Below are 288,358 nucleotides of genomic sequence, written 5' to 3' on the forward strand. Positions count from 1 at the left end.
TATCTGACCACAGTGGAATTAAACTACAAATCAGTAGCAAGAAAGGCTATAGAGCACACACAAAATCATGGAAACTAAACAATACACTACTAAATGACGAATGGGTCAATGAAGAAATCAAGAAGGAAATCAAAAAATTTATAGAGTCAAACGATAATGAGAAAACAACATGCCAAAATCTCTGGGACACAATGAAGGCAGTTTTAAGAGATAAATTTATAGCCTTAAGTGCCTATATTAAGAGATTAGAAAGGTCTCAAGTAAACGACCTAATGCTTTACCTTAAAGCCTTGGAAAAAGAAGAACAAGGCAAACCAAAAATCAGTAGATGGGAAGAAATAATCATGATTAGGGCAGAAATTAATGAAATAGAAACAAAAAAAGCAATCCAAAGAATTAATGAAACAAAGAGTTGGTTCTTTGAAAGGATAAACAAGGTTGATAAACCCTTAGCAAATCTGACCAAAAGAAAGAGAGAAGAGACACAAATTAATAAAATTAGAGATGAAAAAGGTAACATCACAACAGATTCCAGAGAAATTCAAAAAATCATAGGGACATACTATAAAAGCATATACTCCACAAAGTATGAAAATCTGAAAGAAATGGATGATTTCCTTGATTTATATGACCTACCTAAATTAAATCAAAGTGAGACTAATCACTTAAATAGACCTATAACAAACATGGAAATCCGAATAGTCATCAATAATCTCCCAACTAAAAAAAGCCCAGGCCCAGATGGATTCACTGCTGAATTTTACCAGACCTTTAAGGAAGAGCTAACACCATTGCTTCTTAAGCTTTTCCAGGAAATAGAAAAAGAAGGAATTCTACCAAACTCCTTCTATGAGGCCAGCATCACCCTGATACCAAAACCAGGCAAAGATAGAAAAAAAAAAGAAAAAAGAAAATTATAGACCAATCTCCCTCATGAACATAGATGCAAAAATTCTCAACAAAATATTGGCAAACAGAATACAAGAATATATCAAAAAGATCATTCACCCTGACCAAGTAGGCTTTATCCCAGAGATGCAGGGATGGTTCAATATATGCAAATCTATAAGTGTAATACATTATATAAACGGGCTGAAGGACAAAAATCACATGATCATCTCATTAGTCGCAGAGAAAGCATTTGACAAAATCCAACATCCCTCATGATAAAAGTCCTACAGAGACTGGGAAAAGAAGGAACACATCTCAATATAACAAAAGCTGTCTATGACAAGCCTACAGCCAACATATTACTAAATGGGGAAAAACTGGAAGCTTTTCCACTAAAATCAGGAACAAGACAAGGGTGTCCACTGTCCCCACTTTTATTTAATATAGTTATGGAAGTCTTAGCCATAGCAATAAAGCAAGAGACACACATAAAAGGGATACAAATTGGAAAGGAAGAGATCAAGTTATCATTACTTGCAGAAGACATGATTCTATGCATAAGGATCCTAAAGACTCTACTAGCAAACTGTTAGAGCTGACCAAAACCTACAGCCATGTAGCAGGATACAAAATAAATACACAGAAATCAGTAGCCTTCATATATGCTAACAACAAACACACAGAGGATGAAATCAGAGAATCACTCCCATTCACAATTGCATCAAAGAAAATAAAGTACCTTGGAATAAACCTTACCAAGGAAGTAAAGAATCTCTACAATGAAAACTTTAAAACACTCAAGCGAGAAATTGCAGAAGCCACTAGAAAGTGGTGAAACATCCCTTGTTCCTGCATTGGAAGAGTCAATATTGTGAAAATGGCAATCTTACGTAAAGCAATCTACACATTTAATGCAATCCCTATCAAAATTCCAAAGGCATTCTTCATGGAAATAGAAAAAACAATCCAAAAATTCATTTGGAATCACAAAAAATCTCGAATATCTAAAATAATACTGAGTAACAAAAATAAGGCTGGTGGTATCACCATACCTGATTTTAACCTATACTACAGAGCCATAGTAACAAAAACAGTGTGGTACTGGCACAAAAACAGACATGTAGATCAGTGGAACAGAAGAGAGGACACAGATGTAAATCCAGGTAGCTATAGCCACCTGCTATTCAATAAAAATGCCAAAAAAAACGCATTGGAGAAAAGACAGCCTCTTCAGCAAATGGTGTTGGGAAAACTGGATATATATCTGCAGAAGGATGAAAATAGATTCTTCTCTCTTGTCATGCACAAGAATTAAGTCCAAATGGATTAAAGACCTTAACATCAGACCTGAAACTCTGAAACTGCTAGAGGAAAAAGTAGGGGAAACCCTTCAACATATTGGTCTTGGCAAAGACTTTCTGAATACAACCCCAATTGCTCATGCAATAAAACTACAGATTAATCACTGGGACCTCATGAAATTACAAAGATTTTGTACTGCAAAGGACACAGTGAAAAAAGCAAAGAGGCAACCTACAGAATGGGAAAAAATCTTCGCCAGCTATATATCTGATAAAGGATTAATATCTAGGATATACAAAGAACTCAAAAAGTTAAATAATAAGGAAACAAACAAGCCAATCAAAAAATGGGCTATGGAGCCAAATAGAGCATTCTCAAAGGAAGAAATACAAATGGCACATAAGCATCTAAAAAAATGTTCTACATCACTAGTCATCGGGGAAATGCAGATTAAAACTACATTGAGATTCCATCTCACTCCTGTCAGATTGGCCACCATCATGAAAACAAATGATCATAAATGTTGGCAGGGATGTGGAAAAAGATGAACCCATCTACACTGCTGGACTGCTGGTGGGAAGGCAATCTGGTCGAGCCATTGTGGAAATCAGTGTGAAGGTTCCTGAAACAGCTAAAGATTGATCTACCACATGACCCAGCTATAGCACTCCTAGGCATATATCCGAAGGACTCATCTCATTTCCTCAGAAGTATGTTCTCAACCATGTTTATTGCTGCTCAATTTATAATAGCTGGGAAATGGAACCAGCCTAGATGTCCCTCAACTGATGAGTGGATAATGAAGATGTGGCACATTTATACAATGGAGTTCTAGTCAGCAGTAAAGAAAAACGAAGTTATGAAATTGGCAGAAAAATGGATGGACCTATAAAGGATTATACTAAGTGAGGTAACCCAGGCCCAGAAAGCCAATTGCCACATGTTCTCCCTCATATGTGGATCCTAGCTACAGATGATTGGGCTTCTGCGTGAGAATGAAAATACTTAGTAGCAGAGGCCAGTAAGTTAAAAAGGAGATATAAAGGGAAGAGAAAGGAAGGGAGGAGTGTACTTACTAGGTTGGTATTGTATATATGTAAGTACAATGATTGAGATGGGGAGGTAATATGATGGAGAATGGAATGTCAAAGGAGAAAGTATGTGGGGGGGGAGGGAGGGTATTACTATGAGATATTTTTTTTATAATCATGGAAAATGTTAGTAAAAATTAAAAAAAAAAATTTTTTTTCAAAGCTTTTAACACTGCTGTCAAGAAAATCCTGCCATGAGCCTTGGGACCGTAATAGCACGAAATGCAGAGTTCAGCCTCTTGAGCAACAGTAATTCATTTTCACTCCTTCCTGCTTCCTGCCCCTTTTATTACAAAGGGACTTCTGATACTTGGGATACAGACCCAAAACACTTCAGCAGCATCCTTAGTGTTATATTTCAAAGGCTTCTAGAGAGCCTAGTGCTGTGTAGCACAAACCAAAGTGATAAAAGCAGCAATTGTCTGAACCCAAGTTTGTTACTCCACACAGGTGGGTGGAGGTACTGACGGTCATGGGTACTCATACACCTCCATTCCCACTGCACACGTCGCAGTCTAGACTATTCTCTTCTTACTCCTAGTCACTCACCCGACACATTTCTTACTGTATTGTATCACCATCATCTGTTTACATGAGCGCTTCCTTCACCAGACTAGGACCTTGAGAGCCATAGACATGTCATCATCCTTGTGGTGATGATTAACACATCCAGTGATAACTGTGGCTGGCTGGTGTCTTCTCTGTGAGCACTGCTAGACTCAATCCAACCACGTAGTCCTGAGGCAGATGCTCTGCACTCTCTCAGGAATCGTGCTGTCTTCTGAAGTTCTTTGTGTATTTCAACAAAGTATTTCTCCTACAGTAGAAGCTCTGTGTTTTCAATTATTTGGCAAAATATTAGGCAATCTTATTTTCCTTCATTAGTGGAGATGAACTTGTCACCCCTGAGTAAAGTTTTTGAATTGAGTGACAAGATTGTCAATGCCAGGTCAAAGGCATAAGTAGAGAAAATAGGGGGATGAAAGGCAGGTTTTCATGGGTTTTATATGGCCTCTAACAGGCCATGTGATCTTCGGCAAACCCCCTTGACACTTTTGAGCTTCAGTATTAATGCACATTAGCAGGGATAATAATTTCTTTCTGTTGGTGGTGCTGGGAAAAGTAGGAAAGAGGTAAGTACAAAGTTTAGCATGGTATATGTATCTGTTACCTTTTTGGTGCTGGGACAAAATACCTGACTAGAAGCAACTTAAGAAAGAGAAGGGTTTACTTTGGTGTACAATTCCAGAAGGTAGATTCTGTCATGGCAGGGAAGGCAAGGCAGTCCAGCTTGTCACACTCAGCCAGTGTGTGAAAGCAAGAGGATGGTCGGAGGTAAGGCTGAGCTAGAAAACCTCCACTCCATTCCTCAGTCTCCTACTTCCTTCAGCAAGGCACCACCTCTTAAAAGTTTCAACCTCCCAAACAACTGGGGAGCAACCATAACAGCTTGTGAAATGAAGTGGTTGTTTAATAAATCATGGCTATTGTTACCAGTATCTACATTGTCAGCACCCTTTAGTACTGGCAAGTAGTACAAACCAGAGTTTAGCCTGAATTTTTATCAAGGTCGTTTTTAATTCTCTAAAAGTAACTCTCCAGTGTTCCCCAATGCAGAGGACCATCTTCTCTCATAGATTTGGATTGGTTGTACTGGAACATAAACCTGCAACCCAAGAGATACTGGGATATTGAAGGAAACTAAGACATGCTGTGCTCAAGGGTTAGGCCCTTCTATTCTGTGTGAAGATCCATGGACTCTATGCTCAGTTAGTAGTCCACAGAGATGCTTGTAACAGACCTGAAGTAAACCTATGTCCACAGAGCCTGGTGGCTGGCAGCTGGAGGAAACAGGAGTAGATAGCAGCCGAAATGTCAGAAATGTCTCCTGGCAGGGGCTGGAGAGATGACTTAGAAGTTAAGGCCCTTGCCTGTAGAGTCTAATGACCAGGGTTTGATTCCCCATGTGAAGCTAGATGCACAAAGAGGCTTATGCATCCAGAGTTCCTTTGCAGTGGCTGGAGGCCCTGGCACACTCATTCTCTCTGTCTTTTCTCTCTATGTTTGCAAATAGATAAATAAAATACAACAAAAAGAGAAATGTGACAGATTGTGAAAAGACTTGGAAATGTACACTATGAAGATTTCTGTTGTCTTTTAAGCTCCCATTGGGGATTTGTCAGTCATCTATCTACCCCACTTTTTGCCAGTGGCCTGGAGAAGTGAGAGGATGCTGAGTATGTCAGGCATGGCCCAAGACTAAACCTAGTCCCGTAGCTTCTGCTAAGCAAGGGCCTTGTGTGGTCATGAAATGGCTATATACTTGGAGATTAAAGGCCTAGACAGTGATCTGTACTCTCTCACTGCCTTCCCAATATTGTATAGACAGATTACAAAGATGGCAGCGAGGACCCAGTCTTTATGATTCCTAGCTATACAACCTACTGGAGGGAGCCCAAGGGAATCCTCTGGGATCCTTAGTGACTTTGCTGTTCTTTGCTGGTTACCACACCCAAGCTAGGAGAAAAGGGAAACCCTCTCCCTGACCAAGTTAGTGGCCCCTGCTCTCTCAGGCTGCTTCCTGCACTCCCTCAGGATATGGTTCTCATTGAAGTTGGAGAGCTGAAGAGGCAATTTCAAGCCAAAGCCATTGCATAGCTAGAAGCCTTTGTTGGGTTGGCACACGGGGCTCCCTGAGGACAGTGTGAACTCGGCTCAGACTTGGTTCATGGTGCCCTGGACAGAAGATGGAGAGAAACCTTTCAGAGATAACAGCCACCTAAAGTGTGTGCAGAGAGCACTTTTGCCATGGCCACTCCAGCCCAACATCCCAGGTAAGAGTGAGAGCCGCTCCATGTCTCTGGACTCAAAACCAAAGAGCATGCCTTCTAGTTCATTCATCCCACCCCATCCTCCTGTCTTGAGCTCCCTACCCTCATTAACAGTTATTTTGACATTGTATTTCCAATATTTTCACATCACTTCAAAAAGCATACCCACTTTATTTCTCAGTGACTATAAGCTTTTTAGAAAAGGGGGAGGGAAAGAATAATTGGCTGACATTTCTAGCACATAGCTTTTCTTTACAAGTGCTCTTTTACCTTGGAATAAGACATTCCAAACGGTTTTGATCTTCCCTAATCTAGTCAAAATGTTTTTTGGATATTCAGGCTAAAACCAAATGTTGTCCCTCATGTGGTTCAGTGGAAGATGTTCCACAAACCACGGCAACACAGCAGCAGTGGTCTGCATCTAGAATCAATCACTCCTCATTCCCTTAATTAAACCTCCACGTTGGAAACAACACAGTGAGATTCTCTGTTCAAAATACCAAGAGAAAACATAAGCAGGCTCCATTCCTTGTTGTAGCTGTGCCAGTTTTCCATGACCTGACCTGCGGTTGACATCAGAGGACCAGGACATTTCTTCAAAGGCGCCCATATATTTTTATAACCTAGATGCATGAGATGACGACAAAGGATTATCTTCGGTCATTAAAGATGCTGGAACATTCTTTAATACAGACGGAAAAAAATAGCCTGTGGTTAGTTAGGATCCGCGTGTGAAGCTGACTTGAGCTGTCTTTTGTTGTCACATGGCGTGGACTCCAACTCTAGGATTAGCGGTACCTACGTTCTTCTTCTTCAGGATTGATATTTAAAAGCAGTCTGGACACGTGGTGGACACATTCTGAGTTCAATTCTACTTTACAGTAGAGTGGAAAGTCATATATGACAGGACAACGTACTCAGATCTATTCCCAAGCAAGAAAACTGTCCGTGCTTCCTGTGTCTTCTGAGCAGCCTGCCTTTGTTTCCACAAGGCAAGTTCGCTGAGGTCATGCTTTCAGGATATGCTGGGCTTTATTCTTCCATGACCTTTAGGTTGTTTTATGACAAAGAAACCTCAGTGTTGTTTTTATCCACACATTCTTTTCTTCCAGAAGATGAATAAATAAATGTTCAGTTACAAGGAACACTGGCATAGCCACAAGATGCCAGTGTCAAAAGAAATTAGCTTGACAATAACACTTTTGGTCGAAGCTTTTTCCTTGAGCACAGAATATACGATGAAAAATGTAAGAGACAGATGCCACACTGTGCATGTGATGACCTAAGAGTGGAGCTGTGCTTTTGGTATCTGGCTGTGACAACTCTCCAGCCTCCCCGTGCCCTGTTCTCTTAGCTCACATCTGGCCAAGCTGCTAAGGAAAGCCAGGTGTACCTCCTTTAGTATATGTGGGCCAGGCTGTGTTGGGGGAGCTCATCCTAGCCCCACCTTCTGACCACAAGAAAAACCCCAAGGTTGTCTGTTTTCTCTGTTGTCATAAGCCAGTTTTGAACTGGCTCTGTGTGGTGCCTTGCTTTCCCCAGAAAACCCCATTAGTAATGAACCTTTTCATAGAGTCTTCTATGTGTGTATGTGCACAGTGCATGTGTGTGGTCATCAGTTTTTTTTATCTGAATCAAATATTGGGTGAGAGGAGTCCATGATGCCTCCACAGTGTGATCACAATAGCAGCACCACTGAAGGTTTAAAACTGCATGTAGGGCTGGAGAAATGGCTTTGTGGTTATGGCACTTGCCTGCAAAGCCAAAGGACCCAGGTTCAATTCCCCAGGACCCACATAAGCCAGATGCACAGGGGGCACATGCATCTGGAGTTCATTTGCAGTGGCTGGAGGCCCTAGTGTTCCCATTCTCTGTCTCTCTCTCTCTCAAACAAATAAAGAAAAATAAAATATTATTTAAAACTGCATGTACATATGACCTATTATGCATGTAAACAGGAAAAAAGTACAATGAAATATACTAAAACAACAGCGTTTTTTTGAATGGGAGGATATGCTTTTTTTCTTCATGTTTCTCTGTATTTTCTATAATTTCTGTTACATATGTACACACACACACATGCATAGCAAGAAGCCACATAACATACAATAGTGTATGTAAGAAATGCTACACATTAGGAAATAAGGAAAAAACCCAAATCACTTGGATTCATTTCATTAGACTTAACCCTGAATTACAAATAAAAGGGGTCATATGATTCCTCTCTAAGAAAAGAAGCCTAAATGCATGAAGTTAGGTTTCACTTTTAGAGAGTTTTAATCTAATCTTTGAAACTATTTGGATGAAAGGCAGCATTAGAAAACATATTTGTGCTTAAAAGAAAATCCTTATCCTCAGGACTGAAAGGCTGAGCTGAACTATTTAGACCTAGAAACATTATAAATGTTAATTAAAAACGCATTAACAGCAGTGTCCAGTACATGCTTGTAGCAATCCTCTGCCTTGCAGGCTTTGACTCTAGGGACAGTCAATTCTGCTTTGCAGCCTTCCTTGCAGGTAGACTGGGGTGGGAAGAGACAAGCAATTCTTCCCCAGCACAAGAGATTGAACCCCAGGAATTACTGCATTCTAGCTAAGCTCCCTCTGAACTGTATCCCAGGGGTTTTGTAGTTTCTATTTTGAGATAGGGTCTCCTTAGGTTGCCCAGGCCAGGTTTGAACTTGCATTGCAACCCAGGCTGGCCTGGAACTTGTGATCCTCCTGCTTCAGTCACTCAAGCAGCTGGTCTATGCTACTAGACCTGAGACAAATATTTAAATGCTAGATACATACTCACCACCTCATTGATGAAGAGCTGTATCTCTCCTCTCATGGAGCTGAGGAAACTCATGTCCTAGGTCATGTACAGAACTAAAATCAGAGCCCGAGCAGCTGAGTTAAAGGCCCACTTTGTGACCCCAGCCTTTTATATCTAGAGAACCCTGACTCCACCTGGTGAGAAGGGGTGGACGCAGGATGGCACCAGCACTGCCAGAGCAGTGGCCCTCCAGCTTGAACCCGCACCAGAATCACATGGGCAGCTGGTCAACCACAGCCCGCTGGGTTTCCCACCAAAGATTCTGACTGAGCAGTCTGGACTCCCAGACTATGCTCATGCTTCCTGGGGAACAGAGTGAGAACCAGTGGGACTTTAACTGTGGGGCTTAAGGCGATATTGGCTCAAGGCCTGGCTCCCAGAGCTCTTAAGGGTTCAGTTAATTGATTGAATGCTTAAGGCTTCCAGAGGGCCTATATGGCCTTGCCAACCCTCCCAGCCTCACAGACAGCCAATCTTTGCCCTCTGGGTTACTTCACTTCCCCTCAGAGACTTCCCTCCAGAGTTGCTCTCTTTCTCCCACTTCCTCTGTTGGCTAATTAGCTACCCCAAAGTGAGGTTTCATTAGGCTAATTACTCACTTATGGGCCAGGAATTTTTTCTCTCATATAAAAGCCTACATTTAAATAGCAGCCCCAAGGGAGGTGGTATTGGGCTGGGGAAGTGAAGAGAGGAACTTAAGCCTACTTAGGTCCCAGGTGACCAGAGGCTTCTCCCAGGAGGCAGAGCGGATTGCACTGTGGACTTGGCTGCTTGCTAGCTGGAGCAGTGGTCTTGGGGAGGTGGTTGAGTTACCTCCTTTGGGAAAGGAAGCTTTTCCTCTGCTGTTCTTTAGAGAACAATAAGGATTTATCACACCCTTTACACTCAGCAGAGGCCAGACTGCTTAGCCTTCTAGGCTACATGAACAACTTTAGGTCCCATAGAGGCTGTTCCTGAATAGTTTGAAGCTGGTGGGAGATTAGTCTCTAGAATCTGGGGCAGGGGAGAGGAAGAGGGGGAGTGTGGTGGTTCAGAGGGCAAATAGATTACATTCAATGTTTTAGCAAGAAAAATGCCAGTGGCCCAGCCCCCAAAGGAAAATATGGGGTGCTCACAAAGGGAGGTGTCAGGAACCCCTGCTTGGCTGCTTTCCCACTGAGCAGCCCAAGCTCTCAGCCTTTCCTTCCCTTCCTGCTCTTTCCCTTTTGACAAACCTACAAAAGAAGCAGATTAGTTTGCACTGCTATGGAGGTTAACTGTGGCCCTGTGGAATTCTGGATAAGTGCTCTATCATCTCAGACATGGACAATTAAATCTGTCAGGGAGCTTTCTTGGCGTTGATATTCTCAGAGAGCAGGATTTACCCAGTCTTTGCTTTGGTATCACGCATCCCACTCTACCCTGCAGGCCAGAGGAGTTGAATCAAGACTCTCAGCTACAGCTGAACCCAGCACAGACCTACAGCATGCTACCTAAGTCCCTCACAACCTGCTGATGACAGTTGCTTGGGTCTTGCCAGACAGGAAAGTATGTAAATTATATGCTGGAGTGAGAATAGCGCATGTTAAATCCTGCTGCAACATAGCTGCCAGACCAAATGTTGAGTGTCACGAGTGGAGACAGGGTAAGAAGCAGATCAAGTTCTGTCATGCCACATCCCTTAGGCACTCGTCTCCATGGCTCCTCAGTGCCAGGGCTGAGACCTTGGAGTTTTTGTTTTTTTAATTTTTCTAAAAATTATTTATTTATTAGAGACACAGAGGCAGAGAGAGAGAGAGAGAATAGTTATAACAAGGCCTCCAATCACTGCAAACAAACTCCAGGTTCATATGCCACCTTGTGCATCTGGCTTACGTGGGACCTGGAGAATCAGACCTGGGTCCTTAGGCTTCACAGGCAAGTGCCTCAACCACTAAACCATCTCTTCAGCTCAAATTTGCCCATTTTATTTACTTATTTTTTTTGTTTGTTTGTTTTTCGAGGTAGGGTCTTGCTCTAGCCCAGGCTGACCTGGAATTCACTATGTACTCTCAGGGTGGCCTTGAACTCTCAACAATCTTCCTACCTCTGCCTACTGCTAGAAGGTGTGTGCCACCATGTCAGGCTAAATTTGCCCTGGAGTTTTTTTTTTTTTTTTTAAGTGGTTTTCTAGTTTTTATTTATTTGTTTAACAGAGGAAGAGGGAGAGAGAGAGAATGGGCCTGCCAGGGCTTCCAGCCACTGCAAGCGAACTCCAGATGCTTGTGCCCCCTTGTGCATCTGACTAACGTGGGTCCTGGGGAATCGAACCAGGGGTCTTTGGCTTTGCAGGCAAACCCCTTCACCACTAAGTCATTCCTCCAGCCCTTCCCTTGAGTTTTAATTTAGTCCCAAATTCTACTAAGTAACCAGACAACCAAGCTGGGAAGTCTAGACACAGGAAACCAAGAAGAATAGTAAAAGGATAGGCTAGGGAAAGAAAATGTAGACAGGTGGTGAATGCACAGGCATCAAGAAAGAAGCTGTGTTTACAGCAGCTCATGTAGCAGCCTGATCTTACGGGCCCACCCAGCAAGAACCAGGCCCAGATCTGTGCCAGGTGTGAAGTAACTGCAGCCTACCAGAGCCCTAAGACTTCCTCCCTATCTCCCAGAATGTATCACTTTATCTCAGAGTTAACAGGACAGAAAAGTAGTATCTTAAAAAGATGTACTACTACTTAAACTTAGTGACATTGTTGAAGGAAGCCCCAGGTAGTGTCATTTTACTCCAGAAACTCCTTAGACCAGCAGCCTCTGTCTGGGGGGAACTTGTTAGAACTGCAAATCTCAGGCCCCTGCCATGGAGAAGCACAAGAGGAAAAAGCAGTGGCTGCACGCTAACATCATTTAGGGGACCCTCACACATTCTGATTTAACTCGTGGGGTTCTGGCCTTGGAACCAGGACTTTAAAATGATTTCAAGGGATTCTACAGTGTGGTAAAATTTGAGAACCATGACTAAGCACCTTAAGCAGAGAGCCCAGGCTTTTTGCTTAGTAAGTCTGGAGCACTGGGATTCTACAGTGCTAAGTACGCCCAAGTGATGCTGCTGCTGCTGCTGCTGCTGCTCTCAAACGCTGAGGAGCAAGACTCCACAGCGCAGTAGTGTGAGCATCTGAAAGAAGTGCTGCCTCTGGGCCAGATGGCAGAGGTGGGGGAAAGACCTCAGGATTCAGCACTGGGCAGACCTGGGTTCCAGTTCTTCCCCTATCTGCTGGGGCACTTTCAAAAAAATTATATAAGCTTCCTGATTATCAGTTTTCTCAACTGCAAAATGGAGATAAGAGAGTATAGTAGCCCACTGCTATAATGTCAGTGCTTCAGAGGCTGAGGCAGGAGGATACCAAATTCTAGGTCAGCCTGTGTCAGTCACATAGCTCTTGCTTATCTAAAAAAAAAATGAGGATAAGACAGACTAATAGAGCTAGGCAGAGATATAACGTGATCAACTGTCCAGTTCTGTAGAGGAAAATAAAGTCAGAATACATTTTTTAAAACTCCTATAATTCAAGAAAAATGTCTTGAAATTTAAAAAAGAATTGAAGCAGGACATGGTAGTACATGCCTGTAAGCCCAGCATTTGGGAAGTAGCGACAGAGGATCAGGAGCTCAAGGCTACACAGTAAGCTTGAGGTTAGCCTGTGCTACATGGGAATCTGTCTCATCCACTCTTCTGAAAATGAAATATTTAAGATTACATATTGACAGAATATCAAGAACCTCAGAGTATGCAGACAAAACAACCAACACCAAGACATTTTTATTTGTTACTTAGCTCAAAGAAAAAGAAATCCTTAGGTTATCCAAGCCCCCAAGCCCCTAGCCCCACCAAAATAAAGCATGGGAATTAGAGTATCTAGTGCTAAGAAAATAAGAATAACAGCCTAAAGATACTTAAGAAAAAAAAAACATGAGCCAAGGAGTTCATCTCCAACTAAATTTATTTTCAATGAAAAATGGCATATGCAAGCTGTTACCAACATACATACTTTAGAGATTATTGTTTCTCCCACGAGTCCTTTGGAGGAATCTAGTAGAAAACAAGTATCAGTTAATCAACATGACTATCAAGCCATTGATGAAAGCACCTACAAGAAATTTTTTATTCTAGTTACTTGTGGAAGCAGGCCCAACTGAGTAAACTAGAAGCGTGTACTATGTTCTGACATGTTCTGAGAATGTACATATAGTGCACCTGTGGACAATGGTGCTAAAATGTGGAAAACATATGACAATACTATTTTAAAACTTTTGTTTTGGGGTGGGATTTTATAGTCTTGAGACTGCTCTGTGTCATTTGTTGGATGAAGCAAGTGCATGAAGATAAATGTATCCCATCACCTCTTTTTTCCTTGAGAACAATGATTACTACTGTAGAAAAAACAAAAAGAGAGACAAAGCTTCTGGGCTTATGTAAAAGCACTACGGGGGTACCAGAACTAGAAGTTGCTCTGCAAATCTGAAAAGTTATAGTAACAATAACCGACCTCAGAGCAATGAATATCCCTATCAACTGGTGGCCTTGAAATGTTGCTTCCCATTAACAAATATCAAAATTTCTTGGGTAATTAGAAATACTATTTTTCATTAAAAAATTAAGATTTCTCAGGTAATTGGCTGATCTCAGGTGTGGGGTAGAAGACGTACAAGGTGAACTTGACACGTCTCACCATATGAGACAACAAGTAAGCTCCTAGTGATGACCAGAATCATGTCAAAAGAACTCAGCAGACTCGATGAGGGGACTGCCACCAACCAATGATGGACAACTTGAGTTTCAATAGGATAAAAACTGAAGCGGTTTGAAGTTCATAAAATGTCATGCTTAAGTTAATGAGTTCACAATAATATTAAAAAAAGATTGACCACCATTTTAGAGTAAGGAGCCAGCTCATTACTTGAAGCAGCAGTTACATTTCATCTATCTAGATGTTAACACCTGGATGTAGACTTTCTAGCTTCAAACTGTGAGACAGTAAATTTGTTCTTCATAATTTTCCCAGTCCTAGGTATTCTGTCATAGTATCACACTTCAACACAGGAATTTGGGGACAGCTTGAATAATATACTGAGACACTGTCTCAGTAAAAAAAGAAAAATCTGAGAAAGACTGACAAAAAAATGCAGAGATAAACTGACATTGCTGAAATTCAAAACCACCTAAATAGAGATATGCTATGTTCATGGATTGACCCAGTATTGTAAAATTATCAACCTTATCCAAATTAATTAATAAATTAAATGAAATTTCAATCAAAATCCAATAAGCCTTTTTTTGGTAGAAATTTACAAAATAATTTATAGTGTCAGGAGTTAGGCCAAGAGAGTATTAAATGCCTGTTGTTGGAGCAATGAACTGACCAAGGCAACTGGCCAAAATGAGGGTGACAGTCATGGCTTTACTCACTTGCTACAATAGTATAGAAAGAGAATAATCTACAGAAAGGGAAACCTTCCCCTTATCCTATCAACTTTCCTCTATGGTAGAGATCTGGTTGAGGTGCAGGGAAATCAGCACAGGTACAGAAAATTGTCTTAATGCCAAGGGATCCAAACAGAAGCCCCTTGTACTATTATGAGTCTGGGGATCAAGAGCAGGAGAAGGAAGTAGGAGTGGAACAGAGTTAGGTACTGAGTTAGAGTGGAGAACAGTGGGATCTCTCCCTTTCTCACCTAGAAAAGGAAGTGATGGAGGTGCTCTGGAAAGGGCTGTGCAGGAAGCCTCAGTACAGGCACCTGGATCAGGAATGCTAGTTCAGGACTCAACTCCCTTCAGAGACTGCAATTCACCAGGTCTAGTGTAGGGAGGCAAGTGTTTTCCCTTGAGAACTGTTAGGTGGAGCTTTGGATTTGTCTGAGGTTAGGTCATAAAAGTCATCCATGGAGTCTGGGAGTCTTTTCCAAATATTTCAAGTCTGGCCAGTAAGTACCGACAAAGGAAAATACAGAACAGCTGAAACAACAAAGTCAGAAGGCTGATGTTACCTGATGTCAAATAGATATACATGAAGTTGCTCATAATATTCCCTGTGTGTACATCATCTCTGTTATTGCTGATATTGGCAGTTTTTCTACTCCCCCATCAATTTGCCTAAAGGTTTATCAATTACATTGGTCTTATCAAAGAAACAACTTTGTATTTTGATATTCTCTAGCTTTTCAATCCCATCAATTTCTACTCTGATCTTTACTATTTCATCTTTAATAGATTTTTTACAAAATTATTTATTTGGGCTGGAGAGATGGCTTAGCAGTTAAGCACTTGCCTGTGAAGCCTAAAGACCCCAGTTCAAGGCTCAATTCCCCAGGACCCACATTAGCCAGATGCACAAGGGGGTGCACGCATCTGGAGTTCATTTGTAGTGGCTGGAAACCCTGGAACGCCCATTCTCTCTCTCTCTGCCTCTTTTTTTCTTTGTCACTCTCAAATAAATAAAAATAATAAACAAAATAATTAAAAAAATTTATTTGCAAGGATAGGAAGCGAGGGAGAAGAGAGACAGAGAGAATGGGTGCACCAGGGCCTCTAGCCACTACAAATGCCACTTCATTTTATTGCTTAGTTTGGGTCTAATTTGTACTTGTATATTTTTCATAATAAATAAATTTAAAAATATATACAAAAATGAAGACCTTTTTTGTTATTTTTTTTGAGAGAGAAAGAGGGAGGGAGAGAGAGAGAGAGAGAGAAGGTGCATCAGGGCCTCAGTCATGCAAATAAACTCCAGACGTGTGTGCCCCCTAGAGCACATGTGCGACCTTGTGTACATGTGTCACTGTGCCTCTGGCTATGTGGGACCTGGAGATTTAAACATGAGTTCTTAGCCTTCCTATGTAAAGGCCTTAACCACTAAGCCATCTCTCCAACCAGAAATTGACCCTCTTAACAAAGTTTTAGGTACATAATATGGCATTGTTAACTTTAAGTACAATTTTGCATAGAAGATTTCCAGCACTACCCTGCGTAATTGAAAGAAACTTTATATATACTCTTACATAGCAACTCTTCATTTCACCCTTGGACTTATGATCCTCCCAACCTAGCCTTCTGCACTAGATTACAGGCATGTGTCACCATGCCTGACTCCCTCTAGTTAATTTTAATATTTATTTATTTTTATGAAAGAGAGGCAGATAGAGATATGGGAGGAGGAGGAGGAGGAATGGGTGCACCAGGGCCTCAAGGCACAGCAAACAAACTCCAGATACATGTGCCACCTCGTGTATCTGGCTCTACTTGGGTACTGGGGAACTGAACCTGGATCCTTAAGGCCTTGCAGACAAGTGCCTTAATCACTGAGCCATTTCTCCAGACCCCCTCTAGTTTTCTTAATATAAGCTATGGTAGATGATGTAAGACCTTTCTCTTTTACTAATATAGGTATTTATAGTCTCAATTTTTCAGCTACTTGAGCTGTATCAACATAACTTTTGTTTTTCCCCCAATTTTTATTCAGTTCAAAATGCTGATCTTTTTGATTTATTCTTTGACCAATGGATTAGTATATGTTAATTTCCAAATAGTTTAAGAGTTTTATAGATATCTATCTTTGTTATTGGTTTCTATTATTATCCTTTATCATAAAAATGTACTTTCTGTGGCTTGAATCCTTTAAATTTTGTTGAGACCTATTGCATGGTTCAAAATCTGTACTATGTTCACAAAAGTTGTGTGTCCTTGACATGAATGTTAATTTTGCTGTGGTTGGATACAGTGTACTGTGCATGTGATTGGTAGTGATGCTGTTTCTGTGTCCTTGTTTTTTCTTATTCTACTGACAAGAGATGATAGGGCAAATTTAAGAATTTAATTGTAGATCCCTTTGGTCCTACTGCACTTCGATTTACTGCATGTATTCAGAAACTATGCTAAGTGTGTGAACATTTACAGCTGTATGTATTCTTAGTGAATTCACCTTTGATCTATCATGGTAATACTTGTTGCTTTGAAATTTCTCTTTTATACTTTTTTTTTTTTTTTTTTTTTGAGGTAGGGTCTCACTCTAGCTCAGGCTGACCTGGAACTCACTCTGTAATTCCATGCTGGCTTTGAGCTCATACTAATCCTCCTACCTCTGCCTCCCAGGTGCTGGGATTAAAGACGTGTGCCACCACACCCAGCTTCTTTTATACTTTTATTAGTGGAAGCAGCAGCAGCAGCATTCCCTTTTAATTTTGATTTCTTTGTTTTGAGGCAAGGACTTACTTAGGTTGAATGAAATTTACTCCCTAGTTCCAAGCTGGCCTCAAACTCATGGTGATCCTCCTTCCTCAACCTACCTAGTGCTGGGATTAAAGGCATGCACCAGCACACCTAGCTAACATTGCCCCTCCTTTCTATCCTTGCATTTTTACTCAATTGTACCTTTAAAGTGGGCTCTTGAAAGGAGTATTAAGTTTGATTTTCTTTATATTCAGTTTCACATCTCTGCCTTTTTAAAGTTAATTTTTTGTAGTTGTCTTATATTTAATGTGATTACATATGCTGTATTTTCATCTATTTTCTCCATATGTTGTTTCCTTTTGACTCCCTGCCTTCTTTTCAGCATATGTATTTTTAAAATATTTTGTTTGCAAGGAGATAGAGAGGCAGATAGAGAATTGGGTGTGCCAGGGCCTCTAGCCACTGCAAATGAATTCAGTAGATGAGTCACCTAGTGCATCTGGCTTTACGTGGGTATTGGGGAATCATACCTGGATCCTTAGGGTTTGCTGATAAGTGCTTAACCACTGAACCATCTCTCCAGCCCCTTAGCAATTATTTTTACTGCCTTATCTCCCTTGACTTAAGTTATAACTTGTTTTATGTTAACAGTGGCATGAGAATTTTTATGTACACCTCTAACTTATCATAGCTACCTTCAGCTGATATTCCATGAATGTAGATAACAACTTAAACTGCACACTAATATTTCTACACTCCTTTCTCTTGTGTTCATGTCATAGATTTTATATCTACTTTTTTTTTTTTTTTTTTTTTTTTTTTTGGTGTTGAGTATTGAACCCAGGACTTGTTCATACTGGCCATGCCCTCTACCACTGATCTATACCCCTTTGCTTCCTCTTTTGTATAAGCCTTGTAACTTACTGTTATTATTTCTTTGTTTATGAATTGCAGTATATTGTGATAAAACATGGACACATACACACACACACACACCCTCATGTTCTGCACTCCATTATGTAGATCCAGATTTTCTTCTGGTACTTTCTTCTTATATTTGAAGGACTTTCTTTGCCACTGACTCTAATGTATGTCTAATGGCAATGGATTCTTTCTGGTTTTGTGTCTGTGTGAAAAGCATTTTAATTCACATTCATTTTTGAAAGATATTTTTTACTGGGTAAAAAGTGATATTTTCCTTTTAGTACCTTAAAGAAGTTGTTCCATTATCTTCTAGATTGAATGTCTCTGGCAAATAATATGTCATTATCCTACATTATCCTTACAATTGTTCAGTATAGAATAGGATTTCATGGGCTGAACCAAATTAATCATGTACTTTTTGTTTTAGGGTCTCGCTATAGCCCAGGCTGAAATTCACTATGCAGTTTCAGGCTGGCCTCGAACTCAAGTATTCTTCCTACCTGTGCCTCCTGAGTGCTGGGATTAAAGGTGTGCACCACCTCCCCCACCTCCAACTCATTTTATGTATTTTATTTTTTAATGTTTCTTGCACTTGAAGTTTGCTGACCTTGAGTGACAAGATGTTTGTTTTTCATCACATTGGAGAAATCTTGCCTTTATTTTCTGAGACTCTCCATCTTGTCTTTTAGAGATTTTTAGTAACAATTTATTAAGTTGGATCAAAGTAACATACAGCTCATTGATTTTTCTTTTCATTTTATTTCACTTGGTTTCTCTTTGTTCCATTCTAAATACTTATCATTGCTATGTCTTCATGGTTTCTTGTTTTCTTCTGAACTGTCTGACCTGCTTCTAAGACATCTCATTTCTTTTCATGTCATACATTGCATTGATTTTCTCTAGAAGACTGACTTGGCCTTAACTACTGACCTACCTCTCCAGCCTAGAAGATTGACTTGGAACTTTAATGTCAGGTGTGGTGGTGCACACCTTTAATCCCAGCACTCAGGAGGCATAGGTATGAGGATTGCCATGAGTTCGAGGCCACCCTGAGAATTTCAGGTCAGCCTGAACTACAGTGAGACCCTACCTCGTAAAACAAAAACAAACAAACAAACAACAACTTTTATGACTCCACCTAATGAAGTCAATTTTTCTCTATTTTTTTAACACATAAAAATATTTATGTGCACTTTTAAATACTATTATACATGTTGTTTTAAATCAGTTATATTAATTGTATTTCTATAATGAGTTAAATGTTTTTGCTTTATTCAACACTGGTCATTTTTTATTAAATGACAAGTATTGTGACTTTTACCTTGTTGAGGCTGATAGATTTATATTCCTATAAATGATCTTGAGCTCTGTTCTAGGATAGGATTAAATTGCTTAGGAATCATTTTAATCCTCTTGAATCTTTCTTTTAAACTTTAAAAGGAGAGACCCGAATAGCATTTAAGTCTATGATTAATATTCTGTCCTAATGAGACAAAACCCTTCTGAGCATTCTACCTAATGCCCCAGGAATTACGAGGTTTTGCAGTCTGGCTGGTGAGAATAGGCACTATTCCTGGCCCCATGCGAGCTCAAGGGATTGTTTCCTCTAATCCTCTAAATAGTTCTATTTTGACCTTGGGTGGTTTCCTGACATGTATGTTCTGAGAAAAGCTCCCAGCTGAATCCTGAGTTTTTTCACTCAGTGGACCTCTAGAGGAGTATTGCTCAGGCAATTCTGAGAGAGTGGGCCCATCTACAGAGCTCAGATTTCCCAGGCAATCAATTACCTAAACTTTCTCCCTAATATCTGACCTAATTTCTTACCCTGAAACCCTCATCTCTTAGTAATTTTCTGCCAAGCACATCATTCCCCTCTATCTCCTGAAATTCCCAAATGCTAATGTGAGATCAATAAAATGTATTTTTAAAAAATATTTTATTTACTTACTTGCAAGGGGGGGGGAGGCAACAGAGCAGGGCCTCCAGCCCCTGCAAACTAACTCCAGATGCTTTGCAGGCAAGCACCTTAACTGCTAAGTCATCTCTCCAGCCCTAAACTGTATTTTTAAAAAAATTGTACTTATTTATTTATTAGCAAGTAGAGAAAGACAGAGAATGAGTGCAACTAGGTCACTGGCCACTGCAAATGAACTCCAGATGCATGCACCACTTTGTGTATATGGCTTTCTGTGAGTACTGGGGAATCAAACCCAAGTTGTTGGGCTCTGCAGGCAAGCATGTTATGAGGCATCTTTCCAGCCCTAAATTGTAAGTTTTGATTCTCTCCTCCCTTTCACTTAACTGAAAACAGTCTATATCCTGGGGACAGAGCTTCCTTTTTAAAAATATTTATTTATTTGAGAAAGAGGAAGAGAGAAAGAGAAAATATGGATATACCAGGGTTTCTGGCCACTGCAAACAAACTTCAAATGCATGTGCCACTATGTGCATCTGGGTTATGTGGGTACTGGGGAATCAAACCCAGGTCCTTAGGCTTTGCAGGTAATTGCTTTAACCATTAAGCCATCTCTCCAGCCCTTCCCATCCTTTTGAAAGGATGTCTCAGCTCTCTTATCCAAAGTGCTTTAGCACCAGTCTTTCTCCTCAATGCCAACTTTATGTTATTCCCCCTCTCTTCTTGCTCTGTGGAGGCTCAAGCTGTCTGGTTAGCCACTCTAGCCTCTTCCTGCTGCTACCATCTAGTAATATCTGGATCTTTCCTCCTCACTCACAAGACAGCTTGTCTTTAATACAGTTTTCTTCTTATGCCTACTGGTTGCCCCTTTTCAGTGTCTTCACTGGGTGTGCTGACAACTAACACAAAGCACTGTTGCTGTCTTGTCTTTCTTATGTTTTCTTTTATCTACTTTCCTCCTCTCTCTTTTCTTCTTCCCTCCCTTTCTCTTTGAGACAGAGTCTCATAGCTCAGGTTGGCTTTAAAGTTGCTATAGAGCTGAGGATGACCTTGAGCTTTCCATCCTCCTGCTTCCACCTTCCTCTTGTTGGGATTACACATATACACTGCCATGCAGTGCATGTGGTGTGGCCAATCGAGCCTAAGACCTTGTGCACACTAGGCAACCACTCTACCAGCTCAGCTATATTCCAGCCCTCTCATGTTCTCAAGGCTATTTTCTTCACTTCAGCTATTCATCTTCCTTATATTGGCAAGTATAGCACTACCTCCAAAACTTCCAATGCCAGTATCTATAAGTATTTACCTTCTAGGTTACTGGCCTCTGAGAGTACCATTCCTTCAAAAGCACTTTTACCTTTGTTGTGGCCATTGAACCATCCATCCCTGTTTATCCATATCCATCATAAACTGTCATACCCTTCATTTCTCTTCAGGTTTATGTTTCATGGACGTATTACCATTGCTTCTTCCTTGCAACTCTCAATTTCCTTATCCTGTTGAGATTTACAGTCCAACAAGTAGCATCCATTTTACTGCTTGAGTTCTGCAGATACTTCAGAAAGGCAATTAAAGCCCAAGCTGATGAAAGCAAATAAGGATGATGTATTATCTTACTGATTCAATTAATTCTAGGCATGGTAACTTAGTTTTGCAGCAAAAACTGGCTCTTTGAATCATTGCTTAAGCACTAAGTCACAGAAAGAACTGAGTAACCACAGCCATTTCCTTTTCCTGCTTCCTTCGCATACCACTTTGCAAAGTGTGGGGCATAGAGGAGTATTGCAAACCGCATGTTCATGGGCAGCAGGTCCCCAGAAAAGGTAAGAGTAGGATGTTGGCTTTACATGGTCACTATATTATACCAGCCCATTGATAATCTAATTTATTCCTCTGCAAGGAAATAGGGACTAGGACTCAGGGCCTGCTACAAGCCAGGAATATTATACTAGTGAGTATCTTCTGCATGGAAAATGTCATCAGGACTTGGCAGTGACATTTCCCACATGTCTCTCTTTTGCCAATGCACTTGCCCAGCTTTCTGTGGTCTTTGTCAGCTGACTGCAAAAGAGCAGTAGAAGGTAGCTTTTCAAAAAATGTTTATATTTATGAGAGAGAGACAGAGAGAGAGAGAGGGAAAGAAAGAGAGAGAGAGAGAATATGGGTGTGCCACGGCAAATGAACTTCAGATGCATGTGACACTTGGTGCATCTGACCTTACATGGGTACTGATAATTGATCCCAGACTGGCAAGCTTTCAAAGCAAGCATCTTTAACCACTGAGCTCTATCTCCAGCCCCACAGGTAGTTTTAAAGATATTTCTACATGTATTATTATCTCATTAAATCATTGAAAGAACCATAGAAATTAGACAGATACCATCACCTATTTTATAAGACAAGAAATTAAAGAAATGTGAATATTATATTGCTATATAAAACGTGGATTAATAGCACCAGGGGGTAGGAGACAGACCTGAGGACACTTAACATCTACTAAAGTAGATATTCAGAGGCTCCTAAGAGCTCCTCACTGAAGTAGACTTTAAACTCACCCACTATGGCTCAAGGAATTTTGCAGAAGAGGGAGCAGAAAGATTGTAATGGTTTCATGCCTGAATTGGCAAAATTATCATGTTGATACAGATTTAAAAATACTTTTCATATTTACTCTAGAAAGGAGCACATTTCATTTAAATTTAAGTGAACATTTCTGTATTATGGTAGGTTCTAGCCAGCGGGTAAGAGAAAAACAAATAAAAAGCATACAGATTTGAAAGAAAGAAGCAAAACTGTCTTTATTTACAGATGATAAACTATATATATAGAAAATCCCAGGGGAGCTACAAAAACAATATAGTAGAGTAATAAATTTATCATGGTCTCATGATACAAGGCCAATATAAAAATTCAATTGCATTTCTATATATTAACAACAAATCATCATAAATTGAAATTAATAGTATCAATTCCATAGAATAAAAATGTGAAATAATTAGGGATAATTTTAATAAAGTATGTGTAAGAACTGTTCACAGAAAACTATAAAATGTTATTGAGTGAAATTTAAAATAATCTGAATAAATGGAGAGATATACTGTTCATGGATTGGAAGATTCAATATTATTATGGTATTAATTGTTCTAAAACCTATTTATAGAACCAATGATCTCTCAATAAAAATTCCCAAAAACGTTTTTGTTGTGGTAAAAATCAAAAAGCTGAGCTGATTCTAAAAGTTAATTGGAAATTCAACAATTCTGGAAAAGCATACACAATTTTGACATATGTTAACAAAGTTATAGGACATATATTACCAATTTCAAGGCTTACTCTAAAGCTACAAAACTTATGACACTGATATTGTGGCAAGGACAGACATAAATCCATAGAGAATAAGACAGCAAGTCCAGAAACCACTCATATACAAATTCTAATTGATTTTATGCAGGTGCCATGTAAAAGTGAAAGGGCGATTCTATTTTTTCAGCAAATGGAATATATTCATATACAAAAATCATTAATTTCAGTCCTAAATTGTACCATAAATTAAAAGAACCTTTTAAAAAATCATAGACCAAAATGAATGAGCGAAATCCATGAAATTTCTAAGATATGGGAAAGATATTTGTAACCTTGAATTTCACCAAGCTTTTATAGATACTATACCAAAAAGGCCAATATAAGAAAAAAATAGCTAAATTGGAATCCAACAAAATTAAAACTTTTGCTTTTAAAAATATAGTTAAAAAATTAAGGTAGAGCCCACAAGGTGGAAGAAAAAAAAATCAAACCATGCAGTGTACTCAGAAGTAAGAATTCGTACAACTTAATAAATAAAGTAATTGTTTTAAAAATAGCAAGAGATGTGAACAACACAAAAGAAACCTCATTGGTAGTTGGGGAAACATAAAAACAAGACCCCTTATTAGCACTGCCAGCACAGTAAGACCCAGATTGGTAAGGCTCTGAAGCCATTGGAACTCAAATACTGCTGGTGGTGGGGATGTAAATGATGGTGTCACTTCATGGAACCATTTGGCTCCTTCTTAGAAAGTTAGATATGTACTTACATATGACCTGGTATCTGCCTCAAAGAAATGAAGATGTATGTCCACCTGATTGGCAAAAACAAGAAATGGACTACTGGTCACACAACAATATGGATGACTTTTAGCACTTTATATCAAGTGAAATAAGCCAGGCACAAAAGAGTACATATTTTGAAACTATAAGAAAATAGAAATCTGAAGTCAGGCATGATGGTGTATGCCTTTAATCCCAGCACTCTGGAGGCAGAGGTAGGAAGATCATTGTGAGTTTGAGGCCACCCTGAGACTACATAGTGAATTCCAGGTAAGCCTAGACTACAGTGAGACCATATCTCGCCAAACCAAAAGAAAAAAAAAACAAGAAAGAGAAATCTGGGGATGGAGAGATTGCTCAGTGATTAAAGGCATTTGCTTGTAAAGCAGTAGATGACACACAGTGTGACCTATGGGAGCCCACAAAGCTTGGGTGTGGGAGTCCATCTGAAGCACAAGGGAAAGAGGGAAACTCCTAGTGAAAAATCAGAGCCTCTGTGAAAGAAGGGAATTATGTTCAAAAATGACACATAAAGGGAGGAGGGGGGACTTAATAGGATGGTACTGTATATATGTAAGTAGAAGAACAGATTAATGGGGGTGAAAAGGCCTAAGTGAGGTCAGGGGAAGAGACTGAGTAAAGGAAAGGTGGAGGGAGTGCTAATCAAAATCTAAGAGAATATAAATAAGTCATATGAAAACCTACGTTTTTGGACAGTGAAACACACAGGAGCCATAGACTATTACTAAAAAATTTTCAGTGCCAGGGATGGGATACCTTCCAGTGAGGTTTTGGCCAGGGAGGTCCCTGATGCCCCCAAAACATTACAGGCCATTGCCGAGGCCCTTGGTTTCCCATCAGGAGTAGATGTAGGACCCGATTGCTGAAGACTCCATATACTTGGGCTGCGAGGCCACTGAGAAATCCTGCTGGAACTGAGCTGAAAACCTCCTCCATGTAGACCAGCTGACAGAAAGCTAGAAAAAGCCATGCTGCATGCAGTTCAATGGGAGAGGGAGAAATCACCAGTGAAGATACCCAACAGTGGACACTGCAAGCCTTATATTTGGCCAGCCAGGCCAAATGAGCCGATGGGTGCAATAGTAGCACGTCTGTTATGGGAGAAACCAACTGCCCTCTAATTTGACCTGAGACCCACTCCATGGGAAGGAATACATCCCTGATACTGAAAACCTACAACAGGGGTAGTCATGAGCCCTAATGTCTACTGCTGTCTGGCTAAATGTATATACTACACTCATCAAACTGCCCAGTAAGCACTTCTCTTAATGTTCATACCTATATATTAATGCTACTCTCACCTTTGGTTAGAGAACCTTCTCTTTTCAGATGGCAGTGACCTTGGGATGACTCAGAAGGCACCATGGTGCTGAGAAGAAGTGACAGAGGAGTGCTCAGCATTGAAATATCTCTATCACACCTTCCATGGCTCAGGGTCCATTGTGGAAGAGGTGGTGGAAAGAATGTAACAGCCAAAGGAAGGGTAGAACTCCTTACAACATGCTCCTCCAGAAAGAAAATGGCCTGGATATCCATGACCACACAGTGCCTGACACTACCTACACAAGTCCATCATAATAGGAAGATCATGACATCAAAATAAAAGAGAAACTGTTTGAGAGGGGGAGAGGATATGATAGAGAGTGGAGTTTCAAAGGGAAAAGTGGGGGAGAGGGAGGGAATTACCATGGGATATTGTTTACAATTATGGAGTTGTCAATAAAAAAAAAAACAACAACAATTTTCGAACAATTCAGGGAATACATAGATAAATTTCTTCTTGTGACTTCCATACTTAGGATGGGTCAGTGTAAACTGCCTGGAGATAACTCAGCAGTATTAGTACTGGGGGAGAGGACATATGGTTATATGAACACAATGACACAGGATGAATTCTAACATATCTTTGCAACAGAAGAGGAGTTTTTTAAGTGGGACCTTTAAAATGGGTGGGTCCTTCCAGGAGAGAAATAAAGTGTAGGGTACAGAAATGCTCAGTAATGGATCAATGTGAAGCATGGGAATACACATTAATGAATGTGATAGTTTGAATAGATGACCCCAGTATGTTCAGTGTTTTATTAGTTTGTAGTTTGCATCTGTAGCCAGGTGGCTGGAGGTAGTGTCATTGGGTGGATCTTAAGGTATGGTGGTGGGTTTGAGATTTCAATCTAAAGATATTCCAAGTGTGCCTATCTAGAGTTCCTCAAGTGTGCTTATCTGTGTGGCTCTTGGCTTTTAGGCTTGTGCTTCTTTCTCTCTCTCTCTCTCTCTTCTGTGTTTGGTCCTATGAAAACAGGCTAGTTTCTTCTGCCATTATAAAACTTCCCCTGGATCTGAAAACTTCAATAAATCCCTTCCTCCATAACTGTGCCTGGTCTGGAAGTTCAGTGCAGTGAACCTGAAGCTGTCTGCAACAGAAGTTGGTACCAGGAGTAGGGTAAGATGAGCCTGACCATGTGGATGTTGGTCTTTTGGACCTTTTGTTTTGTTTTGGAGGAATGGGCATGGACTTGGTGCTTGAAACTGAAGATGCCTTTTGGACTGGCAAGCCAAGTTTTATGGACTATTTTGATGAGAGTTTGAGAATGCTAAGTGCAGACAGTTTTTAACTTCAAGGTTTGACTTATGAACTTTCTAAGGGGAAGGAAAGACTACATAGGACTTTGTTGGAATTGGGCTACTGGTATAAAGGCTAACTACATTCTGCTGCCCAGGCCCAGAGAGTTTGATCAAGGTTAAATTTGTAATGGACTGATGTGCTTGGCTAAAGACAATTGGACTGAGAGATTTAAGATTTTTAAGCTGGAAAACCTCAAGCAAGTTAAAATTAGAGGTACTGAGACTGGTTTTAGGTTACTGAAGCTGCTATTGTCAACACATTAGTAATGTTAAGGAAGATGGCCCAACTTCTTTACATTAAAACAATGGAAGGGATGCCTGAGGAAAGACTGTTAGAAATGCAAACTCTTTTGGAAATAGTTGACCAGAGAAGGAACTTGCTTTTCAAGGTTAATATTTATTTTGTCCCTGAATTAAGAATATAGCTGTGTCCTGCATACCTGGTATTGTTTTCAGAAGCATGAAAAATATGAGGAGTGGTCAAGAATTGCACACAGTTCCAGGAGCCACTGCTGAGATGTGCTATGAGGCAGGGCCAGATGCCGATAGGCTGAAAGAGCCTTTAGAAGATGGACTGTGGTTTGCATGAAGAACTGAAGAGGTCTTGGATATGCTAGGACTATGCAAGGACTACCATGGAGCACACTGTTGGCCTAGGATGGAAGTGTTCCCTGGCTACTCTGCCCAGCTGGAAGGGTGAAACTGGAAAATCTGGAGACTGTTAGTCTCTGGTTATACTGAACTCGAACTGCAGAAGTTTGATGTTTGTTTAATAGTGGTTGAGTTTGCATTTAGTCTGTCCTTGCTGTGCATTACACCAGTTGAAAAATGTTCACTCTGTGCTTTTACATGTTGGAAGTATTTAACTTGTTTGATTTTATAGGATTTACTATTTTAAATTGGTCAATACTGTGGGGACCTTTGAAATTGAACTGAGTACAATTTACAACGTGTGATAGTTATGAATCTATTGGGGGCCAGAGGTGGAATGTAGTAGTTTGAATAGATGGCCCCCAATATATTCAGTGTTTTATTAGTTTGTAGTATGCATCTGCAGCCATGTGGCTGGAGGCAATGTCACTGGGTGGATCTTAAGGTATGGTGGTGGGTTTGAGATATCAATCTAGATATGCAAAGTATGCCTATCTGGAGTTCATGAAATGTGCTGTGCTTTGTGGCTTTTAGCTTCTCTCTCTCTCTCTCTCTCTCTCTCTCTCTCTGTGTGTGTGTGTGTGTGTGTGTGTGGTCCTGTGAAGGCAAGCTGGCTTCTGCCATTATGGAACTTCCCCTGGATCTGTAAGCTTCAGTAACCTTCCTCCATAACTGTGCCTGGTTTGGAAGTTCATCTCAGTGAACCTGAAGCTGTCTTCTACAATGGATTAATGTGGGGTGTAGAAATGGAAAGGCCAGGGTGTGAAGAAGTATTCCCATTATGCTATGGAGTCTGGACTTTGTCATTTAAGTAACAAGGAGTTGAACTAAGCATAGAAGGGTCCCAGTCCAATCTGCATGCAGAGGACTACAGGTGTAGATCAGGTACACCTGGAGACAAGCATGAAACTATGTAAGGGAATAAAGCTCAGTAGAAGGCTGAGAGTACAAGCCTGTTGTTCTCTCTTTTCCCTGTGAAATGGGAGGAGAGTGTAAAGAGGGGTGAGGCAGTTAAGACAAACTGGAAATTTCAGAATACAACATTAGCAAAACATCTTGATCTAAAGCTAATTAAGTGAGCTTTCCAAAGACAAGGTCACAACACACTCTGGTGGAGAAAGTGAAGAGCCAAGCACATTTTTCTCTATGAGGTCTTTTCACTAATAATTTAATATGCCATTTTCTCATGATGGAGGAGGGAGAAAACACCAGTGTGGACCTGGGTGCTTGTATAGTACACTTGTCCTCTCCATGTGTGTGAATCAGCACACACATGTCCAAGGCATATGACTATGAAAAAGCAGTAAAACAGAGCTCATTAAGAATTAATCACAGGGCAAATTATTATTCAAACTTCAGTAAGTCAACAAGCACCCAATAAATAAGAGAACATAGATTTTCAAGTAGACTAGCTATATCTATACCACACTTGAAGTCTTCATTACATTTCATTCATGTCCTAACTTATGCTGTCAAAATAAAAGAATTACGAAACACATTTGAGTAAAACTTAAACAAAATTCTAGATAGTAATATCAATATTGATTTATTAATGTTTTATTTTTGTGATCAGCATCTAAACTTTGAATCTAAAATCAAAAGACAAGAGTCTGGGATTTTTTTTCACACACTCTTAATCCATATTACTTAAATGGCATGTCTTTAAAAAGTAATTTAAAATAAGATCCTTTACTTATTATAAAGACCTTAAGCATTCTTGATGACTTCAGTTCTAGAATTAGTGAATACTTGCAATGTCCCTCAGCTGTTCTGCCCTGGAAGTCAATCTTCAGTAGTTGTGGACAGGGTTCCAGTCTTCCTTCCTTTCACACCCCAGAGGGCCTCCTTATCTTCTTCCAAAGAAACAGAATCTGGCAATAGGCCTTAGAAGTGTCAAGACTTCTAAGCTTAAGATGGAAGGTTGAGAAGTACAAATATACCCCACCTTACTTTTCTGACTTTCAAAGTGAAGAACAATATATTGTCAGATGAAGCTGGATGTGGTGGTGAGTGCCTGTGACCCTCATTCTTGAGAGCCAGAGGCAGGAGGACCAGGAATTCAAAGTCATTCTCTACTAATAATATGGGTTTGAGGCTAGCCTGGGCTACATTAAAATAATTATAATAAAATGAAATATTACTCTTTGGAAGAGATAATTGCATTAGATTTTCCTTAATGGACATGTGTAGTAGAGAAATAAAATGAAGTGGGATCTAGAAAATCCCTCACAAATGAAAAATTACTAAACGTAGCAAAGAACATTTGCACTCCCATTTAAAAGCATTCTCTTTCAAGCCTTCTCATTCTCTCTTTGCTCCTGGCTCTGAGTGAAGAGCAGTTTATAAGACAAAACAACACCTTACCTAGTGGTAAGCTTACAACTCACATATACCTACAAAAAGCAATGTCACCTCTTGAAGTTTATTAGAGTGTGTTTAGTTCTTATTGCATATACTGTTAATGCCTTGTACAAGTCAAGAGCATGTATATACACACAAACATATGTTTATATAATGCTCAGCTTAGCAGAAGTTTTGTCTATTGCTTCTCTCTTGAAAACCAGCAGCATGCAAATGCAGTATTTGGTGTGCGGAGGAATTGTTTCAAAAGTGAAAAACTACTTTGCTTTAACTGAGGCGGGAACATGATCTTTATTGGCTTATATGCAAAGTTTAATTTTGGTTGTATGCAGAGTTTGCATAGTTCATGATTAGTTTCTAACGAAAAACTAGATGTGTTGTCAGTGACCTCGGAGATCAGGTGACAGTAGCAAACAGAAAAATCTGAAGAAGAGGCATGACTTTTAAAGTAGAGAGGTCAGCAAGAACTGCCTGCAACAAAAAAACAAAACCAAGAAGAATCGTTAATAGGCAAGTGAGGGCTGTGGAACAGGGCACAACAGACATGGCCTCCATGGGAGCCACAGTACTCTCCCCACCCTTCCCCCTGGTCTCCAGTGCTATCACTCACTGACAGCGCATGTGCACACAGCTAGAATGCTCAGTAGAAATAAGCAGGACCTTAGCCTTGAGCCTTCTTCAAATATACAAGGCAGCGTGAGTTTATAAGAGGTCTAACATTTCAACTTGCTTCTATAAATAAACGTACATTACGAATCTTAGACCCGTTATTCTAGTGTAAGGAGTAACTGACTGCAGGAAATCACTTTGAGATGGAACTAATGTTTATTCAGTAGCAATGTGCATAAACATCCTCTTCCCTTTCAACAGAGCATGTAGGCAGCTATTTTAAGGATAACATTTATATTACTGTGAGAGATAGCAAATACAGTAACATAGTAAGCACTATTTAATTGAACTACATTTCAGGTATAAACTATACCACTGAAAAGAAATCATATTTAAATAATTAATTCACAGTTCAAAATAACCCCCAAAACCCATGTGATGTACTACTTCATCGAAACACATCTTTAACTCTGAACTGGTGGTTCTCTGTACTACGAGTATAACATAGGAGCATGAACAATATTAAGAATGTGTACCACAAACCCCAGTAGTTTCCATTGAAATTACTAGGTATCTGGTTTCCCATAATGGTTTCCTATAATAATCTTGTTTACGACCCCTTCACAAGAAGGTTGTTTTCAAGTGATTAGGGAAATTTGAGTACTTAATGTTACTTAGCTCAGAATTTATAGGTTTTATCCAAGTTAAAAAAAAAATCAGCTACAAGTAATGCATGTCCTATGCATCAGACATGAAGTGCCTGGGCCTGGCAGTCTCCCAGGAACTATTTCCAGCCCCTTGGAGTGAAACTTATCCTTACTTCAGCCGCAGCCAGTGATGTCACCTCCATCAGGTTCACTGCTCGGAAAGCAAACACAGCAGCTGCCAGCACTGGAAAGGAATGAACACTATTTCAGCAGCGGCCTCCCAGCAACAGGCAGTCACTGCTGTGCCCATAGCCACTAAGCTACACCCCTGCCTTCTCCTTGATGCATCAGGATGAGCAGGGACTCCCTATGCTACAGATTAATGCCTGGTTACTACACAAAGTGACCCACTGTTGGGGAAAAAGGAAAATTCAGTGGTATTAGAAAGTTGTTTTGATAAACTATTTCTTTTTTTTTTTAATTTTTTTTTGTTCATTTTTTATTTATTTATTTGAGAGCAACAGACACAGGGAGAAAGACAGATAGAGGGAGATAGATAGAATGGGTGCACCAGGGCTTCCAGCCTCTGCAAACAAACTCCAGACGCGTGCGCCCCCTTGTGCATCTGGCTAACGTGGGACCTGGGGAACCGAGCCTCGAACCGGGGTCCTTAGGCTTCACAGGCAAGCGCTTAACCGCTAAGCCATCTCTCCAGCCCAAACTATTTCTTTACTACAACTAACATTATAGAAATTATAAAATGGCATGCAGTTCCAACAATTGTCTTAAACTGAAGTTCATAATGACTCAGGTGTTCTAGTTAATGCAAAGGAGAGGCAGCTGCAAAGTTGTATGGAGACTGTGTTTTTAAGTTTGTCAAGTTGTGTGTCTTCATACAAAAATGACTATAAAAAAAGTTTTTAGGGCTGGAGGGATGGCTTAGCAGTTAAGGCATTTGCCTGCAAAGCCAAAGGACCCGGTTCAATTCCCCAGGACCCACATTAGCCAGTTGCACAAGGAGGCACATGCATCTGGAGTTCATTTGCAGTGGCTGAAGGCCCTGGTGTGCCCATTCTCTCTCTCCCTCTTTCTTTGTTAAATAAATAAATAAAAATTTAAACAGTTTTTAGGGTTGATTTTGTAACATTTTGTTATATTTATATTTTTATATGTTCTGCATTGGCTTTATTAACATTATAAAGGTGTATTTCTGAGGCAATACGATTTTGGGATTGATTCTGATGTTTACATTAATGTTAGCTACAAGAACAAAGTAAATTAAAACTTTGAAAATATATATAACACCTTGAAATTTAATTATAGTTAGGTATCAAACATTGAAACTATTTGTTTCTGTTAGACCTATGCATAAGAAGATCCAGGCTATCATGAAATACTTCTTAATACATGAACTGCCATGAAACTCCATGTGAGGGATGAGTCACGAGGAGCAGAAGGGCCCATGTGCTAAGGACAGTGCTCTGAAAGGAAAACAGCATTGCCTGAAGAGAACTCTTGAGTTCTTCCTTTTCCTTTGTTCTCCACCTCCAGTGGTGACAGCGCACCCCTACTCATGCAATCTGACATTTGTGGGGCTGATGAAATGAATAGGAAAAGTTATTTGGAAGACTGTTTCCTAGGTGTATCATGTAGCTAATGCAAATGTGTTTTTGACATTACATTTTTATTAAAAGAATAATAATGGTGGTTAATTTTCACATCAGTTCTATGAGTTAAGTGCTATAATATTAGGTCCATTTTCTAACTGTAGAAACTGGGCACAGTGAGTTGGGTGGCATATTCATGGTTATATAGGTAGAAAATAGTAGAGCTGCTATTTTTACCTTGTCTCTAAAGACTGGCATGTGACCCTTGCATGATGCCCCCATTGAGCAAGCAGTGAGTACTCAAGCCTAACAAAAGCCTATGTGTCGTCTGAAAGAGTCTCTTCTCTGCCACTCCTCAGAGGTTTCTCCATACAGAGCCTCAGAGGGCAGGCTGTGGCTATCATGGGCACTCACAGGTGGCAGCTGTATTTGAGGAGTGGATGTTAGGAGCCAGATCTCTTAATTATCCCAGTCAGGACAAAGTGCACCCAGTAGCTGGGAAGCTCAGACATTTTTCTAGAGGACATGAGATTCTGGATAGTCCAGCAACAATAAAATACAAAAGCAAACACTGTAACTAGTTAGATAGGAAAATTCCAGTACAAATGAAAGCGATAGAAATAAAATGAAACTTAAGCTGGGTGTGGTGGTACATGCCTTTAATCCCAGCACTTGGAAGGCCAGAGCAGGAGGATCACTGTGAGTTTAAGGCCAGCTTGGAGCTATGGAGTGAGTTCCAAGTCAGCCTGGGTGAGAGTGATACCCTTCCTTGAAAAAGCCCAAACAATAAAAATTTTAAAAAACAAGTCACATGGATTATTCAACATGAAAAAAGGATATAAAAGATCTGAGCCACAGAATTTTCCTTACTAGCTTTCTACTCCCTGGAATATTTTTGACAATGGAGACATTTCAGAAGCCAAGAACTATGATTACTACTTTCTTTTTCATGTATACTTGAACTGAGTGGCTGAAAGCTGGACAAGATGTCCACATTGGCTACAGAGTATCAGAAAAGAGTCTTCTACAGTGGGAAGCTGTCTGCTCAGAGGAGGAGAGCAGCTCACTAATTGACCTCAGTACTGATATGCTTATGAACTCACAGCCTTTATTTATCTTGCTGTCACATCACTTAAGTTCCTTTCTGTTTGCTTCATGTTTAGTTCGCTCAGTTCTTTGTGGGCCAAGGAGAAAAGACCTATACTCTTTTTTTTTAATTTATTTGAGAGAGGGAAAGAGGCACAGAGAGGAGAGAGAATGGGCGCACCAGGGCCTCCAGCCACTGCAAATGAACTCCAGACGCATGCACTCCCTTGTGCATCTGGCTTACGTGGGTCCTGGGGAATTGAACTGAGGTCCTTTGGCTTTGCAGGCAAATGCATTAACCGCTAAGCCGTCCCTCCAGCCCCCAAGACCTATACTCTTGAATCTTTTTTTTGTTTGTTTATTTTTGAGGTAGGGTCTCACTCTAGTTCAGGCTGACCTGGAATTCACTATGTAGTCTTAAGGTGGCCTCGAACTCATAGTGATCCTCCTACCTCTGCCACACAAGTGCTGGAACTAAAGGCATGAGCTACCACGCCCAGCCCTTGAATCTTTTTAACTGGAATAATACTTCATATGAAATGTAGATATTCTGATATTTTCTTTGTTTTTAAACTACTCTTATTACTTTACATTAAGAAACTTTACCATGATCATTAAGACACCTTTGTTTTAAATCACTCTTTACTAGTCTCTGATGAAAGGCAATGATATTTATTAAGAGATTTCTAAAGACTACATAGTAATTCACTTGATCAGAAAAAGGTAGCCCCTGTGTAAAAATGCACAAGATAATCAAATCTAACCTATATATATCCACATAAAATTATGTGCTCTTGTAGGTTGCAATCTGAATTCCCAGGTAGGAAGCTGCAACTTCAGCTATGTTGGATATTCAGTTTTATTCTAGAAGCCTTCCCTGTTACTTTTTTACAGAATACTCAGGGACAATGTGTGGATTTCATTCTACCTATCCATCAGTTACTTTTAAATTAATATTCTGAGCTCACAGTAGAGTTTCTCATTTAGAGCAAATATAGTATTGTATATACATGGATCTCTTTCCCCTTTATTTTGCTAAGGGATCATAAGAAACAGAATAAGGATTTTTAAGTAAGAGAGAAGAGTCCTTGAAGGTTTTCTAATTCATCATTTCTTTCACATTGTAAAATTTGTTGATTGTTCAGGTGATGCTGAAGACCTCACTGTATTACTCTACTAGAAAGCATTTTCTTAAGTGGAGCCCCCTCTTTAACAGTCTCCAATATTTTTCTGTGAAATGATACCAAATGCTATAATATGCTCTTGGCATGTCTGGAGGAGAGTAAACTGGTAAAGTCTAAAATTCGGACACTTGATAAATGAGAACAGAAAAAGCACAACAATGATCTTGGTTTAAAAGGGGCACATTTTAACAAGCCAAATTATCCAGAAATTGAATGATTAAATGTAGCCTCTACAAAAGCAGGAATTGCAATACTGAAGTGTTTAGGTTAGGACAGCTTGTCAGAAATGTTTAAAAAAGTTATGCCTGATGCCCTCTGGCATTCATTCTATCTTTCGATGATATATATTTCTGCCTTTCAGTCAAGAAGGATGAGGGCATACTATTCTTTCCTAACATCTTTATATAAAACTTAAAAAAGAAAACTAATTAAAAGAGAAGAATGCTAGGAGTTGTTATAAACACCAGAGAAGACTCTGATTACACCTGGGGTAACATGTATCTTCATGGTACTTTACTGTTATAATAATTCCCCCCTTTCAGACCTCTCAGAATTCAAGAAAATGTTAATATATCACTGCTATAAGACGCCTCATATTGTACTGCCTTTTCTTCAATTTAGCATCATTTATACAAAAGCCCAGAAAGGTGATTTTTAAATGTTATATATACAAGGTTGGGGGGAAAATAAGACAATCTATCAACTTCTTTCCATTTGTTACCATAGAATTTATTTGCTGTTGAATTATTTGAATTTTTGAAAATCCCAGGGATAAAGGGAAGCAGAATCAATAAAGAATGCCTGACTACCTTGGTGTATTAACTGTTATACCCCATGTGGAATTATTAACATAGATGAACTTGTGGCTTCTGAACAAAGGAAAGAATATTTTCTGGCATAATAGAACATGTAAAAGATGAAATTTAGCTCCAGGGCAGAAGTTAGAGACTGTTAGTAAAGAGATAAAGGTTTTGAATCCAGAGAAATCTGTGTCTAGAAGAGCTGAGATTTTAGCTATGCTGGATGCTTAGTGTCAGTTTGCAGGTTAGGTAGCGTTTGGGAAGGGACACAGTGCAGAAAGGAAGGAGGCTCTGTGGGTTTTGAGTAGAACAAGAACATCTACATTACTACATAGACTTCACAGATGCTCAGAGGCAGCAAACCCTGGCTGGAGCATCAGAGGGGGTGAGGAGAAAGGAGAAAATGGGCCTTTCCAATAGCTATGAGAAATACCAGGAATAGACTGGTATAGGGTAACAAGACAGACTGCAGGACCTTGGAACTTGTCTTATAGTCCACAGAAATCTATTTGAAATGACAACTGTAGAAACAAACTCCAAGGCAGATGGTGAATGTTAGGCAGGAGTGAGGCCTTACTACAGGAAGATCATGTATTGCACAGATAAGCACTTAATCTTACCAGCAAGAATTTCCAAAGAGTTGTATCCTAGGATTCTATCCCATAAAAGCAAAAGTTGATCTGTTGCTAAGTATCCAGAAAATGCTCGAACCATCCACTTAAATGATATGCGAAGTCTGTGGACAAGGGAAATGAGAATTAATTCTGTTACTACAAAATGACAATCATAGTGCTAGAATTGGGTCACCCCCCCCCCACAGTATGCTGTTGGTTAGGAAGTCCCATGAGGCCCCCAAACAATGCAGTCCATTGACAAAGAACTTGGTTATCCACCAGAACTAGATGGTATAACTCTATTGCTGAAGATGCTATAGGCTGTAGTCATAAGACATTGAGAAATCAAACTGGAACTGAGATGGAAGCCATCTCCTGCTGGCTAGCTGCTATAGTGCTGGAAAGCACTACACAAGCTGTGCAGGAATAAAAGCCATCAACAGTATGAACAAGTAGTGGATCCTGCAAGCTACACAATCAACCACCCAGGTAAGATATACACTTGGGTGCAATAGTGGCACATAAGTTTTGGGGGTAATCAACTGCTCTCTGATTGAATATGAGGCCCACTCAGTGACAGGAAATTCATACTTGGTACTAAGAACCAAATCAAAAGCCTATAGCTTGGAAGATCATAGACCCTGAGGGAAGCTTTCATTGTTCTTTGGCTAAATGGAGAGGTTATATACATCAAAAAGTCTTCTAAATGTATACATTTATTCCCTTTGATGCATGCTGCTCTCATCTTAAATGTGGTGACAAATACCAGGGAAACATGAGACCCACCAAAATGACAAGAGAAAGCTGAATGCCTAGCTTCATGGGTCATCTCTATCCCACCTAACCAATTCTGTGGTCAATGTAACTCCTCTGAAAGCTTGACCAGTCACTTGGGCATTTGAAACTCAATTTGTTTCCTAAAACCTATAGACATGCAGTAATAAGAAACCAAGTCCTCAAAGTGATGATCTTAAACTATGAAGAAAAAGAATTTTATATGCTGGACTCTCCTTTAGGCTAGAACTCAATCCTTATAAAACTATTTTTACAATGCAGTTTTCAAAGTATGACCAAAAAGCTGATATTCTAATAGTCTAAACAATTTCAGGGAAGCCATGCTAATTTAGATTTTTATTCTAAATACCTGAAAGGATGTTCAGTACTTTAATATTTTTAAGTTTGATAAAATATCCCTATACTTCAAACAACTAATAAGTAGATAAAACAAAATTAAATAATAGATAGGAATTTTAGAAGACAAACAGTTTAATAATTATAAGACAGCTTAAATTTCTGATTTCAAGCTCTTTGTTTTATGAGGAAGTTATTAGATTAAAGATCAAATAGAAAATTCCATTTTGCTATGGGAAAATCCAAATATTTATGAGACTGCACTATTTATAAGCAGCTTACATTACCATCCGAGTTTCTGTCTGGAATTGGGAAAAACACCCTTTGACTCTACTGCCATGAGAGGTAAACTAGTCCTTAACATTTATGGATTATCTATGAGCATCATGTGAGGTACTGAACACTTACTGCTGAATTATTCTGTTATTATATTGACAAATACCTACAATCCTCTTTAAGGAGAAAAAGAGACCCTGATGTTGTTTGGTTGATGACACTGTGTTAACTGTCACAAAACCAAATGACACGTTTCAGAAATTGTTCCAATACTGGATAACTATTATTCTAATGTAACAAAACACAATCCAGTAGTCTTGACATGTTAAACTTTTTGATTAATTTTAGAATGCCTATGTAAATAAGCAGTGAAAACAGTCAACACAGGAGATGGAATGAAAAGGATAAACTCACAAAAGTAAGTAGAACAAAAGGAAAAAACCACAGGAAAAATATAAAATTCTAGTAAGATAGGCTGAAATTAAAAAAATTAATTATGTTAAATAATAAATGACATAAACACACTATTTAGAAGAGAGGGTAACATGTAGGAAGACGCAACTATGCTCTTGACAAGAAGCTCATTTGAAAAATAAAAGTATCAATAATTATGCTAAAAGTTAAAGAACAAAAAATGTGAAATGTAATGAAAAAAGCTAAATGGCTATATTAGTATCATAAATTGTAGATTTATTCTAGAGAATAAAGAAGGATGTTGCATAATAATAAGGGAATCAGTTCTAAAGACAGAGATTCAAAATATATGGAGCAAAACCATATATAACAATAAAGGAAGAAGACCACATGTAACTATATCTAATTTCTCAGTAATCAATATAAAAAGTAGAAAATAAAGAATGCCATAGAAATATATTAAAGGCTTCTACATTATCTTATCAGCAAATTGGACTTTATTGGCATTTGTGGTACTTTCTGAACAATACTTATAAAACACAAATTCAAGCAACTATGCATTGTTCATCAAGATAGATCATATACGGGGTCAAAAAAAAAAAAACGTCTGAAATCATTTGAAGCATATTATTTAACTGCAATAGAATTAAACAAAAAGCAGTGGTTCCTATTCTTCCTGACATTTGGAAGCTAAGCAATGCAGGCTTATATGACCCTTGGTCAAAGATGAAACCACAAGGGACATTTTAAGTTGAATATACCTATAAAAGAAACTAAATTTATCATAAAGACCCTCCCAACAGAAGCAGTTTTCATTCATGAAAGCCATTTGAAACTTGATTTCTACCTTAACTACTCAATTTTATACTTTCTCCTACTTAAGAGTTTTAATGTTTATCATAAGTCACTGAAATATGTTCATTGTAGTTTATAATTGGACTAGAAAAATTACCAGCATTTCAGTTTCTAGCAAGATACTAAAAAATGTCTTTAGCCTAATAAAGAATAGGCTAATTACACTCTGAATTTTCATTTTGCAATAGTAAAACAGAGATCAACTTATTTCCAGTCTAAGAAAAAAGGACTTGTGCTCAATATAAATATAGTCACATTCCTGTTTTATAATCTTAATCAGGGACAGAATATTTTCTTACAAATAGCCACCAAGGGAAGAGTATCAGTTCTGAATTCTCCATGGATAATATAAAGTATTTTACAAGCAGGATTCTATTATTTCTGAAATTTAATGGGGCTTTATAGAAGGAAATACAGCATTCATATTTCTTTCTTCCATCTCTACTTCATATCTATAATTATTTAATCTTGAAACAAATAATGAGGCAAGAATTCTCTTGATTTTAATATAAAGAAATTATAGCATAAGTAACTTGGAATTGCTCAGCTTAGTAAAGTGGAATTTGGGGCTGGAGAAATGGTTTAGTGGCTAAAGTGCTTGCCTGCAAAGCCTAAGAACACAGGTCCGATTCCCCAGTACCCACATAAGTCAGATATACAAGGCAGCACATGCATCTGTAGTTGATTTGCTGGAGGTGCTGGCATACCCATTCTTTTCTCTACGTCTCAAATAAAAAAATAAAAAATGGAATTTGAAGCTGGGTTTAATCATTATTTTCTCAGGCATCCAGCTGCTGTGAATTTAAGGTGGAGAAGACAGATACTATACTATTTCTCATTAGCTCTTGCTGTGGCCTCAGAGGCAATGCTCCTTCCACATATGCCCTCCTTAGTAGTAGGATAAGTTACTTAGAGATGACAGGAGCAAAACACTCATAAACCACTTAGGAACTTCTGATATTTTAAACATTATTATTTAAGAGAAAGACAGAATGAATAACATGGAAGCTGGAGCTATTCTACATATTCATCTATAATCCATACCGAGATCAGTGAATAAAATCCAAACTTCTGGAAGGAGAAATCACAGGACAACCATTGGTAGGTGTTTGATCTGATTTCTGTCAATAAAAGACAGCAAACTTCAACCTCATAGGTTGTTCTCTGATAAACTTCATTCATACTGACTTAAATTTGCCATTATCACTTTGGTCAGGCTGAATTTGTCTCAACAGTGTTTGCTTCAGTTTTTTTTTTTTTTTAATATTTACTTATTTCTTAAAAGAGAAAGAGAAAGAATGGGAATGACTGGTCCCCCTGCAAAGGAACTCCATGTGCCACTTTGTGCATCTGGCTTTACTGGGTACTGGGGAACTGAACCCAAGCTGTAAGGCTTTGCAAGCCAATGCCTTTAACCATTGAGCCATCTCTCTAGCCCCTGGTAGAAGTTTTGACTAACACCTTTCATTATGACTATGAGAACGATGTACTACCCTATTATGCTAAGAGGGTAAATACTTTCATACTGAATAGAGACTACTTCAATTTGATGATTTTTTAACAAGACACATAATTTCTAGTAAATGACTCCTATTAGGTTCCTGTTAATCCTTTCAAGATCTTGTTATTACTGTATAGAGCTAGAGACTCACACATGCTAAGTGAGTGCTATACTACCAAGTTATATTCCCTGTTCTCTTCTAGGAATTTTATTCTTCACAATATAATTGCAATTTACCACCTAATAATAATTACTTTGGGGAGGAAATTGTTGGCTCAATTTCCTAAAGAATTATTGTGTCTTTTCAAGTGTTATATCATGATGAAAAAGAGCAGTTTGTATTTACAGTTTCATCATGGTAATGCACTTGTGAAGATGAAATTAAGAGAGGAAAATACTCACGGTTGAGCTCCAATTTCTCGTAGATGATAAAACAGTTGTGGGAGATAAGTCTGTAGAAGGGTTTCAAACAGCAAACATAGTGACACAATACCCTGGATACAATAATGAACCACAAGAGCAACAGTTTAGTCTTTAAACACTGATTAAGTTAACAAATTATTCAAATAGAAAAGAAAGTCTATGGATATAAATATTCTTTATGAATCAAAAAGAGAGAATGCATGAATGATCTCTAGCAAAGCATTTAAAGATTAATGTTCTTTCTTTATGAATACTTAGACATACTGACATGCTAAGAGTCTCTTCTTAATCACCACAGACTCCCCATATAAGCCCCTAGATAGTGGTTGGAAAACCCAAAGTAAACATCACTTTACAGAAAACCTGCTATTTTGCAAGCCATATATTATTACTGAGGTCTAGTAAAATTCATTTTTTTTCTGGATGCATTCCAACTTCCAGGAATTTCCTGGTGCTTTAGCCTTCCCCTTTACTCTCTCCATCTGTCTCTTGGCCTCTAGCCTCATCCTTTGGGAAAAATACTTCCTGTTTTTCTGAACTTACATAAAAAAGTTACCAAGCAAAAATGTTTGATTACTTCATGTAAAGCTTTTGTTTGTTACTTTTTTTTTTAAGGGGCAATATTTGTAAAGTATAAGAAGTAACCAATTTAAGCGGTATTTTTTTTTTTAATCAAGTGTGTTTTGTACTTGTCAATTCTGAGTAAAATGTTATAGCTCAGCGTTCATCAAGGCTTGCTCTTGGAAGTTTCAAAAATAAGGCTGCGTGGGTTCTAAATGATTTAGTCTGGCTGCAGGACTAAAAAGGAGATGAACAACTGCTGCCTATAACACAGTTAAGTAAGACAGGGCAATGGACAGTAGCAGGCCGGGATATGTTATATGTCTACTCTCTAAAACAGAGAGTGATACTAACTATATGACACTAGAACAGAGAATCAAATACTCTTTATACACATTCTTTTTTATAGTCATTTTTGATTAAACATGAATGGAAGAAAGTAAATCAAATTCTCTTAGGAGCTCAAAATGATGTGTTTACTCCTCTGTGACATCCTCGATCAGTCATTCGCCAAGTTTCACTAACAGTGCAGGACAGCACAGCTGCAACAAGGACAGTGTCACAGAATGCACGGTTTCAAGTGGAGGCAGAAAAACTGGTCCTTCATGTAGCGGTGACAACAGGCTCCTCTTGGAGCAATGTGGCAGCCCTGTCACACCTCCTAGTCAGAAGCTTCTCATGGAGAGGTGGTCAGGTTATCCACAAACTGACCACAGCAGGACTGAAAGCACGGCAGGATAACATAAATGTTGCCTTTGCTCGGGTTTATGACAAGTATGAGTAAAAGGTAATGCAAAAGGAGCAGAAAGTAAACATAAAAAAAGTTAAACTCTCAATATGCTCTCTGTTAACTCTCATATTGACATCAAAGGAGCCTTGTATTGAATAAATGCAAAATATAAAATTAAAAAATAGACAAATGTGTGGCCAGTTTTCATTAAAAAGACAAGGTTGTGATAGTTATAATAACAATAAGAAAATAAGCTACTGATTTACTGAGCACCTGCTATGTGATGCCTAGTGCTAACTATCGGGTGTTGTTCAGATGTAAGTTACTATGATCACAGGTTATCTGGTACCAGCTGGATTTCTTAGGTGAGGAAATCAACAAAGAAGGAAGGCACCTTTGTCAAAGATAATAATATAGACAATCCATGTTTTTCTTTGATTATAAAAAATTTAAGTACAGTTGATAAGAGACATTTCCCTCTCTAATTACTATTGAAAATACCTAAATATCACTTTCCCTTCCTTCACTTATCTTATAGAAACATGTCAGTCAATGTCACAAGTTAAATTTGCTCCTTTATAATTTGAGAAAGATTTTTATTCTTAAAGAAGAGATTAGAATCTGAGGTGATCTAATTTTTTATGAACTTACAGAAGGATGGGAAGAGATGGAATGGAGTCTGAAGAAAAAGCGCACATACATCTCACGAAATATCTGATATAATTTGTAAGGTTCATGATATAAAAAACATAGTGGTGCAACTGAAAGAAAAGAAATTTATTGATAGTACCAGAGGATTACTAAAAATTTTAAAGTTCATGAAATATAAAATAATAAACCAATATTTTATAATATTCATATTCACAGACAAGTTGTAATCATGTATTATTTTTTAATTATGAAAAAGAAATATAAGCACATGTGAATGTTTAAACAACCACTAAACAGTTTAAAGAAGTTATGAGCTGTTAAAATGTTAAACCTAATAGTAGACTAAGAATGAGATGATAGTCTAGGAAAATGTCTCAGTCAGTGAGTTCAGATATCCAGCACTGACCTAAAAGGCAGTGTGGCAGCACATGCCTGTAAGCCCAGAGCTGGGGAAAGACAGCCAGGGTAGCCCAATCAGTGAGGTGTAGGTCAGTTAGAGACCCTGTTTCAAAAAACAAGGTGGGGAGCAACTGAGGAAGACACCCAACATTAGCCTCTGGCCTTCACACACAGATGTGTATCCACATATCCATTTATGCCCACATATATACAAACATGTATACACACACTACACACACACACACACACACACACACACACACACACAAACAAAGAATGAAACATTGGAATTCTAAAGGGCTACTAAATTTTTTGTTGTTGTTTTTCAAGGTGGGGTCTCATTCTAGGCCAGGCTGACCTAGAATTCACTACGTAGTCTCAGGGTGGCCTCAAACTCACAGCAATACTCCTACTTCTGCCTCTTTAGTGCTGGGATTAAAGGCGTACACCACCACACCCAGATTGGGATATTAAAATTTTAAAGTAACTTTTAAGAACTATGTAAAGTCAAGTTCCTTTTCTTCAAAAATGAAAAACAAAGTGAGTCAGGGGATTAATTTCTTTGGGTGTGTGTGTGTGTGTGTGTGTACATGCCATGTGTGTGGACATCAGAGGACAACTTCAAGTGTTGGTCCTCACCTTCTCATCTTCCATCTTGTTTGAGGCAGGGTCTCTTTTTGTCCCGTGCTGCATTTGGCAGACAAGCTGTCCTGTGAGTTTCTAGATGATTATCCTGTTTTTGACTCCCTTCTCATTACAGGCCTTCTGGGATTACAAGAGTCCACTATAGTGTTCAGCTCTATATGGGTTCTGGGGACCTGAACTCAGGTTCTCACACTTGTACAGCATGCACTTTATCTACTGAGCTGTCTCCCCAGCCCACTTTTTTTTTTTTCTTTTTGAGACAAAGTCTTACTACATAGCTCGAGTGGGCCTTGAAATTGAGCTCTTCCTATCTCAGCCTTCCAAATAGGGACAACTCATTTTCCTTTTGTTTCACAAAGAATTCAAGCCACTTTTCAAAATTTTTAATTTTGGAAGGCATATAAGTAAAATATAAAATGATTTATGACTGGCTTTTAGCATCAACATCTTCAATTAATTCAATATGAAAATAAAAACAATGAGTGATACCTTTATACTACTGGGCTATATTTACATATCTTTATGTATCAAAATAATTTATGTATCAAAATAACCCTAGCAGAGAACTTATTTCTGTAATGATGCTGAATTACATTTCTTCTGTCCTCAGGTCATGATAGCTGAGCCCAGGGGGTCAGTTCAGTCAGACACCCACAGCTGGATGACAGGAAGTGCTAATCATGGGAACTAACCTGACTACATGACTATTTTATGCTGTTAAACATGGCCACATTTTCCATCTTTTCAATTCTGATGAATTTTGTGTCTAAACACATTGATAATGCTGATCCACAAAGCTACATACCTAAATATTAATAGTAATAAAAATGTCTTGGTGATAGGTGATTTCAAACTATAGAAAGTGGATTTAGGGGCTCTATAATCCATTGGAAATCCCTGAGGGCAATGGCATGAAGTCAACAGGGAAACTAGTAGACCAATTTAGCTCTCTCTTTTGACAAAATCAAAGGGAAAATGGTAAAACAATTTAAATTCTTTTTTTCTTTTCCTTTCTTTTTTTGTTTTTATGAGGTAGGATCTCACTCTGGCCCAGGCCCAGGCTGACCTGGAATTCACTATGTAGTCTCAGGATGGTTTGGAAGTCACAGCAACTCTCCTACCTCTGCCTCCTGAGTGCTGGGATTAAAGGCGTACACCACCCTGCCCAGTTCTAATATAAATTTTTGTTTTTTGTTTTTTGAGGTAGGGTCTCACTCTAGCCCAGGCTGACCTGGAATTCACTATGTAATCTCAGGGTAGCCTCAAACTCACAGCAATCCACCTACCTCTGCCTCCCGAGTGCTGGGATTAAAGGCGTGTGCCACCCTGCCCAGCTCTAATTTAAATTCTTATGAGCAGAAACATTCAATTATCTGCAGTAAAGCAGAGTACACAGTATTACTAATGAACCAGTCAATGAAAACTGGCATTTCATATGAGAAATTTTATCTTTTCTGAAAAGAATAAGATGAACAAATAACTTTTGTAGGGTAAATATATAATTAATATAAAAATTACTTTTAAAAAGAAAAAAACTATATATAGCATATATCATATACTTATAAATATATAAAGTTTGAAACAAGTCAGGGAAAACCTTCTATTATAAAGTTAGTTTTTAAATTTTTCTTTTTGAGGAAGCATGTTCAGCTTTTTTTTTTTTTTTTTTTTTTTGAGAGTGACAGAGAGAGAAAGAGGCAGAGAGAGAGAGAGAGAATGGGTGCGTCAGAGCTTCCAGCCACTGCAAACGAACTCCAGACGTGTGCACCCCCTTGTGCATCTGGCTAACGTGGGTCCTGGAGAATCGAGCCTCGAACAGGGGTCCTTAGGCTTCATAGGCAAGCGCTTAACCACTAAGCCATCTCTCTAGGCCGTCAGCTTTTTTTTGGGGGGGGGGTACTTTTTTATTTAAATAAGGAGAGTCCTTTCATATGGAAAGAGCTAGTACAATCACATGAAAGGAGAAACAGGTACTGAACTGGAGGGAAGGAAGGGTGAGTGTCTAGCACACTGGGTGAAGCCACGATTCCATTTCCCATATGAGGTAAGAGGTTCCCCAAACACATCTAAACAAGCTGAACAGCACACCTTTAGCCATTATCTGCCCTTTCAAATATCTGGTCTACATGAAGACAGAGAGAGGAAAGGCCAAAAATAAAAGCAAAAGGAAACAAAACAACCCTCTCAAAAGAAAAAATAAATCCCCAAATCCTTTTTACTATGAAAGGCATGAGGTCAAAAGCTGAGGAAGCCCCCCGTTCAACAGTGGAAGAAAGCTGTCCACACAGAGCCTTTGTGGTTATTACCACTCCACTCCGGCATGGTGGCGGGGCCATGGGGATGCTGCAGGTCTGAGGTGGGGGACTGGTAAATTGCAGATCTCATGCAACTGGATGATCACTTGCCAGATGGTCACTGGTAGGTAGGTCAAGTGGGGAGCACAGCTGAGTGGTGTCTGGTGTCTGCAACACCAAGCCTCTCCTTTTTAGTTTTTTAAAGTTGTCAAAATAAGTAGCTACATATTAAAATGATCCAAATTAAAGGATTCAACATGTTTAAAAATAGTAATTTGCCAGGCATGGTGGTGCACGCCTTTAATCCCAGCACTCGGGAGGTAGAAGGATCACCATGAGTTTGAGGCCACCCTGGGACTACATAGTTAATTCCAGGTCAGCCTAGACAAGAGTGATACCCTACCTCAAAAAAACAAAAACACAAAAAAATAATTTATATTCTATTTAAAAATAATTATTTACTTGAGAGAAAGAAAACAAGTGAGTATACCAGGGCCTCCTGCAGCTGATCACAAACTCCAATTGTATGCACCACTTTGTGCACATATGTGACCTTTTGTGGGTATTGAGGAGTTACACCTGGACCATCAGGTTTTGCCAGCAAGGGCAAACCTCTGAGCCATCTTTCTAGCCCCTAATAATTTATGTTATAATCACATAAACAACTTATGAAACAAAATGTGGCACAAATCCATGGGTAAATGTAAATTCAAGGTAAAATTTGGAATTTACTTACTTTTTAAAAAATATTGTGTATTTTTCTACTTAAGAAATTATACACAACTGTTGTGATACCCACACAAGTGCAATAGTTGCACACAGCCATGCTCTGGATTTGGCTAACTGATCCCCTCAGTGGTATGGGACCCATAGCTGGAGCTGGGAAACAAGTCAGAACCATATCCAAACATAAGCCCACTTTCCAATATCAAGCTACCATCAATCATGGGCTACAAGAGGGCCTACACCTATTAAACTCTCTATCAAAAAAGTAAGGGTTATTTCGTTTGTCCTGGTGCTAACTTACTCTCCGTTGGAGAATCTGCTTCTCTTTTGCAGAGAGATGCAGATCCTAAGGAGAGAGCCACCCCATCATACCTCAAAAGGGCCCCGGCTGAGACTAAAAAAAATTTGCGAATCAAGCAAGGGTGATGTTTTCCTGATGAACCGGATACCAGCACAAGGGGGAAGGAGACCAACACAGAAAAAAAACAACTACCAAATCAGAGAGCCAGAGCCTCAGAGGCCCCCAACACCTCATCACTGAAGCAGACCAAAAATTAACCTAACATGGCTCAGGGAAATTTTGTGGAAGAGGGGGCGAAAAGAATGTCAGAGCCACATGTTGGGTCATGATATGCAGAGACATTTATCTTACCCATAACTGTGCGCTAATTCCACAATGCACGACTCATATACCTCAACGAGGAGGGGCCAGTGGGGAGGGGTAGGTCACGGATGAGCCTAATAATGGTACCAAACTGACTATATTTGCTACAAAACTAATTAATAAAAAACAAAAATAAAAAAATTATACACAAACCTGTATCCTCCTCCTGAATATTTTATGTGTACAGTAATTAATGATCGTTTCTAATGAATATGCTACAATAAAACCTTAAAACTTATTATTATTCAAGGCACCAGAACTGTTGATGTTGAATTCCCTCATGGAATCATAAAGTAGAAAAATTTTAGTCATATATTTAATATGTAAAAAAGTTACAGTTATTTTTTAATTTAAAGAATATTTTCCTACTTGATGCTTCCATAAGAATAAATTTTGCTGATTAACTTTTTATTTAACTAAGGACTGTATTGTGGGACTTCATAAAATGATAACACTCTATACAATTATGATAAAAGTATTAGTTTAGATCAACTACCAGAAGGCAATTTAAATTTGTGAAAAGCTTTGAACGAATTTAAAACTTTAAAAAGAGAACAAGGGCTGGAGAGAAGGCTTAGTGATTAAGGCACTTGCCTGCAAAGACTAAGGACCCAGGTTTGCCTCCCCAGAACCCACATAAGCCAGATGCACAGGGTGACACATGCACACAAGGTGGCACACTTGTCTGGAGTCTGATTATGGTGGCTAAAGGCCCTGGCATGCCATTTCTCTCTCTCTCTCTCTCTCTTTTACTCTCTCTCTCACATACGAAAAGAGACCAATATAGCTTTAAAAAGGCAGAAACTCAAGCAGCAAAGTACTGACTAGAAGTGCTCAGGGACGATTTAATCCCAGTACATTGGTTCTAAATGAGTAGTTGTTGCTAAAGTATTTTTGGATGCTTCAAATAGTTTTAAATTAGTACAGATAAACTATCAAAAAATTTACACTGTCTTTTTCTCTTACCAGATGTATCTCCCCTGGCTGTATAAGCATTAGCCTATTTGGTGACCATCAATGATAATGGGGAGAATCTGACTCAACTAAAAACTGCCAAAAGATTTACACTCTCATGACTTCAATTACATTAAAGCTTGGAAGCTTTTCATAGCTGCAATTGTTAAAATGAAATGATAAAAGGCTAACTTTTTATTATTATAATAACAATTATAGTCTTAACCTCTTTATGCATGTGTGTCGGAAGGTCATTGTAGTATTATAACATGTTATGGCATAAAATTTTTATTGTGTTCAATAGAATAAAAGAGTGCACTATAATTCAAGTCTATGACCAACACTATCATGATGGCATAAGGTAAACAAACAGTCCCTAGGTTCCTAGCACACTTTTCACTACATGCTACTTTTAAAAGTTTGTATTATGCCACTCACTATGACTTTGATGGTGAACATGGAGGTGCATCTTAGGAAGAAAAATGTTAATTTCTTGCTGGTTCTTGTTAGCAAGTGAAAATATCAAAGTATTTCTGTGATTCTAAAGGGGTAGAAATGAAATGTATAACAATAAATTTAGATACAGTACAAAGCAGCATACAAATTAAGTGAATTAAGGTGTACAGCATTCTTCTTCTTGCAAACCTTTGTTAAATTTTTATACATTTCACATTCAAGCACAGGTGTGATTCCAAAAGCCCTCAGAACTCTCAGGGACAAAGAAATGCTCTAACGGGCTTGTCACCGTGCACGTCAGAAATCTGCAGACATCACAAACTCACGATGAGTGCTGCTCCTCTCTTAAGATTCCTCCTTACAGACTCATATGAGAATTATTTCAAGAATTAAGCAACCTGATTTTGTACTACTAGAAGTAAATATTAATTTGTATCTTGATTCCTTTGGATTAGAAGATAGTGAATCTCACAGAAGCATTTCTGCTATGTTTCCACTTGATCTGCTCAGAAGTCAGAACCTGAACAATCATGACGATGCTTTGTTTTTAACTTTCTTAATGATAAATATAACAATACTAAATTTAAAGTTTAAAATACAATTTGCTAAGTTTGTGTGTGATATAACAGTTTAAATTTCCAAAATGTCATAAAGCTAATGAATATGTCACAGTCCAACTTACCATACATGGAAAATCCATGAAAAGGGATTACACCTAAAAAACAGAAAAGTGTTTCTTTTCAGTAAGTTGCATAATTCTGCCTATTAGGTAAAGTTTAAAGAATCAAAACTGCAAGTGGAAAGGTTTCCTTTTTTTTTTTTCTTTTACTTTGTTCAAAACAATAGAAAAACATGATGATAACCAATAAAATATGCTTTTAATACCTTTAGAAAAGCAAACTAAAGATTCTCAAACATCTAGCTGAGACTGGGTAAACAAGATAAACTCCCACTGCTGCTTGGTAGCTGTGTCTCCTGGTTAGGCAAGGAGTTGGCCATGAGGGAACCAAGGAGCTGCAGCTGTGTCTTGGGAGCTGTATCCCCGTGGGTCAGAATGCCCGTCTGTCATTAGATATCCTTGAAATTACAGTTAGGCTATTTCCATACACGGAAATGTGGGCATCAGGACATTTCTCCCAACTGTTACACATGTGCACTAGCAAAATACCTAGGCTCCACTATCATTTACATTGTGGTTCTGACTTTTTCTTTTGTGGACTTTTCCAGAAGATTATGGAAAGAAGTAACCTAAAAAGGAGATAGATACAGGCCATCATAATTTGGGAAGAAAAAGGGTCACCTTATCCCCATGAATATGCCTCATGCCTCATAAACATTCATTAAAACATCTGAAAAATTCACAGCGCAGTACCCCACAGGTTGCTATCCCACTTTGGGTCAGCTTGCTCTAATCTCTTTCAAGAGTGTACTATCATTTTTCTTTGCTAGATAAACTTTTGCTTAAACTTGTCTCTTAGCTCAATTCTTTGTGAAGAAATGAAGAGAAACTTTTACCTGACAAGATGTCCAATTAATTTTTATTGATAAAGTAGAACAATTAGAACACTTATATAAAACAGACTAAAAATAACAAGACAGATCACAGAGTAAACCTGAGAACTATGGGAATATTTTTAAAGTCAGTAGATAATGCTCTTTCTTATACAACTTCAAGCTGTTTAGTAGAATCTAGTCTGTTAAAGGATTAAGGAGCTTTACAAAGTACTTCTTGTAAACATTACTTTTCTGAAAAGACCATGGTGCTTTCATGAGTTTACTAAAAAAAAAAAAGTCATGTTTACAAGAAATATTGGCAGGGCTATGGCACAAATTCTTAGGGTATAATTTTTGGCAAAAATTGTACACAAACTCCATTCATTTTCAAAAAAAATACTCAAAGTTTAACCTCAGTTTGTGATATTATAAGTAAAAAAAAAATCAGAATTTATAAGACCTAGGTTTTAAACAGATCTTCTGTAATAAATACCACTGTGTTTTTAACAGTGCACTACATCAGTTTGCATATGTAGTACAGAAGGAAGCTGAGAAGTTGATTTCTTTGAGAAAGTATAGAAATGGCTCATTCATCTAAAATGTCAGAATGCAAAAAACAGTGTTGGCAGGGAATCGAGACTATGTTCTAAGTAACAGTGGGGTCTCAGTTTAAAACATGCCCAGCAAGAGAGGATGCATTAATCTTAATGCAAACAGAACATTTTGAACATGTTTACTTTGGGGGAATTATTTCTCATGTTGAGTCATACTCTGGCTCCTTGTAAAACATCTACTTCTTATTCCTCCTCTGACAATCAAGGTCACAGAACAAGTCTAATTTGTCTCCTACAGTATCTGAAACCCTTCGGAAATATTTATTCTCATTCTAGCCCTATCACCATTGGGTATTTAAGACCCTATGAGCCTTATGAATTTTTCTTTGTTAACCAGCCTCCTTGTTTTATTTTCCTCTGGGCAAGTTGTAGTTCATCACAGCCCTCAAAGTGGATGACAAAACCCTCTAAGCATTTTCTCTCCCTAGACACTCACAGCTAAGACAATTCATTTAGACAGTTTTTCTTGGACTTGAGTAAAGGACTATATTTTTATCTATGTCATGTTTCTTTTTTGGTGAACTATTCCACTTGGAGATAATTCTGAGTTTTTAACTCTGCTATCTAATGTCTCCTATTCTTGCTGGTTCCACATTACTAGAAAAAATGGATATGCATACTGTCTATGTCCTTCTCTAAGGCAATATAAAAATGCTGAACAAGACAGGGTGAGGAGAGTCACAGCCACTAGAAATGTTGCATGTCATCATCAATCCATTAATCACCCTATTACAGGACATGAAGAGCGTGGTTGGGTGATAGCCAAACACAGTTGGCTAATCTGGCTCTGTCACTTCAGTGCTTTGTATGCCTTTGAGTAAATTTCTTAAGTTCTCTAAGCTTCAGTTCCCTTATCTGCAAATCAAAGATTATGCTGGAACCTACTTTATATGATTAAATGAGATAATGGCTGCAACTGGGCCATAAATAAGTAAAGAATTATGTTTGAAATATATCTAACTTGTTGATGTTAACAGTCAGAAACTATTCTATGTTTCTTTGTTGTTTCTAAAGGATTAATAAGAAAATAGTGTGCAGGAAAAGCACTTATCATTGGGAACTAGGATGTCAGCCACCCAGCCTCCAGAACCTGGCAGCATCACTCATAAGCTTCACGTGCTCCAGTTCTCAGGACCCCTCTCTCAAGCACCCCAAGTCTTACAGCCATGGCATAGATTCATATTGTCCAATGCTGGCTGAGGCCTGTTTGTTTATCTGTTTTCTTGTTCATCTGTTGATTACTGCCTGTGTTCTTTTTAAGCCTCCTCACTTTCAAGTGGCTAACACCCACATGTATACCCCATGTACTAGAAAGCTGATGTCACTGACAGGAATTCTGACTGGGCTGTTCTTTGGGTTTTTCTCACTAGCAATCTCAGCAAGAAGCCATTCACTTTCCTTTGTGAGGTCTAAATTCTGTTCCCTTGACTTTCACAGCTGTTGGCAACTTGTTTATGTGTGGCCTGTGAGCCAAGACTGGTGTTTACATTTTTAAAGGATTATTTACAAAAAAAAAAAAAAAAAAAAGGAATATGGACAGAGACTGTGGCCAGCAAAACTTAAAATATTTACCACCTGGCTGGTTATAGAAAACATCTGCCTATCCCTGCTTTGAAATCCTGCTCTATCAATTGTCCTCTCTCTCCCTTCAGGAGCATCATCCAGCAAATATCTACCAAACGTCTAGTATGTGTGATGACAGTCTAATACTATAACAGAACTGGGTTTAGGAACTATTTCTGTGGTGATTTGATCAGATGTTGCCCATGAGCTCATGTTTTCTGAATGCTTAGTCCCCAGATGACGGCACTTTGGGAAACAGAGCCTTGCCGGGTGTGGGGTATGTGACTGGGGGCAGGCTTAGGTGTTACAGCTGCTTCTCCTTTGCCAGAATGTGACTCGCTCTCCGGCTGCTCTTTTCTACCTGCTGGGGCAAAGGTGATGCCCAAGCTCTTTTTATGCCATGCTTTCCCCTGCTATCATGAAGTTTCCCTTTGAGGCTATAAGTCTAAATAAAAACCTTTCCTACCATCAGCTAATTTTGGTTGGGTTATTTGTTCTAGCAATGAGAAGGTAACTGCAACAGTTTTTTATTTGCCTCTACCTTACATATAAGCACTATGCCCAGAATGCTCCATTCATGCTTCTGGAGTAAGTATTTGAAGTCCTAGAGAATCTGCCTCTTCCATTTTTTTAAATTTATTTTTTATTAGCATTTTACATGATTATAAAAAAATCCCGTGTTAATTCCCTCCCCCCCATACTTTCTCCTTTGAAATTCCATTCTTCATCATATTACCTCCCCATAACAATCATTGTACTTACATATATACAATATCAACCTATTAAGTACCCTCCTCCCTTCATTTCTCTTCCCTTTATGTCTCCTTTTTATCTTCCATTTTTTTAAAAAAGAAATATTTATTTATTTGAGAGAGAGAATGAATGTGTGCATGTCAGGGCCTCTAACCACTGCAAATGATCTCCAGATGCATGTGCCACCTTGTGCATCTGGTCTTACATGGTTCCTAGAGAATCAAACATGGGTCCTTTGGCTTTGCCAGCAAGCACCTTAACTTCTAAGCCATCTCTCCAGCCCTGCCTTTTCCCTTTTTAACCTTTTTACTCATGTACCTACTTATAGGACTTATAATTAGACTATGACTACCTCTTACCTGTGGTTCTGCAAAAGCCTAATTGTTACCCTTTTCTCCAAAGTCTCAGGTTCCCAACAAACTTCTGAAATTGTTCACATTACCTTATAAGAATACTGATAAGATGGGCTGGAGAGATGGCTTAGCGGTTAAGCGCTTGCCTGTGAAGCCTAAGGACCCCGGTTCGAGGCTCGGTTCCCCAGGTCCCACGTTAGCCAGATGCACAAGGGGGCGCATGCGTCTGGAGTTCGTTTGCAGAGGCTGGAAGCCCTGGCGTGCCCATTCTCTCTCTCTCTCTCCCTCTATCTAGCTTTCTCTCTGTCTCTGTCGCTCTCAAATAAATAAATAAAATATTAAAAAAAAAAGAATACTGATAAGACTAGACTATGTTGAACACTAAAAAGAATGTAGATCCATGGTATTCCAGTGATCATTTTATCCATCTATAAGAAATATCTAATGAGTCACTACTTGTATTAATCAGTATTAAAAAAAATTACATTTTTACCTTTGGAAATATTAAAGAGAATATGGCTTTTCCCCTGTATTTGTGAAATTTACATACTGGCTTTGTAATTTTGGTTAAGTGTCTACAGAGCAGAATCAAATATCTGGTCTGGCTTTTATGTATACAATTATGCCCTGCAACCCTGAGTCCACAGTATTTGAGAAATAGCCACCCTAGAATTACTGTCATTTATTTTAGTAGCGTCGAGTGAGAATTCTGTACTTTACTAAGTGTATAAAAACCTTATAAAGGGGTTAGAGAGATGTTTCAGCAGTTAAGGCTCTTGCCTGCAAAGGTTTGGGACCTCAGTTCGATTCCTGACATAAGGCCTGATGCACAAGGTGGTGTATGCATCTGGAGTTTGTTTGCAGTGGCTAGAGGACCTGGCATATCCATTCTCTCTCTGTTTCTCTCTCTACCTCTCTTTTACTCTTTCACAAAATAATAAATGAATAAAATATTTTTATAAAAACCTTATTGGGCTGGAGAGATGGCTTAATGGTTAAGGCACTTGTCTGCAAAGCCAAAGGACCCAAGTTCAATTCCCTAGTACCCACATAACGCCAGATGTGCAAGGTGGCACATGCATCTGGAGTTTGTTTGCAATGACTAGAGGCTCTGATGTGCCCATTCTTAACTATCTGACTCTTTCTCAAATAAATAAATCAATTAATTAAAAAACCTTATGAAGATGAGCTACAACCTCAAAATTTTTCCCGATCTCATTATGACTCACTTATCCAGTCTCTCATGGCAATGTTCACCCATTTAGCACCAGGATATTACTACATTTCGTGAAACAGCTACATGTTAGCTATTTAGTAGACAATTCCAGATGGCAGGAAAATGCTTTATTTAGCTCTGCACACATCTCATGGTGCCATGTACAGAATTGGTGATGAGCACAATTTTGCCAAATGAACAAATGGCTGAATAAAAGTTGAGTAGAGGAACAAGAGAAGAAGTGGCCTCTATTTGGGAATTTCCAGCTGCTGGTGAGTTTCCCCTCCACTCAGTCCAGGCATAGCCAGGCTGAGGGCAGGAGAGAACCCCCTAGCCCTTACTGTCTTCATGGGCTTTCTACCACTTCCAGCTCCCCACATGGAAGGAGCTCTTTGACCTTTCTTTTCTCTGTTTTCTTTCCACAGTTTTCCCAGGGCCTCATGTGGGATCTCTAGCCTTTCCTTAGCTTTACTTCCCTAAGAAAATATAATAATTAAAAAAATTTTTTGTTCATTTTTATTTATTTATTTGAGAGCTACAGACAGAGAGAGAAAGAGGCATACTTAGAGAGAGAGAATGGGTGCCCCAGGGCCTCCAGCCACTGCAAACGAACTCCAGACACGTGCACCCCTTGTGCATCTGGCTAACGTGGGTCCTGGGGAATCAAGCCTCAAACCGGGGTCCTTAGGCTTCACAGGCAAGCGCTTAACCACTAAGCCATCTCTTCAGCCCAAAATAAATATAATTTAATAGCTAAAAAAAGAACTGATCTCAGCTTAGGATATTAGAACTCTGTTGTGGGCTTACCACACACCAGCTGAATAATCTTAGGAAAATAGCTTTTTAGCTTCTTAGTCTGACAGGGAAAGGGGCAAGGAATATCTTTGAAATATTATCTAACTAAAACTCATGTTAACAGTTATGTCTATAGCAAATGCAGAAAAATTTTGTGACACCTGAAAACGACATATTCTTTTCTTCCAATAATAAAATATATCTTAAAGTTCCTTTGCTGTGATGGGTAATTGCTGGTTGTCATTTTGATTTAGAATCACCATGGAAATAAATTTCTGGTCATGTCTATGGGATAGTCTAGATTAGATTAAAAAAAAAAAACTTGGATAGACAGGGTATGATGGTATCCTTTCTCCCTCCCTCCCTTTCTTTCTTTCTTAGAGAGAGAGAGACAGAGGGAGAAAGAAACAGAAACAGAATGGGCACACCAGGACCTTTCAGCTGCTCTTAATGAGCTCTAAATGTGTGCGCCCCCTTGTGCACATGTGCAACATTGCATGCTTGTGTCACTTTTGCCTCTGGCTATGCCTGGGACCTGGAGATTCAAACAAGCATTCTTAGGTTTCACAGTCAAGCGCCTTAACTGGTAAGGCATCTCTCCAGCCCTAGATTAGATTTCTTGAAATGGAAAGAACTCACCCTAACTTTGGGTGGCACCATCCAATGGGCAGGGTTCCTGAACTGTGTAACAGTGGAAAAGCTGGCTGAGTTCATCTCCCTCTACTTTCTCCATGCTGATGTGATGATGTGACAACTGCTTCCTGCTCCTGCCATGCTTTCCTTGCCATGATAGACACTTATCTCTGGAACTGTAAGCTAAAATACATGTTTTCCTTCCTTATGCTGCTCTTGGTCAGCTATTTTCATCTCAGAAATGAGAAAAATAACCAAAGCATTTACATTTGAAATTAAAAACTGAAACTGGGTTAGATTGGCACTAGAGGGCAATATATATTTCTAATGACCCCTCAGCCTTCAGCTCCAGGTCTAGGAAGCACTTAGAAGCAGAGGTCAAAGACCATCTTTTGAAGTCCCACAGCCACTTCTGTCCAGCATTCCCTAACCTCTAGCCCCACTGTAGGCCCTCTCATCTGGCCTGGGAAGGGCATACCTAAGTCCTAGCAGCTGCTTCCTTCAAGAGACCCTCCACCCCTTTGCCCCACTGCCATAGGACCTCTTATCTACCCTTGGAAGGACAAATGAAAGTGCCAGTGGCTGCTTCCCTACAGAGACCTTCACCTCACCCACCATAGGACCTCTCATCTGCCTGGTACCATCTTGATAGGAACCTAATTGGAACAGGGTGCAGCTAGAGTACCATTAAGAATCCCCCCCAAGAATCCTTTTCCCTTTAGGCCATGGACATAGTCTCCCTGACATTGAGGCTAAGACTCCAGCTGAGTCCCAGAATTTAGAGTCCCTTCAGCAGTTCCCTTCCCTGTATGGCAAGGGCACCAAAAATCTACTGTTTGGGTTAGGAGTCAAGTGCAAGTTCCAGCACAGTTGCAAGTGAATTTTGAACACTACATGCATGAATGCATGAAACATACCAAGTATTTCCAAGACTGAACTCCAGGCACCACCAAGTTAAAAAAAAAAAAAAAAAGAAAAGACAAGTGAATACAAAAAACAACAAGTTCTGTTTGACACAAATACACAAATACAGGTACACCAGTAAGACCTGACCATAGTCCACAGTGCTATCTCCCAATGGATAAGTCTCAATGTTACATGAAAAACCCAGCCAGGTTCCTCCTCAAGTAATGCCAAGACCACAGCAGAGAACACTGTGAAAGCTGCCTAGAAGAAACTCTAGAGAAGGAGTTGAAAGAAAAGAATGATTATAAATATGTACAAAGTGCTCAAGGAGGACACAGGTAAATGCATGAATGAAATCCTGAACATGATCAAAGGCTTGCAAAAGAAGAGCTAGATGAGAAAGTTTATCCCAAATATGAAAATGAAATTCCAGAAAAAGACAGAAATCCTGAACAAAAAACCAACCAGATATAAAGCTGGAAATGAAAAATACAAGTCACACAAGCAGCTTTCTGGAAAGTTTCAGCAACAGAATGGATCAAGGAGAAGACAGAGAGTATCAAGCCTTGAAGACAAAGAAAAAGAACTCAATCAGTCAAAACCAATGAGAAGCTAAAAAGACATATGAACAGCACATGATGGAAATGTATGACATCCTGAAAAGACCAAATGTCCAAATTATGGGCATATAACAAGGAGAAGAACTTCAGGACAATTGCATAGAAAATACTTTAAATAAAGTTATAAACCAAAATTTCCCAAACCTAGTGAAAGGGAAGTCCACCTACATCTAAGAAGCACACGAAACACCAAAAGGACTTAACCAGAAAATAAACTCCCCATGTCATATTATAGTCAAAACATTACATACACAGAGCAAAGATTCCAGTATTACATTAATAGCAAAACAAAACAGAGACACAACTAAAAAGAAAACTATAGACTCCCTTTGGGGACTTCCGGCCAAGATGGTGACTGCCTAGGTGCACTGCAGATCCCGGGGGAAGGCAAGACATTAAGGGTTCACAGGGTCTTTTAGGGGAGAGAAATCACCAATAGATTGCCAGTGGGAGGACACGGGGTGGGGGGAGACAGGGAACCGCTGATTCCCTCACTGGTGGGTAGCCTACCCCTCCCCCCAAGTAGCTGCCATATCCATGGCACCGCCGAGTGCCAATCTATCCCTGCCTGTGGAAACTTAGACTGCTCCGCCCATTTTCCCAGTTACTGCTGTGGCCACCACAGGTTCAGAGGTTCCAGGCATAAACAGGGAATTGCTGACTCCCTCACGGGTGGGTAACCCACCCCTCCTCCCAAGTAGCTGCCTATCCACGGTGGCGCCACACAACGATAGATTCCTGTCTGTGGAAGGTTAGACTGCTCCGCCCACTCACTCACTTACTGCTCCTGCCACCACACGTTCAGAGAGTCTAGGTCCACAGCAACTGCCACACAAGCTGAGACTATGTCTGTTGCTTGTGCCAGCTTAGGTGCCATCCCCTATGGTCTGACATGCCAGCTGTCCACCATTGTCCTGTGTGTGGGAGCACAGACTGCTTCCGGGTCCCCGTGTTCCCACATCAGGGGCTGCTTTAGTGCTTGGTGCCTCAGTGTCCCTCCTAGCTCGAACACAGGCAGCCTTGATGCATTACCACTTGAGAGATAGGGCAACTTTGGAACCCCGGCCAGGCAGTAGATCAATGGAAACCCTGAAAGCTAGAAGGGCCTGGAATGAAACACTGCAAAGTCTAAGAACCTATGGCTTCCAACCCAAACTACTCTACTCAGCAAAAGTATCCCTCATAACAGATGGTGAAAGAAAAACTTTCCATGACAAAACTCACCTTTCCAATTATATGAACATAAAACCAAGCCTACAGAGAGTATTTCAGGAAATTTTCCACATTGAAGGAACAAATAATCAATCTCAAATGCCTACAAGAAGCAGATCATAATAACCAAACTCAGAGTAGGCACAAAAAAAACTTCTAAGTCCATGAAAACACCAACCCACATCTACCACCACAATATGGCAGGAATCAAATCGAATCTCACAGTCATTACCCTAAATATTAATGGCCTTAATTCACCCATCAAGAGAGACAAGCTAACAGGATGGGTCAAAAACTTAGACCCCTCAATCTGTTGTCTTCAAGGTGCAGCTATATTAATATTGGATAAAATAGACTTCAAACCAAAAATAATAAAAAAAGACAAACAAGGCCACTTCCTACTTATCAAGGGAACAATCCATCAAGAGGATATTAGAATCATAAATCTGTATGCACCAAACACAGGGGCACCACAGTTCATAAAACAAAACCTACTTGACAATAAAACAGAAATAACCACCAACACCATCAGAGTTGGGGACTTCAATACACCATTATCAGTAATAGACAGATCATCCAAACAGAAACTCAACAGAGAAGTAAGAGAGCTCAATAAAACCATAGAGCACTTAGACCTAACGGACATCTACAGAACTTTCCACCCCAAATCCACAGACTACACATTCTCCTCAGCAACCCATGGAACATTCTCTAAAATAGACCATATACTGGGTCATAAATACTGCCTCCACATATTTAGGAAGATTGACATAATTCCCTGCATGATATCAGATCACAATGCTATATTGCTAGAAGTTAGCAACAAAAGAGCCACCAAGAATCCCAACGGCACCTGGAAACTGAACAGCAAACTCTTAAACAATAAATGGATAGTGGATGAAATAAAAAATGAGATTGCAAAATTTCTAGAATTGAATGACGATGAGAACACATCGTACCAAAACTTATGGGACACAATAAAGGCAGTCCTCAAGGGAAAATTCATAGCACTCAATGCTTCATAAAAAAGACAGAGAGATCCCAAATCAATAACCTAACCATCCACCTAAAGGCACTGGAAAAGTAAGAAAAATCCAACCCAAGGAGCTTCAGAAGGAAAGAAATAAATTAAAATCAGAGCAGAAATTAATGAATTGGAAACCAAGGAAACAATTAAGACAATTGACAAAACAAGGAGCTGGTTCTTTGAAAAAATAAACAAGATGGACAAACCCCTAGCCAATTTGGTCAAGCAAAAAAGAGAGGGGGGGGGGCTCCAAATTAACAAAATTCAAAATGAAAAAGGAGAGATCACAACAGACATAAGTGAAATTGGGAGAATCATCAGGACTTATTCAAAAACCTCTATTCACAAAACTGGATTATGTGGAGGACATGAATAAATTCCTGGATGCATACCATCTATCAAAGCTAAACTCAGAGCAGATTAATCTCCTCAATGAACCCGTCACACTCATGAAGAATGAAAAAGTAATAAAAAACCTCCCCCAAAAGAAGAGTCCAGGGCCAGATGGCTTCTCAGCTGAATTCTATAAAACCAATCTTCCTCAAACTGTGCCACACAATTGGAGAACAGGGAAAGCCACCCAACTACTTTTATGAAGCTAGTATCACCCTAATTCTAAAACCAGGCAGAGATGCCACAAGAAAAGAAAACTACCTGCCTATTTCCCTGCTGAACTTAGATGCAAAGAACCTGAACAAAATCTTCACAAACCGAATCCAACAACATATCAAAAGCATTATCCACCTTGATCTAGTGGGATTCATCCCAGGAACACAGGGGTGGTTCAACATATGGAAATCTGTCAATCTAATACACCACATAAAGAAGGTTAAACATAAACACCACATGACCATTTCTATAGATGCAAAAAAGGCCTTTGACAAGATATAACATCACTTCATGATCAAAACATTGGAGAGAATTGGCATGGTCAGTTTATATCTTAACATAATAAAGGCAATATACAAAGCTCCTAAGGCCAAAATAATACTTAATGGAGAGGGTTTGGAGGAATTCCCATTAAGATCAGGAACAAGACAGAGTTGTCCACACTCACCTCTGCTTTTCAATATAGTACTAGAAGTTCTAGCTCAAGCAATAAGTCAGGAGAAGGAAAAAAAAAGGAGACAATTTGGAAAGGAAGAAGTTAAGTTAGCTCTATTTGCCGATGACATGATTGTATATATAAGAGACCCAAGAGACTCCATCCCAAAACTCCTGAAGGTGATTAACTCCTATAGCAAAGTAGCAGGATACAAAATCAGTGCACAAAAATCAGTAGCCTTTCTATATGCAAATGACAAAGATACAGAGAAAGACATAAGGGACATGGTCCCATTTTCAATAGCAACAAAAAATAAATAAATAAATTACCTTGGAATAAGGTTAACCAAGGAAGTGAAAGATCTATGCAATGAAAACATAAAACCACTCAAAAAAGAAATTGAGGACTTGAGAAAATGGAAAGATCTCCCATGCTCCTGAATACACAGAATTAACATTGTGAAGATGGCAATCCTCCCAAAGGCAATATACAGATGTAATGCAATTCCAATTAAATTCCCTACAGTGGGGCTGGAGAGATGGCTTAGCGGTTAAGTGCTTGCCTGTGAAGCCTAAGGACCCCGGTTCGAGGCTTGGTTCCCCAGGTCCCACGTTAGCCAGATGCACAAGGGGGCGTATGCATCTGGAGTTCGTTTGCAGTGGCTGGAATCCCTGGTGCGCCCATTCTCTCTCTCCCCCTCTATCTGTCTTTCTCTCTATGTCTGTCGCTCTCAAATAAATAAATAAAAAATGAACAACAAAAAAAAATTTAAAAAAAATCCCTACAGTGTTCTTCACAGAAATAGAAAAAAATTATCTCAAATTTCATATGAAAAGGTAGAAGGCCTCACATATCCAAACATATCCTCAGCAAAAGAAATACCTCTGGAGGCATCACCATACTATTACAAAGCCAGGGTACTGGCATAAAAACAGGAGTACAGACCAATTGAATAGACTTGAGGACCCTGACTTTGGGTCAAGCAACTATAGCTACTTGATATTTGACAAAGGCCCTAACAATATAGGCTGGAAAAAAGACAGCATCTTCAACAAATGGTGCTGGACAAACTGGATAACCATATGCAGAAAACTGAAACTTGATCCACACATTTCGCCATGCACTACACTCAAGTCCAAATGGATCAAAGACCTCAATATAAGACCAGAAACTCGACTTGTACTGGAAGAAAATTTAGGAAGTACCTTCCATGATATAGGAATGGAAAAAGACTTCCTGAACAAAACCCCAGTAGCTCACGATCTTAAACAGTCACTCAACCAATGGGATCTCATGAAGCTAGAGAGTTTCTTTACAGACAAGCATACAATAAGCAAAGCCAATAGATTACTCACAGAATGGGAGAAAATATTTGTGGGTTATCCAACTGACAGAGGCCTAATCTCTAGAATCTACAAAGAACTCAAATATCTAAACAGTAAAAAGTCAAACACCCCACTCACAAACTGGGGCAAAGAGCTGAACAGCCAGTTAACAGAGGAAGAAATACAAATGGCAAACACACACTTAAGAAAATGTTCATCATCCCTAATCATCAGAGAAATGCAAATTAAAACAACTATGAGATTCAACCCCAATAAGGATAGCAAACATCAAAAAAATCAAATGAAAATAAATGCTGGCGAGGATGTGGAAAAGTAGGAACGCTCATCCACTGTTGGTGGGAATGTAAGATGGTACAACCACTTTGGAAAGGAATATGGAGACTCCTGAAAAATCTGACTATAGAGCTATCAACAGTCCCAGTTATTCCCTTACTGGGCATCTACCCTAAAACCTTCAAACTATAGGCCAGAGAGATTTGCTCAACCATGTTTGTAGCGGCTCAATTTGTAATAGCTAAGAGCTGGAATCAACCCAGATGTCCATCACTAGAAGAATGGATAACTAAGATGTGGTATATCTACACAATGGAATTCTATACAGCAGTAAGAAAAAATGACACAAGGAAATTTGAGGAAATATTGTTGAACCTGGAACAGATCATTCTCAGTGAACTTACCCAATTACAGAAAATAAAAAAATCACCACATAATCTCACTTATCTACAGCACCTAACCTGAATCTAGCTAAGATGCCTTACATACCCCGCAAGCATCTCATGGACTAGACAATAGGATGGATGGGGAGGGAGGCGAGGTCAATGGAGAGGTGGGAAACACAAATCTAGACCCAAATGGCAATGGTACCATAAAATTCTGCTCCCTAAAAGGCAGACCAAGTGTCTGAACCTTCACCAGGCCCTTAGAGGGAACCCCTGAGCCACAAGACAAGACACTGTAGAGGGTATGATGAAGACCAGCTTTAATCTTCTACAGCTTCCCTCCCTTCCTCTCCCCCCACTCTCCTCTCTAATTCCTGTATATTAGTTATCTTGTTCTTCCTTCTCTTAGTGGGCACTGACCTGTAACTCCCAGGCTATCATCCACAATGAGCTTTTGATCAGAGAGACCTACAAGGTTTTCTAAGAGAAAGACAGATTTCTGTCTGAGTACTTGATGACACACCAAAGGTTAGTGGTAAGATACTACTGCTGAAGACACTGTATGTTGTTGACACATAAAATGGAATGGCATGGCTGGAAGTTGGAAGAGAGTCAGTCTCCAGACAGTCAGCATGTCTATTGCCAGAAGGTGCTACATAGGTGACTGGGGGAAAATGACCAATATCTGTTCAAGCATCTAACCTACTTAGCAGCAAATAACCTGTTGTGATATCCACACAAGTGCAACAGTGGCACACAGCCATGGTGGGGAACCAACTGCTCTTGATTCAGCCAACTGATCCCCTCAGTGGTACAAGACCCATAGCTGGAACTGGGAAACAAGCCAAAACCATATCCAAACATACACCTGCTCTCCATTATCAAGCTACCATCAATCATGGGCTACAGAGGGCCTACACCTATTAAATTCTCTATAGAAAAAAGTAAGGGTTATCTCATTTGTCCTGGTGCTAACTTACTCTCTGTTGGAGAATCTGCTTCTCTTTTTCAGATAGATGCAGATCCTAAGGAGAGACCACCCCATCATACCTCAAAAGGGCCCCGGCTGAAACTAAAGAAAATTGGTGAAACAAGCAAGGGTGCTGTTTCCCTGGTGAACTGGATACCAGCACTAGGGTGAAGGAGATCGACACAGAGAAAAATCAACTCCTACCAAATCAGAGAGCCAGAGACCCAGAGGCCCCCAACAGCTCATCACTGAAGCAGACCAAAAATGAACCCAACATGGCTCAGGGAAATTTTGCGGAAGAGGGGGCAGAAAGTATGTCAGAGCCACATGTTGGGTCATGATATACAAAGACATTTATCCTACCCATAACTGAGGGCTAACTCCACAATGCATAACCCATGTACCTTAACAAGGAGGGGGCAAGGGGAGGGGGTAAGTCATGGATGAGCCTAATAATGCTACCAAACTGACTGTATTTGCTGAATATAAAACTAATTAATAAAAAATTAAAAAAGAAAAATAAAACTATAGACCAGTACCCCTGAGGAACATAGATGAAAAACAAAAATGGTGACATGAATTCAAGAACATACTAAAAATATCATCCACCTTGATCAAGTAGCATTCATTCCACAAATGCAGGAATTGTTCAACATATGGCAGCAAATAAATATAACATATCACAATAAACAGTTTTAAAGACAGAAATCACATGATCATTTCTATAGGTACAGAAAAGGAATTCAACAAGATACAACATCCATTCATGATAAAGATTGAAGAGGACAGACATGGGGGGAAAATTTTTCAACATAATAAAAGCTATATATGACAAACTAAAAGCCAACATCATAGAAGTAGAGGAAAACTTGGAGCATTTTCACTAAGATTTGGAACAAGACAAGGGTATCCATTCTCCCTATTACTACTTAACATGGTGTTTGAGATCTTAGCTAGAGTCGTTAAGACAAGAGTTAACAATAAAAAGGATATAAATTGGAAAGGAAGAAGTCAAGTTTTCCTTATTTGCAGATGATACAATTCTGTTTTTAAGAGTCCAAAGACACAATGAGAAAATTCCAAGCTGACAAACACTTTCAGCAAAGTGGTAGGATACAAAATTAACACAAAAATCAGTAACTTTCCTATGTGTCCATGACAAATGCACTAAGAAGGAAATCAGGGAAACAGTCTTGTTCACAATAGCCACACAAACTTTATAAACATTTTAGAATATTCTTAAAAGAAGTGAAAGACCTCTACAAGAAAATGGTGAAGAAAGAAATGGGTGAAGACACTAGAAGATGGGAATACTACCCATGCAAATAAACTGAGGCACTGGAGAAACTAGCAAGAGTACTGCTTCCATGGTGAGCCTGACAATCAGCACGAGAGTGAAGGAGACAGATGCTGAGGATACTCAATACCTACCAAAGCAGAGATCCAGAAGCTCCTAAGAGCTTATCACTGAAGTACATTTAAAACTCACCAACAATGGCTCAGGGAATTTTGTGGAAGAGGGAGCAGAAAGATTGTAAAAGCCTCAGGTTGAGACATCATGCCCAGAGGCATTACCCTCCCCACCTCCAATAACTAACTGTTGCTCCTACAACACGTAACCCACACCATCATAGGGAACACCTGCAACCCCATTGAGGAGGGTCCCCAGAAGAATGGAGATAGGGATGAGGGAAATGGGTACTAATACATGATGTATCCATACAAAATATGTTGTTAATAATAATAATTTTTTAATTAAAAAAATAAGTATTGCTTTCATTGCCAGCCAAAGAACATTCTCTATGGAGATGAAGGTAGACATCAAGGAGACTCAAAATGTATCAAAGCTGAAAATAAGAGGCTGTTGAGAGCTCAATACTAAATGAGACATCTCTGTCATGGCCCCCAAGGTGCAGGGAACATTGTGGAAGAGGGAGCAGAAAGAATGCTATAGGATGAGTACTTAGGTATTCTTCTGGTCAGGAACTTCTTGTGCATTCATGACCTCATAGGGGTTATCACTGATCCCCAAAACCTGTACAGGTCTGAGCTTATCAACATTTTGACATAGAGATAAGAAGAGGACAGAAGACTAAAATATCATAACAGGATAAAGACTACTTGGAAAAAGGAGGAATGGGAAGCTCAGGGGAATGGGTTGGTGGGAGCAAAAGAGGATAACAGGATGGGAACAGGATCAAATTACAGTACGTCTGTTCTTACAGCTAGCTTGACAACCAACTCCAAGGGTGATGGTGGCAGACACAGTGATCAATCAAACCTAGCAAAGCAGAAATCCAGAGGCTACAAAGAACTCAACACTAAACCAGATTGCCAACAGGCTTGCCATGGTTCAGGAAACACTGTAGAAGAGGTGGAAAGCTTGTAAGCGCCACAGAGTAGATAGGAATATCCTGAGGCATGCTTCCTCCACTACCCCATAATGACTGACTGAGGCCTTCGTGACGCCACAGTGAATCCTATAATCCCACTGAGGAGGGACCCCAAGGGAAATGGGACCAGGGCAACAGAATGAAAAAAAAATGCACATATACATACATACATACATATATATATATATATATATATTATATGATAATATATAATATATAAATTAATATATAATATATAAATTAATAATTTATATAATACATATATATACACAGTATGTTCATCTGTTAAAACTCTCAATTTAAAAAATATTTTAAAAGACCATCGTTTTTGTTCAAGCCTCTCCTTTTCATGCCATTGTCTCTATGAGCTCATCCTTTTTTAAACTACCCCTCAGATATTTTATTTTCTTTACTAATTATAGACTGAGCAAATAAAAAGTTTAATTGTATTTAATAACCTTTCTATAATAAATACATTGAAAGGCAAAAATAAATTTATAGAGACACACTTTAATGTTTATAGAAGTATAAGTATGTATCTTTCTAAATACTAAATTTTGAAGCATGTTACTATTTTATATAAGACATATACATTCTTCAGAAAAACCCACATTTATCTTCCTCTAGTAAGTCACTGCTGAAACATTTCAACAATCATGTTAAGATGACCCAAAATGAAGATAAAATTATTGTTATTATTTTCATCTTCACAAATACTAAAAACCTACTAAGTGTAGAAATATCTTAACTAGAGAAAGTACTTCAACAAGGAAGCTTTCAATGAATGAATTAGTGGAGTGCAGAGCAGCAAAAAGGAATACACCTATGAAAATTACTTAAGGTTAATCACACTTTCACACATTACTGCCAAGTTCTGAAATCTATGTGTGCTCCATATGCAAATAGGTTATAAGCTATTAGAAGCAAGGACCACATTTCATATTGTGTATTACCTTCAATATCCATTATAGTATCTTCTGTAAGTTAGATGCTTAATAAAATTGTCAATAATGAAGTGTGCAAACATGATAAGGACTTACAAATAAAATACTGAAGTATAAGATTTGCTTATAAATAAGCCATGAAGATACAGAAAGGAGAAACTCCAGAGCTTAATGCAAAGAATGAAGGATCAAGAAAAAAAAAAGAATAATCAATAAAGTGATACAGACAAGAATTCAAATTCCTTGTGACTTTGAGTACATTAGCAACCTTCTTTGAATCTCTATTTTCATTTCGGAAAATGGAAGATAAATTCCCCTGGCTTTCCCTCAAGCACAAGTGGGTTATCATTGTTAACATGTGCACCAGTATAATCATTAACATACCATATATGCTTCATAAACCCAGAGTGATTTTCTGCTGTCAGAAGGAAGAGCACCACATTTAGGTACGAGCTTAAACCTAAGAATATCTCTGGTTTTTTTTTTTTCCTGAATAACATAAAGGTACACTTCAGGTTAGTCAGGATCATCTAGGGTTTAAGGTACCGAAAAAGGATCCACAGCCTGCTTTGTTTGAAAGACACAGTAAAATTCTGGCAAACAAAGGCAGGAGGCCTGAGAAGCAGTGGTGAATCCATTGACACTCTAGGTACATGTCCCCCCAGAATACTTCTTTGATCTTAAAGGTTGTTGTGTTTGTGGCCAGCTTTCTCAAGTACTTTCTTTTGCCTCTCATCACTTTAGTTTTTCAAGGGTCAAGTTTCATTCATATCTAAGAGTATGCTGCCAGCAGGCATCAGGCTGGGGAGACTTGCAGATCTGTCCCCAAAGACTGCTTAAAGTGTTAAGACCCTCCCCTACGTATCTCAAGACAGTTACAAATGTTAACTATCCATTCCAGGTAATATGGCTAAACTATACAAGGAGGTGATTTATCAGACCTTTGCCAAAGCTTGGAATAGCGAACACTGTCAGGAAAAGTAAACCTTAAACTTGATAGGTAGTAAATGCAACTCAAATCACCCTAAATACCAACATGCCTTGTACTTACTAAACCTCTTTCCTCCCTTTCTTTGCTCTTTTTAACTGCCACCTCTGACTCCCTTCAATTTCACACCACTGGAATGGTTACACCCTTTCCTTTGAGACTAATTAATGCCATTTATTTCATTCATGTGTTGAAACAATAAAACTAACAAGTCAGTAAGGGTATAAAGAGTGGGGGAGAAGTTGGCCTTCTAAAGCCATTTTCATGATCTCTCTGAATTAAAACTTCAGACTTTGATGTTGTTGCCTTATTTCACTAATTGAAATTTTTCTAAACATTTTTCCAAATATAAATTTAAAAGTCATATTGAAAGAAAATTTAGCTTTCTCTTTATGTCTAATTCATACATTAATGTTTAGATTGTTAGATGCTTTAAATTTACTTAATACAGATCACAAACTATAATGCCATTAATCAATTTTATAGAGTTAGGACATTTAAAATAATATATTTTCTTTTTTAAGTGGGTTTATATCTACATGTACATGTAGATGCCAGAGGTCAGTGTCAGCTGCCTTCCTCAATCTTTCTCCATCTCATTTTTTTTTTTTAATTTTGAGATGGGGTCGTTCATAAAATTTATAGCTCACTGATTCAGCTAGACAGCCTGGTTTGAGAGCCCCAGGGATCTTCCTGTCTCCATCCCCATCCTCAAGTACTGGGATTACAGGCAAACAGTACTTTGACTGGATTTTTACATGGGTGCTGGGGATATGAACTTAGTTCCTCATGCATGCACTGTATGTACTTTACTAGCGAAGCCATGTCCCAACCCTAACATTTATTTCATTGTTTTTTCCCAAAGCCTTTCCTAATCTTTGTTGTGTGAGGCTGCCCTCTGTGCTGTAAGAGAAGCAGAGGTGGAGAGATGGCTCAGCAATTAATGCACCTTCTAGCAAAGCCTAACAGCCTGGGTTTAATTCCCCAGTACCCACATAAAGCTGGATGCGCAAAGTGGTGCATGCATCTGAAGTTCCTTTGCAATGGCAAGAGGCCCTGACATGCGCATTCTTTCACTCTTTCTCTCTACTTGCAAGTAAATAAAAATACTTAAAAATATTTTAAATTCTGGAATATAATAAGAAAACTTACAACATCCAGGGTAATGAGAAATGAAGGGAAAATTTGGCCGAGAGCACTGTGGCATTTTACTTTATCCACCCACCACTATCCTCTGCTTTCCAGCTTGGCAACAGCCATTGAAGACAGCAGCCCACATTCCTGGTATAGCGTGCTGGTGCAAGAGGGATCAATACAGATCTTACATGGAAAAAAGGTACCTGGGTGTTTTGACCTACCTAGTAGCTCTCTGAAGAATTAGCTCAGATTTTGTCTCGGTTACACCAGCCTAGACTCCATGCTTTCTCGGGACTGATGTGGCCAACTCTATAGGCAGCATTTGTCAAGAGCAGTTAAAGGCAAAGACATTAGCTATAGCCTCAAAGAAAAAGAATAACAGAAGGTGCAAGTAATGGACAGATGAGGAGCATGGCAGGAAGAAGCTTGGAAAGAAGCCATGTGAGGGGAAAAAGGACTTTGAAAAGCCCCTAATGAGAGAATACAGGGCAATCTACAAAAGACCTGAAAGAGCTTGGGCTTTTACCTGGTTATGGCCACTCTAAAAGAAGTGACCATGAAGGAAGGCAGAGTTGAAAATAGCATAGGAAAGCCTTGAAAGCAGAACTCACGAGAAGCCCATTTTCAAAGACTGGAGAATGCTGTAATTTTCATTCTTTGGAGGTTCTAGATATTTAAGGAAATCCCTGTCGAATCACTAGCTGACCATTAAGATAAAAGAATAGAAATTTCAGTGGACACACAAGATGATGAATCAAACCAATATAGACATAGTTTAGATAAATGATTAAATAAGCAAACATTTATTAAACACAACATGGAACAACAGTGAATTCTGGGATGGGAGAAAACCTGACTTCCAGAATCACTATGCTGTAGGAGGGAAGGTAACCAGTTTTCAACAATAAAAATCATACCGGGCATGCAAAAACACAAAGTATAGCCCATCTACAAGGAAGAAAAGGAAAAGAACAGGAAGTACACTTGAGGAAGCCCAGCCATTGGATTTACTAGACACAACCTAAAATCAAATATGTTGCTCCTTGACAGACCCTTGTCTGCCTCTACTACCTAGCCTTGCCCCCAGCTTATTGACACCAGCCATGCAGGTGTTCTTCAAACTCCCAGCCTTGTTCCTACCTTTGTCTTATAGCATGCCAAGTATCCCTTCTCCATAGCTCACAGGCATTCGGACTGGGTTTTCTACTTCCTCATAGGCACCTTGCCTGACTTATCTAAAATGGTCATGCAATTCTAACTCCCTACAATCTCTGCTACCTTTCCTGTTCACATCCTACAATCTCTTCTACCTTTCCTGTTCACGACCTTACTCTGAAATGTTTTCCTTCTCCCTATCTTTTTTGCCTATTTCTTTTATTGGCATGTCAGGTCCTTGGAAGTAGGTTCTTTATTTATTTTCTTTCCTGTGGGTCACACACCTGTAGCAGTGAGCCAGAGCAGAACTAAAGAAATAATTATCAAATGAATAAAGAAAGATACTTATACATGTTAACAATAATAACAACAGGTACAAAAAAAAATCTCCTAAGATTCCTGTGGGATAGTTCCCTTACCTCAGAAATTTTACTTAGTACCTGTTTAATGATTCTATTAGAGAAAATCTATCCACTAACGATTTTTTTTTAATTTTATTTATTTATTTATTTATTTGAGAGTGACAGACACAGAGAGAAAGACAGATAGAGGGAGAGAGAGAGAATGGGCACGCCAGGGCTTCCAGCCTCTGCAAACGAACTCCAGACGCGTGCGCCCCCTTGTGCATCTGGCTAACGTGGGACCTGGAGAACCGGGCCTAGAACCGGGGTCCTTAGGCTTCACAGGCAAGCGCTTAACCGCTAAGCCATCTCTCCAGCCCTCACTAACGATTTTTGAAATGAGGCAAAAAAAAAAAAAAATGCTTGGTGCCATGTCATTTCCTTCCTAGGGAAGGTGTGTAAGGGGTGGGGTCGTAGTGAGAAAAAACTCTGCTCTAGGTAAGCACTGGCCTGGGCAGGGACTGAGAATGTGTCAGAGAGCTGCAGCCGGGAAACATCAGGCCAGTTTTGATGATGGTAGTGGTAGAAATGTCTTCAAGAATTCAAAGTAATATTATTTTTGGCAGAGGTTGGAAAACAAGGTAGGTAATATAAAAATGTTTAGTAATGCCTAGATTAAAAAAAGAAAGGAGGCTGGAGAGATGACTCAGCAGTTAAGGTGCTTGCCTGCGAAGCCTGAGGACCCAGGTTTGGCTTCCCAGAACCCCACATAAGTCAGATGCACAAGGTGACTCAGGCTCAAAGGTAGTGCAAGCATTTGGGGTTCATTTGTATTGGCTAGGAGCCCTGGTGTGCCAATACTTTCTCTCTCTCTTTCATAAATAAACTAAGAAAGAAAGAAAGGGATAGTATACCAAATGGTCTTTGTCTCTACAGACATGTCCTTGATGCTGGTAAATTCTAAACCAGACAGAAGAGATGACTCTGTAAATTAAATGAGTTTACCTCACTTTTATGAGTTTACCAAATTTTTATTCTGGCCAAAACCTTTCTAGACGCTATTATATATTTTTTACTTCGTCAATATATTAGCCACTTTCAATATATAATTCAAGTATAAGCTCAGTAACACATTTTGAGACATGAGGATAGGGGATAATGCTAGACAGCTTTGGTTAGAGTCTGGCCTTGCCACTCACCATCTGAACAGGTTAACATTTTGTGCCTTAGTTTCTTTAGCTGTAAATCAGGATTATACTAGTTCCTGTACCATAAGATTATAATAAGGATTAAAGAAGTTATGCATATGATGTGTTTAATATAATGCCTCACATATTGTACTCAAGAAATATTACAAATGCTACAATTATTCTTAAGGGTATACACAGAGAGCCTTGAAATCATTAAAGGTTTTATTTATTTTTATAATTTTTTAAATTTTAAATATTTATTTATTTATTTATGTGTGTGTGTGTGTGTGTGTGTGTGTGTGTGTGTGTAAGAGAGAGAGAAAGAGAGAAGAGAGACAGAGAATGGGTACTCTAGGCCCTCCAGCCACTGTAAACGAATTCCAGACATATGCACCACCTGTGCATTTGGCTTACATGGGTACTGGGGAATCAAACTTGGGCCCTTGGGCTTTGCAGACAAGTGCCTTAACTGGTGAGCCATCTCTCTAGCCCTAGAAAGGTTTTAACTTAGGGCTGGAGACAGTGGTGAAATATTTGCCTTGCCAGTGTGGGGCCTAGGTTCAACTCTCAGCACCACACACAAAAGACCTTAAATTTTATGTGATGTTGCAACCTAGTGATCCTTTAAAAAATGTTTTTATTTATTTATTTGAGAGAGAGAAAGGGGGAGGGGGGCGGTTGCTAGGACTTCCAGCCAGTGCAAATGAAATCCAGACACATGTGCCACCTTGTACATCTGGCCTATGTGGGTTCTGGGGAATCAGGCCTGGGTCCTTAGGTTTCTCAGGCAAGCGCCTTAACTGCTAAGCCATCTCTCCAGCCCATTATCCCTTTTTAAAATATTTTTTTTAAAAAATTGATATTTTTATTTATTTATTTAAGAGTGACAGACAGAGAGAGAAAGAGGTAGATAGAGAGAGGGAGAGAGAATGGGAGCACCAGGGCCTCCAGCCACTGCAAACGATCTCCAGATGTGTGCGCCCCCTTGTGCATCTGGCTAACGTGGGACCTGGGAAATCGAGCCTCGAACCAGGGTCCTTAGGCTTCACAGGCAAGTGCTTCACCACTAAGCCATTTTTCCAGCCCTAAAAGATATTTTATTTATTTCTTTGAGAGGGGGAAGAGGCAGAGAAAGGGCACACCAGGGCCCCTAGCCTCAGGAGACAAACTCCAGATGCATGTGCCACCTTGTACATCTGGCTTTTTGTGGGTACTGGGGAATCAAACTTGGGTTCTTTGGCTTTGCAGGCAAGTGCCTTAACTGCTAAGATATCTCTCCAGCCCCCATGATCCCTTATTTATTTATTTATTTATTTTGTTTTTTCGAGGTAGGGTCTCACTCTGGTGCAGGCTGACCTGGAATTAACTTTGTAGTCTCAGGGTGGCCTTAAACTCATGGCGATCCTCCTACCTCTGCCTCCTGATGCTGGGATTAAAGGTGTGCACCACCACGCCCGTCCCATGATCCTTTTTGAAATGATGTAAGTTACTGGCTTTTCTATATAATAACTCCAGGCTATTTTGCTGGAGTGCTCTATACTGTTATAGTTTTTATATGTTCTTGCATGAGGTCCCTAAATTTTTGTTCTCACTGGTGTTGGTCATGTTTTATATCTGCACTAGCCTCTTTCCATGCTTTGACTTTGTAGAAATATAAACTAAGCTTGCCAGGCATGTATTTAAATAAGAACTAATAGTTCTAAAGTTGAAAAATCCCTTCTGGGAATTTGAATTCAAGGGCATCTTTTTAGCTACTCAGAGGCATTGTATTTTTCTTCTTTACTGTGTTACTATTTAAAGATAAAATGTTAGAAAATTAAGGTTTCAGGCTAGAGAGATGGCTAAGCAGTTAAGGCACTTGCCTGCAAAGCCTAAGAACTCATGTGTGAATTTCTAGGTTCCATGTAGCCAGATGAACAGTAATGCAAGCATGCAATGTCACACATGGACAGAAGGGGGCACACATATCTGGAGTTTGTTCACAGTAGTTGAAGGCCCTGGCACACCCATACTCTCTCTCTGCCTCTTCCTCTCTCTCTCTCTCTCTCTCTCTCTCAAAATAAATAATAAAAAAGAGAAAATTGGGCTGGAGAGATGGTTTACCGGTTAAGCGCTTGCCTGTGAAGCTTAAGGACCCCGGTTCGAGGCTTGGTTCCCCAAGTCCCACGTTAGCCAGATGCACAAGGGGTCGCAGGCATCTGGAGTTTGTTTGCAGAGGCTGGAAGCCCTGGCGCACCCATTCTCTCTCTCTCTCCCTCTATCTGTCTTTCTCTCTGTGTCTGTCACTCTCAAATAAATAAATAAATAAATAAATTTTTAAAAAAGAGAAAATTAAGGTTCCCAGAATAACAAACATATCAATTTTATGTCAACACATATCTGTTAAAATTAATAAGTTTCCGATATAGTTCAAATAAATACTTGTTACATTATTTCTACATGTAAGATAATGGGGTAACAAAAATATGGTCCTGGACCTTCTAAACCTTGCAACATTGAGGTGAAGATAACGTATATGAAAGTAGTGCCAAGATATATAGTGAGAGATACCAAAGTTTTCTTCCCAGGTATATGAGAGCCTTGAGGAAGGCCCTGAACCTAACAAGAGTTTAGGGAAGCATGCTAAGAGGATTGTGTTTTAATTAAGTAAGCCTCCATGATGGCAGGGAAAGGAAGTCTGGGTGGGCTACTCTAAGCTGCAAATAGGACAGCTAGAGAGCCGCACAGTGCTGTTATGTGGCTGTGTGTAAGGACAAACAGTTGGATATTGTTATTTTAAAAAGAAGAGAAAAATGGTGAGAAATGAAAGCATAAGGTAGACTGTATAGGGTGCAGATTCCAGAGGTCCTTATATGAATGTGATGCAGAGAAGCCTGGATGTTACATTTTTCAGAGGTGTCAAATTTTGAGAAAAGTGTCCATCTTTAAAATTTCCTTTTGGGGGCTGGAGATATGGCTTAGCGGTTAAGCGCTTGCCTGTGAAGCCTAAGGACCCCGGTTTGAGGCTCAGTTCCCCAGGTCCCACGTTAGCCAGATGCACAAGGGGGCGCACGCGTCTGGAGTTCGTTTGCAGAGGCTGGAAGCCCTGGCGTGCCCATTCTCTCTCTCTCCCTCTACCTGTCTTTCTCTCTGTGTCTGTTCTCTCAAATAAATAAATAAAAAATTAAAAAAAAAATTTCCTTTTGGAAGTACAACCGAGATAGCAAGGTGAAGAGTAAACACAGAAAGGAGGGAAGAGACCAGCCTGATGGTGGTTTCAACTACTGAAGATGGCAGGGCCCATGGGAGGGCCAGGCTGCAGTTGTATGAGGAGAGAGAGGGCAAAGGCATATTTGGAGCCTTCTTTCCGGTAAAAGGAGTATGAGACTGAGTAGAATCTAGGATGACTTCCAGGATTCAGACCAGAGATTTTGGGGAGATGAAAATGCAGTTAGCAGAGAGCAGTTGGGTTTCTTGTTATTTTAATTTAGCTCTTTTTCTCTTTGAGGAGCACAGGAAGAAAAGGGTTAAGTTGTGTAATTAGGTTTGAGGTACTCACAGGTGAGATAAAAGTGGAGAGAGATTTTAGGATAATTGACAGATGCATAAATACCAATGGAAGCCCAGGCCAATGTGTGAAAAGACAAGGGCAGCAAAGGGAGGGTAGGAGGAAGCAGGACACCTTGTTGAGAGGCACAAGAGAGAACAGTCCATGAGAGATAGCTATGGCTTTCAGACACAGTGCCTGACCCTGTTAACACACTGAGCATAGTACATTTTCTGAGCACTCACTCCATGTAGGTACTGACCTAATGCTTTATATAATGTAGCTCATTCAATCTCTTATCCATATGCTACAGTTGATGAATCTCAAGTTCATGTAACTTTCCCCAGGTCATAGCATGAGTTGGCAGAACTAGGATCTGAACCCAGATCTGCTCGATTACAAAGCCCATGTTCTTAACTCTGCTGAAGCAAAAAAATTTCAGGTTGCAACTTAATGTTATCATAGTAAGGACTGCTACATACCCCTTTTCAAGAAGCGTAAATACACAATGGTCTCACCATCTCAAAGCCGTATCAAACTAAATAGTAAAAACCAGGTCATGTTTGACCATCTCATCAATTTCAATGATTCTTTATAATCATTGAATTTCATAAGACACTGGTCAAATGATGAAAACAATGAAGTGTACCATGATTACATTGACTTTAGCTGTTCCAATAGTGCCAAAAGAAGGTTCTAAATGAACTGGTTAGTGTTCTTCTGAGGAAAACTAAATGTCTGAGACTTAAACACTTAGCCTACTGAGCTTTCTTGCAAATTCACTATTTGGTCCCAAGCAGACCCAGACAGGGTATGCATAGTTCAGCACCAGCCTGCCACAAATGTGGAAAAAGTCATTAAAACATATACTTCAGAGGTTTATTTTAGATGATAAATTATATCCCATTTAAAGACAGAATAAGGAAATTATCTTATTATAAAAGTTGTAATTTCCCCATTTCCCACTAGAGGAAGCAATAGCATTACTCTTACCATTTGGTGGATAAAAAACAGCATATTCTTCTAATCCTAGTTTTCCTATAAGAGAAAAACCTATATTAAATTAAAAAAATTAACATCAGCTTATTTGTAAATGCATTAGTAATTAATGAAATTTTAAGCACTATTATAGTCTGATTTTATTTAACTTCATAATATGGAATTAATTTGAAAATTTGCCAGTTTAACCTTCTCATATTAGCAAACGCTTTCATTAATTAAAATCAGCAATATACACAAATGATTTTCAAGCTTCTTAAGCACTTGTGAATAATCTATTTATAGACATAAAATTGTTTTGCTAATGCAGATGATGTTGTTTATGAAGGCAAGTCTGTTTTGCAGTATCTCTTAAATTTACCTTTTAATATTTTTTGTTTATTTCTTTTATCTATTGATTTGAAAGCAACAGAGAAAGAGGCAGAAAGAGAGAGAGAATGGGCATGCCAGGGCCTCTAGCCACTGCAAATGAACTCCAGACACATGTGCCCCCTTGTGCATCTGGCTAACGTGGGTCCTAGGGAATTGAGCCTCGAACTGGGGTCCTTTGACTTCACAGGCAAGCGCTTAACCACTAAGCCATCTCTTCAGCCCTTAAACTTACCTTTTTATGCAAAATGTCAAGAAGTTTAAAACTTAAATTATTTATACATGGCATGATATCACATATTCTGGTTCCCAAAATGGTTCATATGCTCAGAGAACAGGGATGAATATTTGAAATCAAGATCTTCCCAGAAAAGTATATTCACTATAATAAAATATTCAAGAGTTTTAAAAAGTAATTTTTCCTCAAAGCTTTCAAGTGTCCCAGTTTTTCCCCATCTTTCACTGAACATGGCTTTTTTTCTTGACAGTTTTCCTAACACCTTTGAGTTTATGAAAAAGACATTTACTCTTGTATTGGGCTTTAAAGTAAAATTCTTTTTTTTTTTTTGGTTTTTCGAGGTAGGGTTTCACTCTAGCCCAGGTTGACCTGGAATGCACTATGGAGTCTCAGGGTGGCCTTGAACTCACAGCAGTCCTCCTACCTCTGCCTCCCGAGTGCTGGGATTAAAGGCATGTGCCACCATGCCCGGCTTAAAGTAAAATTCTTTATTATTATTGTTGTTATTATTATTATTATTATGTTTTGCTCTTGTTAGGTGTTGAGGCACAGAAAAGAAAAAGATGTGTGAGCACCTTCAGTTAAGGAGGGTATACAAAAGCTGATCTCTGGGTGAGGGGAGAAGGAAAGAATGAAAAATAGACCTCTCCATTGTTAACTACTAGGGGCTGACACAAGCAAAATAAATATAGGATCCCTCAACCATGTGGCTTATAATCCAAACTAAACCATGAAAGCTGAGAACGTGTTTTCTAACTTCTTTTCCACAGACTTTAAGTGGTTAGAGGTTCAGCGTGGAGGGAACCTGATGATAGGGTAGTGGGTATGATGAGGTATAGCTGCGTCTTCAAGGCCCTGTAATTTTGGTGGGTGGAGGAATGTGAAGCCTCCCATGTACAGGGATCACATTGGAGGCTAGAATGAATATAGCACATTGTGGGATAATCAAGGGAGGAAAGCTAGCATAAGACTGTATGAGCTAATAGAAAGCCTTAAAGTCAGTCTTCTACACACTCATTTTAGAAGCAAAAGCACCGAAAGAGTCCCAAGTCTGGGGAGCTTAACTCAAACACACATGCTGTGGTCTATCTCAGAACAGGAGTTGGAAGCACTGGGCAGCTGTTCATCCTGAGGAAATGAAGGAAAGTGGTTTCTTTCTTCACAGAATTGACAGGAGGAGCATACACAACAGGCCCCCAGCTTTCAGTGCTGGGTGTTGACCACCTAATGAAAAGGCAGAGGACTGTCAGATAAGTTCAGTTGTCAGGTGACTGAAAGGTACCAATAGTGATACCACAGACACAACTAGTGATAGAGAGGAAAGTACTAGAACAGAAGTTAGAGGTTAACAGCATATCAATAACACCAAAACTTTCAGTGTGATAGGACTAAAAAGATTCATCCAAAGCATAGTTGATTCTGTGTGAAGAAGTCATCCTTAGAAAGGAAAAGAGACAACACTTCAGGACAATGAGCAGCAGAGGAGGCAGCAAGCAGTGTGAGAAAGGGCATTGGAAGGCTTCTTCCTGAGCTGCTTCAGCACTGGTGACAGTCGCTGTCCTCTGAGGGAAACCTGAAGTAATTTACAATGTATAAAATGGCAACACCAATATATGATACAAAATAAGCAAACATTCTTGGCACTATTATGTACATCTTATGTAAAACTTCCTTAATGTTACTAAAATATTACCTCTTATGTATGATTTCGGTGGTGAAGCGCTGTTGTATGCAAAGTGACCCAGTACAGACGTGTCCCGGGAAAAACAAAGTAACACCTAGATATAAGATCAGAAAATAACAAGTAATTAAGCATTGTCATTAAGTTGGATAACTCATTACTCTTTTCTACTCAGGAAAGGTTCAAGATCAGAGCTGTACTTTGCAATGGGAAGAGTGCCCTCTACCGGACTACTCCATTACATGTTAAAAAGGGGATTCCAAAGGCAAATGGCCAGAGCTCTTCAAGGACTTCTCATTGTTTGCTACCTTAATTGGAACAGCAGAAGATGCAATTTACTAACTAGAACCCAATTTTCTTGTGTTTTCTCTGGAAACTAGAAACACCTAGGAGAAATTTAACACATGAGATATGTATAGGGTCGACTGTGGGTAACCACCAGTGGCACAGAAATATTTAGACTGAAGGAAACGAGTGAGATAGATGGATGGCATGCAACAACAACAACTGGATATGCCAGGGATGGAGGGAAGCCAACATGTGGACTTTAGAAAGACTGGAAAAAGCAGTCACTGTAGAAGCTGCCTGTCCTGATTGTCAGGTAGAATGTGGCACGAGATGATTAGGGCAGAATCAGGATGCCCACTATGGACATGGAATGCTCACACTAGCCTTAGATTTGGGATGGGAGGCCAATTTCTAAGGTCATTAGTGGTAGGAAATCTGGGTACTGGTATCAGAAGACCTGTAATTAAAGATATTACAAAGAAGGAATTAGTAGTTATTGGAAAAGGGTGCACAGTCAGTGAGCGTAGACTTGGAACCAGACTAAATGGAAGCCTTTTATGTGCAAGATACAATAAAGGGGCCTAGTTTTGTGAAATGGATCAATATGGAGACTGGGCAGTAGCCACCCCCAATGTTAGAATGTGTGGCCACTGTGCACTGGCTTGTTTCAAGAGAGGGATACATGCTTATGATAAAAATTAGAGATGTGAATAACAAAAAGGAAGAAAACTCTCATGATTGCACCAGTGCTAATATGTGGATGAATTTAATTTCACACTAGTTTAAATGCATGTAGAAATTTTAATAAAAGGATTATGCTAGTTTTATAACCTATTTTCTCTCAGTGCTACAAATGATTATTATTTGTTATATTCATTTGAGAGAAAAAGAGGGAAAGGCAGACAGAGAGAGATAAGGGCACACTAGGGCCTCTAGCGGCTGCAAATGAACTCTAGACACGCGCCACCTTGTGCAGCTGCCTTATGTGGGTTCTGGGGAATTGAACTGGGTCCTTGGGCTTCACAAGCAAGTGCCTCAACTGCTAAGCCATCTCTCCAGCCCCTGATTATTTTGTTATATGTTATAAAAAGAATATTTCCTATGTACATTTAAAACTATTTTATTTATTATTTATTTGAGAGAGAGAATGGACATGGCAGAGCCTCTAGCCACTACAAATGAACGCCAGACACATGCACCACCTTGTGTATCTGGTTTACTTGGGTTCTGGGGAATCAAACCTGGGTCCTAAAGCTTCACAATGAGTGCCTTAACTGCTAAGCCATCTCTTCAGCCTTTATGCATATGTTTATGTTGCTGAATATGCCACTGTATAAATGAACAATAATTTATTTAACCCATTTTATTGTTGAAATCGAATTCAAATTTGATTTGAACTTCTTTACATCTAAGTCTTTTTGTTGTTGTTGTTTTGTTTTTTTTGAGGTAGGGTCTTGTTCTACCCAGGCTGACCTGGAATTCACTATGTAGTCTTAGGGTGGCCTTGAACTCACAACAATCCTCCTACCTCTGCCTCCAGAGTGCTGGGATTACAGGCATGTGTCACCACGCCTGGCTTATATCTAATTCTTTATCATTGTTGGGGTTTAAACCTGGGGCCTTGTATAGACTATCAAATGCTCTACAACTGAGCCCCATTCTTGACAACACCAACTCCTTATGTACAGTTTTAGTTATTTAAATTTCTGAAAGTAGACTAGATATCTGGTCACATGGTATGGCATTTTAGATGTAAAACTTCTAGTACACATTCCAATCTGTACTTCAGAAAGCTGGGGTTTTTTTCTAGCAGTAAGATAATGTACATGTTCTCCTTTATTAAGAAAGGTTATAATCAGGGCTGGGAAGATGGCTTAGCAGTTAAGGTCACTGCCTGCAAAGCCAAAGGACCTCAGTTTGGTTCCCCAGGACCCACATAGGCCAGATGCACAAGGTGTCACATGCGTCTGGAGTTCATTTGCAGTGGCTGGAGGCCCTGGCATACCCATTCTCTCTCTGCTTCTCTCCTCTCTCTTTCAAATAAATAAAAAAAAATATAAAAGGAAAGGCTATCCCTTTTCATAGGCAAGTTATCCTACTTTAATTTAATTTATAGTGCCTTTAACTAATTAATTGAATACTAACATTTGCAGTTTGCTATTTTCATGGCTCATCATTTTATTTCATTTAAAATGACTACTTTTTTAAATTACTACTTTAAATTTTTTGTGTATTACTGATGTTTACTTTTAGTCTGTATGTATGTATGTATCATCTACCTACCATCTATCTACATATCATTTATCATCTACCAATTGAACTGTCTATCTATCTACCTATCTATGTATTATCTATCAGCTATCATCTATCTATATGGGAAAGAATCAAAAACCTGGTATGTACCAAGCACATGCTTTACAACTAAGCTATATCCCAAGTCTTCAAATGTAACGAAACTTGCAAATACTTTTGCTCAAATACTTTTGGCATGTTTTTAATTTTGATGTGTTCAAATCTACCATACTTTCTTTCATGCTTAGCTATCAATCCCTCTTCACATTTATATTCTACATAGGTTCACTTCAATTAGGAAAGTACTTGGCACTGTTCATCAAATATTCTGGTTGTTTCCACTTAGGAACATCTGTCAACTTGCCTTTTTTGGCCACGCTGGTGTTAGATACAGCCATGTGACTGATACGCATCACTTGAGATCTTCCAAGTGAAAGTTTCAAAGAACTAGATCAGAGTTAACCATATCCTTTCTTCACAGTAAACTTGAATTTCTCTTCAGTGGTTACTCTGGTGACCTGGGTTCTGGAGTAAGGATGGCTGGGTACCCTTCCTACTCAAGATGATCATGTTTACCAGTAATAAAAACCCTTTGTTTTAAGCCATTGAGAGTTCAGATTTGTATGTTCCTGAAGCTCAATTCTCATCTTCACTCAAAATACTTAATATAGCATTCTAATATATTAGTTTCATAGTAAAATCACTAACCCACCTGGAATGGATTTTGAGGCTAGATTGTTGAGTTCAAATCATAGCTCTGCAATGTTCTGATTGAATGACACTGGAAAAGTGACAAGACTTCTTTGTTGGTGTCTTTTCCCCCATGTGTAATCTGAAAATAATAATGCTCATACCAAAGTATATTGCAAGGATTGGTAAACATGTATAAGGTATTTAGAACAGTGCCCTAGCACATCATACTATTATGTCAGCTGCAATTACAACAACGTCACTATTAATTTTCTTCTATATTCTGTTATATTTTGCTTCTAATATATTTAATTTGGGTTTATTTTATTTATATGGCTCAACAGTCATGTTTCTTCAACTTGAATTTTGTTTATCTACATTTCTGGAAAATATCCAAATTTTATATATGTACATATATATATATATGTATGTATACACACACACACACAGCTTTTTTTGTTTTTTTGAGGTAGGGTTTCACTCTAGGCTAGGCTGACATGGAATTCACTATGTAGTCTCAGGGTGGCTTGAACTCACAGCAATTCTCCTACTTCTGCCTCCTGAGTGCTGGGATTAAAGGTGTGTGCCACTATGCCTGGCTTTGTTATATCTTTTAAAATTATTCCATATTTTATTTTTAATGACTTCTACAAATTAGAAAATTCATCTATATTTATTTAATCTGCCATCTTTTAATTACTTTTATCCTTCTGGACCTTATTTTAGATGAGTTCTTCTATTTTTAAAAATATTTTTGTGATTTATTTTTATTTATTTTATTCATTAGAGACAGAGAGAGGGAGGGAAAGCAAGAGGAGGGAAAGAGAATGGGCATGCCAGGACCTCTAGCCACTGAAAATGAATTCCAGATGCATGTATCACCATGTGCATCTGGCTTACATGGGACCTGGATAATAAAAGCTGGGTCCTTAGGCTTCATAGACAAGTGCCTTAATGCTAAGCCATCTCTCCAGCCCTAATTTTTTTTATTTGAGAGAAAGAGGAATATATAGAGAGAATGGGCACACTAGAACCTATAGACAGTGCAAACGAACTCCAGACATGTGCACCACCTTGTACATCTGGCTTACGTGGGTACTGGGGAACCAAGTCAGCGTTTTTAGGCTTTGTAGGCAAGCAACTTAACTGCTGAGCCATCTCTCTAGCCTGACTCCCTCTAGTTTTAAAAAACAGTTTGCTTCTTTTATTCCTTCCAGGTACTGATGTGGGTGTATAGAGCATAGGATACCTCAAAAATATAGACAAACAAAATATCTTCTTTATGGATTATAATTATGATGGAGAGAGTAAATAAACAGAAAACCTCATAAAATTACATAGTATGTTAGTTGATAAGTGCTATGGGAATAAGTTAATGGGGTGCTTGCAAAGAAAGGGTGCTTGCAATGTTAGGGAAAGTGGACATTGAGAGGGAGCCATTTGATCAAACACTTGGAAGGAGTTGAGGAACTGAGCACGTGACTATCCAAGGAAGAGCATCCCAGGCCAAAGAGGCAGCAATGGCAATGGTGTTGCGAGGAGTAGGCCTGGTGTTTCAGAGGAGTAACTTGGATGCTGATGTGGCAGGGACCGATGAGCTGAATGAGATGAGATAGAGGACAAATCATGCAGTGTGTAGGCCACTGATGGGATGGTGACCTTTACTGGGGAGTGAAAAGGGGAGACACTGCAGAGTTTTGAGCAGAGGAGTAAAATGACATAACTCAAGACCAAGATCTGAGACTTGGGGCATTTTCATGTCTAACAGAAGAGATGAAACCAGCCTAGAACACTGATGGAGTGGGTTTACCATGATACTTTGAAGGGACTTCAGGGCCCATCACTAGTAAAGACCTCTGATGTCAGTAGTTGTACACTGTTCTAGGTAAGGGAGATACTCAGGAAGCATTGCTATGTATACACTTCTGATAAACTGCCTGAGATCTCAGAAAAAAAGAATGTGGATTTTTATTTTTATAAATATTTATTTTTATTTTCTAATAAGTTTTATTACTTTTTCTCATTCTGAACAAATACACACATGCTTTTCTTATTTTGTATTTTTAATATTACCTTTCCTTTTTTTTCCCCACTGTAGCCCAGGCTGACCTGAAATTCACTATATAGTCTCAGGCTGGCTTCAAACTCACAGTGATCCTCCTACTCAGCTTCCCAAGTGCTGGGATTAAAGGCATGGGCTACTATGCCTAGATTTTTGTTTGTTTGTTTGTTTATTGCAAGGAGAAAAAAAGAAAGAGAATGGGCATGCCAGGGCCTCTTGCCATTGTAAACTTTAAGCATATGTACTATACATGTGGATTTACATGGGTATTGGGGAATTGAACCTGAGCTGTGAGGCTTTGCAAGCCTTTTACTGCTGAGCCATCCCTCCAGCCACATTTGCTTCTAAACAAAGAACTCAAGACTTATGAGACCCCACTTTTCTCAGAAGAGCTCTGGGTGGTTAATGGATGCTGGGGAAAAGAGTAGTGTTCTTCACTGCTGTAGCCACTAGTAAGTCGCCCATACTTCAGTAAGTAACCCACCCACGCTTATGTTAACAGCCCTAGTTTAACTCATGAGTCACACATGACCAAAAGACATGACATAAAAGCAGGAAAAGGGTTAGATGAACAGAAGAGATTTAATGGGAGTGGGAGGAGGATGAAAAGTAATGGGTAGATGTGATCAAAATACATACTACACATGTATGAAACTGTCAAAAATAAATGAATAAATAATGAAAAAAATTTAAAAGGCCTCAAAATTGTGAAAAGCTTTTATTCACCCAAAAGTTCAATTTGCTTTTGATGATAGTCAAATAGGAGGAAAACTAAAAGGTGTGTTTCTTAAAAAAGTGCAAAGGGGCCAGGCGTGGTGGCGCATACCTTTTAATCCCAGCACTCAGGAGGCAAGAGGTAGGAGGATTTCCATGAGTCTGAGGCCACCCTGAGACTCCATAGTGAATTCCAAGTCAGCATGGGCTAGAGTGAGAACCTACCTCAAAAAAAAAAAAAAAAAAAAAAGCAAAGGGATGATATGTTTTTGAGAGAAAAAAAAAAAAAAAAGAGAAAGAGTAAGAGTCACTAGTGACTAGTAACCATGACAAGAGCAGTTCAAGATGCAGCTCAAATGGCAAGACATTGCTCAAGTGTTTGATATCCATCCGGGGACCGAGGCTGGGGCCTAGTGCATGCCAGGAAAGGGCTCTACCACTGAGCCCTCACTTCTTCCTTAGCCCTAGTTTTATGATTTAAGATTTATTTTCACATCATTGTACCTGCAGCTACTTCATTCCTGTAAGTGCTATAACATATTACTTGGTTATTGCCCAATAGAAAAAGTATTTTAATTTTTTGTTATTTCTGCTGACACTAAAATAACTAGACTTTTACTGTGTCATTTCACACACCTGAGTATCTTTTAGGATGTATTCATTGGTATTACCTTTTAGACAGCATTTCAATATCATTATCAGGAGAGGGGGCAATGTAAGTGAGCTTAATTCCTAAGGTTGCCTGATTTTTATTTTCAATTATATATTTTAAATGATTATTTCTCATAGTTGAAACAGTAAAGGATTTAAATATTTTGATAAACTGGTATTTAAATGAATCATTTATTTCTATGCTTGTTAATAATATGCCCTTTTTGACTTTTTAACTATGTTTTCTTCTCTTTATCATTGGCTAGTATTCCAGAATGATCTGTATTTTTTGCTTGCTTTAGTGGGACTATATCTAGTATTTCAACAAAGTAATATTAACTTGCTAAGATGGTGAATGTTGGTTTCATAAAAATATTAAAATATTAATACATTACATGCTTTCTAGTATACAAATAGTATAAGAGGTATGTTAGGTTTACAACAGTGTGAATACACTTAACATTGTTAACTGTACACTTTGGAATAATTGCTGTTATTGTGATATTATTTTTCAGTACAATTAAATTTTTTTAACATATGTTATCAAATATAGCCTCAAATATATTTTTCACATTTATTAAGATAATCATAATCTTTATTTTTGACCTATTCATGTAATGAATATTTTCAATAAGTAAGTAAAACTGTTAGGCTCTAAAAGTCATAAATCCATATACTGTTTGTTATTGAACCAGTACATAATATTGACCTATTGTCTTGTCAAACTTTCATGGGCCACTGTGGCAATACACCCTGCAAATGTATACATCCCAGGTTCTGAAACCTATGGTTAATTTAATCAACCTATGAATGATGAGATTATCCAGGATTATCTGGCTAGGACCCAACATGGTCACAAAGTTATTTATAAACAAACAAACAAGAGAGGCAACAAGGTCAGAATGAGAGAGATTGGAGGATGCTGGCTATCCGCTGGCTTTGAAGAATGGGCCTTGAGCCAAAGAATACAGATGCATGGTAGAAGCTGGAAAAGGCAAAGAAATGGACTTCAGTTTCAGGAAGAAACACAGACCTGTAAACATCTGGGAAATAGACATGTGAAACTCTTTCTTCAGACTTCTGTGTTTCAGTGCTTTAAACCACTGAATTTTTGGTAATTACAACAGCAACAATAAGCTACTATAAAAAAAACTATTAGAATAAAATTAATATAAGTAAAGGAAAATAATACAACAGTACATACTTGCAAATATCTATCTTTGCCTTAGAAAGAAAAAAATCATAAAGAAATATCTGTATTAACTTTCCCTTAGTTTAGCAGACGGGAGAACATGGTAATTTTAGAAGAAGCTCCAAGCTTAAATGTGTCCCCCTAGAGTCCCTGGTACCATAGGGAAGACAAATGATCTGAGACTGCTCCACGGAGAGCATGGAGACTGAAAGGTGAGAATGCCAGGGGTAGTTTGCTAGACATAATGTGCTGGTGTGCCACTTGGGATCCAAGCAAAGAGCTGCCAGCTCCTAGTCCAACATGAGCTGTTTCATCCTCCAAGAGTCTACTTTGTCTCTTCATAAGGATATGACACTGTCATTGTAAACTGGCTAGAATATACACTTGTAAAATGATGACAATTTTAACTTTGATTACCTACAAATGTAGTAAAAATTCAATTTTAGTGGGTTAGGTTATATATGATAGTGATATGCTTATATGGAAGAATTACAAAACTGAACACACAAGTGTGGACTATAGGTTGATACACCAGAATTATAGCCAAAATATCTGCATACAGCTTAAAAGCATTTACTTGGGTTAACTTAAATATAACAAAATAATTAAGTTACTTATGTAATAAAAATGCAAAATACATGGCAGATATAAACCAATCACTTAACATACAAATACTATACAAACAGGACAATCACTTAACATGCAGGTACTGTACACACACGACAATCGACACGCAGGTACTATATAAACAGGACAACCACTTAATACTAAGCACTATGCACCTATCCTTTTACATTTTTTTGCCAAACCAATGTGAAAATTTTCAAATGATGAAATTCCAAGAATGGCTTTAAAAAGCTTTTTTGTGGGTGTATGTGTGTGGTGAACATGCATGTACATGTGTGCAGGTCCACATGGGTATGGAGGCCAGAAGTCAACATCAAGTGTCTTTTTAGTCACTCTCCACCTTATTGTTTTTGAGACAAGTCTCTGGCTAAATCCAGAGCTCACTGATCTGGCTAGACTAGCTAGACAGTAAGACCAAGGAGCTGTGTACCTCTGCATCCCTAGAGGCAGGGTGACCACAAGTGCATTCCACCACTAAGAACAGAATTTTTACATGAGTTCTGGGGACCCAAACTTATCCTCAGGCTTCTGGGGCAAATACTTTACATTAAGCCATCTCCCCAGTGTAAGAATTGCTTTTAAAGCACTCTTCCCTAACTAAATTTTCACAAATTAAAGGCCAATATGGCTTATGGGGCATTGAAAATGGATAGAGTTGGATTGGGGTCATTGTAACTATATGTGCTTGGGTGCCAAGCCTGTTTCTTTATCTGCAGAAGGGGAATAAAGTCATCTTACAGGGTCAGTCAGTACTCAGAAGGCTGAAGCACTAGGAATGAAAGTTTGAGTCCCACCTGGACTATACAGAAAGACTTTATCTTAAAATTTTTTTTTAAAAGCCTAAAACCAAAACAACAAGAAAAAGCACCTTGCAGAGTTGTAAGAACTGGCTTGAAGAGTTCTAGGAAGCAGTAAAGTAGGAGGCACCACAATTCTTCCATCTAGACCACACATGTCCTGACAGAATATGTCTGATGCAACTATTTGGGAACTCTAGAGTTGATTGAAGTCTTGTCACTTTCAGGGGAGGCCTTCAGTATTGAAATGTGGTTATTTTGGTCAATGTCAGTTCTTAATATAGCAATATCTACTGATCCCACTCTATATCCCTTGGCAGGAGCTGTTTGTGTGTTCCAGGAAAGGTATGGTATGAAAAGAAAGACACTCTGTCCTCTAAATACTGGGTCTTTGTATTCTGCTGATAGATGCTTCTGCTGAAAGTGGTGCAAAGTCACAGTGGAGGGATGAAGGCAAAGGGGCCACTGTTGTTACACACACCACCACGGATGTGAGCGCTTCCCTCTCTGGCTGAAATGACTTTCAAGGGACTTGAAGGGGCAATTCCTCCACAATATTTATTTTTTCTCTTTTTTTTTTTGAGTTACACATTATAGACTAAGACATTGAAAAAAAAATACGTATATGGGGAAAATTAGTAATTGGCCATGCATACCTAAGGAAAGGTACAGGCTTAGAAAAGTCATGCGACCTTAAGTTTCTATCCCATGCTGACTTGGTGTAGCCAAACCTACAATAAAAGAAATAAACCCAAAAACTGACAATATTAACAAAACCAGTAAGTTTTGGGGGAGAGAATGAAAATATGGTTTACAGAGATATTACACTAACATTTACATGTCTAGTTTTCAACAACAACAAAGAACCTGGAACATGTTCCCTATTCAGAAAGAAGAAATCATCCGAAATTGTTCCAGAAACATATCTGATGTCAAATTTCTTAGATACAGACTTGAAAGCAATCATTTTGAATGTGCTCAAATGATTTATGAATGAAACAGAAATATCAATAGATAACAAACTTAAAAAGAATCCAAAAAGCAACTCTAACAGTAGAAAACACAATAATTCAAATAAAATACACTATAAGTATGAAAAAACAGATTTGAAGAGGCAGAAACTAGTCATTAAACTAAAGATATGGCAATGGGAATGACTCTCTGGAACAAAGAGGAAAAACACTGAGGGAAAATAAACATGGCCTTAGGAACCAGTGAGATGTCAACCTGACCAATGCATGCATTACAGAGATCCCAGGAGGAGAGAAGGAAAATGAAGGAGGAAGAAAATACTTGAGAAATAATGGCCTGGGGCTTTTGGGATAAGACACTGGGAAATAGGAAGTGAGAAGCCATCAAAGATGGAGGATGACAGCTAATAAAAGAGAAGTCCATAAATCATGGTGTCTTGGAGGTGAAGTGCAAAGAGAAAATTGAGGAGGGTGTGATCAACTGAATTGTCAAATGGAATGATGACAGCTTATGACTGGCACTCAGTGGCAAACACTTGCTTAGCAAGTATGAGATCCTGAGTTTTATCTTTACTTTATTAGTAAAATGAAAGAGAAGTTGTCCAGGATAACTTTGGTGGACAATTGGACCAAAAAAAAAGAAGTGTCATTAAGATGGGTTCAAAAGAACATGGGAGGATAGGAATTAATAATGTACATGAATTTTTTAAAAGGAATTTTGCCGAGTAAGAATACAGGAATAAGGCAATAGGCTAAAGAAAGAGCAGGAAAGATTATTGCTAGATATTTTTTGGTCTTTAAAGCAAAGAAATAATACCTTATGCATATAACAGCAAATAAAGGTAAAGAGGAAGGAATTATGGGAAAATTGGCAATGAGAAAACAAACTACAACTTCTCTCATTAAGTACCAAGAAAGATGACTTTTAGTGTCCAAATGCAGAGCTGGCCTTCTCTTGAATAAAAGCAAGAACAATTTGTTTATAGCAAAAGAAAAGCTGAGTGAATGTTGCAGATACAGATAAATCAGATTGTCTGTGGTTATGGGAACGTGGGGATGTTGGCTTCTCATAGCACTTATCTGTTTTCTTATTTTCAAGCAGAAATCAGAGTTACTAGCTATTACTAGCTAAAAGATAGAAATGGAAATTTGAAGAGAGATGTAAAGAATAATTTGGGTGAGTGATGAATACATGGTCTAAATTAATGCAATAGGATTAGCAGGCAGAAGTAAGCTAAGGACTCTATTTTCGTGTGTGTGCGCGCACACGTGTGTGTGTGTACGTGCACATATGTGTTGCACGCATGTGGAGATCAGAGGTTGATGTTTTATTTCTCGAATATTCTTCACCTTATTTATTGAAACATAGTCTCTTTTTGAACTCATAGCTCACTGATTTGACTAGTCCTCTGAATCTACTTTCCTAGTGCTGGGACTACAGGTGGATCACCACACCACCCAGCAGTTATGTGGGTGCTGGGGGTATGAACTAAGGTCCTCATGCTTGTACAGCAAGCACTTTATTCACTGAGCCATCTCTATAGCTCCAGAATGAAGAGTTAAGAGTCATGAATTTTCAAAAAAGTCAGTAATAGCATGGTTGTATGTCCAGCACACTCAAATACAAGCTACAGCTGCAGAATTGAAGAGCTAAAGATTAGGGCTAAAGTTTTGTCAGATAATTTCTATCAGAAAGTAGGGGAATAGCAAGAAAATTGAACATATATTCATGAAGAAGTAATTAAAAAAGTAGAGTACAATATTGCCTTGAGTCCACATTTGCCCTCTCCTGTGTGTTCACACAGACCTTGTTCTGTGTCAAGTGTTTGGTAACTAACCTGAACTACTGGAACTATTCATTGCCATGATAAGAAAATCTCTCATCACCAAACAACATGCTCATAGTTCATGCTTATGTTTTTATTTACCATTCTCCTCCCAGTTCCCTGCCTTTAAGACTTAGTAATACTTAAAATGTTTCTTTTAAAAAAATATTTAATTAATTTATTTATTTGAGAGAGAAAGAGACAGTGAGAGGGAGAGAGAATGGGCACACCAGGTCTGTCAGCCACTGTAAACAAACTCCAGACACATGTGTCACCTTATGCATCTGGCTTACATGGGTTCTGGAAAATTGAACCTGGGTCCTTTGGATTTATAGGCAAGTGCCTTAACCACTAAGCCATCTCTCCAGCCCTACTTAAAATATTTCTATGCTGTAGTCACCACTGAACTTTGTACCATTCCTAGAATTTCAACTGCTTTTGCATAGGTCTATATGTAAATTTCTATTAATATCCTGGTCAAATTACATCTGTGAATTTAACTTTCCCTCAGTTTTCATTAAGATATAAAAATTAATAAAAATCTTTTGCTAGCACACAATGCAATGTCTGTAATAGAAGAGTTATTCAATTTGATTAAGTGGATACATAAATAAAAGATATCTGGTTACATTAAGACCTTTCTTGAACTCTACTCAATGGCATAAAAAATCTATAAATTGGCATGTTTTCCAGCACATATAAGAATATTTTGAATATGATGGAAAAATTAGAATATAGCACAAAGAGAAAATCCCCATGGTTTTTATTACATGAGCTCTTGTCTATGAATATCTTATATACTCTGGGCAATATGTTAACATATATATTGTAATAAGGCCACTCAGTACTGGAACCTATACTGACACTGTCAAACCAACCAGTATTTCTGCAAAATAAAAGGCATCTTCAGGTTAAATACTTTTTAAGGCTCTGACATAATTTTAAACTTTCAACATAATTATTTGTAAGAATTTTATGAAAAATAAAAGCTAAAATACTAAGAAGTTGACTTATTCAAAACATTATTTCTATAATATTTAGTGATGTTGCCTATAAAATGCAGATATTATTAGCAGAGTCCCTCAGGAGCAGGCCTGTATATTCTTGGGTCATGAACTAAGTGTTCTTTACAGAGGGGTAGCTGGAGATGTCTTCATTTGTATGTGGGCAGGTAGAAGGAATGGACCCAGAGCCTGTCAGGAAACTGAATTTACTCTATTGTCATTAGTAGTCTTTCTCTAGAGAAGTTGTGTTGCTATAAAGTTCTGCCAAAGAAAATGCTGTAATTAAAGCTAAAAAAATCTTCTGTTTAATTACATATACAGAGATGAATAAAAATATATAAAAATTTCCCCTGAGGTTAAAAAAATTCAATTTCTGATTGCATTTGATGACAGTTTGTTATTTTCAATGCACACAATTGTATTTATTAATTAAAAAGAACCTCTAATAACTCAAACTAACTACAAAATAAATAATTAAAAACTACTACCAAGAAAATGTTTAATAACAATATCCATGAATAAAAGTTAATTTTGAATAATTCCTCCAAAGATAAACATAGATGTTGTAATTGTCCTTCCTTTAATATAATGGGGATAAAGATTAACATTAAAGCTTACTCAGGCAACTGAAAATGAAAATGTATAATTAGGGTAAATATACACATCTCTAAAAAGAAGAAAATCCCGACACATGAGACAATATGGCTGAACCTTGGGGACACTATAGTAATTGAAATAAGCCTGCCACAGAAGGAGAATCATGAAATGATTCCAATTGTGTGAGATATTTTAAACAGTCAAACACATGGCAGCAGAAATTAGAATAGCAGTGGCTAGGGGATGGAGGGAGGGGAGTCAAGGAGCTGCTATTCAATGGGCATAATATTTTAGTTATGCAAAATTAAAATTTTAGAGCTATGCTGTATAACAAACTATGCCTATAGTTAGTAGCACTTATTAAATAACCCCATTTAAAGTTATTTCCAAAGAACTAACAGCAGCAGTTGTCATGTGACATGACAGAAAAAGGTATACAAAATATAAAAATAATAGAACTTGAACTAACATTTTTACAAAACAGGAAATAAGAGTAAATCACACTTCTATGGGTACATCCTGTGTAACACTAATGTTTCACATGAACATGCTCCAGTAATAAGCAAACACTTTCTAAGTTCATGTCTGGCCTCCTTTGCTGGAAAGTAGGCTCACCAAAGACCATCTTAACTCATGCACAGTGTTATAATTGATAATATTTACTGATGATAAGTCTTTTTCTCAGAAAATACATCTACTGTATCAAAATGATTCACTTGTGAGATTTTGTTCACTCTTAAGTGTTTTGATATCTAAGTTACTTACATGGAACAGGTAAAAGTGAATGTAGGATTATGTTGGCACTAACTCAAGAAACTGTTACTGCTTCCTCAGACTGTTCACCAAGTGAGGAAGGAGTTCCCTGTCAAGCCCCTTTTGGTACTACCAAATAGGCTCCATAGTTGGAACCTAATATAATTTGAAAGCTGGGTTTAAAAGGAATAAACTAAATGTGAGTCAATACTTTCACTGGAAAACTGTGCTGTGTGGAATCAAATAAATAGCATATTTTTAATAGTTCTAATATATGTATATAGTCTAGTCCATATCTCATTTTACTATGAATAGGAAGGTCTACGGAGATCTGATGCCAAAGACCACAGATCATTTGAGAACAAAACTATTGGGAGCATGAGTTAAAGGAAAAAGTTGTTATTCAATGTTTACTTCTGTACTTTGGGGGTGGTTCGAGGAAGGGTCTTACTCTAGCCCAGACCTGGAATTCACTATGTAGTCTCAGGCTGGCCTCAAATACAACGATCCTCCCACATCAGCCTACTGCGTATTGGGATTAAAGGCATGTACCACCACACCTGACCTACTTCTGTATTTTTGAGGTGATCTCACTGCTTTTGGCTTTTGACAGTTTTGACATGATTATCTCTGAATATGAATATTTTTATCCCTCTTGGAGCTCACTGAGTTTTGCAGATGTGTAAGTTACTGTTTTTCATTAAATTTGGTAGGTTTTCAGCCATTATTTCTTCAAATATTACTTCTGTTTCTTCCTTTCTCCTCTCCTGATACTGCTATTGTAATTTGTTGATAGTATAGTAAGGCTCTGTTCAGTTACCCTTTATCTATCTTCTAAGTTCACTATTTGCTGATTTTTCAAATACTATACCCTCCAGTGAACTTTTCATTTCAGTAATTATATTTTTCAACTGCAGAATTTCCATTTGGTAGTCTTTTTATGTTTCTGTCTCTTTAATAACTCTCTCTGTTGAGATACTGCCACCATACTTCACTTCTTGAAGCATGTCTTCCTTTAGCTGTTTGCTGAATTTTTAATGGACTTTGTGAAGTTTTTGCTTTTTAGGTCCAACATTGAAGCCCTGATACAGTCAGCTAGGGCTTTGGGTTGTTCTTGTTTGTTTGTTTGTTTGTTTGTTCGGTGACTTGGAATATTTTATTGAAGTCTATTTCTCCCATAGTGTAAAAATCAGGTGTTCACACAGTCAGTCTTCAATGACTATGGATTTAGTAAATCTTTGACCATCTCTTCTGTGACTTCTGTTAAACTTTATGCCTCTGTTGGTATCATAGTCAGATGACAGGTTCTGCTAATTGCCAGTAGATCATTCTACTTGTGAAACAATGTTCTCAGATGTAAATAGTGCTTATAGTCTCATTGGATTAAAGTGGACTCCTTTACAGAAGTCATTTTTGAAGCCATCTTTGAGATTTGCTCCTATACTAGTACTTCTCCTAGCTGTCTATCTGGCTCTCTCTCTCTCTCTCTCTCTTTCTCTGGCCTTCTCTCTGGTAAACTAGCAATATGGTTTGGCTGACTGTTCTCTTGGAGCTATCAGTCTCCTCTTAAGTGTTTACCATTAAAACGATCATAATTCACAGAGTCAGTCAGGTTAAATCTCTACCATTCTGCAAATAGAGCTAGTTTGGCTACCTCCACACTGGCTAAAGTCTCTGAGACATTGCTCTGGAGCTTGAGGAGCCCACTTCTGCTTTACTGTGTCGGGATGTGAGCTTCCGGTCTTAAGTTGGCCTCTCAGTGTGGAACTTCTGCAGTACAAGCAGGTGGGCATGGAGGCAGCCAAAGCCCTCGTATTCTTGACATACGGAGCAGGTAGGGCTCAAGACCAGGCCTGTGCTTTATGAAACAGGGCTACCAATCTGTTGATAGTTCTTGCCTAGAATTTAACACCGGTAACACAGAGCTGAGGGAGATGAGAGAATCTAAATACCTACTTCTCTTTTACTTTTTTAAAAATTTTTAATTAGTTATTTGAGAGAGAGAGAGAGAGAGAGAGAGAATGGGTATAACAGGGCCTCCCACTGCTGCAAACAAACTTCAAATGCATATGTCACCTTGTGCATCTGGCTTGTGTGGGTCCTGAGGAGTTGAACCTGGGACCTTTGGCTTTGCAAGCAAAACCTTAAACACTAAGCCATCTTTCCAGCCGTTACTTTTTTTTTATTCTTGAAACAGGGTCTTGCTACCCAGCCCAGGTTTGCCTTGTGCTTGTGATTCTCCTGCCTCAGCTTTCTGGGTGCTGGAATTATGGTTGTGGACCATGATGCCTGGCTCACTCCCATCTTGGATAGACTAGAAGCTGGAGGTGGAGAAAGGAAGCTCCATTTTCCTAGCCACATTCAGTTACATTGAAACTCCATCATGCTGATTCAGATGTGCAGTGGGGTAGAAGTAAAAAACTGGTTATGGGGCTGGAGAGAGGGTTAGCAGTTAAGGCACTTGCCTGCAAAGCCAAATGACCTAGGTTCAGCTCCCTAGGATCCACGTAAGCCAGCTGCAAAAGGTGGTGCATATACCTGGAATTTACAGTGCCTGGATACCCTGGTGCACCCATTCTCTCTCTTTATCTCTCTCCCTCTTTCTCTCTCACTCAAATAAATAAATAAAAATAAAATATTTTTAAAAATAAAATAACTAGTTATGAATCAAACACAAGTGGTTTTTATTGAGATTTAGTCCAAGGTTATTTAAAAATTTTTTTAAATTTATTTTTATTAGCTGGGCGTGGTGGCGCACGCCTTTAATCCCAGCACTCGGGAGGCAGAGGTAGGAGGATCTCCGAGAGTTCGAGGCCACCCTGAGACTACATAGTGAATTCCAGGTCAGCCTAAGCCAGAGTGAGACCCTACCTCGAAAAACAAAAAAAAAAAAAAAAAAGATAAATTTATTTGTATTTATTTGTTTGAGAGTAACAGACAGACAGAGAGAAAGAGGCAGATAGAGAGAGAGAGAGAGAGAGAGAGAGAGAGAGAGAGGGAGAGAGAATGGGAGTGCCAGGGCCTCCAGCCACTGCAAACGAACTCTAGGCACGTGGGCCCCCTTGTGCATCCTGCTAACATGGGTCCTGGGGAGCCAAGCCTCGAACCGGGGTCCTTAGGCTTCACAGGCAAGCGCTTAACCACTAAGCCATCTCTCCAGCCCAGTTATTTAAAAAAAAAAATAGTTTTCAACTAGTTATTTTTTTTTCTACTAGGAATAGTTCTATGGGGCTTCTCATACCACCATTCCAGAAATGATAATTTCCACTCAATATGTTTGAAACTGGAGGACATCAGTAAACTAGTATTTCCATATACATGAAACATTAACTTTATGTGTCTATTCAAAACTTTACTGAGCACTGATAGGCATAGTGCTATATCTTAGCTATATAAGCAAATGAGCTTTCTGAAATTATGCAAATACACATACACACATATATAAGGTTGCATGTGTGCACATGCACACAGATGTATGTACCCTGTGCACATGCATGTGGGGCTACTGGAAGTCATTGGGTATCTTCCTCTATCACTTTTCTCCCTTATTTCTCTGAGATAGAGTCTCTCACTAAGCCTAGAGCCTCTGCTTATAGGTTAGACTTGTTGACCAGGGAGCTCCAGCAATCCTCCTGTTTTTACCCTCTCAGCATTGGGATTATAGGCACGGACAACCATATATTCTTTTTTATGTGGTATGGAAGGTAAAGGGTTTAATTTGGCTTGCGGTTCCAGAGGGTGGAGCATAGCAGGAGCAGGAAGTAGGTTCACATAATCACTTAAGCACAGAGGAAGTAGACAGAGGAAACAGCAAGTAGGACCAAGCTAAAAAACCTCCAGGCCTGCTTCCAGTGACTCATGTCGTCCAGCATGGCTCCACCTCCCAAAGGTCCCACAGCCTTTCCCAACAGGGCCATCAACTGGGGAGTAATTATTCAAACACTTGAGACTATGAAGGACATGTTACATCTAAACAACCACAAATGCACAGGTCCTATCTATAGTAAATGATTTCATTTTAGTAGATCTGATAAGGACCTTAGTAAAGATCCAAATGCCTAACTTTAAAGCATATTAAATAATCAGAATAATCATGACACTTCAAATTGATTTTAAGACATTTAATTCTTTTTAAAAATTTTTAAATTTCTTTTGTTTTTATTTTTATTTATTTATTTTAAAGTGACAGACAGAAAAAGAGGCAGATAGAAAGAGAGAGAATGGGCACACCAGGGCCTCCAGCCACCACAAACGAACTCCAGATGTGTGTGCCTCCTTCTGCATCTGGCTAACATGGGTCCTGGGGGATCGAGCCTTGAACCGGGGTCCTTAGGCTTCACAGGCTTAACTGCTAAGCCATCTCTCCAGCCCAAGAAATTTAATTCTTTATCCAGTATTGTCAATGGAAATATCATGAAAAAAAGTACTTTCTCTAAACTTCTTGAGATAGTCCAAATATAAATTTGACATTTGGTTTAAGATTTTGTGAAGAGAGAAAGGAAGAAAACTTACATGCTAATGCCTATATAACCAAAAGAAATAGCCCAGAAACTAATTTAGGAACTTTTACTCTCTCATCTAGTAAGACTGAAATTTAACTCTATTCCAAATATAGAACAGGAGGTACTTAACAATAGTTAACTATCTTTTAAAAAATCAGGATTTAGAGAATCTGAAACTATATATATATATATATATACACACACACACACATATATATATATATATGTAATTTTTAACTTACCTGATATAAATAATCTTCAAATACAAAATAATAATCATCATTGCTTGCTGTCAACTTCACATCCTGGAATTAAAAGGAGCAAGTACTGAGAAGAAGTCAAACTAATCTGCATATAATTCTAAGGAATACATACAACATTTACAAAAAATGTTCCAAAGACTTGTATATGATTCTCAAAACTTCTCAATTTGATTTTATCATTGCTATATATTTAACCAACTAATACTTGTGACACATTATTTGTTCTCCAATTCCTTATAGCATCTTAGACTTCACTAATTACTTTTATTTCAATTTTAGGTAAATGGATGGTAACAACATGCAAATAGGACTGTAACATCCAACAGAAACCATAATGATTTGGCCCCACATTACTGCTCCAAGCTCACTGCTCAAGTCCACATATTTTCTGTGCCTTCAACACATCAAATATCTTTTATGCCTTTGTGATTATTTACTTGAAAATCACCACATTACGGGGAGGCTAATAACACTAATTTCCTGCTTTAACAACTTAACTTTAAGGCTAGTTCATGTCTCCCCTAGAAAGAATACTAGTTCCTTCCTCAGATACAAATATTTTCATTTCCTCATCTGAAGTGATTTTAGCAATTTCTTCTCTCTTGGCCTCGGGGCCTTGCTTTTTATTCATTTAGAACCAACACAGGCCCTGGAACCTATAAGAATCCAATATATGTTTACTGAGTAAATTAAAAATTAAAATGATAAAATAGTTAACAGAAATTAAAATTGGTTTCCTGTGATGTAATATGTCACTTACTAATAACAAATAAATAGAAGTCCAGAAGAATAAGGTGAAGCATTGCATTTGTCCTAGGATGTCTCTGAACATTTTTACAATGAGTTGAAACCTGCTGCTGAAACACATGAGTGTAAAGAATATGGACAAATATCAGATTTCATGAAGCGTTCAACTCCAGTTTTGCTGCTACTATCTGTATAATTTTGGTCAGTAATTCCAAATGGAGTCTTTGGTATGGTTTGGATAAGTGCCCCCCAAATCCACGTGTTAAATGCTTGATTCCCAGTTCACATGACTTTGGGAACCAGTAGCTACTTCAAATGCTGGGGCTGCTGAGAGGAAGTTTAGCCATGTGGGGTGTACCCTTGAAGAGAATCTGGAACTCTGGCCACGTGCTGGCTCTTTGCCTCACAGGTGACATGAGGCAGGTAGGTTACTCCACTTTGTACTTTTACCATCAAGTGCTGATTCACCACAGTAACAGGGCCAAATGACCATAAACTGTGAACATGAAACTATGGGCCAAAGTGAGCCACTTTTTCAAAGTTGTTGATCTCAGATAGTTTGTTACTGTAACAGAAAGCAAACTGTTTCCATAAATGGGTATGGTACTACTTACTTCAGAAGGTATGGGTAAATGCTTAGCAAAATATCAGATACAGATGAAGTATCTAGAAACTATATTAAGAATGAACCAAAAACCCCCTTGCTTACTATTATTCTTCATCTGCTTATCCATACTTATATACAGGTCCTGGACCTTACTTGTTTATAAAACCTGTAGACTTAAAGGATGACAATGTTTTTCAAACTAACATATAATTAACTCAACTAGTACTGATTGGCTGGTCAGGATAATGCACACCAAAATCAAAACACAAACGAACCAAAAAGGATACAACTTTATCGCCAAGAAGTCTATACTCCACTGGCAAGCAAGAAGAATTACAAAGAAATACTGTAGAAACCTATGACAGTCTAGTGGAATAGTCTACAACTTTCAACTGGGCTACTTAGCAAAGTAGTAATTGGGGGTTGATGGGATGGGTCCTGGATGGAGGTAGTTTTGAAGCTACAGACTACAGGGAATGAAAAGACATATCTTCTAGGTTTGAGACAACATGGGCAGAGGTGAAGGTTGTACATTCTCAACAGAGATAATATTGCCTCTTAAAGAGTTAAAACTGAAGCTGGGCATGGTGGTGCATGCCTTTAATCTCAGCACTTGGGAGGCAGAGGTAGGTGGATCGCCGCAAGTTTGAGTTTGAGTTCGAAGCCACCCTGAGACTATATAGTGAATTCCAGGTCAGCCTGAGCTAGAGTGAGACCCTACCTCGGAAAACCAAAAAAAAAAAAGAGTTAAAACTGGTTCCTGCATCAAAATTTTTACATATTACAATGGTATGTGTATTACCAAAGCTAATCTTCATCCAACAAACCTTATTCTTCTTACTAGAAATTAATCTTTTTTATCAAGGGTGTGATTATGAAGGTGAGTTAAGAAGCAAATACCAGATCATAATTAATGGTGAAAAAGTAGAGGTTCTGTATGCAAGGCAGATGGCTAAGGACAGTTCAGACAGAGCCATTTAATAGTTTAGTTCAGAGAAGGTCTGATGATGTTCTGTGTTTAGGTTAGCATTGTCCCATTCATTCCTTTAAACACCACTATCCAAGTGGGAAATGGACTTATCATTTATAGTCTAGCTGATGGTACCCACTACTCAATGTATCCCTTTCACACAACTTGACATGTACTTGGTTATATACTTAGAGCAGAGGCCAATAAGCTAAAAAAAAGAGCTATAAAGGGAAGAGAAAGGAAGGGAGGAGGGTATTTAATAGGTTGGTATTGTATATATGTAAGTAGAAGAATAGATTAATGGGGATGAAAAGGCCCAAAGTGAGGTCAGGGGAAGAGATTGAGTAATGGAATGGTGGAGGGAGGGCTAAACAAAATCTAAGAGGATACAAATAAATCATATGGAATCCTCCAGTTTCGGACAATGGAACACTCAGGAGCCATAGATCATTGTTAGAAAATTTTCAGTGCCAGGAATGGGATACCTCCAGTGAGTTGCTGGCCAGGAAGGTCCCTGATGTCCCCAAAACATTATAGGCCATTGCCAAGGCCCTTTGTTTCCCACCAGGAATAGAAGGTAAGACCCTATTGCTGAAGACTCCACATACTTGGGCTGCAAGGCCACTGAGAAATCTTGCTGGAACTGAGCTGACAACCTCCTCCATGTAGACCAGCTGACAGAAAGCTGGAAGAAACCATTCTACATGTAGTTCAATGGGAGAAAGAGATACCACCAGTGAAGATACTCAACAGTGGACACTGCAAGCCTTATAATTGGCCAGCCAGGCTAAATGACCCAATGGGTGCAACAGTGGCATTTCTGTCATGGTAGAAACCAACTGCCCTCCAGTTGGACTGGAGGCCTGCTCCATGGGAGGGAATACATCCCTGATACTGAAAACTTAAAACAGGGATGTAACATCTGCTGATGTCTGGAAAAATGTATATATTATGCTTATCAAACTGCCCAGTAAGCACTTCTCTTAATATTTATACCCTTATATTAACACTACTCTCACTTTGGGTAGAGAATCTTCTCTTTTCAGATGGCAGTGACCTTGGGACAACTCAGAAGGTATCATAGTGCTAGAAAGAAGTGACTGGAGTACTGAGTAACATCTCGATCACACCTTGCAAGGCTCAGGGTCTAATGCAGAAGAGGTGGCAGAAAGAATGTAAGAGCCAAAGGAAGGGTAGGACTCCTTACAATATGCTCCCTCCAGACATAAAATGGCCTGGATATCCATGACCTCATAGTATCTGACACTACCTACACAAGACTATCATAAGAGGAGGAAAAGATCATGACATCAAAATAAAAGAGAAAAATAAAATAAAATAAAATAAAATAAAATAAAATAAAATAGAGACTGATTAAGATGAGGAGGGAATATGATGGAGAATGGAATTTCAAAGGGAAAAAGTGGGGGGGGGAGGGTATTACCATGGATATTTTTTATAATCATGGAAAATGTTAACAAAAATTGAGAAAATAAAAAACAAATTTAATGGCTTCAATACAAAGGCAGCATACAAGTAGGCCCAATACAATCACAAAATAAATAGGATTAAATATTGTTTTTTATTTTAATTTAGTTACTTTTGTTTGTGTAGTAAACTTAAACTTAAAATTATAATAAATACTTATTCTCTTAGAGAAAAAATGAAGGGCTAAGAAAGAATCATGAGGATGGCTTGACAGGAAGAAGATAACATTGAATGCTGATGTAAACTTGGAAGACCAACCCCAGTGTTACAGATATGGTGATCATGTGCTATTTTGCTTTTTCTTACTTCCTTTCTTTTTCATTTTTGACAAGGTTTTGTGTAGCCCAGATTGGTGTTAAACTCACAATGGAGCCACGTGCTGCAGTTACCTTCTCATTGCTGGGTCAAAGCACCCAACCAAAAGCAGCTGGTGGGAGGAAAGCTTTGTTATTTTGGCTTAGAGTCTTGAGGAGAAAGTTCATGATGGCAGGGATAGGATGACATGAGCAGAGAGACTGGACATCACCTCTGCTACAGCAGGTGGAAGAGAGCAGTAGGACAGAGAGCTAAGCTCTGGCAAGGAGAGCTGGCTAGATTACCCCTAAGTTTGTCCCCAGAAACATACCTCCTCTAGGAAGGTTCTATCTCCCAAATGGCTACCAGCTGAGGACTATGCATTCAGAATACATGAGCTTATGGAGGAAATCTGACTCAAATCACCACACCAAGGATGACCTCTAACTTCTAATCCTCTAGTCTCCACCTCTCAAGTTTTGGATGTCAGGCATGTACCACCACGCCCAGGCCCTGAAATTATTTTTACGCTTAATACTTACCATTGCACATAATGTAGGCCCAGAATATTGAAAGCTAAAAATCCATTTTAAATGACATTAATTAAATGGAGAAGCTGTGCTGACTTTTACTTACTTTGTAAATCAGACTGTCCACCAAAAGGTCATGCTGTATCACATTGGTCTTAAGCTGCTCATAATACAGGATATCCTAAATTGAAAAGTAAGATGAACAAAACATTAAAAGTCAATAATATTTATAAGGTCAGCCTCAAACTTCGATAAATACTTAGCATTAATAATATTATAGATACTAAGGATAATACAAATATATTCATTATATTGATGGTTGGATAGATGTTCAACAAATATACTCATTTCCATGAGTATTTGCTAAATTTATTAGATTCTTACTTTAATAATGAATATAGTATTTTTGAATAGTTGCTAAGTGCCAGGTACTGTTTTACACTATATGGTTTGAATTATCCAACAAAGTGAAATAAAGTAGTGATTACTACTCCCATTTACTTTTTAAAAATTATTTATTTATTTGAGAGTGACAGACAGACAGTGAGAGAAAGAGACAGATAGAGAATGGGCGTGCCAGGGCCTCCAGACACTGCAAAGGAACTCCAGACACATGCGCCCCCTTGTGCATCTGGCTAACTTGGGTCTTGGGGAGATGAGCCTCAAACCGGGGTCCTTAGGCTTCACAGGCATATGCTTAACTGCTAAACCATCTCTCCAGCCCCCATTTTTTAATATAAGCAAGTAATCAAGACTTATTTTATCACATGAAAAGCCAAAAATGGAAAGTCAGTACACCCTCCAGAGTGGACAGCTGACTTAAGCAAGGGCAACAGCACCAGTTTACACTTGAAGAGCTAAAGTCCAGGGAGAACTAACTAACTCCCCAAGGCTACAAAGCTACCAAGACTTGATCCCAGGGACTCTGGTTCCAGAATCTATGGAAGCATACTCTGGATTCCTTTCCTAATACCTACACTATAAGACAGTAATAAGGATAAGCATCATAAAGCACTATATATACTACTACATAGCATAGTAAATCAGTTACTTTTCATATTAAATAGTCTCAAAATACCACAAAACCGGATTAATTTAGTTGAAAAGAAATAGAGAAAGTGAAAAGGAGATAAGCAAGGAATGAAAGAGGGAAAGGGGAGAAGACAGACAAGAGGGAGAAGAGACTTGAGACTAATCAAGTAGGCATCAGGTTGGCCAGGGCACTTAGGATGAAGGATCAAGCGAGCTATGTAGTTGAGGCAAAGGGAAATAGAACTATTGTTGCATTTCTTCAACTGATCCCTACACTCGTCTGAACCCTTCCATTTTTCTATCTGATGTTTTTAGCCCTGGCTTCTGCCTATATCCACAGGCTGTGTGGTTTCAAGCACACAAGGAACTATATGACTATATCTGAAGACATTCTCTGAAGCAAGTATAAGTTTTGGGACAGGATGGGATCATCAGGAAGAAGTTGGATTATCTATTGCTCATAGCTGTCTTGACAGATGATACTTCCCCTTATGCTTTCTGCAATGTTATTTATTTATTTGTTTATTTTATTTGCAAGCGGAAAGATAGAGACAGAAAGAAGGTCAGCCTGGGCTAGAGTAAGACCTACCTCAAAAAATCAAAATCAAAAACAAACAAACAAAAAAGACAAAGTATAGGCACGCCAGGAGCTCTATCCACTGCAAATGAACTCCAAATGTACGCACTATTTTGTGCACCTGGTTTACATGGATGCTGGGGAACCAAACCCAGGTCATTAGGCTTTGTAGGCAAGAGCCTTAGTTGCTGAGCCATCTCTCCAGCCCTAATTTGGTTTCTTTCTTTCTTTGCTTTTTTTTCTTTCTTTTTTTTTTTGTTTCGAGGTAGGGTCTCACTCTAGCCCAGGCTGACCTGGAATTCACTATGGAGTCTCAGGGTGGCCCCAAGCTCACAGCGATCCTCCTACCTCTGCCTCCCAAGTGCTGTTACTAAAGTCGTGCACCACAATGCCCGGCATAATTTGATTTCTTTTTTCTTTTTGGTTTTTCGATGTAGGGTCTCACTCTAGCCCAGGCTCACCTGGAATTCACTATGGAGTCTCACGGTGATCCTCCTATCTCTGCCTCCCAAGTGCTGAGATTAAAGGCATGCGCCACCATGCCCGGCTTAATTTGATTTCTTAATCATGAAAGACACTTAATACAGTTCTCTGGTTTGAGCCAAATTGATTTTTGCATAATTTGAGCATTCATTGACTATTTTTAGTCATTTTAAGTTCAATTTTAAAAAGTTTTAATTAATTCTTCTTTGTGATGTTTTATTTTATTATTATTAACAACATATTTTGTATGGATATATCATATGTTGGTACCTTCTTTTTCCTCGTCCCTGTCCCCATTCCACTGGAGACCTTCCTCAGTAGGTTGCAAGTATTTCCTGTGAGATTGTGATTTATGCATTGTGGGAGTAGCAGTCAGTTATTTTTGGTTGGTGGGGGGTGGGGGTTAAGAATGCCTCAGGGCATGATGTCTCAACCTGTATTTCTTACAATCTTTCCACCCCTTCTTCTGCAAAATTCCCTGAGCCATGGTGGGTGAGTTTTAATTTACTTCAGTGATGAGCTCTTAGAAACCTCTGGATCTCTGCTTTGGTAGGTGTTGAGTATCCACAGAGTCTGGTGCTACATCCTGGTGCTGATTATCAGGTTCAGCATGGAAGCAGTACTCTTGCTCTTCTCCCCAATTCCTCTGTGGTTTCAGCTTTGGCTTGGGTAAAGTGTAAGGGGCAATTTATCTCCTCAGGTCTCACTACCTTCTGAAAAAGAAAACCAGATTCTCCAATGGAGAGTGGAGTCAGCATAGTTTAAATGGGATAAGCATTATTAATTTGGGAAGAATTTGATGTGTGTAACCCCTCTTTTAGCCAAAGACTGGTTAGAGCTTGACATTGGAGAATATAATCTTTGCCTCCATAGGATTCTGATCTGGTTCCCAATTCCAGACATGGGTTCCTTTATACTGATTGGATCTCTTAGCCAATCAGAAAGCTATTGGTTACCCACCAAGGATGTGTACGCCTATTGTGCCAGGGTGTTTGCTCCTAAGTAGCTTAGACTTCTGGTTGCTTACACCATTATTAGCCACTTTCTCCCACTAGCTCGTGTAGTGCTTTCTAGCACTAGTAGACAGGCTATAGGGGGATCATCTTTCTTCTAGATTCCATCCAGGTCTCTCCATGCTCTGTGTAGGCAGCATATGGTGTCTTCAGCAATAGGCTCTTACCTTTTGCCTCAGGCAGGTAATCAAGTGCTTTGACAGAAAGTGGTCTTGATTTGGAGACCTCGCAGGTCTCTCCAATCAATAGCTTAATGTGCATAGCCACCAATTTCTGGAACTGGGAGTGACAGACCAGAGACAAAAAAAAAAAAAAAAATTGTTTTAAGCTTAGGCTTCATCCCACCCTCTCCAGGGCCCTTCTTTTCAGGTGCTCCCCACTTACTCCTTTTGAGGGTTATATCTTTGACTCTGTCTCCAAAGATAAAGGTTTGTATTGTTCCAGTTCATTTTGGATTTAGTTTTGTGTTTGTTTCCCCCCTCCCCTTCTTCTTCCCCCCAAACCTTCCATCCCTATTGTCTGAGCCTTGATTTGCCTATCTGGTATGTCAGCAATTTGAGCAGGTCCAGGGTAGGAACCTCAGACAAGTGAGACCGGGTGGCATTTGTCTTTCTCTGATTGTGAGTTTGCTGAGTATGATCTGTTCCAAATATGCCATTTTTCTACAAATTTCATTGTATAAGTTTTTCTTACTGCTGAGTAGAATTGCATTGTATATATGTACCACAGCTTTGTTTTCCCTTCATCCAATTATGGGCACCTTGGTTGATTCTAGTTCTTAGCTATTATTATGAATTGACCAGCTATAAACATGGCTGAGCACATGTCTCTGTAGTGATGCATCAAGCATTTAGGATAAATGCCCAGTAAGGTGATAACTGGGTCTGTTGGTAGGATTATGTTCATCCTTTTTAGGAATCTCCATGTTGATTTCCATTGTGGTTGTATAAGTTTACATTCCCACCAACAGCGGATGCAGGTTCCTCTTTCCTCACATCCTCACCAACATTTGTTGCTATTAGATATTTAATGATTGCCATCCTTTCTGGAGTAAGGTGGAATCCCATGGTTGTTTTAATTTGCATTTCCCTGATGGTTAGGGATGTTGAACATTTTCTTAAGTGTGTGTTAGCCATTTGTGTTTCTTCCTCTGAGAACTCCCTATTCAGTTCTCTGGCCCATTGTTGGAGAGGGTTGTTTGATTTTTTACTGTTTAGTTTTTTGAGTTCTTTGTAGATTCTAGATATTAGGCTTCTGTCAGTGTTATAGCTGGTGAAGATTTTCTCCCATTCAGTGGATAATTGTGACGATCAAGTTTGTGTCAACTTGATCTGTTTAGGAATCCACAGACATCCCTCATAAATGGGTCTCTAAGGTTGCTTCCAGGAAGGATTAACTGAAGAGGAATCCATCCCCCAGGGTGAGCCCTTCCCCCAGAGCAGACAGTCCCTCTCAGTGGGGTGGGGGAGACCTTTATCTAAAGAAACTGGGAAGGAAAGCATCTAACCCCTCAACCTAGTTGCCAGTGCTGCTTGCTGTTCCCTGCTTGTTGCTTGCTGCTTCCCATAGTGGACTGCAGATCAGCGTGGACTGAGAGTAGCGTCTCTCCAGGACATCTCCACGCCTTCAGTACCAGATTGGGACTGCTGAGGCATCCAGCCTCATGGACTGAACAACTACCAGGTTCCTTGACTCTCAGGCCTGCAATCTGCTATTGTTGAACTACTACAAACTAATCCAATAAATTCCCTTTTGAATACAATTCTTTCTATCTGTTCTGTTCTTCTAGAGAACCCTGACTAGTACAGTAATCTATTGGCTCTGCTTATGGTATGTTTGTGCAAAAGTTTTTTGGCTTCATGAGATCCCATTGGTTGACTGACTGTTTAATTTCCTGGGCTACTGAGGTTTTGTTCAGGCAGTCTTTCCTCACTCCTATACCATAGAGTTCCTCCTATCTTTCTTCCAGTAGAACAGTTTCATGTCTTATATGGAGTCTTTTTGCCGTTTGGACTTGATTTTTGTGTATGGTGAGATGAGTGGGTCTAGTTTCATTTTTCTACACATGGTTATCCAATCTGTGCAGCACCATTTGTTGAAGATGCTGTCTTTTCTCCAATCTACTTTAATGTACCTTTATCAAAGATCAAGTGGCTGTAGTTACTTGACTTAAGGTCTGGGTCTTCAATTCTGTTCCATTGGTCTACGTTTCTGTTTTTATGCCAGTATCATATTGTTTTTGTTGCTATGGCTTTGTAATATAGCTGTAGATCAGGTATGGTGATACCTCAATCAGGAAGGCAGAGGAAGGGGCCTGCTTCCACAGCGAGCTCCCGGGGTCCAGGCAGCCCTGAGCCAGTAGCAGGGAAACCTACCAGGACCAGGGAACTGGGAAGAAGGGACTTATCTTTTTCAACAACAACAGAAAACACACACACACACACACACACACACACGGCATGACCTTATTGAAATACAAAATTTGCTAAGTACCAAGAGTTTGCCTGCTTTTAAAAATAAAATTGACCAGTTCGAGGCTCGATTCTCCAGGACCCACGTTAGCCAGATGCACAAGGAGGTGCATGCGTCTGGAGTTTGTTTGCAGTGACTGGAAGCCCTGGCACACCCATTCTCTCTCTCTTTCTCTATCTGCCTCTTTCTCCCTCTGTCACTCTCAAGTACATAAATAAAAATGAACAAAATTTTTTTTAAATAAATAAATAAATAATAAAATTGAGGGCTGGAGAGATGGCTTAGCAGTTAAGGTACTTGCCTTCAAAACCAAAGGATTCATGTTTGATTCCCCAGGGCCCATGTAAGCCAGACGCACAAGGTGGTACATGTGTCTGGAGTTTGTTTGCAGCAGCTAGAGGTCCTGGGCATGCCCATTCTCTCTATATATCTGCTTCTTTATATCTCAAATAAATTTTAAATAGTAATATTTAAAATATAAATAAGATTTGGGCTGGAGAGATGGCTTAGTGTTTAAGTGCTTGCCTGTGAAGCCTAAGGACCCCGGTTCGAGGCTTGGCTCCCCAGGACGCACATTAGCCAGATGCACAAGGGAGTGCACACGTCTGGAGTTCGTTTTCAGTGGCTGGAGGCCCTGGCGTGTCCATTCTCTCTCTCTCTCACTCTCCCTCTTTCTCTCTCTGTCTGTCACTCTCAAATAAATAAATAAAGTAAAATTTTTAAATATATATATATATAATTGAGTTCAAAATTACAAACTAATATATGGCTACTAAAATAAGGAAAACACTCTAAAGCTTGACAAAGAGACAGAACAGATTCACTTGAATGTTCCTGAAGTGACTATGGTGTTCTGTGTGCTGGTTTACTCCTCATCTGCATCCTTCCCCATCCTTCTCCATGCTTACATGAATATATAAGCACAGCTGTAAGTCTTAGCTATTTTTTGATGGCATGAAAGCACCTTGGACTCAGCTTGTCTGGACTACAGCTAAGTCATTGTTGTGCCTCCATGTTACAGATGATGTCCAACTCATTCCTTTAAAAAAAAAAAAAATTGTTGAGATAGTATCTCATTCTAGTCCAGGCTAACCCTGAATTCACTATGTAGTTTCAGGCTGGCCTTGAACTCATGTCTCCCAAGTGCTGGGTTTAAAGATGTGCACCACCATGCCTGGCTACCCATTCTTTTTAATAGCTATGAACACTTTACCATTTTCAAAGGTCTGGAATATATGTATCACAATTTTTAAATCCCCCATAGATGAAGACTCAAGCTGTTTCTTTTGGCTATTTGTCTGTGTGCATAACACTACAATAAGTCATGTCCTGCCTAGACAGAGCTATAGGATAAAGGCTATATGCATTTAAGTTGGGCTATGGACAGCCCGACTACCTTCCAAACAAGAGGAACTCAAGTTCACCATAGCACCATGAGGACACATACACATATTCCCTCACCTCTTCTTACTTTCTCATATAGTATAAATGCCATCTCACTGTAGTGTTAACTTTTACTTTTGCAACAAACAAGTCAAAGATCTTCTCATGTTTTCTGGTCTTAGGGATTTCATAATATTTGCCTATGCTTACATTATTTTTATCTTTATAATTTTGGTAGACTCTTTATTTCTAAGGAGAATAAACCATTTGTCTGTTGTGCTGCCAGTATTTTTCTTCAGAATAAAATAGTACCTGAATTTTATGGCACACATTGATGACTGCTTCAACGTTCTCTGTGTCTTTGGCTTTTCTTACTTGCTTTAGGCAGCACCACATATTTGTACAATTATTTTGCTAAAATTACTAAATTTTTTTTACTCAAATTTTATTTATTAAGTTTTTTAATATTTCATTTTTATTCATTTGACAGAAAGAGAGAGAGAATGGGCATGCCAGGGCCTCCAGTCACCGCAAACAAACTCCAGATGCATGTGCAACCTCTGGCTAATGTGGGTCCTGGTAATCGAACCTGGGTCCTTTGGTGTTGTAGGCAAATGCCTTAACTGCTAAGCCATCCCTCCAGCCCTTCTTAAATTTTATAACCCTCCTGGAACTTATTCTTATTTTTTAACTTTTTTTTTTTTTTTTGGTTTTTTGAGGTAGGGTCTCACTCTGGCTCAGGCTGACCTGGAATTCACCGTGTAGTCTCATGGTGCTCTGAACTCTCAGCAATCCTCCTACCTCTGCCTCCCAAGTGCTGGGATTAAAGGTGTGCGCCACCATGCCCGGCCTTCTTATTTTTTATATCAAAAGGTCTTATTGTTTACTTTCACGGGAATAGTCAGTTTTAGTATCTTATTTTAAAAAAAAGCAGCATTCACAAGTAAAATAAAATTGTAGATATGGAACTATAACTCACAACATTTTTCTTTTTTTAAATTTTCTAATAAGACTAAATTCATTCAATACCCTAGTAAAAGTTTTGATTACAAGTATCCCACAGTATGAAAAGTACAAAAACAGACCTGTAGTTTTCTAATCTATTAATACAAAGTGCATGACTACATACAGTGCATCCTACAGGCACAGAGGTGGAAGGGGAAGACTGGTTGAGATCCAGTAGTAAATAAATAAATACAGAAGTAGAGATGATCCATTATAGCATATTCTACCACCAATGCTACAGCCAAAATGTACCAAAAAAAAAAGCCATTTCAAAATAACTCAGGAGGATGATGACTGGACTCCCATGCTCCATCCTCCAGGGCTATCTATGGGCAAGCCAACTGACTCACTGGGTAGTATGTGCACATGGTGGCTTCAACTAGGTAGGCTGTTTCTTGGAGGAAATATAAATATTTAGACTAAGAACTAGAAAACAATAGGATGCCCATAAAAAGTGGTTCACTCCTTATACAATTCAACTTTACAAATCCAGTTTTCAAACTGAGCATGAGTCGTGGTATCTTAGGGCAAGCACATGCTCCCCCCTCCCTCATCATGACAAGTCTGAAGAGGCGCCCTTGTTCTTCCTGAACTTCTTTAGGAAAGAGGTGATCAGAGAACTTTGAATTGGGTTCAACTGAGCATTGTGTCTGGTGAGGATTTAGACATGCAAGACATCCACATTCAGCATATCTTAGTGCTCAAAAAGCCCAACTCAAGGAAACCAAACCTAACCCAACAGACACACCTCTTTTCTTCTAATCAACTTTAATGGAAGAGTAAAAAAATACCTTAGTAGGTCAAATAGCTTAATAAATCAAATAGCTACTCTATAGATAAAGCCTCCACAAAGGTCAACTGAGGTAATCCAGAGCTAAAACTGAACTGTGCGGCTTTCAATGAAGTACCCAGATAGTTCTGTAATACCGTCATCAATTACTTACACACTGCAAGCCCTCTAAGAAGCTGTCCCGAGAACCAGGCACCTGTATTCCTGACAACCCAAAGAATTATGCAGTCTATCTTGCTAGTTTAGCATTTTTAACCGAGTGTGTTCTCTACCGTGTGGTGACACTTTGGTACTATCTGTATATCTTGTTCATTGTATAGGTTCACCTCCTCCTCAGAAGGAACTCTGGTTCACATCAGGTTTTTATCAATGTGAAGATGAAGCAGGATGACACAGGATGCATACAGTTAAGCTACTTGTGTCTTTAGAAATTAAATTCCCCTTCAAGTTATTTGTACCAGAAAAGCTCATTCTGTCCCACTTAATAATCAGAACATTGGCAAGACCTTAGTATTTTAAAACTATTAACTACCTCTAGGGGCAGGTCATGCTACTGAATTATGACAAATTATCCACATGAGGAAAAAGTGTAGCCACCATCTTAAAAATGCCCCAACCAGTGCCTCTCTACATAGTAAGACTAAACTACATATGGCTATCATACAACAAATCCCATCTTTGTCCCCTGAAATCCCCTAAATGCATACATTAGAAGAGGATTTTTAAAAAGACTTAAAGTGGGCTGGAGAGATGGCTTAGCAGTTAAGCGCTTGCCTGTGAAGCCCAAGGACCCTGGTTCAAGGCTCCATTCTCCAGGACCCACATTAGCCAGATGCACAAGGGGGCGGGGCGCACGCGTCTGGAGTTTGTTTGCAGAGGCTGGAGGCCCTGGTGGGCCCATTCTCTTTCTCTCTCTCTCTCTCTCTCTCTCTCTCTCTCTCTCTCTCTCTCTCTCTCTCTCTCTCTGCCTCTTTGTCCCTCTGTCTGTCGCTCTCAAATAAATAAACAACAACATCAAAAGACTTAAAGAGCACTTTATAGCAGAATTCAGTTCTCCTATAAAATTGTCAGCATCTTAATTATTATGTACACTTCTTTTTTCTTGCAGTAAGCTAGACACTGGCTTCAGAGTTTGTGGGACTGGGAAAGGGGTATAAGCCATTCAAATTTATTCTAGAAAATGTCTTTTGGCAGAATAGCAGGTATCCAAGTGAAAAATAGAAGAGTCAGTCCCGGAACATGCCGGCTGAAAAGGTTTGAGCCCGATGGGGAATGAGGATTAAAGAAAGACAGGAGAAAGAATGAAAGCAAGGACTCCAGTCCAGGACTGAAGCATCATTTATTTCTCAGCAGTCCTTTTTAATATCTTCTTGCAAACAGTTTGCCTATGTACAAAAATTCCATGACCTTCACACAAGTTTCTATCAAAACAACTTATTTCTGTTACAGAGTTATATGCCTTGACCACTTCTCAGTACAAAAGATTATTCCAAGGTTGGGAGAGAAACAAACCCTCTGTTCACAGCAATACAAGCATAAAGGTTCAAGGAACGGTCAGCTCTTGCCAGTAACACTGAATGTTCACAGTCTTGCTTACTTGCTGGTGCAAAAGTCTTGTTGCCAAACAACCCAATACTATGAGATTCAAGGCCAGCCCAATGGCCCACGACAGGTCAGTTTGTTGCTTTGTGGTTTTTTCAAAATTTAAGTTGCTTTAAGTTCCTGCACGACCTCAGCCTCCACTCCTGAGTGGAGAAGGGCAGAGGTGAGGGCCCCGCTCCTCTGGCTTCTCAGCCACTGCTTTCTCATTGCTGCAGCAGGGATTGAACAGGTGAGTTCTTCCCCAAATCGGCCCTTATAATTGATCCCGCAACATATTTTCTGTCTTCCAGTATGTTAGATCTAAAAAGTGGGGCGGTGGGGAGGGGACTGGTATTCTGTTAGAGCTGGAAGCTATCTCTGTATCTGAGCCATCTGACTGGTTTACTATAACATGGTGAGTGGGCTGGAGAGGCACTGGAGGTGGTACTGTGGACATCAGGATTGTGGCGTTTAAATTCCTTCTGCAGCTTACTGATCTGGTTGCTTTTGATCCTGTTTCCAGATAAACTTTTGACTTTCTTTGGTTTCAATGTTGTCTTTAGGCTGGGTCCTGCTCTTGCATCTACCACATGATTACAGTTTTTTTTTTTTTTTCTCTTGTTTTTGTTTTTTCTTTTTGACCCTGCTGGAAACTTCTTCCATCTTTTCACAAGCAGCACACAGGCATTACAGATGTCTCCTGAGCAAGTCTCCTGCAACCCAAAACAGCTCCGAGAACTGGAGGACTTTGCTCTACAAAACAGCCCTCTACACTTTGGCTTGTGAAACCAAACATCTTTTCTTCTGGGCAATAGTCTTCCAAGAGCATGCCAGTCCATGCGCAGTGCCTCGCCACTCTGCAGGCTCCACTGGGCCGCCCCTGCGAGTACTCTATCCCTCCGCCTCAGCCTTGTCTAGGAAGATTGTCTCCTGAGCTCCTGCAGTGGCTACCACGGCCTGGCAAGGTGTAGATTCCACTTTCCCTCTGCACACCCACCTTTTTCTTTAATGATGGAGTAAGCTCCTCTTAAACAGTTAATCTCATAGGAACCTTAAGATAATTCCATCCAGTTAAAAATAAAAGGAATTACCTTAACTATATAATGTTTTATATAAAGGCATCCCACCTAAGACTATGATACAGGTCTTAGCTATGTGACTTTATGCACTCTAACAAGTGTTACTGGGCTGCAGTCCAATGATAACAATAGTATCTTCTTTGTAAAACTGATGTGAGGAATAAATGATAAATACACAAAATGTTCAAAATCGTGCCTGACACAAGGTTTTATATGTAAGAGTTAGATATTCTTGTTCTATGTCTTCTTTAAGTCTTAGGATTTTTCCCATATGGGCTTTGTGGCCTTCCTGCTAACTTTTCATTAAATGTTTTCATATTGCTGTTTTACCAATGAGATGTTTTAAAAAAATTTTATCTTCCTAACTCATTGTTGATAATACAGATAAAAGCAACTGACTTTTGCTGACACAAATCATACTAAAATCTTTCATTAATTGTGATAAGCTTGGGGATTTCTGGTTTTAATCATATTTAAAGAGTGTTATTTAATCACCATTTCCTCTTTCCTAAAACAAAAGTCAGTTCATTTCCATATCTTATAGCATTTCAGGGAACTCAAGAACTATACTGAGCAATAGTGATAGTATTATATGCCTAATTCTAATGAAAAATATTTAGAAATTCAGTTTAGCTTATGCTACTCAAGTTATTTTGGGGAAATGTTCTCATTATGCTTCAGTACTTCCATCTAAAGATTTGATTAGAAATAGCTATTGAATTTTACTCCACTGGACATCTCTGCCATTTTTTTCTCCATTAATGTTCTAATGTGCTATAAAGACCCAACAGCCATGACACACATTCTCATTGCACTCTCACTGTGGACTCACTCAGATAATGCAAGCTGGACAAGCCTCCCTCCCTCCCCCTCATGGTTGTCTAGGCTACATGTATAACCAAAGAGGGTGACTTCTCCTGAAGAGAAGGGGGACACGAATTGAGAAATGTTGATATATTTTATCAAACCATTTTACATTTTATCCCTAGACTTCCATAGCTCCTATATAAAACATACAGAAATAAAGTAAAATCTATAGACATCTTGAAAATATTACTATGTGAAAGTTTTTGTGATCCTGGGTTATTATTTAATATGTAACCTTTAAAATTTATTGTATGTACATATATATTCTGACATTGAATGCTGAAGTAAAAGCAATTAAAGGAATTATTTCTTTGGGTAATATATACTACAAACATATTCATGTCTGCATTATTACTTATGAATTATACATGTTCACACAGAATTTTGTTTTAATTGCTATCCTAAACAATGAGCTATTTGTAATTGTATATGTAATGCTTTTTATTATAAATTCATTACATGAACATATAATAATTAATTAACTTCAGAAGTAAGACTAGAAAACTAATAACTATTTTAATGAGAGCAGTCACTAAAATACTAAATTTAGGATCAGATACATCCATAAAGAAATACATATTCAAAATCTATTGAATATTTTTTAAACATGAAGAAAATTTTTTAATGAGCCCTATTATTTAAAATAGCCAACTATCCCATAAAAACAATTATACAGTAATCTGATCAATTAATTCAATGTAGAAAATATTAAAATACTACATAACAAAGCAACAGTCAAATCTCCAGAACCCACATAAACATCTGGGATTCTGACTCAAACAAGAAGAGGTGGAAGACGGATGGAGTAGGATGCTCAACATCCCACTCTGGCCACTGCAGGCAAGTGTGCCGAGCCGCAGGTGAGTGCACCCCAGCAGGCAGGTGTATGGGGCACAGTAAAGGCATGCATACATGTGCATGCACACACACATACACACACACACACATACACACACGTATTACAGACCAACATATACAAACAAAAAGTGTTGTAGGGATGGAAAGATGGCTTAGCAGTTAAGTGCTTGCTTGTGAAGCCTAAGGATCCTGGTTCGAAGATTGATTCCCCAGTACCCATGTAGGCCAGATGGTCAAGGTGGTGCATGCGTCTGGAGTTCATTTGCAGTGGCTGGAGGCTCTAATGTGCCCATTCTCTCTCTCTCTCTGCCTTCTCTGCCTCTTTCTCTCTCTGTCTGTCACTCTCAAATAAATAAAAAATAATTTTCGAAAGTGTTGTAGCTATTACAGGAAAAAGGAACAGGAACATAGCATGATAAGATATCAAATACAAGATCTGGGTTTTTTTCCTTAAAACAGAGAAGACTTGAGAATATATAAAGCTAGAGAAGCTACAGCACTACAAAAGAAGAGGTCTAAGACTTAGAAAAAAAATGCCAATGACAGAAGGAAGCCCACGTGGAGCCTTGGAAAATATGAGCACATCTCCACTGAGGTAGTGGTAAGATGAAAGTGAGTTTTGTGCATCAAGATAGGAGCTTAAGATAGAAATTGATAAATTTATTTTTCATTGAAACAAAAAGCAAGATTTGTCAGGAAATAATGCAAAGTAAAAAGTCCAAACTTTAAGGTAAAACTTGGAGAAATGGAGAGGGAACTGCCTAGTACTGTAGAAATGACTGACCCATGTCCCCACAGAAGACCAAAGGAACTTGCAGAGGCAGGAATCTACATAATTCTATGCCTCAAGTCAGTTCAGGCACCATTTCTTTTTAAGTGATAGAGGGCTGACAAATATGAACCATAGCCCTCTGGGCACAGGGCTACAGATTTATACTAAAGAACAACTGTGTGAGGTTGTTGTTTTCTACAATTGTGTTAGTTCATCTCCCTGACCTGGAGGATTTTCTCTAAGAATAGCCTTATTTAATAACTACTAATACTTATATCATTTGACTTCGCAAAATTAAATAAATATTTACTATCTTTTTTTTCTGAGGTAGGGTTTCACTCTAGCCCAGGCTGACCTGGAATTCACTATGTAGTTTCAGGGTAGCCTCAAACTCATGGCAATCTTCCTACCTCTGCCTCCCAAGTGCTGGGATTAAAGGCGTGCACCACAACCTCCGGCTATTTACTATCTTTTATGTGCTAGGCAAGAATCCCATTAGATTATCTGCATGGCTATTATTCCTCTCCACTAGTTTAGCTTCACTGAGAATACACTTCAGCAGGATTATTTTATGGAAACATTTACCTGTTTTAGCCGCAGCTCTGTAACAGCATTGAAGAAAGAAGGTATCAAATGAATATAACAAGTGTTTTGATCTAAACACGGAGTCAAGTAGGAATTCTGGAGAAAGTGACAGAATGATTTAAGTGTGACAGCCTGTGAGAGAGATGGAGAAAGAGAACACGTATTCTTCTTACCTCAGGTTGACTGGAGATATTCAAAATGAGAGCCCACAGCTCAGCTCTCAGAGCTGTGGGGCTTCCTTGTCTGACATACTGTTGAGCGGCAGCGCTATCTTGCTGTGCTAGAACTGTCAAAACATATTAAATCCATTAGAAAACTCATAATGGAAGACATGTCTAGGAAATCTTTAATTATAAATCTTTTTGGAAGCTAACATTTAGTCTTTATATCTGACATGATGTCATACTATCATTTTCTTTTGCCCTCTGGATTTTTAGATGGCTTTATTTACAGTCCTAGAAAGTATAAGCTATAAGCTTCCCTAGCTCTTGCTCAGCCTGATAAAAGCTTTCTCATGTAGGTAACTTAAGGTCACTTTGCTTTAACCATATGGCTCCATAGATCTAACACTATGAATACATATGTGCATATATAATGTTGGCTTTTCTGATCTAGTAAAGTCATATATTCAGAACCTTTCATAGACATGTGTTGCGGAATCATGAGTGTTCTAATATGTGCAAGTAGTATAGTGCATGAGGTATCATGACTAAGTTTAAGACAGAGAAATGGAAGTGATCCATCTCTACTGGCTGTGTGCAAGCACTAACTGAAAGGGGAAATTTAAAAGAAATAAGAAGAGAGAGAGGATATCCTTTTAACAAAGTTACTCTTAACCACCACCATTAAAAATTAATATATTATCTTTTGCTTTCACTTTTCGTTTCTTTAATGAAAACATAAGCTATTAAAAGCTCTGAAAATGAGATATACTAGACAACTGCTGGTGTTCACCTAACAGCACTAGTTCCTCTTAAAAGGAAGGGGGGGGGGCAGAATTTCTTGTTCTAAATGAAAGCATAACAAAAGGAAATGTAAGGATCATATAAAATAAAAGTAGAATATGTTACTTAATTTATAATTGTGTTTAATGAAAGTCAATCATACAAATGAGGCCTTTTAAGTAAATATGATTTCAAAACTGAACGAGGCAGATTGGTACAGGACAATTTAACAGTCACAGAAGAGTCACTCTGATACAAAGACTTGGTGGCACTTCATAGGTCAAAAACAACACAGGATTTACAAAAGCAAGGGGACGAATCTCCAAAAGATGGGTAAATTATTGCCCAGAATACAAAGACTTGTTTCACTGATTAAGTCCTAGCACCGTGAACAGTAGGCGGGCACTGTTGTTACATTCTCTCCTGATGCAAGAACAGAATCTGGTTAGTGCTAATGAGAGGTGTGTGGGCGCATCAAAAAGAAAGCCTGCCTCTTTGATTGTAACATGAAATTCTGCTGCTCAGTGTTTTAATCTAACTTCCTTGGAGAATGTGCACCTGCATTTCCTTTTCAGCGAACAGTTGTAAACTTCTTTACCTGATATTTATTGAAGAGGCTACAGTGCTACATTTCCTTCTAAATAAAGATCCCCATTAGATTACCTGCATGGCTAAATATTATTCCTGTCCAGTGACTGAGCTTCACAGAGAATACACTTCACCTGGTTTATTTTATGGAGACATTTATCTAGAGCTCTCTCGTTTTTTTTTTAAAATATAAATTAAAATAAATCTGCCTAAACTTACCCTTTTGCCCAATACGCACATGCTCATTTTCAAAAAGTTCTAAAAATGTTAAAAGAAAATAAAATTATTATACACAAATAGGATCAGCACATTTGAAATGAGGCACATTGGTTTCTGGTACTGATACTTTTTAATTATTTTTAATGGTGAGCGACTCTAGAAAACTACAGAGTGTTTTTGTTTGGAGGATAGAGTATCAAGATGTTGCCTAGGCTTGTCTTGAACACACTGTAGCCTCAGCTGGCCTCAAGCTCAAGATCCTCCTCTCTCAGTCTTCTAAGTGCTGGGATTACAGGCATGTACCACCACTCCTGGCTCTGAAAACTATTATATATGTGTATGTATACATACATACATACATACATAAATATATATATATATATATATATATACACACACACACATATATATACACACACGCATATATATGTATATATATATACACATATATAATATATATATATGTGTGTATATATATATATATATATACATATATATATATGTGTATATATATATATATATATAAAATCTTTTTCTAGGTTGCTTAAAAGTGAGTTCATAATTTATTCAGAAGATGAAATTTAATAAATTATTTTTTCTCTGTTTGTTTAAACATAATAACTTTCAGGGCTGGAGAGATAGCTTAGCAGTTAAGGCATTTGCCTGCAAAGCCTAAGGACCCAGGTTCAATATCCCAGTACCCACACAAGGTGATGCATGATTTTGTTTACAGTGGCTAGAGACCCTGGCATGACTATTCTCTCCCTCTCTCTCTCTCTCTCTCTCTCTCTGCCTCTTTCTCTCCCTTTCTCAAACTAATTAAATAAAATATTTTTAAAAACATAACTTTTCATAATACAAAGTGTTTTTGTACATTTAATAAAAAAGAAGTACAAAGAAAAATCTTCTAAAATAGTATTTCAAGAAAAAATTATTTGAAATTAAAAAAAAAAAGCCTAGGGAGGGATTTAAGCAAAATCACGGCAAAATACATGTTTGTTCCAAGAAGTGAAGGTGCATAGGTTTTTCTTAGCCACAATAGAGAAGCAGGAGAGACCAAGATCTACCAGAAAGGAGGAAACCCCAGCCAGAATCCTGCAGAGGCACTTTGGGCCCATGCACACACCTGGCCCAGCAACCAGCTACAGCAGGAAAGACCAAACAAAAGGATTTTCTAACCTCATCAAACCTGAAGGGGAGACAGCAGAGATCAGCTAAGGAGCTGCTGAAAGGGATACAGGTGTGAACAACTGAGCAGTTCCAGTAAAACTCCAGGCTTCCTGCATTCTCCCACCACCCCCCACCCCCAACCATCAGAACCATGAAAATCCCGAGGACACATTCAGCCCCAGGTGACAGGACATCCAGCACAGCTGATCAGAACACCAAATTCACAGAACATTGTTGCATTTGATGCTTTCAGGTTCATAGGGCCTTTGTCTTTTTCTTCTGTCATTATTGGGGGCAGGGTCTGTTTCAGACTCAGGCTGACCTAGAACCCATTTCAGAATACAAATCTCAACCTCCCAGCAGATAGGATTAAGGGTATAGAGCAAGGCACACTCTTAGGGATTTTGGCTTTCTAAGGTTATTTGTTTGTTTCATTTGCATACTCTGTGCTGGTCTTTATTGAATGTGTATATTGCTCAGTTGAATTTTAGAATTTTGCCAGTAAATTGCTCCACCCAGCCCATTAGAATACTTAAAGCAGGCAAACTCAACACCTAGGATTACTTCTGCAATTGGATTAGAGTACGAGAGCTATACTTGGCAGCTTAAACTCCTACTCTGAAGGTACATAAAGTTGGACTTCCAAATATAAAAGCACCACAGATTATTAGAAAACCCAAGGATCAAATCAACTCAGGATGCAAAAATCACTACATTATAATATAAGAAACACAAAAATTCAAGACAATACAACCCATCCAAAAATTATAAATCCATCTGATATGACCCCTATTGAGACTGTTTTATATGAAATGCCTGACAAATATTTCAAATACATGATTTTGTCTATACTCAAAGAAAAGAAGGAATTAAAGGAATCAAAAAAGAAAACAAAGGAATTAGAAAAGAAAACAAACTCCTGAAGGAATTACAAGAGAACAAAGGAAACAAGCTTAATGAAATAAGGAGGTCATTAAAGACATGAGTAAAGAAATAGAAATTATGAAGAAAAACCAGGCAGAAACTCTAGCACTGAAAATCACAGTTTGCCAAATAAAAAACATGGTGGAAAGTCTCATTAGTAGAATGGATGAAGGAGGGAACAGAATATCTAAACTAGAAGACAAGGGGGGAAGGCAGATCAAATACAGTCCAACAAAGAAAAAGAAAAGCTAATAGGAAGGTATGACTAGAAATTTCAAGATATTCAGGAAACTACAAAAAGATCAAACATAAGAATTCAGGGTATAGTAGAAGGAGGAGAATTCCAGTCCAAAGGCATAGTAGGCATTTTCAACAAAATCATAAAAGAAAATTGTCCCCAAATTGAGAATGCCAATGCAGATACAAGCAGCTTTTAGAACACCAAACCAGAAAAAAAAAAAAAAAAAAAAACCTAGAAAGAACCTTTCCTCATCATGTTATAATTAAACTACTAAACCCACAAACCAGAGAAAATATACTGAACGCAGTTAGAGAGAAAAGGCATGTTGCCTACCTATAAAGACAAGCCCATCAGGATCAAAACAGATTAATCAACAGAAACTTAAAAGCCAGATGGGCTTGTAGTGATTTATTCCAAGTTCTGAAAGATAACAATAGTCAACCAAGATTACTTTATCCTGAAAATCTATCTATCCAAATTGAAGGAGAAATAAGGACAACTAAACCAGTTCTACAGAATATACTTGAAGGAATTCTTCACACTGAAGAAAAAGCAAAACACACACAGGAGGAAATAGGAAAAAAAAAATAAACCATATTCAAATGTTAATTAAAACAAGTGAGTAAAAGGAAAAATGAAGCACTACAAAATAAGAAGAATAGTGAGAATAAATGCATTCCTTTCAATAATAACTCTTAATATCAATGGCCTTTTTTTAATCAATTTTTTATCAATGTCCCAACAAAAAGACACAGGCTTACAGACTGGATTAGAAGCCAGAACTGTGCCATCTGTTGCCTCCAGGAAACTCATCTTCCAATAAAAGATAGATACTGTCTTAGGGTGAATTGATGGAAAATGGTATTTTAAGCAAATGTGCCTAGGAAACAAGCAGGGGTTGCTATTCTAATATCTGACAGGATAGGCTTCAAACAAGCATTAGTGAGGAAAGTTAAAGAAGGACATTTATACTGATTAAGGGTATACTCCAACAGGAGGGCATGACAATCCTAAACATATATGCATCCAACATGGGTGCTCCCAATTTCATCAAACAAACAGTATTAGACTTAAGGTCACAGATAACACCAAACACAGTTTTAGTGGGTGACTTCAATACCCACTCTCATTAATTTATAGGACATCCTGACAAAAAATAAACCAAGACATCAGGATTAAATGATGTCATGGAACAAATGGATCTAACAGATATCTATAGAACAGTCCATCTAAATGCTGCGGAATATACATTTTTGTCAGTAGCACATGGAACATTCTCTAAAATAGACCATGTATTAGGACACAAAGCAAATCTCAACAAATATAGGAAAACTGAAGTGACCCCTTGTACTCTATAGGAGGGGATACATGCCTAGTACTGAAAACCTAATCCAAAGCCTACGGCAGGGGAGGTCATAAGCCTTACCGGTATAAAGCCTGCTCTTGTCTAGTTAAAAGCATATATTATGTTCGCTAAACTGCCAGCAAGTACTACACTTAATGTCCATATTCATATATTAATGCTACTCTCACTGTTGGTTAGAGAACCTTCTCTTTTCATATGGCAGTGACCACTGGAATGACCCAAAAGGCAATATAGTGCTAAGAAGAAGTGACAGAGGAGTGTTCAGCACTGAAACATCTCTATCACACCCTTCATGCTCAAGGTCCATTGTTGAAGAGGTGGTGGAAAGAATGTAAGAGCCAAAGGAAGGGTACACCTCTGTACAATGCAACTGTCCAGACAGAAATTGGCCTTGATATCCACAACCTTGCAGTGCCTAGCAATACCTTTACAAGACCCTCATAATAGGAGAAAAAGATGATAACATCAAAATAAAAGTGAGACTAGTGGTGAGAGGGAGGGGATATGATGGAGAGTGGAGTTGTGAAGGGGAAAGTGAGGAAGGGGAAGGAATTATCATGGTTATTGTCTATAAGTTTTGAAGTTGTCAATAATAAAATTATACATTAAAAAAACAAACTCATGGGCTGGAGTTATTTCTTAGCAGCTAAGGTGCTTGCCTGAGAAGACTAAGGACCCAAGTTCATTTCTCCAGTACCCACATAAGCCAGATGCACAAGGTGGTGCATGTGTCTGGAGTTCATTTGTGGTGGCTGAAGGCCCTGGTACCCCCTTCTTTCTATCTGCCTCTCCCTCTCTCTCCCTCAAATAAATAAGAAAAAAAAAATCCCCACATGTCTCAGGAAACATTGCAGAAGATAGGGTTGAAAGATTTTAAGAGCCACAGAGTGGGTATGAATACCCAGAGGCATGGTTCCCAGCTACCCCATAGGGAATGACTGAGGCTTTCACTGGTCCCATAGTAAATACCATAACTCCAGTGAGGAGGGCTCCCTAGGTAATAGGAGCCAGGGGAAAGGGACAAAAGAGTATAGCCTGTTAATATATATATATGTATATATAATTTTTAAAATGTCAATTGATATAAAAAACCTTTGCAATTTCATATATAAAGTCCTATTTCAACTCCAATCTCCCATTAAAGAATATTGAACAATAGGATATCTTCTATAGGTAAAAATTGCAGTACAAGAACTATCTTAAAACATTTTATGGTAGGGGTTATTTTTCTAAAGTATCAATCATAATGGTCATTATAGCATATTAAAAGAAGCTTCTGCTCACCAGTGGAATGGATGCATATATTTATAGTATGTATACTTGGCGAAGGACTCACATCCAGAATATATAGAAAACTCTTGAGAGAAAAGGACAACTGTCTGACACAAATAGGCAATGGACTTCAAGTCCTTAAAAAAAAAAAAAAAAAAAAAAACAAAAAACAAAAAAACACCAGGAGACTTAAAGACAAATAAATATGAAAAGCTTCTTGGTCATAATAATCATTATAGAAATACAATTAAAACCATTAGGAAACATTGAACCATCACAATGATAAAAGTGAACAATCATCAATTCCCTCTCAGACATGCCCTAAGGTACATAGGTAGATAGGTAGGTAGATATATATATATATATATATATATATATATATATATATATATATCTCCAATGGTACATGAAATAAAATTCACAGCAAGGCTAGTGATTAAAAAACAAATTGTAGTAATAACTGAAGTGACCTTAACAATAGACAAAAATACATCACAGTACACACATATAGTAGACTGCAACACAGAAATTAGGATAAGTGATTTATAATTCTGTGCCCCACTAGAGATCTTACAACCAACATTAAGCAAAAGAAGTCAGATGTAAGTATAGCCCCAAATAATTCCCAAAGTGCCAAAACTAGCCTATGATGCTACAAGTCAGGACTGTCATCTATGAGAGCAGTAGACCTCAGAAGTGTTCCTAAAGGAGGTTGTAGAATGTTGACAATACTCTTGACTGAGTTGGAGGTTACTCAAGTTCATTCACTTTGTAATCCAATGATTGGTGTATATACAGTTTGTGCATTTAGAAGAATTTATGTTGTCACACTTCTTACAACATTCTTAAAAATTAAAATAAAACAAAATAATGAGACCATCAGGGTGTGGACAGAGTACTTTTAGATCTCTCTCCATTCAAGAGAAAAAACAGTCTTTCAACGTCTTTCCCATCTCCTGACAATGAGGAGCAGCTAAACTGTACTTGGTAGACTTCACATTAGCTTTTCTTTTTTAAATTTTAGTTTTTATCTACTTAATTATTTGAGAGAAAGAGAAAGAATAGGTGTGTCAGGGCCTCTAGCCACTGTAAATAAAATGAACTCCATATGCATGTGCCACCATGTACAGCTGGCTTACATGGATCCTGGGGAATCAAACCTGAGTCCTTAACTGCTCAGCCATCTCTCCAGCCCACAGTAGCTTTTCTAATGAATGGGTCATCAGTGTTAGGCCATGAACTGAATGTGACTCAGTAAGGACAGCTCAGGTTCCCTGGCAACCTGTAGCCATCTTTGCACTTGTTTCAACTTTGGCAAATGTGTTCTGTGGTCTGTGGCACACATATGGGCACAGGAGAGAAGAAGGAAACCTGTCCTAGGCTAAGAATTTAACAAAGTGTTCTAGAAAGCCTGTACTGTAATGCTGGATTTATTCCAGCTAAATATGATGCTGTGTTTGTTTTCCCTTTGTTAGTATTTCTTGTGTATCTACAGCTCTCCTGAGGAAGAAAACAGTATGAAGATGGCTAGAGTGTTAGGATGACTAGGCCAGGACAGCATGTGGGCAATCCAGGAATACCTGAATGCAGACCAAACTACATCACTACTCCCAGCAGGACCATAGAGACAGCCAGCTTCCTACTGCTTGAAATACTTCAAAAACCTAGTTTTAATGTGTAAACTTCTAACGTGAAAGCAAAATCAGTAGATTCTCTGAAAGATTAATGTACATTAGGTACATCTAGAAACACAGTACTTCTTTAGTTTATTCATTTCTAAATGTTTGAAGAAATTATTTGAGGAGATTCTACAGTAACTAGGAAAGTACCTGGGATCCAGCTAAAATACACTCTATTATCTATCTATCTGTCTGTCTGTCTGTCTATCTGTCTGTCTGTCTGTCTGTCTATCTTTTTAACCATCTATCTATCTATTTGGGGTTGGTTTTAAATATCAATGATTGGTAAAATTGATAACCAATAATCAAAAATTATCAGCCAATTCTTATTCTCTAATAAAAGTAGATAATTCTATGAGATGACATATTAGTATGAAATAAGCAATATTAAAAGACATTTCTAGGGTTGGAGAGATGGCTTAGCGGTTAAGTGCTTGCCTGTCAAGCCTAAGGACCCCGGTTCAAGGTTTGATTCCCCAGGACCCACATTAGCTAGATACACAAGGGGCGCAAGCCTCTGGAGGTCCTTTGCAGTGGCTAGAGGCCCTGGCATGCCCATTCTCTCTCTCTCTCTCTCTTGCATTCACTATTTTTCAGTCCATGTCTGTGGCTTTGGTAAATTGAAAATTTACCAAAATGCTTTAAAATGTTAATACCGTAATGTAATATATATAATATATATAATATATATAATATATATAATATATATAATATATATAATATATATATCTGCCTCTTTCTCTCTCTGTCTGTCACTCTCAAATAAATAAATTTTTTAAAAGACATTTCTATAATTTAAATATTCAACTATATGAAATACAATACCTTTGCTTTTTAAGGGCTCTACTTCTAAACCAAGAATAAAATACCCTAAGGAGTCAGAGTTTCTAATCTTTGCTCTATGTTTCTTGGAATGCCATGAAAACCACTCTGTTAACAGATGCACCAATATGGATAGAAATTGCTTGGAAAAAAAAAGGTTCTCTGTCAAAATAAGATGCTAAGCTGAAATAATTTAGTTTTAAGATAGTTAAAACATCTTGTATTTCTTTTTTAATATTTATTTACTCATTTATGAGGGAGAGAGAAAAAGAGAATGGGCACACCAGGGTGTCCTGCTGCTGTAAATAAATTCCAGACATATGCACTACTCTGTACACCTGGCTTTACATATGTACTAGGGAATTGAGCCCAGAGCTTCAGGCTTTGCAAGCAGGTACTTTTAACCACTGAACCATTCTTCTAGAATAGGCATGTATTTCTTAAGTTATCTGGCACAGTTCTCCCCAGTCTTATTTGATAAGATAAAATTTATCAAGGGGCATATTATGAGTACTTATAGAACATATTTCAAGAAATCCTGTACCAACAGAATTTTTATTTTAGAAAAGAACAAGGTATAGAGAGTGTCCAGCTAGAAGACTGATCTAATAAGATTCATTATTACATATATTAAGTCAAAAGCACTCTTAAATTACATGCATGTGGCTCACAGTGCTAATCCTGCTCACCCTGTTAACACTGGTCTTTAAATAGTCTCCACAAGGAGTGTGACATATGTTAACATGAATGCAAACTTGGAAGTCTATATAAGTGACAGATATGACTAATTTTAAGTTATCGTTAAGGAAGTTCTATAGTATATGGAATGTATATAGTACAGACCTTTCTCTAGACCTTTCTGAATGCTAGTGAGTTACTATGTAAGAAATGTACTTTAAGTAATATATAAATGAGTAACTGTAGCAATTAAAACATAGGTTTTAAAGATGAATAAAAAGTTACTTTACATAACAATCTTCAATATAAAACTTGCCTCAAGTCCAACACAAGTATTAACATTTTAAAGCATTTTGGTAAATTTTCAATTTACCAAAGCCACAGACATGGACTGAAAAATAGTGAATGCAAGACAAAAGTATTTTGGTATGACTCATCTCATTCTTCTTTTGAAGTAAATACTCCAACCTGGAATATGAAAGTCTGGCAAAAACACAAATACTGCATCACTAAAAACAGTCTCATAGGATGACCATTATTAAACCCAATTTTTAGAGATCCTAATTTGAAAAGTAGGGAGAGCAAAAATAACTGCATCAACTGAGAGAGTAATATCAACTTCCTCTGGCAGGCATAGGTACTCTTTGCTCTGCCCCAATTTCTCCTCACGCACAATGATTTCAAGCACCACAACTCTTTGATGTCACCCCATACCTCCCCCCAAAACTGAAACTATGACTCGTATCTAGCTACTAGCCCTTAACAGGGTCACAGCATACACTTTTTGTATTAGTGAATTAAAGAATGAAAACCTGTGGTATAGCCCAATAAGTATACTAAGCTTCCTAGAGCCTAACCACTATAAAGTTGAGAGTAATTTTTTTTCTTTTCACAATTTTTATTAACATTTTTCATGATTATAAAAAATATCCCATGATAATACCCTCCATCCCCCCCCCACAATTTCCCCTAAAATTCCATTCTCCATCATATTACCTCCCCATCTCAATCATTGTTAATTTTAAATAATTATTAAAGATATTTTCAAAAGTGAGAATCATAATTCAAGGTTATGTTACTATTCCCTTCCTTTATTATAAATGGTTAACACTGGCCATAAACAAAGGTATAAAATACTTCATAAAATAACAGTCCAGGGCTGGAGAGATGGCTTAGTGGTTAAGCACTTGCCCGTGAAGCCTAAGGACCCCAGTTCAAGGCTCAATTCCCTAGGACCCACGTTAGCCAGATGCACAAGGGGGCGCACGCGTCTGGAGTTCGTTTGCAGTGGCTGGAAGCCCTGGCGTGCCCATTCTCTCTCTCTCTCTATCTGCCTCTTTTTCTCTCTGTCATTCTCAAATAAATAAATAAAAATGAACAAAAAAATTAAAAAAAAATAACAGTCCAACGAAAGTGACAAGAATGATAACAATACCTATCCTAAGAGGGCAAAACAGTGTGCTAAATATGCATTTTATTATAATAAGTACCATTTATTATAATAATACCATTATTATGTAATGTTACTATTATTACATAGTAACAAACAACCAATTTCCTTAGTTTATAGAAGAAACAAGCGCAAACAGGGGTAGTAACCTACACAAGCCACACAACTAGCCAACAACGGAGGCAAGCTCAAAACAGTGAGACCCCTAGCCCATGCCTACCATTACTTCCATTACAATATAAGCTCCCATACTTTTACTTTCCTATTATAGTTAAATACTCCTCTGGTCTTTTATTGAAATGTACATTGTATTTATGAACAAACAACACAAAAGAGAAATGTTAGAGAAGTTTTCTGTATAATTCTGAGTTCAAAGATGCTATTTTAAATTTCTTATTATTTGAGAGAGAGAGAATGGGTACACTAAGGTTTCTTGCCACTGCAAACAAATTCTGGATGAATGCATGCACCTCTTTGTGCATCTGGCTTTATGTGGGTACTGGGGAATCAAACCTGAGCTTTGTAAGCAAGTGCCTTTAGCCACTGAGCAATCTCCCCAACCCCCAAAAGGCTATTTTAAAAGTCCAAGTCTACTTGAAGGAGATGCTGGTGTTCACTTAACTTGGTCATTTGAAAAATAGATACTGACATCCAGGAAAAGGAAAAAAAGATGAGGGTTACTAACAAAGACTTTGCCAACAATGACCACAATGTACATGTCTAAAAATTTTTCAAAATCATTTTGAAGACACTCATTAAAAGAAAAAAAATGTCATTGAACTCTGATAATTAAACTATCTAGAATCCACAAGACAATAGTGACCAAGAAGAGACAAAAACATGCTTAGCCAGTCCTCATGGCTCACACCTACAAATCCCAGCACTCCAGAGGCTAAGGTAGAAACATCACTGTGATTTCAAGACCAGCCTAAGCTACAAAGTGAGCTCCAGGTCAGTCTGGGCTGGAAACCTTGCCTTCAAAACACATATTTAGTTTTCAAATACAAAACATTTACTAGAATAATTTGTAACTAGCAAGATACTCTTCTATAATTCTCAGTCAGCAGCTCCCATTATCTGTATGCTGCACAGGGAAAATACTAACCAGGAGGCACTTGTGTAGCATCATCTATCCCCAGCTGTCCTGTACTCAAGCCAAGTTCTACAAAGCATTCTTTCTGAAAAACAACACATGAGGAATTAACACACATATCAGACTTTGTTACACATTAAAAGTTCATGTTCACCCAAATCTCAACTTGAATAAAAAAATTACAAATCTTTGTTTTATTCCAATATCTAAAAAAACAAAAAGACAGTACTAATATATCTAAATAGTCATACATAGGTTCAAAATTAAAAAGTAAACCATGGGCTGGAGAGATGGCTTAGCAGTTAAGCGCTTGTCTGTGAAGCCTAAGGACCCCGGTTCGAGGCTTGGTTCCCCAGGTCCCACACTAGCCAGATGCACAAGGGGGCGCACACATCTGGAGTTCGTTTGCAGAGGCTGGAAGCCTTGGCGCGCCCATTCTCTCTCCCTCTATCTGTCTTTCTCTCTGTGTCTGTTGCTCTCAAATAAATAAATAAAAAATTAAAAAAAAAAAGTAAACCAACTACAACTATTTACTGTACATAGGACGACATGACACTTAACACTTTCATGTGAAGCATAATAGAAAAGGTATAAGCATTTAGATATAGGTAGTAAGAGATTAAAACATATTTTTCCAAATATAGAACCTTTACTAATATTTTTCTTTCTCCTAAATTTTTGTTACCTAACACACTTTTTACTTGGAGCCTTTTGGCCAATATGAATGCTGCTATCATTTTAATTCAAAAATTGTTATTGATTTTGCATTTTAGCTAATATACTAATTAGCAAAGAAATGATACATAAATACTTTTTGTGGGGGGTTTCAAGGTAGGATCTCACTCCAACCCAGGCTGACCTAGATTCACTATGGACTTTCAAGGTGGCCTCGAACTCATGGCAATCCTCCTTCCTCTGCTCCCCAAGTGCTGGGATTAAAGGCGTTCGCCACCATGCCCGGTGATAAATATCTTTTTGAGTAAATAAATTAATGCTTAAAAGTTTCCTAAAAGACATGCAGACACATGCACACACACACACACACACACACACACACACACACACACACACACTACCTCACATCACATGCACAATTTACCAAGCTTACCTTCCAGTATGGTTGTCTAGAGTGACCCACATGAACCTCTCTCTATCTGTGCTTTCTATGATACACCTTACTCAGATTTGAATGAACTTCACTACAAATGTCTAAAACAAGTTTATTTTTAAGTAAACTTGAACTATTAAATGCTTGGCTAAAATAAAGAAAAATTAGATTTATTCTCCCGATTTCCTCTAGTTATCTAATAATATCCAGGGAAAGTAATCATGTCTGTCTAGAACTTTTAAGCACATAATATTCTATATTATACACATTATTTTATTCTCCAAGCAATTATGTATTTCTATTAATAGTTACCTCAGTGTTCTAAATGCTAAGCCATACTTCCTTCCCATTTCAAATGGAATTAGTTTATTTTTTCCTATTTATGTTATTATGTAGGCTAGTGATTTATTAGTGTTACTCACAAATAGCTCTTCAGCCTAACTCACACACACATGCATTTCATTTTAGGATTGATTTTAAATAACCATTATATTTTAATTTTTAACTAAAATTGATTTTCTCTATAGTTAAAGCATTGCATTTATTACCAGTTTTTAATAGCTAAAGCAGTAAAAGTTTAATGTGATTCTTATGCCTGAGTTTGACCCCCAGCACCACAGCATAGATTTGGCCATGAATACCTGTAACCCCAGTTTTGTGGAGGCACAGACAGGCAAGCCATTGTTGAGGCATGATGTATTTATGAAGACATTTCTTTTCTTATACTTTATTTTTTCATGTTGTTCATATCTAAACCATGTCTTCACCTTTACAATTTTCCCTTTTTAACATAATTTCACATTCCATTAAGCCTGTGATATCATCTATACTTTTGGTATGCAGGAATCTCTTCGGTACCCTCACCCTCATGTTCCATCTGGGACAACCATGGTGTTTCATGTTGGAAGCTCAGATTTAACATGGGAATCATGGCCTCCAGTGCTGTTGCTGAGAAGTCAGTGCTACTTTCTTGCATATGTCCTATTTTTTTTTTATTGTCTCTTGTTCAGTGCTTTGATGTGGGTCTCCTTTCATCATGCCATTGAGTACCTGGCACTCTTTTCAAACTTGAGAGCCATGCCTTTCACTTCATGGAAATTTTAATGACCATGAAGAAGTCTTCCTACATTTCATTCGAAAGCTAACTCCTCATTGAAATATGGACTTCAGAGAAAAGGCAATTTCCCTTAGTGTCTCACCATGTTATGAGCTCCATGAAGGTTGGTTAAACTAAATAAAATGTGCTTTCTTGGGCTGGAGAGATGGCTTAGCGGTTAAGCGCTTGCCTATGAAGCCTAAGGACCCCGGTTCGAGGCTCGGTTCCCCAGGTCCCACGTTAGCCAGATGCACAAGGGGGCGCACGCGTCTGGAGTTCGTTTGCAGAGGCTGGAAGCCCTGGCGCGCCCATTCTCTCTCTCTCCCTCTATCTGTCTTTCTCTCTGTGTCTGTCGCTCTCAAACAAATAAATTAAAAAATTTAAAAAAAAAATGTGCTTTCTTAAACAAAATTTTATAAAGCTCACAACTTATTTCAATTGCTTTTATAGCCATATGTCAGGCACCTGAATCCCAACAAACTCCCTCATAAATGTATGCTGTTTATTAAAGTAAGAAAGAAGCAGAAACATTTACAGGTCAATGTAAGCTTGGCTTTTAATTTTATTTGCAAAGCAACTTGTTCTTTCTTATACATATTTGGAATTAGAAGGATGTTAGTGGGTTGAGAAGATGGCTCAGTAAGTAAGAGCTCTTGCTGCACAAACATTAGGACCTAAATTAAATCCCCAGCACCTACATAAGAGTCAGGAATAGGCTGGAGAGATGGCTCAGCGGTTAAATGATCTTGCTTGCAAAGCCTGATGGCCTGAGTTTAATTCCCCAGTACCCACATAAAGCCAGTTGCACAAAGTACGCATACATTTGGAGTTTGTTGGCAGCAGGAGGAGGCACTGGTGTATCCATACTCTCTCTCAAATAAATAAAAATACTTTTTGTAAAAAAAGAAGAAGAGCCAGGCCTAGTGGCGCACACCTTTAATCCCAGCACTTGGGAGGCAGAGGTAGGAGGATTGCCAGGAAGATCACCATGAAGTTGAGGCCACCCAGAGAATACAGAGTAAATTCTAGGTCAGCCTGGGCTAGAGTGAGACCCTACCTCAACATAACAAAAAAAAAGAAAAAAAGAAAAAAAAAAGAAAGAAAGAAACAAGAAAAAAAGAGAATACATTATGCCACACACATGTGCCCATACGTACATACACACCACACACTACACACACACTCCAAAAACGACGGCATTTTAGTATTTCAAATATGCTATTACTTTAGATACATGGTGTACTAAACACATTCTCCTAGTGGCTATCTTTGAAAATATGTTAATTTATTTTAAATGCCCATACTTACCAATTCTGGGATGTTTTTTACTTTCAGAGGAACTTGGATTAAACCCAAATGAGTCCTAAAACTAACAGAATCACCATTTTCATAATTTGGGTTGCGAAGATTAATTAATACCTTTAAAAACAAATCCAACAAAATTGGTTAGTTTCTTTTTTTTTTTAAGGTTTCACGTTCAATAGTCACACTCTCTCCAAATACAAAAAGCTGTTACAAGTCAACTGAACACAGAGGCTGTGTGCAAAGTTGGAAAGAAAGACAGCGTATAAAAACTTAGGGCAAAGCTGACTCTGGTTTGTGTTGGCTTCCTGAGTGTGGCTCTTCCTCAGCCACCTGAGCTCAGCAAGGAAATGGTCATTTGATGAAGTACCAATGGTGGACCCACAATAAAACAGACACATTCGAAAAATTAACAAAAGCATAATTACCAAAAAAAAAAAAGTCACTGCTTCCTTCTTCTGCATTTTGCTTTTCAAACATTTTTTTTTTTAAGTTTTAACTTTTTTTTTTTTTTTTAATCTTGAAAAGTAGACAGAAAAACAGCTCCTGGAAGAATTTACAACCAAATGCATGAGTCTAGGAAGCCTTGGGGCCAGAGAGGATGGGAGGGAACTGAGAGGCAGGGCCCCCTCAGGCACTGCAGCCTCACTGTGTGACCAAGGGAGAAGCAGGGGTTCTTTAGTCAAAAATGAGCAGGAAAAAAAAAAAAAAAAAAAAATGAGCAGGAAGACAGGAGGTGGTGGAAAGTGAAGAAGACAAGAGAAAAGAAAGGTCACTGTTGCCTGTTTGAATCCAGAGAAAAATGCCTGGCCTGCATAGGAGAAGAAGGTCCTCAGATGGGAGGCTGCTCTGGGATGACACTGTCCCCAGCACCACAGGACACAGAGAGGGCAGAAGATGGTGGAGGCCATTGCTGATGGAGGAAGCCAGCAGGATAGTTTCCTTACAGAAGGTTTACTCTAGCCAAGCAGGGATATTACTGTTGTATCACAGTTAAAAAGTATGTGGGTTATCTGTAGTTCTTAATTACATTTTAAAACAAAATTATATGGAGATATGCAAATATAATATCATAAATATTTTACTGCTATGAAGCAGACAGCTGTACTTAGGAATAAAATCCTATTTTTATTTATTGACAATTTTATATATGTGCCCAATGTATTTGGATCATAACTCCTCCACATTACCTTCTCATGACCCACTTCCCATCCTCCTTCCACTTCTTAGCCTCTTCTTCACAGCTGCTACCTCTTTTTTAAAAATTTTTTTTATTTTAAGAGAGAGAAAGAGGCAGAGAAGGAGAGAAAATGGGCGTGCCCGGACCTTCAGCCTGCTGTGAACGCACTCCAGATGTGTATGTCCCCTTGTGTGTATGTAAGACACTGAGTGCTTACATCACTGTGCGTCTGGCTACATGGGACTTGGAAATGTGAACATGAGTTCTTAGGCTTTGCAGGTAAGTGCCTTAACAGCTAAGCCATCTCTCCAGCTCTATGTCTTTTACTTTAATGCTTCTTTTTGTTTTTCTTGTATGTGGGTGTGACCCACTGAGTTCAATTAGGGTTGGCTCCATGATTTTAATTGAGATAGTTTTGCTATCCTAATTAATAACCTAAAATGAAAGTTTAAAAAGAATTGATTCAAAATATGAGAAATTTGATGATTGGAGAGCATAAACATGCTTAAATATATCAAAGGTGAATCAAGAAAAATAATTGCATAATTTCAACCTATGTAGAAAATTTGAGAATCAACTCTTAACAGTTTTAAAAGCACAAATTAGTGGTTAAGGCGCTTGCCAGCAAAGCCAAAGGACCAGGTTCAATTCCCCAGTATCCACATAAAGCCAGATGCACAAGATGGCAATGCACCTGGAGTTCATTTGCAGTGGCAAGAGGTCCTGGTATGCTCATTTATTTTTTTTCTCTCTCTATATCTTTCTCTGATTTCTGCTTGTAAATTAATAAATAAAAATCATTAAAAAAAACCACAAATTAACAATGTTTTGAGAGAGACAGTGGCATAAGACTACAAGGTATCTCCTCTATAGCAAACCCATAAAAAGAAAAAGAAAGAAATTTCAGAAGTAGAGCTAACCAAAAAAAGATCACTTACATACTTTTCAAAAAAGACAAGTAAAAATCACCAAGGATACTTATGTACCTTTCAATTGAAAATAGTATCCTGGGGCTGGAGAGATGGCTTAGCGGTTAAGCGCTTGCCTGTGAAGCCTAAGGACCCCAGTTCGAGGCTCGGTTCCCCAGGTCCCACGTTAGCCAGATGCACAAGGGGGCGCACGCATCTGGAGTTCGTTTGCAGAGGCTGGAAGCCCTGGCACGCCCATTCTCTCTCTCTCCGTCTACCTGTCTTTCTCTCTGTGTCTGTCGCTCTCAAATAAATAAATAAAAATTAAAAAAAAAAAAGAAAATAGTATCCTGAAGGAGATTATGACAGAAACACTGCTATATCTGAGGAAGGCATTAATGAGTAAGAAAGGACTGGTTGATAAATGGAATGTGCTGTGATGGATGCCAAAGTACTTTCTAAAACTGTAAAAGCTATGTTAAAATTGAGAATATGATTTTTTAACATAAGAGCTTTAGCAAATAACCAACCATGTTAAGTGCATGCTATAAGAACAGCACAACTATAAGCCTAACTATAAAAGTAAAGGCTCACATTGCATAAGAAATTCAAAATGCAGAAATGGAAAACGGAGATGAAACTGAGTACTATGGATAACAGAGAAGTGAAAACATTAGAAACATAGAAAATATAACTAAGGAATAATTGTAGAAAATGTTCTTGAATAGAGAAAAATTTCAACATGACTTAAGAAAAGGATCAACTTAGGAATACACTTTGAGGAAACAGAATGTTAGGAGCTCTTAAGGAGGAAGCAAAGTTAACAATATAAAAGTGACATGAAATGGTAACCCTTCCCTGCCAGAAAAGGGAAAGACTTAGGAGAAACTTTTTATAACCAAGAGAAATGAAACCATTACCAAAAAAGTAGTTTCTTACCAAACTAATATCTGTTTCAAGGTAAAATGAGACTAACTTACAACTCTAAAAGGCCTGAAATAATTTCTAGAAAAGGTTCATGATGAAAAAATTTATATCAGAGTGTAGCAAGATCAGAAAAGAAAGAAAACTAAAATGTGAGATATTAACTCCTTCACTTTACTCATTATCTTGGTAAATAAGTATTGAACAGCTATGTGCTAATAAGCATTGTTGGAGAAAGAACAGTTGAGGACAGAATTGACTTGCAGCTGGTTTATGGTTGCTCGTGCTTACCTACAGGGACACTTGTAAGTCTGGAATGACCTTTTGTTAAGATGACCTCAAATATGCTAACTAGTCCTTTACAAAGAGCTACTTCCCTGAGGGCATTCTGTATTTGTTTGCTTTCATTGCTTAGTAAAATTGTCTGCAGCTGACTTCACTGGGGAGGGGGCAGGATATGATACCTTGAGGACTGTGCCTTGAATTCCATGGAGACCAATGCATCTCTATGTGTCTTGTATTTCAAAATATCACAACAAAGTACAGCACACCCTATGGAACTGTGAGAGGACAATGCAAGCAAGATCTGCTGGAAGTCTCTGCATTTGTTCTTGTTGAAAGCCCTATGTGGGTCAAATCTCATGAAGTCTCATATTGGCAATGATCTGACCCTGTGTGATGGTTGAAAACATGAGCAAACATAATGAAGTTTCCTTGTGGGCCTTTCATTGTAATGGCAGAAAGTAGAAAATAAGCAAACTAAAATAACCAGTATGTAATATAGATGCTATGGAGAAAAAGCTGAAAAGCAGTTAAAGAGTTCCAAGCAGGAAAGCCAAGGGAGGCTATGCTGGGAACATTTAATCATGACATGAGCAGTGTGGGAATAAGCAGACAGGTATTTGTGGAAATACACTGTAACAAGGGAAAGCAAGCTGGGTGGGTGTGGTGGTTCAGGCCTGTCATTCTAGCACTTGGGAAGCTTTGGCAGCAGGATCCAGAGTTTGAGAACAGCCTGGACTATAGACTGACTATATAGAGAGTTCCAGGCCAGCATGGATTACAAAGTGTGACCCTGTCTCAGAAAGTAATCAGAGAAAGAGACAGAAGAAAGTATCTCAAATAAGCAGAAGGTGACAAGGGTAGCAAGGAAGCCACATGTAGCTGAAGTAAAACAAATTGGAAGACGAAGTAACAGGAAATGAATTCTGAGAAGCAGGCCTATCAGATTAGCTGGGCACTTAGGACCACAGCCTTGGCTTTGTGACAGGAAGCCACTGACTAACACAGGACTGGCTTGATCTGAGTCACACTTTAAGGTCTCTGTCTGGAAGGTGTGGTAAGAACAGATTTTAGTGGACACTGGTAGAAGTAGAAAGACCAGTAGAGAGACTATTACATAGTCCAAACAAAAGACCAGGTAGCTTAGATATACCTGCAGTTTCTGATGACAAGAAGTGGGTAGATGACATTATGCAGGTAAGTGGATGCAATTACATAAGAAGTCCCGAAGAAGGAGAATCACAAATGTGTGAATGCCTGCTGAGTTCTACTTGAATGTGTGCTTACACTTAAATCCACTTATCATCTTCATTAATAGTCCTATTCTTACTCCTATATTTGGTCAATCTCAATCTAGACATGTGAAAACCATCATTGTCTTTTCTTTTTCTCATCATCCCCATATATAATCAGTTCCTAAATCTTACTTAAAATCTTAAAATCCTCCAAATTTTTTCCATTTCCCATGCTATTATCTCAGTTCTGACCATCCTGCCTGAATTCCTAGAATAGGGGAGGGATTATAAAGTCATTTAGGCAGCATGTTACTTGACTTTTATTCAAAGTTTTCCTAGGTGATGTACTTACCTCTACTCTTGTCAAATTCTAACATATTTTACAAGAGCAATTATCAAACACAAATCTGGTTGTGCCATTGTACAGATTCAATGGCTCTGGGACTTTTCACGTGAGGATCTCTCTCTGTGTAGATACTATTACATAATTATCTCTTACATTATTCCTCTATCAACAAATACCTGTTTATCCAATAGAACCTACCTCAAGAAAATCCTTAGGTGCATAAACAGGTCGAAAATGGCTTAAATCTAGAATAAAATAGATAAAACCCAAAATCTTAGTGTATGGTCATTAATAAATGCTTCTGTATCTTTCCTGTGTTTTATAAATAAAAAGAGATAAATTAATGATTATTTGTTATACACTGAGTTAAGTATTTTAAATCCAAAGATCAAGATAAGCTCTCCCCTTGACAGCCTATAAGGTCATATATGGAAGTTTTCAAGTATTTAGAATACAAATAATGTATTCTTAATGGGTCCCTTTAGTTGCCTTGAACTGTGCTTTATATTATTGACAATTTCTGGCATTTATATAATATATTTTGATCTTGTTCACCACCCCAAGCCCTGAAAGCAACTCTAACATACTCAGTGGATCACATAAAATATTATTCTCCTTCCTGAATTCCAGCTGCACTCTGCTTCCTCTAACATGCCATTTCTTTCTCTTTCCTTCCATCCTTTTTCCTTTCTTCCTTCTTTTCCTTTCTTTTTCTTTTCTCTTCTTTCTTCCTTTCTTTCTCTTTTGACTTCATGTTTTATTGTCTGAAGACAGCAGTAATTCTTAAATAATTCTATTTACGTATTAGAAATCAATCAATTATGTTCTTACATGTAAATAATATATCTCAATCATGTTCATGCCTATTACCCTCTCATCCCCCTCCCACTTTCACTGAATCCACTCTTCTTTCCAACTAGTCTCCTCCCCTACTTTCATGTCTTTTTTTAAAAACTGAATTAGTTATGAGTTGCTTGCATGAGCAGGCATGGTGGTTTGTTACTGGAGTATGAGCAACTTATCAGTGGCTATACCACTGAAGCAAATGACTTCTTCTTCCCAGCAACCACTAACTGCTATAGTCCCTCATGAATGGATAGAAGAGGGACATATTGTGGCATTTACTTCCTGCCTAGTCCCTTACACTGTATCTTTAGCAGTGGTAAGGGAGGTAAGACAATTATAAGCATCTAACCATCTTAACTATGCCAGCTTTTGACACACATTTTGTTGGAGTGAATAATTTTGCTGGCTCACTACCTTTTCTTACAAACATGTTTGGAAACTTTATGTGGATAACTGTCAATTTGGTTAACCATCACAAGGAAAAAAATGGAAGGTTTGAAAAAAAGAAACAAATTATAGGCATCTATAATACACAGTTGTTGTTCAGTAAATGTATATAAAATGGGCTACACTTTAAATTTAAAATCAGCCAAAACTAACTTAAAAACATTTTAACCTCTCAAAAAAATATTTTTATTAGTTAACCTATCTTTGTTATTTCAATATATTTAAACATACATATCTTTTCCTGATTAATTGCCTTGAGTTCAAGGCCACTTTGAGACTACATAGGAAATTCCAGGTCAACCTGGGCTAGAGTGAGACCCTACCTCAAAACATCCCCCTCTCCGCAAAAAAGAAATTTTAAGGGATGAAGAGAAGGCTTAGCAGTTAAGGCACTTTCCTGAGAAGCCTATGGATGCAGGTTTGATTCCCCAGTATCCATGCAAACCAGATGCATAAGGTGATGCATATGTCTAGAGTTCATTTGCAGTGGCTGGAGGCCCTGGCATTCGCATTCGCATTCGCATTCACATTTGCATTCTCATTCTCATTCTCATATTCTCTCTCTCTCTCCATATATATATATGTGTGTGTGTATATATATATATATATATATATATGTATGTATATATACATATATATATATACACACACACATCTGCTTCTTTCTTTTTGTCCTCTCTTTCAAATAATTAAATAAAATATTCATAAAAGAAACATTTTTAAAAAGATAAACTTCAGAAACCAAAAATTGAATAATTTTAGTCTTTATAAAAATATTTCAAAATTTTTGTTTAGAAAGATAAATTATTTAATAGTCTCAAAGTAATGGAAAACTTACATCAAATTTAAGAATTCTTAAAATGTAAAATAAAATTTAAGCAAACAAAACAGATGATAATAAATTAGTAGAGAGGGAAAATATCCATCCTTTCCAAAGTGTTCATTATATTATTTTAAATCCATACTTAAGAATGCAATTCTTTTCTAATTACTACCTTTTGAAGAATGTTTTTCATATACCTGGCTCATCAGTTCCCATTTCATTCCATTTACTAAGAAGTTCTTTCTGTTCTCCTAATGGTCTCTAAAAAAAGGTAATTTTTCAATTAGTTTCACTTTTGAGGCTTAGCAATGAAGCTTAAAAACAGGAATCAATAACTTACTTAAAAGTTTAGATAGGCTACCATAAACTTAAGGAAGAAATTCATAAAACATTCTCTGAATTACACTTAATTATTTAACTATTTTATTATATCTTGTCTTCAAGGCTTAGTCAGAATATGATACTACTGAGTCTAAGAAAAACAAGCACATAGTCTACATAGGCCAGTGAAATTCACAAAGGAAAAATTACTCCTGGGCCACACACTACACCTCTTACCCCATCAGCACTCTCAGACATGCATGGGAAGGGCAATGGCTAAGGGAGTGTGACTAAGTCAGCAACATAACCTTCACATAGGAAAGAAAAGATATGACACAATACTATATATTTATACCACTTTCATGTAATTAGATTCTTCTTTCCATGCCATTCTGTTGGTGCCTTCAGTGGCTTGTTTAGATATAATCAAAGGATATCATCATATATACACTCTCCATCTAGCCAACAAGCATGGAGGGAGACCCAGTGAAGGGAACCTCCAACATGTTTGTGAATAGTACAGGGAGCCTCCTAGTGACTTTGTACTTGTTTCCTATCTCTCTTCTTCACAGCCTAAAGTGTCAGGTAAACATGCAACACTGGGTCAAAATAGTATTCTAGAAGAGATAACAAACTATCATTTCCATTCTTTATAGTAACACCTTATTTTCATTTACAAGATCATAATATACCTGAACTCCATCTCTACCACAAGGAATAGTGCTAGTGTGCTTAATGTAAAAAAGACTAAAGGTCATTAAAATCTTTAAAGTAAGCTGGGCATGGTGGCACACCCCTTTAATCCCAGCACTCAGGAGGCAGAGGTAGGTGGATTGCTGTGACTTTGAGGCCACCCTGAGATTACATAGTGAATAATAAATAAATAAATAAAAGTAAAATATAATATAATAAATAACAATAAAAATAAACTAGTAAATAAATAAATAAAATATAATATAATAAATAAATAAATAAAAATAAACTAGCAATAAATAAATAAATAAACTAGTAAATAAACAAATAAAACCTTTAAAGCACACCCAATCCTTACAGCCAAATTTATAATCTATGCTATAGATTCTTTAGTTTTGTTTATTCTCCAAAAGGTTTATTATAATAATCTTTAAAGCATATATAGTAAGAATATATCCACATAATACAGATTTTTATTTCCAAACTAGTAAAAGAGAAATAATGTCCTTAAATACATGTCATGATCAACATTATAGAATGGTGTGATACTTTTTAGTAGTAAATTCACAATGAAATACTTAAGCAGAAAATGTTAAAGATACCTTTCGTGCCAATGGAATACTCAGTTCAGTGCACATACTGTTTAAACTCTTCAAAATTCTTTTTTCCCAACTTCCCTGAAACAAAAAGAAAATCGATAATTGTTACTCATAATAATCCCTATATTAATCAAAAAACAAGCAAGTTATAAATTTATAGAAATGGTAAAGCTAGTTTTCTTTTCTTTTTTTTAGTTTTCGAGGTATAGTCTCACTCTAGCCCAGGCTGACTTGAAATTCACTAAGTAGTCTCAAGCTGGCCTCAGACTCACACAATCTTCCTACCTCTGCCTCCTGGGATGAGAAGAAGTGTTGGGATTAAATGAGTGGGCCACCACATCCAATTTAAGGCATGGTAGTTTTTGCTTTTTTATTTTTATTTTTTGTAAAGCTAGTTGGGATTGGTTATCTGTGTTCATTAGTTCACTCAATAAATACTGATCACTGCCTCCTATGTGCTGCCCATTATCCTAAGAACTGTGAAATCAGCAAGAATACACTTGGGATAGAGAATATCCCCGAAGGCCCATATGATAAAGACTTGGTCCCTAGTGTGGCACAGGTGAGAAGTAAGGACCCTACAAGGGAGATCCCTTAAGGCACAGGAAGAATGTTCCCTGAGGGCTTTGTGGACACTGGCTTTTCTCTCTCTCTCTCTTTTTTTCTCTGCTCATGAGGTTGCAGTTTCACTCTGTCATATGCTCCCATCACTATTATTTGGTATTCCTACTGGAGGCCAGAAAGCCTTGGATCTATCCAATCATGAACTGAAACCTTAAAAAAATTAACTGAGATAAACTATTTCTTCTTCTTAGATTTTTATTTATTTATTTATTATTTGACTGAGAAAGAGGAACTGAGAGAGAGAGAGAGAGAGAGACATAGAGAGATAATGGGCATGCCAGGGCCTCCAGCCACTGCAAACGAACTCAAGATGTGTGCATCCTCTTGTGTATCTAGCTAACATGGGTCCTGGGGAATTGAACCTGGGTCCTTTGGCTTTGCAGGCAAACACCTTAACTGCTAAGCCATCCCTCCAGCCCAAACTATTTCTTTTTGTACATTAATTATCTGAAGCATCTTGCTACTGATGGGAAGCTAACACAAACACTGAATGATAGAAAGTCTTAGCCCTCAAAAAAGCTAAGACTCTAAATGAGGGTGAACATGAAGACAAACAGGTCGTATTGTGGAGACTATCATGATGAAAAGCAGTATAACAAAAGGTAAATTAAATAAGCATTTTATAAATGTTTGATACTTATGAATCCATTAATCATCTATTATAAACAGAATTTCACAGATGTCATTTGATTATAATTTTCCAAATATGACATTTCACTCCTAAATATGTCACCATGCATATCCTTAGAATAAAGACCTCCTATATTCCACAATACCATTATCACACCCTGAAGTGAGATGTATAAGAAATTAAAACAGCAGGAGAGAAGTAGGAGAGATCCAGAGCCCACACAGGCAGGCCAAAGCAGCTACGGCTCCAGCAGCGGTGGCTCCAGCAGCAGCAGCGGAAGCTGCAGCGGAAGCGACAGCTCCGGCTCCGGCTCCGGCTCTGGCTCCGGCTTCGGCTCCGGCTCCGGCTCCAGCTCAGGCAGTGGCAGCAGCCACTCCAGCAGCGGTGGTGCCAGTCTGTAGGGCCACAGCTGTCAGGCTTGGTTTGCCCCACAGGAGAAGCCAGTACCCAGTTCCGGAAAACAGAATAGGGGCCCAGCGGCCCAGCCAGCCTACTTGAACCCACAGAACACCAAAGAGGGACGCAAGCAGAGCACAGCATAACTGAGACCAAAATAATCCAAAAAGGTAACTGGGATAGCACCAGGGAAGGGTCTCACCTGGTCACAAGCTGACTTGGAACTCTCAACAGACCAGAAATATTAACCTCTTTGTTGATAGAGGATTTGGTTGTTACAATACCTACTCTTGCATAAATATTCATTGCTGTTTTTGATTGAATGTGTACATTGTTCAGTTAAATTTTAGAATCTATCTGTATTTTGTTCCACTCAGCCTACTTGAATACTCTCATAGCAGGCAAACCCAACCCCTAGGAACACTTCTATAGATACTCTGAGAGTGTTAAGAGCCACACCTAACACCCTAAGCTCCTATCCTGAAAATATATATCATCAAAGCAATTGATACAGCTAAGAATACCCAGTAAACTAGAAATCTAAGCATTAACTTAATCCAAGATGCAAAAATATATATATTATAACACAAGAAACACTAAAAATCAAGACAATATAAATCCACCAAAAAGTATTAATGCATCAGAAATGACCTCCAGTGAGAATGAGTAAGAGGAAATGCCTGAGAAAGATTTCAAAAGAATGATTGTTAATATGTTCAAAGAAGTCAAAGAAGAAATCAAAGGAATGAAAGAGGAAATCAAGCCGGGCTTGGTGGCGCACGCCTTTAATCCCAGCACTCGGGAGACAGAGGTAGGAGGATCAGCGTGATTTCAAGGCCACCCTGAGACTCCTTAGTGAATTCCAGGTCAGCCTGGGCTAGAGTGAGACCCTACCTCAAAAAAAAAGAGGAAATCAAAGGAATCAAAGAAGACACAGGACACCAATTTAATGAAATAAAGAAGGCAATTCAAGACATAAATAAAGAAATAGAAATAATAAAGAAAAACCAGTCAGAATTACTAGCAATGAAGAACACAGTTAATGAAATTAAAAAACTCTGTAGAAAATCTCACCAGTAGAATGGATGAAGGAGAGGACAGAATATCTAAGCTAGAAGACCAGGTGGCAGATCTAATACAGGCCAACAAAGAGAAAGACAAACTAATAGAAAAGTATGAGTGGGAATTTCACGATATTTGGGACACTATGAAAAGATCAAACATAAGAATTCAGGGCATAGTAGAAGGAGAAGAATTTCATTCCAAAGGTATAGTAGATGTCCTCAACAAAATCATAGAAGAAAACATCCCCCAAATTGGGAAAGAGGTGCCCATGCAGATATAGGAAGCCTTTAGAACACCAGCCAGACAAAACCTGGAAAGAACCTCTCCTCACCACATTATAATCAAACTACCAAATACACAATCCAAAGAAAAAATATTGAAAGCAGTTAGAGAGAAAAATCAAGTTACCTACAAAGGCAAGCCCATCAGCATTACAGCAGATTACTCAACACAAACGTTAAAAGCCAGAAGAGCTTGGAGTGATGTATTCCAAATTCTGAAAGATAACAACTGTCAACCAAGGTTACTTTATCCTGAAAAGCTATCCATTCAAATAGATGGAGAAATGTGGACATTCCACAACAAAAGCAGGCTAAAGGAGTATTTGAAAACAAAACCAGCTCAACAGAAAATACCTAATAGAATCCTCCATGCTGAAGATAAGGAAAAGTACACAAATAAGGAACCTGGAGAAAACAAACAATACTCAAATACTAGTTAACACAAGACAGCAAAGGTAGAACCAGAAGTACAAAAAAGAAAAAAAAAAAAAGGCAAACATAAAAATATGGAACACCGGAATGGAAAGACTGCTTAGTGGTTAAGGTGCTTGCCTGCAAAGTGTAAGGACCCAGGTTCAATTCTCCAGGTCCCATGTAAGCCAGATGCACATGCTGGCACATTCATCTGGAGTTCATTTGCAGTGGCTAAAGACCCTGGTGTGCCAATTTCTCTCTCTCTCTCTAAGAAATAAATACAAATAAATTTTAAGAAAATATGGAACACTTCACAAATTTGGGTGTCATCCTTGTGCAGGGGCAATGCTAATCTTCTCTGTATCATGCCAATTTTAGTATATGTGCTGCCAAAGCAAGCATGTTACATCTCTTTTAATGTAGTTTAATTTCCAGTCTCTTTAGCCCTTTCAGCATGTGATATTAACTTGGTTGACAAGTGGAGACTAGCTGCCTTTTCAATGTGCCACAATCTGAAGTTACCTTGCTACTTTTTCCTGTATTAATAACCTCTCCTTCTATTCATATTATTTCTTAAAAACTGAAAACTTTAGCTTTTAAATTTTTATTTATTTAGCAGTATTTATTTGAGATAGAGAGAGAGAAAGAGGCAGATAGGGAGAGAGAGAATGGGCATGCCAGGAAATGAATTCCAGAACCACCTTGTGAATCTGGTTTACATGGGTCCTGAGGAATCAAGCTTGGGTTCGGGTTCTCTGACTTTGCAGGCTAGTGCCTTAACAGCTAAGCAATCCCTGCAGCCCTAAAAACTTTAGTTTTAATAGTCATAGATTTGTTTTTCCATATATAAAATATTTTAATATTCTGTTCCAGTTAATAACAGATTAAAATGTTAAGAGTAATTTTCTTGTCATTTCACTAAAATGTTTGCAGCCTGTTTCTGGTTCACCAAAGCCAACATCAAATAACATTAAAGTTCCCAAATTCACATATAATGAGAAGAAAAGGGGGTCCAGAGGACCATCATGATAACTCAGTTATACTAGAGTAACAGCAGAAGCTCTTGGATATGTTCTTAGGAAACTTTAAAATGTCAACTCCTTTGAACTGGGGCATAATAATGGTAAAGGTAACACTTCAACAACCGATGGCTTTTACAGGGGCTATCATTTTTCATAGTTATTTTGGTAGATTATTTGTATGTGTGAATGTTCATGTGTGTAAATGTGGGTGAGTACATGCCACAGCATGCCTGTGTAAGTAGTGCATTGGACAACTTTTTGGCATTGGTCCTCTCCTTCCATATCTTTTGAATAGGTTCTCATTGTTCACCCCTCCACTTTCCAGGCTGCTGGTCTGCAAGTAAATTCTCTTACCCTCCCCCCCCTTCCTTCTCATTGTAGGCATCATGGATTGATACAGTTTCATAACCTCATCACCTCAGAAAATTTAGTTCCTATGTAACTTTCCCAAAACATCAAACAGATGGTTTATTTCCCAACTTTGATGATACAATAACTAAAAAAAAGTTAAAATAGCATAAAATTTCCATAGAAAAAAATAGAAGCAGAATTTTTCCTCAGGACAGTTCTAAAATATTTTCTAGGGCTGGACAGATGACTTAGCGGTTAGGGTTAAGTGAAACCTAAGAACTCCTGTGTGGTTCTCCCACATAAGCCAGACACACAGTGATGCAAGCATGCAATGTTGCATATGCGCACAAGGGAGCACATGTGTCTGGAGTTGTTTGCAGTGGCTGAAGGCCCTGGTGCACCCATTCATTCTCTTTGTCTCTCTCTCCTCTCTCTGCCTATGTCTCAAAAATAAATAAATAAATTTAAAAATTAAAACATATTCTACCTATGGATTACTGAATAAATGAAAGAAATACTAACTGAATTGTTAAAGAACTCTTTGATTAGAGTAAAACCCTACCTCCAAAGCCCTCCCCCAAAAAGAACTCTGATTATAAAGAGCAAAGAATAGCCAGTTGAGAAATTATCTTTAATCTGTCCTTCCCACTGCTGCTAAAATAGATAAATAAATAAAACAAAGAAACTTCCTGGCTACTTTCTTATCAACACTTTCTGCTTTATGTTTCAGCTACTTATTATGTCCAGGATTTATTTCAGTTATTAAAGCAAGTAGCTGCCTTAAGGCAGAACCTGTATTCAATTTGTGTCCTTATTCAGTAGGCATTCAGTAATTATTTGGGCATAAATACTATAATGATTGGTGGAAAAGATGGAAATGCCTAATCCAACATAAGCTTATTAAGCTCCTGAGATATAAAGGTCAGTGTATTAGATGTAACAGGTATGCCAAGATGTTCGTGAATTGGTAGCTCTTTGAAAGGCATAAAACAGAAGTCAGAGCAGTGTGTACAGAAACTACTGTAATATAATGCAACTTGTGATAAGGGCTATGAAAGAATAGACAGCTGTAAGAGTTCAAAAGAGGAAGAGATTGCTTTCAACAGAGGCACAAATAAGACAACGGCATCAAAGAAGAGATGACACCTGAATTTATCCTCACAAAATAGGCATTTTTATAACACAAAGCCCTGAAAGGGCCCCCCAGGACAGGAAAACAAAATTTAAAATGTGTTAATGATGCAGGAGAAAAGACAAAATGATTCATTTAGATGAGCAAAAGGACAGTTATATGACAGCAGAAATGGGTATTAAGGAAGAGGAAACTGGGGTCAAACTTTCTGAATGTTGAGCTTTAGAGTAGGAATTTAATTCTCTAAGAAACTGGAAGCTACTGGAGGAATATATTACAAAGACTCATTTGCTTTCAATTAAAGTTAATACTGCTAAGAGTATATATAAGGAGATGGAGAGAGAGAGATAGAAAGTTGAGAGGTATAAAAATGAGACAAGAGAGCTGGAGAAATGGCTCAGTGGGTAAGCCTGTGAAGCCTAAGGATCCTGTTTCAAGGATCGATTCCCCAGTACCCACGTAAGCCAGATGCACAATGTGGTGTGTGCATCTGGAGTTCATTTGCAGTGGCTGGAGTCCCTGGTGCATCCATTCTTTCTCTCTCTCTCTCTCTCTCTCTCTCTCTCTCTCTCTCTCTCTCTCTCTCTCCCTCTCTCTCTCTCTGTCTTTCTCTCTCTCTCTCTCCCTCCCTCCCTCCCTCTTTATCTTTCTCTCTTTCTAATAAATAAAAATATTCAAAAAATGAGACAAGAATGTAAATTAAAGCTCAATATCTGAGTAAGTGCTCAATAAAAGTTTTCATTGCCAACAACATCATTATCAATGTCAATGTGGTAATAGCCTTGGTAATGAAAAGAAAAACTATGACATGACAGAAAAAGTAAAACTCAGTGATGATTCAGATAAAGAAAACTGAATTAAATGATATTTCAAGTCAAAATTATTATACTATTGATGGTGATCTATAGACAGAAGTAAAGAAGTCCGGAAGAGATGCTCATTTAGACTTTCTGCAATTGATCACACAAAAGCAATGTCCAACAGCCAGTGATCATGAAGGATTAAGGCAAAACAAAATGTGACATCAAAGAAGAGGGAAGCTCACTCTAGAATCTTAAATGAGACCATCAGAACACTGAGGAAAGTGAAAAACGTTAAAATAAATGACATACTGGCAGAATTGGAATCCATGCACATGTGGACATTTTGGAACAAACTAAATGGAAAGAAGATATCTATAAATAAATAAAAGTATAGCTACCAGAAAAATAATCTGCTAAAAGTTACATAAATGAATCTACACTAGTGATTAACAGAATTTTGTGATTCTCTCCCCCTTGCCCCCCAAAAATGTAGTTGACTATGTGAGAAGAGACAGTAGGCAGTACAAGTGACAGTAGGTTGAAGACTAGAAAGTCAGACACTATAGATGTCTGAAGGAGTAAGAGATTGTGAAGCACAAGGAAAAAGACGAAAGAATGCTGGGAAGGTTTCAAGCAAACTAGAGAGAGCTGCTAAAAGGACAGGGAACTGAAAATGGGCTCTCCCATGGAGAACAAATCCAGGAATACTTGTAGACATTAACTGATGGAACTCATATGATTTGAATAGGAAATCTCCCACAGGCTTGTGTATTATTTCCCAGCTGATGGTTTTGGGGAGTTGATTTGATCTTAGGGCCTCTAACTTAATCAGTGAATTAATCGAATTAATCCCTTAGTGGGTTTAAAATACAATGGCAATATTAGGACATGGTGAAAAGTCAAGGACTAGTTAGAGGAAGCAGTCAACTTGGGGCATGATCTATAAAGAAAAGTCTTGTTTCCTGCCTCCTTCATCCTCTTTGGCCCTCTTGTCCTGCTGCAGTGATTTTCTTCTGCCTCATCATAGCACAGAAACTATGAAACCAAATGATGGTGAACTGAAGCTTCTGAAACTGTGAGTCATAATGAATCTTTCCTCCTCTTAGTATATTATTTCAGTAGTGAAAAGTATAACACAGAAAACTGGTACCAGGAGTAGGGTTACTGCTGTGACAAAACCTGACCACAGGGTCCAGAAGCTTTTGAAACATGTGGGTGGAGTAACTGACTTATCAGTGGGTTATTCTACTATTTTTGGGAGGTGGTAAAAGTAGGAAGCAGACCCTTATTGGAGGAAGTAGGTCACTGACAGCATGCTCCAGAAAGATATATCTCATTCCTGGCCCTTCTCCTTCTCTCCACTTTCTGCTTACCATGAGATAAACATATCTGCTCCTCCTCACTGTTCCACCAAAATGTTCTCTCCTCCAACATATCACAGAAACAATGGAGCTGGAGGACTATAGACTGAAACCCCTCAAACTATCTGCTACAATAAATCTTTCCTCCTTGTAGTTGTTCTTGCAGGTATTAGTCTCAGTGACAAAATGTGTGACTAATAGAAGGGGACAATTCATATGAGCATGGATAAAGAATCAGGTAAATTAAGTCAATAACTATTCAGAATGCTCACTGGGCTGAGAACTATGCTATATGCTAAGTGTAGAAAGCACAGCCACTGCTCTTAACACATGAATAATTTAGAGGAAAGTTGGCAGATCTTCTGTAAAAGGAAATAGTAAATATTTTAGGCTTTGCAGGCCACAAGGACTCTACTGCAACTATTTAAATATGTCATAATGGAAAAAGAACCATAGACAATATATAAATGATTAAGCATAAATATTTCTAATAAAATATATATTAATAATTCCTATAATTTTTCTGTAACAAGATATGCTTATAATTAATTTTTTAGGCCTTGTAGCTTATTATAAAAATTTCCACACATACATAAAGATGTGAAAAAATAATAACACTTGCCCCATAAGTGTGAGTACCAAAGTTTGGATCCCCAGAAACCACATAATGTTGTTATAGTGGGCATCTGTAATGAAAGCAAACCTATGGCAAGAAGAGAGGTTTCCACAGGAGAAGCTCACAAGGCAGCTAGTGAATGCAGTAATGAATATGAGACAGAAGACTTCAAAATCAAGGTTCAAGATAAAGACGAGTATCCAGAGTTGTCCTCTGACATCCACACATACATGTGCACATGTATGCCAACACTCATACATGCATACGTACACACACACACGTGAAAGATAATTTAGTGGATATCTGAATACTCATCAGCTGAATTCTATTAACATTTTACTATTCTTATTTAGCATTTGTCTAACCATCCATTCATCCCTTTCCATTTAAAAACCTATTTTTATATGTATTTCAAAATAAATTGAAAACCTCATTACAGTCTCCCCCAAATACTACAACATACTTTTATAACTAGAGTCTAGTATTTTGGAGCTCATTTTGGTTAATTTTACATACAACAAAATGTTTAACTGTAAGTGTTTCCCTCCATGAGGTCAAGCACACACACACACACACACATACACACAGGCACAACCTAAACCATAACAAGACACTAACATGACCAGCAAAGCCAGCAAATTCCCTCATGTTTCTTCCTGAAAATCTCCACCCTCAAGCCTTCAGAGGTAATCCTTCTGAAAAATCTCTATCATAGATTAATTTCCCCATTCTGTTTGTGTAAGATTGATTTTGACTTACTATAAGACTTTGAGATTTATTCATATTATTCACAGTATTATTCATATTGTGTATCAATAGTTTGTTTATCTTTATTTCTGTGTAGTTTATATATAATTTTTATTCTGCAAATGATAGATATTTAAGCTGCCCAATTTGGGGTTCATAGGAATAGAAATGTCATGAAAATTCTTCTGCAAAACTTATTTGTAGGTACGTTTTTATTCTTATTGTAGATAAATCCCTGGAAAAAGAAAGTGTCAGTCACAGTACATAGGATGTTTATTTGCATATAAAACTCAGATTTTTTTCCAAAGTGGTTGTATCACTTGACACGTCTACCAATAAAGAATGAGAATTCAGGGTACCTCCACTAATATTTATCTTGTCCCTGTTCAACTGGGGCTGTATCAGTAGTATATAGGACACTGTTTTCACATTATTCTTACTTTGAGTTTTCAACCCGTTAAAAATAATTTTTAAACTTGTAGTTTGCAAGTCTTATAAAAATAGAAGGCAAGCTAGTTTCAACCTACAGACTATAGTCTGCCAATGCCTGAATTAGTGGGAGAGTATGAAAACAGAGAAATGCCACTTTATACACAATATGTCTATATACTATTTACATCCAGTGTCAGCAACTAGCAGAGGCTTCAAGAATGGGCTATTATTTGCTTGTCTATCTCTTCTTTCAGTCACTGGAGAAAGCCAACCTTTGTGCTTTGTTTCTTATTATTAACATTCTAAGACATGTTATTTTCTATGCTTTTTAGAAAGTTCCAAAAATATTTAGACCCTACATTCTTTTTTGTTTGTTTGTTTGTTTGTTTCTCAAGTTAGGTTCTCACTCTAGCCCAGGATGACCTGGAACTCACAATGTAGTCTCAGAGTGGCCTTGAACTCATGGGGATCCTCATACCTCTGCCTCTCCAGTGCTAGGATTAAAGGCGTGAGCCATCATACTCAGCTTTTTTATTTTTATTTTGTGAGTTGAAACCTTTACACTAAAAAGCCACACAATTCTTTAATACATGTTATTCAACTATTGTGTTTTTATGAAAATTGGATAATGTGGCCCTAAGACATGCTGCCTAGAAATACATTACCTATTTACTCAAAATTTCCATGGCTTTTTTATATTGCCTCATTTCACCATCTAATTTTGAGGGCTGTTTTAATGAAAATAAAAGATTTTTAAAGCCTGTGGAGCATGCATTGCCATGGACATGTCAGATCAATGCAGCATGATATCTGATAGCTGTTGCTGCTGAATGATGAGTTTTTTAGGATATGTTTAAAATTTTTTCATAATAAAAAAAATGTAAAAATCTTACTTTGAGCTCTTGCTGCACAGCAGAGGCCAACCCTGACTATGCGGCCCAAAGAGCCTCAGCCAGACTCTGAGCAAGGTCTGTAGACACATTGTGCTAAACAGAGGTGGGCAAGCTTGTGCCCAGCTGAAGAACAGAGTCTGCAGCAGGTGACAGGGCTTCCTGATTTTGTAATTTAATCGATTCTTGTAGTTTTGCTGTTTAAATTATTTTATTTTATTTTATGTTTGGTTTTTCGAGGTAGGGTCTTACTCTAGCCCAGGCTGACCTGGAATTCACTATGGAGTCTCAAGGTGGCCTTGAGCTCACAGTGAACCTCCTACCTCTGTCTCCCTAGTGCTGGGACTAAAGGCGTGTGCCACAACGCCCAGCTTTATTATTTTACTTTTTTGAAAATGATTTTTTGTTGTTGTCAGCCTATTAGTAAACATCTGGCTGTAAGAGCAAAGACACATTTTTATATTTTTATTTATTTATTTGATATATGTGCATGAGAGAGAAACAAAGAGAGACAGAGAGAGAGAGATCTCTCATGGTTGTTCACAACTCTACTCCATTTGTGAATTTGTGAACTTCTGGGAAATCCTCCTGTATTTGCATCTCTTCTGCCTGTAGACACACTGCGTTATAGAGGCACACTATTGATTCCGGCTTTTAAATGGAATCTAGGTATCTGAACTTGGGTACTCAGAGTTATTCAGCAAGGACTTTATCCACTGAGTCATCTCCCCTGCCTGAAAGCAAATATATGAGATCAAATTACATATGTATACACATATACATAATTTTATTTATTTTTTTATTTGAGAAGGAAAGAGAGAGAGAGAGAGAGAGAGAGAGAGAGAGAGAGAGAGAGAGAGAGAATGGGTATGCCAGGACTTCTAGCCACTACAAACAAATTCCAGACACTTGCAACACCTTGTGCATCTGGCTTTATGTGGGAACTGGGAAATCAAACCTGGATCTTTTGGCTTCTCCAGCAAGTACCTTGACTGCCAAGCCATTTCTCCAAAGCTATAGAATGCTTCATGAATTTGCATGTCTTCCTTGCTCAGGGGTCATGCTAACCTTCTCTGCATCATTCCAATCTTAGTATACGTGCTGCCCAAGTGAGTGCACAAATATATCTTAAATATAGTATCAGTAACGCTGGCTTCAGGGAACAGAATTTTAAAAGAAAATGTTAGCTTATTTCATCCTTTCAGTATCATGAGAAATACATTGTCGTGCAAGATTTTTAACATATTTTAAAGGAGGGCCATAATGACACAATGTTTTTTATTTTTGTTTGTTTGTTTTTCCAGAATCACTACAGATGAATAGGTATGAGCCTTAGTTACTGAAAGTGAAAAGGAAGAAAATGCAAGAACAATTAACATCACTTAAGTCACTCTTGACCAATCTTTTGAATAATGAATAATATATGCTCCTGACATCAATGACTATCTTCTCTGAATTACATTACGTGGTGTGGAGAGATAAAATGAAAATGAATAATAGCCAACCTGTGCTTTCCTCATGTATACCAGTGGCTCCTTAAGATGCTCAGGGGATGCGGCAGGATGACTAGGTAACGGATACCTAGAAGCAAGAAGAGGCAACTAAGTATTCCACACGAGCCTGGACACAGAATTCTCTTGAGATGTCACTTACCTCCGTAGTCCATGTTATAAGTGAAATAGAGTATTAGCAGTTCCATGGGCTTGCACAGATGCTAGGACCTAATAAAATTTGCATAGTAATGGGTAATTTGTGGGATGTGGTCTGGGATCTGGTCTCACTATGTAGCCCTGGCTGGACTGTAACTTGCTATGTTTCTGAGTTGGCTTCAAACATGCTGTGATCCTGCTTCTGTCTACCAAGTGCTGGGATTACAGGTGTGTGGCATTACATCAAGCTAATGGGCTATTTCTAAGAAATAGTCTAGAGCCCAAAATATGCATTATCAAGGTGCCAGCATCTGCCAAGAGCCATGGTAGAAGGAGAGAGGGCATAACAGGTTGAAGTCATCCTTTTCTAACACCACCAATCCCGCCTGTAAGAGCTATGGTAGAAGGAAAGAAGGCATAACAGGACACACTTGGCCTTTTGTAACAACACCAGTCCCGCCTGTAAGAGGAAAGATCTCATGGTCACATATAAGATTGCTGAAATGGCAATTAAAATTGAGCCTTTTGGAGAGGGCAAGCATTCACACCACAGGGACCACTGAAGTAACTGCTAGGTATTCTCTTACTGCAGCACAAAGCAGACTGAGACATGGTCTAAGCCTCAGTTTTCTCTTCTGTAAAATGATGATGGTAATAAATTCTACTTCGTAGGGTCATTATGAAGACTACATATGAACTTTTATTTTGAAGTACTGGGGATTGAACCTAGGGCCTTGTACATGCAAGTCAGGTGTTCTATCACTAAGTTGTATCTTCAGCCCCAAAGATTACATTAAATAAGCCAATGAATACATGGTGCTTAGCATAGTGTCTGGTTAAAAAAAAAAGCACTGTGAGCAATGTAACTTTAATATAACACTAAACAGTTATTAACACAACAGTAAACATGTAACTAATTTTAAGTGAATGGAAAAGATAACTAAACAAAGTTTACAACCTATTGTAGGAGGAGCTAACTAATCTAGATGAGGGTAACACATTTCATGTCAACAACAAAATACAGAAAATCTTCTGCTGTATTTGTTAAATTCCTCAAAGTGCTGAGAATAAGTGGCGTTGAGTATTCAGTGCTAAATGGCACATCTCTGTCATTCCCTCCAAGGCTCAGGGAAACAGCACAAGAAAGGGCAGAAAGAATGTAAGGCCAGAGGATGGGGAGGACTACTTCCTTCAGAATGCTGACTGCCAGACATGAACTGGCCACTGCATTCAAGATCTCACAGTGGCTGTGGTTACCTACACCAGACCTGCACAATACTGAGCCCAGCAATAGAGATAGCAAAGGAGGGCAAATAAAGAAAAGAAAAAGACAAACATCAAAATGGAAGAGAGACAGTAGCAGGGAAGGGGGAGTTCAGTAGAAAGAGGATGCGGTGGAGGTATAAAAGAAGGTAGCGGCAGGGGATTATGATCAAAATATGATATGTACATTTATGAAAATTGTCAGTAAAAAGTTAAAAGGAGAATCTAAAATCTTTGAAACGTTAAAAAACCAAGTAAAATGAGGTACTTTATTTGTAGGTATATGTTCCCCTAGGTTACTAAACACCACCTGACAAATCCTCCTTCTTATATTTTGCTTTCTCTATGCATTTTTCTAATGGCAGCTGCTACAGAAAATGCAAAGGAACATGCCAAGTCCACTTCATTCTGCTGACCCACCAGGGTAAATGCTTTTCCCACCCCATCTATTCATTATTTCTTCTCAAGTAAGACTGCAGTGATTTTTACATTATTTTACTCAAAATGTTATAATCATACTGATGAGAACTAAGAATTTAATGAGTACACATACTAATACTAATTGTATTACTTATAAAGAGCTCCGTGCCATAATATTCTCAGCTCTTGCCTGGCTTTGCTCACTGTGTTAAGGTAGACATGATGTCTCAGCCAGATGTCAAGGCTTGGAAGAATAAGTGGAGTGTGCTCACCATGTCCAAATCCATGTGCCCGGCCTGGGAACACTCACCCTGCAGTGCTGCTCAGGGGCTCATTTTGCTCTCACAGGGACCTATGTCCCCTTGCTTAGTCTTTATCAGTAATACAAGCATAATTTCCTCTCCCATGTACCATTTAGTTTTATCTTAATTCTCCTTATGTTTAGAACCCAATAAGACGATACTGTTACTGAGCTCCTTCAAAAACCTCAACTAGTTATTAAAAATTTAAAGTTCTATCATGTGGGACATTGAAGATATGATAATAAGAGACAGTCCCTGCCATCAAGTGAAAATACAAAGTCTGTCACACAAAACTAGTATCAGGAATTCATTTGATCTTGATCACAAAAATATAGAAATCATTAGTAAAATCTCAGATTGAAAATTTAGCATCTGGAATTATACACAGCAGGCATCTAGATCTCAGCTTGTAAATTTAAAACCTTACTCATTGAGATGAGCATCTATTCTTTGTTACTAGAACTGCCAAAGCTATAGTCAGCCCACTTTAATTAATAGACAGACTTAGACCTGATGTTATCTAAGAATTTACACCAGGCTGGGCATGGTGGCACACATTTTTAATCCTAGCACTCAGGAGCCAGAGGTAGGAGAAGCACTGCGAGTTAGAGGCCACCCTGAGACAACATAGTGAATTCCAGGTTAGTCTGGGCTAGAGTGAGAGCCTATCTAGAAAAACCAACAACAACAAAAATAGAAAGAACTCACACCAACTTGGAAGATGTGTAGTAAGCAAAGAAACAAAAGCTAACTTGAAAGGAAAAAAAAAAGGTATATTTAAAGTATGCATCTGATCTTCATCTGATCTACTTTAGAAACAGTCTGGTTAAACCAGATCATCTCATTTCCCAATTAATGGTAGATTAGACAGGGAAAATTGGAAATGGGAGGTTTAGAAACTAGAGAACATTAGAGGTAGTTCAAGTGGGAACAGTAGAACAGGTGTAAAAACTCTATTAACTGAACTGCATGACAGCGGGAGCTTCATTAAGTTTCCTATAGAAGCTCCAAGTGTCTAGCACAGGATAGGCACAATAAATGCTCAATAAGTCATGGGTGGGCAATAGGGTATTGAATAAACCACAAAAGCCAACAATCTGGATTTATATGCTTTGTAGTGGCAAATAGCTCCATGTGCCTGTATAAGCACTGATGGTAAATCTCAACCAATCAAAACATTGAGGTTCTTAAGAACACCAATAATTTTACAAAAAAGTAACATTTAGAATGATCAGCTTGTAAATATAGGAGTAAAAATATCCTGAATTGCAATAGTAAAAGGAATGCTGATAAGCTTCAGTTATCTTAAATATTTAAAAAATACCCTAGTGACTAATTATACTATATAAATAAATTATTGATATAAAAATTTTGGTAGACTGAAAAATCCATCTATTTATTATTTCTTCACAGCAAGACTGTAGTTAGTTTTTGCATTATTTTACTCAAAATGTTATAAACATGCTAATGATAACTAAGAATACAATGAGTATGCATGCTAATACTAATTGTATTACTTACAAAATAGATATAGCTAAACAAATTAGTATCTCAATACAGATCAGAAAAACTCACACATTCAGTTCACTGTAAACAGCATTCTGAAGTTTCTTTTCCCAGCCTGTTTTTAGGGAGGAAAAAGAACATGTTAACACTCATTTCTGCTATAAATATGCATCACAATGAAATTTAATTCACTAGAGATTTGGCATTGGATTTAGTTTTGAAACAATTTTTCAGCTGCCAAGTGCTATATAAACTGGTGTCAAGGAATTATTTCCTATGCAATTATCTTCCACTATCTAAGTGATAAATGAATGCCAATATCTTTGAATATCATTCTACAGATGCCATAATGAATATGACAAGACGGAAGGACATGAAATAGTCTAGTACCAAATCAAGACAGATCACAAGCAGACATTGCAGCTAATTAGTCATTAATATAGACAATGGGAGTATGATGAGATGCTACCATTCAATGTCAGTTTCCCACATGCAAGGGGTGGTAGTATAGGGAATCTCTCTGGTCGTAAAAAAAAAAAAAAAAAAAACTTAAGATTTTTTATTTCCTTTTGAAAACATAAATATTAAAATAATATAGGAGGGAAAACATCACAATTGAAAATGAAAAGACAATTTATTTAACTAAGAATATGTTAGCCACATCAGGGAGATATTTTTACTAAGAAGATAGTCTATTATTGCAAAGCAACCACTTCTCCAGTGTTCCTGAACTATTGCACAATTTTATTGAAATGCATGATGGTCCTAATTTCCTCCAAATAGAAGCCCATTCAGCTATACCTGTAACAGTTTTGAAATAGAAGTGGAAAGTATGAGGATGTTTAAGGAATTCAGGAAAGAAATTACAAACCTGATATTTTAAAGAATTCCTTAATATCTTCTTTTAGTGATTCAAGTCTAATCTCAGGTCTCTGAAGGCAGGCCTAGTTTTTTGGATAAGAAGGAAAAAAAAAAAAAAAAAGAAAAGACAGAAGTCAAAGTAAAATTGGGGTTGGTATGTAATGCTAATTGTTAGGTCAGGATGGGCTCCCAAACTGGAGTTTCCAAGGACAGCAGAATAGGACAGAGGCATAAGGAAGTGGATTATCCACATTCCTCAAGAAACCACCCAGCCATTATCCCTTCCTTGCCTAACAATGCCCCCAGATCATGGTTTCCTGCCCCCTTATCTCATAAGTCACCTGGTCACTGTTCTGGTCTCACACCCTAGCTATTTTACATGGCTAAATAATGATTTTCCCTAGAGGAACTTTTTTATTCAATTTAGCAAAGGAGTTCTTTTCCCATCCTCACCTTCCCCCAACTAAAAAAGCCCTATAAAGCCCACTACCTGAAAATTCAGGTTGGCTGTCCTCCTCTCTTGTGAGTCAGCCCTGGCAGCTAGTGCTTTTCCCAAACAAAAGCTTTCATCTTTTTTTTTTTTTTTTTTTTTTTGGTTTTATGAGGTTGGGTCTCACTTTTAGCTCAGGCTGACCTGGAATTCTCTATGTAGTCTCAGGGTGGCCTCGAACTCACAGCGATCCTCCTACCTCTGTCTCCTGAGTGCTGGGATTAAAGGCATGCACCACCACACCCACCTAAAAGCTTTCATCTTTGCCTCAGAGTGGTTTGTATGGTCTTGTTCACTTCCAAACCTTACACTAATAATATTTGTAGAAAGAAATATCCAAATGTGTTTGAAAGATACTTTTGAGGTTTAAGGCACCTTAGAAATGCCTGTACTAGTTTGAGGGAGATGGCTTTCTCAACTGCTCTTAAAATATAAGGCCTATAATAGCAAACCACAGTCTGCTCAAAATATAGAATCTTATAGTTTATGGGTACCAAACATCTTCATTGAGGGCCTTGGGTAAAAAAAAAAAATCACTTGGGGTTTACAAATTCATTCTCTTGCTAGTACATTCAGCATATAAGACATCTATACCTAATGACCAAAGCATCCCATGCATCAATGTGAATGTATCTTTGGATGGTGACTTTCTCTTTTGACTGCTCCTCAGATGTATACATGTACTGTACATAATTATAAAAATACATAAACTGATTTATAAATACCTATTACTAATATCTCTTTATTCAAATGTATGCTCTATATTGTAAAGATTTTCACACTGCACTCTTGGCCAGAAATACATATTTTTCCTACTTGTGATGGCTTTGATTATCCTTAATGTGCAGATCTTTTATCACTTATCTCTCCCTATGAAATTCCACAAGCATGGTTCTTAAGATATTTCTATTACTTTCAGGCTATTTCATAAGTATTCCAAACCTAAGAAATCAAAAATTGCTCTCATATTCCACTTATTATCACCTTGCTCCTTTTCTCTCACTTTAAATTTTCAGTGATATTACCACATGCCAGACAAATTTCCAAGACAGAAATTTCAAAACTACTGTAAAAGTTATTCTCAACTCTGTAACTCTTCTAAGACTCAATTGCCTTCAGGAAAGGTAAGAGCTGGTGGTTCTAACTTTTTCTTTTTTTTTCAAACCTCCCTGACTTCCACATAAAACAGACTATATGGTAAAACCAACATCTCAAGGAAAATATTTACAACAAAATGAAGTTCTAGCTCACTAAAACCTAAAATACAACCAGCTATGATAAACCAAAGCCAGAGGGCCTTACAGTTTTAGTATCTTTACAGAAAGATGTAGAGAGATGCAAGGGGGGCTGATATATGTGTACACAGTGAAAGATAAGGCAGTGAGCTTGGCTTTTCTATAGGCATTGTATAACTTAATAACCAAAGAGCAAGTGTAGGGAATTCACTTTAAAATGTATGGTGACTAAAAACTAAAGCAGAACTCATTAGAATGTCACAATCTTGCAACCCCCAATGAACTACTAATTCTAGGCATTGAGCAAAAACAGCTATTAACACTCAAGATTTTCCAAAAAGTATGAGCTTTTCAAGAAAAGATCACTCTTCTACAAAGAGTTATGCCAAAAGGATGACACCTGAGTTTGATGAAGCCCTGGGCCCAGATACCAAGTGCCAGTCACATAAAGGACAGAACAGGGAGAGCTGTCCCATTCATTTATAATCAGAAAAACTCAGCCTACGGGAAATCCCAATATCAGTTTTTCAGCTGATAAAGTGGAAAGAAAAACAAAGGAAAGGGAGAGAATTACACATTAAAGACTCAGAAGACATAACAAATATTGTCAGTTGACATGGCTAAGCTATCCCAGAGGAGATCCACACGCATCAGGCAGACAGGAAGGAGGGCTTTGTAACTGGAATGGGGCAGAACGGAACTTCTGGTGTGACACAGCTTTACTTCTTCCCCTGGTGGTTGTTACCAAGTATTCATCTTAAAACCATACATTACAGACTTAAATACACTCATTTTTCTTTAAATTTTACAATAAGAAGATTAAAAAGAAGTATTTATCCCCACTGATTCCTATTACCCATTTTAAAGTTTCACCTGCAATCAAGTCTTCATCACTTACTTGGATTACTGCAAATGCTTCAGAACTGATGTGTTGTGACCTTCCTTAAATTACAACCATCCCCTGCCTGGCATGTACAAACCCCTTACTCCATTTTATGCCTTTATTGCATTTATTACCTTGTACTGTAATGTGTAATTAATTTATTTACTATGTTTATTGGTATATATTATTTAGTGGCAGGCTCCACTAGGGAAAATATCTGTCTTTTTTCACCATTGTATCCTAAGTGTTTAGATTGGTTATTCTCAAATATTGGATGCATAATAAATGTTGAATGAATGAATGAATGAATGCCTCTCTTTTCCAAAATGCTCCCTGGTATTTTTTTATTCAGTAAATGTAAGCCTGTCATGACTGTGACTCTCCACACATACACAGGAAGCTGGAATTTCAGACATCCATAGCCCTTTACAGCGTGTCCTTATTCATCCCTGTACATTCATCTGCTGCTGATCTACGAAGTTAAAAGTGCCCTCAGTTTTCTCACATATTGAACTACCTAGTCACAGTAAGCCATATTCAATGATTCCCCAAATATCAAGTCCTTGAAGACCTCTAAGCTTTTGCTTATCGTTTCTTCAGATGCAAATGCTCCCTCACCTCCCTAGCAAATAGCTTCTAGAAACATCCCCCAAATACTACTTCCCCAGCTGCTCCAGCAAGGACAGAGAGCATTGTGCCAAAACACAATGGAGCACTAGTCACTGTTCATCCGGATGACTAGACCATGCACTTAAGGACAAAGACAGGCTGTCTTCATCTTTGCATCTCAAGTACTACCCTGGCAGCAACTGTTGTTGAACAAAATTATATTGACCATTCCATATTCTATCATTTCAGCCAGTTTTCTCCAGAAATAAATAAGGAACTTCACAAAATTATTTTACTGAGCAAAATGATTTCCAGCCTGTTATTCCCTGGAAACATTTTAAAAGCTGTAAAATCTTTGCCCATTATTCAAAATGACCACAGCAAATGGAAATAAACTTTTCCTTCCTTCCCTTTCTTTTACTAGCTTGCATTTGTAAATGATTCACAGCACAATTTAAAGAGAAAAGGCAGATTATGCTTTCTAAACATTTTCACTATTTCAAGATTGTTAGGCCTCCTAGATATATTTTTTATCCTTAAAGCAAACTGAGCTCACTAATCATCCAAGCTAATTATTGTCAGCGGTTGGACAATAAAAAGAAGGGCAGTAAGCTTGGGATGTGGTGAGTGTCTGCCTAGTAGACAAGAGGGACACACACATGAGAGAGAGAGCGGTGATCAGGGCAGTAACAAGGCATAGCATGGTACTACATACTAGTCCTGACCCATGATTGAGTAGCATGATGCTATTGGAAAATGAAATCTAAACACTATTAGGAAAACGGCTGTACAAAACACATACAAACACACTGAAGGAGTCCTGACTATCAAATAAGAACAATAAGCTTCTCTCACTAAATCATGATTAATATTTAAAAGATATAGCTTTTCCTTGATACGGTTAAGTTATATCCAATTTATTCCTGTATTTTGTCCTGGGTACACAATATAGAGAAGAATCCTAGTTTACAGAGAAATTACTATTTCTAATGGATTTCCAAGCAATCTCGGCACATTCTCAAATTAAATTGATGCAGAAAAGATGAGTTAGAAATTTTTATTTTGAAAATATATCCAAAATTCTTTATTCCATATACAAAAATCAACTAGCATTTCTGAGCCAACTGCTCAACTGCACACTTCATGGTCTTCCAACGGCATGGTGTGCAAATCGCACAGTGTGTGGCGCCTCTCCAGGAGAGCAGCTGCACTGTACATGCACGCTGGAACTTGTTTGCATACCACCACACCCGGCACACCTGCTGCTGCATCCTCATTTTACAACGTGCCACGAGCAAGCACGTGCAGGCGCAGATATTTTAAAAGTCCCGTGCAGAATTACATCCTTGCACACAACAACCCATTTGTAAGCAATCCACAAGAGAAAAGAAGAAGCTGTTTGGTTCTAGAATCCCCTCAAAGACAAATTCATTTAGAAACAGAGTAGTGGACTGTCCACTAAACAGGATACTTAATGCACTGGGAAGTGTGCTGCTTCTTGTCATTTTAAATTGAATATTGAAGTGAAAAGAATTATTCATAATCCTCAGTGTAAGAGGTAGCACCTAGAAACTAATGGGACACAAAAGCATGGGCTTTGGCATCAGAAGATCTGAAATTATCATTGCTCACTAGTTCACTTAAGTCATCTCTGCATTTTGGTTTCTCTTTTCTTTAATAGGGAAAACAGCAGCTAAACTAAGTTATTGTAGAGATCAACTAGAACAGTTTCAAAGTAACTTCTAGGCTATGTAGTCCAATAGAAATAAAGTTGTATTATAAATATAAGATGTTCTCAGATGGCAGGGGACTAGCTACCAGCAACAGCTTAGCATAGAAAATGGCATAGGGGTTGGAGTGAAAGCCTTTAAAAATACCTGCAGCAAAAGTTAAGTCTTTTAAACCTAATGCTGTTAGCTCCTTGCAAGAGCTAAAATACAATCCTCTAGTAAAACAGTATGGGAAATTTGTAGCTGTGACCCTCCTCAAATCCTCATCCTCCACCTCCTTATTCACTGATTGTGATAACTACCCTTCTGTATATCTAAAACACATGCTCATCTCCTCTCAACACAGACGCATGCACACATGTGCAGCCCCCCCCACACACACACCCAAACACACAGTTTCTATTCCTACTAGAAGAGTCTTAAGCAAAACCCTGGTACAAGCAATCTTTGGTTCTGATCCTGGTGAGTAAAGGAAACTGGAGAAGCATAGCAGCTGAAGGAGCAGCTGCCCAGGGATAAGGAGGTAAGCTGGGGCCAAATCCTCCAAGGGAGACCACAGAGCATAGATGGCATGGGCCCAGAAAGGATCCAAAGATTCCTTCATTACTTTGACAAGGCCTAATACTGTCCACTTCTCACTACAGGGTTAGAAAGGACTACATAAAGTCCTTCTGCATCAAATAGCCATTTAAAGCCCAGCTCCCTCTCCAAGTAATTTCCTGGTTGAGAACCTGAAACTTAACAAAACTAAACTAGCTTTCCAAATTAGAAATGATTCATATCCCTTTCTTGTCAATACCATCTCTTAGTTACTTGTTATATAGCCCTTCCTTATTCCTCAACAACTGCTACCACCATTCCTACCACCCTAGGGTGGCAGCAAGTAAGCGTAACGCCTTTTGGTGACAGATATTTCAATAATACCCATTGCAACTGCCCTGGAGTGGCTTTTTTCCAAGGCCACATCTGTTCCCAGCTTCTTCAGATTATCTTCGTATACCAGTCTTCTAACCACCTGCCGTTCTCTGCGCAGAAGCTCACTCAATTTGACCTTCTGTTGCTGCAGCCCCCAACAGACCTATTTTATTTTTTTTCACTCTAGAATACTGGCTCTCAACCTCTCTATCTCAGGGTGCTTATGCTCTTAAAAGTGTGTGGGGACTCTAGGATGTTTGGCTTATGTGAATTATATGTGATGTGAAAGTACTATAAATTAAACTGGAACAATTAAAGTAATTGTTTATTATCATAGTGGTTCCTTTAAAAGTAAAGAATATAACTTCCATATGATGCAAGAAATCTACTGCTGAGTACAGGCCCAAAGAACTGAAAGAACATACACACACTTGTATATTAATGTTCACGCAGCATAATTCACAATAGTCCAAAGGTAGAAACAAATGTCTACAGATGGGTGAGTGGATATGTAAAATGTTGTGTATATATGCATACAATGGAATACCATTCAGTCTTTTCAAAGGAATTTCTGACACATGCTATAACAGGGAGGAACTTGAAGGCATCATGCCACATGAAATAGTCACAAAATGACACACACCATATAATGCTATTTATATCCAGAGTAGTCAAACTCAGACACAGCAAGTAGAATGGTGATTGTCAGGGAAAGGGAGGGTATGGAGTGCCATTTAATAAGTTACTAGTTTTAGTCTGGAATGATTTTTAAAAAGTTCTAGAGGTGGATGATGGTTGACCACAGTGTAAATGTACTTAATGCCAAAGAGCTGTATACCTTAGGTTAAGTGGTAAATTCCAGTCTATGTGTATTCTATAACAATAAAATAAATCCAATTAATTTTAAAGTAACAATCATAAACCCATTATATATTAACCTAAACATATCTATTTAACACAACTGTATTTTGAAAAACAAAAATGTATAAGAGGAAGCACTGTATTATTTTCTTGCAAACATTTTCAGTATATAAATTAGGATGACAGCTATTGGACTCTGTACTACTCCATGGTATTTAATCTTTGGCACTTGTTTTAGTGGATTACATGAAATTAAAACAGCCTTCAGTCTGGAGAAATGGGTCAGTATATAAACCACAAAAGTGAGGACTGAAGTTCAGATCCTTGTTACCCACGTAAATGCTATGTGGGCATGATAGCCCACTCGTAACCCAGTGCTCAGGAGGTACAGGGCATGGATGGAGCCTTGGGGCAAGCTGGCTAGCTAGACTAGTCAAATTGGTGCACTCTGGGTTCAAGTGAGACACTTGAAGTCAACATCTGACCTCCACATGCATACACATGTTCACATCCTCATATATAAAATGTCCCAACAGATAAAAACATGACTTACACACACACACACACACACACACACACACACACACACACACACAATCTAGACTCACAGATACATGTAAAGTAACTGGCAATGAAGGAGAATTTTATTACCCTTTAAGATAATTGGAAATATTCTCCTTTAAGACCATACCAAAATGTGTTAAATAGTACCTTACAAAAAGTTAGTGTTTTATATAATCTAACAGCAATAAATTTTTCAGAGTCTACAACAGAAAAGCAGCACTGGTCTGTCTGCCTTGGACTTTGATCTTTTTACCTGCATGTGAATGTGGAATATTATTCATGTTCAAATACTGGTTACTTAAATTAAGCATTTGAGGCATTTCACTAAATAATACCAAAAAATAACATTTATTAATATTATCAAGAATTTCATTAAAAATTTAAATATTGAGGCCATCAAGTCAAAAGTAGCAACTACACAGTGTCAAAAATCTAATGTTTATTTAAAGCTTGAAATATTTCTCTGATGGCACATGTGAACTAAAGTTCCCAGAAAACAGATGTATCTGCTGCACCTACTTCCAGCAAGGCTGAATGGACTGATAAAGCTCCTGTGATCACAGAGAGATGGAATATTGCAAGTCAGAGCCACATTACCTTGGGCTGCCTTTAGCCCCTTAATAGCCCAGCCCTGTGTCAGAACTAATATCCTGATGACTATCAATTGATCAGATGTAATCATCTTTGAAATGCAAGAACAGACCCCAGTTTCCACCAACCTATTGGCTAAAAATGTCATCAGACAGCATCTGAGGCCTATGGTGGAGATTTCTCCACTTTGCTGCAACCCACCTACCTGATAGTTAGCCAATGTATTTGAAAAGTGCCTTGATTTATGACTTTCTTTTATTCTGTAACTATAAAACCTTCATGAACTTGTTAACTCATTGGAACATGGAATTTGGAGTAGGCTAAATCTCTGTTCTCAGGCCATGGTCACTCATATTTGGCTCCAGAATAAACAGTCTCTTATTCCCTTTGAGGTGAGAGGTATGTTTCTTGTGTTGACATATATAATGCCTTTCCTAAAAGTTTGCTCATTTTTTTGGAAAAATATCTGCCAAGTATTTAGAACATGAATTTTGTGAATAACAATATATATGAATATATATAAATAACAATATTTTTGGACAATCAAATGTTTCATTTAAAGAAATCTATTCACCCAGCCCTCGGGAGGCAGAGGTAGGAGGACTGCCATGAGTTCAAGGCCACCCTGAGACTACATAGTGAATTCCAGGTCAGCCTGAGCTAGAGTGAGACTATCTCGAAAAACCAAAAAAAAAAAAAAAACCTGGAAAAAAAATGTCTATTCAGTTAGTAACTGAAATAACGATTTAAGTGCTTTTCTTCTAGATAATCATTGTTGCAGTCAGATTCACATTGCTGGCAGAAATCACCAAGCCAAGAGCAGCTTTTGGGGAAAAAAAGGGGGGGGGGTATTTTGTTTTACAGACTTGAGTAGAAACTCCATGATTACAGGGAAAACAATGGCATAAGCAGAGGGACATCACTTTCTGGCTACATCAGGTGAACAACAGGAAAATGTGCCATGCACTGGCATGGGAAAACTGGCTATAACATCCATAAACCCACCCCCAACAATACATCACCTCTAATTTAATTTTCAATTTAATTTATTTAATTTCCAATTTCCATCAGCTGGGGAACATAGCATCCAGAACACCTAAGTTTATGGGGGACACCTGAATCAAACCACCACATTCCGCCCCTGGCTCCCATAAACTGATAACCATACATGATGTAAAATGCAATGCGTTCATCCAACTTTTAAAAGTTCCCATAGTTTTTATCAATTCCAATGATATTCATACATCCCCATTGTTAGACCAGGATAGGCTCCCAAGATGGAGTCACTAAGGACAGCAGAATGGCAACAGAAACAGAAGGAAGTGGATTATCCACATTCCTCAAGAAACTGCCCAGCCATTATCCCTTTCTTGCCTAACAATGCCCCCAGGTCATAGTTTCTCTGCCTGATACCAGCTTTCACACCCACCACAATTCCCCCTCTCTCTTCTTCCCTTCCTCTCTCCTTCTTCCTTCTCAGTAAGTGTCCCTCTCCAGTTGGCTTGTTCTCAGGTTTAATCCCTCCTTCTGGAAGCCGTGCCAGATGCCAGGTACACCCCTTGCCCACTTTTGGGCCTCAACCCCAGGTCTCAAGAAAGATGCACTCTCAACACCTCAGGTCTCTCACTCTATGGTCTATCATACCCTAAGGGATGCCTTTTGGTTCAGTTTCACCATCTCGGGACACTCTTCCTCCTCTTTCCTCTCCCTCCACCTCCTGAGGTCTCATCTTTCACTGCCAGCTGCTTATGCCATCAAGAGCACAGTTGCCTGCCTTGCCCACTAACAGGCTAAAAAGCCAAAAGTTGGGACCTGTACAGCCTCTTCCCACATGGGAGGTGCAAGCTCCATTCACCATAGCAGGCCAGGGGGTCATATTGGTGTTTTGTGTAAACTCAGCTTAAGCCCTGGTTTCTTCCTCCCACCCTTGTCTTGCTCTTTTTCTGTCTCCTCTCACTAGCCCTTTGACTATATGTTAGGTCAGGTGGGCTCCCAAAATGGAGTCACCGAGGACAGCAGGAGGGAGACAGAGACATAAGGAAGTAAGGTTATCCACATTCCTCAAGGAACCACCCAGCCATTATACCTTCCTTGCTGAACAATGCCCTAGGTCTAGGTTTCCTGCCTCCTTATCTTCCTGTCACCTGGTCACTTCTGGTCTCATACCCTAGCTATCTGAAATGGCTAATGTAAAGAACAAAGAAGTTCTTTTCCCCTTCCTCACCTTCCCCCAACTGAAGAGTCATATATAGCCCACTATCTGGAATCTCAAGTTGGCTGTGCTTCACTCTTGAGAGTCAGTCCTGACAACTTGTGCTTTTCCCAAATAAAAGTTTTCATCTTTGCCTCAGAGTGGTCTTGGTCACTCCCAAACCTTACACTATACTCTCATGCTTTGATGGGAAATAAAACCTCCAAACCACTTTCTACTACCCCGGCCTGTCTCCTTAAGAACTTAAAGCCTCTACGACTCTTGGACGACATCAAGCCGCATCATCTGATCTTTCTCTGCAACTTTGCCTGGCCACAATATAAGCTGGACAATGGGTCCAAATGGCCTGACATGGTACTTTTGATTTCCAAACTCTCAACTGCCCATGTACAGGCAAGTGGTCCAAAATACCCTATAACCAAGCATTCTTCACTCTGCATACACAACCTTCTCTCTGCTCTATCTGCTCTTCTCACCAGGTACTTCTAGCCAAGGTCTCAGAAATGTGCTTTAATTCAACCCTTCCCCCAAACTCATCCTCACCCACTACTCTCAACTTCAATGCCATACATGACAAGACTCCAACAGCTCCTCCAACTCCCTCCTCTGGCTCCCTCTCCTGACCCCTGCCTAATGCCTACACCCCTCCTCCCTCCCTTCATCTGTCTCCTGTTCTGTCTCCATGCTATCTCAACCAGGCCTATGACCTAACCTGGCATGATCTCTTTATAGTTCTTTCCTCCACTCTCACTCCTGATGAATGAGAACGTGTCTCAAAGGCCCAAACTGATGAGGCTCACTTAACCGATAACACTTTCCCAGTGGGGATGCTTGCTGTCCCCAGAAAGGACCCTGACTGGGAGTACCATGCACCCACTAACTCCCCCAGAAGGGTGGCCCATGATAAAATGATTCTTTGCCTCCTGGCTGGCCTCCAAGAGGCATCCCATAAGTCTGTCAATTTTGACATACTCTGAATGCTTACCCACAGGCCTAATGAAAATCCAGCTGAGGGCTGGAGAGATGGCTTAGCAGTTAAGCACTTGCCTGTGAAGCCTAAGGACCCCGGTTCCAGGCTCAATTCCCCAGGACCCACGTTAACCAGATGCACAAGGGGGCACATGCATCTGGAGTTTGTTTGCAGTGGCTGGAGGCCCTGGTGCACCCATTCTCTCTCCCTCTCTCTCTCCGCACCCTCTCTCTCTTCCTCTTTCTCTGTTGCTCTCAAATAAATAAATAATAATAAACAAAAAAAATTTTTAAAAATCAGCTGAGTTTCTGGGACACCTAACTGAGGCACTCACCCAACACTCTTGCCTCAACCCTGCTTCCTAAGAGAACATGATAGTTCTCAATACCCATTTCCTGTCTCAATCTGTCCCTGACATAAGGAAAAATGTAAATGCTTAGGAAAGGGCCCTCAAATCCCTCAGGAAGATCTGCTTGACCTGGCATTTCAAGTTCTTAATAACAGAGAGGACCAGGAATGGACTGAGAGAATGGCCAGAGATAGACAGCAGTTCTAAATCCTGACTGCAGCCCTGGGGCCTCCTCCAAAGAAGACAATGGGGCCACAACGCTTACCACCAAAACCCTGCTTCAAGTGCAGCCACACTGGCCCCTGGGCAAAACCGTGCTGCAGCCAATGTCCACCACCAGGACCCTGTCCTCACTACGGGCTTACTGGACACTGGAAGGTTGACTGTCCTTCTTTGCCTCCACAAGGTAGGCCAGTCCCTTCCCCTCTTCCCCCAAGAGAGCCAATCACTGATCTTCTGGGCTTGGCGGCCAAAGATTGAAAACTGAAGATTGACAGTGCCCTGGGACCTCAGCTCCCACCAATACTCTCCATATCACAATAGAGGAGCCCAGGGTCACAATCCAGCTGACAGGAAGGCCTGTCTCACTTGTAATCCATATGGGGGCCAGTTGGTCAGTCCTGCCATCGTACTATGGTAAGACTTTTCCCTCGCACATCTCTGTATTGGATATTGATGGCCTATCCTACTCCCCATGTGTCACTCCCCCCTTACCCTATGTAATCTGGGACACTCCTCTCTCCCATTCATTACTCATAATACTCTCTTGTCCTGTTCCTCTCCTGGGTTGAGATCTTATGGAAAATCTCTCTCTCTCTCTCTCTAACTTATCACTCATACCCTATCCTCCTGCTCATGCCCATCCCTCCCTTACAAAGGATCCAGGTTTCCCCCTCCCTGCCTCTGAAGTTAATCCCAGGGTGTGGGACACTTCCTCACTGGTACTAGCCTCTCATCACATGCCTATCCTCATTGGACTCAAAGACCCATGTCCTTTCCCTGCCACCCTCAAAACCCAATCTCACTTAAACATGGCCACAGTCTCAAACCTATTATTTCTCACTTGCTCCAAACTGGACTCCTTTGCCCCACTCACTCTCCTTGCAATATTCCAATCTTGCCTGTTTTCAAACCTGACAGGACCTACCACTTAGTCCAAGACTTGTGCCTAGTCAATGCTGCTATTATGCCCATTCATCCAGTAGTCCCCAACCCTATACTCTCCTCTCTCACATCTCCTCCCCCACTACTCATTTTCAGTTCTTGACCTCAAAAAGCCTTATTCTCCATCCTTCCACCCCAGTTCCTACAATCTCTTCGCTTTTACCTGGGAGGACCCTGATACTCATTGCCTCTCAACTCACCTGGACTGTCCTTACCCAGGGTTTTGGAGACAGCCCTCACCTATTTGGTCACGCTCTATCCACTGATCTTTTGTTCCTGGATCGCCCAGCATACTTTAACAATATGTAGATAATCTTTTGCTCTGCTCACCCTCCCTTTCTCTATCTCAACTACATGCCAACAAACTTCTTAAGTTTCTCAGATCTAAGGGATATTGAGTTCTTTAACCCAACTGAGGTACCTGGGCTTTCTCCTCATCCCCACCTCACGACAACTCACCCTAGACCGCAAACAACATCTTTGCTCTCTCTCCCCACCTACCTCTAAGGAAGAAATTGTCTCCTTTCTTGGCTTTGCTGGGTTCCTTAGAATGTGGATTGCAAACTGCCCTCCTGGCAAAGCCCCTTTATGACAAGGCTAAGGGAAGCCTCATGAACCCCTAGACCCCAAGTCAGAGACAGATGCTGCCTTCTCCCACCTGTGCAATGCCCTTTTGGAAGCTCCAACCCTTGCATTTCCAGGCCTTCAGCAGCCTTTTCTTCTTCATTCCACAGAAAACGGGGTTATGGTGGTGGGAGTTCTGGGTCAAATGAAGGGTTCATCCTTTGCCCCTGTAGCTTATCTTTCTAAACAACTAGAAATCTCTGCCCAGGGCTGGCAACCATGCCTTTGTGTTCTTGCTGCAGCTGCTCTTCTGGCCCAAGAGGCACAGAAATTTACTTTTGGGCAACAACTCACTGTCCTCTTCCCCCACAGGATTAAAGATCTACTCTCCGACTTTTGACTATCTACTCTGACCCCATCTAAAATTCAACTGTTTGATCTTACTTTCCTTGATAACCCCGACATCACACTCGACTCTTGTCCTCCACTTAACCACACTACCCTCCTGCCTCTACCCAAACACCTTACACATTCCTGCTTAGAGACCCTAGAGGAACTGACCTACCACAATCCTAGAATGTATCTCCTCTCCCCAACCCCGATCACACCTGGTATATAGATGGCATCTCTTTACTAATGCACAGGGCTCTCAGACAGCAGGGTATGCTATTGTCTCAGATGACCAGATAATAGAGACTAAGGGGAGTACATCCCAAAAGACTGAACTGATAGCTCTCACTAGAGCCCTAACCTTGCCACAGGGCAGGACAGTTAACATGTACACTGACTCTAAATGTGCTTTCCATATTCTACATTACCATGCTGCTATCCAGAAGGAGAAAAGCTTTCTCTCAGCTAAAGGAACACCATTGCTAATGGGCCCCTTATCCTTAAACTGCTACATGACTCCTATCTTCCTACAAAGACGGCTGCCATTCACTGTAGGGGACACCAGGCTCTAACTTCACCTGTGCCCAGGGGAAACTCTTTTGCAGACAGAGTTTCCAGGGAATCCAGCCTCCATAGCACGTATTCAGCTTCAGCCATTTTACTTGCCCCCATCTCCTTCACCCCCTCATACACCCTAGAACAGTACCAAACTCTAACAAAAGTTGGTGCTATCCTGGGACCACAAGGCTGGCTGCTCCTGGGAGCCCTCTACTGCTTGCCTGATCTCCAAGCTACTACCATCCTGATGCACCTACACAATCTATTTCATGTGGGAGCTCACCCTCTACAGAGATTCCTGACCCCTCTCCTTTTCCATCCTGGCCTCTCCTCTCTAGCTCCTCTCTGACACAGGTTTGCTCACTCTGTCTCAAGGCCTCTCCACATGAGGGAGTACATCCCCCTCCCTCTTTCAAAACCCACACAGGGGCTCACTTCCCAGGGTGGACTGGCAGATAGATTTTACACACATGCCTCCTCACAAAAAGACTAAATACCTTCTCACTATGGTGGACACTTTCTCAGGGTGGGTTGAAGGTTTTCCTATGACAGAGGAAACTGCAAACATAGTCGCCTCTCTCATTCTTGAGTCTATTCTGCTCCGCTTTGGCCTTCCCCTTACCATTCAATCAGACAATGGACCAGCCTTCATTTCCAACTAACCCAAGAAGTATTCAGAGCCCTGGGAATAGATTGTAAACTTCATATTCCATATAGGTCTCAGTCCTCAGGCAAAGTAGAAAGAGAAAATGTCATTAACAGAACTCACCTGTCCAAACTGATTTCTGAACTTCACCTATCCTGTCCCCAGCTCCTCCCCCTTGCCTTAGCCCAAATCAGAGCTACTCCTCAGGCCCTCTCCTTCGTTAGCCATTTTGAACTCATGTATGGGCACCCCTTCCTGTTAAACAACTGCCTCCCCACTACCAGAAACTCCTCTCCACAGGTACTTACCAACTTTCACTTTTATCCAGAACTTTCCATGGGAACATGATGACCACCTTCTTCCCCAACCACCAGAGGGAGCCACAACACTTTCACTTAACCCTGAAAATCGCAGCTATGGACTGCACCTCATCTGGTGATCCTAACCATCCCCACGGCTAAAAAGCTTCAGGGCATCCCCACTTGGATCCTCCATCACAGCTAAAGAGAGTCAAGCCACCTCTGTCCTACCCAACCTCATGCAGGGATAAGTACACCATCAGCCTAACGGGCCCACTCAAACAAACTCCCTCATGTTCCTACTCTTCTCCCAATCACAGAATGTTCCCCTTGACACTGAAGCCCCTCTGCCTCCTCTCTCTTGCTCCGAGCCCTCTATCCCTCACTTCTAGTGCTCATCTCCCCCTTGTGCCTGGCGTTTTGAAGTTGTGGATGTTGACAAGGATAACAAGCTCCTTAATTATTCCTTCTGTCCTCTCACCGGTAGGTAGATGTCGCCAGTGACTTCCCAGAAGCCAGCTCAATACAGGAATGGCTTGAGAGAAGTCTCTGCTTCACTCAGGCCCAAGTCATAACAGGATGCCACACTGGTGTTATCAGAGGGTGCTCACTATCGATCTAACCCCCTATTGGTACCACTAATTTTACCCAAGTAAATCCTATGGTATCCAACCACCCAAAACTCAAATCTCAGGGTACTCACGATTTTTTCCATGACAGACCTACGGTACCAAAAGTGGTTAGATAGTATGGTAGGAGTGGCAACCCAATACATTATGGGCTCTCGCTACGGGGGCTGAATAGAAATATTTAGATCCACTCAAAATGCCCCCTAAGACTGACACAAAATGCCCATATCTAGGCTGTTATAGACCTCAAACAGGCTCATGACAAGCTCCAGGAACATCTGTGTGATCTAACCTTCTCCACCACCCACTGGATATCCTTAATTCTTAATTCATCCTTAATTCTTCTCTCTCCCTCCTCAATCAACTCAATCTTACCAATTGCAATGCCTGCTTCCTGTGTGTTTCACTTGAGCGGCCCTCATTACTGCAGTCCCTCTACTCAATGTCACCTCTGCTTCAGATACTCCCTGCTTCTGGAATCCTCTCTCTAAGCTCATTATCCCACTTTCTCTTCCAAACCACCTCAATTGCTGGCATAAGGATATCTCTCAATAGTGGTCGGGAGGTTTCAGGAATAACTATTGTTAAAAACCACACCTTACCTAAGGGAATTTATTTTTGGTGTGACTCCATGCTGTATACTTGCATCTTCCTGAGAACATACTCAGGCCCTTGCACCCCAGTCACTTTGGTACCTAGCCTCACCATGTATACAGAGGGAGAGCTGGCAGTCCTTCTTCCTAAGCGGGATCATCATTACAAAAGAGCCGTTCACTTGCCTGTGATGGTAGGGGTAAGCCTAGCAGCATGTATAGCTGCCAAAGGACTGGCTACAGGAGGCCTACTACCATAGTCTAATCTCTTATGAAAGGCTTTCTACAGAACTGAGCACCACAGTCCAGGGGTCCACCAAGGCCTTGTGGTTGCTACAAGAACAACTTATTTCTCTGGCCTCAGTCATGCTATAGAACCGCCAAACCCTAGACCTCTAGACAGCCAACAAAGGAGGAACCTGCCTTTTTCTGAATGATGAATGCTGTTACTATGTTAACTGATCAGGCAAGGTAGAAATAGAAATTTAAAAAACTAAAAAACCTGGCCAACCAGCTTCAAGTACGAACACCAATTCCCTCTGGATCATGGAACATCTTTAGGATGGCCTAGCCCTACTTTTGCCACTCTTAGGGCCTATATCTGGACTATTCTTGCTACTTTTCCTGGCCCCCTGTCTTCTGAGATGCATCCAAGATCAGGTGAACCAATTCAACCAACTTTTACTGATCTGTCCCTCCTCTGTCTTCTACCAGCCTCTACCCACTGAAGAAACATTTCCTCATCACCTGCCCTGAAGGGAGAGCCATGGACCACATTATCCAGCCTCTCTCATAAGAACTCATCACCCCTACAGTCAGCATGAAGATACTACAGAAGAGAGAATCCACCATCCCTTGTCACTAACAAAAAGCTAGAATGTTAGGTCAGGATGGGCTTCCAAGATGGAGTCACCAAGAACAGCAGAATGGCAACAGAAACATAAGAAAGTGGATTATCCACATTCCTCAAGAAATTGCCCAGCCATTATCCCTTCCTTGCCTAACAATGCCCCCAGGTCATGGTTTCTTACAGCTTTATCTCTTAAGTCCCCAGGTCACTGTTCTTGTCTCACATCCTATCTTAGATCTCCCCTAAAGGAAACTTTTTTATTCAACTTTTCCCTTCCTCATCTTCCCACAACTGAAAAGCCCTATAAAGCCCACTATCTGGAAACTCAGGTTGGCTATGCTCCATCCTTGAGAGTCAGCCCTGGCAGCCTGTGCTTGTCTGGAATAAAAGCTTTCATCTTTGCCTCAAAGTGGTTTGCATGGTCTTGGTCACTCCCAAACCTTATACCCATAGTCTGAGATCTTTTAACTGAGCCATAATCCCAAGAAATCCCCAAGGAACTCATAATGGCACAGAATAAACATTCACACTGCAAAAGATGGCATTGGACATAGGAAAGAAATGTTCAACCAATACGAGATTTAAAGCAACCAGGACAAACATCAAACTGTAGCTCCAATTCCAACAACTCTAGTCAGTGACAAGTCTCTAGTCTAACAATCCTAATCAGCAATAAGTCTCTGGAGTTCTAATTCTGCCCCTCCAGCTAGGCTACTCACAGTCCTGGAAAACTTCATCTGGAACTGGCAGCTATCCTTGGCAGCCATCTCGTGGTCCTGGCATCTCCACTGGATCTCCACTGCAAGCCATAGTTCATCCTCATGGCTCCATCAGGTCTTCAGGCAGGCATCCAGCAAACCTGCTTCACACTGCCCATGGATATTTTCAAAGCACAAGACCATGTTGCAAACTCAATGACCCTTTCTTTCCTGCATTTCTTATACTCCATAATACCAGGTAGGATGCCAATTAGTTGATCCTGGGGGGTGGAGGGGTGGGAATAAAGGTGACTTTGAAGAACAGTGCATGGTAGGCAAGCACTCTACCACTGAGCTTCATCCCCAACCAAGAGCAATTAATTCTTATCAAAGAGACTGTTTCCAGCAGGGTAGGCCAAGTGGACAGCCTGGGAAAAGGCAAGGCATGAAAATGGTCCTGTGACTTTTGTCAAATAGCAGATCTCATATAAGGAAGGAAGAAAAGGAAGTAGAAGAAGAGACTCCAGCACACTCCTGTGATCCTTTCTGTCTTACTAAACAAAACCATATTGGTACCCTTGAAAACAATTCCATGACTTCATTTCTCTCAAAATACCCCAACAGCTTCTTCATGCCCCACAGAGTCAGGGAAAACATTCGGAAATTTATAACCCTCTAAAGATCTAGTCCCACCCAGCCTAGATAATTTTGTTCTAAAAAGGGCCTACACCAGAAACCCATGTGGCCTTCTCACCACTCCTATACTGGGAACTCACTCCCATCTCAGCTTCCTGAGTGCTACTCAAGACTTCTTGACTCTAGTTATTTCCTCTTAGTGTACTTATACCCTGTTCATTCACATTCTCCTTATAGTAATTAACTGAATACCTCTTATGTGCCAGCTGTAGGATATAAAAAGAAAAAGACACATCCTCCACTTTTGAGGGACTTATGGTATAATTAAGGATATAAACAAAAAGGTAAGACAAGTGCTACTTAATAAAGATATTGCCCTTGCCTAAATAATTCCCAAACATCCTTGACATTAGCTTAATACTTTAGTCTAATTTTTCTCACAAGCCCATTTCCACCACAAATAAGATATCCAATATAAACATGTTGATTTAGATATCTCTACATCTTCCTAATACTTTTGGTTCTGTCTAAAGCTGCAGGCCAGACTTGTTTCCGCAACCTTAGCAGTCCCAATGGACACACACTGTAGCCCCGAATAAGGTTTAGTTTCAAACTGGAAGTTTTGGCTATGTGAAAGCTGACCGTGCCTGACATTCAATCTGTGTTGTACAATTCCAACCCTGCTCTGGTTTCTGTCACCTAAAGATGGATCCCCCCGTGGCTTTCTTTTGCAAACACCCCCAAGCTGACTTGCTTTTCTGCCAGCACTATCTGTCTTAGCCACCTTCATCTTCTCCCCTACTTCTCACCCCCACTTCGTGGTACACTTTATACCTGACACCATTTTCAGCTCACATTTAGCAACTGGTCTTCCACCTCTCATGTCAACTTGATCTTATAACTGAGCAACCCTACACGATCTTTTCTAAGCAGCTTAGTGCTGAAATAAAACATGAGGGGATGGACTTACACAGGGCAAAATCCCTTTCTATATGCATCTTATCCCTTATGTACATGTATTGCATGTAGGCAAGAACTTTCTTCTTATATACCCCTGAACACCATCATCCATTTCTTCCCTTTTGTACTTAGAGTTATCCTCTAAAAGAATGACAATAATCAAGGTAGAGATGGATAAGAATGGCATCCCTTTCCAGGTTCATGCCAAATACAGTGTGACTGGGTTATTAAACTGTATATCAACTACAGTAGCCTAATCTAGAGATACCCCAGTAGACACAAAATCCTACCCTAAAGATATACCAAAAAAGAAAAGACTAAATCTAATCATAGTACAGACCTTTCAATACTAATACAAATTATATTGATTTGAGATATCATTTCCTAAGTTTGTCAGTAAAGGACAGTGATATTAAGATGCTCTAGGCTTCTAGATGTGCCATTATGAGTTCCTTGGGGATTTCTTGGGATTATGGCTCAGTTAAAAGATCTCAGACTATGGGTATAAGGTTTGGGAGTGACCAAGACCATACAAACCACTTTGAGGCAAAGATGAATTATTTTTTGTTTCTTTCTCCAAAGCCCATCTTCTTTCAGGATCTTTTGGGGTTTTACACAACTTCTATTTTAAATACAAGTAATGCACAACAAAATAGCTATGCTGACAAGTACAAGACATTGATTTAGAATTATATTGTCACCTCAGTGTCTAGAAGATGAATGTGCAAATTTAATCTTAAATGCAGACTGTATAACAGTTACCTCAGGGCTATTCAGAAAACAAAAACAACCACTTTACTATGTAAAAGGATATATTAAAATGCAATTGGTTGTTAATTATATATACTGAAGAGAAGATCCAATAGCAAGGGAAATCTAAAAATAATTTATATTTGGTTTGTAAATATTCTATGCAATTTTATTTTTCCTAATTAAGTTGCTCTTCCAATTTCTGAGTATACAAAAACCCAGACAGGATATTAGCTGCACAGCAGGAAAGTACGTGCCTAATTACATTTTAAAACACACATAGTAATCAGCCAGTTACTTATAAGTGTATTATCAAAGCCAGGTAGAAAATTACCTCTCTGTTTTAAAATTTTTATTTATTATTTGAGGGGGGCAGACTAATTGCTAAGCCATTTCTACAGCCCAAATTACCTCTTTTTTTGGTTTGAGTGTATGTATAATGTGATGTGGGGGAGGGGTATATGTGCCCATGTGGCACCTCATGTGCTCCCTTATGGTGGGGTGCACTTACCTGTGATAGCCTAAGCTACGATGGACACTGGGTGTCCCACTTATCACTCTTCAGACCATTCTTACTTGAAGCAGGATCTCTTACTGACCCCAGAGCCCTCACCCACAACCACCACTACCACCTCTACTCCTGGCAGTTTCTGTGATGCCCAAGTCTCTACTCCCTTATAGGATTTGGGGTACAGATGTGTGTGGTCACATTCAACTGTTTATGAGACTGGGTCCTGGGGTTGGAACTCTAGCAGTCTTTCAGGCCTCCTTAGGCCATCATGCTTACACTGGAAGTACTCAATTGTTGAGTCATCTCTCCAACCCTAAAATTTCCTTTTAAGAATTATCTGATTTCTCTCAGGAGCCGTAGTTCGTTGCTAGAAGATTTTCAGTGCCAGGGATGGATACCTGCCTGTGACTTGTTGGCCAGGGAGGTCCCTGATGCCCCAAAAACATTATAGGCCATTGCCAAGGCCCTTGGTTTCCCACCAGGAATAGATGGTAAGACCCTACTGCTGAAGACTCCACATACTTGGGCTGCAAGGCCACTGAGAAATCCTGCTGGAACTGAGCTGATAACCTCCTCCATGTACACCAGCTGACAGAAAGCTGGAAGAAACCATTCTACATGCCATTCAATGGGAGAAAGATACACCACCAGTGAAGATACTCACCAGTGGACACTGCAAGCCTTATAATTGGCCAACCAGTCCAAATGAGCCAACGGGTGCAATAGTGGCACATCTGTCACGGAAACCAACTGCCCTCCAATTGGACTGGAGGCTCGCTCCATGGGAGGGAACACATACTGAAAACTTAAAACAGGGCTAGTCATGAGCCCTAGGGTTGTAACATCTGCTGATGTCTGGATAAGTGTATATATACTATGCTTATCAAACTGCCCAGTAAGCACTTATCTTGATATTCATACCCTTATATTAATGCTACTCTCACTTTGGATAGAGAATCTTCTCTTTTCAGATGGCAGTGACCTTGGGACAACTCAGAAGGTATCATGGTGCTGGAAAGAAGTACCTAGAGTACCGAGTAACATCTCGATCACACCTTCCAAGGCTCAGGGTCTAATGCAGAAGAGGTGGCAGAAAGAATGTAAGAGCCAAAGGAAGGGTTGGACTCCTTACAACGTGCTGCCTCCAGACAAAAAATTGGCATCGATATCCATGACCTCATAGTGCCTGACACTACCTACACAAAACCATCATAGGAGGAGGGAAGGATCATGGCCTCCAAATAGAGGAGAGACTTATCGAGATGGGAAGTGGATGTGATGGAGAATGGAATTTCAAAGGAGAAAAGGGTGGCGGGGGGGGTCTTACCATGGGATATTTTTTATAATCATGGGAAATGTTTAATAAAATTTAAAAAAAAATAAAAAAAAGAGTTATCTGATTTCTGTTAAATGTCTGTGCTTACTGATATAAACTGGGGCAAAACTGATAAATTTTTTCAAGCCTAAATACTCTTTCTTTCTCACTCTCTTCTTCCTTCCTTCCTTCTCATCGCTCCTACTATTTCTCTGACAATATCTACTAAGTCATCCAAGGTATGGTCTCAAACTCTTAGACTCAAACAGTCTTCCTGCCACAGTATCCTGAGTAGCTCAGGCTACTGGTTTGCATTTTTTAAAAGAACTATATTTGTTTGTTTCTTTTTTCTTTTTTCTTTTTTTTTTTTTTTCAACGTAGGGTCTACTCTAGCCCAAGCTAAACTGGAACTCACTCTGTAGTTCCAGGTTGGCCTCGAACTCAGTGATCTTCCTATCTCTGCCTCCCAAATGCTGGAATTAAAGGTGTGTACCATCATGCCCAGAAAGATCTATAATTATATTCTATTGAAGTATGAATATAAGCCTGGCTCAACAGGGTAGATTTAGAGTGACTGGACCCCTGAAGGTAAAAAGGACCGGAAAGTTTTTCTTATCTCTTGCCTAATTCCAAAGAACTGTTTTTCCACAGTCAGGGCCTCTTCTGGGAGGGTGGTCTTTCATAGGATTTAAACATTGTGGTTGGTCAAGTTAAGCCCCCACCCCCAAACTCTGTGCCACAGCTAATCTCAGGAAGAAATAGCCCCTTCCTGAGACAGCCCCTAGTCCTAACCAACCAGCTGGCCTTCTGGTTCACCTGAACCAAAAGATTCAACCCTAAGGTTGTAAATACCTTTGTAAGGGGAGGACAGGCTCTCTGATCACTTAAAAACTTTCAGCTGTGTATGTGTTTTTCCCTCTGCTGGGCCCACTAGCCCTTACTCTCCACATGAGTTCTTTATCTCTCCTCCAGCTCTCCACATGGCAGGAGCTCCTTGAACTTTCTTTTCTGTTCTCTTTTCAAGCTCCCCCTCCTCCTTCCTCCCCCCCCCCATCCCTATCTGGTCACATGGACTCCTGACATACCCATGGCCCATATGGGCTTTTGGGCTCCACGTGGTGTACTTCTCCCCACTTTGTTTCCCCTTACCTCTCAGCCTTCCCCTTTCCACACTACTTTGTAAAATCTGAATAAAATGTGGTATTTTAAAAATCATTTTCTTAAATCTAAAATTGCCAATTCTTTGGTTATTTTACAGATATGAACTCAGGGTTTGGGGTCTCAAGAAGCACCCCAGAACCCTAATTTCCCCCTTACAGAATATTAAGCCTGGCTATCTCAAGTAAAGTGTGAAAACCTTAAAGTATGAATCTATAATAATATCAATTTTTCCTATAAAAGTTAACCAAATACACATCTTTAGTTTCTCATGAAATCATTTCCTTACCCTGCATCATCTTTCTCTGTACTCCTTTGTCATATTTTTATTACTTTGAGACAATTAACCTCCTGATGCTATATGTACAATGAAATCCAAAACTCTTCATTGGAAGTCCTAAAACCTGAGCAGCTTTTAAAACCAAGTCTTTGCAAATAAATTGATGGCAAAATCTGTACTGACTTGAACCCATTTGGCGACAAAACCTAATTTGACCCAAATAAATGTAAGTCTATTAACAGTATTCATTGATCACTCTTAAATGTCAAAATTCACAATTTAGCTACAGGAATATCAATGAATATAATTACAAAGTGCCACTAGATTATGATAGGAATACTAAGTAATATGCAGAATAGGCATGAATTGACAGACATATCTAAAATTTTTTTAACTGAAAATTCTTAAAACATATCTGGGGGCTGGAGGGATGGCTCAGCAGTTAAGGTGCTTGCCTGCAAAGCCTAAGGACCCAGATTCAATTCCTACATAAAGCCATATGCACAAAGTGGCACATGCATCTGGAGTTCTTTTGCAGCTCCTGGAGACCCTTGCATACCCATTCTCTCTTTCTCCTTCCCTCTCTCTCTGTGTGTGTGTGTGTGTGTGTGTGTGTGTGTGTGTGTGTGTGTCTGCCTGTCTGTCTGTCTGTCTCACTCTGCTTGAAACATAAATAAATAAAAATATTTAAATAACACTTCTGGTCCTCAAACATTGGATAAGTAATTACAGATCTGTGTTCATTTATTTATAATACTATCCTGTCTTCATAGGAATACAACTTGATTTTAGTTATTGTTGTATCCCCTGGACCTATAATTGTGTTTGACATATAGCATAAAGTCTCAAAAAATACTTATGAACTAATTAAATAAATGATATTTTTTTTTTTTGGTTTTTTGAGGTAGGGTTTCATTCTAGCTCAGGCTGACCTGTATTCATTATGTAGTCTCAGGGTGGCCTCGAACTCTTGGCAATCTTCCTACCTCTGCCTCCCGAGTGCTGGGATTAAAGACATGTGCCACCACACCCAGCTATATTTAATTAGTAAATGTTGGCTCAAAATAAACAGAAGTATTTCTTCAAGGAAGTAATCATAAAAACAAGAAACAATGGTCCTAAATCCCTTATTAACAATTCTAAAATGCAAAAATAAATTTCTATTATCATTTCTTGATTTCTGAACCTTAAGGTTTCTTTTAAATTAAGAAGTTTAGCAGGCCAGGCATCATGGTACATACCTTTAATCACAGCACTCAGGAGGCAGAGGTAGGAGGACTGCTGTGAGTTCGAGGCTAGCCTGAGACTACATAGTGAATTCCAGGTCAGTCTGGACTAAAGCAAGACCCTACCTCAAAAAAAAAAAAAAAAAAAAAAAAAGCTATTAATTTATTAGCTCTCAAGTTTGAATGAAAAGCAATCCTTTATATAAAAAAAGGCATTTTCTGTCACTCTCAAATAAATAAATGAAAATAAACAAAAAAAATTAAAGGCATTTTCATACACACAAAACTAAATCTAAAAATGAATTTGTACCATAAAATCTTCTGTCCTGAAAAGCAGACTAAATGATACAACCCTCAACAGGAGTGTACAGGGACTGTCTGGTAAGAAAAGCCCTGGAGAGGGTGGGATGAAGTCTAACCCTACAACATTTGGCTCTGGGTTGTAACTTCCAGTACTAGAATTGGTTACAACCCACATTTAGCTGTTATCAGAGAGACCTACAAGGTCCCTAAAACAAGACAGGCTTCTGTCAAAGCACTTGATAACTCACCTGAGGTCAAAGACCATATTACTGAAAACACCACACACTACCAACACAGAACATCAACAGATCTTGCTATAATCTGGAAGGAAGCCAGTTCCCAGATGGTCTGCCCATATAGTGCTGGAAAGCACTGCATGAGCTGCTGGGAACAAATGGCCAACTACCTTGTATGCTAGCAAGGACACTGCTATACAATAGCAACCAGCCTGATAAGATGGACACACCTAAAATAAAAAAAATAAAATAGTGGCACCCAGCATAGGTGGGTAACCAATGGCTCTCTGATTGGCCAAGAGATCTGCTTAGTGAAAAGGAACCCTTATCTGCAACTGCACACCAAGTCAGAATCCTATGGAAAACAAAATCATAGACTACAATGAAAAACTCCCACTACTTTTTTTAAAAAATATTTTTATTTATTAATTTGAGAGCAACAGACAGAGAAAGAGGCAGAGAGAGAGAGGGAGAGAGAATGGCCACTCCAGGGCCTCCAGTCACTGCAAACAAATTCCAGATGCATGTGCCCCCTTGTGCATCTGGCTAACGTGGGTCCTGGGGAGTTGAGACTCAAACCGGAGTCCTTAGGCTTCATAGGCAAGCGCTTAACCACTAAGCTCTCTCTCCAGCCCTCCCACTACTTTTTAGCCAAAAGAAACTATGCCCATCAAAATTTCTCTTAATGAACAATCTGACCTCATTCTCTGTTGGGGAATCTGTTTTTCTTTTCAGAAGGCAGCTAGAATGAGGTGAAACCACAGAGGAATTAATAGATGATCAAGAGCACTACTTCAATGGCAAAACTGTCGACCAGTGCCAGGGTCATGGAGACACACACTGAGGATACTCAAAAGGCACCAAAGCAGACATCCAGAACCTGATGAGAGCATACCACTAAAGTAGACTTAAAGTACACCTACCTCAGCTCAGGGAATTTTGTGGAAGAGGGGGTGGAAAGAATGTAAGAGTCACAGAGTGGAAGAGAATGTCCACAGGCACTGCCCCCCACCTTGCAATGGCTGATGCTCTCACATCTAATAACTGTGGGGGACACAGAATAGGCAGTTAGATTAATTAGGCAGTATCAGGACAGCCCTTAAAGGGAGGGCCCTTAGGACACCACACCTATCTCAGCTTGCCCCACCTGCGCCAATTCTGGGATTTAGTGTTTATCCATCCCACCAGATTAGATCCTTCTCAAGTGTACACCCTACCCAGGTATGGGTGTATTTCTTCTCTAAACCTAGGCTGGACACCTGGTGTAGGTGTGCCTAGGTGGGATAACACAAATCCTGTATCCCCCGGGCCCACAGGGGGGTGGGGGGGCTCATTTTTTTCCTCTCTGGAGCTAGCAGCAGCGTTTTCCCATCTTCAGACAGGTAAGAACTCTTTCCCACCCCTGCAGCCATGCAGGAGTGGGAAGAGACACCTTTTTCCTTTTATTACTATCTTCACTTTTGATTCTTCTTCAAAGCACATGTTATTTTTAAAATTCCCTCTCACTTTTTTTTTTTTTTTTTCTGAAATCTGCCTATCTATCTGCTCACATGGACTCCTGGGCCACATGTGACCCACATAGGCTTTTGGGCTGCAGGAGGTATACTTCTCTTTTCTCCACTTCATCTCCCCTTACTTCCCTTTCCACATTCCTTTGTAAAAGCTGAATAAAATGTGGTGTTTCAAAAATCATTCTCTTAAATCTGAAATTGTCAATTCTTTGGATAGTTTGCAGATATGAACTCTGGGCTTGGGGCTCCAGGAAGTACCCCAGGACCCCAATTCCCTGTTACATAAACTACAACCCCAAAGTGAACACCAGAAATCTCACTGAGGTGGGCCCTCAGCAAAATGGGGGCAGGAAAGAAGGAAATGATGGTACTAACACATGATGTGTTCATACAAAGTTTTTACTTAATAAAAAAAATTAAATTGAAGTGCTCGCTTCGGCAGCACATATACTAAAATTGGAACGATACAGAGAAGTTTAGCATGGCCCCTGCTCAAGGATGACACGCAAATTCTTGAAGCATTCCATACTTTTTACAGAAACTTAACAAAATGCAGTTTTGAAGGTGTTTCCTTGTGAGTTAACGAGTAAAGAAGATCATTGTTAATTACTATTTTGTATGAATTTTGCTAAAGTTAACTGTAAAGAAACACCTACTGACTTGCAGTTTAAGGGGAAGTTATTCTCCCTACTTCCAAACCATGCTATGAGTGGGCACTGACATGTAGAGAGAGTAGATATCTGTATGTTTGCAATGTGTGTTTTAGAATATTTAGGATTGGGTATTTAATAAATTAGCATATTTGTGAACTTAATAGCACTAAGATTACCTTCAAATGAAAAATCTCAAAGTTTCAAAAAAATTAAACTTAAAAAAAGTATTCTCAGAGAAAAGCAGAGTCCAAGTTGACTTGGACTTCTCTTAGTAATTGATTACCTAGTGAACTATCTGGCACATATCAGCATATGCAGTTAGGATAGCCATTCAAAAGAAGAATAGGATAACTGGGAATGGTGGCACATACCTTTAATCCCAGCACTGAAGGGGGAAGAGGTAAGAAGATTACTGTGAATTCAAGGCCAGCCTGAGACTACATAGTAAATTCCAGGTCCACCTGAGCTAGAGCAGGATCCTAGCTTTAAAAAAAAAAAAAAAAAAGGAGATTTTAAGCTATTCAGTAAATGCACGTTCTGCATACATTTTGTACCAGTCATCATGCTACAGTTGGAATGCACCAGGACAAGAGAAGAAGCCTCCTGACTTCAAGAAAGTTCATACTTTGGGGAAAAAGAGACATTCAATGCATAACTTACAGCTGGGGTTCATATTATTTTCAAATCTCTAGTACTATCAGTCAAAAAGATGCCTGATCTGAGGTGGGAGGACCTGGAGACTCTAAGTTTAAAGTGGGAGGGAACCTAGCAGGGTTAAGTGGAACAATATTTCAGGAGGAGGTAAATCCTAAAAAGCAGGGTCCAGGGGAAGAGCAGAATGCCACATTCCACACTGTGGCAATGAAAGACCCTGAGTAAAGAAGTCCATTTCCATCAGTCTCTATACTGCTGAAAAATGCTGCATGAGCTGCTGTGGGAAAATGGCCAACAGTCTTATGTGCTAACAGGGGACACTGCTAAATCAAAGCAACCAGCCTGACAAGATGGACATACCTGCGCAATAGTGATACCTAGCTTAGGTGGGTATCCAGTGGCTCTCTGACTGGCCAAGAGATCTGCTCAGTGGAAAGGAACCCTAGCTGAACCTGGGAACACAGTCTATGAAGACCAAAATCATGGACTCCAACAAGAAGCTCCCACTAGTCTTCAGCCAAAAGCATGGCTACACACCCACCTAAATCTCTCCTAAGTAATAATACTTATCTTATTGAACATATGCTGACCTCAATCTCTTATGGAGCATCTGTTTTTCTTTTTCAGAAGGCAACTAAAATGAGGAGATAAACCACCCCTCCCACATCAGCCAGGACCCAGATGAAACCACAGAGGAATTGGCAAGATGAGCAAGAGTGCTGCTTCAATGGCAAACCTGTCAACCAGTGCCAGGGTCATGGAGACACACACTGAGGATACTCAAAAGGTACCAAAGCAGGCATCCAGAACCTGATGAGAGCACAACACTAAAGTAGACTTAAAACACACTCACCACGGCTCAGAGAATTTTGCGGAAGAGGGGATGGAAAAAATGTAAGAGTCACAGAGTGGAAGGGAATGTCCAGAGGCACTGCCCTCACCCCTTACAATGACTGATGTTCTCACATCTCACAAGCTGCAAACTTGGGGGGAGTCCCAGCAATCCCACTGAGGAGGTTCTTCGGTGGTATGAGGGCAGGGAGGAGGGAAATGATGGTACTAACATATGATGTATCCATCCAACTTTCTTTTTGTTGCTGTCAATTTGTCAAAAATGGAAGTTTTGATCAATTTGACTGAAGGAACTGAAAACTCAGAAATGTAAGTGAAGAAATTAAACTATTTCTCAGTTGTTGGTTCTTCCCTTCCAATCCAGAATGTCTTTTTAAAGCATAATTAACAAAAGGTAGATTAAAAATTTCTCTAATCCAACATTCTAAATGAAGTTTTGTGGTATGTTTTTTTAAAAAAAATATAGGGAAAACAAACCACTTTGTAATCAGAGAAGATGTCTAGTTTCATGTTTTTACATAACTAATAAAAATCCTCTTAATATTAAAAAATAAAGCCATCTCACTTGTACCACAGATTTCTTCTTATAAAGCACTTATTATGTGCTAGGATATTATATTGTGCAGTCCTCACAAAATGGGATGTTTATGTTAAAGATGGGTTGAGTAACTGGAAGCTAATAAACAACCCTGCCTAGGACAAACAATGAACACCTCCCGCCCTACCATCACACACACACACACACACACACACACACACACACGCACGCACCACGCATGCACGCATGCACACACATGCGCACCATCTATCTGAAAGTAAAAGAGAGCTGCCAAGAACATAGGAACCATATGTATTTGCAAAAGAACATCTTGAATGATGAATTTGCCACAATAGCCACTTTCTTTAGGATGGTTTATCTATTCTAAGAATGAACAAGAGCCGGAGAATCAGGGCCAGCCCAGTACAAAGACAAATGAAGCTTACTGGGGGCCAATAGAGAACTAAATAGAGCCATGGCAGAAACTGCAAATGTTAGATGCATTGCACAGCCAGTTTTATCAAAAATTTTTTTTCAATACTGGCACTCCATGGTTTAGCAGGCTAAAAACCTAAACAAACAAACAAACAAAAAATGCTTGAAATCTAACAAGAAAATGATCACTTAGGGACCCAAGTACAAAGGTCCTATAGAACACGTAAATCCTTTGTTGAAAACCCAGGAGAACTGGGTAGAGCCAGGAGAAGCTTGACTCTGGAAAACTAGACCGTAATTCTGCTCAACATATTCCTCCAGGATGTTAAGGCAGGTAACTAGTCCCAAAACTTATCTGACCCATGAAGGGGGTAAGTAATGGAGTTGTCATGTGGAAGCTTTGCATGGTTTTAGTACAGCATGCATGTCATTCAACAAAGCCAGGCTCATGCATGATGACACACAATCAACAGCTGAGTGAAAGAAACATACAGAAGGGTAATTCAGATAAAGGTTTTAACTGACAAGAACTTTTTTTTTTTTTTCATTTATTTGAGAGCGACAGACACAGACAGAAAGACACATAGAGGGAGAGAGAGAGAATGGGCGTGCCAAGGCTTCCAGCCTCTGCAAACGAACTCCAGACGCGTGCGCCCCCTTGTGCATCTGGCTAACGTGGGACCTGGGGAACCGAGCCTCGAACCGGGATCCTTAGGCTTCACAGGCAAGCGCTCAACCACTAAGCCATCTCTCCAGCCCCTGACAAGGACTTTCAAATAATTATGGTCAGTGCATAGCACCACACATGTAAATAAAAAAAAGGAAGAATTATTTTTAAAATGCATAAAAAGTGGATGCAAAATTGGAATTAGTAAACAAAAACCATCAGGAAATTTTATAATTGAAAAGTACATTATACATACAAGAATTCATGAGGTGGATTTGCCAGAGCAACAGCATATAACAGGATTAGAGAATTAGAATGTCAAAGGAAAATCTCCAAACTGAACAGGAATGAAAAAAGGAAAATGCCAGAAATCAGTATTGCAGGTATATGGGACTCAGTGAATAAGTTCTAATGTATAAATCAGAACTTCAGAGAGACAGGAGCCAGAAAAAAATATGGCAGAATTTTAAAAGGTAATGGTCATGAAATTTTCAGAACTAGTGAAAGACATCAAGTCAAGATTTAAAAAGCCTCATAAACTCAAACATGGTAAATTAAATAAAGAATAACAATAATACAAACAACATCATCTGGTATGTATGTGTATAGTGTGTCTCTGTGTGTCTGTATGTGTGTAATACAGGCACATGTGTGTGCAGATGCATACACCCCATGTGCACACAGGTGGAGGCCAAAGGAGAACATCATATGTCCTCTTCTACAACTCTCTGCAAGCCCTGTCATCCTCCTGATGCTCACACCTCACCAATGGGTTATAGGATGTGTAGCTACACCCAGCTTTTGTCTGTGAGTGCTGGGGATGGAACTCTTTCTCATGCTTCTGCAGTAAACACTCTTACCCACTGAACCACCTCCTCAGCCCTCAATAATATCTTACTAAAGCACACATTAACAAGTCTCTGAAATGCAAAAAATACAAAGAAAGTGGTAAAAGCTACCATATAGAGGTGCACAACATATCTATCTGTTCAGTGGACACACATGCAGTGATATCTGACTTTCAGAAGAAAACCAAAAGGTCAGAGGAGAATGGGTAATACTTCAATATGATGAAAGAAAATACTGACAACTTAGAATTCCACAAAAAAAAAGTATCCTTCAACACTGAAGATGAAATAAAGACATCACCAGACAGATTAAAAACCAAGGGCCAGGTGTGGTGGCACACGCCTTTAATCCTAGCACTTGGGAGGCAGAGGTAGGAGGATCACCATGAGTTTGAGGCCACCTTGAGACTACATAGTGAATTCCAGGTCAGCCCGGGCTACAGTGAAACACTGCCTCAAAAAAAAGAAGAAAAAAAAACAAGGAATTTGGGACCCAGGCTGTAACTCAGTGGCAAGGTACATGGTAAATATGTGTGAGACTTTAATTCATTCCCCAACCCCACACACGTACACACAACCAAGAATTTCTCACCAGCAAATCTACCCTAGAGGAAATACTACAAAGAATTCTTATGACACAAAAAATTATCTCAGAATCATATATAAATGCGGGAGGTAATGATAAAATATGAAAATGATTAAAATGGTTATGAATAAATATTGATAAAAATTTAATGCTACAAGCAATAGCAGAATCTGATATAATCTGAAATACAAATAAATTTTAAATGCATGTCAAAAATAAGGGCTGGAGGGCTGGAGAGATGGCTTAGCGGTTAAGCGCTTGCCTGTGAAGCCTAAGGGCCCTGGTTCGAGGCTCGGTTCCCCAGGTCCCATGTTAGCCAGATGCACAAGGGGGCGCACGCGTCTGGAGTTCGTTTGCAGAGGCTGGAAGCCCTGGCGCACCCATTCTCTCTCTCCCTCTATCTGTCTTTCTCTCTGTGTCTGTCACTCTCAAATAAAAAAAAAAAATAAGGGCTGGAGAGATGGCTTAGCTGTTAAGGTACTTGCCTGAGAAGCCTAAGGACACAGGTTCAACTCCCATGAACCTACATAAGCCAGATGCACATGGTAGTGCATGTACCTGGAGTTTATTTGTAGTAGCTGGAGGCCCTAGTATACCCATTCATTCTCTCTCTCTCCCTCATAAACAAATAAATAAAACTCAAAAAATAACATAAAAGATGAAACTAGGGAGATGGCTCAGCAGGTAAAGGTGTTTGCTTGTAATGCCTGATGGTCTGGGTTTGATCCCCAGGACCCACATAAAGCCAGATGCACAAAGCACTGCATGTACATGAAATTCATTTGCAGTGACAGAAGGCCCTAATATGTCCAAACTGACTCTTTCTCTCTGACTTTTTCTCTCTCTCAAATTAATATTTTAAAAATTTAAATAAACAATAAAAAAGAAATAAAATGAAGAAATAATATAAAAGGAAGGAGGGGTAAATGTGTAAAGTGTTCTAAGTTTCAGCATTACATTGTTGGAAAATATCAACAGTAATAATTTATCAGATAATAATTATGAATAAATGCGATAACTTCTAGAGTAGTTTGAATAATGAAACAAGTTAATGGACAGGAAATTATTATATAATAAAATTATTGAATAATTCAAAACTAAAGCAAGAAAGCAAATGAACCAAACATGAAGGTGAAAGATGTGAAATATATGAGTAAACTCATTAAATATAAATTGAATCAATGACACAACTAAAAAGACTGTAATTGTCAGTCTAGATTATCAAAACAAAGACATGATGCTTTCAAGAAACATGTATTAAATATAGTCACAGGGCTGAAGAGCTGACTTAGGTGCTTGCCTACAAAGCCTAAGGGCCCTGGTTCCACTCTCAAGGTCCCACATAAGCCAGATGCACAAGGTGATTCAAGCATGCAAGGTTGCACATGTGCACAAGGTGACATACATATCTGGAGTTATATTAGAGTGGCAGAGGCCCTGGCATGCCAATTCTCTCTCTCTCGTTCCTCTCTATCTCATTCTTTCTCTCATAAAAGCATGTTCTGCCACACCCAGCAATAAAGAAAAGATATAGTCAGAGTGGATGAACTTTACAGATGGAAAAAGCCATAAAAGCAGGCATGATACACCACACAAAACAAAATTTAAGGCAAGAATCTAATTAAAGGCAAGAGGGATATTTTACACTAACAAAGCATTAATCCAATAGCAACAAATCACAAAGCTGTATACACCAATAAAAATAACCTTAAAAGTATATTTTTTAAAACTTGGAACAAATTAAAAGAGAAATGGGCAAGGGTCTGCCCCATACCTGCAGTTTTTCTTTCCATGACTTCAGTTACCTGTAGCAAACTATGATCCAAAAATATTAACTGGAAAATTACAGAAAAAATAAATTGTATTTTAAATTGCATGCCACTTGTGTGGCATGATGAAATTCTGTGCACTCATCCTGCCTGGAATGGGGATATTCCTTTGTCTAGTGTATCAGTACTGTATGTGCAATCCACCCATCAGCCACTGAGTAGCTGTCTGAGTTAGCAGAATGACTATTAGAGCAACACAGAATTTCTACCCAAGCAATCTATGTACTACTTAATAATGGTTCTATGGTACAAGACTAGCAATGCTGGAAATTGGAATATTCCAGAAAGGTGCCATAAAGTGCTTCCCAACCCACATCTCAAGTACTAGGGATGAAGTGCTTTTGTAAATTGAAAACTGAAATTTCACAATAAGAACAGAAATCATATGCTATTTGCTAAGATCTATAGCAAGAATGAAACTTGACCATAAAATGATTCTATTGTATTACTGTTGTTATTCATCTTGTTCTGATCTTAATATGGAATTTAAACTTTATCATAGGTATGTCTGTATAGGGGGAAATTATATATTCAGATTCTGTGGTACTAACCCTTGTTTGGGGCATTGCCTGTAGATCTTGGAATGTATAACACATAGAAAAGATTCAATAATAATAACACAAAGAATTAAACAGATTAATTACCAACTTCTCTCAAATGTGACTCAACCATAACAATACAAACATGGTTTATAAGGCCACACAGAAGATTCAGCAAATGGTGTCTACTGGGTCATGACGTAGACTTTAGAAAATCAAGGAAACAAAGCAAGTTAGCAAAGCAAACTCAACCTAGAAAACAACAAAAACACATTTTAAGTATTTTATTTATTTAGTTGAGAGAGAAAGAGATTTTTTAAAAAGAAGCACAGGGGGAGGGGGGAAGAGAGCAAATGAGCACATCAGGGCCCCCATACACTGCATGTACCACCTTGTGCATCTGGCGCATGTGGGTACTGGGTAATCAAACCTGGGTCCTTAGACTTCACATGCAAGCACCTTAACTGCTAAGCCATCTCTCCTGCCCCAACAAAAATATTTTTTAATCTCAACTACTTGAAAATTAACAAATTCATTTCAAAATAACAATAGGAGGTAAACTTAAGATAACAAAAACATATTTTGAACAAAGGGATAATTAAAGCATAACTCACCAATACAAAATGCAGTTAAATCAGAACTTACAGAGAAATTATAGTTTGGTCTATATATTGTTGGAACACTTCAAATCTATGACCTAGCCTTCCATTTCATGACAATAAAAAAAGAATAGCTAACTAATCCCAAAGAAAACAAGAAACATAATAAATATGTGATCTGAAATAAACAATCAGCAAAGCCAAAAATTTGTTCTTTGATGAGATTAATAAAGCTAATAACCTCTGGCAAACTGGTCAAACATACATACACATTCCATACATACTATAACACAACTGCCATGACCATAAATGATTAGCTGGACATGTTAATATACATCTTTAATCCCAGTTCTGGAAAAACAGAGGTAGGAGGATCATAATGAGTATGAAGCCACCCTGAAACTACATAGTGAATTCCAGGTCAGCCTGGGCTACAGTGAATCCTTACCTCGAAACCTCATCCCACCAAAAAAAAAAACAAAAAACAAACAAACAAACAAAAAAAACACGCTACAAATCCAATTACCCTTTCTTTTCTGCATTTGTTACACTCTATAGTACCAGGTAGACTAAAAAATTGTTAATCCAGAGAAGAATAAAACAGACTTTAAAGAGCAGGACACTCCTCCATAACTCTGGCCCTCTACTTTCAAAATAATCAGCATCCTTTGCTTTCGCAAGGCAGAACAGCTAGCCCAATCTCAATGGTTGTAATCTCAAGCAATTGCAGCTAAATGGGTACTATCTCCAGCCTGAAGCTTTCATTCCTCTATGTCCTGTGCCCATCTGCTCATGCCAGCCCACCTGTACATAATACAAATGCAACCCTGCACAAGTTCTCAGGACAAGGAAGAATGCAGCTAGCCCCTCACACAAACTGTCTCTATCCCATTCCAGACAAAGACCTTTTTCCTTTAATAAGGCAAACCTCATGGTCCAAAATTCTTTGCATGTAGGTCTCTCCAGTCTGACTCTACCTTCAGTATTGCAAGGCATCTCTTAGGCAAAGGTTTCAATTTCTTCCACATTCCTTCCACAAATCAGTACCAAAAGACCAAAAGCATATAGCCACATTTCCAGTTGTGATGACCTTTCTCCTCTGGTAGCAATTTTCTGTTGTGGTTTCCTTCTCACTGATGGACAGAGGACCAGACCAGACACAGCTGGTGGCAGAAACGGATTTATGTGGCTTACAGTCTTAAGGGCAAGCTCCATGATGACAGAGGGAAAGTATGGATGAGCAGAAGCTGGACATCACTTCTGCCACAGTGGGTGACAAACAAACCGCATCAAGAGAGTGAGCTAAACTCTGGCAGGGGGGATCTGACTATAACATCCCTAAGCCCACCCCCAACAACACACCTCCTCTAGCAAGCATCCACTTCTCAAACTGCCATCAGCTTGGAATCAAGCATTTTAAACATATGAGTTTATGGGGGCACCCACTTAAAACCACCACAGATAGGGAAGACCCAGAGACACACAAAATAACACCGGGTATTGCTATTGCTCTTAGTTGCCCACTAGAACTTAATAGTAAGATCTTATTACTGACAATAAAACTCCCTTTGGTTGCAGGACATAGACAAATCAAATTGGGACTGAGCTGGTAGCTTCCTTCCTGCTAGCCAACTTTCACGATGCTGGAAAGAGGTAGGCAGGATCCTGGGGGGAAAAATTATCACATCAACATTTTCATCAAGTAGTGGGCCCTGTATGCAATAATACCAGGCAAGATATGCTCACTGATGCAATAGTGGCATGAATGTTATAGGGGTAACAACTATTGTTGGTTGGATTTGAGGCCCACTCCATAAGAAAGAACTCATGCTTGGTACTATAAGAGACCATAGGATCTAGGGAGAAAATACTACTGTGGTTTTTTTCTAAGTTGATTTGTTATCCAACTGCCTTCTAAAATTTTATGTTTAAATCCACAGATTATTGCTACTCTCAGATTTGGTCAGAAAAGCTTTTCCTTTGTTTTTGCAGAATCATAACTGGTCAAATTGATGAAAATAAGTGACTTTGGAGTGCTCAGACCAGTATAGTCCATCTCTACAACTTCCTCCAAGGCTCACGGAACATTGTGGAAGACAGAGCAGAAAGAATGCAAAATATGGATGGTGGGGAGGAATACTGTCAAACTCTGTCATCTGGACATGGACGTCCATCATGGATGAGACAAAGTCTAATGAGAAACTAATGGCAACTAATGGATGCTGTGTGAGAGGGAGTCATTCTCCTCCTTGATGTAGTTAAGTAACAGGAAGAAGGAGTACAGCAGGAGTGGGGTGGTGAGAGGGCAATGACAGTGTACATGATCAAAGCATGAAATTGTGAAAGAACAAATCAAACACAAAAAAAAGTCCCTGCAAAGAAAAAACATTAAGGCCTAATATTTTTTCCTGGGAATTCTGTAAAATATTTTAATATGAAATAAAATTAACACTAATTTTTCCAGATAATAGGGCAGGATAAATTCTTTCCCAACTCATTATATAAAGTAAGTATTATCCAATTTCAAGACTAGACAAAAATCTTACAATAAAAAATAGAAACCAAGCTGGATGTGGTGGTGCGCACCTTTAATCCCAGCTCTTGGGTGGCAGAGGTAGGAGGATTGCCATGAGTTCAAGGCCACCCTGAGACTCCATAGTGAATTCCAGGTCAGGGCTAGAGTGAGACCCTACCTCAAAAAACCAAAAAATAAAATAAATTACTTAAAAAATATAGATATATATACCAATATCTTTATGAATTATAGCCATAAGAATCTTTAGCAAAATATTAAATTAAATAAATAAATATATTAAAGGCCTGGAGAGATGGCTCAGTAGTTAAGGCACTTGCCTGCAAAGCCTAAGGACCTAGGCTTGATTCCCTACCACCCACGTAAGGCCAGATACACAAGGTAGCACATATGTCTGGAGTTCGTTTGCAGTGGCTAGAGGTCCCAGGGCCCACTCTCTCTCTCTCTAACTCTCCCTCTCTCTCATAAATAATTAAACACAGTATTTTAAAAGATACCTATAAAAATATAATACAGCATAACCAAGTAGAATTTATCTCATTATATAAAATTAATGCAACATTCAAAGCCAATCAGTGTTTTTACCATATCAACCTATTATAAACAGACAATTTACATAAACATCTTTACACATGCAAGAAAAGTATTTAACAAAGTTGAACATCTAGTCATGATAAAACTCTCATAAAAATATCAAGAATATTTTAATATTCCCCCAAATTGATGTATAAATTCATTTTAAACATTTTATTTATCTATTTTATTTATTTATTTGAGACACACAGAGAGAATGGGTGAGCCAGGGCCTCCAGCCACTACAAATGACCTCCAGATGCATACACCACCATGTGCATCTGACTTACATGGGACCTGGAGAATTGAACTTGGGTCCTTAGGCTTTGCAGGCAAGTGCCTTAACTGCTGAGCAATCTCTCCAGCCCTGATCTATAAATTTAAAATAATATAACCCCAAGATCCAGAGATTCTTGTAGTAACTTTAAAGTTGATTCTGAAGTCCTTTGTTTTGCAATACAAATTTTAGAAACAGTCTTTGAAGAGAAATGATGTTGTTAGACTATCTGATTTCTAAACTTATTAGAAAGTCAAAAAATTAAGATAGTGTAACATGAGCATAATGATAAGACAGATCAATAGGAACAGAACAGTGTCATAAACAGTTGGGTGTGTACACACATGCACACCTGAGGATGTAATCTATTTTCAACAAAGCTTCCAAGAAAATTAGTAGAAAAAAGATAAATGTCTCCACACATAGATACTAGAAATACTAGATATATATGTGGAAGAACAATAAATGGCATACCTTTGAATCATACACAGAAATTACTTTAAAATAGATAACAAAGCTTAATTTATGAGCTAAAACCATAAAATTTCTTTTTTTTTCTTTTCAAAAAAAATTTTTATTAACACCTTCCATGTAAACAATATCCCATGGTAATGCCCTCCCTCCCCCCACTTTCCCCTTTGAAACTCCATTATCCATCGTATCCCCTCCCCTTCTCAATCAGTCTCTCTTATTTTGATGTCATGATCTTTTCCTCCTCTTATGATGGTCTTGTGTAGGTAGTATCAGGCACTGTGAGGCCATGGATATCCAGGCCATTTTGTGTCTGGGAGGAGCACATTATAAGGAGTCCTAACCTTCCTTTGTCTCTTACATTCTTTTTTTTTTAATTTTTATTAGCATTTTCCATGATTATAAAAAAATCCCGTGTTAATTCCCTCCCTCCCCCCCCCACTTTCTAAAATTTGTAGACCAAATATCTAAGAAGCCTATTTTTGATACTTTGGGTTATGCAAAGACTTTTAGATAGGACATACAACCCCAAATCATTTTGAAAAGAATTTGATATAAATTTTAATTACCAAAATTAAAAATTGTTGCTCTTTGAAGGACCCAGTTAAGAAAATGAAAAGAGGGCTGGAGAGATGGCTTAGCGGTTAAGCGCTTGCCTGTGAAGCCTAAGGACCCTGGTTCGAGGCTCGCTTCCCCAGGTCCCACGTTAGCCAGATGCACAAGGGGGCGCACGCGTCTGGAGTTCGTTTGCAGAGGCTGGAAGCCCTGGCACACCCATCCTCCTCTATCTGTCTTTCTCTCTGTGTCTGTCGCTCTCAAATAAATAAATAAAAATTAAAAAAAATAAAAAGAAAATGAAAAGATAATCCACTGCCTGGAAGAAAATGCAAGATGACTAACTGGCAAGGCCTGGTGTCACAGGCCTTTAACCCTAGCATTTGGGAGACAGAGGCAGGAGGATCAGAAGTTCCAGGTTATCCTCAGCTACACAGACTTTGAGAACAGACTGTCTAAACCGTACAAAAAAAAAAAAAAAAAAGAATGGCTATCTTATGAGTCTTATATCATACGTAAAGAATCCCTATAGTGAAAAGACAACATAAAAGAAATTTTTATTCGTTTTTTTGAGGTAGAGTCTCATTCTAGACAAGACTGACCTAGAATTCACTATGTAATCTTAGAGTGGCCTCAAATTCACAGCTATCCCCCTACCTCTGTTTCCCAAGTGCTGGGATTAAAGGCGTGTGCCACCATGCTCAGCTTAACATAAAATTTTATTTATTTTATATTTTTAAGATTTTTTTGTATTTTTATTTATTTATTTGAGAGTGACAGACAGCGACAGGAAGAGGCAGAGAGAGGGGGAAAGAGAGAGAGAGAATGGGCGTGCCAGGGCCTCCAGCCACTGCAAACGAACTCCTGATGTGTGCGCCCCCTTGTGCATCTGGCTAACGTGGGTCCTGGGGAATCGAGCCTTGAACCGGGGTCACTAGGCTTCCTTAGGCAAGTGCTTAACCGCTAAGCCATCTCGCCAGTCCTAACATAAAATTTTAAATGGGTAAAGGATTTGCGCAGACTATTTCACCAAAAAAGATATATGCACATGAGAAAATGTTTAGTCATTAGGTATGTGAAGTTAAAGCTCCAATGAGATGCCATTCTGTTACTAGAGAGGTGTAAGCAATAAAAATTAAGCAAGAAAAATAAACATGGGCATCAATTGTTATTAAGTATGCAGAATTCTCAGGATTGCTGATAGGAATGTACAATGGTACAGCAACTTGGGAAAAGTTTGGCAGTTTTCTGTAGAATCAAATGTATGTTACCATACAACTCAGCAATTAGTTGAAGAAAAAAAGAAAACAAATATCTAATATCTATATAGAATTCATGTGTTGACTTTACCCATAATCTCAAAGCAATCCCATACCCACATCAACTAAGACATGGATAAGTTAATCGTGGGACAGCCAAAGAGTGAAATACTACTGAACAACTGAGCGAAAAAGAACTTGTTGAAATACCAACATGGATGAATCCCAACGTGTTATGCTAAATGACAGAAAGCATGCACAAAAGTTTACATATTGTGCGATTCCATTTACATTCTCAAAAAGGAAAGAACTCGTGATGGATGGATGCATTGGTAATATCTAGCACATTTGAAAGTATTCAATAAAAGGCAGATGGAGGGATGGAGGGGAAATCACTGGAAGCAAGGAGAGAGCAACAAAGTGCTTCAGGGATGCAGAGAGAGAAAAAAAAAAAAAAAAAAAACCACTGCCCCACCTAGGCCCAGGGAATGTAACCACCCGTAAGAATATGAAAGTGAAGGAAGGCTTGCTAATTTTAATAACTCCAGCAACTGACTAAAAGAATAAATTGATGAGTAACCTCGGCGTTCTCTGGCCTGAAAATAAGGCGCGATGCGCCCCACCCTTCTTTGGTAAGGTTCTATCGCCCCATGCCCGGCGTCTGAGCAAACAGGCCTGCAATGGTAAGAAAGGGTGGTTTATGCACCAGAGGTGAGCTCTGGCTTGGGGGAAGGAAGTGATGACACGACACCCCTGTGGCCCAGCTGCTCTCATCCCTTCCCAATCCGCACCACTTACCCAGGCCTGCCGTTCCAGCTGCGTGTACAAATTAGAGCCCTTGAGCTTCTGGACTATCTGGGCAATAATGAGAGACAGATCCGACTCCTCCTGCAACATTTCCCCAGCCCTAGCCCGCCAAGCCGCGGGGACAGTCGCCAGCACGGAAAGAATGGGCTGCAAGATCCAAGACGGCCACTGACACTTCTCCGGAACCTAATTGCGCCGGGACTCCTCCAGCCGGCGTTACTAGGCAACTGCAGGCAAGTGTCCGTCCCTCGTTGCTTCCCCCTCCTGAGCCCGAAGGGCTGTAACTTGAGTTCCGCTGACCGTGGAATGATCTGGGCAGGAGGAATTTTCATTTCTTTGTTCCCGCCTACTTGGATCAAAAGGAAAGAACAAAAGCTCCTTCCTTTTGCGCCCCGAATTCGCAAGAGGAATCCCGAGAGTGGCTTTTGTGCTTTGTTTTTGTATACAAAGGATCATTCGTCATCCATCTCTCAATCTCTCTAGAAACAGAACCGGGAACACAATCATACAGCTACTTAATACCCAAGCATGGGCAGGCTCTTCACTTCAACGAGGTCCTTAAATTTCAGAGGGAGGTTTCAGCCTCTGTAAAACAAAACTGGCTTTCGGGTTGTGATGATTGGCTAAGGTAAAAAAAAATCGTGAAGGCGAGCTTCATTTTATTCCATTTTCTCTCCTTTCTATTCTTTCCAGTCGCACTATAGGAATGTGTAGACATTCTCATCTGTAGGCCACAAAGGAACCAAGAAACAATACTTATAGGTTTCTACAAAGCATTTTCCATTCAAAGATGGCTAAGACATTGTCCTGCTCTTCAAGTAATTTGCCATCTAAATTTCTCCTCTTCTATGCATTCATTCAATAATTTAGTCATCAATCAGCTTTCATCTTACTATTTACACACAAGTAACTGTGTGAACAAAATATTGAAGAATCTCATGCTCTACCCACTGAGCAATAGGGGAGCCCTAGAGCAGAATGTTTAATGAAACCTGGTTTGTGTCATGAAACATAAAAGGTATTTAGAACTAGAGGGCACTAATTTAACTACTTGAATGGCAATGCAAAGATCAAGTAGTAGGCCAGAGAAAAAGGCCTAAGAAATTATACACACAGTAGAATAACTTCACCAAAATTATCAATAATTAAGTTCAATTGTGTACACACATATATTTTAAGCAATGCAAACATGGTGTTGCAATAAAACACCAAGACTGCTGCAAAAGCCACTCTAGAGTAATTACATCAAGCTTTAGTGAGCTAAGTAATCACAAAAGAGTATGTTAAATCAAATGTAGGGTCTGATTCAACAGGTCTCAATAGGATCTAGTAATCTGAATGGCTGACAAGACAGAGGAGACTATGATGCTGGTGGCCCAAAGGCTACCATACTGACTAGAAAGAACCAGAGCAGGTAAACAATAGGAGATAAAAGAGATTGGACTTCTGGCACCAAAACACCATCCTGATATTAATCATACTATCATTCAGGATGCTGAGATGATACAAATTCTAAATGATTCACTTGATCAATACCATTTATTAAAATGACTTTAAGAGGCTGAGAAGATGGCTCACCAGTTAAGAGTGCTTGTATGCAAAGCCTTTCAACCCGGGTTAGATTCCCTAACCCATGTAAAGCCAGATGCCCAAAGTGGTGGGTGTATATATCTGAATTTCTTTTCCAGTGGCAAGAGACCCTGGCACTCCCAATATCTATCTATTTATCTATCATCAATCTATCAATCTATCATCATCATCATCTATCTACCTCATAAATAAATGAATATTGAAAAAATAAAGTGGCTTTAGAAAGAAGCAGGAAAGAAGCACTTTTTTATACAGTTCATTCTCTCACAACTTAGAAATTTTCAGACCTGGGGTTAAATTGACTTTTAACTATTTAAAGTCTCTCCATGGCAGTATTATACCTAGCCATGCATCTCTAACACAGCCTCACTTTGAACACCAAATAAATAAATAGAATATTACGATGATGATGAAAGCTCTTTGAGATTGAGAGGGTGGTAGTGATAAGTGTTCAATGAGATGAAGGTGCTTACTTAGGCTAAGAAGGACCATGAAGAATAAGAAAAAAGCAAGGGTCTGGGAATCAGAGGACATTCTAGCTCCCTTTCCAGTATGTACCCTCAAGAAGTACATGCATCTCTTCCTCCATCAGAGCTTCAGATTTCTCATGTACAACAGCAGGGTAAAATACCATTCTTGATGAAATTATTTTTAAAGTCCCTAGTATTAAAACATTAATAATGCTGGGAGAGATTGATTAGTGGTTACGGTGCTTGCCTATGAAGCCTAAGGACTCATGTTTGACTCTCCAGGTCCCACATAAGCCAGAAGCACAGTGATGCAAGCATGCAAGTTTGCACATGTGCACAAGGTGGCACATGCATCTGGAGTTCAATTGCAGTGCCTGGAGACCTTGGTGCGCCAATTTTGTCTTTCTCTCTCTCTTAAAAAGGAAGTCCATTGGGGTTGCCTCAAAAGAATAATAAATAAAATATTAAAACTGAAATAATTAAGTAAAAATAGCACCCAATAATGTTGACAGGGAGTGGAAAGTCATTAAGTGTAACAGCATATATTAAAAGTAGCCAGAACAAATCTTTACAAAGGTAAAGGCTTTAAGTCATTAAAAAAATAAATAAATAAACAGGAACCTTTCAGGTTTAAAAGAACAATTAAGAAGCTTATATTTTATTCTGAAAGCACCAAAGCAAGATAAATCTTCATTCATAACATTAAAAAATGTTTCTCACATACATAGAAACAGGTGTGTAAGAATATAATTCAATTCTTGACTGCCCTCTGCTCTCTTTTTCCAATTCAATTTGGTAAGACCTTTCAAAGCACCTGCCGTAAGCTAGGAATGGCAAGAAATACAAAGACAAGTAAGAAATGATCTCTAAAGGAATTCTTAGTCACCAAGGGATGATGCAGATAATGCACAAAGACAGGAAATGTTAGACCCCTTCAGCCTTCCACCTGAGTATATGCAAAATTTATTATGCTCAAGTCACCACTGAACAATTAACTGAAAGTTAAAAGTCCCATCTCCTCAAAGAGGAAAGTGCGGGGAGGGAGGGTATTACCATGGGATGTTTTTTATAATCATGGAAAATGTTAATAAAAATTGTGAAAAGAAAAAAGAATTCATGGCTTAAAAAAAAAAAAAAAGTCCCATCTCCACCTCACAATGTGGGTACTTTGCTTTGTAAAGATCAATGTACCAACAGTGAGCAGAGATTGGAAAATCTCCACCAGTTCTCACATTTCAAAGTTAAATATTAATTCAAAGTTAATATTGATTGTTAAATTGACAGGATCTAAAATCACCTAAAAGACAAATCTCTGGGCATATCAGAGGGATTATCTCCATTACGTTAACTAAAGTGGGAAGATTCACCCCAACTGTGGGTGGCACCATTCTAAGAGCTGTGTCCTAGACTGGATAAAAAGGAAAATGCAAAACGTGCCCCAGCATTCATCACTCTCTGCTTCCTGACTATGGATGCAATGTGACCAGCCACCTCAAATTCCTGCCACCATGCTCTCCCTGCCATAATAGACTGTGCCTTTTGCATTTGAACCCAAAATAAAACCTTCCTCACTTAAGCTGATTCTTTTCAGCTTTGTTAACATAGCAACAAGTAGCTAATGCCTATGACATGTTGGGAGCTATGAACCAAACCTCGGCCATGTTAACAGAAACTGCCATATAGCAAGTTAAGTTTTTACTTCCTCACCTAATACTCAACTACCAGAAACAAAGACTGCCATATAGCAAGTTAACTTTCTACTTCCTCACCTAATATTCAACTACCAGAAACAATGGTATCATACACCTGGCTAAACACTCCCCCATCCTGCCAGTAGCTGATGGAGAAACAAAGGCATTGCAGTTTAACCAGTAACTCTGTGATCTTTGCCCTAACTATGTCCCCTTCCCCCTACAACTTCTTGCCCTGACCATGTACCCTTCCCCCTATAATCCTATATAAGTCTACATGCAAGAATAAACTCTCGAGGCCTTGATAAACATCTAGCATGGTCTCCTTCTTGTGCCTGTTTGCCTTTTTTCATTCAGGTTAATTTTCCCCTCATTTCCTTGTTCGACTCCCCGCTGGCTGGGGCAAGTGGCGCCCAATGAGCGTGAGGCATGAGGTATGAAGAAAGACCTGAATGTCGCTTGAGTGGACAGCTGTCCCAGCCATTAGACCGCCACCCCACTGGAGGGGTGAGTGAAGGTCTGCATAGAGGTCACTACAGGCAATTCACCTGTAATACAGACCTGCACTGCGATCGACGCAGAAAAGCCCACCTGTGAAACTGATCCATTTGAGGTAAGCGACAAATTCTAGGCAATTAAAGTAAAGACTATTGAGTCATTTTTTTTCAAGGAACAAGAACTGTGGGACTTCCTTTTTGCACTTCTCTTCCTCCTTTTACTTTCAGTTGGTGCCATCACGTGGAATTGCAACATAGCAACAGGGCAACTGAAGCCTCTCAGCCAGGGCTACCCTCTGGCATTGGCTGAAGGCCCCTAGCTCCCTGTGCAAATCCCAACAGCCTGTTTGGGCATTGGCAAAGACCTCCTATCTAGCCTCTCTTCCTATCAACAAAACTGGGTACACAACAGCCAGTAAATGCTCTTGGAGCAGCTGCCAGTTCTTAAAATTGCAGTCAGGCTCATGTCAGGCCCATTGGGGAACCCCCCTCCATGCCGGTTCTCCAACCGGGAATGTTGCTCTGTGGTCTTACCATTTCTCCTCTTTCCTTTTCTATCATGGGACAGACCCTAAGTAAGCATAAATTGTTGAAGGGCTTAAAACTTCTCTCAAGACACAAGGAACACGGGTTAAGATAGAAAAAAAAAGATTTAACAAAGAGTAAAAAGGAGGTAATTGCCATAGTAAAAGATATTTTAAAAGCACAAGGAATTGAGATTTCTTCAAGTTCTTTAAGCAGATTTTTTTATCTTATCAGGAGGATTTGTTCTTTTTATATTTGTGTGTATATGTGTTTATGTGTGCTCATTGTGCTTGCTAGTTGTATCATGTTTGTGACTGTGACTAAAGAGATGAGATGGACGCAGGTGACATTCCTTTCTCTTCTAGAGAACCATTTCAAGGAAATCAAAGACCTAAGCATAGAAATTAAAAAGGAAAAGTTAAATGTCTTTTACAGGAGTGAATTTGCCAGATATTTGTTCTAGATCAAGTTCACCTTACATAGAGGATTATTAAAAACAACAAAACTTCCTCTAAAGAGGTAACTTATAATTTGTCAGATATTTTAAAAAAAGATTGTAATGTCCTATTACTTAAAAGGAGGAGGCAACTGATCTGACTTCTGAGCTGAGCCAGCTTGCCTCAAGATAACAACACAATTTGCCTTAGCTACTCCTAAAAAATCATTCCCAAGTGTGTTATTGGTATTAATGATATTAAATTGTATTAAGACTACTTTCTTTTTAGTAATAGGATTAATCAATTTGGTGTAATTTTTTAATAGCCTTATAAGAAAGATAATCACTTCTCGGCCTTTTGGCTAAGATCAAGTGTAGTATCTGTTCTTATCAGTTTAATATCTGATACGTCCTCTGTCCGAGGACAATACATTAAATGGATTTTTGGAGCTTGGAGTTGGAATAGGAGCTTGCTCCGTCCACTCCACACATCGACCTGATATTTCAGTATTTCCAGGAACGGTGCACCCCTTTGGGAGAATAAAAAAATAACGAAAATATAATTAATGATGGGGTGAGATGAATTGATTGAAGGAACTGGGAAAGAATTGTTCAATGTTGGGACATAGAATGCTTGTTAAAAATGCTTTTTGAGTGGTACTGAGAATGTTCAAGTATGTGGATAAAGATGTGCATATGTAGGAAAGAATTTTCAGGCTAAACCTAAATGCCATGCCTAAAGTTAGAGATTCTTCAACTGTTACAGACTCTTAAGGATACTCTAAAAGTTTTATATAGAGACATAGTCTCAATCTAAATTCATCTTACATTAGACATAGGTGATGCCTATGTTAGGTGGGTCACAAAGTCATAAGTACAGATGTAATTGGAGGTTTAACCAGGTTAAACATAGACAAGAGTCTATCACCTTGTGTTATGCAAATGGGTAAATTTGCTATATAAAAACAAACAACTTTGGAATAGGAAAGAAATGTCAGGATGCTTATCTCTCTGCTCTGTAATTTCATTTCGCTCTTACTTTCCAACATATGCTACTTAAATTCATAGGAAGCTGTACTCTGAAAAAAAAAAAAGATGGAACCCCCTTTATCTCAAACCCCATGCAAGTTTAAGCCATGTGTCCCCCCAGACTCTGACTAGAGACAAAAATGGCCAATTGTCTCTGACAAGGAAAAAGGAATACAGCATATAACTGTGGTTCTCTTTAGTTCATCTCTTATGAACACCTAAAGTCACATCTGTTAGATAAAGTCTCTCACTATACAAAATTTTAAATAGATAAACTGAGTCTTATGATAAGGCCTCACTCATTAACAGGTCACTGATGCTAATTTGTTATGATTTAAGGGTTATAAAACTGACTTTAAGACTCTCTCAGTAAAGTAAATTAGGTTCCTCTTTTCATCAAGGTTTTAACTTTTCTAAAGATAAAGGCTCACATAGAAATGGTTAATTTCCAAAGGTGAAGTACTCATACCTAAAGACATTGTGACTTTACAGATAGCTTCTGTCTTACTTATGCTAATTTTATTGAATGGTCATAACTGGGTTTAATCACTTAGGTTTAAGTGATTTAATTTCAGTAACTATAACTTTCATCTTCCTGGGATATGTTGGAATAGCTTGCTTAAGTTTTATCAAACTTAAGTCATGGGTAAAACATAAAATTGTTTTATGTTTATAAAAATTTCTGTGGTACATAAAAATCAATAGCTATCAAGTTTAAGCCAAAATCATTGGTTGTCAAATAATATTTTTCTTTCAAAAACTTTATCAAGGGTTATATTAAAGTTTACCTAGCTGTTTTGGCTCAAAAAAGACCAAATTCTGCTCTATTGTATGTAAAGTAACTGTCTCAATTTTGGCACCATGATAACATTTTGTTAGATTTGTAACTTACATTCAAAAATTCTAATTATACAAAACAGCCATCTTGATTTTGATGCTACTAAGGCTGCTAATGATTTATTTACTACATTTAAATCTGTGTTGCCTGGTTGGGACTCTCTAAGTTCCTGGATAGGCAGCTTTACAACTGTGGGAGTTTGCCTTCTGCTTCTCTTATGCCTATTGCCTTTTTTCTTCAAGTGTTTAATGAAGTCTATTGTAAATGTTCGCACAGAGGTCCAAGCTATACACTATAGGACATGTACTTGGCTCTCTCAGACTTTATCCTAGTTCTCCCTGAATTTTGTCCAGCTGGTGGCCAGAGACGGATAAGAAGGGAGAAGGAAAATCTAAAACAGAGAAACCTACTAGGTCAAAAAACACTGAGGATAACGTAATCTCCATTATGATGGGCTAAGCAAACAATGATACTTTATGACTTTTAAAATGATAGGTTTATCTAAACAGGTGGTCGGAGGCCCGCAGTGGAGTGTTTCTGGAATTCCCTTAAAATGGAGATTGCTCCAGGACCTTAGAAAAATTAATAAGGCCATGGTACCTATGGGAGACCTACAACCAGGCCTCCCCACTCCAGTATCAATTCCTGCAAGATATTGTAAAATCATTATTGACCTAAAGGATTTCTTTTTTACAATTCCCCTGCACCCTGAAGATCGTCAGCATTTTGCATTTAGTTTACCTGTGGTAAATTTTAGAGGCCCTATGCAGAGATTCCAATGGAAAGTGTTGCACCAAGGGATGGCTAACAGCCCTACGCTGTGTCAAAAATTTGTGGCCCAAATTATAGATCCATTTAGACCTAAATGGCCTTCTTTGTATATCATTCATTATGTGGATAACACCCTCTTGGCCGGTCCTGATCCCACTGAACTCCTTATTTACTCTCAAGAGCTTTCTGGGGCCCTTACCAGGGCTGGTCTTCAGATAGCTTCTGATAAAATTCAATTAAAACCTCCTTACTTATTCTTAGGCTTTGAACTTTTTCGTAACAAAATTCTTTCACAAAAGATTCAACTTAGAACTAATCATCTAAAAACTTTAAATGATTTTCAAAAACTCATAGGAGATATCAATTGGCTCAGGCCTTATCTTAAGCTAACTACTAGAGAGCTTAAACCCTTGTTTGACATCCTAAAAGGAGACCCAGATCCTGCTTCAGGCCACTCATTAACAGCCCCCGCCCTAGAATCCCTAAAGATAGTGGAGTCTGCAATTCTGAGCCAAAGAGTTACTTTTATCTCTTACCAAAAGCCTCTTCTCCTGGTCATTTGTGCCACTGACTTTTCACCCACTGGGGTGTTCTGGAAGGAGGGGCCCCTCTTCTGGGTCCATTTACCCTCCAAAAATTAAAAATGGGGGATTTATATCCCATAAAAGGCTCTCCAAGAAATATCCCTCATCTTGCCTTGTTTGTCCTAAACTTTTTAACCTTTGATACTCAGGGAAATTCAGCTGCTGATCACTTTTGGCACACAAATACAAAAAATATCTTTGCCAAAGCCATGTGGAAAGTTCCTTTAACTTTAAAATGGAATGGCCCAGACCCAGTAGTCATTTGGGGCTGAGGATCAGTATGCTTGTCTGACACCAAAGAAAATGCTGTGAGATGGCTACCAGAGAGGCTTGAAAAACAAGCTGATGATCCTCCAGTGACATCTCACATATCCAGGGAAGAAACACTTCCCTGAGAGAATTTCCCTTTTTTCCCTAACAGGACAAAGCTGGAAGGACCTCTACTTATTTTCATCCTCTCACTCACAATCAAACCCGTTATTATAATTAAAATCATGTCTTTTATATGTCAACAGATTAAAGCCTTTAAGGTGCAGTCTTTACAGGTCCATCATCACAGACTGGAGCTGGGGATCGAGGCATTGCCACTGAAGACCTACCACCTGCAGCTGTCACTCTCCCTTTATCTTACATTCTGTACTTATTTACTATACTGCTGTCCTCTACACCTCTGCTATCACTGTGATCTACCTGTCTTGGCCAAATAGTTACCCCTCCTTTAGGAGATGCATAGGACTCAGACCTATACCTATCAGCTCACAATAAAGTGAGTGTGATATGAGCACCAATGTGGGTGCAAGGCAGAGCACCACAAGGGAAGGTCCCTATCTGACCGCTTCTGAATTCCCTGAGAGAAAAACCTGACTTGCATGGAGGTGGGTACCATAACTATTATCACTAAGGCTGTGCCTTGCTCTCTGGCCACATAGGCCCTGCCTCCCCTCCCCAAATCTTTGGTACCAAGGGCCAAAGATTGTGGGAAAAAGACATCCCATAGGAGGAGTCGGGTCCCTACTCTCCCAGTTGGTTAATGCCCACCGCTGCAAAGTGGGCCTTCCCCTCTTTTTGTATAAAAGAAGGGAGGAGATGTTGGGAGCTATGAACCAAACCTCGGCCATGTTAACAGAGACTGCCATATAGCAAGTTAAGTTTTTACTTCCTCACCTAATACTCAACTACCAGAAACAAAGACTGCCATATAGCAAGTTAACTTTCTACTTCCTCACTTAATATTCAACTACCAGAAACAATGGTATCATACACCTGGCTAAACACTCCCCCATCCTGCCAGTAGCTGATGGAGAAACAAAGGCATGCAGTTTAACCAGTAATTCTGTGATCTTTGCCCTATGTCCCCTTCCCCCTACAACTCCTTGCCCTGACCATGTTCCCTTCCCCCTATAACCCTATTTAAACCTACATGTAAGAATAAACTCTCTAGGCCTTGACAAACATCTAGCATGGTCTCCTTCTTGTGTCTGTTTGCCTTTTTTCATTCAGGTTAATTTTCCCCTTGTTTCCTTGTTCGACTCTCTGCTGGCCGGGACAATGTGAGAACCACTGTTAGTGGTTTTATATGGCAAGAATGTTGATTATTAAACACCCTGCTAAAGTAGTACAAAATTGAGGCATATGTCAGAGGTACCCTAAGACATATTCTTATTTTATTAACATGAGGGTGGTTTTCAGAAACTATTATCTACAGTGGAAAATAGTTCCAGTTGGTGTTTTAAAAGAATATGCTACTTTTAGCACATTGTATTACAGAATGGATTGAACTGTATGTTGTCATAAATGTGGTTATGTATTCTGACTGTCACAGACATCACTGGCTTTGGGAAAAAAATGGGTTCATAATGTTATCCCTTGCCTATCACTGGATAGTTTGTCCCTACATTCTGTCACAGGATCTTGGAGCCCTTTTCAAAGTCTTTTGCTCTTTGTCCTCAGGAGCTGACACACATGGGTTCAGGAAAATCTCTGCTTGCTCAAGGTCTTCTGTTCTGCCTGCTTCCTGTAGTGACTCCTGATGTACCAAGACCACTGTCCACAGTGCTGTTTCTTGGTGTGACACAAAGATCAAAGCCTCAAGGGTGTTTAAAACCCCAGGGCTTAAAAGGGCCTTCACTTTTGACTTATGGTCAAGATGGCAACCGCCTAAACTGTGCTGTGCCTCCCCGGGAAAGAAAGGCAAGGCAATAAGGGTTCACTGGGTCTTTTAGGGGACAGCAATCTCTAATTGATGGCCAGTGGGAGGGTACAGAGGGAAACAAAAAGGAATCCCTGATTCTCTCGCTCTTGGGTAGCCCACCAGTCCCCCAATCCCTCCAAGCAGCCGCTGTACCCATAGTCCCAACTTCAAGATACTCCCACACTTTCTGCAGGAAAGGGGACCCAGGCCAGCATCATTCCACTTCCCTCACTGCACAGGGGTGATTACCATGCTATCCCCACCCACGTGTGAGGGTGGGCAGGCTCCGCCCACTGGCCTGCTCAATCTCAGGCTCGATGGGTCCATATGCCTGCTACAAGCTCATTGCACACCTGCTTGTGCAAGCTTAGCCTGATCTGCCCATTTACCCACTTACTACTCTGGCCACTCACCCCTTCACACAGGAGCTCAGGCTCACTCTGCCTGTCAGCCCATCCACCCATGCTAGCTCAGGCCCAATCCCCCATCTGCCCTGCCAGCCACAAGATGGTGTCCCACTGCACGCGAACTCAGGCTGCTTCCATGTCCCAGTGTCCCGACACGCAGGAGTTAGGGCTGCTTTGGTGCTTGGTGCTTCAGCATCCCGCCATGCGGGAGCTCAGGCTGCTTCCATATCCCACTGCCTGAGAGCTCAGAAAGCTTTGGTGTTCCTGCCACACCAGTTTAGGTTGCTTGCTTTGGTGTTATGCTGAGGGAGAGCTCAGGCTGCTTTGGCATCCAGCCTCAGGCTGCTTTAGCTTCTGGCTTCACATGAGCTCAGGCTGATCCAACTACCCATGAGTTAGCTCATCTGCTTGCCTGGCTGCTAGCTAAGGCTAGCTCCCCCAAGAGGCACCACTTCTCCCACCTATGGAGACCACAGTCCTACTCACCCTGCCCATACACTATGATGGGCAGACCACAGCACAAAAGAAATAACATGAAAAATCAAATGCAAGTGAATCCAGTAAGATCACCCAGTCCTACAATGAATATCTCCAAACAAAACATAGAAGAGACACTGGGGTCCGAACTCTAAAATGAAGCTCTGAGCAATGAAACCCTGATCAAGCTACTGATAGAACATGCAGAAAAGCAACAAAGGACTGATAATTGTGTGGATGCTGCCATCACTAGACTAGACTTAGTAGATAAGAAAGTGGAAGGAGTTCAAAGACAGTAAAGAGATATGAAGGAGAGTGAAAAAAAAAAAAGGACCTCAAAAATCAGCTAGCGATGCTAAATGAAGACATAAAGAAATGCAAGGATGCATTCCAAGAAGCATCAAGAAAATAAGAAGATGATGTGAAAAGGGAGCTCGACAGAGGGATAGAAACTATACATAGAAAAGTAGTAGAAAAGGCAAACCTAATTGAACAAGTCCAAAGCTCTTTAGAAGCTCAAAAGAATAGTGTCAGCCACGTGGAGGATAGAAACTCAGATCTGGAAGACAAGATCAAAGAAACAATTTGAGAGTTCAAATTTTTCAATAAGCTCAAAAATTTCTGTGAACAGAACATGAGGGAATTGTGGGACCCATTAAGTGTCCTAACATCCAGATCATGGAAATACCAGAGGGGAAGAAATTCAGACCAAAGGTATGGAGAACTTATTTAACAAAATATTCAAAGAAAACTTTCCCACTATCTCAAAAGAAATGCCCAGCCGGGCATGGTGGCGAACGTCTTTAATCCCAGCACTCGGGAGGCAGAGGTAGGAGGATTGTGGTGAGTTTGGGGCCACCCTGAGACTCCACAGTGATTTCCATGTCAGCCTGGGCTAGAGTGAGACCCTACCTCAAAAAAAAAAAATAAATAAATAAATAAAATAAAATAAGGCCCATCAAGACACAAGAAGCTAACAGAACTCCAAACAGATATTACCAAAGAAGAAACTCTCTAAGACATATTGGCATTAAGACTCTAAACACTGACACCAAAGAGAAAATCCTAAAAGCAGCTAGGGAAAAACAGCACATCACTTTTAAAAGTAACCCCATAAGAATTACTTCAGACTTCTTAATGGAAACCATGAAAGCCAGAAGGGCCTGGAATAGAACACTGCAAAGTCTAAGAACCTATGGCTTCCAATCCAAACTACTTTACCCAACAAAAGTATCCCTCATAAGAGATGGTGAAAGAAAAACTTTCCATGACAAAACTCAGCTTTACAATTATATGAACACAAAACCAAACCTACAGAGAATATTTCAGGAAATTCTTCACACAGAAGAATCAAATAATCAAACTCAAGAGAAGGAACAATCTCTACAAGAAGCAGATCACAATAATCAAACTCAGAGAAGGAACAAAAAACTTCAAAGTCCATGAAAACACCAAACCACATATACCAACACAATATGGCAGGTATCAAATCAAACCTTAAAGTCATCACCCTAAATATTAATGGCCTTAATTCACCCATCAAGAGACACAAGCTAACAGGGTGGATCAGAAAATTAGACCCCTTAATCTGTTGTCCTCAAGAAACCCACCTCACCACTAAAAACAGACACCTCCTCACAGTGAAAGGGTGGAAAACAATATTCCAAGCAAATGGGAATAAGAAACAAGCAGGCATAGCTATATTAATATCAGATAAAATAGACTTCAAACCAAAAAAAGATTAAAAATACAAAGAAGGCCACTTCCTACTTATCAAGGGAATGATCAATCAGGAGGATATCACAATCATAAATCTTTATGCACCAAACCCAGGGGCACCACAGTTCATAAAACAAAACCTACTTGAGAATAAAACAGAAATAACCACCAACACCATCATAACTGAGGACTTCAATACACCATTATCAGTAATAGATCATCCAAACAAAAGCTCAAAAGGGAAGAAAAAGAGCTCAACAAAACCATAGATCACTTAGACCTAATGGATATCTACAGAACATTCGATTGCAAATCCACAGACTACACATTCTTCTCAGCATCCCATGGAACATTCTCTAGATAGTATACTGGGTCACAAAGCCTGCATCCATATATTTAGGAAGATTGATATAATTCTCTGCATGCAGATCACAATGATATGTTGCTAGAAATTAACAATAAAAGGCCCACAAGCCCCTGGCCAATTTGATCAAGCAAAAAAAGAGACACTTCAAATTAACAAAATTCAAAATAAAAAAGGAAAGATCACAACAGACATAAATGATATTGGGAGAATCATCAGGACATATTTCAAAAACCTCTACTTCACAAAACTGGATAATGTGGAGGAAATGGGTAAATTCCTTGACACATACCATCTACCAAAGCTAAACTGAGAGCAGATTAATCTCATAAACAAACCTATCACACTCACTGAGATTGAAAAAGTCATTTTTTAAAAAAGCCTCCCCAAAAAGAAGAGTCCAGCACCAGACGGCTTCTCAGCTGAATTCTATCAAACCTTCTTGGAAGAACTCAAACCAATCGTTCTCAAACTGTGTCATACAATTGGAGAACAGGGAAAGCTCCCCAACTCCTTCTATGCAGCTAGTATCACCCTAATTACAAAACCAGGCAGAGATGCCACAAGAAAATAAAACTACCAGCCTATTTCCCTGATGAACTTATACACAAAGATCCTGAACACAATCCTTGCAAACTGAATCCAACAACACATCAAAAGCATTGTCCACCTTGATCAAGTGGGATTCATCCCAGGAATGCAGGGGTGATTCAACATATGGACATCTGTCAATGTAGTACACCACATAAACAAGGTTAAACACAAAAACCACATGACCATTTCAATAAATGAAGAAAAGGCCTTTGACAAAATACAACATCACTTCATGATCAAAATATTGAAGCTCCTAAGCCCAAATAATACTTAATGGAGAGATTCAGGAGGAATTCCCATTGCGATCATGAACAAGACAGCATATCTCCTCTCACCTCTGCTCTTTAATATAGTACTTGAAGTCCATGCTCAAACAATAAGACAGGAGAAAGAAATAAAAGGGATAAAATTTGGAAAGGAAGAAGTTAAGTTAACTCTATTCACTGATGACATCATTCTATATGTAAGAAACCTGAGAGACTCCATCCCAAAACTCTTGAAAGTGATTAACTCCTATAGCAAAGTATCAGAATATAAAATCAATTCACAAAAATCAATAGCCTTTCTATATGCAAATAACAAAGATTCAGAGAAATAAATAAGGGTATTGGCCCATTTTCAATACTAACAACAACAAAAAAAATACCTTGGAATAATGTTAACCAAGGAAGTGAAAGATCTGTACAATGAAAACATTAAAACACTCAAAAGAAATTGAGGAGGACTTGAGAAAATGGAAAGACCTCCTGGATAGGCAGAATTAACATTGTGAAGATGCAATCCTACCAAAGGCAATATACAGATTTAATGCAATTCCAATTAAAATCCCAACATTGTTCTTCACAGAGATAGAAAAAAATGATCTGAAAGTCCATATGGAAAGGCAGAAGGCCTCAGGTATCCAAGCATACCCTCAGCAAAAGAAATACCTCTAGAAGCATCACCATACTTGATCTAAAGCTATATTACAAAGCCATAGTAATAAAAACAGCACGGTACTGGCATAAAACAGGAGTATAGACCAATGTAATAGAATTGAGGACCCAGACTTTGGGTCAAGCAATTACAGCTACTTGATATTTAACAAAGGTCCTAACAATATAGGCTGGAAAAAAGACAGCATCTTCAACAAATGGTGCTGGACAAACTGGATAACCATATGCAGGTAATAGAAACATGATTCACACATCTCACCATGCACAACACTCAAGTCCAAATGGATCAAAGACCTCAATATAAGACCAGAAACTCAGCACCTACTGGAAGAAAATATAAGAGAAACTTCCCATGATACAGTAATGGAAAAAGATTTTCTAAACAAAACCCCATTAGCACATGATCTTAAACAGTCACTCAACCAATGGAATCACATGAAGCTGTTTCTTCATAAACATACTATAAGCAAAGCCAATAGGTTACCCACAGAATGGGAGAAAATATTTGCAGGTTATCCAACTGACAGAGGCCTAATCTCTTGAATCTAAAAAGTACTCAAAAACCTAAACAATAAAAAGTCAAACAACCCACTCACAAAATGGGGCAAAGATCTGGACAAGGAGTTCAGAGAGGAAGAAATACAAATGGCAAACACACACTTAAGAAAATGTCCATCATATCTAATAATCAGGGAAATGCGAACTAAAACAACTATGAGATTCCACTTTACCCTAGTAAGGATAGCAAACATCAAAAAATCAAATGAAAATAAATGCTGGCGAGGATGTGGAGAAATAGGAACCCTCATCCACTGTTGGTGGGAATGCAAGATGGTACAACCACTTTGGAAAGCAATATGGAAACTCTTAAAAGATTTGACTATAGAGTTACCAACAGACCCAGTTATTCCCTTACTGGACATGTACCCTAAAACCTTCAAGTCAGTCCAGAGAGATTTGTTCAACCATGTTTATAGAAGCCCAATTTGTAATAGTTAAGAGCTGGAATGAACCCAGATAGCCATCACTAGAAGAATGGATAACTAAGATGGGGTATATCTACATGATGGAATTCTACACAGCAGTAAGAAAAACTGATACAATGAAATTTGAGGAAAAATGGTTGAAACTGGAACAGATCCTTCTCAGTTAACTTACCCAATCACAGAAAGATAATCAATGCATAGTCTCAGTCATCTACAACACCTAACCTGAATCTACCCAAAATGCCAACATACCCAGCAAGCATCTCGAGGACTAGACAATAGCATGGTGGGGAGGGAGGGAAGGGTACAGGAAGTGGTGGAGGACACAAATATAGACCCAAACAGCAATGGTACCATAAAATTCTACATCCTAAAAGGCAGACCAAATTGTTGAACCTTCACCAGGCCCTTAGAGGGAACACCTGAGTCAAAAGGCACTGGAGAGGGTACGATGAAGATTGACCTTAATGTTCTACAGTTTCTCTCTCTCTCTCTCTCCTCTAACTCTTTCATATTAATTATCTTTTTCTTCCTTCTCTTAGTGGGCACTGACCTGTAACTCCCAGTACCAGTAGGTGGCTATTATCCACAATGAGCTTTTGATCAGAGAGACCTACAAGGTTTCCTAAAAGAATTACAGATTTCTGTCAGAGTACTTGATGACCCACCAAAGGTTAGTGGATAGACCCTACTGCTGAAGACACCATATGAAGTTTACACATAACATGGAGTGACATGGTTGGAAGCTGGAAGAGAGTCAGTCCCCAGACAGTCGTGTCTAGTGCCAGAATGTGCTACATGGGTGACTGGGGGAAAATGACCCATATCTGTCCAAGAAACTCATGGTCTAACCTACTCACCAGCAAATAACCTGTTGTGATGCTCACACAAGTGCAATAGTGGCATACTGCCATGGTGGGAAACCAACTACTCTTGATTTGGCTAACTGATCCACTCAGTGGTACAGGACCCATAGCTGGAACTAGGAAACGTGTCTGAACCATATCTAAACATGAGCCCACTCTCCATTATCAAGCTACCACCAACCATGGACTACAAGAGGGCCTACACCTATTAAATTCTCTCTCTAAAAAAAATAAGGGCTATCCCATTTATCTGGTGCTACCCTTACTCTCCGTTGGCAAACCTGCTTCTCATTTTCAGATAGACACAGATCCTAAGGAGAGAACCACCCCATCATACCTCAAAATGGCCCCAGCTGAAACTAAGAATAATGGGCAAAACAAGCAAGTGTGCTGTTTTCTTGGTGAACCTAGTACCAGTACAAGGGTGAAGGAGATAGCCACAGAGAACAATCAACTCCTACCAAATCAGATATCTGGAGACACAGAGGCTACCAACAGCTCATCACTGAAGCAGACCCAAAATGAACCCAACATGACTCAGGGAAATTTTGCAGAAGAGGGGGCAGAAAGAGTGTCAGAACCACATGTTGGGTCATGATACACAGAGACATTTCCTCCTACCCATAACTGTGGGGTAACTCCACAATGCATGACCCATGTACCTCAGCAAGGAGGGGCCAGGAAGAGGGGCTATTACATGGAGGAGGCTAACAATGGTACCAACTTGCCTGTATTCACTGATTACAATAAAACTAATAAAAAAATTAAAAAAAAACAAATAAAAGACCCTTGATGCGGGGAAAAAGAGTTCAGATTCTGCTTGACTTCTCCTTTTACAAAGAGAATGTGATTGTTAATCTCTAGTTGTCAATTTAACAAGATTTAGGGTCACCATGTGAATAAATATCTAGTCTTGTCTGTGAGGGATTTTTTTAGATTAGATTAGTTGAAGTGAGAGGCTTCATCTGAAACTGCTGTGTTCCTGAACATTGTGGAAAAAAAAAAAGACTCTAGCTGAGCATTCAAATTTCATTGTTTTCTACTTCCTCTATGCTGGTGACAACGTGATGCTAGCTGTTTGCCCCTGCCATACTTTCTCTGCCATGATAGACTTGCTCTACACTTTAAGGCCAAAATTAACCCTTTTCTTTAAACTGCATATGCTCAAGTATTTTATCCTAGCAACAAGAAAATAACTGATACAGGAAACGATACTTCACTGAGTATCAGACCATGCCTTTCCCCACTTTCCCATCTTTCCTGACTGCCCCCTAAGGTAATTGTATATAAGTGGGAACAAATGGGCTACTGGCTCTATGAATAATATCATGGACTGTGTTGATTCTCTTCCAAATATAAAACTAACTAGCTGATAAATATAAAGTTTGGAGAAAAACCCAGCCAACAGTCACAGGAGGTTTACCAATACCAACAACTCTGTAGAAGAGTTTCAAGCTTCATTCATTGCCTCAACAATCTGAGCTTGGTATTCTCCCATTTCTTGGGACACCCTCCTGCTTTACAAAAGCTCTACCTTCTTCCTTTCTCATAAGTTCTATAATAAAATCTTTCTAAACTTATTTGAAAAAAAAGAATAAAAAGTCTTACCTTCTGTTCCATTCTGCTACCCTCAGCAGAGCACCCCCTCTAGTTCATTGTCTCATCCTCAAAATAGCTGCTGAAGTTCCTGGTATCACAAATTTCTACTGCTATCTTGAAAAGTAAGAAGGAAGGAAACAAAAACAAATGGGTTCTAAATGACTGTGCATGCCTTTCTCTTTTTGTAAAATAATATTTTCCCAGAAGCTTCCAAGAAGACATTTCCATGCATCATATTGTCTAAGGCTGGGTCATGTGACTACCCTAGCTGACAAGGGAATCTGGAAAGATAATGTAGCATTTTTCTCCATGTTTCTGGGTTGGCTTTGATATATGGTACAAATGAAGTCAAGATAAATGTGTAATAGGTACACTTGTGAATAACCAACTTTGACATATTTCAGCCAATCAGACCTACTTAGACTAAACTACTTAAGAGTTACACTATGGACCACTCACACAGAGTCCAGATCAAAAACATCTAAAATTGTATTACTTGTTTATATGACATTTTCCCTGCCTCAAGATGACACTTTAAAAACTAAAAATAAATAAGAATGACCCATTGAAATTAAGGTCTAAGATTATATGACAAGCAGAGCATTTTCAAATGCTATCTTTAAAAAGATAAAAATTGGTGAAAGAGGCTAGTTTATAAATTACTTTCAACTAAGTCTTCCCTGTATCTGAAGGCCTCTCTACTGGAGTTTGTGGTGGTTCTATCTGGTTGTACAAGTAGAAATGGGCATTGGAAAGAAATAGTCTACTATAGAATACATTGTTTACTGTCAGGGGTAAAAGGTGATATCTTAGTTTTTCCAGGTACTTGCTGCAGGTTTGGAGTAAAGTCAAACAGGATTTGCCTGGCTCATTGTCTCCTTGATTGTCTGAGCATAATCCTGTTTACTCATCACACTCACACATTTCCACTCCAGATACTTATCTGACATGGCTTTCTTTCTCATTTGTCATACACTTTTATCCATTTCCTCCTGAGAAACTTATATGCTATCTAAACATTAATGTGTTTTATTTTGTCTCCAATTTTCTTTAAGGCATAACAACATGTACAAGTACAAATATAAGAATAGGATGGGGCTGGAGACATGGTTTAGTGGTTAAGGCACTTGTCTGCAAAGCTTAATGACCCAAGTTTGATTCCCCAGTACCCACATAAGCCAGATGCACAAGGTAGTGCATGCATCTGGAGTTTTTTGTTTTTTGCCATTGCTGGAGGCCCTGACATACCCAATTCTCTCTCTCTCTCACTATATGCTGCTTCCTCTCTTTCTCTCCTCCTCTTTCTTCTTCTTCGTCTTCTTCTCTCTTTCTCTCTCTCTTGTTCTTGCTCTCTTGCTCTCTCCTTCCTTGCTCTCTTTCTTTTTCAAAATATTTTAAAAATTAAAATTAAAATTTCAAAAGTAATAGGATGGCTACAGTATAAGTACTTGAGATCAAGTTAGAGATTGCAGTTGAGTCTATTCTTAACCTTCATGGAAGTTTCCAAGGTGTTCATATGAATGCAGATGGGGATCAGGTCAAGTCATAAGACTGGCAAGAGCAGGGGCCCAGTAATCAGGAGCAGAAGCCATGTACAGACAGAGGAGCACCACTATATCCTACTGAGGCATCATCTTCCAGACATGCCAGCAGCACTTAAGTTAGTGGCCCACATCTTTAACTTATCCTGTTTTGTCTTCTGTTAGTGTTTCCTATCAACACCCCAGTGCATCTTTCATACATAAATTCTTATCTCAGTGTTGACTTCTGAGTAAATCCAACCTATGTCTAGTACCTACAAGAGGTACTTAATAGTGCTGGTTGAAGGAAAAACATAAACAAAAAACATTTATTTCCAATTTTCTCCAGAACACACTGAATGCCTGTGTTCTTAAAACTTTATAATTTCTTAGCTCAACAGAATTTTACCAATTTTGCACTGGGGAAACAAAGTGCTAGGAAAGGTGAATGGGTCCAGATTCTCAGGAACCAATAATGAGGTATATGTAGAGACAGGATATAGAGGAAAAGCGAGGAGGACAAGGGTAAGGGAAGGAGGAAGATCAGAAGAAGGAAGGGGAAGCTGAGATATTTTGAAGATCTGTTGGATACAACTGGGGGCACAAAGTCTAGCAGATATGAAGTCCATAGAGCAGACCAGCTAGACATTCAAGTCAGAGATAATATTGATGTCTTGAGTCTGAAGTCAGCAGGCTGGAAACTCAGGAAACAGTCTTGGAACAGGATTATTTCTCCTCAGTTAGGACCCTCATGTGAGTGATGAAGCCCACCCTCATTATGGAGGGTGATCTGCTTTTCTTAAAGTGAGCTGACTGCAAGTGCTTATCACATCTGCCAGACATGCTCCTGGCATCACCTGCATTTGTGCTGACTAAACAGCTGGGTGCCCTAGTCACCTAAGATTAACGATTGCAGCAGGAGCCCATGCTCTTGACATAGTTCTTTAGTCAGCCCTGTCCTGGTCACGCTTTCCTCAGTCTTACTCTGCTTGATTTTCTCATCATCCCTGGACTCTCTCTACACGAGGGAGGCTCCTTGCATCTTCACTCTGCTTTACCATGGTTTCTCTGCTGAATTGGACTCCATGCTGGAGCACTAACCACTTAAGCTGGGTCTAGGGACCTTTCCACTATGCATCAAGCAGTCCATTGCCCTGGGCCTCAAACAAGACATGAGAATCTCCTCTGATTCCTCAAACAAAACAAAGTTTAATTCATGGAACTAAACATAAAATACATGTCAAATGGCACTTTTGTTAAGAGAAGGGGAATGTGGCAAAAGAGAACTGCAGCCTCTGGGGGAAGAGGAGGGAGAGGCATGACTCATCTTGAGTATTTTGGTTGGAGCACATTTTGGTGATGTTAATGTCAAAGCATGCTGGAAATGTTTTAAACAAGCATTATTGACACAGGACTTCAGATAAATAAATGTTTCCATCTCAACTGACTCATTTTCTGGAAACACCTCACATGGTAATACATAAAAAAAGAAGCAAGAAAAAGGACAGGAAATGAGGAGGGTCAAAAAAGTACATTTTATGGTTTTGGGGATATGAGTAAAGGTATAAAATGTTAATAAATGTTAAGAATTATTTTTACATTCCTGAAACATTCATTGTCAGAACAAACTTGGCAAGCGCAAAACTGTATTTTCTTTCAACAAGAATGAAATTTATTCTTTCCAAGAGTAGAATTTGGAGACTGGTGTAAATCATACAACATGATGTAGGCAGAGTTCCAAGTTCACATTCAAGTTTTCTGACAATTTGTCCAGTGATTTTCCACTTTTCTAGGCAGTTCATTTTGGTGTGTGGGGCTGGCTGTTGACATTTTCTTGTTGTGCTTTTTCTTCCAGTTTCACAAGTACAAAGAAAGAAACTAATATTGTTTCTTTTAACCTTTGAAACATCTCACAAGGTAAGAGTTATTTTCTCTAACAGTTGAAGTTGGATAACTTGCCAAACATCACAATAGGGGCTGAGGAGATGGCTCAATAGTTAAGAGCGCATGTTATGCATTCATGGGGAGGGGAGGGGGCTGAGAGGACCTGAGACCAAAATTCAGTTCCCCAGCACTCATGTAAAAAGGTGAGTATAGAAGTAACCCCAGTGACAGGCTACTCACTGGGGCTTGCCAGCTGAAAAGTGGCAGGTCCAGATTGTCTCAGGGAAACAGGCAAATGATCTGGGAGGATTAAGGATATCTGACAGTCTCCTCTGGCCTCCACATGGGTGCACACAGGGAGCATTCATCTGTACACACATGTGCATACACCACACACACATAGCATCACACTACATATGTGCTACACACACACACACACACACACACACACACACACAATAAAAGAGTTACAACATGTTCACATTGGCTTCAGAAATATTTGGGTCTGGGAGCAGGCAAGGATGGTTAGTGGATTGCAGTTGGATAGGAGGAACAACTTCTTTTATATTTATTTAACAGAGTGCGGATAAAAAGACACCAGGTAAACTGGGCGTGATAGCACACGCCTTTAATCCCAGCACTCAGGAGGCAGAGATAGGAGGATTGCCGTGAGTAGAGGCCACCCTGAGACTCCATAGTGAATTCCAGGTCAGCCTGGGCTAGAGAGACCATACCTCGAAAAACAAACAAAAAAACAAAAAAACAAAAAACAAACACCAGGGCTTCTAGCCACTGCAAATGAACTCCAGAGGCATGCACCACTTTGTGGGTCTGGCTTTATGTGGATGCTGGGAGTCAAACCCAGGCCAGCTGGTTTTCCAAGCAAGTGCTTTTAAGTGCTGAGCCATCATCCCAGCCTGGAAGAAACAACTTCTAATTTTTCATAAAAGCCCAGTAAGATAACTATGGTTGACAGCAATTAACTATATAGGTCAAAATAGTGGAAGTATTTTTAAACATTTTTTACAGTTGTTTACACATGTACAAAATGTGTCTCAATCACAGTCCCCTCCCATCCCTCTCTTTTGCTCTTATGCCCCTGTATTGCTCCCACTGTACCCTTTCCTCCCTCCAACCAGCCCATCTGCTATTTTAATATTGTTGTTTTATGTTTGCCCTTATTCATTATCCATGATGATTGGTTGATGGGTCCAATATTGTGCAGGTAACGACAGCCACTGTGGAGTCATGAATGCAGCAGCCATCACGTGTCCAGAATATAACATTCCAAGCACTCCTCCTCATAGTCTGGATAGTTCATTTTTTTCTGCTACTTCTTCTGTAATGTTCTTTTAGCCTTGGTGGTTGTGATGGAGATGTCTCATTTAATGCTGAGCATTTAAATGTCACTTTTATTTTGAAATGAAATTTGCAACACAAAGAAATAACAAATGTCTGAGATGATGGAGCTACTAACTACCCTAGTCATATACATTGTTTGTTGTGTTAGAGATTTAACTCCGATCCTGGAGCATGCTAGACTGGGTTACATGATCAGACTTTAATCATACACAATGCATACATGTATCCCATGAAACATCACACTGCATCCCATTGAGAGATAAAATTATATCAAGTAAAACATTTAAAACTATTTACAAAAATGTCCAAGTTCACAGCAAACCCAACAGTGCTAAAAAGGACATCTCCAGTATTTTTTTTTCAGAAATCTTCCTAATAATATTTAAATTTTGGCTAGAGAGATGGCTTAGTGGTTAAGGTGTTTACCTGTGAGGTTGGATTCCCCATAAGCAAGGTGCACAAGGTGGTGCCATGTGTCTGGAGTTCATTTGCAGGGATTAGAGGTCTGGGCATGCTCTTCTTCTCTCTCTCTCTCTCTCTCTCTCTCTCCCTCCTGCTTTCTCTCTCTCTTAAATAAATAAATTAAATTAAATAATTTTAAAATGAGTTTTAGATTTGAGAATGTCTATTAACTAAAAAGCTTATGAAGTATGAAAGAGAAGACTCTTTCCTTTTATCCATTGTGCATTGCACACATCTGTAAGAAGCTTCTCTGAACATCTAAAACATCCTTCACATTATTAATTTCTAGATACTAGAAGAATAATAAGATTTTATTAAACTTAGAGATGCAATCTTGAAAATGTAAGAGACATGATTAGAAAGGAAAAAGAATCTGGTATTCTGTAGCTAAATCATTGTATTTTAATCTATTCTTGAAAATGCATAATTCAGTCTCTAATAAATGGGTAGACCTAAGGGTCAGTGCTTGTATTCCTCATTTCAGAGATGATAATAAAATTCAGGGAATTCTTACTTTTATATCTGAGACCAGTTATTTCCTCAGCCAATTCTTTATTTAAGTAAGTAGTCTTAGGCTTTGAAGTATGTAGACATCAAGACTACTGTTTCCCTGGACAGAGAGTGGTGACGTGAGTCCATGATTTTCCTTTAATAACTGAATGACTTGGCCAGAGAGGCTGGGATATTGGAGTAGTTTGAACCTTAACCTCCCTTGGTGCTACAAGCAGAGGAAATCATTCAAATAGAAGAGTTATAGTCAAGAGTCTGGGACTTGTGCTTATGTAGTTGCAGATGAAATGCATAAGGTTATTATAAAAAATTAAATGAAACACTGAGCATCAAATACTTTAAAATATGTCTCTCTGGGGCCGGAGGGATGGCTTAAGAGTTAATGTATTTGCCTGCAAAACCAAAGGACCCAGGTTCGATTTCCCAGGACCCACATTAGCCAGATGCATAAGGGGACATATGCGTCTGGAGTTCGTTTGCAGTGGCTGGAGGCCCTGGCACACCCATTCTCTCTCTACCTTTCTCTCTCTCTCTCTCTCCTCTTTACCTCTTTCTCTGTCAAGTAAATAAATAATAAAATTTTTAATACATCTCTCTGGTAAGCCTCAGCTAATATTTAAGCCAATGCCTTCCAAAGTTGGATGGATATTAGAAACAATGAGGGAATTTGATTTTAAAAATATACGAAGAACAGAGCCTTAGTCTATTTGATAAACCTGAGACTGTCCAATTTCTAGATTATACTGATACATATCAAGGATTGGAAACCTCTTGTTGAAACATCGACAACAAACATCTGTCCATATTTTACATAAACCACACGCTATGCTGTGCTCAATGCCAAGGACACAGAGAAGAATGTATGTGTAATGGTTCAAATGCAGAAACACAGAAACCAATTTAACTTTCTTAAATAGGAACAGATTTGGTAGGGCTGTATGAGTGTTTAAAACAAAATAGCTGACAAGTTATAACAAAATATAGACCCTCATCTTCAAAAATGACTGTGAGACCCAGAGTAGTGGAGCAGGCAGCTGAGGTAGGAGGAATAGTGTGAGTTCCAGGTCAGTCTGGGTTAGGTGAGACTCTGCTTTAAAAAAAAAAAAAAGACTAAATAAAACTGGTAAAATTAGTGTATTCAGGCAATTGCAAGTTCCACCACAATTAGAAATGGGGAAAACTGGAAGACCACCATCAGGAACTACAGCATTCGAGGAGACCCTGCCTTAGGTGCCACCTAGGGATCTAGACTTTATCTTGCCCACCACATCAGAACCCTCCAGTCTGAGACTGCTGCAGGACTCAGCACCTTCTTGCGTTGCTCACTCCCACAATACCTGCAGCCACTGAGGATAGCCCCAGCCTGGCCTCCACCTTCCACATCTTCCACATGAGGTTGTCTAGAAAATCAAACTCACATTTGGAGACTGGAAGAGAATGCTTTAAGCTCTCTGGGGGTACAGAAAGGCACACTGGAAAGAGGTCCCATGTGATGAAGTTGTCCATGTATCACACTCAGTGTGGATAAATGCACTCATCTGCTAAACCAGCCCAACCTGGGAACAGATGGCTGTTTTGTAGAGTTCTGGAGGCTAAAGTCCAAGGTGTCTGCAGGGTCAGTGGCTCCTGGGTCTTCTCTCTGTAAGGTTCACGAATGACCAAGACCATGTAGGACCACTCTGAGACAAGGAACAGCTGTTTATTGGGGCCTGAGCTGTGGGGCTGTCTCAATGTCTCACAGAAGGAGAGAGAGAAAACAGCTGGCATGACTCTGGATAGTTTGGGTTTTTATAGAGTTTTCCCTTTTTGGAGGGGGATACAGAAGAGAAAGGACTGGGGAAGGCAGGGAACAGCAGGGGCCAAACAGAGAAGCTAGATAGTAGGGGGTGGGGGCAGAGAACAAAGGGAGGAAGAGGAGAAGTCACCAAGAGAGAAGCCAGGTTGTCTCTAAGATAAGATCAAATACTATGGCCCAGGGCATTGTTAAATCAGGGAAGTGGGGCTTAGACAATATAAATATCTAACGTTGTATCAGTCAGGCTGCTGTTGCTCTCTTCCTTCATTTCCCCTCCTTCTTGGGACTCCTGTCCTACCAAACACTCTCCTTAGTTTGAAGACCAGCTTCTCATCATATCCTCACATGATCTTTCTTCTTGGTTCACACACACCTCGAGTCTCTTTCTCTTTGTATAAAGAAACCATTCCTACTAGATTAGTGCCACACTAATGACCTCTTGTGCCTTTAATTGTCTCTTTAAAGGCTCTATCTCCAAAATGTCATCAAATAGGGCTATAACCTGTGAAACCAGGGAGGATGCAGTTTATCCCATAAGCACAAGTAGGGCAGGCCTGTGCCAAGAATAATTTGCTCTAAGAGGAGAGGATTTGAACAGGAGGCCCCCAAGACTAGTGTGTACAGATTGCAGCAGCAACATAGCACACAATATGGCTGAGCCTCTGTTCATGAGTCATATGACTCAGAATCGAGCTGATACATAGAAGCCTCTATGCTCATTCATTCTTCTTTTCCAGTCCAATTGTACAGTTCTCGACTAACTTTAAGTGCCCAGCAGTGAAGAAAGGGAAGGTACAAATTCCTCCCCATAGGCTGTTGCTGACCTGAATGAATCCCCTCTCCTTTGACTTCAGGAGTAACTTGGTTGCAAAGGGAAGTGACCAAGACTTTTCCATGAGCACCATTTATGAACTGAAAAATTCAGAATGAAAGAAAGCAGGTTGAGCTCTCAGAAAAAGAAAACAGTGCTAAGACCCTTACATAGAAATCTTTAAGTCTCAGATCAAAATACCTCTAGCTACTATGGTTGGATTGTTTGTGCCCCTTGGAATTCATGCTAAATAGAACCCCTTACATCATGGTAGTAAGAGGTAGGGATCTTGGGGCCATGACAGTTTTGCTGTCATGAATGAAATTAGGTGCCCCTTTAAAAGAGGTCACAAGACACCCTCATCCCTTATACCAGGTATGATGCTTTTTATTGACAGTCAACTTGACAGGACCTAAAATCTCCTGTTAGGGACTATCTAGATCTGGTTAATTGAGATGGGAAGACCCACTGTGCGGTGGTACCATTCCATAGGCTTGGTACCAGGAGTGTATGAAAAGAAAAGAGATGGCTGGGCTCTGGAATTCCTCATTCCCTGCTGCCTCACTATGGATTGAACATGTTAGTTACCACAAGCTCCTTTTACCATGATGTAACCTGGAACCGTAAGATGAAGCCCTTTCTCCCTTAAATTGATTTTTGTTGGGTGTTTTTTTCCTAGCAACATGAAGGTAATTAATATACATGTGAAGATGTAAAGAGAGCAAAGTGTTATATTTCTCTACATTTCTTTATACCTAGCCTAGAGAAATACAGAAGTCACTTCCTTGTAGGAGGTTCTGCTGATGGTAGACAAACAGGAGGCTCTGCTAATGGCGGGCAAACAGGACGCTCTGCTGGCATGAACAGCATTTCCTGGGGCCTGCACTGTTGAGCAAACTCTTTAAGACAAGTGGGATCCTGGTCACAGGCCTTCCTCACCCCCCCCCCCATGCTTCAACAGATCTGTTTACAAGTTCCTATTCTGTTTTTTTTTTTTTTAAACTTTTATGGCTGTAACTGTCACATGTAAATTGTGATTTATGGTTTAACTCCCATCCTGTATTTTTTTTTTTTCCTAACATCATGTGGTTATTTCCAATAAAAGCTGACACTCAAAAGAGTTCAGGGCTGCTGCCCCTTGAGATTACCTCTGGGGCACAGACCTGGTATACCAGACTTTCTTCTTTTTCTTTTCTTTCTTTTTTTATCCAATAAAATTGCCCACATTCCATGAGTTGATGGTCTTACTTGTATGACACTGGACCCCATAGTAAGGATACATCTGGAAGGTACCACCTGAACCAGAAAGGAGCTCTCCCCAGACACTAAGTCTTCCAGTGCCTTGATGTTGAACTTTCCAGCCTGTAGAGCTATCAGCATAGGCCTGTATTTCTTATAAACAACCTAATCAAAGAGATTTGGATATAGTAGCTTGAACTGACAATAGCTAAGGAGACTGACATATAGAGGTGCTGTATGACACAGCAGAAAATGGAAGGATCCATATTTGAATAGGGGCCAAATGTTTACAGTGTCTAGAAACCCAAGTCCTCTGTCTTTCCCAATCTCTTTGATAGAGTTTACAGTTGAAACTTTTTGAACCTATGTCTGTCTCATTTTTCCTCAATTTATTTCTGCTTTTTAATCTTTTTATGAACAAAATACAAAACATCTATAGTTTTATGTGTAGATACAGAATCTATAAATATCCACAGCAAGTTCATAAAGTACTTTCATTGCCCAAATGGATATTTCAATATTAAATATATATAAAATGTTGAAGAAACTTTTTTTTAAAAGCCTGTAAATCATCTAAGGCAATTTTATTCTTTACTCCCTTTTTCTCACTGACTCTGACTGTTTTATTTAGTCATGAATTGTTTGTTTGTTTCCAGTTGCTCTATTAGTGTTATAGGATTTTTCTTTCCATGTATCCCTTGAACATCAGCTTGGCAATGAGTTTTATTTCATTCCAAAAGAAAGAACAGGATGTGACTACAGTCATGTGACTTCAGGGTATAAGGTTTGGTGGTGACCAAGACCTAGCAAACCACTCTGAGGCAAAGATGAAAGCTTTTATTCAGGAAAATCACAAAGTGTCAGGGCTGACTCTCAAGAGCAGAGCCCAGCCAACCTGAGTTTGTAGATAGTGGGCTTTTAGGGCTCCTTCAGTTGGGGGAAGGTGAAGAAGGGAAAATTGAATAAAAAAGGTTTCTTTAGGGGAGATCTAAGTAGCCAGGGTGTAAGAAAGGCTACTTATGAGATAAGGGGGCAGGAAACCATGGCCTGGAGGCCTGGGGGCATTATTAGGCAAGGAAGGGATAATAGCAATTTGCTGAGGAATGTGGATAATCCACTTCCTTATGTCTGTTGCCATCCTGCTGTCCTTGGTGACTCCATTTTGAGAGCCTGTCACAACCTAACAGAGGGGTCAGGTACTCAATTGGTACATATTTGCCGGGTATCTTTCATGTGCTAAGCTCTGTCTTTGACAGCACTTAGCAGTAAATTGGCAGTCAAGGCACCATATCTTATAGTGCTTACACCCTATGGAGGAAATGGACCGCAAACATGCAACTAAAAATTTAAAAAATGGTTAACCATGGTTGTTTTGATGAAGACAAAACTGAGGAAGGGCTGAATGTGTCTGAGATTTGGATAGGTGGTTGGGAGTAGCATCCGGAGGCAATGACATTCAATAAAACTGCATCAGGCTATTTTAGTCATTAGCATCCAATTATACTCATTACCCAAACAATTAACAAACCCATAAAGGTAGTTATTGCTTGTGTGAACACATGAAAGCCAAAGGAAACAAAGCTGGCCTGCAGGTGATGATAGGCTTGGGATGTGAGAGAAATGAAGATGGTGGGATCTGACAGCTTGCCATACCTTAATGATGTTTCTCTCTGTGTATTTTTTTTAAAGTTTTATTTATTTATGTATTTATTTGAGAGTGACAGACACAGAGAGAAAGACAGATAGAGGGAGAGAGAGAATGGGCGCGCCAGGGCTTCCAGCCTCTGCAAACGAACTCCAGGCATGTGCACCCCCTTGTGCATCTGGCTAACGTGGGACCTGGGGAACCAAGGTCCTAAGGTTTCACAGGCAAGCGCTTAACCGCTAAGCCATCTCTCCAGCCCATCTCTCTGTGTATTTTGAGGTTCTTGGTTTCTTGTTGCAAGCATGAGGCCTGGAGTTCAGGATTCCAGAGCCTATATAAATGTCAGGTTCTTGTAGTCCTAGCCTCAGAAGGCAGAGCCAGGAGATCCTCAGAGAAATTTGGCTATACCAGTTGAATCTGTAAGCTCTGGGTTCAAATGATAGACCCTGTCTCAGTTCAATAGGAAAGATTAGCCAATGAAGACATTTGATGTCAACCTCTGACTTCCACATGCATGCACACCCACCTGCAAGTGTGCCTATGTGCATATGAACAAGGATACACACATGATGCATGCAAACCACACACACATGCCCATGCAAAAAGAAGGTAAGTACAAAAGAGAAGCAATGTGCTGCAAGAGAATACAGCAGGCTCCTTGAGCTAGGCTGCCCAAGGTAGAGGGTTACTGTTTGGGACTTCTTTTTTGTGAGGTCTGGGAGTCACAGGGGCTAGTTATTAGTGGGAAGCAATTTGGATGGTTCTCTGTCTTGATTGACAGACCTTTTCCATAATGCCTCTGGTTTTAATCAGATATAGGTCAAATTATGCATAAGATTGTAAAGAGGGCATTCTCTCTAAATATTCACGCAGAGGACACAGTTTGTCTTACTGTGCATGCACCCAAAGCTGGTTCAGACAAATCAGCCTCCCCCCACTTCTCAAACATAGATGCCAATACATGTTTGAATAGAAATAGAGCATTTTTTGTTGCTAAGGGGAGCAACTTGTTCCCATTGTTTAAAGAAAGTGTTTGCACAGGTTGATGCAGGTAAGTTTCCCAGTTACCAACAGGTTGCTAGGTGCATTGTAAGAAAAGAGATGTATGTGTCCCTGCCTCACTTCCTCATGTGGTTTGATCCCTGCTCTAGTGGGTTTCTTGCCCTCTTATTCTGAGCACCAGGGATTTCTCTGCAGACCTTCCAGACTGAAAAGCAGAATCCTTAAAACTGCAAGATAGATGTGGCAATTCCTTCCTGTCAGTACTCAGTACAAGGCAAGGCTTAGCATGCCAGAATTTCTGCCATTATATTGAAGCTTTCTAAATGATTATCTCAGTAAGCATTTACATTTGAAGTACACCTCATTATGCTTATGGTATGTTGGCATCTGTCTACAAGTCACAGGGGTTGGGGATTTAGCTCAGTGGATGAGTGCTTGCATAGCAAGCACAAGGCCCTGGCTTCAGTCCTCAGCATGGGTGGGGAGGAGGAACAAGGAAACTGATTATAAGTCGCAGCTGGATTGCATCAGCCCTTTCTTCTTCATGATATTTTCCTTTTGTCTAATTTGTGCTTATAGGAGTTGCATTATTCTATATCCAACTAAACTTGGTACATTCATTAAGCTAGTAATTATCAGAATCTTTGGCATGGGATTTCCAGCTATATTCTTTTTTTTTTTTTTTTTTTGGTTTTACGAGGTAGGGTCTCACTCTGGTCCAGGCTGACCTGGAGTTAACTCTGTCATCTCAGGGTGGCCTCGAACTCACGGTGATCCTCCTACCTCTGCCTCCCGAGTGCTGGGATTAAAGGCGTGCGCCACCACGCCCGGCTCCAGCTATATTCTGGTAGAAACAAATTGTTCCTTGATGATAATACAGGTTGAATTTATAAAGTTTATGGCTATAAATCTGAACAATAAGAAAATTCAGGCAGTCAACTGATATTTGCAAACAGCTATGTGTTTGTCCTGATGCAGCCAAGATACCCAAACAATGAGTTTGGTTTTGTTATATTTCTTTTTGTTTGTTTTCAACTATCTGCCAATGACACAGGGTAGATAAAGCCAAGAAAAATCTTTGAATCTTAAATTCCTGAGCCTAAAACTTCTATAACAGCACAAGATAGTCCCTTTGTCAGATATAGTAGTTACTCTACGACTCAAAACTCAACAAGGTGCTAAGAATAAGTGCTCAGCACTAAACGAGACTTCTGCACCATACCCTGCAAAGATCAGGGACCACTGCAAAGGAGGAGGCATGAGGAAGATGCGGACATTGGCAGGAGAGTTTTTGAATGCTGCCTTTCAGATGCACAGTGGCCACGGCATTCCTGATCAAGCAGTGGCTGGCCTTCCCTACTCATGACATGAGCGATGCTGGGTCCACTGACATTTCATTTTGGGTGGAAGGGGTAGACAAAAGTAAAATTTAAAAAAAAATACATCAAAGCAGACTAGGTCTCGATGGAAAGAAGGGGTTCAGTAGAAAGGGAGGGAAGCAGAGGAAAAGGAGGTAATGGGAAGGATTGTGATCAAAATGCATGATGTTCATGTACAAAAATTGTTAACAGGCAGTCATGGTGGTGCATGTCTTTAATCCCAGCACTCGGAAGGAGAGGATCGCTGAGAGGACATAGACTACATTCCAGGTCTGCCTGGACTATAGTGCGACCCTATCTCAAAACAAACAAAACTTTGTCTAAAATAATGTAAGGGCTAGAGAGATGGCTTAGTGGTTAAGGCACTTACCTGTGAAGCCTAAGGACCCAGGTTTGAGTCCCCAGTACCCATGTAAGCCAGATGCACAATGTGGTGCATGCATCTGGAATTTATTTGCAGTGGCTAGAGGCCCTGGCAGGCCCATTTTCTCACTCTCTATCTGCTTCTCTTTCTTAAATAAATAAATAATTAAAAAAAAATTTTAAATAGTTACTCTAAGACCTGGGATCTGGTTTCTCAGTCTATCTTCATAGGAATTCTTTGACTTTAACCTTGAATGGGACCTTTGCTCCTTAAAAGGAACTTCTTAGTTTTAGATGCAAAATGGAAATAGTGAGGAAAGCAAAACAGACTCTCAAGATTGTAGTAGCCCTATCATTGTTAGTTTTCCTTCCTTGTCCAACCAAGCAAAGCAGAAGGGAACCTCATGGAAAATCTCACTCATAGTGTTTCCCGTGATCTCATGAAGACTGGGAAAGAAGTTCTGGTTCTCACCTTTCACAGAATTGGATTTGTTCCAATGGAATCATGCCAGTCAACAGTGCCCAGGTTTGAAGGATATGGGATATATATGATCTTTTTGGAGCCATGAGGGGTTTCTGAACTTGTAAAGAGAAGCCTGTGCCATGGCAGATGGGGGTCTGCATCATCCAAAAGATCTGGCTTTCACTCTGGTCCTGCTGAGAGATGAGGAGACTTCTCTGATTTGAAAACAAAATATGGCTAGACTAGTGTAGTAGACGGCCTCAGGTGGCTGAGACGAACTTCCAAACCAGGCACAGTTATGGAGGAAGGGCTATTTATTGAAGCTGACAGATCCAGTGGAAGTTCCATAATGGCAGAAGAAGCTGGCCTGCCTTCACAGGTCCAAGCAGAGAGGGGGGCGGGCACAAGCCAAAAAAAAAAAAAAAAAAAAGCCATACCACACAGTACACTTTAGGAACTCCAGGCACTTTACATATCTTTAAAAAAATTTTTTTTTGTTTATTCTTATTTATTTATTTGAGAGTGACCGAGAGAGAGAGAGAGAGAGAGAGAGAGAGAGAGAGAGAGAGAATGGGTGTGTCAGGGCTTCCAGCCACTGAAAATGAACTTCAGATGCATGTGCCAACTTGCGCATCTAGCTTATATGGGTCCTGGGGAATTGAGCCTCGAACCAGGGTCCTTAGGCTTCACAGGCAAGTGCTTAACAGCATCTCTCCAGCCCCACTTTACATATCTTTAGACTAGAATTTAAAATTCACTACCACACTTCAGGGCTGGACCCTAGGATCCACCCAGTGACACCTCCTCCAGCCAGGTGACTTTAGATCCAAACTACAAACTAATAGAACACTAAATATATTGGGGGGGGGGGGATGTCATCTATTCAAGCTACCACAATCAGGGATCACTAAAGATCTTTCATCAGAAATCTGTGAGGTTTCAGTGTGATCACACCCACCTGTAATCCTAGTACTTGGGAGACTGAAAACCTACCACTTGACCATTGCCCATGAGAACTGTGTGCTCTCTGTAACATCTATGTGCATGGGTGATGGTTTGATTCAGGCGTCCCTCATAAACTTAGGTGTTCTGAATGCTAGGTTCACAGCTGATGGATATTTGGGAATTAATGCCTCCTGGAAGGAGTGTATTGTTGAGGGCGGGCTTTTGGGTGTCATAGCCAGTTTCCCCATGCCAGTGTTTGGCACACTCTCCTGTTGCTATTGTCCACCTTATGTTGGCCAGAGGGTGGTGCCCACCCTCTGCTCATGCCATTGTTTTCCCCTGCCATCGTGGAGCTTTCCCTCAAGCCTGTAAGCCAAAATAAATCTCGTTTTCCTAGAAGCTGCTCTTGGTTGGGTGATTTCTGCCAGCAATGTGAACCAGACTACAATAGCATGGTAATCCAGTTTCCCTAATGATAGTGTTAATGTGTTATAAAAGTTTAAACTAGCTGGGCATGGTGGTGCACACCTTTAATCCCAGCACTGGGGAGGCAGAGACAGGAAGATCGCTGTGAGTTCAAGGCCACCTTGAGACTACATAGTGAATTCCAGGTCTGCCTGGGCAAAAGCAAGACCCTACGCTGAAAAACAAAAACAAAAGACCACAACATAAAAGGATGTGATATTAAAATGGGATTCAATGGGATTAAATAAAGATCATCAGCTTTTGAAGATAATGATATGTGATATGCTCCTAAAGAAAATTGTGCCCAAGTTTGATGCTAGGATAACAATTTTAAGAGCAATAATGCATGGTTCTTTAGATTTGGGGTTCAGATGTTAAGAATTGCATACAAATTGAAATGGCTAGGCACTGCTTCTTAACCTACATAAATCTCCATTACAACAGACCCTCCTAACAAATACCATACAATCCCATTTTGCTAATTCAAGCCAATAGTTAGAGAGTGGTAAAAGAAAATTTTACTGGATCATTTTAGTTTATATGCTAAAAATATGTTGTGCCTGCAGGAGAGGAAAGGTAACCCTACACAGACCAGGATCTTACTCTAAGAAGCCTTTTCTTCTTTCTTGGCTTTCTGACCTAGTAGTGCATTTCTTTCTTAGACTACCTCTTTTACTAAGATGAGATATATTCAGTCCATTTCTCAGCGTTTGCAATTCTCTTTTTATTACTTTCTCAAGACTGTGTTATGTTTTTGACCCACATGAAATGCAATCTGAATAGTCTGATTAAAAAGTTTTTTTTTGAAGGTTTTGACTTTGGCTAAGTCTCATATCTTTGAAAAATGTGCCATGGCCATTCTGATTATATCAGAGCTATCTGTCTTACTGCAATCAGTGCTGGCAACGTTGGGGGAGCCATTTAAAACTAGTCGTTTTCCCCTTCCTGAGCTTAACAGATACCTATTATGCATACACAGAGCAAGGTTCTTTGCATTTCTAGGAAATAGAGAAGAGCAGGAAACTGTGTAAACAGTGGCTCAGATAGTGCCATGGCTTACAGAACTTCATGCCAGTCAGGAAATAAGCAACATGAGCAAGATGAAAAGCAAATTACAAATGGATTTCTTTTTAATAATGTGTCCAAAGAGCAAGGCAAGGAACACTGGGCCCCCACAAGAAGAATGAGGAATAATTTGACCTGTTGACATAGTGGACTCCGGATCACTGGGAAATGGGCAAAGTTTATAAACTTCAAGTATCCAGCCTCCCCCTGATATTAGAAATGATCTCTTCTAATATTTCTTGCAGACTTTTGCAGTTTACTTAGAGCTTTTCTTTTTGGTGGCACCTTCCTTGTATTCTCTCTGGCACCTGTGGGCATTCATCAAATTTGAGCTCAGAAATGGATTTGCTTAACTCTTTCCCAGTAAGCAGTTTCAAATCCTTGATGGAATAATACAGGGTCAAACTGAAAAGGAAAAAAAAAAATAAATTATTCAAACAGAGGTAAAAATGACTGATAATGTTTAATGTGTGACCTTTCCAGCGGCATTTGTATTTTTTCCCGAAGATAAGGTCTTAAGTTAAACAGATGAATCTCAAATTGTGTAAATCAGACAGCAAAGGTTTTCTAGGGGGAGGGTAGGTATAGGACTTGAAAATATCTTTTTTGATGTCCTTAAAATAGCTTTGCCTTTATGAAATCATTTTGCTTGCTGGCAAGACATTCCTCTCTCTAGGTCTGCATAGCTGATAACATGCATGTCATCAATTGGTAGAACTGAATTAATTAGTCTGTATTTCTGAGTCACCCAAAAATATAGATTCTCAGAATGTCAGAGATTGGAAAAAAACTTAGAAGTTCTTGCAGCCAAGCCTTTTAATAGGTAAGGAAATTAAAGGCCAAAGATGTCTGAATTTTTCTGTTAGTATTTTAAGGGTATTGTATTTTAATAATCAGGGACGCTGATCATGTGACAACTAAACATCTAGTTGACCAAGAAAATCTCTTGAAATTTATTATAATTTAGGTACATACCAGGACTACTGTGTTGTGTTGAATATTTTAGCAGTAGTAGATGTTCATATTTCTATCAATGCCTATCAAGGTGATCTAGTGTCCTAATGTATTCATTTGCATAATATGTTAGTAGATTGCCATGTGCTGTTGCAGCTTGTTGACAGTGAAAAGAAAAGGTATATCCTAGGGAAAAGGAGATTTTGATTTCTAGAGTTTCCACAACAGTTCATTCAAATATCCAGTTTAAAAAAAAAATCAGAGGGTGAGGAGATGGCTCAGCTATTAAAGGCACTTGCTTGCCAACCCTACCAGCTGGGGTTTGATTCCCTGGTATCAACATAAAACCAGATGCACAAAGTGGCATATGCATCTGGAATTCACTTACAGTGGCAAGAGACCTTGGCACTCCTCTCTCCCTCTCTCCCCTTGCAAATAAATGTTTTTACTTTAAAAATTTTGTTATTATTATTCATTTATTTGAGAGCAAGAGAGGCAGAGAGAGAGAGTGCTCCAGGCCTTCTAACCTCTGCAAACAGTCTCCAGATACACGTGTCACCTGGCTTACGTGAGTACTGGGGAATTGAACCTGGTCCTTAGGCTTTGCAGGCTAATGCCACTAAACCAGCTCTCCAGCCCACATAAAATATTCTTTTATTATTTATTTATTTATTTATTTATTTATTTATTTGAGAGTGACAGACACAGAGAGAAAGACAGATAGAGGGAGAGAGAGAGAGAACGGGTGCGCCAGGGCTTCCAGCCTCTGCAAATGAACTCCAGACACGTGCGCCCCCTTGTGCATCTGGCTAACGTGGGATCTGGGGAACCGAGCCTCGAACCGGGGTCCTTAGGCTTCACAGGCAAGCGCTTAACCGCTAAGCCATCTCTCCAGCCCCCAAATAAAATATTCTTAAAGAACAAAGAACCTGTTGGTAGTCAAGAGCTTTAGTGCTGTGTATTTATTAAACACACTAGGACAAGGCTTTCAAAAGTAAATTCCCATTGGAGAATTTGCATAAGCATGTTTTGAAAATAAGGCATGACCACAGAAATCTTGGAAACCTGTGGTCAACTGAATTATATTGGTCTCAATTCTTTATTTTTCTACTGTAAAATTATACTTTCATACTGTGAACCTATGTTCCTGGTGGACAGAGTGTTATTATCAATTTTAACTTGAGGCCTAGTGTGTGACTCAACTTGGCCAGTGGGATATGAAGGGCACAGGCTTGCCCTGTGCTTACCACAGGCTCAGCCCAGCTCACTTGCCCATCGCCATGAGGGTACTGCCAGACACTGCTGCTCATCAGCAGTCTGGAACGAAACTCACTGCTCTGCTCAGCTTCCTCACTGTAGACTAAATGTGACCAGCTCCGGCCACCATACCTTCCCTACCCTGACGGACTGTAACCTGGAACTGTAATAATGGAAGCATTGGATTACCACTTGCAAAAGAATGAAATTAGATCCAAACCTCATTGAAAAAAAATAACTCAAAGTGGATCAAAGATGCAGTTGGGCTGGGCATGGGGGTGCACACCTTTAATCCCTGTACTCAGAAGGCAGAAGTAGGAGGATCACTATGAGTTCAAGGCCACTCTGAGACTACATAGTGAAATCCAGGTCAACCTTGTCTGGATTGAGATCTTACCTAAAAAAAAGCCGGATGGGGTGGGGGGGATGCTGGAGAATTGGCTTAGGCATTAAGGTGCTTGCCTGCGAAACCAAAGACCCATGTTCAGTTCTTCAGATACTCAATGTGCCACAAGTGCACAAGGTCACACATACTCACAAGGTGGCGCATGCGTCTGGAGTTCAACTGCAGTGGCTGGAGAACCTGGCGTGCCAATTCTCTCTCTCTCTCTCATAAAACAGGAAGCCAGACTGCTGGGATTGCCCCCCCACCAAAAAAAAAGGAGGAGCTGGGTGTGGTGGTGCGCGCCTTTAATCCCAGCACTCAAAGGCAGAGGTAGGAGGTTGCCATGAGTTTGAGGCCAACCTGAGACTACATAGTGAATTCCAGGTCACCCTGAGCTAGAGTGAGACCCTACCTCAAAAAAAGGGGGCGGGCTGAAGAGATGCCTGTGAAGCCTAAGGACCCAGGTTCAATTCCCCAGAACCCCTATAAGCCAGATGCACAAGGTGGTACATGTGTCTAGAGTTCATTTGAAGTGACTAGAAGCCCTGGTGTGCCCGTTCTCCCCCCCACCCTCTCTGTGTGTGTGTCAAATAAATAAATAAAAATATTTTTTTTTAAAGATGCAATTGGGCAGCTCTTCCTTCCAAAGCCTCCCTACTGCGTAGGGCTTTCCAGCCTACTGACAGCGCATCAACAGGGAGGAGCTTCCAGCTTGGCTGCAGCTTCGTTTCTCAGTGACCCGCAGCCCAAGCACGTGGAATCTTCAGCAACAGCCTTTTACCATCTAGTTCTGGCTGGCAATTTAGCAATAGCCTGTAATGTTTTGGGGGCATCAGGGACCCCCCAGCCAACAACTCACTAGAAGGTATCCCGCCCCTGGCCCTGGAGCTTTTCTGATAACAATCTGTGAAAAGTATTATCCACCCCACAGGGTACTTATGCCCAAACTCTATTTTCTAACATATTAACTATCAAAGAAGTCGGTTTTGGTATGACTTATAATAACATTTTAAATTTTGATTAATCCTCCTCCCATCCATTAATCCTCCTTCTACATCCCCTCCTCTGAACCCACTTAGATCACTTCACCCCCAGTTCTCTGCCCCTCTACTTACATATCTGCTGTACCCCCCCCCCTTAAGTCCTCCCTTCATAGAAGGAGAAAGGAAGAAAGAAGTGAAGGAAGAAGAGGCAACATAGTTCTGAATGACCAGGAGATGCTGACACATCGCTGGGCCGGATATTGCAGATTAGTTGACACTCCCCATCACAGGGAAGGTCCCATCCCAGAATGCCTGGAACCATGAATGACTAGTCCCTCCCCTTCTGCAGTTTCCTCACTAAGCTGGCATCAAAACGTGTTGCTGCCTTGCCTCTCTCTCCTCCAGTGCTTTAAGAAGCAGCATGTGTTACTGGCATCTGTTGGATTTCCCTCATATGAAACACAGGTTGCCACCTGGGTCTATGGAGACATTTGGGATGCATTGTATTTAAATTTTGTTTTCATTGAAATTTTATTGCCACTGCCTTCTACTTTCACGTAATGAATAATTAGAACCAATTACAAGGAAATGTATTAAAATAAAATAAAATAAAATAAAATAAAAAGGGCTGAAGAGATGGCTTAGAGGTTAAGACACTTGCCCAAGAAGCTTAAGGACTCATGTTCGACTCTTCAGGTCCCACATAAGCCATATGCACAGGGACACCAACACGCAAGGGGGCACATGCACATGAGGGGGCGCACAGCTGGAGCTTGATTGCAGTGGCTGAGGCCTTGGGGCCCCAATTCTCTCTCTCTCTCTCTCCCTCTCTCTTTCTCTTTCTCTCTTTCTCCCTTTGTCTCACTCTCACAAATAAAGCAAACAAAAAAAAATGCTTATGCCCTCAGCCAGAGGTCCTGTGTTTAATGTCATTGTAGCAGCAAGAATGAACTAATAGATTGTAGTTATCTCAAGACATTGTTAAACTTCAAGATGTTACTCATTTTTCATTTACATAAAGATAAATATTACAAATTTTCTGACCTTCAGTGAGCTAATAACAAACCAATGTGGTTACTGACAAATTCTTATGACAAATAAGGGTCATTAGAAAACTGCCTAGAAGACTTTTTTTTAATAAAACAACTATAGTTAATCTGTACCTTTGATGTAAAGGTAATTCTCAGGTATGAGCGAACATGTCACTGCTTTCTCAAATACATTTATACTGCAGAGATAGCATTTTGAAAACTGATGTTAGTTTTTCACATTATTTCATGATGCTTCCCCAAACAATTTATGTTCTTACCACATAAAAATAGCCATATCTGTATACCAAAAACCCTGAGAAACTGAATTTTGTACTGCTTATAAGACCTCTACTGGGCTTTAGGTGAGTGTATTTTGCTAAGTAAATTGTCACTCAGAAAAATAAATCTCCTACGCAAAGAATTTCTGTGGTCCTTAAGCTCATTTTTTGAAAATACAAACAGAACACTTTGCAGTGACTTTGCAAAAACCAATGATTGACACTGGGGAAGCTGGAAATTTCCTAGATGAATTCCAATAACAACTCTTGCATAATTGATGGTTGGAGGGGGAAATGAACATCATGATTTGCTAAACAAGGCACATGATACACTCCTTCCAACTAGGTCCACTTCTCAGGGTGAAGAATCTTTTCAGCTGTGACAGATATAAAATCAAATATCAAAAGGAGCTGAAATTAGAACCAGACTTTTTCTTTGCCATCATACAAAATATTAAAGTGATTTTCAAAATAAGTGAAACTCTTTAAAATTATTTTGGGGGCTGGAGACATGGCTTAGCAGTTAAGTGCTTGCCTGTGAAGCCTAAGGACACCATTTCAAGGCTCAGTTCCCCAGGACCAACGTTAGCCAGATGCATTATAGGGCACACACATCTGGGGTTCATTTGCTGAAGGCCCTGGCATGCCCATTCTCTCTCTCTCTCTCTCTCTCTCTGCCTCTTTCTCTCTCTGTCATTCTCAAATAAATAAAAATTTAAAATATACATCTTTTTTGATATTGTCCTTTCAAAATATGCATTTTTTGCAATTTAATAATGTAAGAATCACACATTGTTTACTCCCATGTAAACAATAGCACATGTATATATAACTTTACATATTTATATTCAGAGAAAATCCTTTTAAAATATTTTACTCTTAGGAAGAGTATAATCAGAAAAATTTTAAGATAACTCACCAAAAAAAAAAAAAAAAAAAGCCTATTTTTCTTGTGAGCTCACACCTATGGTCATCCATTCCAACATCTTCAGTTCCTCTGAGTGCTTTCTTTCTAGTCCAGCTGCGCATACTGAAACCAAATGCACAAAGAGCACCCCGGTGACCCGATCACCTCTCACTGATGTGCTATTTCTCTCCTTATTGCCAAATTTCTAGTCCACATACTCGCCAGTGATGCTGCGGTTCATGAATAATTGTACCTATTTTGTTCTCTTTTTTTGTCCCTACTGCCATCCCAGCACACATGTGTGCTCAGACCCCGTTCTTAAGACCCTACAGCATATCTTTTTATCCCTCCAAAATAGGAATGGCTTGGATGTCCCCACAAATCTTAATGACAAATCTCAAAGTCTTTTCTTGGCTCTTGTCTGTCTTGATTCCGAGCACAGTGAGCACAGTGAGCTCTTCTTCCTGCTGCTTTAAAGGTTCCCCATGTGGTTTAATGTGGAGCCAGAGCTAGAAGGCCCAGCTTCCTGGCTCATTGTTTTAGCTTCTCAGTTCCAATATAAGAGTCTGTATTCTTTTGCGTAGCCAAAGGCCTCCTCTCTTCTGTCTCCTGCCAGAACTGAATTCCAGTTTATGGCCTTTAACAAAAACAAATAAACAGAAGCTTTGAAATTATTTATTTTTCTTAATTCTTCCCTGCACAGAACCCCAGGATCCATCGCCCAGTGACACCTTTTCCAGCCAGGCAGCTCTGATTTTATGCTTTAGCTAGCATACAGAGTTTAGGGTGTTAAGGAATTCTCTTCTTTGTTTCACTTCTCCCATCCTCCTATACCCACGTGTCTCCCACCCTCCTTTCTATTTACCTGTTACATATGACCTTTTGCTCTTCCCTACCACCTTATTTGTATCTCTTATTTCTCTCTCTCCTTTTCAGCTTTTTAGGTTTTACCCAAGTTTTGGCCTTTATAAACACATATCTATTACAAGTTAAGATCCACATATGGTGTTTGGCTTCTGAGTTTGGGTCACTATCCCATTCATTGTCCTGAAAATTTCCTTTTTCTTTACTACCAAGTAAAATCCAATTGTATATATGTAATTTGTGTTCATTATTCATTCATCTATTTGGGGCATCTAAGCTGGTACCGTTTCCTTGCTATCGTGAATAGAACAGCAATAAATATGGGTGTGCAAATAGGTCTGTAGTAGGATTCGGTGTCCCAGGAGTGATAGCTGGGTCATATTGTTCTATTTCTAATTTTTTGAGAACCATCCATACTAGAAACTAGTGCACTGCTTAGCACTCCTGCCAGCAGTGAATAAAAGTTACTCTTTTCCCACATTCTTACCAGCATTTGTTGCCAGTGTTCTTGATGATAGTCATTCTAAGTACGGAGAGGTAGCATCTTAATTTGCATTTCCCTAATGTCTGCAGTTATTTGAATACTTTTGAAAATACTTATAGACCATATGTGCTGCTTCTTTTGTGAACTGTCTGTTCATTTCATTAACTAATTTAGTGACTGGCTATTTTATTGGGGTTTTATGGTTTAATTCTTTTTTATTTTCACTTTATTTATTTGAGAGAGAAAGAGAAAGAAAGAAAGGAAGGAAGAAAGAAAGGAAGGAAGAAAGGAAGAGAGAGAGAAAGAGAGAGGCAGATAGAGACTGAGAGAATGGACACTCTAGTGCCTCTAGCCACTGCAAACAAATTCCAGATGCATGAGCCACCTTGTGTGTCTGGCTTACGTGGGTGCTGGGGAATCAAACCTAGGTTCTTAGGTTTCACAGGCAAGTGCCTAAACTGCTAAGCCATCTCCCCAGCCTATGGTGTTTAATTTTTGTAGTTCCTTATAAATTCTGGATATTAGCTCCTTATCTGAAGTATAGTTGGCAAAGATTTTCTATCATTCTGCAGGTAGTCTGTTTGCTTTGTTGATGGTTTCTTTTGCTGTGCAGAAACTTTTTAACATCATGTAGTCCCACTTGTTAATTCTTGGAGCTATCTCCTATGCCATTAGAGTACTGATAAGAAAGTTCTTGTCTATATTGATATCTTGAAGTATATGCCCTCTTAGGTCACTGAAAAAAATAAATCGCAGAGGATACTAGATTATGGAAAGACCTCCCATGCTCCTGGGTTGCAGAATTAATATGGTAAAAAATAGCTATATTACAAAAATTCACACAATCCTTATCAAATTTCCAATGATGTTCCTCACTGAACTGGAAAAAAAATGATGCATTCATATGGGGACACAAAAGATCCAAAGAGTTCCTGAGGAGAAAGACAACAGCTGGAGGTATCCAACACCTGACTTCAAATTATACCAGAGTAGACTTCCTGCCAAGATGGCGACCGCCTAGCTGTGCTGCAAATCCTGGGGAAAGAACGATAGATGCAGATCCTAAGGAGAGAGCCACCCCATCATACCTCAAAAGGGCCCCCAGCTGAAACTAAGGAAAATTGGCGAAACAAGCAAGGGTGCTGTTTTCCTGATGAACCGGATACCAGCACAAGGGGGAAGGAGACCAACACAGAGAAAAATCAACTCCTATCAAATCAGAGAGCCAGAGCCCCAGAGGCCCCCAACACCTCAGCACTGAAGCAGACCAAAAGTGAACCCAACATGGCTCAGGGAAATTTTGTGGACGAGGGGATGGAAAGAATGTCAGAGCCACATGTTGGGTCATGATATACAGGGACATTTATTGTACCAATAACTGTGGGCTAACTCCACAATGCACAACCCATATACCTCAATGGAGAGGGGGTAGGCCACGGATGAGCCTAATAATTATGGTACCAAACTGAATGTATTTGCTGAATACAAAACTAATACAAAAAAAAAAAATCATACTACAGAGAGGTAGTGACAGAGACAGCATGGTGCAGGCGCCAAAGCAGATGTATGAACCAGCAGAACAGGATAGAGGGTTGAGAGATAAGCCCTCACTTGGCCTCCTAATTCTGGACACATAAGCCAAAAACATCCAGTCAAAAAAGAGTAGCCTATTGAACAAATGGTACCAGCAAAATTGAATAGCAACTTGCAAAAACATGAAGTTAGATCCTTATCTTCCACCCTGTACAAATACCTCTTCAAAGTAGATCAAATGCCTTAATTTAAAATCTTTTTGTTTCTTGCAAAGATAATACAAGATGACTTTGGAGTGTGACTTAATGTTGGCTGTTTGTTCCTCTTAAATTCACATGTTGAGACCTGATTTCCAGGGTGTTGATATGAGCAGGTAGAGTTTTGGGCACTGATTGGATCATGAGGGTGGAGTGCCAGTGACCAGGATCAGTGCTTTCATAAAAGGTGGCTGAGATCCTTCTCACTTCTGCCACTTGAAGATGTCCATCTGTGACCCAGGCAGCAGGCACTCACCAGACACCTAATCTACCAGCGACTTCCAAGCCTCCCAGACTGTGAGAAGAATATTGCTGCTGTGTGTAAGCTTTGAACTTTATGGGTTTAGTTGTTGTTTGTTATTGTTGTTGGCCCAGAATGGGCAAAGCCAACAATGGTGGAACAGGAAAACTTAAGAAATACATTGTTTCAACCTATTTCACTCCTCTATCTCTGTACATATGTCAATCCCTGCAAACCATTTTCCTTGGCTCCTTTTCAAGTTGCATCAAATCCTTTCTAAAGTAGAATAAACTAGAACTCACATCTTAAATTCAAGACAAGAACTTCCTTCCTTTGCCTGTGATCCTGCTGAGAACAGGTTCAATTCTAGCTTAAGCATGCTAACCAGCACTGGGGCAGGCTGGGCAATAGTAAGTAGTTCAATTTCTGAGAGCCCATGTGGTCTAGAGCACTTAATTAAGTTCTCTGACCCTCAATGTGCTTATTAATTAAATAGAGATGATGATATTACCATCTTACAGGATTCCACAGTGCCTGTCTCATGACAGGTTCTCACGACAGTGAACACTGGCTACCATCTTTCTGTAGTATTAAGTACAGCACTTGCATGTGTCCTAATCATAGTAAAGTTGTTCATAGTCTGAATTTCAACCATCCATTTTCCCCAAAATTATATCACTTACTCCTTTTGAAGATTATCTTTATTTTTTGCAGATCATTTTCTTTTGAGTAAAGGTGACTTTGAATTATATTTATTTTCCTTAATGTGTTAATAGCAAGGCTCAGTGGTATAATCAACAAGCAATATAAACAATTTGAAGATGTTTTCAGCTACATAATAAGGCTAAATCATTTTGACCTCTGTCTTGTAGGATACTATTCAGTATGATGCTGCAGAGTGGCTGTCAGCCACCAATCAGTCTTCTTGTATCACATCTTCTTAAGTTAATGAGGAAAATTATTATCAAATTTTGATTAATTGCCTAAAGCTGTGCTAAGGAAGTAAGATACATTTAGAGAGCCAAAGCCAGGAAGACACATAAGAACTCATACACTTTCTCTCTCTCTCTCTCTCCTCCTCACCAATAAATAAAATTATTAAAGAATAAAAATAAAATACTGATCTCTATATATTTGTGTAGTTATCCTTACTACTTATTTCCATCTTTGTTGCACTATTATCTTATAAGATACAAGGAATTATGTCAATTCTTTTGTATTTGGAAAGACTTGACTTGTATCCCAGGATGGGCCTGTTTTAGAGAAATCTGTTTTATAGAGGGTTGTGGGTTGCTACAAAGAATGAGTATTCTGAATCTGTTGGGAGTGAATATTCTATGTATATCTGTTAAGCCCATTTGATCTATGGTATAGTTTAACTTTTAAGATACCTTTGTTGATTTTTAATTTGGATGTCTGGTGGCGTGCATGTAGAATGTCTCCTATAGCCTCATGCGCTTTAATCGTCAGTTGGTATTGTTGTTTGAGAAGGTTGTAGAGCCTTTGAGAGGTGAGGCATTGGTGGAAGAAGTATGTTACTAGGAGCCCGGCTTATTGTACTCAGCCTGTGCTTGTTACTTCCTCCATGCTACTATGAAGATATGGTTACCAACTATGCTCCTGCCATGCTTTCCTGGCCATGATGAAACATCACCACGGAACTGTAAGCCATAAACTAACCCTGTTCTTCCATAAGCTGCTTCTGATCAGGTGCTTTGTCCTAGCAATGAGGCAGTAACTGATACAATGTACTACCTAAAGAAAGAGATCACTAATTATAGTATTTCTTAAAATAAACATACATGGGAGTGTTTTGCATGCGTGTGTACTATGGGTGGTATATTTTGTGTGTAGATGCCTACACCCTGTGCACACACAGGTGGAGACCAGAAAAGACTGTTGGGTGTACTCCTTTATCATTCATTCATAGTGTTTCCTTGAGACAGAGCCTCTTACTTAACCTGGAGTTGCCATTTTTCCCTGTCAGGCTGACTGACCATCAAGCCCCAGCAGATCTCCAGTCTCCACTCTCTACAGGACTGGGTTACTAGAATATTTGGCTATACCCAACTGGGTTGGGTGTCGGGTAATCGAACTCAGGGCAATACAGCCCCCTTAGGCTCTTATGCTTGCATGACAAGCACGTTTACCCACTGTACCCTCTCAGTGCTTAATGGTTAAGAGCTCTTGCTGGTGGCATGTGAGCTGGAGATCGTCTGAGTTCGATACCCCAGGACTTACGTATATAATCAGGCGAGGCCATACACATCCTTAACCCCAGCCCTGTGGGGAGCAGAGGCTAGTGAGAGCCAGTGAGAACTGCAGCTCCATATTCAGGGGAGACTCTGTCTGAAGGAAATATGTACATGAGTGACAGGAAATTCACCTGACCTTCTCCCATGGCATGCACATGACCATGAGCACAACTGCTCATACATGCACATACACTACACACCACCACCACCACCACACTACACATGCAAAGAATTATTAATTTCCTTGCTGAAGTTTTCTTCCATATTGCTGTTTTTTTCAATGTTTATTTTTGGAACCATTTTGTGGTCTTTTTCCTGTGTGTTATTGACTTTCCTCTCTTGATCCTGGATTAAATTCATCTGCCTGTTTGTGTCTTCTTTTAAGTCACTGATCACATTTTTGTATGTAGCACAGTATCTTTTCCCCCTTTTTTAATGTTTTAATGACAACTTCCATAAATACAGACAACACACCATAATCATAGTCCCTCCTACTACCCTCTCTCTTCACCTTCCCAAATCCCCCTTCCACTGAATCCCATTTATCCAACTAGTCTCTCTTCCACTTAGATGTCATCATTTTTTCCTCCTATTATGCATGTCAGCCAGTGTGGTTATAAATATAGTGTCACTTTGTGTCTGAAAGACAGTATTATAAGCATGCCCCCTTTTCCTTTGGCTCTTGCATTCTTTCCAGTACCTCTTCTGCAATGGTTCCTGAGCCTTGAAGGGTGTGGTAGAGATGTCTCACTCAGTGCTGAGCACTCCACTGTCACTTCCATTGATCATTTTGGCCAGTAAACTTTTGACATCTTCATCTGCCATTTTACCATTTACAGTAACCTTGTGTTCCATAGGTGAAGAGGTATGATTTTTCGGAGGCGTCATACTGCCTTGCTTTTTCCTGTTTCTTATATTTCTGGGTTGTCATTATTCCATGTGTTGGTCTGGATATGGCATACGATTCTGTTTGGGGATCTTCTAACTGAGTAGCATAGTCCTGAAGGCTCAGTTCCTGCTAGCCCTGTGTGCAGAGAAAACAAACTGCTTTGGAAGTGGCTTCTGCTTCCTCCTCCTCCTGCTTAGCTGCAGCTGTGTTCAGCTTAGTTCTTAGAGTCTTCTCTGTATGTCTCAGCTACTTTTTCATTTCCTTTGTAAACTTCCAAAGCTCTTTCTTTCTTTTTCTGTTTGGAATAGAGTCTACTCTTATTTCGATTCTCTCCTTCAAACATAGGCAACTTCTAGCCCAACAACTTACCCCAATGTCCAAGTAAGTAAGTGTATGAATGTCTCTATTGCATGAGGTAGTCATTATGAAATTCATTCTGAAGACAGTAAGCCAGGTGAAAGAGTAAAGAAGAGTGAGGGTGGTGAGTAGGAGTTTTGTATTATTTAGGAGATAATGGTTAAAAAAGTATTTTTCATGAAGTGACATTTGGGCAGAGATCTGAATGGAGTGAGATGCCCAGCCACTCGGATATCTGCAAGAACACACCATACGGAAAGTGACCCACAAATTTAAAGGCTGTAAAGCAGTAGTTTTAAGTAGTTAAGGAACGGTGAGAGGCCAGTGTAGCTAGAGCAGCCTGGAGGAGAGGAGCTGAGGAGAAGGTGGTTAGAAAGGTGGTGGGGTGGGGGAGATCCCGGCACTTTCGGATATGGAATGCTTTTGATCTTGTTTAGGGTGAGGCAGCAAGACCCTAGAGGGGCTGAGAGAAAGATCATTTAGCAGATTTTTTTGCCCTGGAAGGACTTTTTTTTTTACCCTGGTAGAACTAAGACAATGGCAGCTTAGATGATGTGTGAAGTGGCAGAACTGGAGAGCAATGGTCAGGCTGTGAAGTCGTTGTTTTGTTTTGTTTTCTGAGGTAGTCTCATTCCAGCCCAAGCTGACCTGGAATTCACTGTATAGTGTCAGGCTGGCCTGGAACTCATAGTGATCCTCCCACCTCCACCATTCCCCCCCCCCCCCCCTTTCGCAGTGCTTGCATTAAAGACATGTGCCACCAGCTCCGGCTCACGCTGTGAGACTTTTGAAGGTAGGGTTGGCACATGGAATATGAGAGAAAATAAGGAATCAAAGATGGCTCCAAGAATCTTGGTCTGAACAGCTGAATGAATAAGCTCACATTTACTGAGATGAACGTGCGACAGGTTCAAGGTTGTGGTGAGGTGTGGTAGAGAATTGAGGGTTTTTAAATTTGGGGGTTTTTCTTTGAGGTAGGGTTTTGCTGTAGCCCAGACTGACCTGAAACTCACTAAGTAGTCTTAGGCAGGCCTCAAACTCACAGCGATCCTCCTCCCTTGGCCTCCCTACTTCTGGGGTTTAAAGGCATGCACAGAGTTTGGTTTCACCATGTCCGGTGGGGCCAGGACCAAGATGAAGCAAGCAAGGTACTTGCTGTGGGCTCAAACAAAAGGGATTCAGAGTGCTCCACGATCGACATAGACAGTATTTCAAATAAAATATTTTTAAGATCAAAATGTTATTCAAGATTTTTAATAAAATATCAAAAATGGAAATTGAGACAGGTTGTTGATTTGCTCTGTGGCCATCATGCTGAGGTTCAAAGGATCCCTTTATGAACACAAACAGCACACATGAACAGATCCAGAAACTTAAGGCCCTCCAAGAAGTCATGTCTTATTACCTTTGCAGACTTGGCTTAAAATACAAGGGGGCGGGGGCAGCTGGAGAGATGGCTTAATGGTCAAGCGCTTGCCTGTGAAGAAGCCTAAAGACCCTGGTTCTAGGCTTGATTCCCCAGGACCCATGTAAGCCAGATGCACAAGGTGGCACATGCATCTAGAGTTCGTTTGCAGTCACTGGAGGCCCTGGTGCACCCATTTTCTCTCACTCTCTCTCTCTGCCTCTTTCTCTGTCTGTCTGTCTGTCATTCTCAAATAAATAAATAAAAATAAAAATAAATAAATTTTAAAAATACTACAGGGGATTTTGACAAATGAATAAAGGGATTCATATATTTCCTTTGCTTCAGGATTCAGTATGGTCCAGCAGAGCACTTCCTCCTAGTGGACACACTGAGCTTGGACATAGAGCCTGTAAGAGAGGAGAGAGAAGTTGGAGGATGAGCTGTAAACAGGGCCTTGGGCACATGAATGTGGAGTGGAAAGCACAGGTTGGGATCAGATGGAGGCAAAGTGTGAGGACAGAGGAGGGAAAAGGATACAAGAGAAAACCCTGGGAAGGAGCAGGATGAAATAGGAAGATGGGAAGAAGCAGTCCAACAGGAAGTGACATCACAGATCTCAAGACAGAGCATGTTAAGGAGAAAGTCAAGCCGGGCGTGGTGGCGCATGCCTTTAATCCCAGCACTAGAGAGGCAGAGTTAGGAGGATCGCTGTGAGTTTGAGGCCACCCTGAGATTATAAAGTGAACCCAGGTCAGTCTGGGCTAGAGTGAGACCCTACCTCAAAAAACCAAAAAATAGGGCTGGAGAGATGGCTTAGCGGTTAAGCGCTTGCCTGTGAAGCCTAAGGATCCCGGTTTGAGGCTCGGTTCCCCAGGTCCCACGTTAGCCAGATGCACAAGGGGGCGCACGCGTCTGGAGTTCGTTTGCAGAGGCTGGAAGCCCTGGCGCGCCCATTCTCTCTCTCTCCCTCTATCTGTCTTTCTCTCTGTGTCTGTCACTCTCAAATAAATAAATAAAAAATGAACAAAAAAAATTAAAAAAAAAACAAAAAATAAAAGAAAATAAAGAAGGAGAAAGTCGACAATGGTGTATTGGTCTGGTTTCTTCTGATATCACAGAGTACTTGAGAATTGCAGAGAACGGATTTCTTTGGCTCGTGATTCCAGAGGCCAGGAAGGCCAAGAGCCTGATGGGAATATAGTAAGCACCTTTTTACTGTGTTAAAACATGGTGGGAGGCCAAGTGAGCAGACTGAGGCAGAGAGCCAGCTGGACTTTAGGAGCCCATTCTGAGAAAACACACCCATAATTCATAAGGACAGACCACTCAGGCCTAATCACCTTTAGAGAACCCATGTCTTTTCTATAAAATATATTTTACTTATTTACTGTTGAGAGACAGAAAAATTCAGACAGAGAAAGAGTGTGTGTGTGAAAATGGGTGCACCAGGGCCTCCTGCCACTGCTAACAAACTCCAGATGCATGCAGCGCATGGTGAATCTGGCTTTACATAGCTACTGGAAAATCAAACTCAGGCAGGCAGGTTTTGCAAGCAAGCACCTTTAACCACTAGCCATCTCCCCAGCTCAAGGCCCCACCTCTTTTTTAAAAAAATTGTTTTGTTTATTTATTTGATAATGACAGAGAGAGAGAGAGAGAGAGAGAGAGAATGGGCACGCCAGGGCCTCCAGCCACTGCAAATGAACTCCAGATGCGTGCACCCCCTTGTGCATCTGGCTAACGTGGGTCCTGGGAATGGAACCTTGAACCGGGGTACCTAGGCTTCACAGGCAAGCGCTTAGCCACTAAGCCATCTCTCCAGCCCAAGGCCCCATCTCTTAAAGCTATTAGAATGCCAATTAAATTCGGCATAAATTGTAGAGATGGCAGTCCAGTCATAGCTCAGAGACACTATTGCTTCTTCCACAAGCCTTTAAAGACTTTTTGGGTTCTGAAAATCCAACCCATGGCCTTGCATATGACAGGTAGGAATTCTGCCATTGACTAGATCCCTGGTCCCAAGACTAAGAAAAGGGTTTTAGCATGTTTTAATAAACTTGTGGATTGAGCGACAGACCCAAATGATATGTCCATATCCCAAACCCTGCAACCTTATTTGGGAAAAGGGTCTTCGCAGTTGTACTTAAGTTAATGATCTCTAATGAACGGCTCAAAAGCAAACTCTAAGTTCAACGACAAGTGGTCTGCTTAGAGTGAGCCAGTGGGGAGTTCACTGTGGGAAGATTAGGAGCCATGTGGAGACAGAGGCGAAGACAAGAGTGGTGCATCCACGTTCCAAGAGACACAAGGAATGACCACAGTATCAGGGTTTGGGGGGATCCAAGGGACTGTCACCAGGGCCTCTGGAGGGAGAGTGGACATAGAGGCACATTGATTTCAGACTTCTGACCTCCTGGAAAATGAGAGTGACTTTTTGTTTTGTGTTGTGTTTTGAAGTAGGGTCTTGCTCTAGCCCAGGCTGACCTGGAATTCACTATGTAGTCTCAGGGTGGCCTAGAACTCACAGAGATCCTCCTACCTCTACCTCCCTATTATTGATTAAAGATGTGCGCCACCACACCTGGTAAGAGTATTGTATTGTATTGTCATGTATGTGCAAGGTTATTCACTGATGTCCTGTTGGTCAATACAATGTGGGAACATCTAGATATATCAGTTTTACATTAAAGAGCTTGGCTGCAAAAGGTGCAGTAAGGGCAGAACTCTTCCTGTGTGGCTGGTTCTGTTCTGCCCCCTATATGAAATTTCAAACCACTTTCGGATTTTTCCTACATAGTTAAGATGATACAAAGTCTGTTGATAATTTTTTTTTAATTTTTAATTTATTTATTTGACAGGGACAGACACAGAGAGAAAGACAGATAGAGGGAGAGAGAGAGAATGGGCGCGCCAGGGCTTCCAGCCTCTGCAAACGAACTCCAGACGCGTGCGCCCCCTTGTGCATCTGGCTAACGTGGGACCTGAGGAACCGAGCCTCAAACCGGGGTCCTTAGGCTTCACAGGCAAGCGCTTAACCGCTAAGCCGTCTCTCCAGCCCTGTTGATAATTTTAATTACAACATTGCTCCTATTTTACTAACCGGAATATCTAGCCCAGAAAATTGTTACTTTCTTATCCTAATGACGGCTATCCACTCCCTTCAACCAAGTTGGACATCTGCTTTGGGGTGGGCTAAGGACATGGCTAGCTGCTGCTTCTCTTTCTTCCTGGTTTCTTTGCCCCTAGCCTCACACTAGCGTGATTGTGAATTCTCCAGGGCTCAGGGAGGGAATGGAAGGAAGACAGGTAAGAGGCGGCCTTAGCTGCTTGTCTCAGAGAGAATGGAATGCCACTCATAATGACTGAAAAAACAAATTCGAGCCCATTTGTCCTTTTAACCACATCGGATTGATTTTACAGAGGAACTTTATTCCTCACCACGTCACAAGCAACATACATTGGCATTTGAGGAGGCCAGGGGAGGCTAGCTGGATACCACGTGGTTGTTCGGAGCCTGCATTCTCCAGCTTCAAGCTTCTGAAGATTCTAGGGCCTCCCCCTACTCTGCTTTCAGGGAAAGAAAAGAAAGCACCAAGCATCCTACAGGAAGCACTTTGGGGCCCTCTGGGGGGTGTCTGTCCTATACCTTCTGCCCACACGCCACATCACATGGCTGCATCCAACAGCAAAGGCAGCTGGAAGTATGTCTGTACTTGGAGGGTGGGATGCTCAGCAAGGTCTCCGCTGTATGCAGATCCCAAGACTGATTTGTTTATGGAGTGCTTCCATAGAGTCCCTAGAGATGCTCATGTGGCTGCGGCTTCCTTAATATGGACAAGTCCTCCTGTGACCAGCTATTTACAGTTCCTGTGAAGACTGTGAGTATCTGGCTGGCCATTCTTCTTAGAGTCAGGTTTGCCTAACACAGAGTTCTTTTAGTACTGTACAAGATGGGCCCAAACTGAATCCTAAGGCATCTCCCAGTTAGGTGGTCCTTCAAGAAGACTCTCTTGTTCCCTTCACTGACTTGCCATCTGCCCCCAGTGTGAGCCTTTGTACTTGGCCCCTTGAGGCCAGGTCACCCAGCCACGTGCCCACAGGATCTGTGAGAGGTGGGTCCGGTACCAGGCAGTGGGCTCCTCTGCCTCCTCCATGGGCATACACCCAGCTCTCACATTTGGCTTGATGGGGGGGGGGAGAAGCATCCCCTCCTCTGTGACCTCGTGGAAGGAGGACTGGATACAAAGTGCCCAAAGCTCACTTGCTCTCCTCTCTCCTTTCCAGAAAATGTTCTCCCGTGACATTACAGGGTCATCCATCGCAATGTCACAAAGCAGGGCTGGCCAAGCTTCCCTTGCAAGTCTTGAACAGATGGTCACTGATAGTCTCACTTTAGAATGTGGATGTTCTAGAAACTATTTTATTCAGGGTGGTTTTGCCAGGTAAATATTTTTTAACTTTTCAAAACATGTACCTTAAAAATTTTTTTTAAACATGTCATTCCTATTCTACTTTGGTCTTAGAAACTTTGATTGTCTTGTCAGTGGCTACAGAGAAGCTGAAAAACAATTTAGATGCTCTGTTTTTTAAAAAAAAACAAAACATTTTTAATGACAAGTTCCATAATTATAGACAATAAAACATCATAATTCCCTTTCTCTTCACATTTCCCTTCACAAATTCACTCTCCATCATATCCCCTCCCCCTCTCAATCAATCTCTTTTTTATTTTGATATCATCATCTTTTCCTCCTATTATGATGGTTTTGTGTAGGTAGTGTCAGGCACAGAGGCCATGGATATCCAGGCCATTTTGTGTCTGGAGGAGCACATTGTAAGGAGTCCTACCCTTCCTTTGGCTCTTACATTCTTTCCACCACCTCTTCCGCAATGGACCCTGAGCCTTGGAAGGTGTGATAGAGATGTTTCAGTGCTGAACGCTCCTATGTCACTTCTCAACACCATGGTGCCTTGAGTCATTCCAGTTGTCACTGCCATCTGAAAAGAGAAGCTTCTCTAACCAGAAGTGAGAGTAACATTAATATATGGGTGTGAACATTAAGAAAAGTGCTTACAGAGCTGTTTGGAGAGCATAACATACAGTTATCCAGACAACAGCAGGGATCCCCTGCCACAGGCTTTTGATTAGGTTTTCAGCACCAGGTGTCTATTTCCTCCCTTGGAGCGGGCCTCCAGTCCAGTTAGAGTGGTTAGTTTCCCCATAACAGACATGCCACTGTTGCACCCGTTAGGTCATTTGGCCTGGTTGAGGCTCTGCTTCTTTCTTTTCTTTCTCAACTTTTATTAACGTTTTCCATGATTATAAAAAATATCCCATGGTAATACCCTCCCCCCTTTCCCTTGTGAAATTCCATTCTCCATCATATCCCCTCCCCATCTCAATCAGTCTGCCTTTTATTTTGGTGAGGCTCTGTTTCTTTATTGATAAAATGGAGTAATGGCAATGCAAATTTGCTGTGGAGGTTGAAAAGAATACCTGCTGTAAAAGCAGCTAGTATGCTCAGAGCAGATGCTCAGTAAGAGAGTTGCCTTCCTTCCTTTCTATTTTAGAACAGAATGACAAACTTATTTCCAGATTGCAAGGGAACAGATAAAATGACCATTTTAAACTAGTGTCCACAATTGTAATAGTCAGGTTTCTCAGGAGGAACAAAACCAATAGGATGAATTGTATTAAAAAGGAGATTTATTGGAGTAGGCCAACAATAGCAGTCTATAGACCCCAAAGTCAAAGAGCCCAGTAGCTGCTCAGTCCACGAGGCTGGATGCCTCAGTAGTCCCAATCCAGCACTGAAGGCCCAAAAGCTTCCTGGAGAGCCACTGGTCTTCAGTCCAAGCTGGTCTTCTGTCCACACTCTGGTCTTCAGTCCACACAGGAAGGTTGAGAAAACTTGGTTCCAATACTGATGAAGGATAACAGAACAGGAAAGGTGTACATGAAAGCAACAAACTCACCAGCAAGCAGCACCAGCAGGTGGGAGGAAGGGAAGCTTTTCTCCCAGAGCTTTCTTAGATGAAGCCTCTCTCTAAGAGGGGCCGCTCACTCCGGGGGTAGGACTTCCTCCTTTAGTTAATCCTTCCTGGAAGCAACCTCAGAGACTCACCCAAGAGGCATGTTTGTGGATTCCTAACCAGGTCAAGTTGACAGCATCACATAATTAGTAAATGACTGGGCTGGAGAGATGGCTTAGCAGTTAAGGCACTTGCCTGCAAAGCCAAAGGACCAAGGTTCAATTCTCCAGCACCTACTGGAGTTTGAGTGGCTGGAGACCATGGTGTATCCATTCTCCCCCCCACTTCTTTCTCTCTCTCTCAAATAAATAAATTAAAACATTTTTTTTAAAGAGGATACATTTGCTAGAAACCAAACTCAAACTTTCTCCTTCATGTTTCCCAGTGTCCAATGGTCTGCATATCATTTAGCTGAGGTCAGCTAAGAGCTGGGAACAGAAATGGATTTGGATTTTTACCTCATTTCAGATACTCCTAAACTCAACCCTATATAAACAATACCAAGTTGTGAAATCTACCTACTGTTCCCTGAGACTATCTTTAAATATTTTTTTATTTTTCTTTATTTATTTGACAGAGAGCAAGAGGGAGGGAGAGAGAGAGAGAGAGAGAGAGAGAATGGGTGCACCAGGGCCTCAGGTCGCTGCAAAGGAACTCCAAATGCATGTACCACCTTATGCATCTGCCTTATGTGGGTCCTGAGGAATTGAATCAAGGTCCTTAACTGCTAAGTCAACCCTCCAGCCCCAAGACTATCTTTTCATGCTGGGTGGATTGACGACATGCTCTGAAGCAAAACACAGAAAACAGTGTCACTTGCAACTGCCAATTGTGTCTCTTATCAGTGTTTGGATCATATTCAGCCCTGACAAAAGTAGGGAGTCCTGTCAAGTTTACATACAGGCATAGGTGTTAAGCCAACCCTTGTCTTGGCAGTTGATACAGCCAGGCCTTAAGGCTTATTATAAGCTGCTGGGTGGTTTCTCACACCCTGTTTCCTGTACAAAACTCTTTCTACTAGAAAAATGGATGTGTTTAAAAAATGGGTGGCGCAGTTAATTTCAGGAGTCAAAGGTAGAAATTTTAGCTGTTTCAGATTCCAGAGACTTGAACCAAGATCTGTCATGTAGTAGGCTCAGAAGAGTTCCCAACTCATTGAGAAATGGGACAAAACAGGCAGGCAGATTGGGCCCAAGACAGAGGTGGAGTTTATTCAAAGTCATGCACACAATAACCTGAGCGAGATTTGAACCCAGGTGCTCTGTTTCTGAGCCCCATGCACTGTGCATCATGCCCACTGCCTCTCAGCATGAAGGCTAAAGTCCCTGGCAGGTGCCCATCTACTGATCTTTGGCAACTCTATTAGAACAAGTCCCAACATCGCCAGTCAGTAAACAGGCATGGCAAATCATGGCAACAATGGCACTTCATGCCACCTGCAATGAGACACCCAGCCTGCCAGAGTTGACTGTCACCCGAGAAGTTCCTCCTGGTCAAGTATGGCCTGGGTTTTATGCTGCAGAACAGAATTTCAGGAATATTCAGTATAAAGCAAAACTAGGGCTCATTTAAAGCAAAATTATGAGGCTGGAGAGATGGTTTAGCGGTAAAGGTGCTTGCCTGAAAAGCCTAATGACCCGGGTTCTATTCCTACATCTTAAACTTAGTACACACCTAAGTATGGGTTTGGGTTTCTCAAGAGGTAATCACACGTAGTTTCTTCAGCAATAGCTGTACATAAATGATTTTATGGCTTTTTAAAAATTTATTTTTTTATTGACAACTTCCGTAATTGTAGACAATAACCCATGGTAATCCCCCCACACACACTTTCCCCTTTGAAACTCCACTCTCCATCATATCCCCTCCCCCTCTCAATCAGTCTGTTTTATTCTGAGGTCATTATCTTTTCTTCCTATTATGATGGTCTTGTGTAGGTAGTGTCAGGCAGTGTGAGGTCATGGATATCCAGGCCATTTTGTATCTGGAATAGCACATTTTAAGGAGTCCTAAGCTTCCTTTGGCTCTTACATTCTTTCTGCCACCTCTTTGGCAATGGACCCTGAGAAGGAGAAGGTGTAATTGAGATATTTCAGTCCTGAGCACTTCTCTGTCACTTCTTCTCAGCACCATGGTGCCTTCTGAGTCATCCCATGGTCACTTCCGTCTGAAAAGAGAAGCTTCTCTAACCAAAAGCGAGAGTAGCATTAATATATGGGTATGAACATTAAGAGAAGTGCTTACTGAGAAGTTTGGTGAGCATAGTATATACATTTAGCCAGACAGCAGAAGATGTTACACCCTAGCACTCATGACTGACTACCCCTGTTGTAGGTTTTCAGTATCAGGGAAGTATTCTCTGCCACGAAGCAGGCCTCCAGTCCAATTAGAGAGCAGCTGGTTTCCCCATAACAGACATGAGATTGTATGGCTTTTGAAGTTATTTTTGTTTTAAGGGATATGATTCACAACCAAGTTTAAAGATTAAGCAGATTTTTGAGATTATCTTAAATAGATGTAGTGACTCACATTTTTAATTCCCAGCACTTGGGAGGATCTCCATGAGTTCAAAGGCAGCCTTGGCTGCAGTGTAAAATCCAGATCATGCTGGGCTAGAGTCAGATCCTACCTCAACAACAACAATATCAATTAGCTTAAAATGATAGTTTCCTTGCTCTGCTTACTATTTAAATGAAATTATAAAATAGTATAAATAGTTTCTGGGGGAGCATTATTCAGGTTTAGGGATGAGAGCAAAGCACTGATAAGGTTACTTTCAAAGGTTATGTGTACTTTGTAAAAGGCTATGACCATTGTTCTTGGTTGTCCACCAAAGCTAGATGCTAAGTCCCTGTTGCTGAAAACACCACATATTCTGTGAATCTCTCCAAAAGCCTATGGCTGTCCACATAGGTCTGGCATGGGGAGGGGACATTACTAAACAGACAGTGTGTGCAAGTACCTTCCAAATAACTGTCCATTCTTATAGACCAGCACTGCTTGCAGCCTCCATCACAGAGGTTTCTTTGTGCAGTGACCAGAGGTCAATGTAGAACTGCAGAGCTGGCAAAACTGCCAAGAATGAGTGAGCTCAGTCCTTAACCAGACCATCTAAACCACGCCTCCAAGGTTCATGGAACCTTGTGAAGATGGGGAGGGAGACAATGTAAGAGCAGCGGCTTGGAGCGGAGGGCTGCAGCGCGCTGTCTTCTCCGCACAAGGCACCGCATCCTGAACTCAGCTGCTGCGGCTTTCTGCACAGGACTGGGCCTGTCAACGTTTCACCATGGAGGACGGAGGGGTTCACGAGACCCCACCCCTCCCTGAATAGTTAAGTTTCTTGGAGAGGGGCAGTCATGTTCCTCAGTGATGTGGCCACTGAGAGGTTGCCCCTACTGCAGCTAGTAATCTCCCACCCATGATCATGAGCCCCTAATTTAACTCAGTGGGTCAAAAAGCGGAGGGCGAGAAAGTCAAATGGGAATCATTGAGAAGAAGAAAAGTTTGAGTGGGGAAAAATAAGAGAGGGTAATTGGGGGGATTTGATCAACATATGTTATATAAATATATGAAAGTGTCAAAACAAAATGGAAGCATAAAATAAATGAAATAAAAAGGTTACATATTTGGGGCTTCCTTGAGACTTGCAAACAAGGCTCAGGCAGCTTCCTGCGCTTCATGTGTGGGGAACCGAAGCTCGGCCAGCAGCCTTTGCAAGTACCTTGAACCAGAGTGCTTTCCAGCCCTTCTTCATCTTTTTTGTTTTGCTTTGTTTGTTTCTTTTTCTTTTTTCCTGAGGTACGGTCTTGCTTTAGCCAGGCTGATCTGGAATTATCCACGTAGTCTCAGGTTGGCCTGGAACTCACAATGATTCTCCTACCCCTGCCTCCCAAGTGCTGGGATTAAAGGCATGCGCCCCATGCCCAGCTTCCCTCTTTCTTTCTCTACTTTTCCTCTCTCGCTCACTTGCTCACTTGCTCTTGCTGTCGTTCTTCCTTCCTTCCCTCCTTCCTTCAGTTGTTTCAGTTGTGTGGAACTTCTTGACTCTCAGGCAGCAAGAAATGTAAGCTAAAAAAGTAGGCCATTCCCCTCCCTGTGCTCTTTTCTTATATATATATATATAGATAGATAGATAGATAGATAGATAGATAGATAGATAGATAGACAGACAGACAGACAGACAGATAGATAGAATACCATCCTCCAAAGTCCTTCCTTCTCCTCCCTCCCTTATAGCCTTTGGATAACAGCATATACAGAAGCCATAGATTGCTACTAGAAAATTTTCAGTGCCAGGAATGGGATACCTACCAGTGAGTTATTGGTCACGGTGGTCCCTGCTACCTGCAAAACATTATAGGCTTTTGCCACAGCCCTTGGTTTTCCTTGAGAAACAGATGGTAAGACCCAATTGCTGAAGACTTTACATGCCTGAGCAGCAACATCACTGAAAAACCAAACTGGTGTTGAGCTGGAAACCTTTTCCCTGTAGACCAGCCAACTGAAAGCTGGAAAAAGCTGCACTGCATGCAGCCCTATGGGAGACAGAAGTCATCAGTGGTGAAAACAGTGGACACTGGAAGCCTCAAGTTTGGCCAGATAGGCCAAATGACTGAACGGGTGCAATAGTGGCATGTCTCCTCTGGGGGAAAACAACTGCTCTCTAATTGGACTGGAAGCCCGGTCTATGGGAGAGAATACATGCCTGGTACTGAAACCTAATTAAAAGCTTATGGAAGGAGAGGTCATGTGCCTTAGGGGTATAAAGCCTGCTCTTGTCTGGCTAAATACATACATTATTCTCACCAAACTGCCTTGAAAACACTACACTTAATGTTCATATTCATGTATTAATGCTACTCTCAGTTTTGGTTAGAAAACCTTCTCTTTTCAGATGGCAGTGACCACTGGGAAGACCCAAAGGCAACATAGTGCTGAGAAGAAGTGACAAAGGAGTGTCCAGCACTAAAGAATCTCACACACTCTGAGGATCAGGTTCCATTGCAGAAGAGGTGGCAGAAAGAATGTAAGAGCCAAAGGAAGGGCACCACTCCTTACAATGCAGCTGTCCAGACAGAAATTGGTCTCAATATCCATGACCTCACAGTGCCTAGCATCACCTTCACAATACCCTACTAATAGGAGAAAAAGACGATGACATCAAAATAAAAAAAGAGACCAATGGAGAGAGGGAGGGGATATGATGGAGAGCAGAGTTGTGAAGGGGAAAGCAGAGGAGGGGAGGAGGGAAATATCATGGTTTATTGTCTGTAAGTATAGAAGTTGTCAATAAAAGAAATTGAAAAAGAAAAGGAAATGTAAACTAGATCCCCAGGTGAAGGGACCTTTTCTCTCCCCATGTGCTCAGTCTTTCCTGCCTTTTCAGCCTGGCTCAGTAGTGCTGTAAAGCTTTAATGAGCAAATGCACATGACATGCCTGACAGAAAGTGTGAATTCATTCTTAGTACAAATCATATGCAGTTGATCTACATTGTTTAAAGATCTCTTACTTGTGAACTCACCTACACACTAAAATCTATTTGAAGGCCTGGAGAGATGGCTTGGTGGTGAAGGTGCTTGCCTGCAAAGCCGAAGGCCCATGTTCATCTCTTCAGGTCTCACCTAAACCACACACCCGAGGTGCTGGCAGCACACAAATTTGCTCAAGGTGGCACACACATCTGAGGTTCAGTGGCAGTGATGGGAGACCCTGTCGCACCAATTTCTTTCTTTCTCTCTCTCTCTCATAAAAAATATAAGTTAAAAATATTAATTTTGAAGTAATTTGTGAATTTATGCACAATGGCAAAAAAAAACATAAAAAATAAAAATAACCACCCAGCACACACATTCCCAGCCATTCTTGTTCCAAAACACACTGTAAGCAAGTGTCTTCGTTGTGGTCCACTGGACTCCATGTCTTTTACCTCTTTGTACTTTTTGTCGCTGAATCTGCTGTTAAACAGGCCCCACACATGGTGCTGATGTATTCCTAAGCACTGGGAGGCTGAAAGTGTGACTTAGAGAGGAAACATCTGCTTTAGAAACACTTTGTTCAGGACTGAGTTCCACCACCGTGAGTTGGCCCTGAGTTCACTGTTAATGATTGACAATAGAAACAAGGTGTCTTTAGAGAGAAACACAAATGAAACAAGTTTGCACACAGATAAGCTGATGAGAGTAGGCCAGAGAACCACAGGTACCTCACAAGCCTGGTTTTCTCCAGGAGTCGACGTTCAGTATTTTCTAATTCAGATGTTCACAGCGATTTTATGAATCAGAACTACAGTGAATAATGAGAATGAACCATAGTAATAGTAATAGTCATGCAGCAGTGTCATTTGTTATTATCAATGACAAAATAATAAGAGCTACTATTATTGAAGCAGGAGACTGGACTGTGGTGCATTGGCTTCTGGTCCCCAAGTCTCACGTATAAGTTAAAGTCTGCCCATGAGTAGAGGTGTGGACAGAGATGAAGCCACTCCCCATAGGCCACCAGGAATCTATTTGGTCACTGTAACTTATTTGGCCCTTGCTTAGATAAAAGTGATCTCCCAGGCTTCTGTTTCAGATACGCAATGTCTATTGCAGATGTGAACAATTTGTTCTGATGGCAGTCAATGAAGTGTCATGATTTTCATGGTTGGTGAGATTGCCAATGGAAAATGTCTTTAACCCCAGCACTCAGGAGGCAGAGGTAGGAGGATCACTGTAGGTTTGAGGCCAGCCTGAGACTACAAAGTGAGTACCAGGTCAGCCTAGGTAGAGTGAGACCTTTCCTCAAAAACAAATAAACAGGGATGGAGGGATGGCTTAGAGGTTAAGGTATTTGCCTGCAAAGCCAAAGGACCCAGGTTTGATTCCCCAGGACCCACGATAACCAGATGCACAAGGGGGCAGAGGCCCTGGCATTCTCATTCTCTCTGTTTCCCTCTCTTTCTCCCTCTTTCTCTGTCAAATAAATAAATAAAAATATTAAAACAAACAAACAAAAAAAAAGAGTTGGAAAAATTGGACTCTCAGAGTAAAGAACAGCAAAATTGGTGTCATTTTTCTTGAAGCAACGGGAAACCAACACTCCAATAACCTTCCAGAAGGTGGAGGAGGTATGTGCAGATACCACGCTTGTGATGCTCTGTCTCCCCTTGAAATGTTGCAACAGCCAAGAAGGTTTCTGAAGTTGAGATTTCTAGAGATGTCCATGGACATTGATTCCAAGTATCTTTCTTATATCTTTTGATATAAGAACAACATACATGCTTTTTTTTTTTTTTTGGTTTTACAAGGTAGGACCTCCCTTCAGCCCAGGCTGACATGGAATCATTGAATTCACTGTAATCTCAGGGTTGCCTCAAACTCAGTATTCCTCCTACCTCTGCTTCCCGAGTGCTGGGGTTAAAGGTGTGTGCCACCATACCCAGCTCATACATTCATATTTTAAGAAACTAAGTGCAGAAAAGCATAAATAAAATTTAACCTCCCCCACAAACCCATCACTTTAAGCTGACCCTAGTTACACTTTTTTTTTTTTTTTTTCATTTTTGGGTTTTCTGAAGTAGGGTCTTGCTGACCTGGAATTCACTATGTCATCTCAGGGTGGCCTTGGACTCATGGCCATCCTCCTACCTCTGCCTCCCAAGTGCTGGGATTAAAGGCATGTGCCCCCCAGCCTGGCCATAGTTATACTTCTGATGGAGTCTTTCAGAACTTTATCTGTACTTCTCCTCATGTGGAGGGACACTTCAGGGATGAAATTGTAATACTGACTTGTTCTCATGGAAACCCAAAAATATCTACAATTCTTGTGCAGCTCTATTTTTTGTTTACATGTTTTACTAGTATCTATTTACATCTTTGCATTAACCCTAGGTGGGAAAAAAGAAATTTTAAGGGTCACTGTTGCAACCCATGGCCAGAAGTTCCTGTACTTGATCATGAAGCACTTGAATCCTAAATCTCATTCACAGCCCAAATTAAAGCTATCAGCATTGAGCTCCAGGATAACTGAGGCAAACAGTTTCCCATCGTCAGAACATCACAACGACTACTAGTGTAGCCCTTCACTGTGTACTAACTACATGCTGCCCTAAGACCTTTAGGCATTGACTCATTAAAGAGGTGGAAAACATCATCACCACTCTGTAGGTAAGGAAATGAAGACTCAAAAGGGCACAAAGCCACGACGTGGTAGAGAGTGGAGCTTTGGACAAGCTATTTGCCTCAACATCTATGCATGCAGCTGGTAGCTGGACTGCCTCTTAGAACCTAGCTATTGGGTAGGGATATTGCATGGACACAAAGCACAAAGTTTGAAATCCCTAGGTGTAAAAGAACATGGAAAAATTATGGCTTAACTCTTGAAGCTTGCTTATCTGGACAGTAGAAATGGAGCAGAGACACAGGAAAAGCGAGGCCAGAAGAATTTGACAGTGGCGTTGAGGGGTCCAGGTATGAAGAGTCCCAATGCCACCACTGTTGTTCTGCACGACTCTGAAAACTTTTCTCCTCATTTCAAAGCCTCAGTGTGCCCTCTTCCGGGTGAGTTAAACGATACCTCCTCAGAGCTGCTGATAGATGGGGTACTGCCCACGGGCCCGTGCTCTGCCCCCTGACCTCTTGTTCCTACTCTTGGGTAGCCATACAGCCACCGTATCTACAGCTCTCTGCTAGCCTACATGTAGAATTCAAATCACTGTTTGGTTTTCCCCAAAGAGCAGTCTACCCAAGAGCATCTGTATGCAATACAGACACTGCTGTGTTTCGGATATGAAGTACCTGGTCTCCAGGACTTGTGTGTCTTTGTTTTGTTTTGGTGTCTTGAGACAGCATCTCATGTAGCCCAACCTGGCCTCCAACTCACTATGAAGCCACGGCTGACCTTGAATTCTTACACTTCTGCCTCCCCCTCCCAACTGCCAAGGTCATAGGTACGTTGTGCCATGCCCAACTCGAAGCACTTGATCCTGACATGGTGGGGCTATTTGGGGGCAGCTCTAGGAATTTTGAAAGACATGTTTCTGTCTGGAGGAAGGAGGTCCTTCAGGATGAATCCTTGGGGGCATGTTATCAGACTGCTTCCTGCCTGCTATGACCGTGAATGACTCCTGCCACACATTCCCACAGTCTCGGTGTTCTGCCACACAGTGGGCCCAGAAACATAGAGCCAAGTGATGGTGGACTGACTGTCTGACACCATGAGGCAAAACAAATCCTTTCTCCCTTGGGTTGTTTCTATTAAGTATTTTGTCACAGCAATGTGAAAAGGCGCTGATACGATGACTATGTTGAAGATTGTGTTGTGTGGTGAAGAAACCCTCTAATCAGCCCTCATGGAAAATGACTTCGTGTTGGTTTCCCCTGGGTCTGCCAACATGCCACAGGCGGGATGGGCTAGGAGGGCAGTTGGCGTTCTAGCTCACTATCTCTCTTCCTCCACCCCTCCATCCTTTTCCTTCTCATCCCCTACTCTTGGTCTTTACTTTCCTCATCCCTCCAAGATCTTACACTCCAAGCAACTTCATAAAACCAAATCACCTGGGCTTTATACCCAAGTTCACATTTGTGAACTTGAGACACTGCTTAACATGTAAAATGCCCTCCAGTCATTTCATTAGGACTAATTTTAAAATGCCCCAAACACAGACGTTTCCCACAACAAGTATTTATTGTCTCTCACAATTATTTGGGTTGACCGGGCTCAGCCTGGTGGTTGGCTCTGCATTATAGGGGTCTGTTAGAGGGGGTATAGTCATCAAGAGACTGGAATGTTCCAGACGGTTTACTCCTGTGGCTGCCAGTTGATGCTGGCTCTACTGGGAGATGAGTCAGAGCACCCATTATCATCCATGGGGCCTGTCCACTTGCTGAGGTCTTCTTTTACTAAACCTTAGGCTTCTAACTCTAAACCAATTGCTAGCATTTTGTCTGAGCGCCTTCTTTAGCCCCTCTCCATCTGACATGTGCTCAGCCCTCACCCGTGTCTAGGGAGCCAGAACAGCAGGATGCAGCCCAGGCCTGCGTTGCCCACTGGCTCAGCATCACCAGCAGCCGGCCCTCTGCTCACCTCTGGGCCAAGACCTGACTTTCTCTTCATGTTTTTTTCTTTTTGTCACAGATTAAGTTCATTATCATCTGAATGGTACATTTTAACTCTAAAAGGAATCAAAAAGCAATATATTTTATGTTGCCAGTAAAAAGCAGTTGTCAGACCCTGGCTAGCCATCAAAGCCAAGTCCAAGCATTCTCCAGTGGCTGTAATGAAAAGGAAGGGAGAGGATTCTTCTTAACAGCCCCGGTCGCCTACGCCTTAGCAGTAACACACTCTGCAAAAACCTTGTAAGTGGAGTTGAGGGAGCTGGAGGGAAAATCTACTTTGCAACCCAAGTCATCTCTCTCTAATTAAAACAATCTCATAAGTCTAGACATAGGTTATTGAAATTCTTCTAAACAACGGAAAGTGATTTAGACAATAAAAACAATTAAACTTTCCAAAGATGTCAGAGCAATTTTTAAGAGACCGTGGAAACAACAGCTCCTTCCTTAGGAACATCAATAGTCTTTAGGAGCCCAGCACAGCTGGGCTTCGGGCGATTCTGAGAACATGGAGACAGTTCCGTTGGAAGCTTAAGTTGTATGATCTCTGATGACCATCCAAAAATATTTTATTCCCTTGACTTTGGCCTTCTGGGTGTGCTGGTTTGAATGGGGGTGGGGCAAACATCACCATGGGGCAATCAGTCAAATTGTTCATGATTTGCTTGCTGTAAGAAAGATTGGATTTTTAAGTAGCTAGACCTATTGACCATTTTCTTTGTGGATCTGTCTATGGCTCATTCCAAGCTCAGTTGTGAATAGCCACATCTTCTAGTTCTTTTAGAGTTTCTATCTGTAGAGGCAACTCTTTAATGCTTCCATTCATAGAATTCATTTTTAAGTATCTCAGTGAACATTAGCAATAGTTTTGGCTGACTAGCAATTTGAACATATCGAGGGAGAGAGAGAGAGGGAGGGGGAGAAGGAAAGAGAGAGAACATAATTTTAGTTGCTTCAAGCTCCTCCTCCACAATTTGGAAATTTGTACCAGAAATTTTTTATTTATGTATGTATTTATTTATGAGAGAGAAAGGCAGATAGAGGGAGAGAAAATGGCATACCAGGTCCTCTGGCCACTGCAAACAATTCCAAATGTATGTGCCACCTTGTGCATCTAGCTTTATGTGGGTGCTGGGGAATCAAACTTGGGTCCTTAGGCTTTGCAGGCAAGCACTTTTACTGATAAACCAGCTCTCCATCCCTGTACCAGCAATTTTAAGGAAAAAAAAAAGTACCCTCAAGCATGGTATGGCCATCATTCCATATGCAAAACCTACTGCCCAAGGTCACATGGCCAGTGAACGGAACAGTTCCCACTTCATCCGTTTGTTCTTCTCCCACCTTGTAAGCCAGAAATGGGTGTTCTAGCTGTCTTTGATAACAGAAAGTAATCATGTAAGCAGGATTCCAGCACTCAGTGGTTCTGTGTGAAATCTCCGTTCTGAAACAAGTGACGGGCAGGCAAGGGAGCCTCTGGAGATTGAGTGAGGGCAGGGCATTGGCCCAGGCCGCCAGATTTCAGAAGCAGTGACGGCGGATGTCTTGTGGCACCACTTTTTGCCTGGTTACAGCAAGGGGTTCTTGGTCAGAATGTGGAGGTGGCAGAGGAGTTCCACTGAGATTAGCCTGCACTGGAATCGGGGTGCTGCCCCTGAGAGCTCACATACCCTTGAGTAACTTAATGGCTTCCTTTTCCACTTAAACAAGCTGGAAACAGTTCTGTCATCTACAACAAGAACACAAATCCAAACCGGCTATGAGGTAAGAATAGAATTTATTTGTTTCCAAATGTATAATAATTGCTCCTATGTGAATTGCTGCATGATAATCTATCCCCTCAAGCTAAGTGGAAATGCCATTTTATTTTCTTAAATACACTGGGTTGATTTCAGTGCTCTTGATTAGTTTTGATTGATCAATGGTCAGTTTCATTGTCTGTGAGAGGAAGGAACACTGACAACCACAAACCTTGTTGTGGCCTATGCCAGTAGATCTCTGCTTTCTAACTCCACCCACAGATAATTGTGTTCTTGCTTTGACTGCTATTCATATCATTTAAGCTAAGAGGATTTTTACATTCTGAGTCACCCCTCTAATATTTTTTCCTTAAACAAAGCCAATTATAAAGTTAAAATGGTAACCAAGGGTGGGCATAAAGTGATGGCTTGAGGGAGGTGTGGGGGAAGGGTGAAAGGACACATGTGACTTGTGAAGAGAAGGAGAAGCAAGGATATAGTGGGGGCAGGATTGGGGGGAGAGGAGAATCAACTTAAACAAATTGTACTTGAAAACGCCAGAATGAATGACCTCTAAAACTCTGAATGCTAACTAAACAACAACAACAATAATGACAATAGTAAACCCAATTGAGGAGATGTCTAACCCACCCCAGCAACTGCCTAGCATCAGTTAGAGAATTCTCTTACTTAGCAATTTGGGGCTAGTAGGTAAAAATCTAGGTGAAGGGGACTGGGGAAATGGCTTAGCGGTTACAGCAGTTGCCTGCAAAGCCTAAGGACCCCAGTTCGATTCCCTAGGACCCATGTAAGCCAGATACACAAGGGGGCACATGTGTCTGGAGTTCAAATGGAGTGGCTAGAGGCCCTGGTGGCCCATTCTCTCTTTCTCTCTGTGCATCTTTCTCTCTAATAAATAAATAAAATATTTTTAAAAAGATTAAAAGTCTGGGTGAGGAACAGATATTTTTTTCCATTCCACTGTGTACATACTTAGTGTACTGATTTCTATCTCCCTTTCTCTCTCTCTCTCTCTCTCTCTCTCTCTCTCTCTCTCATAAGCAATGAGAATATTTAACATATGCTAAAGTAGGTAATGGTCATGGTGGGTACCTGGGTTCTGGGCTCTGGGCTCTTAGTTCTTGCTGTGTCATTGTCTTTTGGTGTCATGAGATCATAAGAATCAGACTGCAATCCCAGAACACCGCGCGCTGGCTGTGTGCCATGGGCAGCAGGCTCTACATAGAAAACAACGGCACATCAGAGTCTTGAGGGTGCATTAGTCTCCTACAGCTGCTGCCGTACATTCCCACAGACTGGAATGTGAAATCACTTAAATATATTCTCTCAGTTATTGAGGCCACAAATCTGAAGTCAAGGTCTTTATAGAGTTCATTTCCTCTGGAAGGTTGTGACAGAGAATGTCACCTCTTTCTAATTCTGGACAGCAATTCTGGCTTTCTGACCCATTACTCCAGCCTTTGTTTCGTCATCATACCACCTTCCTCTCTGTGCGTCTCTGCTGTCTTGCCAGTCCTTAAAAGGACGCCAGCATAGGAGGTGGGACCTACTGTGAATGCAGATAAAGCATGTCTCATGATCCTAAGCTTAGTCATATTTGTAAAACTCCTTTTTCCCAGTGAGATCACCTCAGAGGTCCCCTTGATAGGCACGAATTGTAAGGGACACTGTTCAGTTCATTCCAAGGGGCAAGCATGGGTCCCACACTGGAGTCTCACTGAGGTCAATGTCTCATTCCTGCGTTCTGACCTGGCTGCCTGGGATACCAAATGAGCTCGGCAACAGAGCCTGAGGATTAAATGAGGGGAACCAAAAAAGGAAAAACAAAAACAAAAACAAAAAACCTATCTCATCCCAAAGAATAAGGCCTGAGAGGAACCTGGGTTGCCAATGAAACCAGTGGTAAGGGCAAGGTATCAGAGGCATATAAACTAACAAAGGAACAAAGGAGGCTGGTCAGAGAATACAATTTGGTTTTCTGGATATCTACCTTTATCTCCTTCCATTGGAATTAATACTGGACCAGATCCTAGCTTATCTGGCTCCACAAAAGCCAAGTTTCTCATCCTCAGGCCATCCTTAAGTGGATGCTGACCAGTAAGCTCCCTGCCAACCCTCCCCCCACCCCAAGCAGCACAATCTAGACTTTGTTTCACAGGACAGGTGTCTGCTGTGCCTGAGGAAACTGTGCCTGGAGGACGGCCTACAGGCGCATCCATAAGCCTTCTTTGTTATTGGCTCCATTCCCAGCATCTCTTGCCTCAATTCCTGATGTTCACCAAGATTTCTTACTTGTAGTTAATCCTCTGTTTAGCTACCAGTTAGGCCTCTGGGCCTGTTGGATATGCCACGTCCTGGGGCTGCGTGGGAATGGACAGCTTGCTGTAGCTGTTAACGTGCATGTGCCCTTGTTGCAGTTACCTTCATGTTGTTGGGACAAAACATTCAGCCAAAACAGCTGATGGGAGGAGTTTATTTTGTCTTATAATTTCACGGGTAACCTTCATGATGTCAGGGAAAGGATGGGGGAGCAGAGACTGGACATCACTTCTTGCTACAGTAGGTGGCAGAAAGCAGCCAGACAGTGAGCTACGCAAGCACTGGTAAGCTGGGGCCTAAGAAACCTCAAGGACTACCCCCAGTGACATACCTCCTCCAGCAGGGTTCAGCCTCCTAAATTGCCACCAGCTGGGGACCAAATATTCAAAACACATAAGTTTAGCCAGTCGAGGTGGCACATGCCTTTAATCCCAGCACTTGGGAGGCAGAGGTAGGAGGATTGCTGTGAGTTTGAGGCCACCCTGAGACTACATAGGTCAGCCTGGGCTAGAGTGAGACCCTACCTCGAAAAATCAAAAAAAAAAACAAAAAACAAAACACCATGAGTTTATGCAGGACATCTGATTCAAGTCACCACAGTCCTCTTCTGGTTCTTCTGTAAGGATCGTATCCTCTCTTTTTCCTATCCTTGTGCTCCCCTCCCCCCGACTCTCAAGTAAGCACATGATGACTTGGGGTAGGCCAATCAAGGATGAGTTAAAGGATGGACACATTGCCAGTGAGAGCCAACGACACATAATTAAACTTATGTTGGGACTTCCTGGAGAGAGGAACACACTGTTTCTTGCTCATGGTGAACCTGAAGGAATGTACATTTAGAGCTGCTGAAAACCAAGGCAAAAGACTAGAATAGAGGCAGCATGTCAGAGGTTAGAGGGTAGCAATAGGGAGTCTGACTTCTAGTAACATTTGTTGAATCTCTGAATCCAGACATATTGGAAGTCAAAATATGGAGTCAGTATAGTAAAAGGAGTGCATTTAAAACGGCATCAAGCTGGGTGTTATGGTGCACACTGTTAACCCCAGCATTTGGGAGGCAAAGGTAGGAGAATCACCATGAGTTTGAGACCACCCTGAGACTACTCAGTAAAGTCCAGGTCAGCATAGGCCACAAAAGGATCCTACCAGAATGGCTTAGTGCTTAAGGCACTTGCCTGTGAAGCCTAAGGACCCAGGTTCAATTCCCCAGTACCCATGTAAGCCAGATGCACAAGGTGGCCCTTGTGTCTGGAGTTCATTTGCAATGGCTGGAGGCCCTCTCTCTTTCTATCTGCCTTTCTCTGCCCCCTCTCTCTCGAATACATTAATTTAAAAACTTTTTAAGTTTTTTAAAAAAACAGATCCTACCTCAAAAAACAAACAAAAAAATAAATAGCATCAAGATTCCATTTTCCACACATTACTGGATGAAAGTGTGAAAATTGATTACCTCCAATGTTTGTAAGCATATTGAGAATAGGTGATCTCATGCATGAGTTTGATGCCAGTATAAGCTGATACAATCTCTTTGTGCAGTATTTGACAATATCTATAAAAAATATGGGTAGGGCTGGAGAGATGGCTTAGCAGTTAAGCGCTTGCCTGTGAAGCCTAAGGACCCCGGTTCGAGGCTCGGTTCCCCAGGTCCCACGTTAGCCAGATGCACAAGGGGGCGCATGCGTCTGGAGTTAATTTGCAGAGGCTGGAAGCCCTGGCGCGCCCATTCTCTCTCTCTCCCTCTATCTGTCTTTCTCTCTGTGTCTGTCGCTCTCAAATAAATAAATAAAAAATTTAAAAAAAAGTATTAAAAAAATATGGGTATATGTAGTCATGTCTCAGAAATTCCACTTACAGAAATAAAACCTTCAGAGATACTAGTACTTATGTGTAAAAATTTGTGTTTGAGAATATTTATTGCTGTGTTACTTAAAACCATGAAAATAGACATGATTTAATTTTATTTTATTTATTGACAATTTTTCAATATTTTAAAAATATTTAACCTCTTTTTTGTTTATTTGAGACAAATAAAAATAGATAAAGAGAAAATGTGCATATCAGAGCCTCTAGCCACTGCAAATAAACTCCAGAAGTGTGCCCTACCTTGTACATCTGGTTTTACATGGGTATCTGGGTCCTTTGGCTTTGCAGGCAAGTGCCTTAACCACTAAGGCATCTCTCCTGCCCAAGAATTTTTATTATATAAGCATTCAGTGTATTTTGATCACAGTCACCTCCTCTTGCCCTCTCTTTCACCTCTCCCCTCCCACTGAACCCCTTCCTCTTTCCAGGAAGTCTCTTGTCTACTTTAGTAGTGTGTGTGCGGGGTGGGGGGTGGTGTTGTGTGTGTTAGTGAGTGTCCCAATGAGTTGAATTAGAGTTACTTCTATGTGCATGGGTGAGGTGTTATTTACAAGAACACATGCAATTTACCAGTGGCACAATTTAAGTAATTATTAATTATGAGTAGTTAAATAAATCAGGGTATAACCAAACTATAACACTATTACATGACATTTGGGATGAATGAGGGAGGCTGATTGATCTGGAAAGTACTTATTACATGTATTAATGTAAAAGTAAATTATTACACAATAGCAGGAAATAGTCCCAATCCCCCTCCCAGGGGATAAGAACCTAAAATGGTTGTCAGACAAAATTTTTAAGTTTAGAGAGACTTTTTATTAGTTTACGAGAAGGAAAGAGGGGAGAGAATGAAGAGCTCCTGCCTATGAAAAGGCACGAGGGGTAAAGCTCACATAGAGACCCAAAACGGGGTAATTTATAGGCTCTGAATGGGGTTGAGCTAACCAGCCATGATGCCTAAATATATACATGTATTTTTTTCAAAGAAAGTTTATGTTTGAAATGCACAAAAAAAAAGTCCAAAAAAGATTCCAATTCACTTTGTTAATGGTGATTAATTCTGGAGAGCTGTGTTGGGAAAGGTGGGTTCACCTAGAACAGGACACTGTCTTTTAACTGCACGTTGTGATTTGAAACGTCTTCTGTACATATGTATTCATTTTTTGATAACAAAAGTCGTCAGGAGAAAGCCAACCCACAATAAAAAGCAAAAGCAAGAGATAGAAACTACCATGACAAAGATGCTCGCTCTGTCACTGGTTTTCTCTTTCATCTGTCTCTACAGACAGAACAGGATAGCAGAGAGGGTTTGGAAGCTGGACATGTTCCAGTCGGCCAGCAGGGCTGGATTTATTCTAAAGTATTCAGGGGATGGGAAGACCATACTGAAAAGCCATTAGCATCAGCTTTTTTTTTTTTTAAGTTCTTTGGAAAGATAAAGGAAGGCCTTAAAAAACGAGAAAGGGTGACTGCTCTACTCAAAACAAAAGTATTACATCCTGAACCTTTTAAACACTACTTTTTGCCCTAAAAATATTAGGGTAGGATAAACATGGATCTGTAGAGAGAAACATAAGGTTCTGGGGGCTGGAGGGTGTCATAATGGCCTCTTAGGCTATCCAGTGAAACAGATTGGATTGCAGGGGGGGGGGGTGGCAGGTTCCTGATCCACTGAAGGCGGCCCTATGCATTGACAAATATGCCAATCTTGGAGGCAGGTGACCTGTCTCACATGTCCTCTGCCACCTTGAATATGTGTGGTCTGATCAGTACTTGGCAACAGAAACCCAGTTCACCCGACCAAGCCCGACAAGAGAGTCTTGGCTCTCTCCAGTGAGTTTGCAGCCAGGTTATAACAATGGTAACTCTCATAAACTCTGCATTCTGCACCAACTTCGTGTTCAGTTGCCTCTTTTCTCATGCAGTCTCTCCTCAAGTCCAACATAAAGAAGTCCTTAAGATTCAAGCCTCTCAAGGAAAACTTTGGCTTGAAGGAAAACACTGACCCATTCTCCTGGAACTAGGGGGTGGCTCAACTTCACAAAAACCTCACACTTTGGCTATAATAATAACAGGGATGGTACCAGTTAAATAAAACATTCATTACAATCACGATTGGCAAATCAAAAATAACCAAGTCTGTTTTCTCATCTGTCTAATGGGCATGGAGTGCCTAACTCATGAAATTATTGAGAGGATTAAAGAAACTCAAAGTACAATTCAAATATGAGTTATTAATATAACCATGTCCTATAAGTAGTAGGAAGAAAAACCCAAATAAGGGCTGGAGAGATGGCTTAGCAATTAAGGTGCTTACCTGCAAAGCCAAAGGACCCAGGTTCAATTCCTAGGACCCCTGTAAGGCAGATGCACCAAGTGGCTCATGCATTTGGAGTTTGGAGTAGTTGGAAGCCCTGGCATGCCCATTCTTTGCCCCCCTTTCTCTCTTTCTCTCTCTCTCTCTCTCACTCTCTCTTTCTCTCTCTCAAATAAATAAATAATTTTTAAATCCAAATGAACAAAATAAACATATAGAAATGAATTCAGAAAATGCCATGGTGTTGGTAAGAAAAATGAGTATGACAGTAGGAAAAATTAACCTGGGCTACAAATTTAAAAGTGAAGGAGCAACAAGGCTAACACTATGGAGACAGTAAAAAGATCAATGGTTGCTAGGGGCTGGGATGAGGAGGAAGAGAAAAGTAGAGCACGGAGGGTTTCTAGGGCAGTGAAAATATTCCACAGGACACTGTCGTGATAGACAAAGGCAGAATACCAAGAGTGACCCTTAATGTGAAGAATGGGCTTTGCTGGTCATGTATCTTGCAGCTCCATCAGTGATAAGAAATTTACTTCTTGAGGTGGGATTACAATAGTGGGAGAGGCTTCCTGGGAGGACCCCGATATGCAAGACATCTTTGTGCCTTCCTCTTCTTTTTTGCTATGACCCTAACTAAACCTGTCTAAATTATTTTAAAAGGATAAAGAGATAACATGGCAACTTGTTGATGAATGATTCCTGGCATTGGCATAAGATATTTCTGTCTGGAACTGGGGAAGTCTCAGTAGGATGAGGATCTTGGTCACCAGTTTTGGTAGCCAGGGGTTGAAAGTGACAGTAGCTGACAGCCTCAGGAGCCTGAAAGGAGCCCCAAAGACTGGCACTGTGTTCCTCTGTAGACCAGAAAAATGCTCAACTCTTCTCAAATGTAAACAAAGGCATACTCAGGCTGCCTCTGTTCCCTGGTTCCCAGAATGGCCTAGAGTGGGAACCACACACATTTGGAAAGATAAACGCATTAAGGTTTGCTTTATGAAAAGCAAACATTTGTCCAACACTTAACTTGTGAAAGCCTGCGTGGGCGGGCCATTAGATAATGCTTATTTTCCTGTAGGATGAAGCTGAAGTTTTCACTCCATGGGGTAGAATGGAGTCTCCATTAAAGAGCCTCTTGGCTTAAATCTCACCCCACCAACTTTAGCACATTGTTCCAGACTTCCTTGCTTTATTTTCCTCAGCCCCAGAATGAAGGTTTTGTGATTTCCAGCTTGTAAGTATGCTATGAGGATGAGGCATATTAGCACATGAGCATTCTAAGTGGCAAACAACATGAGCTAAAATCATTATTATCCTAATCATGTCAGCCATGGAATTAACCACCTATAAAGGAATGAAACAAAGATGTCAATGAGACCAAATTTTTCTTTTCAGTTGAATTTTATCTTAAAGTCAAATGTCCCTCATCTTAAGAAATATATATATATATATATATATATATATATATATATATATATATTATGTACGAAGTTCCAGATGGATAAGAATTGTATCTATCCTGCCTTGTTCCTTCATTCCAACCAAGTAGTATAAGGCCAAGAACATGTTAGGTATTCAACATTTCCTGAGACTTAACATGATTTTTTTTGTTGTTGTTTATTGCTCTTAGTACCCAAAAGTTGATGTTGCCACTGTTTTATACATAGCCCAAGCAAAATAAGGCTGCTTTCAAACAGGCACAAGGCAGACCTAACAGCTTACACAGTCACATGAATCTTTGCTGCAATGGTGTCTTGAGGAGGGAGGGGCGCAGAGGAGAGGAGGGCACTGAAGAACGCCCCGGAGCCCCTCTTCCAGAGCTCAGGACGCCGCAGCCAGGGGCTGAGCATCTCACTACATCTTTTCAGCCGGCTAACACTCTCTGCCCATCTCTCCTTTCCACTTGCAAATTGGTTTCTGCCTGAGGCAGTCAAATGTTATTTCTTCTTTCAAAAAAAATTGTTGTTTATACAATATATTAAATTACTTCCAAGTGAAATAATAACCTTGTCCCCATTCTTGTGCTCATCTGGGTCACTCGGGTCAAGCACATATCCACTGAAGCCCTTCCAGAGGATCGTCGACCCCCATGCTGGTGCGCTCTGAGCTCGCTTGCTCTCCTCAAGCTCTCAGAAGCCACGCATTTCCATCCTCACCTTCATCCTAGCAGTTTTTTCTACAGAAGCCACCTCTCCTCACCACTGTGACTCTGTCATCTGTGGTCACCAGGCTCTTCCAGTGTCATCTTGTTCTTTTCTACTCTCCTCTACAGTCCTACGCAATGTACCAGGACTTCTCTCCACCAAAAACTCTTGATTCTGAAGTGGTTTCTTAGGATCATTTTAAATAGATTCGTAACTTTGTCTATTAAAAATTAATTCATTTGGCTGGGCATGGTGACACGCACCTTTAATCCCAGCACTTGGGAGGCAGAGGTAGAAGGATCTCTGTGGGTTTGAGGCCACCCTGAAGTGACATAATGAATTCCAGGCCAGCCTGGACTACAGTGAGACCCTACCTCGAAAAACAAAACAAAACAAAACAAATTTAATTCATTTATAATTCCTATAGTACATAATTGAAAAGACAAGGCCTTGGAAAACAAATGTGATAGACTGGATTTTAAAAATTTTTAAATGTATTTTTAAATGTATTATTATTGGCACATGAAGAATGAGGCCTTCATTATTTTGTATTTCACATATGGGGTATTCTTATTGTTTGTTTGTTTCCTTTCCTTTCACTTCCCTTCCCCCACTTGCACCCTCTTCCCACCAGAGCCTTCTTTCTGCTTTCCAATTGAATGTAACCTTTTGTTCACACACCTCTTTTTCCTCTTATCTGGATTCCTACTCTATAGTCTCTCACATCTCTTATTTATCTATATACAAATATTAAAAGTCAGACTTCTCATATGTCCATGAAGTTTTAGTCTTCCTGGGCCTAGCTTACCTCAGTATATTTGTTTCCAATTCTAACCATTTCCTGTAAAATTTGTAATTTTATTTTTCTTTACAGCTGAGTAAAACTCCATTGTGTGTATATATATACCACCACACTTGCATTATCCAGTCAGTTGATTGACATCTAGGTTGACTCCATTGCGATGGATATTTAGGTTGGTTCTTTGTGAATAGAGCAGCAGTGAACATGGATGAGAAAGGATTCCAATGGTAGGATATAGAGTCCTGTGGGTATATGTGGGTATATGGTATGTTTTAGTCATATAGTAGTTCAATTTTTAGCTTTTTGAGAAACCTCCACACTGGTTTTCATAGTGGCTATTCCAGTTTACACTCCCACTAACACTGAATAAGGGTTTCCCCTTTCCTCATATCCTCACTAGAATTTCTTATCATTAGTTTTTTCTTGAAGATAGTCATTCTGACTGGTACGAAATGAAATCTCAAAATGGTTTTAATTTACATTTCCCTGGTGGCCAAGGATGTTGAACATTATGTTTAAATGTCAGCTGGACATCGTATTTCTTCTGTGAACTGAATGTTCATTTCATTGGCCCATGTACTGATTAATGGTTTTGGGATTTGGAGGGGGAAAGGTACTTTATTTATTTATTTATTTATTTATTTATTTATTTATTTATTTATTTGAGAGAAAGGAACAAATAGAGAGACAATGGGCATGTCAGGGCCTCCTGCCACTGCAAACGAATTCCAGACATATGTGCCACCTTGAGCATCTGGCTTACATAGGAACTAGGGAATCAAACCTGGGTCCTTGGGCTTCATAGGCAAGCACCGTCTCTCTAGCACCAAGGGATTTTTTTCTTTTGGTGTTTAGTTTTTACAGTTCCTTATATATATTCTTGATATTAGCCTTTGTCTGAGGAATGAGCTTTTTAAAAATCAGCTCCTTTTGTGTCACTGTGACAACATACACAACATAGGGTAAGAAGGTCTTTGTTTTGGCTCATGGTTTCAGAGGCACCCAGCTATTGTGGTGGGGAGACATGGCACAACAAAGCAGTTCATGTGCCGTGGGTCAGGAAGCAGAGAGAGGGCCCTGCAGAAAGGAACAAGGGCAAGACATGCCCCAGGTGACCTACTTCTTCCACTGTGGCTCCAGTCCTACCTTTTACCACTCCCCTCATAATGTCTTCATGTTCTGTATCTACCAAGGAATTCGTCCACTGATCCAGTCAGAATCCTCACGACCTGTTCCCTCTGGGGATGCTCTCACAGGCACGTCCAGAGGAGTCCTATACTAATCGCCCAGACCTTTTGCAATCTAATTTCGTAGGCTGACAATCAAATTATCCATTGCACTTTCCTTACAGCACAAAAACTGCCTATCTTCCCTTTGCAGTGGGAGCAAAGTCTTGTTTTAAGCCACTGCCTCAAATGATTTTGACTCCAAACCAGTTCTTAATATCACCTGTGGTCTAGGTGTTCATGCCCCCCCATTATTGGTTGGAGGCTAGACACCAACATTGTGGTATTAGGAGATGAAGCCCTTGGGTGGTGATTAGGTCATGAGGGTGTGGCTCGTCTGTCCCTTCTACCATGCGAGGACACAGGGAGCAAACACCATCTAGGGACCAGAAAGTAGGCTTTGCCAGATACTAAATCTGCACCTTAATTTCAGACTTTTCATCCTCCAAACAAGAATAAATAAGTATTAGTGGTTTATAAACTGCCTGGTCTATGGTATTTTAGTATAGCCACCCCAAAAGACTAGGAAAGTATCCTTCACTGTTTTGCCTTATTTACCAATGCTTACTGTGAAGTAGGAATGAAAACCAAATCCACAAAGACACATGGATTCCTTCACATCTCTCTTCTTTTGCCACCTGCACATTTAAGTTACTCCTTTGCTTAGTCTTCTCCTCAGTAGGAATTCTTTGACAGAGGGTTTGAGGGATGACAGAGGCTTTGCCAGTTTCAGAAACTTCCCATTGTTGGTTTTTTGATGTCCCATCAATTAAATGTATGAGGTAAATTCCACCTCTATTCTCCACTATGAATTCTCAGATAGATGCAAACATGGTATGTCCTTCCATTGCCTTAAAGAGTGTGTAATTTGTACATATTGCCTAGTGTCTATTAAAGGCATCTCTGCACTCATCATGTATATGGTTTTTAAATATATATATTTTATTTGTATGAGAGAGAGAGAGAGAGAGGCAGACAGAGACAGAAGGAGAGGGGTGAGAGACAATGGACATGCCAGAACCTGTAGCCAATGCAAATGAACTCCAGATATGTGAGCCACCTTGCACCTCTGGCTTTATGTGGATACTGGGGAATCGAACCTGGGTCCTTTGGCTCTGCTGGCAAGTGCCTAACTGCTAAGTCACCTCGCCAGCCTACATATGTGGCTTTCTCCTTTCAGTGTGCATTCTGATAGGCATTTGAGCTTGGCATAGAGGGTTTCCAACAATCCTTATGCTCACAGGGCTTTTCTCCAACAGGAAGTCTCCCCTTAGGCAACATTGGAGGTGTGCCTGAGGGTTCTGCTTTCTCAGTCACTCCATGAAGGGTCCTTCCTGTACATTCCATGAATAGAATTTTGTTAACATGTTTATACCTAGCGAGATATGAACATTTGCTGAAAGCTTTCCCACACCCATTACATTCTAAGCTTTACCCACACTATGACTTCTATGATAAAGACTGTGTACTGCTTTGCCATTTATATCCACAGCATCCCCCACCCTCCCCAGGATATATTCCTTGAGTGGATAAAAATGAAAGCTTTCTTAAAGCTAAGGAAAGATAATCTTCATTGTCAACTTGATTGGATTTAGTTGTTTTTGTTTTTTCTTTTGAGGTAGGGTCTCTCTCTAGTTCAGGCTGACCTGGAATTCACTATGTAGTCTCAGGGTGGCCCCGAACTCAGGATGATCCTCTTACCTCTGCCTCCCAAGTGCTGAGATTAAAGGCGTGTGCCACCATGCCTGGCTTGCCTGGATTTAGAGTTGCTCTTGGTTGACTTTGAGAGCATTTTTAGAGATAATCATCTGAGAAGGAAAGACCCATCCTGCAAGCGGGTGACACCATTTCGTTGGTTGAGGTACAACACTAAATAAAAAGGGAGAAAGAAAGCAAGTTGCGCGCCAGCGTTCATCCCTGCAGCCTGGCTGTAGATGTCCTATGATGGCTGCTCACAGCTAGACCGGTTTTCTGCCCTGCCTTCCTTGACTTGGTGGCTGGGCCCTCAAACTGTGAGGCAAAATGAATCCTTCCTCCAGTGAGTTACTTTTGTCAGGTATTTTTGTCATAGCAACAAGGAAAAAAAAAGAGATAGATGGCTTAGCAGTTAAGGCACATGACTGCAAAGCCTAAGGACCCAAGTTCGATTCTCCAGGTCCCACATAAGCCATATGCACATGGTGGCACATGTGTCTGGAGTTCATTTGCAGTGCCTAGAGGCCCCGGTGCACCCATTCTCTCACACACACGCTCTCTCCCTCTCTCTCTACCTCTCTCTGTCTCTAATAAATAAGAATCTTTTTATAAAGAAAAAGAATACATTTCCCTATACGTATTACATGGCTTTTACTCTACAATGGATTCTGTGATGTTGATAAGATTTTGAGCACTGGTGAAGGCCATCCCATAATCCTTCCTTTAAAAGACTTTTCCCACAGACTGAAAATGTTGCTTTTTTTAAGCAAAAGAACAAAATCCTTTTCAGATTCACTACATGTGAATATTTCCCCTTTATTTTAAGCTTTATTTTGAATGTGTTTCTTAAATATTTGTATATATTTGCCAGCAGAGAGAATGAGAAAGTATGGGCATGCTAGGGCTCCTTGCCATTGTAAATGAGCACCAGACACATGTGCCACTTTATGCACATAGTCTTATGTGGGTACTGGGAAATCGAACTTGGCCTTTCAGGCTTTACAAGCAAGACATTCTAACCACTGAGCAATCTCTCCAGCACTGAATATTGTTTTTGAAGCTTGATCATGTGGATGATATCTATGAGTTTTACTCATAGAAACAGGCTATTGGACAGAAAGAGCTAATTTAGGATGAAAACTTCCCTCAAATATGTTATACTTGTGTTCTCTTTTGCAGGAGTTTTGCTATGGTTAACTCTGCCCTCAAATTGATCTTTTTCTTCTCATCTTTTTTTGATCATGAAGGACTCAGGAACCAGAGGGACGCCATGGCAGGCTTCAGAGTCACCAGTAGGCCCAAGTTTCTGTTTCCAAGCAAGGTTTAAATAAGAATTTAACAGTTACTGATAAAAGATCACAAATTGCTTATGCCATACATTTCTATAGTCATAAGACAAGTTGCTTAAGTTCCTCAAACACACATAGCCAATCACAATAAAGGTTACCTCATCTGTTTGAAATTCCCCTAGCCCCCTGCCCACCAGCTCTGACCCCCAGCATCCTAAGCCTATCAGAAAAATACAAGTGCAGTTACTACTTAAATCAACCAATCATGTAACCATTCCCCTACTTCTTTGTTCAAATCCCTATAAAAACCCTGCCCCCCTGCTCTTTAGGGCTCTTGTGTGGATCCACTGCGTTGGTGAAGTCAAGAGTCCAAGCTTAAGCCCGAAATAAAGCTCCTTGCCTTTGCATACGTGTTTGGTTCTCCTTGGTGGTCACTGGGGGCACTGAGAACTGGGCATAACAGATCAAAATATCTCTAGGGGGCTGGGGAGATGGCTTAGCAATTAAGGCACTTGCCTGCAAAGCCAAAGGACCCACATTTGATTCCCCAGGACCCACGTAAGCCAGGTGCACAAGGTGGATCATGCATCTAACATTCGTTTGCAGTGGCTAGAGGCCCTGGCACACCCACTCTCTGTCTGTCTGTCTATCTCTCTCTCAAATAAATAAATAAAAATATTAAAAATTTGGGCTGGAGAGATGGCTTAGCGGTTAAGCGCTTGCCTGTGAAGCCTAAGGACCCCAGTTCGAGGCTCGGTTCCCCAGGTCCCACGTTAGCCAGATGCACAAGGGGGCGCATGTGTCTGGAGTTCGTTTGCAGTGGCTGGAAGCCCTGGCGCGCCCATTTTCTCTTTCCCTCTATGTGTCTTTCTCTCTGTGCCTGTAGCTCTCAAATAAATAAATAAATAATGAACAACAACAAAAAAAAATTTAAGAAATATATTAAAAATTTATCTCTAGGGGCTAGAAAGATGTCTCAGTGGCTAAAGGTGCTGCTTGCAAAGCCTGAAATCCCAGGTTTGATCCCCCAGGACCCATGCAAAACTAGTGGAGTCTGTCTATGGAGTTTGTTGTCAGTGGCAAGAGGCTCCAATCTGCCCATTCCCTCTCTTCCTAGTCATTAGCTCTCCTGCCCCCCATTTCTGCTTTGCAAATAAATAAATAAAAATATTTTAAATCTCTAAGATATGTCTTTGAGCTTTTGCCTTCAATTTCCTGTATCATGCTTGATGAAGCTCCAACTTTCGAATTAACCCTTTGCCATACAATCAAACTACTTCCCTCTCTGTCTCTTGATGGCTTTGTACACTGTGTCACTGATAGGATATAAAATCAGAACTGAAAACTCACAGCCACTGCGGCAGGCAAAACAATGGTTCCCTAAAGATGTCCACATCCTAATCCCTGGAACCCATGAACCTTACATATTAAACAAGAGTTTACAGATATAAAAATTAAACTATGAACCTTGAGGTGGAGAAATTATCCTCCGCTGTCCACCTAGATTTGATGTAATCACAGGGACCCTTAAAGGAAAGAAAGAGGCAGAAGTAAAGGAGAGAGGGAGATGTAACAATAGAAGAAAGGTTTGAATGATGGAATGTAAAAAGGACCCCAGAGCCTATTTCTGGCTTTGAAGATAGAGGAGGCATTATAAGCCTCTAGAACTGAAGAAATATTCGAAAACACATTTGTCCCTGGAACCCATAGCACCTAGTGCTGTGTGATATTTGCTTTTAGCCCAGTGAGACCTTATTTGATTTGTAAAACTGTAAGGTAATAATACATTTGTACTATCTCAAGCCAACTGAGTTTGCGGTTTTTGTTATAGTAGCAATGGAACAACAATATGCCATCAGCGGCCTTCAGCCCTACAGCCACAATAACACTGGGCAGAGCCATCTAAAACCACGTTCTGTGACAGAGAAACAAATGCAGTGAGGAGTGTAGTAATTGACAGCATCTCTAGCAAGCTTTTCTTGGAGTGATTCCTGTGCAACAGGGACCCTTCAGGTGGGTGATCTGGGGCTGTGCATAAGCCTATCCATGATTTCCTCGGTGCTATCCTATGCACAGACATTCTTAACTGTGAGTGCTGCTGTCACTGCTAGCCTGACAACCTCCTCCAGGGAGATGACAATAGACACTGAGGAGACTCAGCACTCATCAGGGTAGAAAATCAGAGGATGCAGAGAGCTCAACACTAAATAAGGCATATAACATATTGTCCAAGGCTCTGGGAACATTACAGAAGAAGGAACAGAAAGAATATAAGAGACACAGGATGGGAAGGTATATTCTGAAGCCTTGTCCTCCAACAGAGACTGACTGATTGGGGGTGGGGGAGAAAAACGTAAGAGTGTAACCTAATGGGAATATGATCAATTTGCAGTATGTTCATATAATTAACTTCTCAATTTAAAAAGTTCTTATATTCAATCCCTCCTTCTTATCACTCTTTTCATATTGTAAACTTCCCTCCTTCTCCACCTATTCCCTTTCCCTTCTGTCCTATGGGCATTCCTCCCAGCAAGTCTCCATGCCTTTAATTCCATCTGGAATCTACTTCCTGAAGGATACAAAATGAATTATTTCCTAAGTTCCAGCTCCAAGTCATCCTATTTTTCCCAAACAAAGTTTTCATTTGTTCCTTTAAAGCTCACCATCAATGTCCATCTCTTCCTTCAACAGAGCAGTCTGGTTTCTCTTGGTTTCCTTCATTCTTTTCTACACTTCTCACTCTCGTGGAACCCATCCCCAGTAACTGGTCAAGCAGACAAAGAATACTTACTGTGATACTGAGTAAACCTGTGTCCTCAGTTATAATCTCCTGTCTTTCCTTTTCTCTCTGTCATGTCCAAGAGCAGAACCTATGGGGTCCAGGAGCAGACATGTGAAGTTAGACTTGAATGCATTTGTATGATGAGATGACCATGAACCAGGTCCAGGAGTAGAACATTATAATTTGGATCTGAAATGTTTCCCACAGGCTCATGAGTTTGAATACCTAGTCTCAGATGATGGTGCTGTTTTGAGAGGTTGTGGGCCTGGCAGGAAGATATGGTCAGTGGAGGTGGCCCTTGAGGGTAGTGGCCTGGTCTTGTTCCCAGTCCATCTTCTCTGATTCCTGATCAGCTAGACTTTGAACAAACTGCACTGCTAGCTCGCATTATCATTAATTGAGCTACTCCAGTTGCCATGATAGACTGCATCCGTGAAACTGTGAGTCAAAATCAGCCTTCCTTTGAGTTGTTTCTATCAGGTATGTGGTAATAGCAACAAAAAAGGTCAATCACCTTCCCATTGTGCCCTCTGACCCAGCCCCTTGGGATTCATGCCCTGGTCCAAAGGAGGATGGATTATAAAAACAAGCTGCTTTTCACCACCATGATGAATGTGAAAATGTCCACTATCAGCATTCCCACTTTTGATAAAGTAGAGAGGAAAAACATCCAGAATACAGAAGCAGTGTGGAAAATGAGGTCTTTCTCGGGGCAACCAGAAGCTAGGGCCAGCTGGGACAGTTTGAGTAGCAGGTGCTGCCAGAGAGGGAAATTGCCAATAAGACAAGAACTGAAGGAGAGTCAAGTTGATAACAAGGTAAATATTTCAGCCAGCAGCTGCCAGCTCCTCCTATGGTGCTAACACTGGGGTGGACTCGAGAATATACAATGTTCTTCATGATTTAGAAGCACTGTGGGCCACTCCATGTCAGGGCTGCCTCCCAATCTATTTGTTGTGTTTTTGCTTTCTTTTCTCATTTAAAAGGGCAGTAGAACCAGGCATGGTGGCACATGCCTTTAATCTCAGCACTCAGGAGGCAGAGGTAGGAGGATCGCCATGAGACTACAAAGTGAATTCCAGGTGAGTCTTGGCTAGAGCAAGACCCTACCTCAAAAAAACGTGTGTGGTGGGGGGGGGGACAGTAGTAAACCAGGAATGGTGTCTCATGCCTTTAATCCCAGCACTCAGGAGGCTGAGGAAGGAGGATCATGGAAGCTCATGAGTTCAAGACCAGCCTGGGCTACAGAATGAGTCAATGTGGGCTAGAGGAAGAGCCTGTGTCCAAAGAATGGGGAGAGAGGGTGCTTCTTCATGTCTGAGATCCTTACCTTTCAGTCAGTCCCCAGAGTGGCAGAGTCCTGGCATGCAGATGATGTTTGATAAATTAACAAGAGCTTTCTATTTAAAATAAAAGCAGCACATACCTACAAGAAATTTGGAAATTCAAAGAAAAAAGAGAGCATTCCTGAGCTCCTCTGCTTCTGGAAAGCATAACGCTGTGTCTTAATTGGCCTGAAACCTTCCCTGAACATATGCTTTCGTTTCATGGCTGGAGTCATCCACACATTCTGGGCTGGTTGTTGGGAAGATTTTGCTCCTTGAACCATTTGCCAGCATAAAAGCCTGCCAAGGATTATTGGCCAAATTGGGAGGAAAGAGAAAGATTTGGTAAATCCCTGCTGGCTTTGCACTGGTGCCTTCATTTCCCTCCATCCCCAACATCAGCTCCAGTACAGGCCTTCTCTCACTACAGTCTCCAGTTCAGAGGACCCCAAGGTAAGCACATGAGACAATTCACTGAGGGCTACAATGTTCTGTCTATCTTTTAAATGTCATTCTTAAAAATCCCTACATAACTTATAAATAAGCAAGCAGATCTCAAGAGGCAGTGGGTGCACAACACCTTTTGGCTGACAAGTGATGGATAAAAATAATTGAGTTATTTGTTTTCATCTTGTTAATTTATCAAACATCTGTAAACTTTTCCATATTCCTTAAGGCTATTTATTTTGATTCATTCTTTCAGTTATCAAATATGTAGTAATATATATATCTTACCCTTGATCCAGGTATGGGGATGTAGCAGTATATTAAAAATTTCCTTACCCCTGTAAGACTTCTTAGAAGATATAGACAGGGAAAGACATTTTAAATACTACAATACAGAGGTTGGAGAGATGGTTTAGTGGTTAAGGTACTTGCCTGCAAAGCCAAAGGATCCAGGACCCACATAAGCCAGATGCACAAGGGGACACATGCATCTGGAGTTTGTTTGCAATGGCTAGACACCCTGGCATGCCCATCCTCTCTCTCTCTTTTTCGCTCTCTCTCTCGGCTTCTTTTTCATAAGTAAATTAATAAAATATACTTAAATACTATAATACATTCCAAAAGGTACAATTAAAAAAATGAAGCAGAGGCCCAAGGTGATAGGTGGCTAGTGAAGGTCTCCCTAAGGACGGAGTGTTCAAGTTTAAACAGTCCAGGGGTGGTCTAAGCCGGCACAGGACAGGCTGATGTAAGGCAAGACTCCACAGCACAACCCACATGCATATTTATTTCTCTCTTACCTAAAAGACTAAGTACATCCAAGCTGATATGATAGGGGCCTGGACTCCTTCTCTCATTTATCTGCTGTCTTAGTCTGTTATGCTTTGTTACAACAGAGTACCACAGACTAGATAATGTGTAATAAACAGGAATTTATTGACTCGTGGTTCTGGAAGCTGAGAAGACAAAGATCCAAGCATTGTATCCTGCATCCCATGGTGGAAGGAGTTGCAAGGGTGGAAAATCAAACTTCCTTAAAAAAAAAAAAAAAAAGCCTACTTTCATAATAATAGCATTAGTCCATATGTGAGGATGGAGCCCTCATGACATGACCTAAGTGCCTCACATGAGGCCCTACCTCCTAACATGGTTGCATTAGGGACTAAGTCACAGTGCAGCTACTGCATTGCTGCTCTAGGAGATGCATGAAAACCCTAGTATCTACCACTCTCAGGGCAGAGGCCAGAAAACTATGGTGCCTCACAGAGCAAATCCAAGTCTCTGCCTGTTTTTATAAACATTTTTTTAAAAAATTTTTTATTTATTTATTTGAGAGCGACAGACACAGAGAGAAAGACAGATAGAGGGAGAGAGAGAGAATGGGCGCGCCAGGGCTTCCAGCCTCTGCAAACAAACTCCAGACGCGTGCACCCCCTTGTGCATCTGGCTAACGTGGGACCTGGGGAACCGAGCCTTGAACGGGGGTCCTTAGGCTTCACAGGCAAGCGCTTAACCGCTAAGCCATCTCTCCAGCCCTATAAACATTTTTTGACAACTCCCATACATATAGACAGTATACCATAATCATCATCTCCTCCCACCACGCTCCCTTTCCCCACACCCAAATTCCCCCTCCACTGAATCCCATCTTCTTTCTAACTAGTCTGTCTTCTAGTCTGATGTCATACCTTTTCCCTCCTATTATTCATGATGTCGTGTAGGTAACATCAGCCACTTACATGACCACTTTGTGTCTGGAAAACAGTATCACAAAGCACTCCTCTGCTTCCTTTGGCTCGCTCTTTCCACCGCCTCATCTGCGATGGCCCCTGAGCTCAGAGGTTGTGATAGAGACGTCTGGCTAGTGCTGAGCACTGCACTGTCAATTCTTCTTAGCACTTTGATGAGCTTTCAGTCTCCCCAGTGGTCACTACCATCTGAAAAGAGAACTTTCTCTAACCAAAAGTGAGAGTAGTGTTAATACATGGGCATAAACCTAAGTATTTAGAGGGCAGTTTGGTGGATACAATATACCCACTTAGCCAGACAACAGTAGTAGTTTCCCACCCCCACCCCCAGGGCTTATGACTTCCTCAGCCATAGGCTTTTGATTAGGTTTTCAGTATCTGGCAGCAATTCTTTCTGTGGAGCGAGCCTCAAATCCAATCAGAGAGCAGTTGATTTCCTCTATAGCAGACATGCCACCAGTGCACCATTGGAGCATATGGCCTGGCTGTCAGACATAAAGCTTGCAAAGTCCACTGCTGGTTATGACCAATGATGTCCCCTACCACCACCCCAGTAAGTAGCTAATCCACCAGAAGGAGACTTTCAACTCAGCTCCAGCTCAATTTTTCAGTGAACTGCAGCCAAAGCCTGTGGAGTATTACCTTTAATTCTGGTGAGCAAACAAAAGCCATGGCAATAGCCTGTAATGTTTTGGAGACATTGGGGGATCTCCTTGACCACTGTCTGTTTTTGCAAATAAAGTTTTATCAGAACATAACCATACTTATTGATTTGTATGTCACCTATGGGCTTCCTTCACACTCCAGGTATACAT

The 288,358-nt window shown here is 39.8% G+C and overlaps 1 protein-coding gene, 4 non-coding genes and 1 pseudogene across 7 annotated transcripts; 2 read left to right on the plus strand and 4 right to left on the minus strand.

Moving 5' to 3' along the window:
* Window positions 1–29,963: 29,963 nt before the first annotated feature.
* Window positions 29,964–200,362, minus strand: Tbc1d19 (TBC1 domain family member 19). 3 transcript variants are annotated; one of them, XM_045130142.1, is made up of 21 exons: window positions 200,128–200,362; window positions 158,786–158,858; window positions 157,984–158,029; window positions 154,280–154,355; window positions 142,013–142,087; window positions 140,594–140,657; window positions 138,479–138,525; window positions 133,412–133,522; window positions 129,912–129,984; window positions 119,205–119,243; window positions 117,627–117,739; window positions 103,063–103,137; window positions 98,300–98,362; window positions 79,104–79,188; window positions 76,798–76,842; window positions 49,607–49,639; window positions 42,787–42,896; window positions 40,824–40,873; window positions 36,251–36,366; window positions 31,127–31,197; window positions 29,964–30,168 (listed from the first exon to the last, which is right to left on the minus strand). In XM_045130142.1, the coding sequence occupies exons 1-21, from the start codon at window positions 200,224–200,226 to the stop codon at window positions 30,094–30,096; spliced, it is 1,539 nt and encodes a 512-aa protein (XP_044986077.1). In that variant the 5' UTR covers window positions 200,227–200,362; the 3' UTR covers window positions 29,964–30,093. The 3 variants fall into 3 exon arrangements, with proteins under 3 accessions (XP_044986077.1, XP_004656158.2, XP_044986078.1); XM_004656101.3 differs by having other exon boundaries at window positions 40,824–40,915; window positions 200,128–200,361; XM_045130143.1 differs by lacking the exons at window positions 157,984–158,029; window positions 158,786–158,858 and having other exon boundaries at window positions 40,824–40,915; window positions 200,128–200,316.
* Window positions 113,409–114,131, minus strand: LOC105943854 (annotated as a pseudogene).
* LOC123453378 lies at window positions 145,716–145,818 on the minus strand. Its single transcript, XR_006632771.1, has one exon. It is a non-coding gene; the product is annotated as a U6 spliceosomal RNA (small nuclear RNA).
* LOC123453415 lies at window positions 153,785–153,893 on the minus strand. Its single transcript, XR_006632808.1, has one exon. It is a non-coding gene; the product is annotated as a U6 spliceosomal RNA (small nuclear RNA).
* LOC123453374 lies at window positions 185,888–185,994 on the plus strand. Its single transcript, XR_006632767.1, has one exon. It is a non-coding gene; the product is annotated as a U6 spliceosomal RNA (small nuclear RNA).
* A 5,325-nt stretch (window positions 200,363–205,687) lies between the features above and the next one.
* LOC123453493 lies at window positions 205,688–205,878 on the plus strand. Its single transcript, XR_006632867.1, has one exon. It is a non-coding gene; the product is annotated as a U2 spliceosomal RNA (small nuclear RNA).
* Window positions 205,879–288,358: the final 82,480 nt, after the last annotated feature.

This window comes from Jaculus jaculus, chromosome 11 (assembly GCF_020740685.1).
Source record: "Jaculus jaculus isolate mJacJac1 chromosome 11, mJacJac1.mat.Y.cur, whole genome shotgun sequence".
NCBI classification, from domain to species: Eukaryota; Metazoa; Chordata; class Mammalia; order Rodentia; family Dipodidae; genus Jaculus; species Jaculus jaculus.

What these genes read in the sequence shown, in the direction of transcription:
- Tbc1d19 (XM_004656101.3), bottom strand. Translation starts at nt 200,226, where the DNA reads ATGTTGCAGGAGGAGTCGGATCTGTCTCTCATTATTGCCCAGATAGTC. An exon ending in AGCTGGAACGGCAGGCCTGG is followed by an intron (nt 158,859 to 200,127) that starts GTAAGTGGTGCG and finishes CCAAAAAACTAG; the next exon opens with GCCTGCCTTCAGAGACCTGA. An exon ending in CTCTTTGGAAATTCTTGCTG is followed by an intron (nt 31,198 to 36,250) that starts GTAAGATTAAGT and finishes ATTCCTTTCCAG; the next exon opens with TGCTGGCAGCTGCTGTGTTT.